This window comes from Xiphophorus maculatus, chromosome 5, assembly GCF_002775205.1.
Source record: "Xiphophorus maculatus strain JP 163 A chromosome 5, X_maculatus-5.0-male, whole genome shotgun sequence".
Classification (NCBI taxonomy): domain Eukaryota; kingdom Metazoa; phylum Chordata; class Actinopteri; order Cyprinodontiformes; family Poeciliidae; genus Xiphophorus; species Xiphophorus maculatus.
In genome coordinates, this window is record NC_036447.1 from 1,388,325 (window position 1) to 1,676,682 (window position 288,358).

Genomic DNA, 288,358 nt, shown 5'->3' on the forward strand with positions numbered 1-288,358 from the left:
CTTGCTGCTGAAATGTGCTATACAAATAAAATTTGATTGATTGATTGATTACTGCAGAGTTTGTCTTATTGTCTTGTTACAGCAGCAACAGTAAATAGCTTTTACTTGTATGGAGCTTTTCAAGTCAATGGACTCCAGGCCTTTCCTCTTGAAATGTTTTCATTTAAACCGATCCCTGACCTCTGGTGTGTGATAAATAAGAACAACTTCATGGTATGAGAAACATCCTCATACCTGTGCTGATAAATTGTCTTCACAAAAAGATCTTTTAATTTTTAAAGTACAACTGTGGAGTCCTTTTGATCACAGCTGAACTGATCATTGGTTGAGTTTTCTCCCAGTTGCTCTGATTTCTCCCATTTTAAACCGTTTAAGATTCATTTTCAGCACTTTATATTTTTCTTCTTTACAATCAGTTTTAATGGAGTTATCCTGTTTTCCAAACAACGTCTGGAACTGAACACATTCAGTTTTCCTCATTTTCAGAGGAATGCTCTCTGACCGCCAGGTTTTTCATTATATTCTAAATCCTTAAGGATGTTGTTTTATTTCCACCAATTTGAATGGAAAACTATAGTTAATAAAGTTTTTATCCAAAAACCTTTGACAAATTTTCTAAAGGAGTAGCCACTGGTGCAACGACTGATGGGACTGTTACGCCTGCTTCTTATGAAAAATGATCAGGTCAGCGATTTGTTCAAATTCTCGGATCGCTCCATCTTCACCAACTTTTAGTTGATCCCACATCTGACACAACACGAAAAGTTAAAAACTTTCCCAAGAGTCCGAGGTTCCAGGTTTTACTGCACATCCAGAGTTTCCTGCTCTGCTCAACAATAAGATGAAGTTTATTTAACGCTGCACAACTTAAACAACAACATTGAACAGATGCCACTACTTGTAACAGGCGTCTCCTGTTCATTGTTGCAGGATTGGCCACACCCATCAGCCAAACACAGACTGGACAGCCCTGTGTTTAAATAGCCAGAACTTCATTAACTATAAACGCTGCAGTTCAACACATTAGCATCATAAAACATCCCATGAGGTTTTGCACTTGTGGCTATTCCCTGCAGTATTTTTACACCACCATCAACACTAACTTTACTTCCTGTCTCCCAAAGTTTCTTTGTGTGCTTTTCTCCTGATCTCATTTTGATGAAAGAAGTTGGATCAGATGAAAGCTGCAATAAAAAAGTATCCAAACCAGCTTCAGCTCTGACACCATGTGAATACAATAAAACTGGAAATAATCTTTGTTCAGTGTGTTCTGTATGCAGCAACAAGCATCAGTCCTCTGTTTGGTTAATGCATATGTGTGGCAGCCTATATCTCTCTTCTTTTCTAGATTTTTACATGAGCTTGTGGGGAAGCAGTGCATGCTGGGATCTTTGGCTGTCCAGCTTTCTCTCATTACGGTCACAGTGCAACGTGGAGGGAGCAACTCTGCCTTATTTCAAATTATATTAGCAGGATTCAGTTGCATTAATACATCGACTGCTCTGCTCTCCTACCATTGTCAGACTAGTTTTTGGTAAAGAAACCTGGCGGAGTTTCGCTCAGGCTAAAAGAAAACACACCCTCTTCAATCAGGAAATAAAAATGACTTGATCTGCATCTGGTTCTAAAATGACTTAATTCTTCTGACCCTTCCACTAAAAACAAAAACACAGCAGGAGGTGTCACATGGCTCAGTTTTTTTAAGGGTGCCCTAAACACACCTTAAAAAGACAAAAAAGAAAACTTTGTAATGAGGTTCAGTGGATCCCTGGTACCACAGAGGGTTTGGTACCACAGCCAGCTGTGTACAAATACTTCAGAGCTCCTCTAAAAATGATTATAACTGCCTGTTCTAATAGTTCAAACACCAAACATACATAAATATGCAGCAGAAATGGTCTTGCACTAATGCAGAAGCTAACAGCTACAGTCTGCCGATCGGTCCAAAGGAAAACAGGTCGCGCTCCTGGATCGGCTGCTTTGCAAACCCCAGCTGCAGTCAAGCAGCATTACGCCAAAGTATTTCAGCTTCCCAAGTTGAATTTTCCATCAAATTATTTATATATTCTCTACAGAAAAATCTGCCAAATGGATTGTTTTACATAACTCCTCTGGATTTACGTTCCAGTAAAAAATCTGAACCCTGAGTGTCCACCGTGTAAATGTCCACTGAAAGATTTCACAAAAACACGCAGCTTCTTAAGGTGCATTTAAAAAGAAAAAATGTCTAATTCTGGTTTAAGTGTATTTGGGTCAATAATGTCACGAGTGGCACAATAATCAGAGCTAAAATGTTTTGTTGCTGGAAGAATTTGATTAAAAAAAAAAAATCAAATGAAGAGGAAACAAACAGGAGAAACTCTGTTTAGTTACTTCATGCCTTAAGTTATTTTAGGGAGGCTAAATTTTATTATTTTACCAAAAACAGCAAAAATAAACAGAACAACTGACCACAATAGAGAGAATTTATTTGTTATTAAATCCAGATGATATTTTATGAGCTCATTTACATGAAGCATTGTTAGTGTTGGCTTATTAGAAGAACTTTAATCTTTATATAGAAACTTTAATCTCAACATTTTGTCTTCATTGCTGATTTGCCGCCCTCAGTTTTTCCTCTCATCCAGATCATAAAGCTTCATCAAAATACATTGTTATTGTCCATCTGTTAAATTGGCACAGTAGAAATGTTTGATAGTCTGGGTCATGACTTTCTTCAACCATTAATTTTGAGTTAGAACAAATATTTTCTGTACATTATGAAAGCGTCACCATTTTTTCCAAAGTTGCTCTAAAATGCTGTGAACTGCAGACCTGGTCACCACAAATCTGGACAATCAGAGGCTAAATGTAACGCAATGATGCCAGTAGCTATTAATGTTTGGTTCAAAGACACTCATCTAGTTAAAATGTCTGGTTATCTCGAGTATATTTCTACTGAAAATATAAATATATTATACACGATCCTCCTCATGTTGATCCGTCTCGTTTTGTTTGCAGAGTAAATCTGTTAACGGCAGCTGAACATTAGCAGATCGACCCGTTTCAACAGCAACCGAAGAGGATGAGAGCAGAACAGAACCTGGCCAGAACCGACTGGGCTTTGACGAATGTTTAGAAAAGAACTATTTACAACACTTGCTTATCTACAACACAGAAACCGTGTCCTCAGTAGGAACATGCACAAGTCAAGGACGTCAGCAAAGCAAAATGTTTCTCCGTAAGCGATGTCTGACGTTTTAAACACCTTCAAAAACAGACCGCCGTCAGATCTAACGCCGTCGCCATGAGACTACGAGCATGTAGAAATATATTTACATGTAACAGAATAAAAGATAATACTTTACATTTCAGTAATATTCCCTGTTTGATTGAAGACTGACAATATAGTCTACATTTAGGCAGAAATGATTTTCAAAGCAAACATCTCAGGAAACGTACAGAACTCATCCACAAAAGATAATTCCCTCAGCAAATGAATGGAGCGTTTACATCCACGGAAACCCAAAAGTCTCGTCGTCGTTGCAGAGATTCCATCGCTGCACTGGATGTTGCCCAACGAGACATCCATGCAAGTCTGTATAAATGAGGCCTTTTAGAAAAACTATTAACATCAGTTGTGTTTAGAATTACAAAACAGAAATGGAGAAGAACCCCGGACACTGTGACACTCGCTCTGTACACAAACTTCAGCTTTTACACGCTGGTACAGTTTGGAATCTCCCTTGTGCTCTCGCAGGCGTTTCCGACTCCTCCTGAGCAGAAAACACAGAATAAGTCAGACAAAGAACCGACACGTTCAGTTCAGTCAGTTCAGTATTGTGACTTTCATTTTTCCAGAACAAAAGGCTATTTTGACATCAATGCCTTGTAATTAATTGCTAATCACAAGGCTCTGTGGGTGTAATGACATAGGAACAAAACATGCCCACTGAGTATAATAATTATAGAAAACGTTCTAGAACAATCACACACTTCAATATCATTTTTTCCAGTCTTTTGTTGATAACTAAAGAAAACAAAGAGTAGCGTTTACAACAGCTGGTTGTGAATCTTAAGAGTCATATTTTGACACCTGAACAGATTTGATAAGTAACATAAAATAAAACATTATTATGAAGAGCGTATTGATTTATGGCTCCAGAAGCCCAGTAAAACTGTCTGGGTTTTCTGCAAGTCTGATGTCTCTTATCAGGTTATTTCAGTCGTGAGAAAAGACATTTAAATGTATCTGTACCTTGATGGATATGCAGACCATTTAATAAAATATTTTATCATTTGTCCTTTTGCTTAAAGGCATACCAAATCTGAATATAATCTGCAAAACAATGAAAAGTAACAAAATGTCTTTTACAATCCCAAAAGAAATGCTAAAGTAAAGCAGATGCAGAAAGACATTGACTCAGACTGGGCCTCCTTCCTCCAGTCCCCTGTGGTCCAGTTCTGATAATGGACCATCGATGGTTCTTCTGTGAGAGGACGGGTCACTGACTGGTCTCCAGCTGTGCAGCTCCTTAGCAACAAACTGGGATGAAATGTGTATCCTGACCTTTTCCCATCTGAACCAGTATGATCTTCTTCCCCAGTTTGAGCCTCAGCAACTCATTTGTTGGACCAAACAACTCGGGTCTTCGTTCTCTATACGTATTCGTGACTCTGTTGCCCTTTCACCTCTCTGCCTGCCCTTTAATAGCCGCTGACCATCCAGACCAAGAAAACCTGACAACAGTTGCATTTTGCTCTGATCCAGTCATCCAGCAAACTTCCTCAAATTCCCAAATTTCCCTGCTTTGAGCATCAACTGGGAAGTAAAATTCCCAGCTGCTGCCTGACATATCCCACCGGTCGTTGGTTCACATCCTATAATGCGCCAACAGTAAGAGTCCATTTGTCTTTAGACCCTTTGCTGACTTGGAAAGTTTTTAGAGTACTTAGTTTCTCCTAAATTTATTTTTTCCTGATAAATTCCAAAACTCTAATTTATTTGACTTTTTTGTAAACTTTCAGTTGAATAAAGTTCAACATCTGTGTTGCAGTTTTGTTTGTCGACTGTTAAAAATGAATCAAGTAGTTAAATGTTCTCCTTTTATTCCCCAAAATAACTTACAGGTGTTAAGAGTTTATCCACCTTCCAAGGACATTTATAGTTAAATGACTTTTAAAATAGCATTAGTTTCCACTAAATATCATGTTAGTGTGGTGCTTTAGCATTAGTGGAGTTAATGTTTATGATTAATGCTTCAGGTTTAACACAACTAATTATTAGCTAGCAGTGCCCACCAATGTCTCCTCCCCACTAGAGAAGAAATAACTAATGTTACTTACTGTACTTCAAGTGTCAGGTTGTAATGTCATATCTCATTGATGTGACACAATTTCACTAAACACCAAATCATTCATAACCCAGTTTCAAGCAAGGGTTTACATTAAACTACATGTCCTGTTTTATTTCTTTTTCTCTGCATGAATAAAAGTGTTCAGAGGAGATCGCTTCCTGTCTGTGTTGACTGAGATGAATCACATCCGCCCTGCAGACTGACAGCTGGAAGCAGTTTCTCCAGACAAAACAGTGATTGCTCCCATCGTTTGACTTTGACTTACTCTTGACCCGGGCATCCAGTTCCTTCTCCATGAGCTCTTTGGATGCTGTGAACTCGCTCAGAGTGATTTTCGGCGTGCTGTCGCCCTGACCGACCGAGCCAATCATCTCCTGCTCCTTCTCCTGGTTCACCTCAGCGTATATGTTGATCCAAGGTATTTTTCTAGGGATTAGAAAGGAAGACTCAATCAGTCGCCCACAGAGCCGTTTCTGTTGCATCAGAAGTGATTACTGTGACATCCAATCATCTGTTTATGCAGAAGCTCATTTCAAAGAGTGCAACTTTGTCTGCCAAAGCAAATATTTGCATTCCAAGGTTAAAATCATCTTCAATGTAATTACATATCTGTAACTTATTCATATGGAAATAACAGTAACAATGGAACTCTGCATAATTTACATCTAATATATTTTTATTCAAACTCTATCCAATTTATTTCTAATTACTCTACATTCCAGTTATTAATTGCTCTGGTTTGCCGACTATGATTCCCTAAAAAATGTATTTTCTCTGACTGACAGGAGAAATTACTAATCCATAATTAATGGCAGAGTATCCCAGTGTTTTCATATTCCCACTGAGTTTTCAAAATAATCACTTTGAGGAATAAATAATTTATTCAGCAAATAAAAGCACAAACTCTGCATATCAAACCACTTAAGAGTTTTTTTTTCTGCAATTTTATCGCTGATTGCGGAGCACGCCTGATGCATTGTAACCATTAAAAAGTAAAGACAGCGTTTGACTGAAACTTTCAGATTCAAAGCATCAAATCTGACTGCAGCTGATTGGTACAGGCCGTGTTAATCTCCTTTCATCAATAATGGAGAACATAGTAAGAGATGTGATCCTGTGATCCTGCTGGGTCTGCAGCAGGTGGGTGGAATCAGAAAGTCGCAAACCTCTTAAACTTGTAGATGAGGAAGACGGCGAGGCCCAGGAACACCACAGAGAGGAGCATGAGCATCGCAGAGCTGCTGTGTCTGGGACTGGAGTCCACCAGCGGCGCTGTGGACACAGACAGGGACGGAGCTGAGGAAGAGGAGCCATCTTCATCTCACTTCATGCTCATATTAGCCGCTACGCTACCTGATATCAGAAATCTAAGACCTAAATTTGGTCACGACAACAAGACTAAAACAACAACAACGATAATAATAATAATAATAATAATAATAATAATAATAATAATAATAATCATAATCATAATAATAATAATGGTTTTACAGAAAAGACCCAAACAAAGAAGAAAATAATAAAAATGCAAGCCCGCTCCAGAAATATGTAATAGTTATATTAGGATTCTCATTTCAGTAGCAGAATAAGTTTCATGTTAGCACCTTTAAGCACCTTATGCTCAGTTCAGGATAAGTTTAAAACATTTGGGAAAATTTCTGTATTTAACTTGAGGATCTTGGAGAATGTGTGGATTACAGAAAATAGAAAGTGAAGTCAAACTGCAAACAATTATTTCGCTTGGTGTTCACATGCATTCAAGCCGCACCAGATTTCAGTTCAACCAAACTGAGATCGAGGTTTTTAAGTGGACCAGAGTTCAGTGTTCTGGTCAGCATCAGAATTCGATTAAGCATTCACACCGCCCCAAACGAACCGGACTTTCTACTCAAACAGACTGGAGTTTGATCAAAGCAGACTAAACATTGTTGGTGGGAATGCACCCTAAGACATATTGCTCTGCCTGTGCTTTGAATTTAATGACTTTTTGTTTGCATGGTGATTTATCAGAGGGATGGTTGGGCTTATCCAAACGGTAATAAAGTTTCCATTACAATTTATATGGCAAATGACTTTTTGGTATAAACAACAACTAAGTGGAACAAAATACAGTGTCCAGCAAGTAAGGTGGTGGTGCTTTAAAGAAAAAACAGAGTACAGAAGCATTTCTTCTTCTCTGTTTACTGCTCTTTAAATGATGTAACTTAATTGGATGAAAGGTTTTCCTTAAAAACATTCTCTCTTCGCATGTGTCCTGAGCTAATTTGCATGGCAATAAGCCATTAAGTCGCTAGGATTTATTTTAATATCTGGAACATCTGAAGGTGTAACAGCATGAAATTGTTTCTGAGCAGGTGACAACAGCAGGAAATTCACACTTTTCAGCTGGATTCGAAATGCTTTCATGCACAGTTATTTCATACAGGAACCCATTTGCACTTTAGAATATTAATATCACTGTGCATGGTTTATCTCACAAGGCACCCTCATTAAATTCCCCTCATTGTTTCTATGTCTGCAGGAATGTTTGTCTCCTCTGTCATTCACGGGGAAATAACGCCATTTCCACGGCTTCCAGAGTTCTCCTGAGACCCGCGACTCGGAGATGGAAGTGCGTGTGGTGGCGACCTTTGTCGCGCCGCTTGAAGGCTTTTCAGACCTTTTATTTGGAGGTGAAATATAAAGAAGAATCCAGCTGGGTACAGCACCAATGTCATTAGAGTTGCAGCACACTGCAGGAGTATCTGGCTGTTAAAGCTGTGCACTTTGAGCTACGGAGTCAGAAATAGTGTGGCTAATAAAACCAGCCAGGCAAAGAATACAATGTGTATTTGTCTAGTAGAAAGGAACAGGAGACTCAGGGAACCACCAGGCTGTAGGTCAATAAAAAGTAGAGCTTTCTAGTCCAGCCGTGGCGTTTAATGTCTCTTTGTCTCCATGAATCTCACAAACTGCACTCCAGGGTCAAAACTGTCAACCAGCTTTCTCCTTTCAAGCAGTTAACAACTTCTCAATCCCTAATTCCATCTCTGCCCTCAAATTGTACACTGTTCCTTCTCAAGGACTAAATAATCAACATAATTATACTCAGTGTAACACTCATTTTGTGGTTGGATGGCTGTATAAGAAATGGAACAGATGTTCAGCTTTTGATGGGAGGCATAAAAGATCCCTCGTCTCAAGGAGCTCCACTTAAAAACCCGCCCCCCCACACTCCCCTGTGTTCCCGCGCCTTTCCGATGGAAGCCGACTGAAAGGAATTTTAATTGGCAGACCAAAGAAAAATTTCTTGTTGTCAAAACACGGTTATTACCATTCGGTTTTCTCTGCACTCCCACAACAGAAATTGCTAAAATGAATTAACGCCTGTCAGAGGACAACATTACTGCTGACAACTTAATGACGGGATAGGAAGCAGGGAGGGGAAACCTTCCTCACCCAGCGTTAACTGCGTGTTGTAGACGATGACTCTGACGCCAGGCTTCAGCTCAAACTCCACAAGGTTTTGGTTCAGTGCGCTTACGATGACGCTGGACGCCTGTTGGGTAGCAAAGGGAAGACATTTACACGCCGAAGCCTAAATCTGACTGGTTTCCATTCATTTCTGAAAGGCCAGATTATGCCAACCTTCTCTAGCTCTTCCTCACTCTTTTTCTTCCCCTCGGATTGGTTCTTGTTGGGTAACAGAAAGAGTTCTGCAGCTGTTGGAACTCCTGGAAAAACGGCGACCAAGAGCTGATCCTCTGGGAAGTCCGACACCTGGTGGATGTAGAAATATTTTATTACGTGGCCTAAACAAATAACCCAGCTCATTACAAAAAAGTGAAAGATAAACGAATCCATAACAGACAACGTGTCAATCAGGCAAACACTGATAAGGAAAACAGTCGACGTCCTGGAGGCGTTCAACAGTGACAGTAAGAACATTTCCACACAGAAAGTGAAGGAAACTCAAAGGATTGGGGCTGAACAGATGTAGCCATAAGGATATGATTAATCAGGGAGGTTAGCATAAAGATTGGACTCGATGTAAGAAGGTCATGTGACCTGATGAGTTCAGATTTACTCTCTTCCAGGAAATGTTTCATAATCCTGAATAAAGCAGAACTCATTGTGAAAAAACCCAAAAACTTGGTTTAGCTTGTTTCTATTTTCCGATCATTTTAATGTCTGATATGAAATGTGAGTCTCATATCAGAGACTTACATTTTTTACCTTCATTGGTACTCTTATTTGCTGAAGTCTGTAAAATACACACATCCTTTGGGTTCAAGTGGTCACCTCAAGGATGAAAAGGGAAAACAGGCACTGAACACATCACAATATTTTTAACAAATATATTTCTAATGATGATTCACTAAAGATGGTGAATCACAAAGTACAAAGTTTTAGATACATTTCAGGAAATATACTCATTTTTTTCTATGTCATCCCATTTTATAACACACAACTTCATTCATGTACAACTGAGCTTTTCTTTCCCTGAATGTAGGGACTACATGTGTTTTTAACATCTGGTAAGAATTAATGTCATTAGCACCTTTACAAATACATCTACTTCACTAATATGTTATGTACAATATTTATTTTACCTGCTGTATGTTAGTCAGACTATCATCACTCCCCTCCAGAAAAGGGCACACATGAGATTGTAACGCTGTTTAAGTGTCACCATAAATGATGACTTTACTAAATGATCTAAAATTATTATGTTTTGTTTAGGACATTTTGCTGAGTTTAGGCAGGAAAAGAGGCTCAGTCCTCACTGGGAAACCGGTTCTGGTTTCTGGATATGTTCCGACTATTGACAAACACAAAGAGATTCTAACTTTAATGTCAAGAACTATTTATTAGTTTACTTACTGATAATTAATAACAGACATAAAACCAGTTAAACAATCTAAATAAATTATAATTTTCTTTTAGGAAGAAATTCAAGGAAACTTTGAGATTGGAAAACATCCCCAAAGTGTGACTGAAATTGTTTCAAAGCATTTCAAACAAGCTTATGTTTCATAAGAAGAATGTGAACTATTTTCATCTTTCAGTCCAATAAACTAAATTTAACTGGGTGTTTTTATACAGAAACAGAAAACAGATCACATTCAAGTCTAATTAATTTCAGTCACACCAGTCATATTCACTTTCAGTCCAACAGAAGTATTCAATTTGACTCGCTATAATAAGAATCAAGCTGTCAGATTCCCAAAATCAGAAACTGAAAATGAAGATTGTTTATCCCAAAATAAAACAGCAAAAAGCAGAAGAGCTGTGATGATACATTCGACTCAGGAGACGAAAATATCCATGATGTTGTCCACGGCAACAAGACAGGCAGAGATTATAGTAACATTTTGGGAAAACTACTTTACAAATACGGAAACCACGAATTGTTTTAAAGAATAAAATCAAGGTGAAATATTTCAATATTTGATCAGATTTAGATCTGGAAAGAGAGACTATCAAATACAATAATAAAAACTTTAATTTCAACAACGTTTCTATAAATTGTGTGGCAGCGTTTTATGTATTCAACAGAATAAAGATGTTAGAGGATTTATTCTAGTTTACGCTCCATGAAGCTCATTAATACTGAGTTATTCTGGAGGCCAGATGAAGTTTGGAGCTGTGGACTAATTGACTGAAGATGGTTGGTGGTCTCTGTGCTCTACGCTCCTCAGCCGCCTGCTCCAGGATCTCAGTAGGCCTCACTCTGTTATAACATGACTAACAGCTGACAGCAGGATAACTAGCAGCAAAGAGCTTCCAATACTGGACTTTCTGCACAGGCAGAACCATGATCAGGGTACCATGCTCGAGCTACCCGAGTTTCTGACACAGACCCGTTCTTTAAAGGCAGTCTTCACGCCTAGCGGCTGGATTTTTTATATATATATATATATTTTTTTGTTTTGTTTTACATGTGGCCATGGTACTGACCTGAATTCAATGGTCACAGCATAATGTTTTTCAGTGAGGGTACTGGTTGTTTTACCTCCTTAAAATGTGCTGAAACTAGATTATTCAGAGGAAAAAGTTTTGATCTACCTGTATGGATTGAAACTCTGATGATAACATAACTAAACATACTTTGTTTAGTTATGTTATAACTAATAACTAATCAAACTTTGATTTTGTTAATCATTCCTGTCTAAATATCACACAACCATGATGAGACGTCCGTATCGACCGCTGGTTTTAAACTGGTGCAGAAAGATTGTTCTCCGGTTCTACAAACTCCACAAATAACAAGTTGTGCTTGAACTGCTTTTTACATTTTCTCTCTCTCACTGCGTGTTTTTTTCTAAATAAAAGCAAATCTTAGCAAACTAAATCTTTCTACAGACACTCCAGGAACCTTGAATGGTTTATTATATTTCTATAATGGACATCATCGATTCAGATGCATCTTCAGCAGGGAGAATCTGAGCTGCAATACATTCAAGATTTTTTTTCTTTCCAGTATGTTTATCAACAAGAAAGAGAAATATTGATTATGTTTCCAATAGAAACACAGCCTTTGGCTCCATCCCACACTTATGGGTTTATAGAACATTAAGGACAATTCTTGATAATAATTCAAGGAGTTTTAATTAGTAACTATACATATGGTGCAAACTTGACACTTAAGTTTGGACAATTTTTGATATTTTTTAAAATATTTTTGTATATTTCATGTGTTGAAATAGTACCTCCAGGTTTGAATTACATGTTTTAGATTCCAATCATCCATCTATGTTAGACTAACATGAGATATTACGGTTCTGGACTGAGGCGAAAGGTTGAGAATCAAGAGTAAATGTTTTCTATATTGGTTTCCAGAGCAGCATTTCATGAAGCCCTTAGCATTTAACAAGTTTACAGAGTCAATGGGAGAGACAACCTGTGTGGCAATCATTCTTAATTTCACAGCCTGCCATGTTTTTATGTCGTTTCTGTGGTCGGGGCGACAATAGTGCCCGTACAGCCAAAGTACATCAATTACCAGGCCCAGAAATCACTATTGGAGCACCAAAGTATTGGACAAATGATAGCCACAGGCACGTCTCGCAATGAGAAAAGGAGTAGTGAAGGGAGTGATAAAGTGAATCAATGACAAAAGAGGCAACGGCCCCTGAAAAAAAATCAATGCCCTTGAACCATGTTTACACTCAGTGCAATCAGTCATTAGTTTAAACATATGGTGGGTTCATCTGGAGGGCTCCCTGTTTGGATGCGCTGCAAATTTAGTGCTGGATGCAAAGAAAAAGGAGAGATGGGTTCCACATGGAGGTCAAGGTTACTTACTGAAGTAAAAACACAACAGAGTCTCAAGGATGAATATTTTGAAGCTTTATATAAGGAAACATATTTTAAATAAAAGGCAGTCTAAATAAATTCTACTTGGGAATTAAATAAAAGTAATTTTTTAAAAATGTGATACTAATAAATGATAAATAAATCTGAAGATGTCACTGATATAGTTGAACTTCTCCATTGTTCAAAGTTCCTTAGAGCTCCTAGATCATCTCCAAGTGTTCACCGTTTATTATCTTTGAAAGTCACCAGCATTTACAAATTAGCCACAAACCCAAATGTCTTTGTTTCGTTTGGGTTTGTTGTATGATGATGCTGCAGAATCATAAACATGGGGAACACAGAAGTTCACTCCAGTAAAATCCACCTCTGTCCTAGTCAAAGCTACCGGCTGAACTTTTATCATGACAAACTCTCTTTTGCTCTTTCATCCTTTAGGTTTACAAAACCGGCTCAGAGTTTCCTGTTAAAATGTTTTCTCTAATAGATAAAGCTGCTAAAGCATCTACTACTGCCACTAACCTCGTCCTTTTCCTGAACGCTGATCCTGGGCCAGTACTTTGGTTTCTGTTTGGTGTCTCAAAAGTCAGTCGGCCGCTCAAGCTCAGCCAGGTTCTGGTTCTGCTGGAGGTTTCTTCTTGTTAAGGGACAGTCTTTTCTCTCTTCTCTATGTTCATGCACATAGTTTAAATAAAGCTAACATGTCTGCATTAGAAATATTTTTTATACGTCTGATATAATGTCCACTTTTCTGAGAAACCAAATTCTGGAATTTCATTAACAGTAAGCCATAAAACATTAAAAAAATTGTTTTTATAATATATCACTGTGTGTAAAAGTTTAATGTTTGAGTTGAATTACTGAAATAAATGAACTTTTCAATGAAATTCAAATTGATTGAAATTAACATGTATATTTGCTCATAAATGTGTTAGCCATTAGGACTAAATGGGATGAGTTTTTTAATAAACCTGCATCAGCTGGACGTTCCTCCATGCCTCTGGGCAGCAACAGTAAGAGGCTCCACTAGACTGATGGGCTGCATTAACCTTGGAGTGAAGATGTGGGGGAGTGCCAATATTGCAGACGGTGTGAGGCTGAGCTGTGAGAAATGTTGATGGAAATTGTGAGGGAGGCAGCTGCAGACAGGGAGAGTGGAATGAAAATCTTTATTACTTCAAATGTGATCAGGACCAGCAGTGGTACTGAAACTAGCCCAGGTGAAGAGTGCAAAATCTTTACTTTAAAGACCTCAGCAGTGAAGTTAAGCTGAACCACATGTCCGTTTAATGGAGCCTGCCTTTAATTTTTGGCTTTTTACGCTGTTCTCCGTGTTTTGATGATGTTTACTGTGCCGTGGCGCTATCAGGCCAGCCGGAGAGCTCAACCAGAACAAAACGGAGGAAAAATAAACCCTCCTGTCAACACTTGGACAATATGTTTGCCTGGAAATGAACTTGATGTCAGCTGCCGTCATATAAACAGATCTGAGCAGATAGAGAGGAGCTGATATCAAACTGTGACAGGATATTGTCAGAGGATAAAAAACAAACAAAAGCGACGATTCAGCCAACAGCGTAATCTAATAAAACCCATTTTCACCTCCTGCTTTCTTCTAATATTTCACTGCAACTTGGACTCTGAGGTTATTTGTACTGCATGTGCTACAAGTGAGAAAAAAGAAAATAAATAGAAAACAGACAAAACATTCTTTGGTTTACAGTTTTTACAGTTTTTATTTCAAAACCAGCATAAAACCAAAAATTGTCAGTTCCAGCATTGATAACGTCGGAATTCCTGCAGTCTGAAACACATTCACAGAAATCTTTTTTCAACTCTTTACCATTTGTAATTTCTTTTCATTCATGTTATTGGGACACAAAGTCATGACGAGCTTCAGATTGTGTCCAACTCTCCAAAATGGAATGGGTCGAATGGGCCAGGACCCAAAGTACGCCAGTGTAGTAGCCGTACCCTCTTCTTCTTCTGGGATTGTCTTGGTGAAAACGGCTTGTGTTTGAAAAAGATCTGGTCTTAAAGGCAGCAGATCCATCCATCTATAATCTTATATTTATTCTGGGAGTTCGGGTCTTGGAAGCAGCAAACGGAGAAGCCCAAACTTCCCTCTTCCTGGCCCTTTGGGCCAGCTTCTCCTGGGGAATCCCACAGCGTTCCCAGTTCAGCCAAGAAACATCGTCCCTTCAGTGTGACCTGGATCTTCTGGGTCAAGCTGGGTCCTAACAAGCTTGAAATTCATTTCAGACGCTTGTATCTGCAGCCTCGTTCTTTCAGTCACTACCCGAAGCTCATGACCTTATATGAGGTAGGAAAGTAGTTTGACTGGTAAATCAAGATCTTTGCCTTTTGACTCAGCTCTCTCTTCTCTACGACAGATTGGTACTTTAGACCCTGCACCAATCGACCAATCAATCTCCTGCTCAGTTTTTCCATCATTCATGAACAAGACAATGAGAAACTTAAACTCCTCCACTTGGTAGCAGAACATTTTCCCCGAGCCAGCGAAGGCATTCTGACTCAAAACAATCGTCTTGGATTTGGAGGCATCAATCCTCTTGCCATCTGTTTCCCATTTGGCTGCAAACTGCTTAAATGAAAGTTGAAGACAACAGAACCCATCAGAGACCCGATCCTGAGGCTATTAAAACGGATCCTCTCAACACCTTCACTGCCCTTCAATTCTGCCCATAAATCGGTGACAAAAAGCAACCGCTGGGAGAGTCCATTAGGTCCATTTTTCCAACAAACATCTGGAATTCTGATCCAAACAGAATCCACATTCCCACACCATCATGCTCCATCCTGATAAGTCCGAACGCAGAGACTCATCCGCTTCTGGACCGGATCACCAAAGGTTTCTCATCTGCACAATGAAGTTTGAGAATGTACAGCAGGATTTCTCTACGCCTGATTTTGGGCATTTTAATACAAAATCAGGACATTTTCAGTACAGGATCTGAAGAGAATTTAAAAAATGTAAAAAATGACTTTTTAAAAAAAATTCCATTCTGTGCAACTTTTTGTTTTGTTTCATAATCCAAAAAAATATGTTACTGTATCTTACAGTTGCTCCAAAACTCTGCATGCAGTTTGTGAAATGACAAAAATAACCCAGCAGAGTAAAAGTAATGCTGTCTGTATCAAACACAATGAATTCTCATTCACGTTTCTGCAACATAATGAGTAAAAAGACAAACACAAGCCCGGCGCTCTGTGCTTTAAATTTAGTCAGGTGTAGGTGGGAACTGCAATGTGCAGGAGCAGAAAGACGTAGACTTGACATGATAGAATGTGACAGTGCTCATTGTGCAGGGAAGGAATCTCTCCAAGACGTTCACTCCTGCATGCACAGCTTTTCATTGTGTACTTATTTGTGTCCCAATTTATTCTCAGTAAAAAAGTAAAAAAATATTTTGTATTTTAAGTGGTAATCCAGAACTCTTTAAGCATACTCATTTAATTGTCAAATAGAATTTCTATAAAGCTAATGTAATAAAACATTTTTCAGGTCTGTTATTAAAAAAAGGACATTAAAATGATTGTGATTATGAGCAGAAATGTTTTTAGGTTGGCCTTTATGTCCCGCTTCTGCTTCAGGTCTCATTTAATCTGAATTTGACATCAATGATGTGAAACAAGTGTCATTATTCTGCACCAGAAAAATCCAGATGCTGTAGATCTGGATGTAAACAACGGCTGAAAATCAGAATTCAAAAATGATTAAAGAAGTTTGTGTCACTGAAGTGGATCACATTCTAATCTCAATCCCAATCCCACCACTCTTGGTTCCGACTGCACATCCAAACAGACTCTACAGAAGTACCAGACAATGCTCCACAAACGCCATCGCTATTAGTTGTGTTTTCTTTTTATTGGCTTCCCTCGTCCTGCAGTGATTTTGTGACATAACTGTCGACTCTCGTTGCTGAATATCAAATCGATCCACAGCGGCGTCCATATTTCTTCCATAAACAGAGCGCTGCTGTTTACGTCAATGTTCTTCTTCTGCGCATGTGCGGCGCTTTGGGGTCGTAAACAGAGAGGTCTGATTGTGGTCAAATTTAAGTACTAGCATGAATGACCACACAAAACAAAAAAATCAGATTTGAGCAGCTTCTGTTTGACCGGAGAAATGGTCGCTGCATGAGTTACACCTGGATGCATAGAAACTAATTAAAGGAGCCGGATGAAAAGCTTGAATGTGATTTTTGGGGGTATCAGGTTTGCACATGAGATCTCATGCTATAAGCCTCCTCCCTCCACCACCCCCATCACCTCCACTTGCAGCTGTAATGCTCAATCTGCTGCTAAGATGCCTTCAAGCACCACCATCAAATACATCCAGCTATTCATGAGCTGTGAATGGGGAGATGAGTGGCACTTAACAATGATAGGCCACCTACACACACACATACACACTTGAAGCTCTCCTACAATCGAGCTCACACACACACACACACACCCACATACAATATGTGTGTCAGTGACAGGAATCATTACTCAGGTCTCCACCAAAACCCCTGTGCCCCAAGTTCTGGAATAATTTTATCGGAGACTTTTGAAATTAAGGAACTGGAGTCATCATGAAGCTATCAAGGGAGCGAAGGAAAGCAGAGGCGTCTTCACACCTGTCTGATGATGAATCGTAGGGTGGCCCGAGGGAGTTCACTCGTCGCATCGTTGAGTATTGGGCAGGAAAGGGGGTTTGGGAGATAATTGTGAAATAGCAAGCCGAGACAGAGAGGACGGATCGGAGAGGTAGAGACGGACTGAAGGGAAGTCAAAATGAAAATCACTCACTTGTAGCAGAGCCTTCTTAATTACTCTCCCCACATCCTGCCTCCACTCGGGTATGTCGGGGTTGAACTCGTCCAAGTTCGGGGAGAAAGATAAAAGCAGAGATTTGAAGAATTCTGTGGAGGAAAGATGTGGGAGAATCAGCCATTAGTTCACGGAGATCTGAGGCCATTATTCTCAGACAGCTGCACCAAAATGTCATTCTGCTCAAGTTGAGTTTTCAGGTACTTAACACTTGATGAGAAAAAGAGGCTTCCCCACCCCCCATCCCGACTCCTCCCTTTGGCCTAGTGCAGGGAATGAACTTCCTGATAATTAGAAAATGTTCCAGTTTCAATCCAATCTGTCTCCTGCTAATAAATCGCTGCATTTCACAGACACTCCCTTCTATCCAAATGAAATTAAGACACAAACTCTGGAATTTCCAACTGTAAATGTGACAGATTTCATTAATGTGCGAGTTCTTTCACTTTGGAAACAGTTATTGTTAAAAATCAACCTGTGCAGAAGGATCTTTAAAACATAAAACCTCTCAGAGTTCTTCTTGGCTGGAGTTACAGACAGAAACTGACCTTTGACCGCGATGCTCTTGGTGTCCTGCAGGATGCCGTTAGCTGCCGCCACTTGAACCGTGATGCTGTGCATCCCTTCACTCCTGAAGGTGTATGAGACACTTCCATCCAAAGTTATCACCGGCTGCAAGGACAAAGATAAAAACTAATGTTTCTTTGTATAAACCTGCAGTGCCTTCAAAAATATTTAAGCCCCTTTAACATCTTTCATTATGTCACATTACAAACACAAATGTTCGTATTTATTTTGTTGTTCTTTTATTTCTGTGCAGCTCTTCAGTCAGCTGCTATGTTGTTTGTTAAGCGTGTTAGAAATAAAGCGGTGTGGTGCAACTGACTTTTTTGTGGGAGTGCAAAATTGTGAAAATGATAACAACTTGAACTGGCAATATTCTGCATTTTCCAGGCACAAAGTGCCACTTTATAGCACAATCAAGTGACTATGTTGCCTTTAGTTGCCTTAGAAATGCTCTATGTTTAAAAAACTGTGACTCCTGGATGCTTCTCTGATTTATTATCTGCTTGTTCAGCTTAGGCAGATTTTAACTGCAGTTGGTCCATTTTCTGTCTGGGTTCAGATGTCGGATTGATCAGAACTTTGGGAAAAGTTCATCACTTTAGAGCCTAACCCCGCTGTTAGAAGACAACTTTATTTAGGGGTAACAGAGGCTGAATATAAATGTACAGCAGGCTTTTCAGGCTTTTATTGGAAAACAAATTCAACTATGCATGAAAAAATGAGAATCTATCTTAAAAAGAAGCATGCCTTTAGTCTGAAAGTACATCTCTAAAGCAACCATTTTAAGCATCTGTTAAACCTACTTTTATTAAAATTGCACATTTACACATTAAATTTGTCTTTGTTTTTTTGTCTGATGCAACATCAGTATTTTTGAGGCTTAATCTTTTTGATGCAGCCTCAGCCGGTGCCTGAGCGTTGCCATGGAGGAGTTACCTCCGTGTTGTTGCCAAGCCACCAGAAGTAGGTGACAGTGCGTGATTGGCTGGGCAGGACCACCGCTGTGATGTTCACTTCCTTGTTTCTGATCACCACGAAGGGAGCAAGGAGCTGGACGTGCTCCACCGGACCTGGAGGACAAAACAAACAGGGCAGCACTGAGAGCGGCTTTCTCATTCAGACTCAGCGCTCCGAGTGGAGATCACAGATCCCAAACACGCGGGGCTGTGGAGGTTATTCCAAGAGACTAAACACTTCAAATCCTCAGCGCTTTGATTTGACAGGTAGCCGTTTCTGCTTTTCTTTCTCAGCCCAAAGTTCTGCACCTGAGGTGAAACCATAAATAATCCAGAGGTGTGAAAGCGACTGTGAGTCTGCACATGTTGGAGAAAACCGTCAGATTGTCCGGGTTGTTTTTACCTCGTCTTGTCAGAGGCATTGTGGGATATGATCTGCCCTGCGCCTCCATCCTGAGAGCAGGATAAATAAGTCAGGAAAATGGATGGATGCAAACATTTTGAGAGCAATTATATCAACTCCCAGAGAACCTTACGTCATGCACAGAAGGACTCAGGGTGCTTTTACCCGAAGTGATGGATGGACCGTCTAACCTGTTAGAATATTTACTGGATGTAGACTTCTCAGGGATGGTTTACGTGATTTCACGATTAGACAGGAACCTATTTTATGGCAACTGACTTCTCAGGGTTCCTAGAAACTCTGCTTGTTACAAGAAACTCAACATCAAACAGTAATGAAGAATTTACCTAATGCAGCTGATCATATGGATCCAGATCAAAGCTGCACAGACCAGCCTGGCTTCACAGGCTGAACCCTGCAGTTATTTCATTTATGTAGCTAATATTTGTTAAAGGTTGTATTATACGTTTTCCAGACACATAGTTCTATCTCATCAGTGTTGTCACCTTCAGATCCAGACAGATTTCCACCAGGTGTTTGCTAACTGCTGCCACTGCTAGTCTAGAGGAGGTGAGAGGGGGAGGGGCGCTGTGTGAGGCCGGAGGGATGTGTCCTTGTTCAACTAGACCAGTGGTGCCCAAAGAGGGTCCTGGGGGCCTGCTGGAGGGCCGGGACCTCCATGTTTTAGTTCTCTCCCTGGTTTAATGCACCTGGATCCAATGATGGCTCATTAGAGGCCTCAGAAGAACATCGACATGCTGAGGAGGTTGTTACTACCACCAGGGAGGGAGGGAACTAAAGCATGCAGGATGCCGGCCCCCCAGGACCTGCTTTGGACACCACTGAACCAGGTGTTGTTAAATCAACTTGATGTTCATCAATTTCAAAAAGTTAAAACCAAAAGTATTTTCTTGTTGATTTTGTTTGTATTTTCAAGGCAGCAGGTGAACGATCATTTCACCTGCTGCAAACCACTTTGAAATGTTTTACTGGTTATCTCTGCAGACCCCACACATCTTGGACACAAACTGTTTAGACGTTCAGGTCGGTGCTACAGAGCACCGTTTGTAGAAACCAGTCCATACAGAGACGGTTTTGTCCTGTTTTTGTGACAGCACTGCTGCTTATTTTCATAAAACAGTGTGAATCTGTTGAAGCGATCCACCCCGGTGTCTCAAATTAAACCTGTCAAACAAAACGGTTCCTGCTTGTCAAAACTCTGCAGGCATAACATAGTGACAGCAGAAACTCCCCACTAATTCACAGGCAATGTTGATTCTGTTAGTGCCAAAACAAAATAATCATCAGGTATTTTTGACATGATACCTTTGGGGTGAAGCCACAAACCTCCCTGCTAGCAGAACCTGATGGGAGCCGCCGGAGCTCACAGCTGCTTTCCACTAATCTCAGGATGAACTTTCCTGCTGTGGACAGATGCAACACGCTGCATGCACAGTCGGCCGCTAACCGCATCTGTTTGTGTGTTGTTGTGGCCTGGCTGCTCGTCTGGCTCACACTCATCCTCTTTAGCCAGAACTAATCTTTATCCCCACTTTGAGATGTTTGGTGTGTCTTTGCGCTCGGGTTTGCTCTTCCGTTTAAACGGGAGAAGTTGAGAAAGTCATCTGGCATTAAATATGTCGAGATGAGAAACAGTTGCAGTTTTTGGCGTTTCTCCCTGAAGGTATCACAGTCCTAGCTGAATTTACGGCTGTCAGAAATGTATTAATACAGAGCGCGGTGACCCACGAGGACGGCAGAGGTTAAATCAGAATGGATTGAACGAATCAGGGAAACAATAACATGACAAAGAGACAATTTAACACTTACTGAAAGCAGCTTGTATAATTCCCTCAGAGTGCTAAAATAATCCTTTTTTCCATTGTGTCTGAGTGGAGCTGCGAAGCATGACAATTGTGTAATTTGTTTTGTTTGCTGCGGTGCGAAAACCTGCTTCTGCTTTAAATTAGCAATTGTTCTAGATCTGGATCCTGATAAAAGTCATTACCTGCGCTGCCCTTAAAGGCCTCCCTCTCAGTTTGCTTCCCTCCACACGAAAACATCTCATAAGCAACTCTGTTATGACCTTTTCTGTCAAAATCTGTGAGCATAGCTGCTGATTTATCCTCTATAACCTCCTGTATCATTCTGCACCTTTATTCTTCAACAAATTTAGCTTGGATCAACAGAGTGTTATTGATCTGTAGTTACTTTAGCACCAGAAGCATCATGAAATATGATGAGGAAAAGACGAAGATGAAGCTGCAGGTCAAAAGTGTGCAGACTATGTGAGTTATTTGAGATTTAATATAAAAGACCAAAAAAATAAATGCAAAATTAGGAAGATGAAAATGTGGAAAGTATGCATGTATTTAAATAAAGATGACAACATAAATCATATTTTCCTCTGTTTTACCAGGTAAGTTGCTCGAGAACAAAATTCTAATTTTCAACAATGAAAAATATGCAAAACGACACTTTAAGAGGTTAATGTTGAGTGTATAGTGAAACTGATGTTAGCACATAAGTAAATATATTTAGCGCTCAGTGTGTGTTCTGGGACTAGCTGGGCTGCAACTCCATAAAAGTTATTAGAAATGAACCAGACCACCTATAGCTGCATTTCCAATTCAAATGTTTGTAAAACCTTTCAATATTCTGCCAATGACGAAAACACTCAATTTCACGTTTCCATTAAATAAGAAATGAAAGTCACACATGAATAAATTGGTTCCAGTCATTGAAAGTAAAAAAAAAAAAAAGATTTTTTGAATTAGTTGTTTCCATTAACTAAATTTAGTTTTGTTATTCCTTTTGTGCATTTTTATGGTGAATGAAACCAGAGATCATCACATGTCCTTCTCACCCTGAATAAACAAACATATAAATCAGGAAAGCAAAACATAACGAAACAAAACTGTACTGTGGGAAAACTCAAGAAAACGGAATACAAAAAAATACTTGAATTTTGCATCCCACAATATTTATATTTACTAAGAATATTTAGAAAACTAAAAAAAAAAAAAATTGCATTCAGTATGTTTGTATTTTTCACACTTTTTAGATATAAAACCACGGTGGTTTGATGGTGGGTTGATGGAGGATTGATAGTGGGTTGATGCAGGATTGATAGTGGGTTGATAGTGGGTTGATGGTGGGTTGATGGTGGGGTTGATGGTGGTTTGGTTGATGGTGGGTTGATGGAGATGATAGTGGGTTGATAGTGGGTTGATGGTGGGTTGATGGTGGGTTGAGGGTGGGTGATGGGGTTGATGGTGGGTTGATGTTGGGTTGATGGTGGGTGATGGTGGGTGATGGTGGGTTGATGGTGGGTGGATGGTGGGTTGATGGTGGGTTGATGGTGGGTTGATGGTGGGTTGAGGGTGGGTTGATAGGGGTGATGGTGGTTTGATGGTGGGTGATGGAGGATTGATGGTGGGTTGATGGTGGGTTGATGGTGGGTTGATGGTGGGTTGATGGTGGGTTGATGGTGGGTTGATAGTGGGTTGATGGTGGGTTGATGGTGGGTTGATAGTGGGTTGATGGTGGGTTGATAGTGGGTTGATGGTGGGTTGATGGTGGGTTGATGGTGGGTTGATGGTGGGTTGATGGTGGGTTGATGGTGGGTTGATGGTGGGTTGATGGTGGGTTGATGGTGGGTTGATGGTGGGTTGATGGTGGGTTGATGGTGGATTGATAGTGGGTTGATGGTGGGTTGATGGTAGGTTGATGGTGGGTTGATGGTGGGTTGATGGAGGATTGATAGTGGGTTGATGGTGGGTTGATGGTGGGTTGATAGTGGGTTGATAGTGGGTTGATAGTGGGTTGATGGTGGGTTGATGGTGGGTTGATAGTGGGTTGATGGTGGGTTGATAGTGGGTTGATGGAGGATTGATAGTGGGTTGGTGGTGAGCTGCCCCAGTGACTCTACCACTGGGTTTATCTAGTTTCTGGGGAATCCCTGCATGAGCCTCTTGGCTGCTTCTCTGATTAAAGCTCCCCTATTGGCCGACCAAGACGACGTTCATGAGACCGGCATGATCGGTCTGCAGGTGGTCCATCCTCTCTCCACACTCAGATGATGGATTGAACTGAGCTATGAAGACGTTCTAAACATGGATTATTATTTTAGAAGCTAAAATAATGCATGATGCTTTGTGTAGAGGAAGACTGGCTCTGCACATAATGCTGAGCCCACAATTACTATACTGCAATGGTGGCAAGGTGTTGCATTTGAGCAGGGCTGAATGCACATGCATGCCACACTTTTCAGATTTAGTTTCCCTTCCTTCTCTTGAAGCGTGTCGTTGTAAAGTATGGTCAGTATTCTGTGAAAACTCACATGTGACATGCAGGTACAACGTCGTGGTGTCGGAGCCCAGCGTGTTCTCTGCCAGCGCCGTGACTCGGAATATTCCCGCTGACTTGTAGACGTGTTTGATGCCCTCCTCCGTCCAGCTCAGGTTGGAGTAGGAGACCGCTGTGCCATCGCCAAAGTCCAGCTGGATGTTCGTCCTCAAAGAGTCTCCCTGAGACACAGCAGAGCACAGATGGGTTTACTCTGAAAGAATTGTTCTGAAACATAAAGTTTAAGACAGATTTAAAGGTATCACTGTGTGCATGACTTCATTTGGAATCAAAAATCCACATAAAACATAACAAATGTGATGCTGCTTTCCTCTCTGATGGAAAGACCTGAGCTCAAAATAAGGCACCTATCTGGTATAACACAACATCATAAAGACACGAGTCAACATAACATCAAATATGTTTGAAAGGGTTTAAGAAATATAGCCTCTAAAAGCATCGTAATGTCTCTGTCTCCGTATTTTAGTTGATTGCCTTTTAAAATTTCATCATAAATCATCCACTATGCATTACGTTTTGGCCAAAATTAGAAAAGTCAAACTGGCACACAGAAAGTGAAGAAGAATCAGTTTTGTCACCTTCAGGGAGTCTCTGCACAGAAACAAATTTGTTCTGTCAATCATTACGAGAAACACCAACAAACAGAAGCGTAAAATCTAACTAAGGAGGAACAGAACCGTTACCGAAGTCTAACTGAGCATTTCTGCATCAATCAGGAACAGGAAGGTGGTTTAAGGCTGAAGTCTTGGCTTGAAGCAGCTTTAGAACCAAGAGATGATGGAACGGAGAAAAACATGTCAGAGCTACAGCTTCATTAGGAACGTTGACATCAAATTCAAAAGAAAACGGTAGAATCATTCCGTTAGATTGAAGACTATTTATAACAGAACACTTTTTACATTAATGTTACAACATGTAAAAACATCCATAAATTGAGACACAGCTCATTGGTTGTTGAGGATATTTGTGTTGTCTTGATGTTTTTGTTCTCTAATCGGCTTCAGGCCAAAATGTTTCCAATGTATTCTATAAAAAGCAAACTGAAGTACTGAGTAACTGATCATGTCCATGTTGGCCACCGAAGCAACAAGCCTTTGTTTTTCAAAGAATACATAAAAGATCAAAATCTACATATTTTTCAGCAATATTTAGATTAATATTACGGCTCTATATCTCTATATCTTCAAACCACTGATTTATGTTAAACTGTACATTTTGTTCAGAATTTCGTGTGCAGCTGATTTGTAAATAAGTTGTGTTGTGTGTGAAGGAAATTTTATTTTCCCTTGTTTGGTGTTTGCATTGATCAGAGCGTTTGCCTCCTGTGATTATCTATGATTATCAGATTTTCGTCTGATAATCATAGATTATCCGCCTGAGGACCATAAAGCAGAACTCACCTTAACGCTGCTGCGACTCTTCATTTGTATCGATTAGAAGAGCAGATCCACCAGAGAACACAAAACAAAACCTCTTCTCTTGTTTTTACTGGTTTTCTCTTTTTATCCAGACCACAGTGTGAAAATGCAGGTTTTCAGGAATTTTCCTGTCTCTGCCTGGAACCTGATACTTTTAATAAGTAAATGAACAGAACAGGAAGCAGCTCAGCTTCCTGGGTTTGACACTCTGTATTGTTGGGAACCGTAATGAGCTGGCACCCAAACAAGACTCTGGCTCGGTGGCACCAACGCCAGTCAGCATCTGTGGCGCATCCTGTGTTTACCGCCTATATGAGCCATCCTGGGATTCACTCATCTGCATCAAAGTGACGCTGACCCGGCTCCCTAAAATGTCACTCTTTGTGTCCACGAGTCTCCAAGGGCAGCGTGGATCCAAACACACGGCGGCGTGCAGCCTTGAGGCTGGAGCACGGCCGCTGCTTCCCAGTGACAGCGGCGCTGTGGGCGCCGACAGGGATTTGGAAACACGAGGCCAGCATTTGTTAAGGTGTTAGACCTGCACCTACGGTGTCAGCATGATGTGTGACTACAAAAGAACAAATGTTCTGCTTATATCTGCTGCAGGCAGACCTGATAATATGAATTTCTGCAGCAAAGGTCACTGCAAAAATAAGCAAGCCGTTAGCCAAGACACAGGAAAATGTATGCAGCTATTTTTTTAAGAATATTCTCATTTTCTATCATTAAATGCTGGAAAGGTTCATGTGGTCCATACACACCAACACAGCTGGGCGAGGCTAAGATCAGAAGGTGGAAACACACCTTCATTTTCACACAGGAGGTTTAAGAAAACTTTACTGGTAAAAACCAGCAAACATTTCTCAGCTCATCTCAAATAATCTACGAGTTTAAACAAGGAATTTGATTTCAGCATCAAATGCTCACAGAAAATAGACAAAGTACAAATAAATATATTTTAGAAATATAAAATACCAATCTTAACATGGTCCTCCAGACTTTGTTTTATAAAAAATATGAAAAATCAGGTAGATTCATGCACAGATGCTTATTTAGCTTCACAAACTAAATAAGTTTCTGCTGTGACTCAGTCCGTACGGTGTTACCGATCAGCTCCTGCAGCAGAAACCACACCTGGTTCCAGTTTGGCCTCACAGCCTGAATGTGGTGTAAACAGCCTGGAAGCCCAAATGCTTTCAGGCTGTTTCAAGCAACATCATTAGACTCAGTGGTTCAGCTGATGGTTCAATAACGCAAATAAAAGTTAAACAAGTCCAAGTATCTCTAATAAACAATAAATATCCTTCTGGTAAAATAAGTCAGGGTGAGTCATCCTAAGCTGTGATTTCACAGATCCTGAAAATGAACTTGTGGTTAATATTTTAGCTGGGAACCTTCAGTCGCCTGGTGTGGCTGTCATGTTCAATCACAGAGTTCGTCTGTGGAAAAAAAATCCTCCTGGTTTCCCGCTGAGACAAAATCTCGCTTCACTAAATGAAAAACATGTAAAAAAACAACTGTAGAACATTTTCTCCCAAATGTGGCGATGCTAAAAAATAAATCCTCCCAGGATGACACTGAGGTGACAGAAACACGAAGCAGTGAGTGAAGCCAAGGCAGCATCAGCTCATCGTTTCAGTTCGTAACGTTATCAGACGTTTGATTCTGCACAACTCACAAAGGGTTCCACCACACATTTTCAATCAGACTGAGGTCATGACTTTGACTAGGCCATTGCAATATTGCATCATACATGGAGAACAATTGATCTAACAGAAATGTTTTTGGACTCTTAAAGAAAGCCAGAGTTCCTGGAGGGAGAAAATTCAAGCCACATGCTGCCGGGATTTGAACCCAGGACCTTTTTCTGCAACATCGCTACCAGCTGCGCCAACTGTACAGTTAAGGTAAAAAAGTACTAGCTGACTTAAAAAAAATGCAGTTATTAGGGAGAATACAGTCTCTGAAACAGAGAAACAACAAATCATGCTGTCAGTGTCTGCACTCCAGCGTAAGCAGAAAGCTGGCAAAGATTCGGATGTTTCTGATTTGCCAACAGAAAAGAAGCCAAATCTGATTCATTGCAGCTTTGAACCAAAAGAAATATTTATCCAGTCAAAACTAAATGAGTGTCACAATCTCATATAATCTCTCCTACCTGCTGTTTTAAAGATGAATCACTTGGAGCAACTAAAGTTGCTGTATGTTCAGCAGTCAAGATCTGGTTTGCAAACATTCAACACAAGCTGCGTTTTAAAGAGACTGACTTACGATTTGTTTTATTACACTATGCATCACTTTAACCAATGAATTGATCATTTCTAGTTTGATCTGGTCATTCTGTCCCCAGTTACAGTTACATTGTTCAGCAGGACATCCTGATTCACCCTAAAGAGGGTCATCATGATTGCTACCATTGACGCCTGGTTTGCACAGAAAGATTTGAATGCAGGTTTTTGCCATTCCAACAACTTTAAGGACGCCCCGATTATCTGGGCGGCTCTTCAGATCATAAGATCATAGGAAATCATAATCAATCATAAGAAATATTCCTGCTGTGTGTTAAGCCTGATCTGGTCCGCTCTGATCTGACATCAGGGACATCCAACATGTTGGATCGTCTTGTCTTTTGTCAAAGACTTTTTTTTAAATCGCTGTATAATCTCAGGTTTTGAAAACTGACAACTTTAAAATCTTGCTGTGTGATCCAGATGTTGGTAGGATATGAAGCAAAATGTTCCATTGTTTTATTTATCAGACCAAGTATTGGACGTGGTCTGGGTCCCTGGCTCTTAAAGATACTCTTACTGTTCTGTCATATAGCAAATATAATATTTTTTGGTGATTGTTACTGATCAGAGACAGTTTAGGTTGAGATGTCATGTTTGTTATTATCTGGTTCAACAGTAAATCCCAGGAATGACGTGAGCTACACAGGAAACTGGACGACATTCCAGCTGGTTGGATTTGGTCAGATGGCATCAGTGGCTGCAGCAGATCTCAGTAGAAATAAAGCATCTTGACTGAACTCAGTCCTGGGATTTCTTTCCTTAACTATTAAAATGTTGTTATTTTTATTAATCCAAAATTAAATTCCCCTATTTATCTTTTATTCAAACACAAAATAACTCATTTAGATTGAAAAAAGAATAGAAGTGTTTCCCAAAGTCCCATTTAACTGGTTGGTTATGAAGTTTTTCTCGATAAAGCTCTCATAGAAGAATTAATTGTGCTCTAAGATGAGCCATAAACATTTAAACGGTGAGGAGAAAAGGAGTGAGCCTCTCCATCCTCCTGTGTTGGATGCAGAATGAGGGAGGAACTGTTTGAGCTTTGGTCGACTGAGATTCAGGCATGAGCTGCCAACTGCTTTCTAAAAACTGAATCCATCTGAATCCATCTGTGCATGTAAATATTGTGTTGCATAAAAGGGTTTGGAACAAAACAAAAAGCAGAAGACGTGCAGATCTTATTAAATCCCTAAATATGTTTCTTTTTTTTTCCTACTTCTATTTTTAAGTGAACTGAAGAGTCTTCTTTTCATGAAATATTTAGTACCATTTTCTTTCCCCAAGAAATGCAGCCATCTCCAGGTTCATGAATATAAATTAAAACTTTGAATTCATCAAGAGAATTTTCTGAAATAAGTCTGAAGCCACAAAGATCCATCTGCCCGCCCTCCCCCAGCTCACCTCCCAGAGGTCTCAGTTAGTGAAAGACAACCAGCATCAGTTCTGAACTCGTCCTGCTGATACAGAACCAGAACCTGAACACGTTCCCAGGAGAACGGTGGCAGAAAACACTCCCAAATCCTGCAGCTCAGACCAGCTGAGTGCACTGTGAGTGAGAGGCGTGGAAACGGTTTCCTGGTGACCGGGCAGCCTGACTGAGCGCAGCACCGCTCACTCGCTAACAGGGTCTCTGGTGGGGTCTTTTATTTCTGCTCGTGGCTCAGAGCTGCTGCTTGGTGTGGGCGATGTGCAGGGAACGGACTGCGCTCATGGCAGAGAGCAGAAACCTTCCAAGAAAACAGCAGACATTACTGAGGATCCAGTATGTGCGCCTCTGGGTTCTACCAACAGAACGATGCATGCATGGCTCCATCACACACCTCTGTCTCAGTCTCTGCTCCATCTGCTGGAAGGTTTGACCAAAATGAAATACAAAGTTCCAAAAAAATGTACAAAATGCAGTTTTCAAATAATGATCTCATGTATTTTGGGGGAAACTTATCCAAAGCAGCCTAGTTCTATGTGAAAAAGGAAACTGTAGAATATTTTATCCATAATTACAGCTATCAATAAAACAAGGACGGTATAAAAATAAAAATAAATGAAATTAGGGCCCCTCATCACTTAACTTTGATTTAAAAACTCATCCAGCAGATCACAAAACACCTCAGAACATCTAAAGCTCTGATGTCTGCAGTCAGGTCAAAACCTTGAGCTTACCTTGTTTTTATTTCAAACTGTTAGCCATTCTAGGTATTGTCCTTCCACTAAACCTTAACATAATTTTACAGATATTGTTGTCACTACCTGGTAGCAGGTGCAGCAAAATTGAAGACAATTTGATGGAAAATAAATCAAATTTGGGTTTTCTATACTTGCTGCTGACATCATAAAATAAAATAAAAATAAAGTCTTTAAATAAATTGATTGATTGGCGCTGAAAATTTTTTTATTTAGTTATAAAATAAACTTCATATTTACAAATTAGAGGAAAAATGTGTAATGAAGTTTAAGTCATGTCATCTTTAGCACACTGTTCCATAAGGAGGGAAGATAAACGATCTGCACTTCAGGATCTGTTGTTCCCTGACCCCTGGTGGCCGAACCGCTGCTTTTAGAAACAATAAATCCTTCCTAGAAATCTTCAGGTAGGAGCTGGACGTGGTCAGGTGACGGCTTCGTGCCGTCGGACCTCTCACCTCGTCCAGGTGCACCACAAAGGTGACGTTGCTGCCCATGTTGGCGGTGACTTTCCCGTCTTTGGTGGCCAGGCTGAGTCCTTTCGGGGGCCTGTTGGGGCACTGCTGCTTCCTGGCCGTGTACATCTCCTTAACGCCCTTGGTGCAGTTGTTCAGCACCACTTTACGGTACCTTAGGAAGAAAACACGGAGAAACTCTTCATTTCATACCGCGGTGATCAGCTTTCTGTAGTTTTAAACTAATTTCCTGCTGCGTGAGCCGGTGGTGTACAGAAAACGGTTGGAGTCAGCACAGTGTGGCTGTTTTCTGTTAACAGCGTTTGGGACTAGATGACAACTGACAAGACAAGCTGTGTGAGAGGCTGTGACACGGCAGGAAGTTTAATCAGTGCGGCAGAGAATAAAACACTGCTGCTGTGATTAAGCTTGGGAAGGTGTCCGTTCCCTGAGGAGCCTCCGAAACACGCAGGACACACTTCTGAGGAACAACAGAGACACGACGCATTGCAATGAGAGGGAAATGATCACAGGCTGGAGCCAGATCCACAGCGCCGCCCTGCTGGAAGCAGGCGAGGCGTGTTAAAACTTTATCACCAACTGAAACATTATATGAAATTATTTACACAAATGGATGCCTGAAAGTTAATAAAAAATACTTTATTGGTCCCAAAGGAAAATTAAATGTTGTTGCATATGAAAAATATGGAAATATTAAATCTGTTTTTCAATCATTATTACAAAATATAAGTTATCAAATGTACAGCTCTAACACATAAAAAGATTTTGTTTGTGAACAGATAACTTGATAACAATATTACCTTTTCCAAATGAGCAAATCTGTGTTTAATTTATATATTATTGCTTTTAATAGATTTAATTCTCTGTTGCTTGTTTGTTTTTGCTTCTGCAATGCAACATTTCTCCAATGACGGTTTTCCCAAAATAGTTGTAACGGTTTCTTATCTGTTGGATCTTCATATTCCCAGCAGCTTCTTCAGTTTACATCAGTGCTGTATTAATCATCCTCTGTCCTCCAATAAAAAACAAACAGCTAAAAAAGCAGCATCTCTATGTTTTCAGGTTTCTGTGATTAAGCCTCAGATGAAAGTGAAATTAACATTCATCCTTGTTGTGCTAGTTTCTCCATTATTAGTGTGTCTGTGTGGAGTTTGTAATGTTTACAGCAGTCAAAAGGTAGAGATGATGTCTTCACTAATTTCCCTTTTAGAGGAAACTGTGATTGGCAGCTGATTGGTTCACTGGAGGAATGAGATTTAGAGATGATTGACAAGATGAAGTAAACAAAGTAATCTAAAGATCTACCATCAGCGCCTCAAAGAGAGAAAACAAAAACAGAAAAAGTGTTTGATTTGTCCTCTGTAATGATCCTACGTTTCTAAAGAACCATTTGCAGGAGTGTAAGTGAGTTGGAAACAGATTGTGAGCTTCCACTTCCTGCCACAGAAAGCCTAGAAAAGACTTTGGTTTGTGGACTCAGTATGTGCAGACAGGTGTCATGAATCAGTTCCTACCCTGTACTGTTGAAGTAGTTCTGACCCTGGCTGCAGCTTCTGGACACAGAGGACGGATTGAACCAGAAGGCCGGCCGGCAGTTCCCGTCGTTTCGCCGCTCATATCCATAATCACTGTCAGACGAGAGAAAACATCCACAACGCCTGATCAGCACCGGAGTGTGTGAACGGACAGTTTCTGTTCATCTGGCCTGCCTGTCACCATCCGCATCATTATTACATATTGATTAAAGCTTCTTCTGCTGAAAACCCCCCACTGAGGCGTGGGGTCCAGCATGCCAGGACACCCAACCTGCCGGAGAGGAGAGGTTACTGTAAATAATGACATTTAATCCACACAGATTCCATTCAGCCTGTGATTTACATGCAGCCAAGCAAGGTGGGCGAGTGTCCGTTCTCATCAAGGTCCTGACGTTGATTTATCAGGTAATTACTGAGCCAAAACAAACAGAACCAACAAGACAGCAGCTGACTAGCGCACTTTAATCCTAGGATTACAGCAGTGTGAACCAGTCATTAACAATCTGTCAGGGGAGGCAGCACCTTGTCCATAAAGGGATTGTTCAGTTTTTATGTGGAGTTGTATAGAGTAGGTATGAGCTGTCAGTAGCCTATGTGATTTGCTGTAGATTTTCATGCATTGATTCTAGAGAAAGTTGGGGTGAAAGTATCCTGCTTGTGATGTTGTGACGTTCTTCGTTATTCTATTCAATTTGAACAATGAGAGAACTTGAAAAAACCTTTCATACTTTAAAAGCAAAATGTAGAATCTGAGCTGTTTTAGATAAAGAAGCGTCAATCAATTTTCCAGAGTTTGGTATTTTCCCTTGTTTGGCTCTAATTTGTCTTCTTTGGATAAAATACTAAAAACCCTGCAGAAAGCATTTCCAATGGAGAAGATAAAGAAACAACAATTTAATTTAGAGCATTTGCTCAGTAAACAACAGATTTGTTGACCTGAGTTATTATTGATGAGGAGACAAAACCCAAAGCAGTTTGTACGATGACGTCAGACGACTCTGCCTGCCTGTTGCACCATCAGCTTTATATAATTTATTACAATACTGGCATTTTTACTTGTGATTTCTGATATTAATATTTTGTAAAAAATATTGATAAGCATACAGAACAAAATTAAATTACTCAAATTAAACATCTGAATAACTTTTAATTTTCATACCTAATTTCATTTTTAGCACAAAAGAATTAAAGCTTGTTTTTTTTTCACAGCCAAAAGTTTCATCCTTAAATCTAAGTGCAGGTTGAGTTTTTACCACCTGCTCTGCTGGGAGTTAGGAGCTAAAAAAGTTAAACCAGAAACCTGTAACTTATCGCAAATTAGTTTAACAGGAATGAAAACAGCTGAAGATGTAAAAACCTGGTTCCTCGAGTTTTACACCTAGTTAACGGATGAGAGACATTAGTTAGATGTTTTAGGCATTTGCGGAAAAGTCCTCTGTAAGAAGTAAGTACCAGGAAACCAGACTTGGAAAAAGAAAGCAACTTTCAACGTGTTAAATATGAACCAATTAGCACTCGCTTGGTGTTCTTCTATAAACACGAGTTAGATAACTGCTGAACGTTTGGACCGTTTTTTTTTTTCTGTTCCCTGTCATTACAAGATAAAAAATTCACCCGCTTTGGATTTGCATACAAATTGAAACTATTCTCACACCCACATGGTCTGAGCAGAATCCTGAGCACAACAGGCTGCTAACAGATGCTACAAAGACAGACTGGATGAGAGGAGAACCTCAGCATGGAAACAGGAAGTCTGACAACAAACAAGTCTGGTAGGAAACAAAAAACAAGAAAATATCAAAAACAATGCAGCTTTAGTGTGGAGTTTTATTTGATAGGTGTCTATTTACACCTTGTTTCATCACTTCACAATAGCTACCCTCCTAAAATTCTCAAACTCTCTCAGATTGTTTGGACACGTGAACTAATTCCAGGATGTGAACTACAACTTCAGAAAACACAAGTGAACTGAACCAAAGACAAACATCCATGCAGTAATATTGCTAGAAAGAAGAGTCACATGATGATGGTCAGATAAAACTATATCACATCTGAGTAAGTGCTCACAAGAAATTTGTTTTTTGGAAAAACTGAGATTCTGGGATTCATTTGACCAGTAGAGCAGTGGTGCATAGCTGAAAGCCACCAAGAATATATTAAATGCATGGAACGTTTAGAAACAGCTTTTCAGGAGGAAAAATGGACAAACCTGCTTGGACTCTCAGCACAACCTAATGCACAGAGGGGAACCCAGTGGATCCCCAGTAATCATGGGAGTCAGGGTCTGCAAACGGCCATGAAAAACTAAAATCCATGTATACTTCTGAGTATATAAAATAATTAATTATAGTCTTCCTGCAAACAATAACTTAGTTTACAGAATGTGAATTGGAAGATGTCAGGAAACTCCTGTTAGGTCAGTTGGATGTTATTTGTGATGGATCAGATTCTCTATAAGTGACATGCAGCAAAAATACCAAAAAAATATTTATTTATGTGTGAACAGTTTGTCAGCTGAATAATATTTGAAATAAGCTACATTAAACATTGAAATCATTTCTTTATTATAAAAACGTGATGTTTTAACCGAGGTACAAAAGCTTTTATTATTGGCTTTATCAGATGTTTAGAAAAGTAATCAGAAGTTTCAACGGATGTCAAATAAAAGCCCAAACTAAAAAGTAAAAACTGCCAGCGTTCACTCTGCTTTACGTTGCTTCCTCTCCTTTGTTCATTTTACAGTTTCCGTTTGTTAGACTGGCTGGAAGCGTCTCTGGTCGTCATTCTGCCCGTGCTGCTGTCACTGTATTTTCCACTAGAGCAAACATCAATTACGGTAACTTTCTCCTAACAAAATCTGTATCCGCTTGCTGGGTTCACTCATAAGGCAGGTATTAAAAAATCATTAGGAGACGAGTGCGTGCAGAAGAACACAGAAAGTCCGACTGCAGGTCAAATCAACCATTTTTTCCAATCTGCGCAATTTATTTGCCTGTTTACTGCTGCTGCTTGTTAGCCTGCAGGACTCACAGATCAGCCCTAAAGAGCATATCTGAGTGGACTGAAGAGGGAATTTAATGGTTGTTGCACAGATGTACTTGAAAAATAATAAATTGGTACAGAAGGGCAGCTGCTTTTTAATAGGACAGATATGTTTTCATGTTTTTACTGAGCACAGTATCCCAATGAATGACCTGCTGAGCTTCAATCATATCTGACAGCATCCACTGAGAATAATTCAAGTATTAGCAGAGGAAAATTCCTGAAAGGATTAATAAGAAAAAGAAAAATGCCTGTTTGAAACTTCTACATGTGTGGCAGCGTTGGAGAACAAATACCCCTGTTAATGAAGCTCTCCTCAGCAGACAATGGAGAGCAACATAATCCTCCTCCACGATTATGAGGAAAAGAGCCACTGAACAAAGACGTGCGTCTCCTTACCATTCAAAATCATGAGCTCGGCAAATACAGGATTCAGCTGAGAGGATTCTGGAGTAGTCCCTTCCCAGCATGCAGTAGTTTCCAGGCCGGCGTTTCATGTAAATCTGCTTCTGACCCATTACACACGGCTCGCCCTGTGTTGGCACAACAGAGCTGTCAGTAAGACGTTTCACATCAAGGACTGCAGGCTGCTCAGTATGAGTTTCACCTTGTTGTGCAGGTGCCAGGTTTGGTAGTCTTCCTCGGTGCACTTCCTGCTGAAGATGGATTTGTAGTCTATCTTGATGAGCTGCCACTCAGAGCGGTGGCTGAAATGTCCAAAGAAGCTGCAAAAGCAAAGAAGGGCCTTCTAAAATGATTGGATTTCAATATTAAATCTAAGCAACAAACCAACATTTTCATTTTCTCAATGTGATTCTTGAATTTAAACAGGATAGAAACACAGACTGCAGCCAGTTCCTTCATGAAATGCATGGTTAATTTTCTGGATTTACAGAAAACTTTGGTGGAACGTATGCTGAACATACGAGGCGTTTTCTGGAACATTGCAGTACATACAGAGTACTTCTACACTCAGAGCAACTGCCCAGAGCTTGCAGCTCATCATCAGGAACTTCCAGTGTTTCTTTAGTTACAGTTTGTTTTCTAGACTTAATGGTACAACAGACTTTACTAAGAGCAGTGACAGAATCCCGGTCAAAATTCCCCAAACAAACGATTCAACAAGATCAAATAAAATATGAAAAACAGCAGAAAACAAAATTATCTATGAAAAATAAAAGATCTCAATTCATCTGTCCAGGGTTTGATTCCTGACCTTGTGACCTTTGCTGCATTTCTTCCTCTTTTCTCTCTCTGCCCATTTCCTGTCTAACTACTGTAAATAAAGACTTCCACAAAAATCGTTTTCTTTTTTAATATTTTTTAGATGACAGCCAAACACAACATCTAAACGGCCCATAAAGTACCCTAGAACAAAACAATAACGTGTTTTAAAATACATTTGGATGATTTGCGTGTTGTTGGACTCACGTCATGATCTGGTTCTCCGCTCCGGCCTCCACCAACACGCCGTCCACAAACAGCAGCGCCGAGGAGAAGCTGTGCTGGGTCCACTGCCTCCCTTCATCAAAGCTGACCCTGTGTCACATCGCATTCCCGTCACAAACCCGGCATCAGCGGCGGCGCGGAAACAGACGCTCCCTATTTAATTCTGGTCATAGGGGAGGGTTTAGGTGCGGATCAGAATGACTGGCTTGTCTCAACAGAGCCGTCTCAGAGCCTCTGTGCAATTAGCTACTGTAGCTTTGAGTAAATATCAAACTGCTGAACATTAAAGGGATATTTAGGAGAACGTCAGTCCAAATATCAAAGCAAAGAAGCAGAAAACGTCTTCAGAGAACATGAAAAGAGAGAAAGTTTGGGGTGTCAAAAAGGAAAATGAAACCATGTCTTGTCCCGGGTAAAAAGTTGACACCGAGGTGAGAAAACAAAACCGGAATAGAAGTGTTTCATGTCCCGAGCACAAGAGTGCATGGGGAGAATGAGACAGCGAAAAAATTGGACAACTTTCATCATCGGCTCCTGGGCTTTATTGATTCTGACAGCTTATCAACATCGGTGCTGAGGTGAGAACAACTGGAAGTACCTGAGTGTGACATGGAGTGAAAAAAACAGAAAAGCCCTCCATGTTGCCTCAGAAAGCCTCCTGCTGTCACTTGGCTAAAAGCAGTGACAACAGCAAAGCACTGATGTGCACCTGTCCTAGGACTGAGCCAGAGGAAGTGTTAAACTGCACACTGGCTGTGAAAGACTTACCACTCCATGGAAACACAGGCCTTTTCATAGCACTCAGGTTTTTCTCCCGGCATCATCTCACTTAAATTGGGAGGGAGACAAAAACCCAGCTGGCCACACTTCACTGGTTCTAAAACTAATTTCAAAATTGGTGCAAAAGCAAGTGGTGAACGGATCTGGTCTCACTTGGATTAGCCTGCACTGGGGCACGGCGTACGTTTTCGATTTGGCAAGAGGAAGGCAACGTGTTAATGAAAACCCTAAGAGGGGGTCAGACTTCCGACTCCTAATGATAATTGGCTTGGGGGAAAAAAATTCACATCTTTCAAATTAGATTGGCTGCAGCCCTTTGCATCTGACGGTGCACAAAGTGCAACCGTAAATGAATCAAGTGCAACATGCATGCTCTTTCTTTGGACTATAAAAAGCTTGATTTAAAATTGGCATAACCATTCAGAGCAGAAAAGCAATTTAAAAAAGGAACCTTGTGCTACAAAGTTTGTTTAAAGGATCTACCAGAGATGTTTGGTTGGCACAGACGGCTGCTTCACCGCAACGAGGGCGCCTCCTTTATCCAGAAACCAGATATTATGCTCTTCTTCAAAAATCTGCAAAGATAAACAGGAAGGAATAAAAAGGTAAAAACATCATATATTTTACTTATTTACATTGCACCACAAAGATATTCTCAGCACTTCACTTTTTCCACATTTTGTTCAGTAAGTTCCAGCAAGAATTACATTTAAAGAAATTAATCTCTTTCCTCAAAACTCAACACACAAACACAACAATGTGGATTTTTATTTAATGTTTTGCACATTTATTAAAAATAGAAAACCAAAAAATAACATTTGTACAAGTATTCACAGCCTTTGACATGAAGGTCAAAACTGAACTGTTTGTACTGATCATCCCTGTAAATGTGGAAAAACTGAAGCACTGTAAACATTTCATGGATTCATAGTTAGAAAACAGGAGTTAGGGTTAATAACTGCAGCCAAAAATGCTACAAAGTTGAAAAGTTTTTAAAATACGAAGAAGTTTTTAGAAGTTTTTTCCCAAGTATTTTAATAAAACATATTCTTAACATTTCCACAAATGATGGCACTAATAATGTAAGGCATATTTATTTAAAAAAACTATATTTTTGTCAGTATGTCGCAAGTTTTTTTTTTTATGTCCCACTGAAGAAAATATTCTAAACATAAATATAAAAGTTAAATTGTTCTAATTACAAAACAAGCTGTTTTTTAATTAATAGTAATCTTGCTTGTGTGGCTCCAAAAATACGTTGTTTATTTTGACCAAAGTCAAAAAGTTACTGAATAAAAAAACATTTGCAAGGAAAAACTCTGACTTTACTGGTTAAATAAAAAAATCTATTTTAAGTATTACAAGATAGAAAATGATATTCCAGTTCAGCCTTCAGTGCTGTTTTAATACACATTATGCAGATGGATTTAAATAATTAACAAAAAATGGAAACATTTCATATAAATCTTCACAAATCCTTCAGATCTTGGTGGGTTTCCAATGTACATCAGAACAGAATTTACTTTGATGCCCATCCTCAAGACGTTCTACAGAAGCACTATAGAGAGCATTCTGACCAGCTGCCTCTCTGTGTGGTGTGGAGGCTGCAGCGCCTCCGACTGGAAGAACGTGAGGAGAGTGGTGCGGACAGCAGAGAGGATCATCGGGGCCCCCCTTCCCTCCATTCAGGACATTTCATCCCAGCGCTGCGTGTCCCGAGGCCGAAACATCGTCAGTGACCCCTCACACCCCCACCATGGACTGTTCTCCCTGCTGCCCTCTGGAAAGAGGTTCCGCAGCATCCGGTGCAGGTCCACCAGGTTCTGAAACAGCTTTTTCCCACTTGCCATCAGACTGCTGAACTCTTAACTGGACTGCACTCAAAATCTGGTCTCCACTTCATACCTTGCACATGTACAGAGCTAAATAACTTCCTTTTTACCGTCAGTCCTGCACTTTATATTTTATATTTATATTTATATTCATATTTTATACTGTATTTTATTTTACTCTGGAGTAACCTCACAACATTGGAACCTCAAAACATTGTCCTGAGCCGTATGCAATGAAATTTCGTTCTGTATTCACCCTGTGCATGCAAAAAGATAATAAAGTCAGTCTAAGTCTAAAAGAACCAATCAGGGTCATTTTAAAAATGATTTGATAAATAACCAAAACTACCAACTTTAGTCACAGTTCATGTAGAAGTTGACAAAAGAATGTTAATGTTGCCATTCCTGCTCATCAATGTATAAAAATAATGATGCTAATGATCAGGTATTTCTGCAGCCTTTTCTTTTGTCCACACAATTAAAACTCGTTTACAGCTGCAAATGGATATTTAACTTCGGAAAAAAGACAACTTATAATTTTTGATAAATACCTACCATGTCGTCATTTTTTGACATTTTACTTCTATTCTTATGTTTTAAAGTAAAGAAAACAAAGGTTTTTGCAAAAACAGTATGAACACATGAACAGGACTTTCATGTCTGAGGAAGAAAATGTAAAAAGTAGTTTCCAACCTAATGAGGAGACAACTGCATCCTAAAATAATATTAATGAAAATTTTAATTAAATTTTATTAAATCCATCCTTAAAAACATTAGTTAGTTCTTTCTTCTTTTAGATATTAAGAATCCATATTATCCATGTTGTAATGTAATGTAATGTTGTAAAGAGGAACTTGGTTACAGATTCCTGCAGAGTTACAAAAGTTTCATACTGGTTCCCAGCTCAGTGAGCTGCTGGTGGAAACGTTACTGTTCTTCTCACCGGTCTCCAGTTGTTGCCTGCATCCGATGAAACGAACATGCCAACGTTGTTATAAGACAGCTCTGCTCCAATATTTCCTGCAGTGGAAATGAGAATATGACAATCAAACCACAATGGGATCAGAGATAAAATGCTGCAAAAGCTGCACAAACCATGTGATGTTTAGGATTTATGTTCCAAGAAAGCTGAATATTTCTTAAATACTCCCAAGGATCTCTCCTAAACCCCTGTAATGGATACGGAGGAGACTCCTCTCCTTGTGGCAGCCTCGCTGCAGGCTTACAATTCAAGCCTCCAGTGCCGTTTCTGGTGTGCCTGAAGTGGGCAAACTGGTTTTATTGTGTTGATCTGCTCCGCTGTCTTGGCCGGGGCTCAGTGCGCAGACATGTGTTTGATCTGGATGGTGTTTGTCATGTTGGTAAAATAATCTCTGCACCAGCTGATGGTTTAAAAGGCGCAGCGGGTAAAGTGAGCTGCCGTGCCAAAGCAAAGTCTCGGCCAGCAAGACGAACACACGCGTCAGCACACACCGAGCCGTCCAGGCAGCAGAGGTGAACGTTTAGTCAGCATTTTTACACACCTAAGAGAAAAACACACTAAATCATAAATGTGCTCACCCTCCTTAAAAAGGCAACTCCTGCTAAAAAAATCAATTTACCGTCACTTTTCTTTTGCCTTTGCAGACAAATCAGAAAACAAACAGAATTGCTTCGTGATCATGTACACTGCCTGATAACCTTACAGAAAATAAAATAAATCAGTAGAAAAGTTTTTGTTACAGTATTCCCTAGATGGAAAAACATTTTATAGATTTATTACACACTGACTGACGTTAAGGATTTATTCTGTTAATTGTGATTATTTTCTCCTTAAAAACATTTAGAATATTAAATCAGACCAATAAATAATACGATTAAATACAGAAATTCTTTTGCAGAATTGCATGGTGGGGCATTTCTGCCATGTTATTTCTGATTTGTTGTTAGACCTTCGTTGCTGCTTGGACAATTATTCCCTCTGGTTCTGGATCTGTGCAGCTTTACAGATATTTGCTGTTACTTTTCTTTTGGATGGTTCTTATGACGTGTAACTGTGGCAACGAGGTGTTTTACAGCCAACAGCAGCTGATCAGCATCTTAAAAGCTCAAATAATACCTGAACTACATCCCTTAATCCCAGAGGAGTTAAAAGGAGACATCATGGATGCAGAGCAGGACCAACGAGCAGAGAGAGTGAAACGAAGTTCAAACTATGTTTACCCCGACTCCAACGTCTCTCTGTTCGTCTTTCTAGCTGCTCTTTAAATCCCTAGATTTAAAGCGGCAAAAGCAAATGAGCCGGATTAGCAGAGCTTCCCAACAACTGACGGTGTCATCCAGGACATGTTACTGTGGGATATCGTCTCTACTGCCTGGAATCGAAACTGCCATCATGTCATTACAGTAATGAGCCTGTTAGCATACAGCAACACTCTTCAGTCAGAGGCCTCTGCAGCTGCAGGACTGACTGCTACGTTCTAGTCCAAAGCATCACCATGCACAGCGACTCTTTGAAGATACCTGGATGATGATGATGCTACAACACTTAATTTCCCTTTAAGATAAAATATTTTGAATTGAATTGAATTAAATATTTGCTCAATGAAAGAATGTTTAATACCTACATAAACGGTGCTTCTTTTAATTCACAAAACACCTTCAGTGGAACAAATGTTCTAATTTATTCAATATGACTTTAAATGTCATCAATCAGGGAGACAACCCTGAACACTATGACTGTGGCAGAAGTGAAGAAGCTGCAGTGTAACATTAAACTGAGACATGATCAGGATAATAACTTAAACTCTCACCTGTGGCAACGATGATCCCCGGAGCAGAGCTCTTGGTGGAGATCGTTCCCGACACGTAAGGGTTCTCTGACAGTTGCAGTTGGAGATGAAGGGAACAAGATGGCTGAAGAAGATTAGAAAAATGCATTTAATGACAGAGCACAAAGAAAAACACAATGTGAATCACTAAATAACGATCTGAAAAAATATGAAATAGAATAATGTGAATCCATACAAATTGTTTAGAGTTGACGTTTTTGTTTAGTTTTGTTTTTATGAATTGTTTGAATGTAATTTTAGGATAAAAGATGTTATAAGATTTTTTCTTCTTTCTGCTGCCTTCCATTTTATTGATTTGCATATCTTTTCTATTGTATATAATTGTTTTGTTTTTAATTAGATCAATAAATTCCTAACAAACTAATTAAACAGGCAGGGAACTAAATCCATTTAGGGATCTAAATGTAGTAAAGTTTAAACGCAGCATCTGCTGCATCTTTATGGTTTATTGACCAAAATCCCAAAACAATTGTCCAAGACACTTTTGAATGTTTGCCATGAAGAATGAAGGCGGTTCTGAAGGCAAATGAAGGTCAAACCTGATACTAACAAAGTGTGCCTAATAAAATGGCCAGTGAGTGCATAGTTACCATATCACCTCAAGTTATTTAAATAAATAAAAAGCAGAAGTTATTTCTTATCTAGAAAAGCATTAAAATAACAAAAGCAGCCAAAAAGATTTGTTAGTCTTCAAAGAGAACAAACTGAGCTTTCACAAGTTTTGCTAATTGCCTTTAATCTGTCATTAATACAAAGAGAGATGGAATTTGCATTAAAGTATGAAGGCATGCCTCAGAGGCATCCACACAACAGAATACAATTACAAATGCTCACAGTGCAGAAAAACAATGTCTGCTTTCATCTTAGCAGCAGACAGCATGTCACTGGTGTAAGGACATCAAAGCAGTGGGACTGAACATGGTAATCAAAAGGAATCTATGGCAGTAATTAAAATGTCACATGAATGTGCAATCAGAGGGAACCTGGGAGCCACGCAGCCCGGGCCTGAAATCACCTCTTAAGCAGCATGGAGTCCTACTAATGTCTCAAAACATGATTCCTCCCAACAGTCGGCCTGTTAGTTGTAGTAGTGGGGAGGCTGTCTAATGAGGACAGAATGTTAACACATGCAGTCGATCTGGATCCGTCGCTCTGGCACCGACTCTACCTCATTTTCTGATCTGCTAATGTTGCCTCTCTCGGTCGGCTCTCACCCCAACAGGTCGAGGCAGACGCCGCCAGACGGGAACTGGAGTTGGATGTTTTCCCCGCTGTTGCCGAGTGTCTTCTAAAAGGAAAACTGCTGAGCTGAAGGGAAGATTTGTTGCAGTCTGTCGGTTATCTTTATGAGACGGGTTCCTTTTTTAGAAAGAAAGTCTGAGGCCATGGTTCTCCTCTGGAAAAAGGTGAAATACTTTCTCTCTGTCAGGTCAAGGATTAGTCATTGCTTCAAGTATCTTAGTGTCTTGCTTAGTCCATCCAGCTAAGAGTAATGGCTGGATGGAGCAGACGATGGATGAATGGATTGGGGCTTTGTCTGCTGTAATGAGGATGTTGTTCCAGCCTGTTGTGATGAACAAAGAGCTGGACTGAAATTAACCGCTCTGTCTTTGTTTTAGCCACAAACTGTGGTCATGAGGTAGATCGACATCCTGAATACTAGCATCTGAAAGTAGCTTCTGCCTTAGAGAAATGACAGGTAGATCTCTCATCCAGCAGATCTTGAGGTCTGAAGGGACTCTGAAACAACTGGAAGATCTATATCTTTGAGTGAACTCTGACTTTGACTACACCACTGCAACACAGATTTTATTCTGTTCATTCTGTTGTAGAGTTGCTGCTGTATTCAGGACCGTTGTCCTGCTGGTGACTCAGTTTAGGCAAAGCTCATCCAATCAGTTGGTGTAAAATGAACACGACTTTTCTGTCTCAATGCTGAGAACATGCAGAAGGTCTGCAGGATCGGTTATTAAACTGGTTGATAATGTGACTCTAGACGACATTAGTAAACTACGTTGGCCTGCCTACTGACTGCAAGGTGCCCAGGTACCATGGCTGCAAGACAAATAACTCCTGTATCTATTATCTATATTGAATCGCAAACGTTAGATAATATGCTTTAAAGGAAAGTATGAATCAGAAGCATCCACTGATATAGAATATATCTGCAAGTGTTTTTACAATAAGCAAGATTAAAAGTTTTCATTCAGTCAACTTTCAGTAAGTTCCTGTTCTGCTCAGAAGGTGGAGAGCAAGTTGAAAATCAATCTTTGCTGATTCTCCATCACTGAAATCATGAAAGACTCCAGAGGAACTGACCGGGTTCTGTTCATGTTGACAAACTGTAATTTTATCTGCCTCAATCTATGATGATGTCTGACTGTCATACAACTTTTAATATCTACCTATACGCTTTCCCTTTACTGCTTTCTTGTTGGTAACCAGAAATATTCTGTATCCAGAATCTAAAACATCAGAAAGCTTTATTATCTCCACCTGTTTAATAACCAGTCCTGTTCTGCCTGTTCTAACCATTCAGAGAAACGATCCTGTCCGTTTTACACACTGACTCTTCAGATGAGGTAGAGAACGGGTCAGTGAAAACCCACATGGAGCTCCAAGAGTATCATCATCAAACATCTGGGGAAGTTTAAAGTTTAATTCCTTAACAGAATCTGCAGAAACATCAGCTGCTGCCTCCAGCTCGCGGTCAAGGTCGTTCTCATACAGGAGGGGAAGGTCATCCGGCCTCCTGCCCTCCATTCGTCTTACTGAGTGACCCAGGAGGGTTTGCCCTCAAACAACCTTCTTCTCTCAGCTTCTGATGATGGATTGCCTTCACAATGAAGGTGGCTCTGCTGCATTCTCAAGCAAACCTCATTCTGGACCAGGTCATCCAGCAAACAGGTCTGTACACATTCCTAAGTGGCTCCATTCCCAGCTGTGACAGAGGTTCAGCAGGGTTTTAAATGCAGCCTGTCAGCGTCAGGTGTGGGCCAGCACATTGCGTTTAAACCACAAAGGGAGTTAATGGAATACTTTGGACCAGCTGAACTCTGGTGCCTCCCTGATGTTGCAGTCTGCATCAGATTTCTACGTACTGTTTGAATTTGAATGAGGATCTTCAAGCACAACAAAGATGTCCAGATGTCCATCCGGTGTTTGGTCATAACTGCATTTCATGGAATTACGTTTTGTGTTCTGATCGTTTCCTCGTTATTCATTTATGTTCTACTGGTTAAACCTTATTCAGGTAACTGGTTCCTTTGCCACTTTTCACCCTGCCTCAGTATTTAAGCTCTCTGGTTTCTCCATGTCCTGCTTCGCTTCGCTTTCTGTTTCATCACCACATTCTGTGAAATCTTCATGTTTGTTCAAGTTCTTGTCTGTGTTTTGGTAAACTACAATCCATGACAATTTATGCACATAAACTCCACACAACCACCACAGTCTGGCACCTCCTCTTCATCATGGTCACCAGCTTGGGACAGAATCCCATCCTCAACCAGCATGTGTTTCCAGTCAGCCAGTGTGGCCGCTTCACTCTGGCACCAAACGATTGTTACCATAAAGAAAAATATTTAACAAAATGACCAAAAGCTCACTTTATTACTTTTTGAACAGATAGATTCCTGGTTATTACAGAATGTTTGTGAGACTGAAAATAAAAAGAGAAGTGCAGTGAGTTTCCAGTACATTTTCTACGATAAGTTGTTGCGTAGAAACAAAGCTCTGCTCTGTTGATTCAGTTTTGGGAAGCAGCTTCTGCTCCGTTTTTCAGTTTAACGGCAGATTGCTGCAGGTTGCTCCCACAGCCAGTTCGCCCTCAGGTGCGCCCTTCAGCAGTAAATGTGTACAAACACATTTACACTCCATTTTGACGCCAAACACATTGTGAGATTAAATAAAAACCAGTCTAGTTGTAAGTTAATTACAACTAATGGCTTATTATTTGAATGCCTTACAATGAAGTGAAGCTGTAAACTATAAATCATTATTTCTAATTACGCCTGGCATTGGTCCACCTGGCATATCCTGTACCCATCAGTGTGAATATGAGCAGAACGATGGTTTGAGCTCCAGGAAATATCTGGCCCGGTGTTTTACCAGAATGCAGTGGATGTTGTTTCCCTCCAGGTCTGCAGTCGGCGCCTGAAGGAGCCTCCAGTCTCGGCCCTTGTTGTAGGTGATGTAGGTCTTCACCTGGTTGTCCTGCTTCTTGTTTGCGATTAGCATTCCTTTGATTCCAGCCACCTAATGGACACAAACACAAAACACTTCATTCTTTTTCACGTTTCAAACGCAAAACAGAAATGACTTTTTATACATCTAAGGCTCACAGTAATTCCCCTGACAGAGAAATTGCCTGTGATGAGGGACAGAACCCAACACTCCCATCTGAGAAGGCATTCAATACTGCGGCAGCAATCTTCGAAGCTCCAGTTAAATGCTAATGGAATGCTTATCGTCTCCTTCTGTTGTCGACAACTGTCTGCAGAGACGGCTGCAGGTAGCTTTAAGTGCTATCTGTAATTATATCCTTATGTGTCTCAACAATACAGACAGGATAAAAGACAGCTTGTCTGTTTTCCCTCAGGAAGACTGAATCATACAAGAATAAAATGCAGACCTTCTGAAGGCCATCTGAACCTTTCAGCTCAAGCAGTTTTCTCTCCTGAAAAGCTGTAAGACAAGTTAGAGGACTCTATGTTCTGACACCATAAACAGATGGAAACATCCCAGGTAGTCACCTCCATCATCAAAGTCTCTCTTTCAGGTAATAGACGTATCCCCGAAACAAAGCAAAGTGAGTTATGTGATGGAAAGGACACGGCCCCTCTGAGTGGTTGCCATAGTGAGGGGCTCCTCTTGGATGTGCTTCCCTCCCTGCAGGGGCACATCTTTATAAGTGGCACTAATAGGCTGCACATTTGACATTGTCAGAGATACATGGCGCTCAAGATGGATGCAGCTAATGAGGGTCCCCCATCCTGATCCAACCAGACATGTCAATCGCTGCAGTTATTATTTATTGCCTCCACCTACTCGCTCTTTCTCTCCTTCACACACACACACACACTTGAGAATCATGCACGTCCACTACCATGGCTCTCCCTCCTTCCATCATTTACACCTACATGACTTTTTGTGCGACACAGCGAAGGATGCCAGCAGAAGTTTCGGCTCCACGGGTTACTCTGAAGTGTGAGTGTATGTGCGTGCAGACAGAGCGAAAACGAAGCCTGGTGATGAGCTGCAGCATGAAAGCAAAGATAAACTCTACCAGGTGGTTTTTAATAACTTCTGCTACAAATAAACTAAGCACCAGTCAGAAATAAAAACTAATGGCAGTTTTTCTGTTTGGTTTTCCTGATTCTAGAACATAAATGGTTTCAGATCACCTTCTTACAAAAAGGCTTAAGTGTTAGTATCAATTTATTCATTCTATATTTCATATTTCATGTGGCCTCAAGGTGACAGATTAACACCAACGTCCACACACAGCAGTAGAGTAGCTAATTAATTAGTTGCATGTACTCAATTGCATTTACTTGAGTAACTTTTTGGAAAAGTAATACTTTTAGGAATAGTTTTACTATGCTGTACTTTTACAGTTTAAGTCATTTTATTATAAAGTATTGAGTAAAATTCCTGGATACTCAACCCACTGTGAGTAACTTCACTGATTGAAGAAAAAGATTGATTTAATCAAAATACAACATACACAGATACACACCTGCAGTTTTTTTAAGTTTCATAAGTTTTATATGAAAAGAAATTGATTTAAAAAAACACATTTTGCTTCATTAAGTTATTTATATGAATTATTTTCATTTTGGTCCTTAAAATACAAAACAATTTCAACATTACTTTATATTTTGGTGATTCTGATGATGTAATATTTTAATATGAATTTAGATGTTCTGATCAGCTACTAAAAGAGTGGAGGATGGGAGTTATATTTCCATGTCTGCACACTCTCCTCCAGGACATGGTACTGTAGAAAACCATCTCTGCTGCCCAGAGAGTGAGACTGTAAAAAAGCAACAGTCTTCAGTCAGAGGGCTCTTCAGATTAGTTGTAACACTGGCTGCTTCTGGAGATCCGTCCTGCGCACAGCATTGCCATCCATACCAACTCTTTAAACATACTTGGAAAATATAAGTTAGACATTTAATTTCCCTTTGGAACAGATACAATACTTTTGAACTGAACTGAATTTCAAACTAACACAAAAGAACTGTAGATAAGTGGTAAAAGGCTAATCACTTCCAGCGTCCTTATCAAGTAACAGTTATCTATAGTTTTCGTAATGCGATCAGTGTAGCAGTGTGATATTCGGAGGGACGGAGCCTGTCTGAGTTTCTCCTTTGGCTTTAAAAGGGCCTGACAGCCTCCTCATTTATCTTCCTGTTGTTGCTGCATTGGAGAGCAGCTTCTCACTGAATTCAATAAATGCGTTCACTGTATCGTCTGCAGATTATAACGCTGCCACTGATCTTATGAGTGGTGAACAGCAGGGGATCACAGATTACCTAAAGTGAGACAACTAAGTTATATATTTTATGACTCATTTACAGTTTTAACGCCTTCATGAGTTTAACTACGCTGCCAGGAAAATGCAGACAGGAGAAGCTGAACATCGCCAGGATCAGCATGTAATTATTTACACAGACAACATGCCACCCCGTCTTTGATCAATCATCCGGGCCTGGTAATGGCAAAGTCAAAAGCAGAGAGTGAAAAGATAAATGGCTGTTGAAACACTGAATCCCTGACAGCCAGGAGCCACCTGCTGAAGCAGCCTTCAGTGAGGAAGTTTAACGAGTTCGTATGGAAAAATGACAGCAGTTTTCCCACAAACAGCCTGTGATTACACAAATTGCTCCTATGAAGTCTGACTAACAATAAAATCATTCCACTAATCGAGGAGGTAATTGTGCAATTTTCAGCGTGGAGTTAGAAAACTTGAATGTTTTCTTCAGTGGGAGAAAATCAGCGAGTGTCTTTGTGAAGAAGCACAAGATGGAGCTCTCTTACCAACGACACGAGTCTTGGCTGCATGAAAACGTTCTGCCTTGTTTAACTGATCCATTCATCACAAGCAGCATCGCATCATCTCTGTTGTTTAGGATAAGATCAGAACTGGAGACGCAGCAAGGCTGCAAATACAGTTACAGAACATTTCTGTCTCATCCTGCAGGGAGCAGGCCAAACAACTTCCATCTGGAACTGACAAAATAAAAGCACTGATGGGCCACAAAAAAAAAAGTCTTATTGTGTAACGTCTTCAGTTTTATCTGCATGAAAATGAACACACAATATTTAAATGAAATGAGTAAACTACTCTATTTTTTGTAAAAATGGGAATGTATATGTGTCCTCTTCTTTAAAAGATTTTTATATTCCTCTTTAAATTTAATGTTTTGTTGACTGACATTTTTCTTTTGGTCTAGAAAAAAACTTTCCCTAATTTAAACAACAAAAATTCACGGATGCTGGTAGTTTGATTTCCTGTGAAATGGAAAAGAAAGCAAAAACATGGTAAATTATGGAAACTTTGTGTTGTACATTTTCTATGTCAGGACATGCAAACAACTTAATGTCCAGGCAGCAGAGACAATATTCCACAGTACTTTGTCTTGAATGACACCATCAGTTGTTGGAAGGAACTGCTAACCCACCTCTTTTGCTTTTGCAATTCCTCTTTAAATTTGTCTGGCTGTGCGGTTAGAAACACAGGGAGGGAAACGTTTGAGTAAGCGATGTTCCTTCCTCTTTCTCTCTTTGGGAGTTGGGGTCATAGTTCAGGAGTCATTTGAGCTTTTGAGATGCTAATCAGGTGCTCACAATTACAAAAACAAAATCTTGTTGCCGTGGTTACACATCCTAACAACTGTCCAAAACCAAAAGAGAAAAAGAAAGAGCAAAATTCCATTCAGCTGCACAGCATCCAGAATCAGAGAATAACTGTCCAAACATGCAACACATAAAAAAAGGAATAAAAAGTCTAGAAAATAAAAAACAGAGCTGCTGCCATGAGCAGAACAATTTTAGAAGATGTTTAGTAGATTTTTATATCTCTTGATATAAAAATCAACTAATTGTGCTGGCCTGCCACATTTTCAGCAACACAGAATCATTACAATGACTGCAAATGGCCGACAGGCAGAATTTTGTTTTTCTGTCTTCTCCACCTCATCTGCACAATTCAATTTCCTCAGTCCTGCAAACAAACTTCTCCTCTTTTAACAACACATTTCTGCATATTTTCATGCTCAGTCTTGTTTACCTCATTACTTTTTTTCTGTTTAATTTGTTATTTTTATCATACAAAAGAAGGACTTTGAGTTGCCCTCCTTGGGAACAAAGAGAGCTCCATAAATGAAGCCTTGAATGACTGATATGTGAAATGTATCTAATGGGCCACAGTTTTTCTTCGGAGGTTGTGGGGGTACGAGGCGATCGATGGGATTCTGTTCATTTCATCCACTGGAAATAACAGCCAGGAACCGCAGCTGGCCTCCTAAGGAGGTCCGGCAGTCTGGGAGAAATTATGACACAAAGACAGAAAATGACTTTCAGAAGAATGGCTGGTTTTCCAACAGTCTGCACACACACGTTATTAGAGCTGACGGTGGGAAAATGGGCTGGAAGACGTTCCAGCAGGTTTATTCCAAACCCACCAGGTGTCAGCGTATAACATACAGTACAATTCATCCAAAGCTGTTTAGATCCGTGGGCGGGGCTTTCCCCTGGACCACTTTTACTCCTTTTTCATGCTTCTTGCAACTGATTTATTTATTCTAGTTATCTAGCTGCTTGTATAACAGCACAGGTGCTTTCAGAATGGTTCTCAGCTATTTGCATGCATCTACTTAAAGCTGCATTGTGCGCCGTCTCCCGCCGCAGAAATGAAGCAGTGTCACATGGAAAGGGGAGCTGCACTCGCAATCAGCGCACATATCCACAGCCTGGGCAGGAGAAGTAATGGCATTGTTAATTACCGCCCCGCTGCCACTGCAGCTGCCCAATATCTCACTTCCTTCCTCCATTCCCTCCATCACACCTGCCAGTGTTGGAGTGATAAACTAGGTTCACAGAGGAGCGTAAAGGGATGGAAATGAACTCTCCTGCTATGAATGCAAACACATACAGTAGGAAAGCAGCGAGCTAACAAGGTCCAGTCTGCAGCTTCATAGCACTGAGCCACATTCTCTATGCTGTGTGTGTCGGCTGTCAGGAAGATGGACGAGTGAAGCCTGCTATGCAAACCTGTCCACATTCAACAAGTCAACTAAAACAAACTCTAAGGCAGCTCTGTGGATGAATGTCACACTTCATCCTGGCTTCCAGAGCTCTGTCTGTACCATCATTACAACTGATCACAAAACATTCAATAATTCTGTTTGGGACCGCCATGTTCTTGTTTTCTACTCACAATTTGTAACCCATTTTGCTAAAGAAAAACTTTAGACACAGAAAATGTTGTTTTTAATGAAAATACCATCACTTTTGTAGTCCGAACCTTTTAATCCCAAACATTGACCAAATACCTGAAATGCTAAAGGGTTTTTAAACTTAAACTCACTTGAAAAAAACTTTTATTTCAACAAATAAATTAAACAAAATTTGACTGTTTGCAAAAATATGTTGTGAAGTTGTGATGACAGAAGATTCCAATAGAAAATTATGGGATTACAAGATTATCTCCATTTATGCATTAAAGGATTAGTCCTGTGGCCCAGTGGGGGTATTAATTTGTTGCTTATAATAAAAAATATACCATCCACAAAAACTCACTGGCAAATTAGCATCTCAAGCTGCTTTTTACAGTTTTGGAGAGTATTGAATTCAAACAATGGGATTTTGATTTACATGACAATCTTCAAGTGCAGCTCTCTCTGTTATCATCCAATAATAAGTTGGAGTGAACATAACATTTGCACTAAAAAAAACACACTAAATACACTTTATCTTGTTTGTGCATAACAACTGTGATATTTTCCCTCCAGGTGAGAGCTTGGTGACTGTGGTACTGTCCCTGTGTCTTATTCTTTATGTTTACTCCTCACCAATATTCGTCTCTGGTTTAATTATTGCTTCTGTCTCCAGATGATGACAAACGAGCAGGAATGTTTCCTTTAAAGGCCAAAGCTGCAGCTAGATTTACAGTAAGCAGTACAGTGGGTAAAATTAGTGCATGTCAATATTCATCAAGGCCAATATATTTCTAATACTTCGAGTGTTAAGACATTCTGACCAGATTCAAAACAACCCAGTACATAAGTAAAGTTCTGCGTAATGAAGAAAAGGTTCTGCAAAAAGAGACGAGCTGAAATCTGTAAGAACTTACAAAGCCTGACTACTGCAGTTGGAAAAATCAATGTCCACTGCTTTAATATTACTGATGATGAGCTATAAAAATATTGCACACAGTGGTACACCGGGTAAAAACTGGTAACTAATGGCAACGATTACCTGTGGTAGCTGCGTTTATTGATCTTTTTTTAGAGCAAAGATTTTCTGCAAAAGTTTCTGAAACTTTTTGTTGGTGCAGCACCAACCAAACAGCTCAAACTTGAAGGTTTCTCTTCCAATTTGTCAAACTGAGTCATTTTATTTCAAGAACAGATAGTTCAGGTTGTTTTGGACCAATCAACAATTTAATGTGCAGACCAACAATTAAATATCCTCTTTCAGCTTAATGTCAGATTCAAAGAGACTAACAGTGATCAATGCCCAATAAATTTCATTCATGAATTCCATTCAAACATTTGTACCTCATAGAGGTCCAACATCTGGTTCCCAGCGATGCCCCTGGTTGTCTTGACATTTTCCATGGCCAAGGTGAAGAAGATCCCTCGGGTGTCAGACAGGTAGAGATTGTAGGTGTCGTTTTGGTTCCACTCCTGCACTGCTGCAAAGACCTGCTTCCCATCAGTGCTGACGATGTGTAAATCCTTTCAGGAAGCAGCAGGAGAGATTAAGAGACGTTATGGCTGGAGGCAAAGAGTTGACAGATTAGTCCATCTTGACCCTGTGGGATTGGTCATGAGATCAACGCTGTGGTATGAATGTAAATGGCTGTGGACCTACTGGACCTTATCTCCTACAGTGAGAGTCACAAGGACTTTTGAAAGGACAAAATACCAGTTTTTAATAAAAAGAAAAAAACTGAAACATGCGTTTTACATCAGTTCTAACCTTTCAAAATGTAAACATTCAATCTTGAGGATTATAGAGAAACTTAATTAATTGCATGATTGCTTTGTTCTGACATTTAGAAATGAAAAACGTTCAATGAGTCTCCAACACATGTAAATATGCTGCAGCTTACCTTAGGCAGGGAGTATTTTGGCAGTTTGATTTGTATGAAAGCTTCTCTCTTGTAGGAGACGTAGTAAGTCGCTCGTCCGGAGGTGGGAACCTTTAAGACAATGACAGACACCAAATTATCTTTCATTCTTTCATTCCTTAGTCTAGAATTTACAGTTAAATTGAGTTTTTGTTGTAAAAACTTTTTTCTTGGGTTATAATTCTTGGTGCAGATCTTGGTTTACCACTATAAATACTCCAGTACTTAAATAGGCATCATCTAAGCCAGCTCTCCATGGGCTTCCACCTTATTGTGTCAGAAGAGTTTGAGTTTCCCAATCATCATAGGTGTTGTCAGGTTATCAGGGGCTTTATATCACTGGTAGGGCAGGATCACCCATTGCAAACAGTTCGTAGGTGAGAGATCACACCAAGTGCAGTTTATAGAAGCCTTATGATGAGAAACATCAATGGAAACAGTCGCCAGAATGTGTGTCACTGGGGTCCCTGTTAGGAGCCAGACCTGGAGGAGGGGCTTGCTGGTGAGAGCTTGGTGGCCAGGCGGGCTTTTACACAAGGAACCCGAAGAGGAAGCGTAGTCCTCCAACCATGGCCTTAACAGCTATGGGAGGGGGCAGAGAGGTCGGGTTCTCCTGAGCAGCGACCGAAGGCTTTATCATTTCAATGTAGCCAGTCATAAACTTTGGTTCTGCTTCAGGGTTTGTCCAGTTGGAAGAACATTCTGATTCTTTCAAAAGATCTTCTTGCAAGTCTATAAAATTAATATCTAGACTTGTAAAAAAGTTGAATTTAGTGCTGGTCATTTCCTCGTTTTCAAGTCATCTTATTTTCAATCAATGAAAGTGATGGGTTTCAGTCTGCAGCTTTGTTTGTCTGTCTGAGCAGCTTTTCAAGGTGGGTATCCAGAGAGGTTGATTTTGGTCATTCATCGGTATCACCTGACTTTAGTTCAGAAAATAAACTCCTCCCCAGGTGTCAGTGAACTTAAAGGTTTCAAAGTGGACTTTGGTAAATATCTCACAGGACAATCAATAGTCTCATTATTCTTTGTCAGGAGAAATCTTTAAGTTGCCTAACCAAGCCTCATCTGCAGTTAAAGAGAGGGGAAAGTCATCCTTCATGTTGCAGACCTTTTGCAAACATACAAGCTGTTAGGAGTCTGTCTGGGGAGGTGTGTGTTGGAGAACTGTCATTAGCCTTGGGGCAACAAAGGACGACCATTTGTACACATTGAGATACAACGTGCAAAATGATTGGCCAGTTTCACAACCCAATTTTCCTCCTGATCGATAACGACATAAAATTCATTAGAGAAAAACCTTCAATTTCACAGCTTGCAGAAGAGAAACGATGTGAGCATCAATGTTGCACGACGGGGCTGATTTTGTTACTGATCTTGTAAGTGCTCTGTGTGGCTCAGAGGAGAGAAAACAAGCTTTGAGAGGCAATTCAGCAGCCGAGCTGTGAGCACTGCAGAACATTCCCACATGCAATCGAGTGAGGGAGTCGCAGATCGATGGCCAGATAACCAGCAGCAGTTTGAACTTTAAGAAGAATTGGTATGATTGATTTTCTCCCCACCCCGACAATCCCTTGTAGGACCTTTTGTCTGTGACGCACGCATGTTAAAACGTGGAGGCAATTGGACTGAGAGTTCGTCAGATGCCTGAGAGTTTGCATGAAAGACTCAGGTCAGGTCAGACATGACTGAAGGATCTTTAAGGAACAGCTTAATTTCTTTCTCTAAAGTGCTGGAGGGCAGAAGGCTGGGGGGGCGAGAGTGAAGGGGTCAAAGGTCCAGGTAACCGAACTGCAACAGAAGTACAAGTTAAAAGAAGAAAAGTTTCACAAAAAGCAACAATTTCTTTGAGTTAGCATCCAAACTACCTCCAGGAATCTAAGATTGATTTAATCTCATTAAAAAATCTTTAATGGGACAATATACAATATATTTCAGAGAAACCTTCACTTATATGTCACAACATATAGATCCTTATAGAACAAGACCAGGAGAGTCTGAAATAAGTTACAGTTGGCCCAAAGTGTCTTTCACACCACTAACACATTTACATGGTTTACAGTAAACTTTGACCCGACCCAACTACAGCTCAGTTTCTCTTTCTGACCATTCTCTAAACACCAGAGATACAACAAATATACAAAAATTAATATATTTGATATCAATTAGGGTTGTTAAAATGAAAAGTTTTAGGAAGCAGGAAGCACTTAAACATAGAAGAAATGGACATGTGGAAGTCCAGAGATGTTTCCAGGATGCTCCACTTAAGCTGCTTGATAAATGTAAACATCTGTGCACATGTGTACATGTGACATGTGCACCCACCCTCGCAGAGAAGAATGCGGAGGTGTGTGTGTGTGTGGGGTGGGGGGGAGGGGGGGGGCATAATTGAGTATTTTTGTGCAATTTTAGCTCTAAAAATGATTGCGAGGCATATTTTGTGTTGCAGGCAGAGGATGTTCCTGTGTATAATTGAATTTCTACAAGACATTGTATTTTTTTCAGGTTAATAGTTTAGGGCTTCTGTGTTGTAAAGTTAAATTACAACACAGAATTTGGTTATTACAATGAACTCACAGTAATCATGGAGATTAGGGAACACAACCTTCCGCAGATACTTCAGACCCAAACTAAAAGCACTCATATAACTGATACACACCAAATACAGCAATACATAGCAGGCGCTAACATCACTTTTTTTGCTCTTTGGGAGGGTTACAGTTGATCAGTATCAAGGAAAATAAATGTTCCTGGACTGACTGGTTTGCAATATCAGTCAGTCCAATACTGTGTGTCATCCAAAGTTACTAATGAAATAATTTTTCATTGTGCTAAATTATTTCAGCTTGCAAAGCTGCTTCTCCTTTCCAATAATTTAGAGAAGCTCTATGGAAAAAAGGGGATCCACTGCATTGTTAAAATATTTACTTGGTATTAAAGATTGCACCTTGTTTGCAGTTGCAGAGTGCATGAAGCGACAGAGAAAATGAAAAGATGGAGGTTAAACAAGAAGACAATGAGCTGAAGCAAAGATAACATTTTATCTCCACTTTGCTTGTACTGGCCGCGTCGCAGCAACATGACTTACTATAGGGCAACGTGTTCCCACTTAGCTTCTTTGTTGGCTGTATGAATCCAACAGGTCACAGTGAAAATAATGTTTCTGGAATTAACTTTTAGATTTTATTCTGAAGGTTTAACTTTTAGATTTTATTCTGAAGGTTTCTTTTCTGCATGGATCTGCAGTGTTGCCAGTGTGCAACGTGGAGTCCAATGTGTGTAAAAGAGTAAAAAAAAGGAAATTGGAGACATAAAATAAAAAAGACAATTTTAAAGTCTTACATTTAAAGTAACTGTTATATTGTTACAGCGTTTCTTTATCATTATCCTCGCTTAAGTTTAGAACTGAACCAGCAAATCAGCAGACCAATTTGTCCAGTCTAGTTAGAACTTTAGACTACAGAGGAAGAATCACCGTGTCTTTAAATGAGAGAACAGCAGCTTCTAAGTTGATGAGTTCTTTATTGATTTTAAACAGTCGGTTGTGCCAGGAAGAAGTGAGAGAGGACAAAGAGTTGGAGTTAAGTGGGTTATTTCCTTTTCACCACAAAGTATGAGTGATATTTTATGTACAGTAGATGGAGGGTGCCTTGTATTTATGGTACTTAAACCTTTAGTACTTGCAGACTACTGGCAATGAGGCATTCATCTAATTCTGAAGAGCTGGAGAACAGATGCTCTTAGAGTTGCAGGATCGTAGCTCTCCAATACTCAACTTGGACACAGCTGTTTTAGATCAAAACATGTTCATGTTTAAATGGCCCAATCAAAGTCTATCCATTCCATCCATCGTCTTCTGTTTATCAAACATCAAGTCCAGGAGGATTCGCAGACATTGCTCTCCCGAGCAACTCTGGGGAATCCCAAAGCATTCCCAGGCCAGACAGGATGTGAACTCCCTCCAGTGAGTTCAGCGTCTCCCCAGGGTCTCCTCTCAGTGGGACCACATCAACATGAAGGGGAGGCGCCATGGAGGCATCCTCTGCATGGCAGAACTCCTCACCCTTAAAACCCCCTGGAGCAAGCTCATTTCATCAACTCGTATCATGAATCATGACCAAAAGAACCAGATCCCGATGTCATGACCAAAGGTCAGGACTGAATGTAGACAGAACGTTAAATCAAGAACTTTGCTGTTTGGCTCAGCTCTTTCTTCACCACAACAGGCCGCAGCAGCGCCAGCATAACTGCGGGCAAAGCTCCAATCCATCAGCCTATCTCCTGCTTCATTCTCCCATCACGTCTGAACTATAAACCATGATCCAAGACTTCAGACTTCAAACCAAGCAGTGAACGCTGGAGGTCACAGCTGGAAGAAACCAACAGAACCAGATGAAACAATGTTCCAAACCCAGATGTCCTCCTCTCCATGACCATGCCTTCAGATCCTGTCCATAAACAGGTTTGGTTACAGAGGTCCTGGTAGAGTCCAACACACTCTGGGAACAGGCTCAACCTGTTGACACACCTGTGGATTTATAATTACTAGGATTATATATGCCTTAAAACACACCCACACGCCTGCATTACATTCAACTGCCTTACGCCTAATGTAGGCCAGAGAAGCAAACACTCCTGACTTTCTTGAACATCATGAGGGTAAAGATCCGGTCCACTGTTCGATGGTCAGAACGAAGGCTTCACTGCTGCTCCTGTACCCAATAACTACCAGTTAGAGCCTCCTATCCAACACCCTAAAGTAAGCTTTCCCAGTCCAAACCTAAATGCAATTGAGAGTCTGAGGTAAGACCTGGGAATGTATGTTCATAGATGATCTCTCTTCAATTTGACTGAGTATGAGCTCTTTAGCAAAGAAGAACGGGTAAAAATTTCAGTCTCAGTATGTACCGATCTGGTGGAGACGCATCGTAAAAGATTCACTACTAATTGTAAAAAAAAGGAAGAAAAGAGTAAAGGGAGTTTAAGATAAATTAATGACACCCTTTACTTTGTGACAAACTTCTTTGTGTTGGTCTGTCACACAAAGTACCAATAAGACACATTGAAGTTTCTGGTTGTAACGTGAAAAAGGCAAAAGTTCAAAGGGTATGCATATTTCAAGAGGAACTAAGCGTGGCTACACTGAGTTGTATAAAGGAGAGACAGATTGGAGGCCTACCTGTATGAAAATGTAGTCATCTTGAACCACCAGAGAGCTGATGTCGATGTATCCCGGGAATGGATAATTCCGGTTGGCTTCAGAGCACATCTGAGCTCTGCATGTGACATACTGCACATCTGTCGGGAACACACACAGGAAGCACAAGAGCCGTTAAAGTTGTTATTCCTCTCATGCATATTAACGAACAGAGTCGCAGCAACGCATCACCTGTTCAAGATAAGCTGAAAGCATCTCCACACTCCACCGTTCTCAATCAGATCAAAACCAGTTTTTGTGTTTTACTGTTTGTTCTCCTCCCATCCACACAGTCTGACATTTCCTCCGTTAATTTGCTTCTCTTTGTAGCACCTAGTTATTCTCATTGCACAGATATGACAAACAAGCATCCTGTCAATCATGCAGAAAGCTTGTATCTCTGAGTATGGTGTAAAAACTTTAGCACTTATTGTATTTCAATGACGCTGCCACTCAGAGTTAAGGAGCTGAAATTCAGCAAGTAAAATGGAAAGAAAGAGAAGCAAGATTCATTAAGAATGAAGCCTAGGGTTTAATTTTGGACCCAAACTTCTTTCCTGGTTGATTATTTCCTGAACAAACTGTACTGTGTTTCTCATAAAGACCTAAAAGTCACTTACTTCCATCCGGAGTGTGAGCCTCCATGTGAACCAGGTCTGGTTCTTTGTCCAGTCCAGAAACAGACCTGGCAGGGAAAACAGGGAAGACTGCATGAATGCCTAATTACAATAATTAATATATTAGAAATAAAAAATATAAAGAAAGATTAGTTTAGAGTTGTTGCCAAAGAATGAATGTAGTGCAAACAAGCAGCAGAAACTGGCAGAGGCTTGAATTCCTTTAACAGAGCAGAATTAATTTAAGCCCTGAAAACGAATTCCTGTTCATTTGAATTACAGATTTTCTATACAAAAAATAAACATTTTATGCTAACTAATTTCTTTATGCCTTGATGTATTGTTGCTTGATTTAGTAGTGTGGGAATATGCAAATTTACTCTAGAAGACAAAACTTCCAGTCAACAGTACAAGATGCCAGCAGAGATTCATTTAGAAAGAAAGAAGTAGAAAAACCTGAGAAGGGTTCTGTTTCTGTGGATTAACACTTATTTTAGAGGAAATTACTTTGGTATGTTTTCATTCAATTTGTCTTTGAGGTTTCAGCATCACTTGTTTTTGGGCCACAGTCATCCAGAGAATGGGAGAATGAATTATTTTGAGTAATTTTGGTTATATGATTGGAATTGTTGTTATTTGCTAAGAATTCACTCATCTGACCCAAACTGTCACCTCAAATCAAAGAAAATTGGTTTGTATGTTGAAGAAAGACTCAAGAACCTCTAAAAGTAAAGCTTAACATGAAGAGGACGCTGCAGGACACCAACCTCACAGTGAAACAGCATGGGAATGTTGATGGTAGCATCATGCTGTGGGCCTGTTTTTGCTGCCTTGGATTGTTCAAAATGGGGGAATGAAGAACAGGGAGAACTACCTCCTTAACTTGACCTGAAATCAACAGCCTGAAGGTTTCACACAGTTTGGTGGAGATTGGTTTGAAACTCGCGTCCAAACTGTGTTTGAATTGGAGCCTAAACTTAAAGTTCTTTATTGACAATTGAAAGGACTAATCACACACAGGTTTCGAGTTTTCTGCAACTGGTGGATTAGACTGAATAGCAGCTACTGGTCTCCAACTGTAGCAATATTTAAAATCCCTCTGAGGTCAATGGAGCAGCTGAGCAGATCCAGCCAACTGGAGTCCAGCCTGGCTGTTGCTACAGATCCATCCAATGATCCAGTGTCCTTGAAATGGTTTTGGCAGCAAAGGGTAAAGTCAGTGATGTATTTTGCACAAATTTAGGATCTCTCTGCAGTGGCATGGATGTAGCTCCAGATTTATGAGCAGTAGGAGAGAGAGTACAACCCAAGGCAATCCCAGGCACAGCCAGTCACCTCAGAAAGGGAGGGGTAGAGGAGTGATGAGCTGGGCGACATTCAGTCCAACATTTGTGATGAGTGTGCACTTTCAGACAGAGTTGGTGCACCACAGGGGAGAGAGAGGGAGGCTGAGTGGATATGAAGCGACAGGAACATCCCTGATTTGTTATTAGTCATAGGTCCTGCTTCCAAATCTGTACGTCTGCATCATAAGAAAATTACTCCTCCTGCTTCCACTGGTTTAGTTTAAAAGAAACTAGACATTTATTAACCTGATATTAGAAGGGTGTACATGAAATATTAAGAGGAATATAAATATAAGCTGAATCTACAGGGTCACTAGAATGTGTTTTCATCCCTTCACTTTTTTCCCCACATTTTCTTACATTATTTATTTTAAAATGAACATTGGTGCAGTGTTTTATTCTGCATATATATATATATATATATATATATATATATATATATATATATATATATATATATATATATATATATAATTTCAAAGTAAAAGGCAGCATGTACTCTCATCTTTTGCTATGAAAGGTTGAGGTTCGTATCCCTGAGATCAGAGTCTTCCTATCCAGGCCTCGAGGGTCGGCGTTCTGCAACCTATAGATGTGTTCCTGGTCCAACACCTGAATCAAACGGCTGTCTCACCTCCTCAGTATGCAGACAGGTTCTCCAGAGTCCTGTTAATCACCTCTTTAAGTGACTCATGTGTGTAGAAGCAGACACACATCTAAGAGTGTCCCCAGCTTTGAAGACCCCAAAGCTGGGGAAGGATATAGAAACATTCTGTCAGCATTAAACATCCTGGAAAGACACTGGTCTGCTTCATTCAGAAATGAAAGAAGTTTGAAACACACCAACGTAAGTCAACTTGACAGAAAACTCAAGGCTAAAGAGGTGACCAACAACCACGTCTCCAGACCTCTACTGTTTCCTTGTGAACCATCCTGAAGGTCAGCCATATTTAACAGACTCCACAAATCAAGACTTTAAGGTAGAACAGCCAGACGGAGGCCCCTCCTCACTCAACGCACCTGGCAGCCTGATTCAATTCTGCAGAAAAACATCTTTAGTGATGTCAGACCAAGGGGGAAAACGTATCAGGCATGAGATGACCAAATGGACATTTTTAGCCTAAACGCCAAACAGCATGTCTATGCGTGTTTTTTTTAGAAGGACTGGGGTGACCAGCCTGCATAGAGAGCGATGTTATAGCACTCAAGCTTAGAGAGGTTCTTAGAGAAATCCTCCAGACGTCAGATGAGGGTGAAGAGTAGCCTTCAAACACAATGTACCCCGCAGATTTATTTAGAGCATATCAAAAATATTTATAAGAAAACAGAGCTTGGGAAGTGAAATACCTAGACACAATAAGGCATGTTTGGTGTTTGAATGATCAAAATGGGAATTTAGACACATTTTTAAAGGAGGTCTCAAGCATTTGTGGATTTTATCTATTCATGGCGGTTGTACCTAACCTCTGTGGGTCGGTGACCTGAAGCAAACAAGGTAGCAAAGGAGTGAATAAAGACCTAGACATGCTGTTTTCTACACTGCCCATCCATCCTGCCTGACCCTGACAGGATCTGGAGCACAAAATGGGAGAAAATACTCAAAAACTGCTGTGCCAAAAAGACTTGCTGTGATTGGTGCCAAAGAGGCTTTAAGAAAAATATTAAGGCACATATTATCAATTTTTTGGCAAGAAAAACTGCTGCACATATTTCCAAAAAGCTATTTTGCCTGGTTATTATGGAGTGCTGTGGCTTGATCTTCGAGACAGAAGAATGCTCAAACACACAATAAATCTAAGAAGTTACCAAATGTGGATGAATGGGTGTGAAAACTTTCCTGAGCCACTTAAAGGAGATGTAAAGCTCCGGCTCATTGCATCAGACTACAGAAATGTGCAGGATTTCTCCACCATCACTGCCAGTCAGAGGCCTTGTTCCAAGTCAAAAGCACTTGCTGCATTCCTGAGCAAACAACTTTAGAGACAAGGAATGCAGCAGCCGAGACATGAGAAGAGATGACTCACCAGTAGAATCTGTTCGGGGTGACGTGTTCGTGGATGAGCATCCACTTCCTTCCAAAGTCGACTGAGCTGTACAACTGCAGGAAAATCAGAGACACGGGGACGTTAGTTGGGTCAACATACATCTATATCTGTCAGGTCTTTTAATCACGCCAGCTGATGTAAAACAGCCACAAGTGAGCCAGAGATGTGGCTGGTTAATTCCAGGCTGGAGGATAGTCTGGGGCTATAAAGCATCCTCCAAGGAGATGACAACAGAATCGCTTTCAGCGTTAACAACTGGCCAATCAAGCTAACAGATTATGACAAATATATGCATCTCTGTTCCCTGCGGTACAAACAACAGGCTCGTTGTTTTCAGCTTACATAGCAAAGAATCTTATTTGATAGGCACGTCAAATACTGCCTACGAAACCACTTTATTCTGTACCAGTGCAGAGGACAACGGATGCAAAAAATGACGTATGGTCCACCAGATGTGCAGGTGTAGCCTGTGGCCCAATTTCAATGTACTAATTACATTTACAGGCGCCCGGGCAACCAATTAATGACCCTTTTGTGTTTCCTAGCACTATACTGATCGATGATGATGGAGCACCTCACATATTTCTCGCAGCCTTTGTGCATCCATCTAGCCGGTACTTGTGAAATACAGCAAATGTTCCAATTTGATAGATTTTAATCACAGCATAAATAAAAATGCAAAGATTTTTAATTCGAAAGCATTGTTTCTATGTTAGACTTTTATTTATACATTCCGTCTCAGTGAGAGCCAAGATCTCATGTAGAAGAGAGGCTTGCTATGAAAAACAACTAACAATGTACAACCACAGTAACTGCAAAGAATTAAGACATCTGACATGGATAAATAAGCTCACAAAAAAAATCTGAAAAAGAAAATTTTGAGCAAGTTTTTGTCTTGAAAGAAATTTCAGTTGTCCCAAAGGAATTAAAGTGGATAATTTCAGATTCTGCTGTAGAGTGTAACTAAGAAACTGAGCTTGGTAAAAAGAAATAAATAAATGGAAAAACAGCTCATTGTTTTACCCTTTGCTTCATACAGACCTGGACCTTCCACTACTGAGAACCATTACTTGGACTCTCTTGAAGTTTTACATTTTTCCCAGTCGCTCACATTGGGCCGTGACGGATGTAATGCACCAGTCCGACGCTGTAAAGCCTCCTGGAAACTGTCTGCTCTGAAAACAACCATCCTCCTTTGGGGAGGGACGAGACAAATGGATAGCTGTCGATGTTAGCGTGGCCAACATGCTTCCAAATATTGAATAACATATTTGGAGCTGTGTGTAGCATCTGCTTTTAATGCTGTGGATGTTCATGTCCTCCGCTACTACTGCTAAAACTACAGGCACAATGCAATTCTAAAGTGTGGTGGGAACAATCCGAGGATGGCTTTATGAATAAAAATATACCAATGCATGAGTCTATGAACAGATAAGGATGGCCAACTCACCTGAGTATAAACTACAGTGGTGAGTGGGATTTACTCTTATGAATCTTTAGTGAAACTTTTATTATCTGAAATGGTAGGTTACAGGTAATAAATCTGTAACTTTCCATTTGTAACTTTGTTAGCAGCGTGCATACCAGGGTGATTGACAGCACAGACTTTCATCCCGGCTCTGCTTGTTTCTGACCAGGAGGGTTCCATTTTTGCAGACTGCAATAGTAGCTACAGGGAGGAGGTGGAAGAGCTTCGTTTTCTCACACTTTATCTCTCTGATGCCATATTGTCACGACTTGGTGACAACTTTAATAAATATGGAAAAAACATACTTTTGTAAAAGTTACTTACTGCACAATGAAAGACATATGGAGTCAGGTTCATTTAAACAGTAATTTAACAGAGGTAAGGTCATTAAAACAAGATGATTCTCAAAACTTTGAACATTATCTGTTTCTGAACAAAGTGCAGTTTTATCTTCAGCATCTTCAACATTTTCAATGTGATTTAAATGAAAGTTTGCTGCTGATTTCTATGCCAGGTTATGTATATTGTATGTCTCAGCATCACATCTTCACCTGCATGTGTACTTTTCATTTAAATGTTGCACCACTGCAGTTTTCTCATCTGACTGCTGAAGGTTTTTCAGGACAATCACATTTAGTTGAATCAGACTCCTTGCAATTCACACATCCGCTCTGCAAAAAAAAAAGTTCTTTCCCAGAAAAAAGAACTTGTTTGATTTGAGCCTAAAGCAAAAAGGATGAAATGTAATATGGAACAGTTCTTTAAATCAGGAGAGATGAGCTGAGGAGAGATATCCGACCCGGCTGGTACCAGCAGGGTTCGTCATTACAATTCACCCTGAGCACAGAGAAACGATCAATGCAGCATTAAACCTCTGATCAGGTTCAGTAATTATTGTCCGTTTAAATTATTTATTATTTTTGATGGGAATCAACAGCCATGTTCTTTTACGAAGCTGTCAAACATTAGTAAATATTGATTTATGATTAATGCAAATTAAAATGTTGAAAGACATTTAATGAAAAATAAGATAAAATTATGTAGAGTTACATTCATGTTCATTGCAAAGCATGTAGACAAGTGGACAGTGAGCTATAAGGTCTAAATGAGACAACCTGCATAAATAAAAGTCAAATTTAAAAAAATGTGAGACAGTTTGGAGACAGTTTGCAAAATAAAACGATATTAAAAAAACTTTTGATGATTTAATTTTAGCCAAAAGCATAAAGTTATGAGATTGTTAACTTTTCCAGTTTAGCTGTGAATGTTCTGTAGGCTCAAAAGAGATTTTAATCTCATTGAGATTGTCCTGGTGAAATTAAGGTTCATAAAATAAATTTGCATTCCATGGATGACAAATGTTTATTTTTTTTATCAACACAATAGTTAAAAACAATGTGCTATGTCGCAGTCTGTGTTTCTAATCATTTAAAGTTTGAGTCCTGTGTTTTCATGCCGTCACTCTAGAACCAATAATCATTTCTCTAAATATTGATACTCATAACTTGGACTCTATCAGAGAGCAGATGAGATCTGAGTTCAGGTCACTGAGTGTTGGTGAAGCTCATCAACAGCCAGCGCCCCTCATCCCTTGGGACAGTGACTTATGACTGCAGTGGGCAGCTCCCAGCTCTCCTCCCTCCATTCGTCAGGCAATGACATCTTAAATTTTAAAGCTTCTGGGCTGTCACAAAGTAAGCTTCATAGTTTCTCCTTTCAATAAATCAAATGCATGGCCAGCTGCCACCGGAGTCAGGAACAAAAACGCTCACTGAGGAATCACAGGAAGTGTATTCTGTTTGTCAAGGATTCACCGAGAAGACGGAGGAGCAGGTCCAACTGGTGAACGGGTCAAAGAAAAATTATTTGCCACAAGTTAATCAAAGCTTTCTAAAATCACACTGGACCATTTTCAACAAGACTAATATCTAAATTCACCTCTAAGTGGTTATTAAAATGTATTACAGGAAACCGAACTGTGCTGCAAATGTGAGTTGGTGAAAAAACCTTAAATGGATTTTGGTTTTCATTACATCTTGACTGACAGCTTGTTAAATGACCTCCAGGTATTTTAACAATTCATTTTCACTATTACGTTTTCATCCCTCAGTAGAAAACTTTGACTTCCAGGTTTATAATTGTCCTTCTGTTCCATCCTGGATGTCAGATCTGTGAGATTCTGACCTGTTATCAATAATGGCATAAAAAACGGGAAAAACGCTGGAAATTCTCGGTTTTTGTTTAATGAATAAGAGACAAACAGGCTGATGGTTTTTTTCCTGAGGCAGCGTCTTCTCAAGCCATCGAAGTGGAACAGATATTATATCGTTGAGTTTAGAGTCACAAACTATCTATTATTTACTAAAAAATGTCTTTCATAGGGACTCGGTGTGATCAAGTAAATTATTATGAATATTGTTTTCAATCAAGGTCAAATACAAGGTTGTTATTAATATCAATTATACCAGCATTAATTTTCAAATAAACATGTCATTATGGAAGATGACATGTTGACAAGCGATAAAAATCAATACTGTGTCTCTATTAGTTAAAATGTCAGAATGGGTGAGCAAAAAGGTAAATTATTATCCAAATGATTATGATTCATTTTTTTCTTTCAGCTTATTAACATCAAAAATCAGCAGCAGAAGCATCATCTGTTCTGAAATCAGTTTCTCTGATAATGATATGGATTTAAAGTTCAATCCAAATATAATATATATGATGTAATGTAGCTGCAGAGAAAGCCAACAGACGGCACTGCCTCCGTCTTTCTGAGCATGCTCAGAGCAGCAGATGAAAGAGGAAAGGAGAACTTCTTTAAACTAAAAGAGACGTCCAGCAGAACCAGACCAAGGCAGAGCGGCCATCTGCTTCACCCAGCTGGTGGGCCGCCTTGTCCAAACACACAACTCCAGATGAAAACCTCCATGTTTTATACAGGCTAACGCTGCAGTTCAGCAGCTGGAGGGTAGCAGGCTCTGAAGCGGCTTCTGGAGTGTTCCTGCTTCAGAAAAAATATGCATCCAGTCACTTTTTGACAAATGTTTAACAGCTTGAGGCAGATTGGCTTGGCAGAAGCAGAGAATCCAAAAGAAAAAAGCAAATTACTTCTGCTAGAGTAATCAGAGGCGTGACAAAATGTTTTCATTCAACAGCTGAACATTCTGGCTCTGTAGAACATTCCTTAAAACCAGTAGATTACTGTAAATAATGACAAATCTATTTTGTTAGATTAAGAAGAGGAATAAACACAGCATCGCTGAACATTAAGGAAGAAAACCTATGCACCAGCCTGTGATTTGCATTTCTGAAACAAAAACCTGAACAAGTCTACTTCTGCAGATTAAATGTAGTTAGAAAAGTCTTTGCAGACAACAACAAGCTGCTGCATCTGACTGACAGGAACCTTGACCATCGATGCAAATGAAAAAGACAATATTCTGAATTTTCTTTGTGAACATGTCACTATATTGTACACTGTATTCTGTTCTTGTAGCTAAGATTCCAATAAATATGTTTGTTTGTGAATCTAATGTGACAAAATGTGGGTAAAGTTCAAAAGACATGAATATTTTTGAAACAGTAATTTATTTTAAAAATGTTTAAAACGGCAGGATGTTCAGCTGTTAAATAAAATATTTTTGTGTCAAATCTGTGATTTTTCTTCTGCTTTATTAATATAAACATTGACTCAACCATCTCCAGTAGTGATTCCAGTTTTCTGCCTCAGTTGGTCAAATAAAACAGTGAAACTCTCAAAGTGTCACAGATTTTTTGTAAACTGTTGGTTTAAATACATGTACAATATGTAATATTTAGAAAAAGAGGTTTTAAAATAAGGACGACAAGGCCTTAACGACATATGAACAAGTGTTTTTTTCTACCAAATAATTCATGTTAATCGAGAAACAGGAAAATGCACTTTAACATTGTTTACACTCAGAGCGCATCAGAGCTGAAACTAACAACCCAAACTCCAACTCACATCCCAGCAGAAGTCTTCGAAGACCACATCTTACAAGAAATTAATTCCAGGCAGTGCTGATTTTTTATTTTTTTATCATGTTTAAACATCAAACCTTTGAGTTTCTGCGGCGGGTGAGCAGGATTAATAACCAGGCTTTGTTTCACCGCTTTTAGATGAAGAGTTAGGCGGGGATATTGGATTTCAACACAGACGGATGCAGTAAATGTTGGGGTGAGTGTGTGTGTGTGAGTGTGCATGTGTGTGTGTGTGTGCGTGTGTGTGTTTGCAGCTGTAACTTGTGATTTACAGCAAATCAACACAGAGAAGTCAAGCATTCAAACTGCTGGAACCAAAATGAGAAGCGAATTGATTCCAAACCTGGTTGATCACAGAGAACTTACATATACCGACAGATGAAGGTCAGGCATTTTAGATTTTCTATACTTACCCCTGTGCCAGGAATGCATAAGGCCCATCATTTAAAGGCCAGAGTAAAGTGCACTTTGGCTCAGGATGAAATATGAATCAGAATGAAAGATAAATGATGGCTCTACCGCGGCTGTCAACCCTGGAAATCAATTAAAAAAATGGTGGTGCAGAGACGGTCCCCTGTGGACCAACTGACAGCAGTTCTCAGAGTTCCAGGAAAGCCTGCGCCGCATCCCAGAATGCAAAGCTGACACTACTGCTGCTTTTCTGCTGCTAACCTGCACCAATGACATGTTGGCTGCAATGCTGCTGCAGACTGTCACCACCAGACAGAATATAATCACACTTTTCCCTAAATCTCAGTATGAAACATGAAACATGGAATAACATGTCCTCAGAAGGAAAGTCAGACAGTTTGGAAGCAGCCAATCAGCGACAGATGGATGGTCTTCAACCCAACACGCCCAGTCAGCTGCATCCAGCTGCTACAGATGTTACATCTGGCTAAGAAATGAGATATTATGAGTCTGGCTGGAAGTTTTTGGAAGTTAAAGTGGATAAAAATGGATTTTGCCCCCACTGCATTTTCAGATTCTCCACTTCAATGGATTTTTGTTGTTTCCCATAGCAACAGATAGAGAAGAATCACAGATGCAAGACTGATGCAGGTAATGTTTGTATAATCTCTGCTTTACCCCAGTGTATGTCTATTTTTACTTCTTTGTTCCTGACAATTAAATGAATGCATTAACTGAATAGAATGCATAAATATGCCTATTAATGACATATAGCAGAATTACATGTAATGCAGGAAAAGACTAATATTTCTTCAAATTCTGAAGTTTACATCCATTTCTGACTTTATGGGCACTTGTTATGAATGAAAGAGACGTAAATGCCAAAGGCAAAAGATTTCACTCTTTTTAATATTTCATTGTGAATTAAACACCCATCCGTGGCCAGTCCCTCACAGACAGACCCACACTCACACCTCAACTCAGCAGAATTAACCTAACATGTACTTCTTTAACCTGTGGAAGGAAGATGGAGTTCTTAGAGACAAATCCATGGGGGCAGCATGAAATATTCACACGCAAAGGCCTTAGATGACATGAGGACCCAGGATCACTGTAAACTAAATAAAAAAAATTATCTTTAAAACAGCAGAATTTGCTCTGAATCGCTGAGTTAAATTCCTTAAGATCAAAAGTGCTTCAAGCATTTGATTAGGACGACTTTTGGACATTTCCCAGGAGTAGGACACCTCAGGGCAGAGACAGGACTTACTGGGAAGATTATATCTGATGGTTCACTGACATCCCATCATCTCCAATCAACCCCAACGAGGCCTTGATGGGACGGTGGACGTCACACCTGATGTGTTTTTGCACATCTGATGAGCAAAAAACATTTTGAACTTGAGTAAAGTTTGAAAATTGTAATTTTTTTATATAACATCATAAGGTAAGCTGTAATATTTCCAAAAAGTAACAAATCACACCCTGATCTGAATACCTGCATAGAGAAAGTAGAAATACTACCAATTATTGGAAATGGAAATGGTTACAACACCATTTCTAAAGCATCGAGGATTCAAGCAAACCAAAGTTAGAAGTTCACGGAGCTAAATGGAGAATTTCCACAACAAGTGGCCAGATCAGCAAAATTACTCCAAGTCGGGATCAGTGACCCATCCAGGAGGTTAGAAAAAAAACTGATCAAACTGAGGCACTGTGGACCTCACTCGCTTCAGGTGAGGTCAGAGTTCATGAGACTGGGCAACAATCTCAGTACTGGGAGTGTTCCAGAGCCAGAACCATTGCTGACCCAAAAGAACACAAATGCCAGTCTCACATTTGCCTCTGATCCAAAATTGTTCTGAAACTCTTCAATGGACCAACAAGACAGAAGTGGACCTTTTTGAAAGACGTGTGTCCCTTTAGATCTGGTGTAAAACGAAGACAATGTTTCAGAAACAGAACACTGCAGCTGCAGTCAAACATGGTGATGGTGGAGAAACGGTCTGCGGTGCCTTTCTGCTTCACAACCTGGACAAGCTAATGTAAGCAATATATTTATTACTTGTGCTCTCTAGCAGAAAGCCTGAAGAAGAATGTCTGGCCATCAGTTAAGATTAAACCCACCAGGGTTATTCTGCACAAGCTGCAGTTAAAATGAGAACATTGACAGGCGAGGCGTGACACCCAGTCCTGCTAATGTTTACCCGTTTCTGCCACGCCCCAAAAACATTACCGATGCTTCTACGCCTCTGCAACATTTATAAAACAAACTATACATTATTTGCAAAATCTGTCTTCCTTTTTCTCAGACTCTCAATATGCCTCTCATCAACCTCCATTAAGCAGTAGTGATGCTGTCTATTAAATGTGAAAGACTTCATTTGTGTCTGTTGACCTTCACTCCCTCCATTGAGTTAGCGTCGGGTGATTTGTCTGTAGTGATATTGCTCCAGTTACGACGCCAGCATTTATGCTCTCTGCACTCTGCTCTAGATGTGCCAGCTTCCCGTAAATCAAATCATTTACATACCCATCTCCAGTCTGTTTGTGGACCAAATTACATCCAAGTCGGACCATTGCTTCTGGGTGCTTAAAATGGTGCTGGAATGTGTATTTCATTAAAGATGCATGTAGAATAATGAACAACACAGCAGCTGGGAACAAAGAAAGCAGCAGAACCTGCTTTAATGAACGGTTTAATCTCCAATATACTAAATAAACTATTTACAACTGAAACACAATACCTAATTTATAATCTGTTAAATTATTTTAGAAACTCAAGAAGGCAATTTGTGTTACTTCTCTCAGAAAAATAAAACAACAGAAACAAGTGTGTTTTATTTTCATATTTGGGTCACATTTCTGTTCATTGTAACATTAAGATGTTTTCCACCGACATACAGCAGAAAATAAAACACAGCCTTGTTTGGTTGCAGCATTGCTGCAGCAACACTCTGCACCCCGAAAAGCTTCCTGCAGCAACATCAAAGCACCACTGCTCTATAAATACAGAAAAGTTCTGAGAAAAGAATCAAGACTTTGGAATTATGGAAATAACTGTTGCATTATGGGACCCAGTGTCCCAAACAATTACTGTAAGTCACTTTTATAACTCTTAATTAAGTCTCTCATAAAGCCTTGATGCATCTGTGTACAGCACTGTAAATCAAACTGCTCCTCCTGGCACCGCCTGGGCACATCCTGCATGGGGCGGGGGGAGTGAGCGATGGTTTTATGTCCCGCAATTTATGGAGCCGGCAAAGAACACAAGTATAAGGTCCATCCTGTATGTGAGGAGGTGTATGGAGGAGCGACACAAACGATACTCAGACTCTGTTCCGCCTGAACGGCAGGAATGAAGACCAACAACTTCTGAGGTATCTGAACTAAGAAGAGATCCAATCAATCAGGCATCAGTCCTACAGGAAGAGTGTTAGAAATCCCACCATCACCATCATCATCATCACAACGTCTGCTTCCAGGCCAACTTGGATCTTTGTCTATTTCTAAAACTCAAACACAATGCCTTGGAAAAGTATCCACACTTTGATCTGGATACACCAACAAACTTTGTGATTTTATGTGACAGACCAATACAAGAACGTCTTATTTGTTCAAAAACCAAATATACATTGATATGCATTGATAATATATATTAATGCATATTAATATATATTAACCCGATTCGGGCTACCAGATCGCCGGCGATCTGAGATGCATACATATTTTTCAAATGCCGGTAGAATTCGAACCACGTAAGGTAGAGCAATTTTTTTTTTGCATATTAAACTGTAAGAATTGCGCTTCCTTTTCCGACCCTAAACATCCCCCCCGAGTTGCTGTGCGCGCGCAGACGAGTTCACAGATTTATAGTAAAAAGGATGGGTCCACAAACATGATGTGGCATCCATCCCTCTATTTGTAGATCAGCTCGGGTCTGGCCAATCACTTCCTGTGTTGTTCTGACGTTGACAGAATGAAATACTACGAGATTTCATGAAATGTCACATGACTTCAGGTGAGATTTCATGAAAGTCATTTCCGTTTCCTGCACGTGCTATTTGGCTCTGCTCTTGCAAATGTCTGTCATGTGGACAGACATTTTCTCATGTGAATACACAAAGACTGACACACTTTCATTTAAATGTTTGTATTTTATTGTTGATGTACAATGTGCAATGTATCTTCTGCACTTCTTTTTTCTGATTGCACTGATAAAAGCATTTTTTTTATTTTCCCTCGTTTTATTGTTTTTAGAAAATTGGCTGTAACTTTGAAACGAAGCTTTGAAAAAACTCCAAATAAATTGTGTTTGGTTTAGAAGGCTTGTGTGCAACTTTTTTGTATTGGGAACTTTGGTAAATAAAGTTAGGAAACTCTTCATATTTACAAAAATATGTCAAAAAAATTATAAACGGATGGAGTTCTTGTTATTGTTTTGCAAATTTTCTATTTTTAATCAGTTATTATTGATAAATGGCATACAAACTTGGAAAGGAGGACTTATAAGGATTTTATAGATGTAAAGAACATTGGAGTGCTCCTAATAATGACTCTGCAGCATCCAAAAATGTAAAAAGATGCTCATGCGGACTTTTATAATGGTAGTCCTAGAAGGGTTAATATGCATTAATATATATTAATGCATATCATTAATTTTGCACAGTGAAAATTGACTTGCCCTGTTTACCTTCTTGGGAATACAACCAATCAGTAGCAAGTATTATTAATGTTTCTTTCCAAATGGTTGCTTTACAAATTGCACCCAATAGCGTTTAAGGTAGCATTGTGTCAAGTTATTTCAGCTTCTCATGTTATGTTTCTTTCCAATATTTCAGATATGCGCTATGAAAATTCCACTAATAGACAATTTTTTCATAAAAACTGGAAAATGATGGGTTGGGGATCCACAAGCAGCTTCTTTCACAACTTTGAAACTGTTGACCAGTTTTACAAAGAAAATACATCAAATTATTTCATCCACTTCTTTTTTTGGTCCCTCTTCTATCCTAAAGCTGTGAGATTTAACGTTTTATTAGAGTTGGTAGAACATGACTGGTTGTCTCATAACAGCATAAATCGTCTCATAACAGCATAAATCCCTCTGGAAAAGGTTGTTCCACCAAAGTAAAGTGAAAGGTTTGTTTGTTCAGATCTGTGTGGATTCTTGCATTTCACATCTGCTGCTTGTTTGTACCAACAGACCCGGTTGCCCTGCTGTGACTCTACAGAGGCCACAACAAGAGAGCTGCTGATTAATTTAGTGTTGACACTGTTCCAGAGCCATGTGATGGGTGGAAATCCAGAGCTGGTGTAATCTCAGAGTTCAGGCTCAGGTCAGATGAGATCAGGCCGGGTTTAAAGTAGCCTGGAGTGTGTGGGTGTGTGTGTGTCAGTCTACCAGTGGCTACATGTCCCTTCTCCTCGCCCTTCAAGCTTCTCTTCTACTGGCATGCAGCAGAGACTCTCAGCCATGTGGAAGACATTACTGATATGAAGCACACTTTTAGAAGATGAAACTGTAATTTTTAGTGTAAAATTACTGTATTTATCAGAGCTTCTGAACATCTCGTGGTTCCATCATACAACACTTGTGCTGACGTTTCCTCCTGTTGCCGTGGTGTTCTGAAAGCTGCTATCACTTCCAGCTGATCTATTATGTACTTCCAGCCTCCTTCTGCCCTCGTCGTCTGAAAGGTGTTGTTGAGCTGGAGCCAAAGAGGCCGCTCAGCTGCAGCAGAGCATTTCTCATCCCAGTGATTCTCCAGATGGCAGGCATCTCCACCGTGCAGCTCGCTGCGTCCCGGGCCGCGGCGGGTCGGCCGCGCTCCACCGAGCCGAGCTGGACCCTCCCTGCCAGGACGCCTTTAATGGGCTTTAATGTGGAACACATGATCGGGTCACGCAGGCGGCGCTCTTTGGAGATAATGAAGTGCTTTGTTACCCAAACCTGCACAGCAACTCGCAGCACGATATTTCCAGTCATATCGTACAACTGTCTTATGGGAAGTCCTGTTGTTCATGCTCATGTAGAACATGGTTCTCTAACTTAGAGACTTTAAGACTTTGCAGAGCTTCATTATCTCCAGATAAGAAAGCAGGAGTGTAAGACTCACTGAAAGTCAAACAGAAACACGTTGCACCTGTAAGTCAGTCAGAGTCCTGAACATCCTGCTCATATTTGTTCTCTGCTAAGTTTAAGACAAGAGACTTTTAATTACTGCAAACATTTACTGGCCTGATTAATTATGCAAAATACGCATGCACAGTTTTTGTTAGAAGTGCTTTTTCTGCTCCTTCCATTACTTTAAACAGCAAGTTTAAATCAGTCGTTGGAAGTTTAAGTTTGTACATGTAGCTTATAAAATATTGGGGTGAAAATGTAGTTTGGGAAGCTGAAGTACCTCAGCTCAATGCTACATGATACACTATTTTCTGGTGTTGGCAAAGCAGCCAATCAAAGAGCACCCTTCATTTTTCTTGGTGATGATTGGCTGAACCACAATAGGAAAGACTAGGAAGAGTGTGAATGTTAGCTTCTTCTGCAGTGTTAAAGTTTCCACTGTGTGTTTTGAGGTTCATGTGTTGAGTTATTAAAATCAGCAGTGAGAAGCGTTTTAGAGGGGGTCTCGTATTCGCAGGGCAGCTGTGGATCCTAAGCTCTGCAGATAATGGCTACCTTGGAATAACTCTGAGAAATATCTTCATTGCTAAGAAATGCATTATGAAAGATATAATTTAACATCATTCTGTAATATGAACCGCCATGCAAAAAAATAGGATTTTAGCAAAAAAATCGGAATTGAGCATCGCAGCTGTGTTAAGCTGCGGCGCTGATTCCTGCAGATCAAAGTTTTAAACCCAGCAGAGAGAGGAATCCACTGAAGTAAAGTAAGTTTTAGATAATATGGATAAACAGTTTTTAAAAATTACAAATAAATAAGATGTAAATAGTTCCTTACGAACTCATGTGATCCAATCAAATATTAGGTTTTAGTTTATTCTGGAGAAAAAAACATTGACCAACTTATTGGATGTGTATTGATGATTTCGATGATGACAAAATGTAATATTTGTTTCTGCTTTGTCAATTGGTGATTATATGTTGTTTTTATGACTTAATTTTTGTTTTCAATTCAATTCAAATGTAAAGATTTGAATTGAATTGTACATTAGTTGTAATTGTACATTAAACATATATTTGTGTTTTTATGATTTAAAGTCCTTTATTTGCCATTTAGTTGCTGAAATTTGCAACACAAATAAACTTGATTGATAGAATATTAAAGAGAAGCTTGTATTTAGATGCGTCCATACATGCAAATAGGAATAAAATTGTATTCAATAAGCACATTTCTATGTTTACATCCAAATGTTAAAGATTTTTACAGCGATATGCTGCAGTATATGCATTGGAAAATGGTCAAGTATTTAAAATAATCTCTCATATGCCAAACAGTTCATGTTGATATTGTTGATGTTTGGATCAAAATTCAAGGTCAAAATCAAGATGCATCTTTGGTATTATTGTTCCATTTATTGCCACATTAATATACTTTCCTATAAAATAAGATTTTTAAAAGTATTCGACGCTGGGGCAGTCAGGACTCTGTTATTTGTCATCCTCCCACATAAAGAATCGTTCGTTTTGTTCGGCCTCCCCGTCTCGCTCTCTCTCAGCCGTACGTGTGGCAGGTGGATTTCCTGTCTTTGTAATTAGAACCAAATTAGGTTAAACTGCGTTTCTTCCCTCGCCATCTTGTTTTTGTATGAAAAGATGCTAAGAGCACAGACATAAAGTTTACAGCGCAGACACAGAGCCACGCTGGGCAACATGATTCTTTGTTCACAAAGATAAATCATTCTCACTGCTCACTCAACGCACCTCTTCAAGCACAACTACATGTTATACCTGCAGTTCACATCGAGCTGCACAGCAGAGCAACGCAGTGGGGTTTCATCTTGACTCCTACCTTGATGCAGGAGGTCAGGGGGCTTATAATACCCTGGGGGAAACCCTGGATATGTGTAAACACATCAGTGACTCCTGGATTCCTGGGCTTCTCACCCCGTCTCTAAGAGAGCCCAGAGACCCAACGGAGAAAAGCCCTCCAGTATAACAAGGCAGCTCCCAGGAGGGGCACTCTCCAGTACCCCCTCCAAGGACTTAAAAAGGTGGGTAAACAGTCAGAACCCGACCCAAACCCGTAGGTAGAGGGAGAGGCTATCCTCTTGTTCACCCCAATGTACAGGCACCAAGATGGAGGCAACAAGAAAGCCCACTCCTGCCCAGCGCCTCTCACAAGGGGCAACTCCAGGGTGGGAGAACATCCAACCCCTTTCAAGGAGACCGGCTCCAGAACCAGAGCCATGCACTCAGTGAGTCCGACTATTTCTAGCCGGAACCCATGGGCTCTTTTCGGGCTGAGCGTATGATGGGACATTTTCTCCTAAATACAATCACTAAAATCGTCGATTGAAGAGCTTTGAACGTCTGAACTGGTCAGTGATATCGCAAGCAATGAAAAATATGCAGAATTGTGTTGCATACAATTCTGCAGTTGATGACATCACCAACTGCATCACCAGTGACATCACAGAGTCTTCCTTTGCTGGTGGTGTGACATCATTCCTCCACCAAATCTTACTCTTCATTCTTGTTTACATTCAAAATAGTTGGCTGTTTTCGGGCTGAGCCCGGCCGGGCTCTGTGGGTTAAAGCCCGGCCACCAGGGGCTCCCCAACGTGCCCCGCCCCCAGGCCTGGCTCCAGGGTGGGACCTCATGTAGGGGCGAGCAGAACCACTGTTTCCAATGGTCGTTTTCATCATAAGGGATCTTTGGGCTGCACTTGGTCTGGTTCCTCACCTTGGACCTGTCTGCATTGGGTGGCCCAACCAGAGGCATGAAGCCCCGACAGCATAACTCCTAGGATCACTGGGACACTCAAACCCCCCCACCACGATAAGGTGGCAGCCCATGGAGGGGACGTGCAAATGTGTGTGTGTGTGTAAATATTAAGTAACCTATTAATTATGTAAGAAAGAGAGAAAATGAGAGAGAGGAAGAAAGTTGTTATTTAACACGAGGAAAAGAGCACAATGTGGTGGGAAGCATATTCTGACTGTTGGTCCAGTTGTGAGGTGAAATGTATGTTTTAGTTTTTTTAGTCTTTTAGGCTCGAATAAAGTTTTTTAGGCCGTAATTTAACAGGTTGAACAGGAAATTAGGAGGAGAGAGAAGGGAAAGACATGCAGCAGATTCTCCAGGACTGGGAATTGAACCCAGGTTGACAAACCAAACCTAGAAGTAACATCAGAAATAAAACAGAATTTGCAGTTTTACTATAAAGCTGGTTAAAAAATAACTGGATTAGGCATTTCCTGCCCCTTTTTCTTCTCTTTTATACAAGCAGACAACACATAAGCTCAACAACACAAAAGCTTTATATTTATTACAAAATGTTCATCTAAGAATTGATTTCTTCCTGTAATGGAAATAATTTCTGATTAAGTTCTCTGTTTTCATATTTTCATAGATTGTTCTTCTTTTTACCTTTTCTACAGTTTTTCATGTTAAATTGCACTTTTTTGTTAAGTTTGTTAAACTATCTTGAATCTGTATTTCTAAATAAAGACTAACAGAAAGATCACAGTAACTTTTATTTATGATAAAACCTGTTTTTCCGTATAACAAACAAACCAGATATAACAAGTTTGAGCTTCTTCATGGTCCGGAGTATTAAATTATGATAACAATTATCATCTAATATTATGTACAGATTAACTCTAATCTTAATTTAACATCCTGGAACCTGAAGAATCCAAACCTGTTAAATCAGCTTTTTTATGTTTGGTATTAAAAAAAACAGGATTTATCAAAGAAAAAAGGTGAATGGACTGAACTTGTGTCGTGCCTTGCTAGTCATGTTGACCACTCAAAGCGCTTCACACTACAGTCACATTCACCCACACACACATTTACACCCACATGCAGGTCGGGGGGCAACTTGCCGCTAAGTGCCCCACCCCGGGGCAGCTCAACATGTGGTTCAGGAAGCTGAAATCGAACTTACAACCTTCTGGTCACAAGACGACCACTCTACCACCGAGCCACAGTCGCCCTAAAAAAGCCACTGCATGATCCGTTTGCTAATCTTCTTTAAAATACAGATTTAAACAGAATAACGAGCTACAATTCAGTGCAATTTAATATAAAAAGTGAGTAGAAAAGGTAAACTAAAGGACAAACCATAAAAGCACAAGTACAGTGAAAATAAACAGAAATCGTTACTATTAAAAGAAGAAATTTTAATTCTTAAATCAATACGTTGCTATAAATACTGAGCCTAGTTGCGGCACTGAGCCAGCCGCCTGCCACTAAACCAGCGAAGGGAAAAGGGCTAACGTTCGGCTAATTCAATTCATTTTACAGGTTTAACAATAATACTGGACATGGTTGGAGTTTCTTAAAGTGTTTTGGGGGCAATTTACAGTGACCAACTGACCTGACCTACATGTTTTAGGAGATGTGGGGGGAACCGGAGCACCCGGAGAAAACCCACGCAAACACGGGGAGACCATGCAAACTCCACACAGATGGTCTCTGTGAAGATGCAGCGCTAACCGCTGCACCACCGTGCTGCCCACGTTTTTTCCAATCGGGTCGGGAAGGGATCTATTTTCTAGTTAGTCGATGGGAAAAAACTTCATGGTTTTTAAATTTCCTCTTGACGGAGCGTGGCATGGCGCCCCGTTCACAGACCTCTCACGTCTTTCTCCTCTAAATATCCAAATCAAGAACATTAAACATGTTCTTGATCGTCTTCAATCTTTTGGTTTTTTTTTGGCTTTTTCAATCGCAGAATGTTTCGGACTTTTTTCCAAATTGAAAATTTTGATTTTTTCTTTTTACCATCCTTCTCCTCTTGGAAAACTGGGATGTGGTTTTGATGGAGATCTTCTTCCTCAGCTGTCACAGTGTCGGGCAGCAGTACATCCTCTCTTTCTCTGTCCAAATCATTTATCATACAACTTTTCTCCTGCTGGTATTTTGCTGCTTCCTGTTTCAATGCAGTGACATCAGTTTCGTACAGACGGTTTAACTCCAGGTACAAACTGTTAACCTTCTCCAACTCAGCCTGGACACTCCTTTCCTTGTCCTGAAGGAATTGAATCTCAGTTGTTGTTTTATCTTGGAGGACGGCAAACTCAGCTCTCATATTGTCTAGAAGTGCCATGTCCTCCTCTGATTTCTCCAGCTGAGCTTTTCTCTCCTGCTGGTACGTTTCAACCTGCTGCTGGATATCCATAATGTCTCTTTCATATTTACATTTTAGCTCCTCGTAGAAGAAGTTAACCTGATCCAGTTCATTTATCAGCTGCTTCTCTCTCTTTTGCAGAACTGTGATTTCTCTGGACATGTTTTGATAGAGCTCCTCCTTCTCAGCTCTCAGGTTCTCTAGATGCTCCTTGTCCTCCTCTGATTTCTCCAGATGATCTTTTCGCTCCTGATTTATCTGCAGCTGAAGGTTTTTGACTTGTTGTTGCAGCTCACAATTGTTTCTTTCATGCATAACCTTCTCTTTCTTTTCTCTGTTTGAAAGAGCAGTTTCCTCCTGGTTTATCTTCTTCTGGTACGTTTCAGCCTGCTGCTGTATATCCATCATGCCTCTTTCATATTTACATTTTAGCTCCTCGTAGAAGAAGTTAAACTGGTCCAGTTTTATCATCTGCTTCTCTCTCTTTTGCAGAACTGTAATTTCTCTGGACATTTTATGAAAGAGCTCCATCTTCTCAGCTCTCAGATTGTTGATAAGCTGCAGATTTTCATTCGTTCTTTCTATGTTGGCGTCTTTCTCATCTGTCGCCTCCTGCCGATATCTTTCCATGTCTTGCTTTAGTGAAGAAACTTCGCTTTCATATTTGCAGGTCAGTTCATTATATGAACGTTTGATCAGATTTAATTCTTCCTGCAAAAGTTTCTCACCGTCTTGCAGGAATGAAATCTTTTGGGACATTTCTTTAAACATGTTGTCCTTCTCAGCTCTCAAGTTCTCCAGCAGTCGTTGTTCTTCACTCAGTCTCGCTTCATAAAGCTTCTGTGTCTCGGCCTCCTGCCTCAGCAGAGCATCGGCTGCTTCATACTCAGAGCGCAGTTCCTCGTAGGAAGTCTGGAGTTGGTCCAGATCTTCTTGGAGTCCCTGACTTTTCTTCCTCTCAGCCTCTATTTCAGCCACAAATGCTTCCTGGCTGAGGAGGTGGGCCACCTTTAACTCCTCCAAGTCTTGTTGCAAGTTCTTCTTCTTCATGTATTTCACATTGTTGTGAACCTTGGAAGCAATGACCGCAGCGTTACAGACTGCTGGATCACTGAACTTCTCTAGTCTCTCAAGTTCCCTCTTTGCCTCTTTGGCCTGGTTGATAAACGTTTCTTTGAGAGTTTTTTGCTTTGTTAACTGGAGTTTGGTCTCTTCCAGCTCGGCCTCCAGGTGGGACAGTTTCTGGTTGTCTTCAAACCTTCCGGCTCTCTCCATTTCCAGAAGGTAACTCAGCCTGTGGATTTCCCCGTGTAAGGCATTCGGGTGTGCAGGAGGGAACCTGCCTTGGGGGTTTTGCTGGCCTCCCCTTCTCGCGTGGGGTCCCATCATCCCACGGTGGTATCTTGGCGTATGATGATACATTTTCTCCTAAATACAATCAGTAAAATCCTCGATTGGTAAACTACCTGAAAGAGCTTTGCGTCTGAACTGGTCAGTGATATTGCAAGCAATGAAAAATATGCAGAATTGTGTTACATACAATCCTACAGTTGATGACATCACAGACTGAATCGCCAGTGACATCACAGAATCTTCCTTTGCTGGTGGAGTGACATCATTCCACCACCAAATATCTTCCTCTTTATTCTTGTTTACATTCAAAATAGTCCATGATTCAGTCGTTTTTAATCAAATATCAGGGCATCAAACTCATTTCCATTTTGGGTCAAAATCTGAATGTTCATAAAGTTCCTGTTGCGCCGGATCGTATTGAAAAAACCAATTCAATTGTTAAAATATCAATAAATAGGTGTTTCAGCATCCAATAAGTGTTTCTTAAAATAACATAATATTGAACATCTTTTCACACTAATCAGTCCATCCAGGATTGTTTTGTCCACATCACAGATTTCGTGGCGCTAATTTAGAAATATTCGTAAGGAATTCTTACGATATTTGCGCTAATAAATGATGTTAAATGTGACCTTTTATTAACATACCCAGACTGAATGCATCAACAGCCCACATCTCTATCAATGTTATTTATTTTAGCGGTTCTCAAAACCCCACAGTAGTTTGTTCATAGAAGGGCCCCACCTGTGGGAACCACACCTCTACAGAAACTCAGAATCCAGAGGGAGAATCAAACATCTAGCAGAAGAAATGATTTGATATGAATGAAGTTTCTGTCTGACTGGAGAAATGAACCTTCTCTTGATCATTCTTCACAGAACCAGAGAAGAACTTGTGTTTCCCCACCATCCTTACAACTGGAGTCACCTTAATGGAACGGCTCTCAGAGTGAAGGAGCTGTATCTTCTAGCTCATAAAATGACATCTCATAAACAATGAAATTGGATTACGATCCCTCTGCAAACAAAATATTGAACATCTGCCAACAAAAGAATAATGTCCACCTCACAAAATCCTATGGCAAATATATTTTCTTCTGCTTTTTCTGTAAAACTTAACAATTCATATTATGTGACAAAGACAAATAAAAAAGCTTTAATGAGTTTGCAAATTAATGTTTGGTTGCAAATCAGGATCCTGGCCAGCAGCCAGTTCTGCAGTAAAACTAGGGCATTAAATCATAACGCTGATTGTCTGTGCAGTGCACATATGAAGGATCCACTAAATCAGCTGTAAATTATGCAACTTGAAGGTCTGCCTGAATAACTTGAACTATCTCCTCCACACTTTAAACTCTGGTAAAAAAAAAAAAAGTCAACTCAGGATCTAAACTTAGTTGATCATCAAAAACATAAACTGTATATTTGTGATCAAGCTCCATTTTTGTCACAGTCCACTGAGTCTAAACCAAACACTCTGGAAGACATTTTAAAACACGTTTAGGTTAATAGTAATTTTTAGAAGGTTTGAAGTTAATGTAGCAGCTGACAGTTAGAATAGAATAGAATAGAATTCAACGTTATTGTTATTGCACTGTCACAAGTTGAGTAGAAATATTCTGGTGTGTGAAACTGTGTTCATGTGTGTTAGACATGAACACTAACACACAGTTTCTGTCTGAAAAACAAACTGGATGTTTTTGTCCTATTTTATCTTCTTGATTGGTTCTGATTAGGACCAGAAACAGCAATCACTGTGATTATTGACTTATCTGCTGATTATTTTTCTTATTAAATGATTAATCTCTTGTCTAACCTACAAGGTGACATCTTTTTCTTCTTAATTCTCACATGCAGGCTCATTTTCATGCAGGTAATAATAGTTAACAGAGTCCAGTTGTGTGTAATTTAACACACAGACAAATCCTTCTGTGAAGGCCTCAGAGGTTTGTTGGAGGTGGCAGCATCATGCTTTGGGGATTTTTCCTTCTGTAGGATCAGGGAAGCTGGTCAGAGTTGATGGAAAGATGGATGGAGCTAAATCTGTCTCCAGAAAGGAAACCTGTTCGAGGCAAACGAGAGAAATGTGGAAATGTTTAAATGCTATGAATTTGCTAGTTAACAGATAAATCGACTCGTTTCAGTGGAAAAAGACTAATGGAGATTTCTCCAGTCTTCAACCTGGGGATTTAAATGTTAACAAAAACTGTTCAGAAAATATCTTTTTTTGAAGTTAGGTGCTTGTGCATTTCTATGATTAGCTACATTTGGAAGTCAATTGGTTGCATTTTATTTAGGGGTATCAGAATCTTTAAATTAAACAAAATTAGATTTTGGTTTGATCCAGATTTCATTTGAATTACTAGCAGCAGGACATTCTCACTGATGATGTCTTATGTGGAAGATGCAGTCAGATGCTATCATGACATTGTGTAAAAAGGAGCTTTAACAGGTGAATATCTATATTCTGTAAGACGTTCCAGCTTCTATTCACATTCTCTATAAGTAGCAAAAAGAATCAGAGGTTTAATTTAAGAATCACATTAAAGGTGGGGGAGAATGGTGTCAGGATGTAGGCTCACAGCTTCCTATTAAAAATAAAGTCTGAAATAAAAGAGGCTTATCTAAAAAGGACTTTCAATAGCAGAATCTGAAGCTGCAGACAACAATATCTGTCATATTAGGAATGTTACAAAATGAGAAATGCTAATTCCTTTCAGGGACTTGATGCAAATGAAAAGAAAGAATAAAAAGAGTAATCCTGAATAAATGTCCTCTTGCTTCTCTCTCTGAATACGTTACTGAGTTTGATGTCCCCATTGCATATGTGGGAGCGTTTAGTCAGGGTACGATTCGGCTGGAAATAATTAAAAGCATAAATTTGCATCATTAGGGTGGATTAAGTCAAACAATGTTTGCATGTTGAGGGGAGCAAAGAGGCTGTGTGGAGCGCTAAGAAAACACCAGCATGCTGCTTCTCTTGCCAGGTTTGGTGAGCCATCAGCATCTCAGGGGAAAACCTGGAGGAGAATTCCCATCTTCAACTGGAAGTACGCTTTCAAAAACACAGTTAGAGGTGTGTTACAATCAGGAACACAACAAAAGTTTTTCCTTGGAGAATTTGTGTGTCAGAGAGCACAGGGGAGGAAAAAGCTGTTTCCAAGGTCTGGTTATCCCCTGAGCATTTTACTCACAAACTGACTTACTACATTTTTCCTGACATTTCTCTGCTTTGCATGCTCATTGTGATGACTGGTAACACCCACTAGAATTTATTATCCTCAGACAGCTTATTCAGAAGTGCCTGCAACCTGTTTCTGTGTCTGTCTGTAGAGTTTTACACAAACAAGCAGAAAAAAGTAGAAAAGCAGCTGAAACATTCCTCCAGTGGGTGGCTGGGTCTCCTGGCTGTAATAGGACTGTTAATGACCACAGCTATGATCAGAAGGGCAGCCTCAATCAAACTAAGCAACTACAAGAATCCATTTGTTGATTTAATGACATTTGACCTCCAACACACTGATTCCTTTTGATATGCAAAAAATCAGGAACAAATGGTCAACATATGCAAGCCTATGTTCAAAAGAAAATGTGAAAAAGTCAGTCTTATTGTTCTGGGACTCAGCAAATAAAATCATCTATTTGAAACAAAACAGGAAAAGTTCGGCAGAGTGAAGAAAGTTTTTTCACAGTGTATGTAAACATGTGGTTCCACCTCTATATGTGCTGAGAAAAAAGAGCTGGAAAGAAGTTTGTACTGAACAACTCACAGATGCATCCCTGAAACAACCAACCTGTTTACCAGCTATTATTAGATTTTCCGTGTTTCTACAAAACAACTAATATATGCCATAATTTGTTCGGCTGCTGCTCAAACCCAGCTTCTATTTCCTCCACTGCATTCATGCAGTACTCAGAGATGAATGGAGAAAAGATGTTCTCTTGTTGGTGCAGGGTTGACTTTTGTATATCTTTCTCATATTATTTGGAGCTATCTGAGAAAAATCTCTAAACAGACACCAGAATGCAACATTGCAAACTAATAACCTTACAACGGAAACAAACTAAAGACTAAAGATTTTGCAAATAATGTTTGTGTTACTCATTAGATATCACTGCAGAGTAACACATTAAGTCAAACATACATGTAAAATAATGCTTAGTGACTACAGAGTTTTTCTATCTGCTGCTTTTTTGGCAGACTTTTGTTTTCACAAACTGAAACTAGACAAGGTCACAGGTGTGACATTCAACCTGCAACTGCTGCAGATGGATGATGTTTATGCAGGAGTGGCAAGAAGAAAATCATTGTTAAAAGAAATCAGACTAGACGAAGCCCGTGGCTGTTTGGCATCCACTTATAGAGCTCTTTATCTAGTCCAGAGGACTCCAAAGCTCTTTAGATTCAGTCATTCATCCACTGATAGTGGCTGTAGCTGTTAGCTACACTGTAGCCACAGATGCCCTGGGGCAGTTAGCCTGGCCATTGCCTTCCTTCCTACACTATTGCACTTGATTCTCATCTCCCTTCAGTGCCCTGTCTGGGATTTGTCCCGCAGAGTTTGATTTTTCAGGATGGATTTCATCCTGGCCAAACAGCGAACACTAGGGGTTTTATAATTGTAGTCTGCCTGTAGTTTTAGCAATGGCAGCAGAGAAAAGGGTCAAAGCCATTTAGTGTGTTGGCCTCGCTTCCAAATATTGAGCAATAAAGTCGGAGCAGGAGGAATGCTTAGGACATTTTATTACTGGGAAGATTTCATGGCCCTACTGCCCACTGCCAACAAAAGTCTTGGCAGTGGGTTACGGTTATTTACAAAGCACACACCTTCTGATAAGCTCCATAGCGCAGCTTCCTTCACGATTGAGCTGGTGCCTTACATATATCACGGCCAAACATAAGAGATTGAGTAAAATCATTTCTAACTTCACTAGAGTCTACACCTCAAGCAAGCAATCATTTCTCCATAGTGGAGGCTCCTGACCCTCTGGGTGAAGCAAAACGTAGAACAAGTGGCTGTTTTTTATGAGGCTGTGAGGCCAGTGCCATGCACCGGAGCTACGACCACCAGCAGGCCAGACAGGTGAGAAACAACGACTGGAGCAGATGGAGCAAACCACCAGCTACAGGACAAACTCCTACCACCATCACTTTAATCATTAAAGTCACACAAATTAATCTTCAGTTCAGAAAAAATCACAAGATATTCAGATTAATTCTACCTCTGTTAGTGCTGATCTTTTTTTGTTTTTATGTGTAAAAATATTTGATGGACAAAATGTTAAAAAATATAATCTGGCCTTTGCAAAGACAACAAGATTTCAGATTTTAATATGAACTCTTAGTCTTGGTTTCCATGATGTTTTCTCTCAACAACAACCAGACTTATCAGCTCCCAGAAGGTTCAGTCAAATCCTTCAGTCATCTTCTCTGTTACTATTATGAGAACAATGAAGGAAGCTGTATGGCACTTCTCAATTGGACAACATGCTGCAACAGATGAAAGATCATTTCCTTTGGAACATGTGTCCAATCAACCAAACATATTTTATCCATCTAATCTGTCATGCAAAATGAATACATTTGTGATGGTGTGACTCTGACAGCGTCGTCTGTCCAACTGAAAACTTCCAGACATCTTCAGGAGCAAACAGCTTCAAAAACAAGAAGTCATGTGGAAATAACTGCCACTTTAACTCGGTCCTCACCTTTAGTCAAGCGGAAGACTAATTCAGCTCATCCCTGTTACACGTAAGACAACAATATGACACGGGGCATCATTAGGTGCGAGCGGGGGAGAAGTGATGAAGAGCTTGCTGAAATGAGATTGGATTTAAACAAGTGCTGCTGCCGTCCCGAGGGCCTGACGAGGATGCGCTTTGAGAGGATAGGTGGAGGCTGCATAATGATGAGACACTTAGTTTCCCCACTGTTCCGATTTATGGCCTCTGAGGCCTGTTATGATCATTACGACGGGATGGAGGAAGGAAAAGGGAAATGGAGTTGAGCCTATAAGGGCTGGGGAGGGGAAGGGGATTTTTCTGGTAACGCAGCACTTTTGAACCATAAATCTTTGATCCTCTCCTCCCTATTTGTGCACTGACATTTTTAAACTGGAAGACTCCCAATAATTTCACACTCCAATTAGTAAATTACTCATTTTGCCTTAAAATGCAAGTCTTGGGCTGGCCATAAACAAACAGGTCACACCCCAAAGGACTATTATCTTTTCCAAGGATGCATTAGATCTTGATGTTTAACCGTGATTTTGGTTGGTCAAAGAAACAATAATAATATCAATAAATCATTCTTTAGAAACAGTGTAAAGCTGAACATGTGAAAAACCATTTGATGATTGTTTGCAGTTTCGTATTATTACTCCAAGCGCATGAGAAGAAAGTTGAGTCAATACTTATAATTCCTCAGGCAAGGGCTATACAAACATCAGCAATATTTTAGCACAGTTAATTCTCAAAGAACGGGACTCATTAGGCATTTGGAGCACGCTGAATAATTCATTCTGCATAATCAACGAAAATCAACAGAAACATTTGCTTTTATGTTACCTGCGGAGGATTTATTACAGAAAAAAGGGGATAGTGTGCCCTGGTGAGGCTGAGTCTGCAGGGATTAGCTCAGTTTAGGAGGAAGGAAGAGAGAAGCTAACGCAGGGATTGTTCTTATTTTTGTCAAACCATTGCAAGTTTCTAGGTTTCCTTTTCAGTAACATATTTTATTACTATGAAATATTCCAAGATTGAAAGAGACTCCACAAAGAGAATACCTTGAATTTACACAGTTTGGGGGGAAAAACGACTAGGCAAACAGGTACGAACCTCATATTGAACAATTATTTTTCCAACATTGCTTTGGTGCCCTGCTGCATGTTGCATATCCATGTTTTGCGCCACTTGTGGAAAACAAGGCATGATCATTGCTGAAGAAGTTAAAGAAACTGTCCAGATCATTATTTTTGTGTATGTGTGAAGCCTCTTCCCTGAACAAAAAATCTCCTTTGGAAACAGGGTGTGGTTTTTCTACTGAAGACTGCACACTGATGGGTCTTTAGTTTGAGACTCATTGGTCTGTTAGCTCATTAGCAGAGCTCTGTAGAGCTGGATGTTTTAATTTGAGTGTGTAGGAAAAGGGACACATGTAAAAGTTGCAGGACTCTGGCCCTTGAGGAATGCAGTTTGGACTCAACCTCTTCTGGTGAATGATGAATAATAAATGATGATCCAAACAGTAGGTGAAGGTTTGTTTACATCAAACACTTCTGTAGAAACAGAGCAGCCTTCTGCAATTGTGTTTGTGACATTAAAATGATTTAAACAGATAAACTTTTCATGAACCACAGAGAACGGGTATGAGAATAAAACTGTTCCATGAGGACATAGCCGCTCTTTACACCAAGACGAACAAACAGCTGCTGCTGCCTAATTCAAAAATTATGTTCAAACTGGAACCCAGAGTCAGAAAAATGTCATACTGGGAGCAAAAACAGCAAATTAAAAAAATCCAGCTTCAAGCCACAATGACTGATGAACATCAGTTGGAAATTAGGTAACTTTTACACACAACTTATTCTTTAAAGGACTAACAAGAGCTGAACTCTTCAGCTGCTATGGGTTGACCCAAACTTTGGATATCTGGAAGAGACTAAGCTAAAACCAAGATCAAGTTCACTCAGAGTCTTCTAACATTTTTCAAATCAAAAATATCCAGGTGTCAAAACTCAGGATATAACAGTGTGGGCTGCTGAGGGAAAAGCCACAGACTTTAATTTCAACTAGTTTCATCCTTATGTGGAGTCAAAAGCAACTTTTAGAACCAAATTATGTAAAATTCTTTCACACATCCTGCTTTCAGGTCCAACCAGGTCTCCAGGCTCTACAGGTCCATCAGCCTTACATGATTTCTCTCCAGCATTTCCTGGAGGTGAAATGATCTCTGTCAACACCAGCAGCATCTTTCTGATGAAGTCATCTCTTTGGTATCCTCTGCAGCCAACATGTATGAGTAACACTACATGGAAAGGATGGAAATGTTTGATGTTTTGCGAAGTGTGCAGGATATGAGGCCATCTTAGAGTCCAAGCTGCTAATTTTGAGCAACTGTATGATTCTCATGAGCACAGAAAACTTATTTTAAACTGATTTTGATACATAAAAATCAATCTGTATTTGGGTCACGCGTCCTCATCACTCACACTGCGTCATACTTTGGTACAGAGAACGCCTTAGATACATATTTGATCACATTTTTTTCTTATATTTCATATCATGTTCTATTTATTTTTAAGATTAGCTAGATGAAATATCTCAATTAACTAATGTTGGTTGGTTTCTCTTTTTCTAAATTCTTTAAATTATAGGGTTAAAGAATTTTATTTAATTCATAGATTTCACATCAGACGTGTTTTTGTATGAATCAACTGTTGCTTTTTCTTTTCTTTTCTTCCAGGAGTCAGGAACATTTTACAGTGACCCCCGGAATGGTGGATAGTCCACTTAAATCTGCAAATACTTAGCACCTTGTCCAAAAATGATTATAATTGTCTATTTTAATAGGTCAAACTCCAAACATAAATGAATATGCATTAGTACGCAAACTGGAAATCATCTCAGCAGAAGCTAATTATTTTTACTTTCTCTTATAATTTGCACTTCTACTTTGCACATTTTTGTCCCAAAATTCTAGCAGTTTTCTCATCTGTTTTCCTCTGCTTTTCTTAATTTCACAGTTTTTCTATCACATTACTGCAATGTAATGTTATTTTTTTATGCTCTTACTAAAGTAAAGAAATCCCTGTTTTAAAAAAGACATATATTCCACAAGCTACTCTACAGTTCACCAAACATCTGAGCACAAAAAGAAGAATTGTACTTAAAATGTCTCTTAAAAGTCAAACTTTCCTACTCTGTCCGATTTCACTGCACAAGGAAGCAATTTGATCAATTTTCACTCCGGAAAAGGAAAACCTTTGGCTCTATAACATATCATTCATGATAATAGATCCTCTTTTGTGATACATAAATACACCTCAATCACCTGGCCAATGCAATAAGAAACTAAGCTACTATAGTGGTTAAACGTAGGTGTTACAAAGAGGTGTAATTTTGTGTAATTTCCCTTCATATTCCAGGAACATCTTAACTCATACAGAGAGCAAAAGCTAGAGAGAACTTTCTCATTCTGACGTCATTCCTCTGAGTCTTTTTAAAGAGTCAATCGGGATCTGAACAAGCAGCAGCAGAAACTTCTCCTTTCTGTTGACATTTTTCCCTTTGGCCTGGCAGCACACTCCCATCTGCTGTTTTCACAAAGGAGTGACAACACACACTCAGCCTTCCATCGGCGTGAGGGCCTCCATCTGTTCTGATGCCTCTCTTTCCCATGTAGCCGTGCTTTACTGTATCCATAATTTCCCTTTGATTTCAAAGCTCCATCGCCAGTTTCATCATTCCAGATGGACACAAAAAAGTGCGATAAAATATTTCCTAATGCATCCCGGCCACTCTCGATCTGTGATTCTTGGTTTTCTTTGATATGTGCCCGTTGAGTTAAACAGATGCACCTCCTCTGCCGACTCAGTCAGTCCTGTGATCTTTTTGTTTGCTTTCAGTCTTTATTTCACATCAGACGTGTCTTTATATGAATCAGCTGTTGCTTTTCTCTTCTTCCACCATCTGGAGTTAACCTTCCACAGACAGCTCAGTCCATGATCATTTAGTCGTGATCTATTGTGTTATTACTGCTTCATGTGGAGCCATCCATCACCTTGCTAATGGCATTAATCCCTCCATCTGCAGGATGCTGCCTGCTCAGTGCCATGGAGAGCTTTGGTTGAATCCCACATGCGTTCCAGGTCAGAGTCTGTAATAAAGCTGCTGCTGCCTCTGAGACCCCAGCTTCTTGCCACAGATGCTCCAACCTTAATGGATTACCACAGCTCCAGTGGAAATAGGAAGACACAAATTAAATGTTTACTTGGACACGGGGTGTGTTGTACAGCGTCTTAGAGTAATGAAATTGCAGTGTGTTGTGAATACGCAGCAGATTTTTCCATGCGGATGGCTGTGTATGAGGCTGGAGCTGAACCTGAAAGCCCTCGTCCTCGTTACACTCGACATGCATCAGTTGTACCAGCAGCTTCGCTTTGTTTTTCTAAAGTGCAGCTTTGGCTTTTTTTTTTCCGCTTCTGCTGTTTCTAAGGAAATGAGAAGAAAGGGAATTTCAATTTGTCAGCGCTCCACCGGTGTTTCTGCTTGCTGGTGGGATCAGCAGGTAATACGTGGTCTGGGTCTGTGGGCCTGCATGCAGCAGACCGCTGCTCAGAGGTGTGCTGACAAGTCACAACAGGAGCCTGACAGGCACATTTTTAGAATATGGGAGCAAAACAAAAATATGTCAGTCTTGATTTGTTTGCAAAGACCAAATCAATAAGAATGCTATGAAAGAGGCCAAGCTATAGTACACTGTGGACAAGCTGTAAAGGACACGTTTAAGCAGTTTTATACATGAGTCACCGGCTGCAGAGGGAGCCACTCAGTCTGTGAAACCTCCACAATAAGGACATCAGGAGGGATTTCACACATTTTCACTGACTTCATATTCCGCTTTGATACAGAGACAAATTTTACCAGCAGCTGAGGACGTAACTGTTCATATTAACAAGTACTTTACTGATCTATATAAAAACTACAAGCTTTTTAGGATGAAATATAAAACAGACTACATTAGCCTTTATTACATTATCTTTGCATATTATTTAAACATTAAATCGTAAGAGGTGTGGTTATACCTCCTTCACATTGAATGAACATTCTCCTTTGCTCTCCATGACCTGAACATCAGATCAGAGCACTGCTGGCTTGGAAAACCGCCTTCACCTTGAAGATAAGATCTTCATGCTCTACATGTCACCCGTTCGCTCCAGCTGCCATGTCACCTCACAAGTGTACAACCTTTCAGATCTCATCCTGGCACAACTTCTTCAGACCAGCATCCCTCAACCAGGATGCAGCTGCCATGATCTGTCAAAGTCAGTAAATCAGTAGCCAAACTTGCTTAAATGCTCAATTACTAATGTTACATCCTGGGTCGCCTGCAGGATGATGCCACATCGTCACCATGAGACTTTTGTGAAAGCTGAAAATCCCCAGGAATCCTTCAAGATCCGCCACAATGAGAAACCCACAGCATCCTGGAGGCCTGGCTAATGTTTCCTCCACCTCAAGAAAACCTTTTAAAAAGTGAAATAACTCAACCATTTGTTTTGATCCTTGACAACATTGATAAGATTTCTGTCCAGAGCATTTTTCTTCTGCTAACACTTTTGTTTCTTCAGCCAGTTTCATGAACACAAAATATTACTGGCCATAATGATTATACATGTTCAAGTACTCCAGTTTCAAACAGATACATGTAAGGTTAATCGGCCACTCTGTTCTGACCTTAAACATGAGTGAATGATGGCGCTACATCATTCGCCACAGGAAATGATTTGTTACATAAACAAAAGAAGAAAAGGAAGCTTCAAGTCTCAGAAAGAACATGCTGAAACCACTGATACTTCACATTTTAAAATAACAATTATTTCCTGGCCATCTAAGGAAATACACCAATATGCTGATGAGACCATGTTGTTTTTTTAATGCATATTTTTAATTATTGCCTTAGAAATGGCTAAATTAAAAATAACTTTCTCAATTTAGCAAATTAAGTCACTGATTTGGAGCACTTTACCTGGGATTGTATTCATTTTTCACCAGCATTTATCTTTATGTTTATAAGAAACAGATATCTGGATCAGCATTCATCTGTAAGATAATAACAAATATCCAGTTCCTCAGGTACCGGCCCAGTGATGGACTGGCGACCTGTCCAGGGTGACCCCGCCTCTCTTCGTTGACCCCTGGAGAGGCACCAGCTCCCCTCACGATCTCAGAAGGGATAAAGAGTGTTAGATAACAGATGGATGGAGAGGCTACACTGAAAAATAGTTAATTTCCCGTCCAGATTGGATTGTTGCTATGCCAACTTAGATCCATCCAGTTTTCAATGCCTACTTATGCCCCATGCCTGGCTGTTGGCTGTGGTGCCCTTCTCCATCATTCACTCATGTTTAAGGTCAGAACCAAGTGGCCGATTAACCTCACATGTATCTGTTTGAAACTGGAGTACTTCGAGGAAAAAAACAACTTGGAAGTTTTTGCTCTAACAACACAGCAAATGATGCTTTAAAATCTCAGAAACCTCAGTACCACTATGACTGAAAAATCCCACTTAGCTTTAAAGTGCTCATCTTGTTAATACGTCATTAATTTAGTTTAATTCTGAACTGGACCTTTCTGCAGTCCTTGTGCTCAACTTCATGATTTCCTCCAGGTCTTGTTCAAATGTACTTTATCTTTTACAGTTTTTTTATTATTATTATTTCATTAGTATTTTATAAGCTCTTGAAAACCACTTTTCAATTAGGTGTTTGTGTCTTTTTGAAGATTTGCGTTTGTTCTGTGAAGCACTTTGAAGCGTTATGAAATTAATCTGTGCTTGAAAGGTGTGACATCAATAAAGCTGAGTGTGTGTCAGCCTGTTGTTTTATTCTCAGGTCCGGCGCTGGAACACCTTGTTCTATATGCAAATGAATGTGGGATGATTAGAACTGTGTTCTCCATAACAACATGTTCTTTAATAAATTCTTAGAAAATGAGAAGAAACTCGAGTTGAAAAATGAATGAACTGCTTCATTTTTCAGAGAAAACAGACTCAAACACGTCGGATTATTAAGGAAGCATGCTGACATTAGCATTTAGCACACAGCAGGCTACCCTCACTATATTTCACACATAATGTATTCTGACAGCGCACAGAGAAAATGAGCTAAAGTGGTTTGGCCAGGTGTGAGAGCGCTGAGTAACTGGTGTGTTTGCACTGTGGTGATTCCCTCTGCAAAGATACAAATAGCTTGTTTATGTTGCTGAGCTTGGTTTGCTTTTCTCACAATGAACCAAACTGTTGATTCAGCCACTCATAATGTTCCCGCTGTCTCCATGATGAATCTGCTGTGTTTCTGCAGCCTAAACTTGTTCTGTTTCACTAGCATCTGAGAGCTGCATTCATTTTACATTTCAGATACGAGCTGTGGAAGATATTTCAAGGCTGAAACAGTTAAACAATCATTTCCATTCTTAGGATGCGTTCTATATTGAAAGCTGAAAGCCTGCACTTCCAGACATCCTTCATGACTGAGACATGCAGAAGCAATAATGTCACTATTATTCAGGTCTAAGTTTAGCTTTGGAGTATCTAGATGTGAGAAATTGGAATCTTCACAGATACAACTTATCGTCTTGTTTCCCTGTTGCTTTAAAAGACCAACATAACATCTTTGATTCTGAAAGTAAGAATTAAATAAATCACAAAATAACTTTCTGTAATTGTTTTAAGCTAAAAGTGAGTTTTAAACTTCACTACCATCTCGAATGGTTTCTTCTGCATTCATAAGAAAATGTATATTTTGTGTTCTCTGTCAGAACAAAACATCTGATACCAGGAAATTACATGAAATAAATAGCCTCTGGTCAAATGTTTTCTCTGTATATTAATCTATAACAATTAGTAGTGTCTGAGCTAAATGAACGAGAAACAACATACAACAGATACAGTTGCTGCAGATGGGCAACATGTCAAGTTAAAGTTTTGTAACGGTGCAACAAAGTGAAAGAGAGAGGATACTAGAATAGAACATGAAGAACATGCAGAAAATAATAATGTCTATTTCTGTACTCGATTCTTATAGTATATAGTGGGAAAGAAATGAATGAAATGCCTGAGCGTCAGCAGAACATGCCTGAAGAATAAAAGCTGCGGAGCCACCGGTCATGCAATGATCTGGGGAAGGCGTGAAGAATGTCACGGATCACCAGAAGCCATTTTACAGTGTTCACTTACGAAACGAGAGTTACAACACAATTTACTATTTTAAGCTCTGGTTTCTAACGGTGTTGAATTAAAGACTGAACTTCTTAAAGAAGGTCCTGTGTTTGAGCTGAAGACTTTGTTATCTTCTTGTTTTGCACTGGTGATCAAGTTTGTCACTCCAAACACATTGTCAAGTCTCTTCTGCATTTAATTTTTAAATGGACATGAATGCAACTATCATGAGCTACTAGCCTCAACACAGCGGGAAATGACGATACAATATGTTTTCTTTATTTTTCCTGCTTAAAATGATAAATTAGAAGCTTTACAGCATATTTCCTCCCAGAATCAACTTGCCAGCTTGTCTTCCACTGACTAAAATGACCCTGCAGGTGTGCTGCAGGTGTAGCTGATGAAAAGATGCAATCCTCTAAGCAAACGACATCCGGAAAGCTTTATGTTTAATGTATCTACAAGGCTTTTATGAGGCTGCATTTACCAGAAAAGGACAATAAATCATACAAGCTGCAAGATGTAGCATCTGTCTCTGCAAGCTCTGCCACTTCATGGAGGTGCAACAATAAATAGCTTTATCTTTCTGAATCTTAATAACAGCCAAAGAAAAACAATAGAGCTACCAGAGATGATAATTATCGCTGAGGAATAGCAGTGCAGAGAAGAATCTGTTCTGTCAAAGGTTGGAAATCCACATTTCACAGGGAAATAAAAGCTGATTATAGACAACATTTGATTACAGTGTACAGGACGGCACTCGTGTAGAATGTAATTATTGGATGAGTTAATCATGTTGCAGTCCATTAAAGAGTCGCAGCCTGTCTCAAGTTTGTTCAGGCGTGTCTTGAGACAACCCTCTGAAATATCCTTTAAATCCCGTAGCTGTGAGGCCTTTTGACAAAAAAAGTTTAAGGGCATGAGAGTTTATCAAATTAAATTAAACTTAACAGTTTAGATTTGACCTTTCACCCCACAGAGCTGATTGGTTTTCAAGCCCCTTCCTTCCTGACCCACTTAGATCAGTCAGAACTTTATTTGGATCAAAACTGAAAACTTCAATATTATTTGTACTTTCATACACATCGACTAAAAATCCAATTTTATCTGAAGATAGGTAACCCCAAATCACAGAGCTCAGATAATGTTGGACTTCCAGATACAAACAAACAAAATGGTAACCAACTGACCAACTGACCGACTGACTGACCGACTGACCGACAGCCGATGTGATTATTGTGACCATCTCAAACAACGGAAACATCAGGAACATGAGACAGTGGATAAATACCAAGAGTTCAGGAAAGAGATGGAGAGAGCCTGACAAGTGAAGGAAAAAGGATTTATCATGACATAATATTTTAAAAAGATTAAATCCCATCATATTAACAGGGATGCAAAGATTTCTGAGGGTGACTGTAGATACTTGGTTGCTAATGGACATAATTCTTTTATTAGATTAATAAACAATTACCTAAACCAAGAAATGCACAAAATTGGCTCGACTGCTTTAGGATGAAAGGTGTTCAGATAATTCTCTGATAATGAGAATGACTGAATGACTTATTTAGGGTAAAGTAGTTCAGCAGTTTAATGTTACAACAGGCATAAAAAATAAAAACGGTTAAAAGATGAAAGAATTTCTTCCTGTCACTATCTCTCTGCATCTGGCTGTTTGCATAACTCAGTCTGCTGGCAGCAGGAACAGCAACAGAAGCCAACGTGAGACTACGTCAATGAGTAATTGTCTTCACAAACCGTTCACAGCCGAGATGGGAGCCTCCAAAGGTCACTTAGAGTTTTCAACTCCAAAAATATCTCCATTTACTTGACGAGTGGACTCACCCAGATGGTAATTTAAAAAGAGAAGCCATTTAAAAAGAATCAAGAAACACAACAAACACTTCAGTCGAGCCCATTTGTCTCCACATGAATCCTGATGTCTCTTTAAGTTTGCTCCCGAGGGCGCCGGTCGACTTTAACACCAACTTCCAGCTGATTAGATTCACAGTGACCTCATCTGAAAACTATCAGCTGAAAATGAGCATGTTGTAGCTCCTTGCTGCCGGCCCGACAGTGAAGACGAAACGCCGAGGCTGCGAGGGAAATCAGGTCGAATTAAGCCACCAATAATATCTGTGCAAATCCCTATTAACTAACTAGACGGAGAACATATTTGCGACAACAGCCCCGAGGAGGAAACCGTGGTGTGTGGATGACACACTCAGGATGGGAGTGAAAATGAGTCCGGCGGAGGTGATAATCACGCCGGAGCCTTTTGCTTCAGGCGCCAACTTTGCCTGTAAGGATGCAAATTAAAGCCACATAAACCATTAGCCTCATAATACCTGTTATCACTGTCCACCTCATTAACGTTGAGTTGCTCCATCCAGCTCTCAGCCGGCGGAGCCTTCTTGAACTTTCTCCTCGGCTGCTTGATGTATTTCCCGCCTGCACGGCTGCCGCATATTTAATCATTGAGATCAATAGCTGTTACCATCATTGATCTTGTGAGTCTATTTCATGGGTAAGGTGGCAGCACCTCATATTTTCTGCACGCTGCAGCTCTTATACATAATGTAACCAGCTGAGGGCTGTTTTTAATTAACATTACAACACACTGCTTCAGAATTAGGAGGTGCTGCTGACTGCTAAGGACTTTCAGTGATTTCATGTTTTGCCCAGAACTCTGACTGAAGGCGCTGCCCTTTCAACTCTCTCTTTACTTTAACTTCAGAGGAATTTCCTAGCTTGTTTGTTCATGTTAATATTATCACAGGACTGCAGATTCTTAAGGTTCCCTGATGTTTTTACTTATCCACCAAGACAGGATTCTGGATTTTTGGTGTTTTGTTGGCGGACCAAAAAACTGCAAAGGAAGGAAAGCCAAAAGTTTCAGTTTGTAAATGTAAAAAGCTGCTAGAAACTATTGAGTTGTTAGCTGAATACAAATACATGTAACACTTTTTTTTTAGATTTAGTTGGTCTATGAATAAAAATCATGACAAAAAATGAAGTTTGTTGTCAGGCAGTGTAGACTGATTCTGCAATCCAAGAACTTCTACATTTGATTTCTTTATAATTCCTACATTGAAAATGAAATATTTATAAACAATTGTGTCAAAATTATTTAAAGTATGTGAATGTGTCCTCATATCTTAAGTAGTTTTATTGCACATGCTGGTTGTCATTTTCTAGACAAAATCTAATGGCGTTAAAAGGTTCTGCTGCAGTTGGGTATAAATGAACATCCTCCACATTTTTGTCAAACTTTAAAATGTTTTGGCCGTAACAACGTTGGACCAACCTGTCCCTGTCCCTCACGCAGTGACAACCTTTTCAGATGTGAGCTGCTGACAGGATTGACTGAACCACCACTGTTCCCCGATCATCTCCCTCCTGTGGAGCGACCGCTCGGCTCCCAGATCAGTGTCACTGACCTTAATGGCCGACATTTACTGGGACAATCTCGGAGCTCAGCGTGAGGACGGCGTGCCGGGCTTCATGCAGAGACACAAAGACCAGTGAAGGTGACACTGTCATGGCAACAGGTGGAAGGGACACTTCTACGCACTCCTGGAATAACTGGAAACAACCTACTGAAGCTTTTCTTTTGTCTGGATGAACTGATGATCTGAGTCCACTGATTAAAAATTTGAAGCGATTTCTGAGTAGATCCAGTAAACTTCACCACAGAATCCAATCATTTCATTTATAGATGCAAAGCAACCTGTTGCAGTGAAAATCCTGCTGATGAAATGATTTTGAACAGGCTACTTGGATCTAAAGACTCCAAAACACACCAGAAGGTCATCAAAAATACACAAGTCTGCTTTAATAAAATGAAAAAATGAATTTCAAACTTCCTGAACTTGTGTTAATTAATTCAACAAAAGACAAGAAACAGTAAAAGTTTTCAGGAATTATCAAAGGAATTTATTCTAATGAAAATAGATGCTAACGCTAACTGACCCCCAAATCATCATCATATGAAATACATGAAACTTTCAGGAACTAAAAAACCAAATAAAAACATCAAAACAGAGATAAAAGGCTTTTTTGTGGTTAAAATTAAGTATTGATTAAAAATGATCAAATATAAAATTAATATATAAAAGACCCAATATTAATTCAACCTTAAACAGCAACAAAGTATTTCATAATTAGATAAAATATTTAACAGATTGTAGTTTTTTCTGCATAAACATTTTTGGTTTAATTCACTATATGAGTAAAAAATATTGTTTCAAAAGTTTTTTGTTTTATTTTTTATCAATTTTTATGCTCAGTTACATAAAAAATATTGTTTTTAAGATCATAAAAGATGTAATATTAAGGTTTTTTCCCTCCTAAATGCAACATTTTCCCTGTAGAAAGTAACTGAAGACCAAACAAATATTACCAATAAAAACCACGACTTAATACTCCATCTATGGAACGGAGCTGGAATACAACAGGAATGAGTTGGATCTCCTTTAATTAGGCTTGAACATCTACTCTATAAAGTGGTCTATAATAATGTTGATTGTGAATTGGAGCTCTTTAAATGAGCAGATCTGAAGTGAAGAGTCTAACCTTCTGGTCGTGGCTGTAGGCCAAGGCCCAGTCCTCCTCTGTGGGGTGGAATAAAAGGCTCAGGACGAAGAAGGAGAGGCGGTACTTCTGGAAACTGGCTCCCTCATCAGTGCTGATGAGCACGCTGCTCTCAAACTCCGGATCAGTCAGAACCATAATCTGAGAGCAGGGGGGAAGAAGAGAGGAAAACACAGAGGAAGGGTGAGTTTGGAACAGAGAGAGAGATGAGGAGATGAGAGGAGACAGAAATAAGACGTTAGAAGCAGGAGCGGTGTCGGACCTAAAATGTTTCGCCAATTTGGCACATTGCAGGTTTACGTTTGGCAAACAGTTTTGCTGAAGCTCCTCTGTGGAGCCTTCAGTGCTATCAGAGGTCAAAACTCATCATCGTATCTGTCCAAAACAACAAGGAGGGAAAAATGAAAAGGAAACAACGACACACAGGTTGAAGCCTCCTTCAGAAACCCTTCCTCTGCTCCAGCTGCAGCCAAGAGGAGCTGCTTCTAATGAGAGATTTAGCAGGCATGACTGAGCCTAAATACACAATAACTTGCTGTCTTTATCAGTTTGCACCACAGAATGTCATTTGTTAGCATTTCCTCTTCCAGTACAATTCTAATTCCAGCTTCAGCAGCTCAGCGGGGGGTTAGAAGCCGTAATTTCATGCTTGAACTGTTTCTGCGGGAGCCGTCACGGTTCCAACAGAATTCAATAAGGAGAGGAACTTTTACCGCATATATCTTTCAGCTAATGACATTTAGAGTCTTTCTGGAAGCAGATTAAATGCTCACTGGAATTTTGCCTTGAATTACAGGAAGCTCCTCAAAGTAGCCGTAATCACTGTATTTTATTCAGCAGCGCCAAAGTGAAGCTGATGCATTATCTTGAATAAGGGGCTCTATTAGCTTACTTTCTTTATTTTACAGTGTAAGCTAAAAGGCAGGAAGGGGATTTGCATTATTTCACATGAAAAGAGGAACGTTTACGTTTCTACACGATGGTTTTGAGGTTGTAGCTGATTCGGGATGTTTGGTGGTTGACCCACACAAAGCAGAGCATGATTATGAAGTGGGAGGAAAAACAAATCATTTTTTAATGGTGGGACAATTAATTTTTTTAATTGAGTTAATTGCAGAGTCTCTAATCAAACACCATAAATTGAATTTTAATTTAAAAAACACTGACAAAACAAAAATCAACATTTTCAATTATATACCCTTTTGCTGTTAAATTCTTAAAAACAGACATATGAGCTCAACAACAAAGATATTTACTGTTTCTAATCTATTATTCAGGTTTTTCAACCATCAGATTGGAGCCAAATGTTATTCTACTCCTTCAGCTTTGATCCGGCTTCAGGAAACCCTGATCATTCATGGAGGTTCTGTGGAAATGTGAACTGTGGATGCTGACATTAGCATTTGAAGAAAGGACATCTTTTTCACTTTTTGATTTTTAAAATAATACTCCACCTTGTTTTTGCTCTGGATGAGTTCAGACACATTGATTCTCCCATTTACCAGTAGCTGTTCACACTTGGCTGTTCCTTTGTGGTTTGATGTCTGCAGTTGTTTGTTTCTCCAGTTATGGCCTCAAACGGGTTTAATCCACTAACATGCAGCCCAGAATCCTCCAATCCTAATTGCTGCAAATTAACTGTTACTGTCCACATGTGATATCCCAATAGCCAACGCCTGTCCTTTAGGATGGAGCTGCTTTGCTGCTCAAACCTCCACCATCCATGCATGTTGCATGAGCGCGCGGTGGCACAGCGGGCAGCGCTGGGGTCCAAATAGCTGTGTTTTCTCTCGTCAATTCCACTGGAATTGGAAGAACAGCAGCACATTTGTCACTGACAGAAAAGCCAGCCCTCCTTCCAGAGCTGTAAGCAGGAACTCTCCCTGGTGGTGATTTAGATAAATTGTTTTTCATTAAGCACCAATAAACAGGCAGCACTTTCTCAATCTGGCTTTCTCATTGGCGTGGGCTCGCCGATCTTTCCATTCATTACCTGTCACAGCGCAGCGCCAATGCTCCTGATATCTGCGAGCCTCTGTGGAGCTTATCAGATGTAATTTCCAGCTTTTAAGCTGTAATCATATTCGATAATGTGGCTGTAAGAGGTCCACTTTGAGAATCAACCATCAGAAGTTAATGGTAAAAAGAAAAAAAGGCATTTAAATGTGTGCACATAATCTAAAAAGATTGTATTAAAATGAACTGCTGCTCTGTGCTAAAGCTTTGAACTGGAAGTTTTCGTCCTCCTCTTTAACCTCCATCTGCAGAGCTTTCATCTCCAGCATTGGCTTCAGTCTTTGAGCTCTAAATAGTTTTCTGTTTCATCACACGGAGCAGCTGCTGGACAATATTCTAACATTTGCATTACTCATTTAGCAACAAGTGTGACAACATTATTTTCCATATTCACACCTCATGTTTGTTCAAAATTGTCTGTCGCCTCTGTGATTATAAGCCCATTTTCAAAGCTGCAAACACAAACTTGAATGCATTTTTCCAGGTTTTAATGTGACAGAAAAGCATCACAGTAAGAAGAAAATGACTCCATTTCAAAATGTCAGTCTAAGATGTGTGACGTACATTTGTATTCAGCTCCTACTGACCAGTACTTTACATAAATACTGGTCTTTCTTCTGGCTTTAAGTTTCTGTGAGCATGGTGCTGCCACCACCATGCTTTAACATGGGCAAAGTGGATTCAAGGTGATGTGAAAAAATGGTTTAAATCCACACAATGCTTTGCAAGTAGGCCAAGAAGTTGACTTTTGGTTTTGTCTGAGCAGTTATCACTTGTTCCCAATTAGATTGAAGTCAGGAATTTAATGTTAGTGTAGCTGGACAAAGCAAGAGTCCAGGAATTTTGCATAATATCAGACAGCAGTAGGTTTGTTAATGGGGTCTTCAGCTCCAACTTCATAGCGATAAGCAAACTGCCACTCTTCCAAAATAGCCAGATCAGTGGAGTACACAACTAAAAACGTAACGTAGACAGATCCTCCCACCATGGAGCGTGTAGCAAACATTAACATCAGATTCCACTTGGTAGCTTTCCAACTACAAGTTATGCCAAAGTCAGGGTTGCTAGGCAAGCTCCAGTATTCCCAGTAGGATTTTCAACTTCAACAGGTGATGCTTTCATGACAACTGGTCACACTGGGTTTGTCTTTAGGAGTATTAGCATAAATGTAAACATCACATTTCAGATTTATTGTTCTAATATTGATCTTAATGTGAAAAATATGCATGAAACTGATCAAGTGGACATGGGGGTCAATCAGGTTGGGTTATACGTTAAGGCCAGAATTTTCATCATGCCCCTGAACCTACTCCACAATTTTCAGATTTAATTTTTAACACCTGAGATACTAAGAAAATGAATAAAAGCTTGAATATTATTGCAAGGTACTGTAATGGCAGGGGCCTTTCCTTTCCTGCTTAAGTAAACAATAATTATTCATCCCCAAACTCGCAGTGACCAATGGCATCATCAAAGTCTGATTAAGATTTTCCTCACAGCCTCCACTCAGCCTTAACGAGGGAGCGGGGCGAGTGAGGAGGGTAACAATACGGAATCGATAAAGGTTGCTGGGGATAACCTTTGTGTTTTATCAGCCTGGTGTCGAGCTGTGCATAAGCTGCAGCGCCAAGATAGAAGCGGATAGTTGTCAGATGGCAAGTTAAGTGGAGGTATGGATCAGAGACGGAGGGAAAGAGACACCCTGCAGCAAATGAATCACGGCGGATCAATCGAGCTTAGGCTGTCTTCCACGGGAGCTTTAGAAACACAGTTGTCTTCACAGTATGCTCATTAGGCACGGATCAGGCCTTAATCACCCACATTTAGCTATCATGTTTTCACTGCCGTTCTTCCTCCGTGGCATCTTAACTGTGCATGTCTTTAATTTTTTTTTAAAGCCCTGTTGAACAGCCGTTCAATTAACTGCAGAGAGAGCATGAAGCTCGAGAAAAGACGACACGATGCAGCTGAAGAGTTCACCACTGAGGCCTTCTGCTAAATGTCGTTGCTATCGCTCAAATCTTTACCGCATCTCTGGGGAATGTCACAGGGGCAATGTATGTGAGGGGAAAATACTTCAATATATGTGCATATACAGCTGGGGTGGGAGCAGCGGACGATTATAGGTTTCAGTGAGTGATTAGCTACAGACGGCTCTTTTTATAGAACACAGGCAGATGCTAAATAAGGTCCCTCAAACGAGGAGCCAACAAAGGGCTGCAGCCAGCAACCGGGCAACTTTCATCCATCTCCAGGATGGTAAATCGAAATAATTAGGCCTGAGATAAAGCACAGAGAGGCAATGAGAAGAGCCAGAGGACAACCATCATCAGCATTACTACAAGTTCCTGGCTGCCATGACTCACTAACAGCAGCAGACAGGAAGTAAAAATAGTTCTCCTGGAAACTATGGTGGAAATGATGGGATTTCATTTGTTAATTTTCCCTCTTGAGTTGTGGATAAACCTTATCTCATGCCATATAGGCCGACTGAAGGGCTGCGCGTCACATCTCCCGCAGAGAGAACCTGGGGGAGCGCGTTCCTGCCACGGCCTTCATGTGGAATTACATTTTCTCCGCATGAAAATGCAGGAGTGAGTGAGTCACGAGGAGTAATCAGTGCCGGCTATGATCTGTCCCTCGCCACGACGCGGCTCTGCTCTTCGCAGGATCCCATTAACTCCGACGACATGCAAACACATTCAGGGTCAACACCTTGGATCGGCCTTGGAGGAGTGATGCTGATGAACCCGAGGACCCAAACCACTTCTAACGCGCCGCCGAGTCACGCCTTATTCTCTATTAGTCTGCTGGCACCGCGCAGCTTTCGCTTCCTCCAACCCTGACCTGAGCAGGAAGGCCACTTCTACCAAGTGATGAGTTTTTTACATATTTTGTCACCTAACAACCACAAACCAGTGTATTTTATTTGGATTCCCATGCAAGGAAACAGAGCTCTCAAAATTTTTTCCACAAAAAATCTGAAATCTGCATTTATTTTCTTCCCATCTGAATCGTGGAATCATTCTTCTTTGGCTACATTCACACAGCATCTATAGATGCCAGATTCCTACTTTTGCACTGAAATCCATTTTTTGTGTGTGGTTGTTTATGCTACTGAGCGATGCGACTGTGATCAGTAATAATGGGACAGTGGACGGCGTCTATGGATCGAGTTTAGAGCCATTCAACAACGGGAGTCAACAGTAACAAAATGATAACACCGCAGAGGAAGCTAATGAAAAGAAAACACAAACTGCAGCAGAGCATTGTCTGCAACTTCTCCAGATTAGTCTGTTTGGAACCAGGAGTGATGGGATCAAACTATTAATTTAATAAATTGTGTTACGGACATCAATAACTGTAGCACCAGTGATTTTAATAGATGTTGGATTTTTATTTCTCACTGAACAAATGCACTTAAAATATGTTGGTGCAATAAGCAGATGAATTTATTATTACACAGTCAAAGTCAAATAAATGCAGAACACATTCCCTTTCCCTTTACATAACATCCCATTTTTTCAGGGTTGGGTTTATATTTTTTAAAACTATTATTTTCTTTTTGGATTAAATTGGATTGCACTCAGGAGAAATTGATTTCTTACCTGCAGAGGAGTGCTAAGTGCTCTCATTTAAGGAGACAGTTGGGAGTTTTGAGAGATGAGCCAAGTGGCTCATTTTTGTAGAAAATGTTATCGTGTGAATTTTCCCACTTCATGCATCCAGTGGCTGGTTACCAGGTAGAAGGACTGTGGGATGATGGGAACAATGCAGTGAAAAAATCTACCATCAACAGTTTTTGGCCAAATATCACAAGGTTCAGTCTGTGATGTATGGATTGCTCATGGTGGCAGCATGTTGGGGCAACTTGGCTTGTTCTGATTTTGTTAATGTTTGTTTGACATGTTAAATGTTTGGACAATTCTTCCCTCTGGTTTTGGATGCTGAGCAACTGGAAAGGATATTTGCTATTGCACTTTTGCTTTTGGACAGTTATGATGAGTAACCATGGCAACAAGGGACTGTTCTCACTCCTGGAAGCTAAAAAAATACTTAAGAGTTGAAAAGGAGGCTTCATGGATGCAGATCAGGAGCAAAGAGAAAGAAGAAGTTCAAACCATCATAAGAAGGAATGACCATATCCCCTACTCCAACATCTCTCTGCCCAGTTTTCCACCCCTACGGCCAAAAAGAGATTTTAAAAGGAATGACAAAAGCAAAGGAGGTGGATCAGCAGAGCTTGCCAACAACTGATGGTGTCATCTGGGACATGTTACTGTGGAATATCATCTCTGCTGGCCAGATACTGAGCTGTTAGCATGTCATAACAGTCATGTGACTGTTTTACAGAAACAGTCTTTAGTCAGAGGTCTGTTCAGGTTATTTGCAAGACTGGCTGCTACTGCAGATCTTTTCTAGCCACCATCCACGAAGACTTTCTGAAGATACTTGACTGATTTGAGTTACAACATTTAATTTCCCTTTGGAATACAGAAAGTAGTTTTCAACTGAATCTGATTAAATGTAATTTACTGCAGCCAGAGAAGCACAGCACAAAGAAAGTGCAGGGATTTGTAATTCACAGCAACAATTTTGGGTGCATCAGAGTGGAAAACCTTCTGCTAAGAGAGAAGCTGTCTGCTGAGTTCTTCCATTTTTTACCACGCGGATTCAGAAGTATTTTTTTGTGTTTGTCATTAGACGAGCAGAAAACCGAGGCAGATGGTGAAAAGTGGAATGCAAACCATGTGCAGATCGATGAACAAAATTCAGAGAGTGTCAGAAGAAATGAAAAGTGATTGACAGAACTCGGAGGCAAATTAAAGGCATCGGCAGATGGTTGGCAGCTGGGAGAACTCGTGATTCCCCTTGTCTTATTTATTTCCAGGCTGAAATAGTTAAAATTCAGTTTCAGCAGGTTGATTTAAAAAAATAAAGGAAGTAACTCACTTTTCTCTCCTGCAGAGTTTGCCAACTAATTTTGTTTTCTGACAGTTTTGCTTTAGCAGAAAGAACAAATGCAGCTGCTGCAGATAAACTATTAACTAAAAACAGTTTTCTGTAGTGTCTGTTTATGTATTTTATGCAGAAGCTCATATTGCTTTGCGGCAGAAAATAACTGAGAACCAGTGATGTATGGATTCTCATTTCGACACCAGTTGCACCTGCAGTCATCTTTGCTTCAGTCGGAAATGGCCGCAGCGCTGACAGGTTTCACTACTGTGTGTAGTTAAGGCGCACTTCCTTCCCCAACCTGTTGCTGTGCTTTGTTAGGCAGCTGAATGAAGTGTGGAGGGTAACTCCAAAGTATTTTTGGAAAATTCATCTGATTTGCTGATTTTTTTTGTTGAGCCTATCTAAACTCTGTGAAGTAAAATGCATGTTGAGAAACTGGAAATACCTGAACGAAATGCGACTAGACATGCTACTAGCTGCTGGATCCAAAGCAGCCAATCCAATAGCGTCATTTATTTTCCTTGGTCTGACTGGCTCTACTTCCAAAGGAGACAATAAAAGACACTGCAGATATTAGTTTTAGTGTAAACATCAAGACAGTTTCCACTGTGCATATTAATAATGTATATTTGATGTTTGAACTATTGAAATAGGTATTTATAGATTTTTTATTGAGGCTCTCAAGTGACCACTGCTAGTCATGGCCAGCAGTGGTTCCTAAACCTCCAGAACACTGGGAGTCCACTATATTTGAGATTTCATCCAGCCCCACCTACAGGTTACTGAATACTGGTAAACTTACTGGGTTCTTCCCCAGTAAGTTCTTGTTTGATCTTAAATGGTCATCATGCAGGTGACCAGTTCGTATTTTGAGCTTTATGCTGTTACTCTCTACTTACAGTCTCATATAAGTCAACGATTTCCTCAGTTCTGGTCCTCAGGCTGCACTGCCCTGCGTGTTTCAGGTTTTTCCCTTCTGCCACACGCTGGTGTGGATGATTAACAGGCTTCTGCAGAACTTGACGGCATGCAGAGGATGTCATGCAACCATTTGAATCAGTTGTTCTGGAACAGACACATCTAAAATATGCAAGACAGTAATCCCCGAGGACCAGAATTGAGAAACATTGACATAGGTACTGCTGAGTTATTCTTGAAGTACATTTTAAATTCTCAGTTACTCACAGGTAGCTGACAAATACCTACGTCTTTGACTGTAGATATTTGGGTACCATTAAAGAATTAGTATTGAGTCTGGGTTTATATGTTGCACTTGTAATCCTTGTATCAATGTTGACATGCTACTGATTGGTATCTGTGGTTTGTAACTCCCCAGGGTCAACGGTTTATCAAATCTGGCTGCAGAAAGACAAAATAGGAAAAAGTTCAGGGGAGGAAAACTTATGCTAAGCATATTTAACGTATCAGATTTTTAGTGGACTGATGCGATATTTACAGTTTCAATCACAAAGGAGGAACTTCCTGAAACAGCACTGATGTCTAAATCCTTTTGTGACATTCTAGACACACTACCTTACAAATCAAATCATGAACATGCCAGTCACTGTTTTTTTATTTTCAGTTGGAGTATTTCCATGTACAGATCATTACCAGAGAGCGAGAGGTGAGGAATACCCTGAAAGATCTCCAGTTCATCACAGAGCAACAAACAGACACACAGGACAAACAACCATTCACTTAATGAACCCAATTAACCTAAAAGTCATGTTTTCGACTGTCAGGTTAATTGGTCTCAGAGAGAAACCACACATGGTCAGAGACAACATGCAAAATCCATACAGAGATTTGAACCCAGGACCTTCAGAAGACAATGGATGTGCATTTCTAGTTACCAACTTACTTATTCACAGGTTAAAAAGATAAAAGAAAATTCCCACCTTCCTTTTATTGGTTGGGCAAACGTAAAGGTAACTGAGGACGGCCTTGGACCCGATTTTGTCGTTCATTCTCTCGTATGTTGATCCGTAATCTGTGGATCTGAACAGAAGAAAGACAAAAAACAATGAGAAGCAGAAAACAAAGTGAAAATAATCCAGGAAGCTTTGCATCAAAACAAACTGATGCGACGTTCTGTAATGCTGCCATATTGATGAAAAAGAACAGAACATCACACCCAAAGGAAGAGAACCAACAGGATAAATGTTAGTTTGGTTGTGTACACGCAGCTTCTCCAGGGGAGTAAATTTATGGCAGTGAAATAAGAGAGGGTTAACCAATCATCCACAGCTCCCACTAAAATTAACCATTCAAACAGCTCTGGGGACCTGACACTGTAAATAATTAATTCTCTCCTGATGACTACTATGAAATAAAATATGACGAGTGCAAAAACATGTGGATGTTCCAGAACCCTCGGGTTTTAATAATTTAACAGTGGGAATGAGCCTGTTAGCCAGCCCAGTCCCTGGAAACTCCACATGAATCCATCATCGGTAACTACCAAACCTGCCTTCAAGTACCACATTTCAGCATCCGCAGGCCTGTTCACAGGCTTTTCTTCCTCTGTGGGTGTCGTGCCCGGGGAATCTTCTCAGTGGGGACAGAAGCTCCCGCCCACCACTGTGGCAAAACTCCTGTTTGGATTTGCAGTCTGACTCGTATTGTTATGCGGAAAGCTAAGATGATTCCTGTTTTTGTCAAACCCTGCTGTTTGTGCTCCTTCAGAGGGAAACGGTCTTTCAAAGAGGCCGTAACGCGGTGTCGCTCCTTCAGAGAGAACGGTATCTGCAGTGATTACAAAGCACCGCAATGAGCCACACAGAGGCAGCATCATTTCCACATTACATTAAAGTGGGATGGGGAGTAACAATGTTAGGCTGGAGTGGAATTTTACATCTGCTCCTCTGAATGAAACCTTTCACTGGAAACCTTTTCACACAGGAAGTTTTGTTGAAAATGAAAGAGACAGACATGGATTTACAGGTGCTGAATCAAACCAATCAGTTTTACTTTCTCTGAGAAATTCTTCACCTGAGACTCTCAGATCTGTGCCAAAGGTAACGGCTACGCAAACTACAGCAGACAGCCATCTGCTTGTTCCTGTGCACTTCCAAATAAAGTGAACTAACAGAAAATGTAATTGATTGAATAAAAGATGTCCTTGGTTTTCACTGGACAGCATCATATTTACCAACACACGCATTAATGTATCTACATGATCAAAGTTATTCCAGAACCTCTATCTTCTATTTCTGAGGCTAGCAAAAAAAAAGTAAACTGAGAATTTTATAATAAGCTGGCTTACTTTTAGAATTGATTTTATGTTGATTCTTTGAGACTTTTAAACAACCAACATTACATACGTTATATTTACTATGGAATCTCCACAACCATAAATCAAAAACTATACCAGCACATCAATGAATTTATTTAAAAACTGATTTATGAATGATTTCTTTAAAAGCTGTGCACCGTGTGCAGAGGCTGCTCGACGCAGTTGGTCATGTTTTGTTGTCTTTATAACGTCTTCCCTTGGATAGTTTCCCAGAAACACATTTTGGTTTTACGCTGATGACTGAATGAATGAATAGAAAACTGAGTACCAAACAGCTTGTACTTCTAAAATTGTGTTCAATTACCAACCAGTTCATTTCAATCAAAACTTTTTTAAAATGTATCCATGCGTTTGAAACCTCTTGACTAACATTATGTCATATATTCTTGTTTGGAATCGACCCAGTATGTGTTGGACAGCCTGAAATGCAGCAGCTCCATTTAACTGTCAGAACATCTGTTTGCTACGACCCGTCTGGTTCATTTACTCAGTACATTTGAAGCTATTGGACTTTTAAAAAAATTCATAACAACAAAAAGTCAAGATCTGAAGTTGAACATATTTACTTTGCTTTAAGTTAAAGGCAAATTTCCTCAAACAAAAATCCTTTTCATTTTATTTTGCACCATTTCTTTTGATTTAAGATGGTATCCATGGCATTGTTTAGTTCAAACCAGAACAAAGATGATGAATGATTAAATTTTCTTTTTCTTTTAGTGTTGTTGGTGGAGGAGGAGGCCATTAAAACAACCTTTTGATGCCTCACTGATGCGATGCCATGGAAATCTTTTATTCCTTCAGCCGCTGATCTGTTTATTCCCCTGCATCCAGATGAGCAGGTGGTGCACACTCCTGTTAATGGCTTCCAACAATCCATGTAGTATAAGGTTTTAGCAAAACCACAGAGACAAAATAATCTGCTAAAGGAAAAAAATGTGTGTATGTATCTGAATCCTAAATAATACTTAAAAAAACATGTGATGTGGTGATTATTCTTTTGCTGTTCATTGGAAAACACCCCATTTATGTTTTATCTAAATGGTGTACACAGTCTTGCATGACTTCTCGATCGATGTCACCCAGCAGCTTCAGTTTGACAAACACAATTAAACGCTGCACAATTAAATTAAGATTAACTGAAAGTCTTTGATTCAGGCTCAGAGTGTTTTTCCAGCCAAATTCAGCCTGACCTTGTCCCTCTAATCACATCAAGTCTTCAGGGACTGACGGGTTCAATTTGACCTGAGCTCTTCTCTCAAGCATTCGTCAAATGAACAGAGGATTATCCATATTTTGTTCTGCTCTGCCCTGTTTCTCTAAAGAAGACTTAATAACACCACTGCCTGGAAAAAAAAAACAGGCTTATAAGATAAAAATAAAAATAATGGAATGATTTCTTTGTCTGGTTTCTCTTTGGAGGTTCCTAACATCATTTAGTGTTTGCTTTGGTAATTTCTAAACACTAGTCTTTCTTAAGCATACATAGTTATTGTTTATGTATGTAAAAGTATGTGATAATGTGAAAAATTGTTTCATTTTCCTACAGTGCTGAAGCACTACATTGGAAAGACACAATCCACTTCGTACATGGTGGGCATATTGGACAAAATAATCATATTTAACTCTTAGATGGTGCAGTTTCAAAAGTTAAAGTAAAAACAATAATGGCTGCTTATACTAACTGAAACTGTGTGGAAAAAGATTTCCATCCCTTCTAATGGATGCCTGCTCCCACTTTTTGGAACAAATTTGAAACGAAAAAAACTTTTCAGACAATAAAGTTTCATTTATTATATCAGCAAACTTCCTTTCCGCCACAGTGGAGGACACATTGTAGATTAATAAGTATTGGTGTTACTAGGTCTCGTGTACTTTTCTATTTTTTTAGGCCTGGTACATAAAGGTCAGTTTGCCAGCAGGAGTGAGAAGAAATTGTTCTTTCATTTAGCAATGAAATGACATAAATGTTCATTTAGCAATAATGTATGTAAAAACAAAAATACAAAATATGAATGGATTGTAGGAATTGACATTATGCTTTGCCATTACCACATCATCATTCACAACTTCTGTTCGCTGACTGGCCCAGTTGAAATTCAACTAGAGAAATCAAACTCAGTAGGAGAAATACCAGACAGAACATTCAAGGGAGATGAGAATTGAGCAGAATTGCTAAAGAAGGAAATAGCCAGGCTACAAAGTTTACAATTTTCATGCAAATTTTGACCATCTGAAGCTTTTTCTTGATAGCAGTATTGCTATCAAGTATTGGTCAGTAACATTATATTTATTTACCATTGATAAATTATAAGTTGAAAACTGAACTCTGAATAATTAAAATTTGTAAGAGGGCTGATATTTTATGTGATGTGGTTAGCAGAAAAGTTTTCCGGATAAACACTGTAAGACATTTGTAATAATGTGTTGGTGCCTAGATGTCCCTGAGAGTACAGGAAGATGCTTTCTCAGATAATTAGCACGTGATTGCCACATTTATGCACGCTGCGTTTGTCATCGGCACGTGTTTCAGTGGTCGTTTCCCCAGGAGTCGGTTTCCTGAGACGCCTTTTCACTTTGAGCTCCTTCCACTCTTCATATAGAAGGAAATCAAAGTCCCAGAGACACATTGTAATAAAACAACAGCATGAATGTGAGTTTTTCTTTTAAAGCATTTTGTGTTTAACACCAAAATACTCTGAGCAAAGACGGACCTGCTTTCATTTCTGATGAGACAAGCAGTTTCTTGCTGAAAAAATGTCTGTTTTGGGCTCGTTGTTAAAGATAGGAGCTCAAAATAATTTAGTGATAATCAGTAAAAGAGATTAAGGCAAATCTGACTCAGTGTGCAACATCCGCCTCGTTTTAATACAGAATTCATACTATAGCTAACACTTATACCCAAGTGGGACAATAATCGATTAGAAAAGACACGAAGGATGCTTCGCTCAACCTCTTTTCAGGTCAGAAACGCCGTCTCCCAGTTCTCACAAAGGAGAGGTTTTCATTTGTTGCTATTTGTACCAATTTAAAAAACCAAACAGAGATGCGATGTGGTGCACTGCAGTGTGTGAACATCAAATGATTGGAATAAAAGGCAGGCAGAAATTGCATTAGGGAATGTTTGTGAGGTTTTGCCAGATGGCTGCCAATAAAGCAGAACAATTCAGAGCTGTTGTACAACACGGTTGACCATGCTCTGGGGAGATGGAGGGAAAAAAGCCATCTACTTCAAAGACTAAAAACTCCAACTAAATCATTTCACTTTCTCAAAAATTGTACAAACAAAGCACATCACCCCGAAGCAGACGGAGGCTAGCAGTGTACAGCATTCCTGTTCAAGGGAGAACACAGGCTGCATATCCATGCTCGTCATTGAAAAGAGAGCATACAAAAGACCTCATCAACATTCATCAAAGGTGTAAAGATGAAAGCATCATCAGGTAGTTGTCAGAGTCAAGGCCAAGCAGAAACAACTCAGTGGTTTGTCCTCAGAAAAAGAGTCAAACAGAGAGAAAGGAAATGAGTTCTTACCTAACAAACCTGCAGCAGAACCAAGCCCAAAGTGCAGGAACTTACTGATGCACCTAAAAAATAACCCTGATCTGATCCGGTGAACCAAAGAGTCATGTGGTGGAACGAGGTCAGAGATGGAGCTGCACAGTGGGCGGCAGATGTTTCTAAATCATCTCATTGTTTTTGTTCTGGGGGAAAACTCTGAGGACACGACAAAGGCAATGCTGCTCCAGAAACAAGTCTTCAGGCAAACCCACTCCTGGATTCAGTTCAGGGACCTTTCAGTAGCAGACAGAGCTGTCACCACAGCACCAGTGAGTTAAATGCTGTAGCAAGTCATTGTTTTCAAAGACTTGTTATAAAGTAGGAATAAAGTTGTCTGAAATAAGAAAAAACTGAATTCATAAAAAACTATAAACTTCCAAGCACCATGAAATAAGTGCAGTCGATTGCTTCAGTTTTGATAGAACCAGATAAATATGAAATGCCATGAGGTTTAATTGTTTAAAATGAATTAGTCTAGGCCAGGGGTGGGCACTCCCGGTCCTCGAGGGCCGGTGTCCTGCAACTCTTAGATGTCTCCCTGGTCCAACACACCTGAATCCAACAGCTGAATCTCCTCCTAAGTGCAGTCAAGTTCTCCAGAGTCCTGTTAACGACCTCATTATTTGACTCAGGTGTGTTGAAGTAGAGATGCATCTAAAAGTTGCAGGACACCGGCCCTCGAGGACCAGGAGTGCCCACCCCTGGTCTAGGCAGTGAGAGGTCCAAAGGAACATTGATGAGATGGTGCTACAAGCAAAAAGATAGGAAAAACAGCACTCACCAGCTAACTGTGATCTTCCAACTGACTATTACTTACATCTACCAAACTACAGATTGGACAGTGATGTTATTTTCGTCTCTGTAGCACTTTGAGATTTCTTTGAAATGTAAGGTGCGTTACAAATAAAATGTATTATGTTGTGTGAAGCAACTCTAGACGGAATGAATCTGGCTGCGTTGTGCCAGCAAAGGTCTGTTGGAGATTAAATTCCCATAAGTTAGCTAAAATTAAGCAATATTTAGACCTTACTGGCCTTTAAATGGCTATAAAAGCCTTTATCATCTCAACAATTGATCACTGTAGGTAGCAGCTTATCCATTTTAGAATAGATTTTAAAATTTTACCAATTTTCAACTCTCCTAATGCTTTGACCCATACCTATAAGTCTCATTTACTGGGTTTACATCCCTGAGTTTCTTCTCAAACCTGAACGGATCTCTTGGTTACGACAACCAGCTTCCTCTAGATCTACATTCAGTTACTGACCTGGACCTTTTCATGTCCAAGCTCAAGGCTGTTAAGATTCAGTTAGGGTTTTAAGACTTAGTTACCCTGTGACATTTTACTTTAGATTTATAGTTATTCATTTCTTCTGTTTGTTTTATATTGTGTCTTTAGGTTATATGGTTGACTTTATAAATTTAGAGATGGTAAGAGGGTGTGAAAATATTTAACTTTCAGTGTCCAGTCAAAATCTTCCCACAGTCAAGAAACTATTGACTGCTAATCATTTTGTGACCACAGGTTGACCCATTCTTCATTTTCTATCAAGATATTTAACTCCAATTTCCATTTTTATATATCAAGTATTCTGGGTATTGCAAGAGCCTCTTATACAACCTAGAAGAATAACTTTTTATTGACATGTTGAATGAATGAATGACTGGCTGTGGCCCCAAGAGCAGAAATAAGGAAGACCCAGGATGTTGGCCTCTGTGCTGGTGCTAAGACTGTCTCCGCTGTACATATTAAAGGATGTTATGTATATTTGGTGTTTGAACTATTAAAATAGTTAATTATAATAACTTTTAGCTGTTTTGATCCCTAACTCTCTTGAATACCAGGGGTCCCCTGTAGATTACACAGCTTAAATCGGTTTCTTTACCTCTAACTCTCCCCAATTTATCTTTCAGTCTGGGTTGCATGTCATCATATTCATAACCCCAGCAGTCTGGTTGTGTTTTCACTTTTGCTTCAACTATTTTCTATTGCTGCATTGTTTGACTAAAAAAGGATAAAAATCTTTGTTGCAATAAACTGCACTGCACCAGAAATCCTGCTTATTAATCTCATAATAAATATTACTTTGAGTAAATAACTTGTTTGAAAGCCTTAAGTGAATGTTGCATAAATAAGCAGCAGGCCATATGAGCACATATCAATAAATTAGAATAATATAGAAAAGTTTATTCCAGTAACTCAACACATTATAGACTACACTCTCACAGAAGTGTTTTTCTTCTTATGATTTTCTGCTTCCAGTTGAATGAAAAGACACTTGATGTTAGAGAATTAAAATAAACACATTTTAATCAGAAAATATAAGAGTAATAGACAATATAAAAACCTGCTTAAAAGTTATTCTCAAAACATAGTTTTATTCTGAAAAATGAGATGTACTTGTATTTGATAAAAGGTTTGTGAGTTTATAAAAACTGTGTTTTGTTTATTTTTACATTGAAACGGAGAAAAGGAAAAATTAAGTCTTATAGTTTGAAATCTTTATATTTTTTCACCCAAATCTCAGCAGCTTTAAAGTCACCAAACAAGGCTGGACAGCTACACGAGGTGAAGATCAATGCTTACTGGGTCAGAAATGCCTAAGGTGTTGACTGAACTGTGTTTGTCCACGAGTTGGCCCTGCAGCGACTGGCGACCTGTCCTGAGCTTCTCTGCCATTTAGTCTGAGGCATGACAAGACAGGCTGCAGCCTCGCAGCTCAACAAGAGGAGGCAGGCACAGAAAAGAAATGCTTGAATGGATCGCCTGCGGCAATTAGTCTGTTACTTCCAGGCCCATTCAACCATTGGATTATGGGTTTCTCTAACCCAAAACACTGCAGCAGGCACTCCAGACTGAGACTGGGCACAAACACTGTTGTCATACTTCACTGTTGCAAAAATGTGAAGCTGCCTTTGCCATGTTGGCCCCATTTAAAGCCATTTCAGTCACTTCATATTGAGTAGAGTTTTCTCTAACTCCTCGAGGAAGGTATTAAAGGTGACCTTTTAGGTTAGGAATGGTCTAACGGCCCTATGAAACATGTTCATTTAAGTTTTTGCACAAACTCATTCTTAAATAATGATTTTAAGAATGATTCAGTCTGGTCAGTTTTGTCTATTTTGAGCTCCTTTCAGAGTGAGCTGTTTTAGCACCTCTGATACTTTAAATCCAAAAAGGTGCTACTAGCCACGCCCCCCAACACAACCTTTACACTCTGTGAAAATGACTGAAACAAATACACTACTATACAACTGTACATTGAAAAGTAGAAGTAGAGCCACCTGCACAATCAACAAGAACGCAGCAAGTGCTTTCTGGATGGTGAGTCAATAACACTTGTTTTTTCCAGCAGCCATTGTACAACGCATACAGTGATAAAACCAGCTGATCAGACATGCTGGAGCTCTGTTTGGGTTGCTAGGTGACAGGCTGGGCTACGCTGGGGTTGCCAGGTAACGGGTTGGCCAGTGTTGCCAGGTGAGAGGCAGTGCCTGATGATCAGTGATGTTACATTCCAGAGGTTTTTTGAAATGGCTCATTGTCAGACTCAAAAAAACATCAACTTATTAACAAAAAACGACTGGGTGATTTTTTAAGTGCTTGGGCTGATTTTATTAGCAGCTCTGACTCAAATGGTAGAACAAAAACATGCAGAATATGAAGTTTGCATAACACACCTCACCCAAAGAAAAAAGTGATACACAAAGTGCTAAATTATTTCATACCCATTCTTCAAACATCTTTCAGGCATGATGCATCCATTAGTTTTAGAACATGAGGAACCAAGAATGTTGGGTATTTTAACCTGTACATATAAAGAACCACACAGAAAGTATTATCACTTCAGCCTTTGCAAAGAGGAAGAGTTTCCTGGTGCCTCAGGACAACTCCAACTTGTCCCCTGCAGCAGCCTGATTTTATTCAAAGCAGGGTGGGGGGTCAGCCATAAAACAGAAACTTAAAGATAAGGAGAAGAGTGGTCTCTCTGAACTAGATTAATAAGGGCTCAATGTGGACGCAGTCACACAAAGTTACTAATAAAGCTTTGCTGGTCCATCGTTGGATGAGGTTTCAACTGTGTGAAAAATGAAAAAGATGTCTCTCTGCCAGCACAAAAGATGAAAAGCAAACAAAATGCACAGCAACACACTAATGAAAATGTTGTAATAACATAAGTAACGAATAAAGCCTGTGGACACAGTTTTAATACCGACTGATACCAGGACCAACGCATATCTCAACGAGGAGGCTCGTAATGTTCAAGCTGTCAAAGAGTTTATCTCTGGAAAATACACTCTGAGCTAGACTCACAATAAACCTTCATACACACCCCGTCATGCTCAGAGGTGGCCTTGTGCACGCACACACATGTACGCATACACACAAACCCTTCCATGTTTTCACCCAAGGCAACCGCTGCATTATCTTCTCTCTAATGTAAAATCCACTGAAGCATAATTGAAAACAACTTTAGAGAATTGCCACGTCGAGATAGGAGGATATTGAAGTTGCAGGTGTTTCTGCGAGAGAGCAAGAGGTTGCCAACTTGCGAGAACGGGGGGCAATGAAGTGAAGGGGTGGGGGGGCAATAAAAATAGCACCCTACATGACTGAACACTGTACACTAAAAACTAAAACTCTCTTCCTTTTAATGTATTAAAAAATGCCGTGACCAGCCAAGCGCCGTGTCTGTTTATGAACATCTATGTGTTTGTGTGCGATTGTGAAAAAAAAAATAAAAGTAAGCGATGTGTGAAACAAACACTGCAGCCTGCACTAAAATCCAAACTGCTGCTGATACAGAACAATCAGACGATCCTGCAGCAAGAAACGAAAAGCAGTTCACAGAACAAACAGGAGCTGGAGAGGAAAATAAAAACATCTAGCCACGCTGCAAACAGACTTCTAAGTTTTTATCAGGATTTTATGATTGACCAACACAAGGTAGAGAATATTTTTTAAGTGCAAGGAAAATGATGCATGGTTTAAATTGTGCACACAAATAAAAATCTGAAGGTTCATCCATGCATTTATCACCCCTGAGTCTTTATTTTGTCTTTTGGGGAATCTCTGCACATCTACAGACCCAGACACTGACCCGTTGCTTTCAAAGTAGCTCAAGCTCAGTCAGATGAAATGAAGAGTCTTCAGTTTTCTAACATTAGATTAGAGATCAACATTAGATTATTTTCTTCTTTTGCTCTTTCCTTTGGTTTATTGCATTTCCTCTTAATTCCTGTAAAGCACTTTGTATTAAATAAATTACCTTTAACTTTAGGCTATTCTAACAAATGAACATGCTTTGATCTAAACCAGGGGTGCCCAGGTCCAGTCTTCGAGATCTTCCGTCCTGTAACATTTAGATGCATCCTTCTCCAACACATCCTCTGTAGCTCTGGCTGTGTTTAGGGTTGTTGTCCTGCTGGAAAGAAAACTTCCACCTCCCTCTCTGGTTATCTTCAGCAGGTTTTCCACAACTTCCTTCCTCAACTCTGTAGAGCTTCTCTGTCCCTGCTGCAGAAAAGCCTCCCCACAGGATGATACTGCCACCACCTCCATGTTTCACTATGGGAATGTTGTTCTCAGTGTGTTAAGTTTTCTGCTACATGTTTCATTTACATGTAGAAAAAAAGCATTAGTATTTGGTCTCATCTGAGTAGAGCACCTCCTTCCTTCCATCATGGTTTGTACCAAACAGTGAAAGTGACTTTTCTTCTGAGACAAACTCTTTAATCTAGAAGAAATATTAAATGTTGTCATAATAAATAAAAACCAAGAACAATTTTCCATCCACTTCATAAATCATGAATCAGTGCACTCTGGCAAAATACAGTAAAGTTTATTGTTGACAAAATGTGAGAAGGATCAAGAGGTAGGAATCCTTTGAGAAGCGTTGCATCTTTGCATGATTGATGAATGCAGCGTTAAGGGAAGATACCTTAAAGGAGCACGCAGACTGAGGCAGAAGTGCTGACATTCAAAGATCGCTCTTAGCAACAACATTTGTTGTGTCTCCATCTCCTCCTGCGTCTCCACTCAGCCTCCAACGTGGGCAGCAAATATCTGTTCCCCCACTCGCCGTGCTGCAGAATGCATTCTCTGAAATGAATCTTTAACCAAAGTATAAAACTTTCAAAGTTCCTCCCAGATGTGTTGACTTTTTCATGAGGAGCAGTCGGGTCTTTTAGGTTACAGAGGATAGATCTGCTGTTGACATCCAGCTTGTTTCGACGTCTAAACTCACGACTGATGTTTTCGTTTTTGTTTGGGTTTTTTTCTGCCCACTGAGGTGAACCAACAACAGAGCATCAAACATGTACAGTATGGGGTTTACGTCTCGGTGAGACGGCAGGATTCAGAGGAAGAAATCAGTTTTCATCAGAGTGTGAAGAACAACCCGACTTCTGTTCATTATTCATAAGGGGGGTTGCAGGAACCAGCAGTTCAATGGCAAGATAATAACAGAGTATTGGATGGAGTCGGCTTCTGTAGGTGCAGATCTGCGCTTCGACGTCGTCTCCAGAGTGTTGTGAGTGATGATAACTGACAAGTCAGGGTCAGAGAGATGGGAACGTCCATGTGCTGAAAAAAGACACTTTGGTGACAATGTCTCTGAAGGTGGAAGATGAAAAATGTCCTCACTTCCTTAAATTAAAAAAAGAAAGAAAGAAAAAAAAAGTGCGACTTTGAAAATTGCAGGTGACCTGCAGCTATAAACTGCAGCATTGTCACAATATTTTCAGTGAAAATTATTATACCAAGCTATGAACATTTTCACAGCGGTCTTTACGTCATCTTACTCCTTTTCTAAACTGATGTCAGATAATGATGTGATTCTGTGCCACCCACAAGTAGTGATGGGACTCAAATTACATTTTTAATTGAGTTAATTACAAGGTCTGAAATAAATGAATCCCATTTTAATTGAAAACTATATTGATTAAACAAACATTTTCAATTAAAAAATCCTTTTTGCTGCTAAATCCTTGAATAAAGACATATGGACTGAAGAATAAATGTGGTCTGTGGACGCTGACATTAGCATTGGATGTCTGTGCTGCTACATGTTTAGCATTGAGATGTTACATTAGGCTTAAATAGCTTCACAATTTGCACACAATAGTTTTTTCCCTTTTGCCCCATGAGATCATTTTCTGAAACAAAACTGAACCCCCAGAGGATCAAATCAAGTGACTTTGTTGTCCATCCATGTCACTTGTGCATCACATCTATGAACGTATTAGAAACGCTTAAGTACAAAAGCTTCAAGCTTTACAAAACACGTCATTACGTCATTTCCATTAAATCAGTGTAAAAAGGTCTTCAAACAATATCATCGTTTATCCAATAATTTTTGAGACAATTAATTGCTCAGCAAAATTTGTTATTGTGACAGGCCTAATAATGCATTAAGTCCCTGCCCTACCCAGGATACTTGATCAATAACGTTTGCATCACTCTCTCAGTCTCACCATGATGTTGAATTAAATTCAGAATTAGTTCTGTTAAATCTTTTTATATAATTACTTCTCTTTTCCAATGAGAAAAGAGAAAAAAGTTCTAAACAAAAACATTTTATCATGTGGCCTTCTCTTTTCTATCCACATGGAATAACACTTTTCAACACTGCAAAGAAGCCCTAACAACAGGGTAGACTATGTACGGTTTTTTTCCCCTTTGTTGACTTTTTATTAATTTATTGTGTAAAATTTTTCCCAGTAATATTTATAACTATACAAGAGATGTTCTGTTATGACAGGCACAGACCTGAAAAAAGTGGCAATGCCTGAGAGTTTGTAATTACAGAGGTAAGGATTTAAATCTGCTGAGGGACTCAGAATAAACGACCTCGGTAATGACAGCCAAGATGATTTATGTAGTGACTCCCTGCAAAAGTGAGCTAAATAATTCACACAAAATTAGTTTTCACTACGTTTACTCTGGGTGCTTTCAGTGTGTTGCTGCTGCTTAAAAATTAATGGATGAAATGATTTCAAATTCAAGTTTAAAATACTTTATTAATCCCAGAAGGAAATTAAATGTTGTTGTAAATATGATACAATTTTCTTCAAATAGTTGTTTTAGATGCTGATGGTTGCGGGCTGGAAGGATCTCCTGTAGCAGTCTGTCTTACAACAGCTCTGAAGACGCCTCTGTTTAGCTGTTTTTCTTCTAGAGTTACTACCACCAAAAACGTTTTAGTTTTCTCTGATGTGGACAGGACTCCTGGATCTGTGGGGGGTGGAGAAGACAAAGCAGGTACACACCAAAAAGATGGCCATTCACACTGAGCCAGGTTCTGGTTCTGGTTCTGGTTGTGCTGCAAGTTTCTTCTTGTTAAAGGGGAGTTTTCCTTTCTGTTGTTGCTACATGTATGCTCAGTGTGAGTGATTGCTGCAAAGTCATTGACACAAAGCCAGCAACGGATTCTTAGACAGAAACCTTTATGCCAGTTTGAATAATTAACTGACCTGGATGTAGTTTGATAACTTGGATCAATCAAAATAATATTCATGATTGAACTGAATTGCCTTTTTTAATGCCTTACTGCATGTGTTGTGAATTGGCACTATATAAATAAACTGAATTAAATTACTACATTTCATGCGTAATTCCTTCACGCTCGGGATGCTAATTATTTTTTTATCCCAGTGGGTTGGGCTTTTGCTGCCCTCACTTCATAGAAATTTCAGTGGATGTCACGCTAACGCTCAAAAAGAGTGAAGATAGAAAAGAAATCTATCTTCACTCAGATTATGTTAATAAAACATCAAAGTTACGTTTTCCTATATTTTGCTGTTGCTTGGCTGAATATATGAAAAATACCTTGAATAACAAAGTTGATCAGGAAAAATAATGAGTTTGAATTCAGTGCACAGCTGAGATAATTAGTTAATAGATATCTTCATGTTTAGTGAAGTGTGCTGTGGTATGTACTGAAGCATGAAGTATTTGCTTTTCACCCCTGACCAAGTAAACCTGTTTGAATTGCGGTACATATTTGTGCTGTGAACAAGGTCGAATGGAGTTAATTAAAACATTGAAGCTGCTTGCAGTAAAACCAAAACAATCGTATAAAAGAGACTGTAAAGCTCAGAGGAGCATAAAGGTCAAGTCTTTATGTTCTGGTTCGTCTCCCAACATGTTGATCTGCCGGCTTTAGCAAACCTGTCAGCACTTCATGCAGATTTATCGAAACTGATGTCTTTCATTTTCATCAGAAGTGAAATGTAGCTGTATCGCTCTTTTTTTTTCTTTCTTTTGAAAAGTTCTGGTGTGCAGAAGGCTGGCGAGGTATGGAAGAAAATACCAAGTCCAATTGCAAAAGGTCGCAGACATCAGGTGGGTCCTCTCTGAGAGAACCAGGCCCTTATTATAAGCACTGACCTGTGAAATATCACATCGGCTGTGAGCATGCTCAGCAAAATGATGCAATTTGAGAGGATGTCACTGTTCACCCCCTGGTGACCCGATCTTAGCACAGCAGGAGAGGAGTCAGTATGCAGCTGGGATACACACACTTACATAAACACGCACACACAACACAGCTACCAACTTTCCCAATCTCTTTCTCTAACAGTCCCCTGAGCTTCGGGGACGGAATCCCCAAACCAAAAAAGTTTGAGTTTTACTCAGTCTTGAAATATTTGCTGCTGTTAATAAAAGAATCAAACCAAAGCTTTAAAAATCACAAGCAGGAAACAACTGAACACTTTTTACTGACCTTTAAAACTGTCTAACCCTCATTACTTGTATTGTTTTTCAGTACCAGAACCAACTCACCTAAAACCAGAGAGAAAGGACCAACAGGTCAAATGAACAGTAAAAAAAGGTTCATGTTCACAAGTTAATCTCCACAACACATTTTATAATCACTTACCATTTTAACAAGCCTAATTCTAGGCAGTTATTCACATAATGAGTACTTCATTGCAATATATCATTAAAACTGTAATTAGGGTGTTAATTAGGGCCAACGACAAATGAGTGGGAGGAGTTTTCCTTTTAGTATTTCATTTGTTGAAGGCGCAAAAAGCAGTTCAGAATTCCTGTGGATCAAATCTAAAATATCTGAAAGAAAATCAAGCTAAAGAACCGACAAGCAACTTGACAAACTATTGGCTATTCCCAAAGCATCTTGTGTTTTCCTTGGAGATTGGTTGTTCTCAAGACCAGCGGTAGGAAAACTGCAGACATAAGCTTCTGTGGTTGTAATAGGATGGTTTCACTGTGTGTATTAATGCTTATTAAGGTATATTTGTTACTTGAACTATAAAAATTGTCAGTTGAAAGAGATTTTCTAGGGAATCTCAAGTATCTATAGGCGGTAGCGATTCCTAACCTCCAAAAATACCAGGGATCTTGAATCTCAGTAAAGATCTGATTGCAGAAATAGTTTTGAAACCAGGACTGAAAAGCAGACTTACATTTTCAAAACAGTAAGAAAATCCAGATTTTTATCACAGAACTGAACTGTCATGTTTTAAAGACACTCTTTTCTGTTCACCAAGAAGTTCTGAAAAAAACTAGTCAGTAGAATAGTAGTAAAATGTCAACTTTTTCTCTTTGGGTCTCCATGCTGCCTGTAATCTGAGAGCCAGACTGGAGCACTGCGGTGAAAAACTACGCCTGCATGCTCCGAGTTTGTTGCATGTGCAAAAATGCAATTCATAAGTTTCTAGAAAAATTTCATGTTTTCCTTGAACATGACATTGATTTCACTTCAGCCCAGCAGAGCATGTTTGTGATGTCATGGGACAAGAGATTCAAATCATGAATGCACAACCAACAAATCTGCAGCACCTCCGTTATGTCATCATGTCAGTATGAACCAAACCGCTTAGGAATGTTTCTGAACACATTATTCAGTCTGTGTCACAAAGATTCCAGGCAGTTCTGAAGGCAAAAGGGTCCAATTCAGTACTGGGAGCATGTACCTAATAATGTGGTCGTAACTGAAAATAAAAATGATTTATTTGTCCTATAGGTGTTTTAATTTTGTGCAGACAGATTAGAATCTACACTAACATTTTCTTTTCTTTTACGTAGGTTTTTAATTTGGGATGTGTTCCTGCTTTAGTGTGCATTTTATCCAAATCCAGTTTGTTTTTCCCATCCATTTTTGATTTCCATTTGTTCAACTTTCCCTCATGCACAAGAAAACATAAACCTCAGTTCACCCACAAACTTTCCACATCAGTTGTTCAGTAACACAAGAAGGGAAAAAACTTCAGTAAACATAACATAAAGCAAAGAAAACAACTGCTGCATCGACTTGTTTTGCATAAAGAACAAGTATTGGATGTGTCAAAATCCAGCAGTGAAAGAGGGGGGGAATACATCTTGACTTTGTTGTTGGCATTAATTTGCACTGCGTCTGAATACCTGCAAATGAGTTTTGGACTTGTCATCTTTAATAAATGTTTTCCTCACGCAGAGACAATACTCTAGAGGCCAGATGAGAGGGGCTGAACAACTTTGAAGACAAACTGTTTTGCAGAGTTGATTTATAGTCTGCACCGACTAGCTCGCCTGCTTCTCCAACGCTTCAACAGTGTGAATACTTTGAAAATTATGCAGGGTCTGACTGATCAGCTTTCATTGTTTAAGGTCAGGATGTTCATTAAATCCGACAGACCGACTGGTAAATACTTTGAGGTGTTGCCACAGCATTGACCTTTGCGAGAGGCAGCATTGGACGTGCCATTTGGGATCTATTCCTGTTGAAGTGATAAACATTCAACTCAAACGCTCCTCTTCAGACTCTATCGCAGCTGTGATCTCCGTTAGAAACCTCATTCCTCAAACCAATTCATTTTCTTTCAATAAAACAAACTTATGAAAAAAAATATTCCTGAGGTTTTCACAAGTCTCTTCAGACAGTGCCAAGTCAAGCCTGGATGGACAGCTGCTCCCCACTCACTGTAGGTTTGTGGCCGAGTGACAGTGCTGGGAGGGCTGCCAATAATAATGATCTTCAACAGCAGTCATGGTCCCTCCTCTCACACTATGGATTAGTCTCTTCACCTGATTGCATCTTCCCCAAAGAGTTCAGCTGTCATGGTGAATTTAAATCTGACAGCATTGCACAACTTTGAAAGACTTCAGTTTGTTTACCTTCCTGCAGTTAAGCAGAACATAGATGATCCGTTAATTCTGTTGATTTATTATAGTGAACTGCAGTCAGGGTGTGACGATGCTAAAAATTCAAACTCAATATCAAGAAATATACTCAACACCATATTTGATAACTTGGCAACAGTTTTTAAAGGAACAGGGTTCTTTGTTAAAAGCAAAGAATATTTGAATATTAATGTTGGTCAGTAATTATACCTGGTTGTGATGAATTCATTAAATATCAGTGCATGATCCGAGTAGCGTAAAGGAACCATTTATTGTTAAATGTTCTCAAGTTTTCAGGATGATGGACATGAAACACTAGATATGTTAAAGTAGTTAATTTTTACTCAAAACTACAACAGACTTTTACTTTGAACGACCTCCTGGATTGATGTTGACCACTTGTCTGCTTCTGTTTACCAGCATGACAAACAGATGCTAAAATGCATTAGGAAACAAATGACTGTATGAAGCCTGGCGACACTGAATCCCAGTGAATGTCATGTTCCGGTTAATCCAACATTCCTCTGAAAGAAATTCACCCCAGCTCCACTCAATTGACATTGTGGTGGGTTTTAATTCTCCCGCAGGCTACATTATGTTCCCTCTCCACCATCTGTGGTGGTTATGATGGGGGACATGCCTGTGTTGAGACTATGCAACAGGGACTACAAGGTTCATCAAAGTGGAGAGACTTCAGCTGCTGCACAAAATATGGGATCTTTTGTACTAAAAAGGTTTTGCAGTTTCGTCATGAGAAAAAAGGAAAAACAGATGGAAGTCAAGCTTTGAAAGGATATATTTCATATTCCCGTCATGTATGCAGTCATTTTAGAAATGCAGACAGAAGAGTGTTATGATGAAACAGCCATATCGGTATCCAGAATATTTTAGAATATTTTGTCGACAGCAGAACAGTCCGTCTTCTATTTCTCAGACTAAAAAGAAACTCAGCCTACTTTGTAGCTCCTCAAAGACTAAAACAAAACTCTGTTTTTGCCTGAGGATCATAACTGTTGCACAGACGGTATTTAAATGTCAAAAATAGCCAGCGGTTACTTTGGAAGCACTGTTCTTTGTGATGGCAGCCCTACAAACTGGGCATAGAACACATATTTTAGAGGTGAAACTGTTCCTACACTTTAAAAAGCTGCCATTAAAAACATCTCAAAGACAAAAAAAAAATGCATTGAAGGAAAATTGTTTTTGCTCTTAAAATGGCAAACCTTATCTGAGATTGATATAATTGTCCTTGAGTTTATTTTTTTACTCCTGTGTGGCAAATCTCTTCATAATTTCCCTCTTCTAAGCAATTTAAAATAATTTTTAAAGTACTCCCCTCTGGCATTTTCATTTTCTATCAGCTTACACTGATTGCTATGGTGCTTCACAGTAACATTTCTCTCCATTTCAGGCATTCCAACATAAAGGTTATGTTCACAAGTCACAAGACTCGACTTCATTCTAATAGAGTTATAAAAAGATATTAATTCTATGATTCTTGTGGTAAAACAATAGCATGAATCGATTTCTGTCTTTTTAGGGTTTTTGCTCTACATTTCTCACGGCCATGCCAACGTCGTCATGTGTTTACAGGCTTCCCAAAGAGAAACAAGCAAATTACTGTTTGTGTTACACAATACAGATCTGAAAATGGGTTAGCTGCAGTTTCTATTCATCAGGGATGTGTTATCCCTCCTTCTGATCGTCTGTTTTCCCTCTTTTACAAGCACTCTCTTTGTTTCACAAACTGCGTGTGTTTGTGTATGTGTTTATTTTCTCTCCTGCAGGGGGGAAGAAGACGAGTACATCAGATGATATCCCAGAACAAGCACATGGAAACAGCTTCCTACACCCGAGTGCACCGCCTGGAGGCGGATGACACCAGAACACAGTTTTCCCACAATGGACTGGGAAGGTGAGAACAGAATCACAGCTGAAGATGAATGAGTAAAGAGCAGATATGGATATTTGGCTTAGATTAGGATTAAGGTCCTGCAACACTGAGCACATCATCAGGATAGTTTTGCAATCCTTAGTTTAAAATCTGTTGTTTAAGGATGTTGACAGCATTCACACAAGTAAACGAAGCGTTGAGTACTCACCTCCAGAGAGTGCTCTCCGTGACGCTGCCGATGTGAAAGTCATAGAGTTTGGTAAGAATAAGGATGACCTGCGGAGAAAAGAAATTTCTGCATTAAAATGACATTTTTGAAGAGTTTAAATCAGTCGACCCGGTGCTCTGCATGTTGAGGTGTTTCCCGGCTGCTACACACCTGATCTGAATGAACAGGTGGCTACCAGGTTTCTGCAGCATTGACAACATGCTGAGGAGGTAAAGCAACCATTTGAATGAGGTGTGCTGCAGCAGACACATCTAAAACATGCAGGGCAAAGACCTGAGAACCACTGGTCTGAACAATGTTACGTCAGATTTTTAAGAGGAATCTTAAAGCAGAGCAGACACATTTTGAAGAGAATTAACCTGCTTTTGATACGAAGCAGCAGACAGATTATCAGATGTGTCCAGCAGAAATACATGCAGTCAGTTGTAGAGTGAGAGTTCAACCCTTTGGCAACAGCTTTCACACTTAGTCTGTTTCTCAATCCTCACTTTTCCATCAGATTTCATTGAGTGCTACTTGCCAGCAGTCAACAACAGTTTTTTTAATACAACATATAAGTTTCACCCTCAAGCATAGGAAGTACTCATCACCACCTTCTCTGCAGAAGGTCAATATGAGTCTCATTTCCAAACATATAAGGTGAAACAAAGCAGAATAAAAAGATGATTTTTTTTTCATGGTGATCAAAGCCTCCTATGTATAGCCATCTTCAACATTTTTCTGATATTCTATAATTCAGTGCACTTCAAAAGTACTTTTTTTATCCCTAAGGAAAATGAAGCTATGGATTTGAAGGCAAAAAAAAAATGCAACTTATTATGAGATATCAAAATAATCTGAACTGAATTGTAAGCATATAAATCCCCTGAATTACAAAGACTGACATTTAGAGCTGCTCATTGCTGCATTTTATCTTTAGTTAAAGTAAGATAATGAAGTCATTAAAGTGTTGACATATCTAAGGAAACAGAATATATGATCTGCAGGGCACCTCTGCAGGTCATTCATTACAACAAGCTAGGAACACTTTTGAACAAAACAAATGAGCATTTATTTAGTTGAAATACAATAATAATGTCTAAAGTCAGTCTTAGAGTAGATGAGTCCACGTTTAAATCAGAAGGTCTAATCAGAAACTAACCGAGTGTCAAACACAAGTTCAATTTGGTCCAAATCAAGATCATGAATGTCCTCAAGGGGCCAGTTATGGAAGAATCTATCAAAAAGAAATATCTGTTAATTGATAAAAATTGACTGGGTTCCATTTGTACTTTTTTCCAATTTATGTCATTTGGTCCAATACAAATAAAACCTGGTTTGATTTAACTGATATTATTTAAGAACACAACTGTTATCCTAAAGTTAAATTTATGTTTCTCTCTAGAATCTAGAGCAGTGGTGCCCAGACTCGGTCCTGGAGGGCCGGCATCCTGCAAGTTTTAGTTCTCTCCCTGGTTTAACACACCTGGATCAAATGGTGGTTTGTTAGAAGGCCTAAGAAGAACAATGACTTGCTGAAAAGGTTGTTACTACCACTAGGGAGAGAACTAAAAACATGCAGGATGCCGGCCCTCCAGGACCCACTTTGGGCACCCCTGATCTAGAGGGTCACATTAATAGTTATGGCGGGCCGGATTTGGCACCCGGGCCTTGAGTTTGGCACCTGTGATCTAAAAAAAGACCCATTGATAGCACTGAAATTCTAAATCACTTTTATAGGCTGCAATTAAGTTTGCCACTGGAAGCACAGGTCAAGGACACTCTGGTAGAGAATCAGACACAGCCATCATCACCACCGCCCAGATCTCAGCCCACATGCATAAAGAAACAACAGGACAAAAATGATTATTTTTCCACCTACCATATTTAGTAGTGTTCAATTTTACAGTGTGTTAGTGGAATAAAACAGATGCAAACTACACAAACACGACCAGTAGAAGTAACGAGTAACAAAAGCCTTTATAGAAATGTAGTAAAGTAAAAAGTATGAGTTTTAATGGGTTTTTTTTACCAAAAAATATTCTACTCAAGTAAAGTGCAAATTCTGAAATAGGCCCACTTCAATAGGTGTCAGAACTGTTTCCTCCAGATGTCTTCAAAAATAAAATCAGCAAAGTTTGTCTTTCTGGGTTTATGGGTAGAACAAAAACAAAAACAAAGCAAAAAAGTAACATTCTGCACTCAAAATGTCTTGGAATAAGCAAAAAAACCCAGGATTTTTATGTTTGGGAGTACATCAAATTAACTGTTAAGAAATATAAAGCAGTTTATTTGAGTATTACATACTGGAAACCAATTCCTGCAGCGCTCACTGACAGCGGCATAACAATAATACCCTCATAACCATAAACACTGATGCTGCAGTCAGTTCCTTAAACAAAGACACTGCTGGGGGATGTTTCTGTCTTAATGACTTCAAACAGTTGTTAAACTGGACAGTTTAGAGAAAAATATTTCAAGCCAATAAAAAACTATTTAAATTTAATGACTTCATAATTTTATAGGTGCTATTTTATGACAGGTATGTAACTTTTGCTGTCTTAAGTATCTAAACTGTGGATTCTGGCCACAGTTTTCTATGAAACATTAAACGTTTGACGTGTTTTAATAATGTCCATGCAGCAGCAACACATTACAGAACTACCTTTTAACAGAGGCCAAACTGAAGTTTTTGTCTTTTTTTTTAAGGAAAAATGGTTTGAAAACCTCTGTCTGGACATGCAAAGACATGCTAAATTATTCAAACCACTAAACCTTTCCACATCTTCTCACTATAAAAGCACAATTTATTCAGTGTATTTTACTGGTATTTTATGAGCTAGAAGAAGAGCAAGAGCCCAAGTTTTAAACTGTCCTTACATGGAAAAAATAAATCTAGAAATAGCAGCCAGCATTTGATTTAAACCCCAGTGTGAATACTTTTTTGACCAACTCGGCCCAAGTCTTAAGAATTTAAGCTTTTTAATCTTTTTCATGTTGGTTCTGTATTTAGCTCAGTTTGGAGCAGTTGGACAATGTGTTCCACCCATGGCAGAAGCTGGAGAGCTTCTTCAGTGACAGACTGCTGCATCCTGGGTGCACAAAGGAGCATCATTACAGATCCTTCCTCTTAGCAGCTGTTAGACTCTAGAACCATCACTGACCCAACAAACTCATTAAGGTTTACTAATATTTGTAGTTTTTTGCAGCGTGTTGCTGTTTTCTTTGCACAAAGATGTACGTCCCATACATTTTTAAGATTTTCCTACTCGGTTGCACATTTCTTTCAAAACAAGGTATGCTATAACAGTAACTATACAGTAATGTTTTTATCATGTTGTAAATTTGCTGCTTAGTTCATTTTCTTTCATTCTCTACTTTAAATCGGAATACTTTCCTTTACCTTCCCTCAATTTTCCTAAAGTGGGAAAATAAAGAATATTTTCTTTTCTTTGCACGTCTCTGCAAAAGGAAAGCATTCATACGACGTGAAGATGCAAGCCCCAGGTTTTATGTAGTGCAAGTTCCTTCTCTGTTAGTTTTGTATGAGCGCCAAAAAGTTCAATTTTAGTTTAATCTGACTAGAGCGCTCAGTGTCTTTTTCTTATGGATTTCGTTTAACAGTGGCATTTTCTGTGAGATGCTTAACATCTTTGATACTGTACCACTAAAGTCTGACAGGCCTCAGATTTGGCCGCTCAGACACAAAAACAATTCTTCAACATGTCTGAAACACCTGGATAAACGCTGAAACATGGACATACTATGTGTGGCATTATATATTTATATTTTCTCTCTAATGGCAGAATTTGAGATGTAGCAGTGAGCAAGTTTCTGTAAAGCCTGACACTGCAGTCAGTAGTCTTTTATTGCAGTTTTTCCCTAAAAGAAGCAGCATAATTACTGCCTACAACAAAATACATTCTATAGTGAATCAAATTTTGTTCCAACAGCAGTTAGTAAAACACTACAAGGTACAGAGTGATAAATTAGCATGTTGGGATGCTGTGTTGTGCATAATTAATTCTGTGTATCCCGTTCAGTGTTGAAACTTTTTTTCATCTTTTTTTCTTGATGCAGCACTCTGCCATCCTCGCCCCTGTGGAAAAGTCTCATCCAACAGACTGCTCACAGCTTTGGTCTTTTAAAGAGAGCGAGAGAGATAATCAGCAGGCGGGGCGCTTTGATAAGGACCGTGCACGTCCTCAGAGCAAATCACAAGACATGAAGGTTGTGAGGATCAGCGGTCAGCTGTGATCCTCCACTCCAAAGTGCAAGATCACAACTCTGCTCCACAGAGATGGAAGGGAAATGGGAGGGGATAAAATCAACTGCCACTAAAATTAAGTCTGTTTAACAACTTCAACCATCTAGTAACATCAGTTTTTATTCACCTCAAGATTTAGAAAAATAAAAAAACATTTTTTAGGTTAAAAGTTTTATTTTTGCTTTTGAAAATTAGAGGTATGATTCAGAATTATGAAGAAGAGTTTTGAGCAGTTCTATACACTTTCCATGTAAAAGAGCATCTAAAGCAGAGTGACTCTAGCGTTGATTGAACAATGCTTTCAATGCTATGAAGTTTGTGAAATTGGAGTTGAGGAAATCTCAAGCGGATTTCACTCAAAAAATCTGCGGCGCCATATTTTACGCACAAGTCGGCATGTATAAAAGTGAACTTTGCGTCAAAATTTGCGTAACTATACGTACTCTTTTTCCCCTGGCGTGAAAATGTGCGGTAGCCACACAAACGTTTTCTACTTTGCAACCTCTAATTTTGCAAAGTAGAGGTTGCAAACCAGTATGGACCACACATTTATAATGGATGGACGTTTTCAGCAATGCGTCGCTATAGAACAACTTGTAATGTTCTGACGTGTCAACTAGATTTTGCAGTATTACACGTTGGTCATAGATGTAAAGGAAGAAATGCAATTCTGATGAATGCAAATGTTCGCTACATCAAAACTTACTTGTCAAATGTGTTTCCATTTCCCCTTTGGCAGATTAACGTCAAGAAAAGCCAAAAGCCACCTCACGCAAGAAACCGGTTTAGCAAAATTGAGAATGTTTTCCGATTTTGTTGTTTCTATCAAACATTTCTAAAGAGCATTTTAAAAATAAAATCCTGATGGAAATATTGTTACAGATTTCTGCGAACATCATGGTGTAGGTCAGTTCTTCATCATGTGACTAATAATGGAAAAGTTTTGTGAAAGTGACATTGGAGAATTCAAACTTCTTTCCCCTCTGATCCCAGTCAAAATTGTTACTTGAATTATATGATTCATGTAGGACTAACTGCTCATCTCCCAAAAATTAAACAGATTAATATGAACTACACCTTTAAGACTTTAGGAAATTCATTAAACAATTTAGATTTCTGTACCAAGTTCTGTCAAACGTTATGTCATTTTTATATATTTTGTTTCACACATTATATTAGATTCAGTTTGTGTCTGAACAGCTTCATCTTTCATTTTAATTTCTCTTTTTCTTTGAAACAGTTTTCAGCCTTTTAAATAAAGCTTTAGTCATTTAGCTAAGATGGCAGTGAATACTCCAAATCCTGTGACAGACGGCAGTAATCATGCTAAACGCGACCAAAATAAAACTCCAGAGCCACCAGTGCCTTGGCATCCTTAGCCTCACACCCCGGTAATGTTCGGAGGCTCACAGAATGCCAGGACACTTAAACCTCCTGCTAAGTCTCGGTTCTTTGCCCTCTGAACCAGAACCCTGGACAGTACTGGTGGATGAGGATGGGCCACATGCCAGAGGGTTCGTTAATGAGAGCATGAACATATGGTTCATGCAAAGAAAGTCTGCAATGCCAGAGAAAGGCCAACGAAAAGGGACTATTGCCATGTGACTGCAGAAAATTCTAAAAAACAGCAACTTCATGTTCAGTTGTACTTTGATTAAAGCCCACTTTTTGTTCACTGCAGTGAAATTGTGTATGCGGTCATGTAACCCCCTCCTTGCTTGGATTTGGGTCGTCAGAGATGTGCCTCTGCTTCTGCTTGGAGGGAGATGAAACAACAGACATGCGTCTTCTCATCCCCTTATGACAGTTTGAATTTGAAATTCACATTAGACGCCACGCAGAAACAAAATGACTTTTCAAAAGATCTCCCAGGAAGGCTGGAAATTTGTCAAAAACGTATTTTCAATTAAAAACAATGCTGTAATGCATAAAGTTACATTTTATCTTATGAGAAATTAACGTGCTGGTTCATAGCTCAATCCAATTCAATAGCAAAAATACTGTACTTCAAAAAGAAATTAAATTATGTCATCCAAATATTTTCAAACAGTCATTCAGGATGGGGATACTGTTGCAAGACTAACTCCAGTAACAGTCAGTCTTGCAACGAATCTGAAGAAGCCTCTGACTGAAGACAGTGGCGGTAATCATGACATAACAGCTCAATATCCAGAAACAGAGATCATGTTCCATGTAACATGTCCTGGATGACACCCTCAGTTGTTGGCTAGCTCTGCTAATCCAGATCATTTGCATTTGCCAGTCTTTAAATCTCCATCTGGCTCTATGGTTAGAAAGCTGCATAGAGAAAAGTTGGATCCATTTCTTCCATGGATCACATCCCCAGGGGAAGGAATGGTTTGAACTTCTTCCTTCTTTCTCTGTGTTTTGGTCCTGCTTTTCTACTCCTCTGGGATTTGGGGTCATAGTTAAGGCATTTATTTGATCTTTTGAGATGCTAATCAGATGCTCCTGGTTGTAAAAGCTATACCTTGTTGCCACGGTTACATATCATAACTGTCCAAAAGTGAAAACAGGTATAGAAGGACAAACCTCAAGCAAGACCATCTGTATCTCAAGCGCACTCTGTATTTGAATCCCCACTTGACTTGCAGTTATTGAATCAAAATGCCAGACTGTACTTGCCTGGTTGCCGAGACAATTAACCAGGACTGTGGAAAACATATTACAACCATGACTAAATGTTCCATCTACTACATGACCAAGTCAAAGTGCCATACGCAATTTTAGAAATTGTTTCATGTCATCACAAATTAATCAGTCTTAATGACATTTTTTGAAAGAAAAAAGATGGCCTGCTCATCTCTTTGTGAGGCAAAAGTTTAATTAGAATGATGACCTGAAGAGGTGTTGCTGCTGAAGTCAGGTATTAGCACAGCAGCACAGAAAGGCTGTTAAATTAAACCAAGCCAAATCAAAAGTGGCAGTGCATTCATGCTGAATGAGAGCTCAGTTAATACAGCGCTGAAGAGCACTTTTTAGGTGTCTATATAAATACATATCAAAGTTTGTAATAGAGAATACAATCATTAACAAAGCATTTCAATGCACACTCACAGAAACTCAATGGTTTTCAGTGATGAAGACAGCAGTAGAGGGTTTGAGTGACTGACTTTCAACATTGCATGGTTGTTGGTGTCAAACAGAAAATGATCAAAAAGGGAGAAAATATTTTAGTGAGTGGTAGTTGTGTGGATAAAAGCAGCTTGCTCATATCAGAGCTCAGAAGACAAACACTGGGCAAGATGATCACATGCAGATGCAACTGATTCCTTTCAATGTGAAGGAGCAGGAGCTTGACTTCAAGTCTCTGCTAGATGACAGAACGTTCCTGAAAGAAAGTTTCCTGAACTGAACCTTTCACAGGGAAGCTAATTCCTTCATAGAGAATTAGCTTCCTACAAAGGAAGTTAATCTCAGCCGTTTGTATTCAAATGAGTCAAATCTCATGACCCTAGGCAATAGCTAGAATGCATCCGGACTGGTTAAAAAAGAGAACTTGTCATGATGTCCCTGTTCCTGCCATGGTTCATGCTGCTCTACTGCTCCTGTTGGCTGTCTGATTGCTTCCACCTGTCCTATATCAACTATCTCAGCGTGAGATGATTTGTGGTCAACCACCGAAAGCTTTCAAGCGTTTTTCATGTTCGTGTCATGTGCCTGCCGCTGACTCTGAGTCTACCTTCCTATACTTCAACCCCAATTTCCACCTGAGATTTTGGATCTGTTCCACCCATTCTGTTGTTGACTCGGACCGTATAGCCTACCAGGCTCTAGATTACAAACTAATCGCTTTACCTAAGGTGAGACCTGATCATTGGATCAGCGCGTGTGAACTCACTCACTCCGCTACCAGAGTTTCGAGACTCTGTGACATCATCAATACTGGTTTCCAGCATATAGAGGCTTTCCCTCCATACAAACCTGCGGGCGAAGAAGTCGCTGGTAAACAGACAACAGCCAATCCTCAGTTACATTAGAGGACCCACGTTAATCAAGGTCTCCAAACAGGCCTTCCATTTCCTGTTTAAACAATACCTATTCACATTTTTCACTGCACAATCTGTTCTGGAAGCTAAAAGAAATACTTCCAGAGAGAATATTTTTGTTTCTTTTTGTCTGTCTTCTGTTACCCAGAAGAAAAGTAATACAAAAATCTAAAATTATATTCAATTTAATAATAAAGAGGCAGGCTCACAAATACGCTTATAAAAAAAAATGTCTATACTCCTGCTTTTAGTTTATGTATTCATCTTCAGTCAGTTTAATAAATGAACTCTCACCTTGCCCCATACCTGTCAAGCTTTGGGTTTAAGAATACGGGAAATGTTGCCTGGAGGGGGGTGGGAGCAGACGTACATAAGATGGGGGTGGAGGGGAGGAAATAGACCAGGGGACAGACGAACGTAAGTCCAAGGGGGATAGATGACCGGTAGACCAGGAGCCAAAAGTAAGAACGGGGGGTAGCAATACAGGATATTTACGGCACCTACGTCCGTCACACTCAGAAACTCAGCTACGAGCCATGTCCCGCCCCGCGAATATGATTTCCGTCACCCATTTGTTGAGACCCAGATGATATGAAACTTATTGTGCATAAAGCTACACTTAGACTGTAAGCATCAACTACTCAACCGCCCGCCATGTTCAGTCTATCCGCTCACTTGTATAAATACTCCCGCAGCGCTCTTCCCGCCGTTTGCTTTCAACCAGCGGATCCCAGAGGAGAAAGGCTGCTGTACTCCAGACGCCAGTCATTTTAAGGATGCCTATTGGTCCCCCAAAAATGATAAAAACCCGGGCATTATCATCAATCAATAAAATCCCCACAAGCCGAACTTGAAAATTTGACATTATGCCGCAAACACTTAGCTTTCGTCAACAACTCAGAGGCGGAAGTGAGAGCTCTGTGCACCGTAAATAATGTCCCAGCTGGAACACGGTGAGCTAAATAATAAAACATAAATTAACGAGGCAGGTAAATTTTCCTCGAGGAATTTTAATAGTCGAGGTGCTCGAATCATTTGAGAAATCGTTTCAGCCCTAATCTTGTATTTGAGCTTCAATGGTTTTAAGACATGTATGTAACACAAACAAAGAGGGTTTTTTCCTTATTTTTTTAATTGATAAATGTCACTGCAGTCAAGTAATAACAATAGATCAACTGCCTGAAAAGAAGCTTTTAGTTGTCTGCAAACATCAAGACAGTCAACAGGAAAATGACAGCTGGAACTGATCGTTATCTGGAAGTGATTAAGCTTCCCCACCTCCCTGTAGCATGTCAACTGAGGAGCAATTACTTTATCAAATGGTGAGAGCTATTTATGTGAAATGTTGTCAACTGGCAGCAACAAAGACACCCGCTGACAGCAAGACAATCTGAGAAACAATCTATGGGTTTTGCTGTTTGGCCTGGCTCAATAGAAAACAAAGGCTTTTGTTGACCTGTTGTTAAGTGGATAAAAAGATAATTACACAAATTTTAAAATGAGGAATTCAAATGACAGAAAAAGTATTAAATTCAGAGCTAAACTCATGTTTCTTGCCTTGATTGCACAACCAGCTGAATCAACAGACCAGTATACTTATTCCACCTCTTCAAACCTTCTCTTCTCTATCCCACAAACACGGCAATACTATATGTTTTAGAGGTATCCAGAAACTCTGTGGGTATTGAAACTGGAATATTAGAACCCACTTAGAGAAAACTCTTCTGTGTGCACCATGTTAATATCTCACTCTCTGCTCCATGCTGTGCAGTGAAGGGCAATATGTCTGGCATTTGCATCAAAGGTGCATGAACAGCATCCAGATGCATTATTATGCACATATAAATACAGACTACAAAGACAAAAAAAAAGCTCAGCTAGCCTTGGGACATGAGTGCTTCTTATCTAGCATTGAATAGTCACAGTTACAGGAGACAAAAAAAGGCCAAGGTTTCAGTCAAACAAAAGCACTCTGAATGTTTCACTCTTAACAAGCACAAGCACAGATTAAACACATGTAAATTTAAGAATGAAGGTCAATTAAACATAAAGTAGCGTATGTTCTTTAAGGCATCAAGGTTGAGTCATGGAGGGGTTTACTGTACTCTGCCCTCCTCCGGACATCTTCTCTCTCTTCATGTCCTGCTCCTCCATCACACTCACTCTTTTTGGCCTCCGCTCCGGTATCTGGATCACTTTGGGTTATCTCCTTCTCTATATGCCTACTCTCATTTACTCCATCCTTCATCTGAATGTCTTTCCCTTATTCCTCTGAGTTTTTCTTCCCCACCTGCCACATTTTTTGTTTTTCTCCTCCCCTTTATCTTTAACTGGGCTTGTCCCCCACCCCACGCACACTCACTTCATTTTTACACAGTCTCCTTGCACGCTCTCCTTATCTCTATTCTTTGTAGTTTCCCATATTCTCCTTGTAATGTGCCCTGTCTGTTGCTCCTTACCTTCACTCTCTGTTCCCCCTCTAGCTACCTCTCTCCTTCCCTGAATCCCGTCATCAATAACTGGTTTGCCTTTTAGTTTCTTCTGTTGTCACACAAATAAACCAGACAATGGCTTTTGTTGTGTACTGAAATGAATATCTGAAATTGCTTGTGCTTCTTAGAAAGACCTTTTATTATGAATTCATCAATAGTATGTTCTTAAAAATAACTGCTGTAACTGAAGGAAACAAAAAATAACTGTTTTCTGTAGCGTTCCACTCGTTCTATTTGGGGAGAGCAAAGTGTCCTCAGCAGGTGGCAGCTAAACTGGCTCTGCTGACTAGTGAGCAGATCTTCTAGCATGAAGATCTTCTAGCATGAAGGAGCATCAAGGAAGGCCAGAAAGGTCAAGTTTTAGACCCCATAAAGAGCTGTGAAATTTAAAATTTTAATATGTTCATATTTAGTTGCATCATACATTCAGGTTTGATTTTAATCAACATTTTTAGATTCCTTTCATTGATTAAGTCAAATTAATATGTAGATAGATAAATTGATTGCTCAGGAACCAACAAATTTAATTGACACATTTACAGAGAGAACATTAAAACTCCATGTGAGATTCAAACCCAGGACCTTCTTAATACTAGGCACCGGTAAAACCATCCTACAGCTCTAGACATACAAACACAACCTTTATTTTAAAGATGAGTTTCACCACTTGGTGTTTTTGCAAGAGTTCTGCAGAAGTTTGTGTTTGATTATTTTGAGAAGCTGGTATCCTTAGAACTGGAGGATCAAATGGCCACTACAAGGTGAAGAAAAGGTCAGATGATAAACCAATCATGTGGCATTGCATGGGAGGAGCGAGATTGTAAAGCTTATCTATTATATCTAACCTTTTGAGTAGAGACAAACCTGCTGTTTATTCACCTTGCAGCCCAGAAAAACTTTTATGTGCAGTTTTTCACATGGGCACATTGTATCCTACCCTCAGCTTCAAAGACTTAAGATAGAAAGGTTACCATAACAACTGCTGTCTGAAGAGCAGTAGAAAATGCTCAGAGAGCTCCAGCCATCCAGGATCCAAAGTTTGTAAAAGTCCATAAGAAGCCTGCTGCTATCTTCTTCAGAAAGGATTTACAATTTGAGGAAAATACACACTGGCAAGGACAATGCGAGAATGCATTAAGGAACCTGCTACAACGGCTAAAGGAAACAAAGTTTGTTCTTCTTCTTACCCTACTTTCTGTTGCACTGCTTTCAGCTGCCTGTATTCAATACCTGATACTGAGATGGAGGAAGTGACCTCTGCTGTGATACTGACCCACAGCATCAAGTATTTGGTTGATTCATCCAGTAAATAAATAAATCAAATGGACGGAGATGTTAAGAATATTCTAGAATATCTATAAAGAAAATACTTCATTAGAGAATGCTTGAGAGGCCTCATTGAGACACCTAATTGGGATAAAATAAATAACAGATTCAAAGGAAATCTACATTGTGAAGAGCAGACGCAAAAGACTTCAAAGCCTTTGGTCACTTTGAGAACAGCTCAATGATTGAATTAATAATCCTCTCTTACATCAGGCTGTTGTAGGTATTTCATTTGAGGCACAAACGCTCCCATTTTCTTCCTCATGGCACATCTGCCTCTAAGGTCAGCTCCTGATGAAGTCAAGCGAAACAAACCCTATCTGGCTGGGCATAAAGTCTCCACTGAAGGGTTAGGGCTTATCACGGTGCAAGCCAGGGTGCAGGGAAAACAAAGAATCTTTGACTTTTCTCCACTAAAATACAGAGCAGCAACAACAAACAGAAAAGAGAGTTAGAATTTTATTGGCACACAGATATAGTCTCAGCAGACATCAAAGCGAAGTTAAAAAGGCATCCCGCCATCTCACTGTGGCAAAGAATGTGTAACTATAAGAATATATCTTTGACTTGAAAAAGCACAGCGATACTCTTCTAGCCCCTTCCTTCTACAGCGTCAATTTTTATCTCATTTTTATTATATATCTTATCATTAAATGCACTGGAGAGTTCATTTAGTGGGAGCCCACAGTGACAATGTGGAATATGTTCAAACAATCTCCATTTCTCGGAGGGAGCTATTTTTATAGAATGTGCAGTTCTGCGTGTTCACTAATTAGATAACAGAACTGTGTACATTGGAGGGAAGTGATACCTCGCACTGAAAAACGGAAGCGCAGGACGAACTCGGTGTGGGACAAAAAAAGATGCTGTCCAACATCTGTGTATATGTGCAAAATGGCTTAATAAAATTTAACAGTAAATCCTCTTTGCCACAAACCAGGGAAATCACTCAAGGTCAGAATTTCCAGACAGATGATTGAGATGAAACAGCAAAACTATGATACAAATAGACGCTGGTGAGAGGAAAGTTTAGGATTCCCTTCTGGACTTATTATCCCACAATTCTGAATAGGCAGAAGACAATGGTTGGATGGTCATATTTTCATGAGCCCTATATCATTTATCATCTCATCTTGTGAGGCAGATGTATTAATACACCACATAAAATCTTAAATTTTCTAGCCACAAATCTCGTCACCCCAGTATAAATCTGCAGCTCATTCAAGAAGTCCCAAATGTTCCCAGGCTAAAATGGATCTATTGTAACTCCAATGAGTTCTGAGTCTCTCTTATGGTCACCTCCTGGGAAATGGGAAATGGCCTGTACTTGCACAGTTCTTTATGTAGTCCAGTGAACCCTAAAGTATTTTATACCACAGTCAGTCATTCACCCATTCACATATACATTCTCATATACAAAGAGTTCCTTATCCCATCTTCAATCCATTTGTTTCATGTCAACCCTTACAGAAGACAACACCAAAATATTTGAACTACAACCTTGACACAGAGACCCACACCCAAAAGTGGTCAGCCTTTCTTTCATTCGATAAACAAAATTTGATTCTCATTTTTTTTCTCATTAGAGAGTTTTATGTTATTGTACCAACATGTATCGTTGGTACAATACATGTATCAACAATTTATCAGGCTCTCCGACTACTGGGGCCTGTACAGAGTAGTAGGAGGCCCAGATGGTGATCAAGAGTAGCATGTAGAAGACGTACTGTATGTGAATGGAAATGAGACGTTTATGGGAACGTACTGCCGATCTGACATTGTTTCTCTGTTCAGATGTTCTTTGTTATATACAATGCATATTGATTGAGAACAGAATGTTCTAATATCTAGTGGAGAAGGGATATATATGGCTTGCTCTGAATTTGCCTTTGTTGTAAGGCAAGTCAGCTTTTTCCTGAGTTGTTCAGAGAAATACACTATTCTGATTCAGAATTTTACTTTTAAATCAACAAATCATCATTGTCTTTCATGTTGTTGCTTGCTGGCTCAGCGGGACATGGTGGATGCCAACCTAATGAACTGATCTGAAAGTCTTCAACTCCCACAAATTTACAGTAAAACCAGGTTATCATCTCCTACAACTTTACAAAAAAGAACATATTCATGAAAAGAAAAAAAGACATTTGTGCTGAAAGTGAGCAGTTAGATTTCAGAATGAAGTTAGTAGACTATGCAGAAACAGAACCTTCTGCAAATTAGATTTTCTTTGACTAAAGGAAAATGACCTTTTTTTTTGGTTGGTTAATGATGATGATCAGCACTTCAAGAAGGCCGTCTGCTTGAATCGCACCAGGAGCCTGCATGTTTTCCAAGTGGATGCAGGGGTTCTCTCTGTTTTCCTCAAACAGTTCATCAGCATTCCCCCTGGGTGTGTGTGTGTGTGTGTGCGTGTTTGTTCTGTTTGTCCCTGTGTACCAGTAATAAGCTGGCAATTTCCCCAAGATGTACCCGGATCAACAGACTGATATATCGATCAATTTATATGTGTTTGATATGTTTGTTTGATATGTCATTGTGGGGTCTCATATCAAACAAATTGATCTTTAACTCATTCAGTGACCTACATACCTGCTACAAAGCATTTCTTATGTTGAAGCAGAAGCTGATTCAGAGATATCTAATGGTAGCTGGTTGATGGCTGAAATCTAGTTTCTGACCTGAACGGATGAAAAGAACAAACAATGTACAGCATGAATTTCCTGCAGCTCAAAAATATAGTGTTTTTTTCTATCTGAAGGTTGAAGACCAAGAGGATCGCTATACATGTGAACGATATGTTACAAGTTATCCACCCACATCTACATTCTCCTTTTGCATTGTTTAAAATTTATATGGAAATTAATATGAAATGAACTTGTATCTTTGGACAAGACTGAGACATCTTTAGCTAATATTTCTTTATGTAAAATTCTGATTAAATGATGGTACATTTTTATGCAGGCAGACAGGAAAGTTGAAAGCACAAAGCTCTTTTTAATGGTTTAATCAGTAACTAGCTGAAAAACTCTCAGTAAACGAGTGGTGTGTTTCAAAGAAATACAAAAAGAAAAGCTGAAAGAGCTGTACGTTCTTGCTTGTATTATAACAAGGTCCTTGCATGAAACAGTCTTTAGTTTGGCTCTTGTTGAATTGATCAATGATGCAAAAAGATCCCAGTGCTCAGTTCAAGACCCTTGCGTCTCATTAATAGTCTCTGAAATGTTACAAAAAAACAAAAAAAAAAATCAGAGTAGTTCAAATTGCCCACAACTTTGCAATAGAATGTAATAGATTGATAGAGGCTTTTCTTATCCTTACTCTCAACGTTAGCAAGGTTCTGGATCAACTTTTGTTTTTGCTGCTATGAAAGTCAATGGAGATCTAAGAGTAATGTGAGGATTCAGGAACAGCTGAAATACTGAGGAAAATTATGAACATTTCACCCAAAAACGTCCTTTCCTGGAAGTGTGACTTTTGAGGAACAGGCCAGTATAGGTGTTTGGTATAACCAATAATCTTGATATTCATTGAAGTGGTTAAGTTCACAGCGTCTGCGTTTGTCAACCAAAACATGATAATCCAAAATGCCTAAACTGAAGGGAACTGGACTTCTCATAATTCATCTCTCACCTAAAAGGCTTTTTCAGTTCAGCAGCTAGAACTGCTGAACATGGATTCAGCAGTTACTCCAAAGATTGACCAAACACAAGAAGAGTCAGCTCATCAGATCAACACCAAGCAGCTCATCTACATCTCAAGGTTGTTGGACACTCTCTTGAAAATAGACGAAAATAGTTTGCGCATTTTTCCGCCAAAATATGCAAACTTCAGAGCGTTAAAGTTCCACACGACAGGATTTGTTCCTGCGCTCTTGCACAGAGTGAAAGAAAGAGGAGATGAGCTGCAAACGCAGGCTGCTAAGTGAGATAAATGTGATTGTTTTGGTGATCGGTAACAATAGACTGTGATCGGCGATCACCAATCATACATTTTTTCACGGAAATCGGCCGATTATGATCGGTGGCCGATCGATCGGCACACCTCTAATTTACACCTTTAGACCCAAAACAAACTCAAAGGGAAAAATTAGGTTTCATGTTAACGACTAAATGTTAATCCAAACACTGAACCAAATGCAGGGCAGGCCAAGTAATGGATGTGACCCTAGCAACGTCAATGGTGACCTAACAGGCCTTATAATCCCAACCTGTGGTCAGAAAGATTTTGAAGACGTAAGAGAAATTGGCTTTTATTTTATAAATGCTGTTGTCTGGTCACCTGTAAATGTACATATTTCTCTGTTCTTAGGGAATTTCTACAAGTCTTAGGTCTGAGACTTGAGTCCCTAGACATTTGCAGCTCAGGGCTGCCGCCAGTGTATTATAAGCCTGGCGGCCTGCCATGCTTTACTAGCCCCCCCACCAGGCTAATCGTTGCTTGTTTATGTTTTTAGAAAAATAATAATAATTTTTTTTTAAATTTGCTTTGTTTTTTTAATCAGGATTGCAAGCACCTCTGTTGCTCTGAGCATTTCACTAGTGGAGCAGATTTATTCCTAAAGGAAAGGTTGATAAAATATAGGTTTAGAGTTTATGCATTTAAAGCCGGCAGATAGCATTTCACTGGAGATGTTTTCCAGTAACATTTAATTACCAAGTAATATTTTTACATTTCCTGTCTACTTAACATCTTTTAATACAAAAACAAGGTGGACCCCAACCACTGGGCTTAGCAAGTTTTCTGGGGGAAACCCTGCAGCTGACTGTTTTTTTTTTACATGCTTCAAGTTCAGTGGCACTAGTTGGCTTCCTATATCCGGCAGGTGGACCACGTTTCCAGGCACGTCTTTAACAGATCCCTAACGAGTCTGATTCATTAGAAATCCGATTCCGCCCCCCGAGTCGTGATCCTCGACATTAAGCGAAACCAGTGGAGTGGATAAACTAATTATCTCGTTGTCTAACCAGCAGGAAAGCCAAAGCTTCCTTTTGCTGAATGTTAAATATACAATTTCCAACAAACCACACAGTGGGCAGTGGGGTGTGGGTTGGCATTTTTTTAAAGGTGTCGAATGTCAATTTAAAGTTGGGTTTTAAGTTTTTTCTTTGACTGAGAGAAAATCAAAAGAAGTCAAAGTTTCATTTCCCTGACTGAAGCATTTTGTGCTTTTTACTGGAGGGAATCGATGGTCCATGGCTCAAGTGACAGACACCCAACTGTGAAACGTGTTCTGTATTAGACTTTTTTTGGTGGTTAAAGAAAGAGAGAATGGTCACCTTTTTTTGCAAATGAGTGTGAAATATAAATTCACAAGTAGGAGTCGAGAGTCTGGGTGGGAAATGTCCCCAGCTAAAGATTTCTCTCTCTGCCTTCTTTTGTTGTAAAGAGTCTAGCTTAAATCCAGACACATCGAGTACATTTATCACAATCAAAACTGCTGGTGTTAATTATCAGAAAGTGTTAAGCACCCCGACAGCTGTAGGTTTCTTAAACTAATCAGTCATATTCCGCAAACCTAAGTCTGAATAAGCTTCTTCCCCCATGTAACCACAGATACATCATTTCTGATTAGGGCGACATAATGCTCTTTATTCTTTAAACGAGCTACAGTAATTAGTAGGAGGCTGTCATTTTCATTTTCACATTATTCTTCTTTCTTTATTCCACGTTTTCTCTCTGGTAATGTGTTCCAGTCTGGTGGCGGCGGCGCAGAGGCGAAGCCAGGCAGCGAGCTTTAACCGGGGGCCCGTTCATGTGTCATTGCGGATCGTCTCAGAGGTGACACGATATGAAGGCGGCAGGACAGCTGATTAACACCGGGCTCCAATCTGAAACTCTTAATTACATTTTTTTTCTCCCTCAGCTCTGAGACCAGCTTCGGTCTCCTCACGGTACATACTGATGGGACTGAACGAAGGTAGGATGGGAAGCAGAGCACACATCACCATCGGCTGCAGGTGCACCCAGCTAGACGCTGCGGACGCACTAAAAGCATCAGGAGTGAGCCGAGCATAATTAAAATTGCAATAAGTTGTCCTTTCAGGGGCATTACGCCATCCATCAAGCACTTGATCCATCGGCACAAGCCAGCTCACTGATGGCTCAGCAGCTGCTTACTCTGACATCTGCTGCAACAACTCTGCTTTAGCAGACACTTAAATGTGCTGCTGATGCCACCCTGCACACTATCCATTACGCTTCCCTCCTGCCACATCCACCATCAACAGGGGGGAATCATTTCCAAAAACTTTGTAACCAAACAAACTTACTTTACTTAGAACAAACACGGGAAAATTGCTCTTTAAAAGTTTATGCAGATCCTTTTGGTTCGGTTCTATTTTTTCTTCAGGGGAAAAAGCTCAGTGCACAACTCTTCACTGCAGTGGTGTTCCAGGGAGGCAGTGCTGCTCTCTGGGGCGACGGCTCAGGAGATTCTGCTTTCCCCATCTCATCATGAGGTGCCGTCACGGGCAGAAGGTTTCACTTTATGCTAACAACAGCAGGCTGACAAACAGAAGCAGCTGGTGCCGTGTGCTGCCCGACAACATTCTGTTTGACGTGCCAAGCATTGTCACAGTCAGGGCTTTTTAAACGAGTCATTTCTGACCGGAACCTCATGACTGAGGTGCTGGACCTACAACCGAACCCTATGCATGCTGGTATATTTCTCTAAATTTAACTGACTCTTCAAAGAGCGATAAAACATCTCATTAAAATGTATATAAACACTGTAAGGTTTTGTGCTAAGGTCGTTACTTTATGATTTGCTTCCCAGAAGTCAGACTTTGTTATGACCTCTTGGGTATTTAACACCTGAAGACACTGAACACAACTTCCTTCTTCACAAAATCCAGGCAAAATGGAGTGGCATCACATTTTAGTGGTAGTAGAATTTCTCGTCATTCACAAAAGACAACGAGACGTTTCTATCGCTAGAGATGCACATTTCTTTTGGTTGCATTTACCCCGAATGCCCTGAGTTATAATCTGCTTCCTGCTTTTCAAGCTGTCTCCCATCCGACTGGTGTTCTTACTATGACGTTAAACCATACAGTAAAATTTATAGGTAAATACAGAAATGGATATTTTATTTCTTGTCTTTTGGTTAAAATTCACAATTATAAACCACTGATAAGAGCTAATTGACATTTGAGCCTGCTCCAGTAAAGTCTGCTGCAGTTCAGAACAAATATCCAGTTGGTATTCTGGTCTAAAACTAACAAAAAACAGCTTGGCTTCATAAAATAGAGATATCTGACCCCAAAAACTGCCAATTTCAAAGAGAAAAAACATTATTTACAAGAAATGTGACTTTTATCCATTTTTTAACTGAACAATCAATTAGTCAAAATTAACTTTATAGTTTTCCGACATTAATGACTTGGGCTCATTTTTTAACTCATGCGTGACACTGAATGATTTGGTTTTATCACATGGGAGCATGATAAAAAGACTTTTCAAACAGCCGTTACATATCACGCCAGGCTTCAGTGCAGCTGCAAGAGGCTCTTCATAAACCAATTAGATGAAGAAAAGGTCATGCAGCAGCCTTTGAGAAAAAGAGATAAAAGCCTGATTGTATTGGCTCAGTCGCTAATTTTGACCATCACACTTTCCTCTTATTCAGTCGAGGACGGGCGAGGAGAGAAGATGAGTCGGTGAGCTCATTTTGCTACTTTTCAGAACGCTGCTGATAAAACGAGCAAACTTATCAAATTGGACTGCACACAACCCAGATCTGTGGGCTCGTATGATGCTGAAAGTGTCTGAAAGATGAAAAACTGATCTCAATCTATAATGGAAGTTTGTAAGAATAACAGGAGACATGAGCTGATTATCAATGGAAACCAGAAGACATAAAATAGTCAAGTGTATGGAAAATCCCAAGTGAAGCTACTGCAGACTGCACAGTTTTTCTATGAGGTAAAACATTTTTATTTTCATTAGCTTCATTAATGGAAGATGAAAGCCTTTGGAGGCCATTTTCAGATACTAGACCACATATGTGTAAATTGGTTTGAGTAGCTTTTTTCCTCTAATAAATGCAAATGTATTTAGTCAAATTTATGTATTCAGATTATCTTTCCCAGGCAACTGATGGAAGGCAAAAACAAATTGTAAGAGTAAAATCTCTTAATTTCTTTTCTCAGATTTAGAGCTGGTGGATATGAATGCAGGCCTTAAATGGAAGCATAAGAGAAGTTGTCTATGCATATAAATTTTAAAAAAAGATCATTAATATTGGCTAAAGATATCAGTTCCGTGAGTATTTAATATGTTGCAATTAAAAATACTTATTACGTTTTTATATGAATGAACATTTTCCTGCCCAGGTTCAAAGAAACTGCTGCCATTATTTGATTTGTCTGGTCTTTAAATGCTCGGTCCTCTAGGATAGTCATTCAGCTGCTCCATCCTTAAATCTGATGAGTCATTTTTGTTCTCAGGGTGAGAAGAAAAGAAAAGTCACTTCTCACCTCCTGCAGTTACAGCCTGATTGAGCTTGGTGCTTAAATGCATGAACAAAATACCATCTTTTGCTGCAAAGAATAAAGACTACTAGGTCTCATCAGGACACTTGATCTCAGATTTCTGATGTTTTCTTGGTAAAAGACTTTCAGTAACCATTTGAAAAGAAGGCATATTTCTTCTCTGCCTCTCATTCACCAAGGCACAGTGGATACTACTGAAGTAGCTCTGGTCTCTCAAGCCAGCAAGATGAGGAACACGGCCAAAAAAAGCACCCAGCAGGACAAGGTTCTGTTGCCAGTGGAGATGTTGTTGCAAAATTTAAAAAAAGATGCAGATCAAACAGAATGAGGTAGAAACTCTGTATTTATGTGATCTTTTTCTGGGAAGGGAATTGATTTGCATCAGAGAAAGCTCCTTGAATGTAAAATAACATGTATATCATCTGCATATAGAGACATTTTAATGCAGGATGTATGGGGTTTTCTTTTATGAGCAAAAAGGTCATTATTTGAAGAGCTCAGAATAAAATAGTTAAAAGTAAACCTTCTGTGTGTGGTGTAGCAATAAACTTGCCTCACCTTGCTGCTGCTCTCTTTGTGTCTCCATCAGGATAGCTTCACTATAAATAGGCATCCTCAGAGAAGCAAGGTAATAAATGTGCTCGGGTTTTGGAATGAAGAATAATGCCTCTGCAGTTAAGTCTGTCTGATGGGCGGATATATCACAGAACCTGAGCTCTCATCATCAACTCGGAGCAGCCAACTGTCTGCACTTTTTAGATCAGACGTAATTCAGCAGCATTGAAACGAAAACAGTTAAAAGAAGACGTAAGAGACACTCTGCTCCGTGTCTCTGGCCTTTCCCCGCTTTCCCTCCCTCTTGGATATTTTCCTGGCCAGTATCTCCATCGCCTGCCCTCTTTTCTATCATGCCGTCTGAAAGTTCAGGCCTTTCATTGACTTTGCTGACTCTCAAACTCTGAGGACTACTGTAGTTGAGTCTTCCAATCGCAGAGCTGACATCCTTTCTCAATTAAATCCAACACCTTGCCTGAAGACTGGAATGGCTTCACTGGTCAATTAAAAGCAGAATGTTGTCCTTTTTAGCGTCACTGAAGAGTTTTATGTGGAAACTGGACTGTTCCGATTAAATTCAACCAGACTTTTGTTTCAAACCAAATCATGATTTTGTTTTTCAGAACTTTGTCTTGAATAAAAATATTTTGGAACCTACAGTATAAACTAAGACAACATAAATAAAAATAATTCCTGTAATACTTGTATTTACATTGATCAAGCACAACATTATGACCCCCTTAGGAACCCTTTTGCTGCCAAAACAGCTCAAGAGGAGATCCATGGAGGAACTGGCTCCACTGGCAGGTGAGACCTCCAGGCACTGGACTTGTTTGTCAAGCACATCCCAGAGATGCCAAGCAAAGATAACATTGTTGTGCTCCTCAACCATCAGATCGTCCACATGAAGTAAAGTGTAGCGCTAGGGGCTGTTTTTTACCAGACTGATGGTTATGGCTTAGATGAGGAAAATTCAATATTCAGTGTCCAATGATGAGGAGCAGACATTTCATGTGCTTGGTGGCCAACTTACTATAACAACCCCATCTAAATTGAGGTGGTACTCAATTGTAATGGAGGGTGATCAAATGCTCTGTGTTGCACTGAACTGGGTTAAGCTGGTGCTGATGGGAAAGAGCCACGAGGTAAGGGTTCAATCTGTAACCGTGGGTTACTGCCTCATCTGTCTCAAATGTTGCGTCAGCATGGCCAAACATTTATAAATATATAAAAATGGTTAGTGGGGCTTTTAAAGCTATCTTTTAAGTAAAAATAAAACTCTGTTACAGTTAAAGTCAAAATCTGCATGTTTTTTTTATTGTCAGAGACTACACTACGGTTAAAGTGACAAAAAACAAAAATAAACATTTTTAAAAGAACAGATTCTGCCTCCAAAGACAAATATAGTGTCAAGGAAAACAAATCTGTCATGAATTTCATTTTAAGTCCAGGTAGTACAGAAAAAATGAGAGCTAAAAGTCTGGCTGTTGGCCCAAAGGGGCTTGTTGAACTATGGTAAACAGAGGAGAGTTATGTCTTCAGGAGAAGACAAACAGCCTTTAATATGGTGCCTGGGAGCAGCCATGAATCCTTGTGTTTTTATGTGGCAGTGGAGACTGAAAGCACTGCATGTTGGGTATGAATCCAAGGCAACAGGACTTTATGTAGATACTGACATTCAATTAATCAAAGCCCTGGAGTCTGTGAAACAAAGTAAATGTTTAAACCTACATTGTGGCTGGACGTGTGTCCTTTGTTCCCCTGAAGTGGAAGAAGGCTGAGTTCTGCTAAAATCAATGTTTTGTTGAAGCTTTCAAACCTGAAACAGTACAGCTTTAGTATGCTGCACACTGGTTTACATATCAAACCAAAAAGCTTTTTTTTTTTTTACCTCTCTAAGGGTAGAAAATACACTTTCTATAAGATCTAAAGCATTTGAAGTTTTTTTATGTTTACTGGTCTAGTGTTTTCTATATACAAGAAATGAATCAAATATTGGTGTTATTCATCCAATGCACTCTATGTATTGAGATGCTGTTTGTTTACAGATGGATCTCGGGGATATTGCCTTTTCAGTCCGATGACAGCAGTAGACTGAAGCAAATAAAAACATTGCTTCCTGATTCTATTCTGTAGAATCAAATAGCAGAGGGAAAGATTATATCTAAATAAAATTATATCCACACTGTCAAAGCTCACGAACACGTGGATTTCATCAACACACACGTACTCAGCAGGCATCTAGGAGGCATAAACCAGATATTTACATACCCTGTGTAAGAACAATGCCGCCTTTTCACCTGAATGTCACCATCTGACATTTAATAAGATCAAACCTCTCCTGGTTTAGATCAGCTGAGATTAACAATTAGTTCCATTCAGAGTTTTTACTTTCTTCAAACTCATAAGTTTACATACACCAAGATTACTTAATGTGGCTACATCATGCTTTTAAAGCCTTCCTTGTCTCTGCAATACGCTCAAAGAAACGTTTTACTCCAAAGTTTATTAAAGATGGCAACAACGGAAGACTTGTCTATTCAACCTTACATGTTGGAGCCAGAGTCTGACCCAGAGAAGGAGAATGAAGACAATGAACCTGCAGGACCAAGCATTCAAATGAATGCATCGCAAATGTGTTAGTAATGTAACTACACCCTCACCATTCATACCAAACACCTACAATATGTAGCGTAGTTTAACTCTAGTGTCTATGCATGTCAGATGCCTTTTAAAATATTAATACTAAACAATGAAGTAAAAAAAGCCTGGACATAATTAAGGGGTTAGTTAAGATGAGCATCAAGAATGTCACTGAATGCGCTTTGGTCATGTGTTCTCCTACACCTACACAAAAACGGCAAAAAAAAAAAAAAAAAAAAAAAAAAGCCAAATAATTATATCCAAAACATGTAGAGATGTAAAGATCGGTCAGTCGAGAACGTTTCGGCTCTCAGAACCGGCTCTTTGAAATGAATGGCGGGAGCTGGCTCGTCACAGAGACCCGTTCTTTCCCGTTCTTCAAACGCAGCTGCATAGCCTTGTAGCCAATCACATGTGAGGACATGGGATCATACCATTATGCGAAAACAGAGAGTCAGGTGAGCCGAAAGAGCCGGCTCTTCTTTGGGAGCCGAGCCACAAGAGCTGGCTCTCTGAAGAGAGCCGAAATTCCCATCACTACAGTACAGGTCCTCAAGGAGGCAGCTAAAAGCTAGCTAGCACACAGGCTAACAGCAGCAGAAGGCTCAAGGCTACTATCAAATGGCCAGAGACGCCATTATCAACACACAACATTCCCGTCTACAATAAGCTTTGCGTTATTAGCAGCTTACCTCTTTGCTGTGTACATCGTTTCCACAGAGAGAAGGAACTGTCTGGCAGAAGTCCGTAAGTGCTCCAAAAACGGACTTTCCCCTCTGATGTGGGTCCATTCCCGAGAAAAATAAAACTTAACCAAACACTTCGATGAGGCTCTGATGCTGGAGAGCGACGTAAGGAATCCTGTGCGTTAAAAATGGAAGCGAACATTTTGACCTGTTTATTTGCAACTTCGGCACATCTGAACTTGGAGGACAAAAATCGCTTCGAGGAAAAAAATGGCGGATTCACCCAACTGATCAGCCAAACAGAACACCGGAAGTCATGACCTTCTTAAGAAGTTCCACTGCCAATGACGTCACAGCCAATATAACGTTATAGCGAAAAGAGAAAAATTAGCAGACTGAAAAATATAACCCAAAAAGAATATACAGATATCTATGCAGTAACGGGAGAGAATACATTTTTTCTTTTGCACTTATAGACATTCAAAGTACAAAAATTTATTTGTGGGGTAAAAAAATGGATTTTGCATGAAATGGTCCCTATAAACTATTTGGAAAAACCATGATGTCAAACCTGTGTAAATCAAAGGCAGATCTGTGGGTGTAGTTTAAGGCAAGATGCCTGAAATTCCCACACCAAAACCCAACAGTTTAAAAGGATATTCTACCAAAAACCAAGGTATGCATGAGAAGCTTTGATTTATAAGAGTTTTGCAAATTTTCAAAAACGATGATTTAGCAGTAATCTCTCCCAAAAGAGAAAATGCTAACAGTGGACAACAATTTCAGTGATTTTTTAAACTTTGGAGCAATTCCTTATACCATTGCATGTGGTGACAATGGAGAGGAGAACTCCCCTTTAACAGAAAGAAGCCTCCAACAGAACCACAGCCACAGACAGACATTTAAAGATGAGCAGCAGAAACTCCTCTTTAAATCTGTTAATGCTAATGATGGGTGACATCATTAACAGCACATGAGCTCTCTAGATTTGTTGCATGACCGACTTCTACTGGAAATTCTTCCTGCATCACCATCCACAACAACTCTTTGAAGATACTTATGAGTTACTAACACTATGAGTGATATTTAATTTGCCTTTGAGATAAACAAAGTAGTTTTGTTTTGAATTAATGAAAGTTTTAAACCTTAAAAGTTTACAGGATGCCTGCTTCATGGACTAAAACTGGGAACGGATTCCACAGGAGAAGAGTCGGATATCTAAATGATTTAGCTCCATTCGTAAGAACTCTAAGATCCACCAGTGCTGTACCCTAGAGATATATCCAGTATTGAGTATTTTTGCTCATATATGCCATCGTCTGGTCTCCAATGTACATTATGCAAATTAGATTGCAGTTATACGAAGCAGCTACATGCAACCAGTGTCGGAAATCTGCCCACAAAGAAATCCTGGCCTTCAAAGCATAAATACAAGACAAGAACCATTTTATGTTTAGTGCAGATTTTTTTTCTACTGCTTTTATTTGAACCGCTTAACAGCAGCACTATTGAACTTATTGTTTCATGTCTTTTTTTACATTCCTCTCTAATATATCTGGAAGGTGAGGGAAGTGCTGTGTGGCAGTGCTTTAATATCAGCAATAAGGAGGTTTATTTGAACAAGATGTTGAACAAACTCCTCAGCTTAGAGTGGAAGTGTGTCTGTTCATGTGCTTTTAGGAAGCACACACTCAAAGGTAGGATCAGCACATCATTAAGTAATTCCCTAAGAACCTGAAGCCTCTCATATTTCCAAGATGGGCAGATATCCCACAATCCATAATACACTTGATGAATTAAAATGGCAGGCTGCCAATTAAGAACATTAAAAAAAGTCCTTCAATTGAATTTTCCAAAGTTTATATATTGCATATATAAAGAGCTTTCACACAAGTTATTCATAGAGGTATATAAGTGGAATATTTGACAGAGTTGTTGGGACAAAGAGAGTGCCACTTAAAATATGGCATGTGGTAAATAAAACATAAAGCATCCTTCAAACCTGAGGATGTATTTTGAAAAATATATGACAATTACTATGAATTAAGTGGCCAGTCATGAATCATTTTAATAAATCAACACAGGGTTAAGCTTACTTTCAAAGAATTTCAAGATACACTACTATATGAATGTATAACATATACATTGACTTGCAAAAGTATTCTTACAAGGATGTCTGTTTATTTAAAAATGTATATCTGAAAAGTATGGCATGCATATATAAAATACAGTTCTCTAAGTAGAGTTTATCTCTGTGTGATTTATTCTCGTTGTAAGTCCAGCTGTTGTATGAAGACCTCAGAGGTTTGTAATAAAATATTAGAGAGCAGCCAGCATCATCTAACCTGAGGAACACAGACATTTAAAGCAGAGTTATGTTCTATAACAATATTCAAAACTTTCACATCTCAGAGTTCTGTTCAATCCCTCATCTGATCGTGAAGCAGAAGGACCAACTGTTGACCTGCCCAGTCATGGACGTCCAGCTACACTGACTGGCTGGGCAAACAGAGCCTTCATCAGCAAGGCCTATGATAGCTCTGGGGGAGGTGCAGAGATTCACAGCTCAGGTCAGATGATGTGTCTAACTAATGCATCATTATTATTATTATTATTATCTTTTCTTAAAAGATTTTTTGGCTCTAGTGGCCTTTATTTGATAGTTGATTGACAGGAAAGTGGGTAATGAGAGAAGGGGAAGACATGCAGCAAAGGTCGCCAAGCAGAGAATCAAACTTGCAACGGTTAGTTTATTGGTCAGCATCCAGACTATTAGCCTGAAAACAGAATAACTGGTCTTGTCTTTGAAATATAACCCAATGCTAATTTCTCTTCTGAGGGCCAAATGAAGGATTATTGGTTTCTTTCTGCCTCTCGATCTCCTGAGCTCTGCCTTCTTTACCTTTTCTGCCCTCATCGCAGTCACATGCAAACACAATCAGCAGATCAATTTCTTTGGATTCGATTGATGGCCTGTGAGATTTCTGCTGACTAAGGCGTTGCCAAATATAGTGAGTTATTGGGAAATTATGCTTTGTTGCCACTCTATCCGCAGAGGTGATGCACTTTGTCAATCCTGATCTTTAGCTGGTGTCACTGCGGCACCGACCTGCAAGCCTCAACGACCTGCAAGCCTCAACGACTATAGCTGTTGTCACTACTGGAGTGATAAATGCATCCCGATGAAGTTATTTAGATCAATAACAGGAACCTCCTACATTTGCCAAATTAATTTTAGTCTGAACCTGCAGAAAATTAGGCTCCCGGGATGCTGATTGAGGGAAAATGAAGCAGGTGAGGAACGTGGTTGAATCGTTGAGTGGGGGAAGCAAACTACTGTCAGTGTGTGGTCAGGGTGATGAAACAAAGGGAAGCAGAATTTCTCTTTCTTCCTTCATGCCCGGTCATTTCCATATGTCCCCCCTGTTCTCCTTCCCATCCATCACATTTCACTCTGGGCAAGACAGCTGTCTGGAGCCAAAGCATATTCACAGTTCAGCAGTCCATCAAATTGCACCAAATACAGTAATTCTTCAGCCAAGCTGCAGCAGGGGGTGCAGAGGAGGGGGGCAGGAAGTGTCAAAGAAGCAGAGCTGTGTTTGTCAATCTGCTTACCTTAACCATCTCAGACTCTGACATGCTAACTTTGTATGCATGGGAAAAAAGCCAAATGTCATTACTCAGAGCTTCTGCCCCAAATACATAAACAGCTGCTTTCAGTTATTAGAAACTTCCAGAGGAAAGAAACAGTTTGATGACTTTGTTATGAAACCTAACATTCCATTAAGTATTAGACCATATTTCTAATATTAATTATTCCTGTTTCATATATTGAAGTTGTTGAAATGCAGGTTGTTGTCACACAGTAGAGAGGAAGGCTGCATTCACCACCTTGTACAGTGAAATGTCACAAGGTTGAGAAGTACGATTGGATAACAAGACCTCATTAAGCGCACAGGCTGAGGTATAAAGGTCAGACAGGTTGTAAAGACTCAAATCATGTCTTCATGGATAAGGTCCCTGTAATATATTTGGTCAGACTGTTTTAGAGGATGTTCCATCTGCTCTACACACAAACAAATATCACAGGGGTTGGTTGGGAGGGCATAAGCTAGGCGGTGTGGTTGAAAACCTGCCGCAGATTGGTTTCTTTCTTCATGTTAGCTTTTAAACACAGGATTTATTAGAGCTCTGAATGTTTGGCTTCATTCCTATTCATCTAACCCTTTTAATTTGCAATGCTTCAGTGCTTCTAGGTGCAGTATAAATGTTACATAAAAATCAAAATCTATAGTTGTGTGTTTTCTTCAACAAGCTCCAGAGTCCAGGTCTAGTTGTCCATTGTGAATATTTTAAAACATTTCTGGATTCTTATAATAAGGCAATTAATGATGCTAAGTCGTTGTATTTTTAGTAATCTTATGAAATGAAAGGAAAATAATCCCAAAATACTATTTAATGCTATTACCAGAACTGCATCTGCTCCAACCCAACATGCTTTGTTAACCTCAGACGATGACCGTCAACAGACGTATCAGTTGTTGTTTTTGTGAAGAAAGTGATAAAAATCAATCTGATGTTTTCCCTCTGTCTATGAAGATGAGCCTCAGTGTTTTGACTCATTTATTTATCTTGTTCCAATTACAACATTTGAGTTGTTTGCTTTAACTGGAAAGATTAAAGACTACTTCTAACCTGCATTGGTCCATCAGTATTAGCAATAATTCACAACTCCCTGAACCAACTTAATGTCATATCTTGCATTCTTCAAAATGTCTGAGGTGATTCATGTTCCAAAGAAATCCCGTCTTGATGCTGTCTTCAATTAATTATTAGAAAAAAATGTGGAAACCCAGCATTGTGTCGGCTCCTGATCTCCGATCCCAAACCTTAAACAGGCTCAAGGTTCTAGCTGGTACTTCTGGCCAACATTGGACTGGATCTCCTATTATCCATCAACATGTTCATTGGACAGCTTTTTAAGGAGATCACCCTGGCATCCATATTCTGAAGTAGGTTTACCAATTTCAGTGGCTTTGCTTCATTAAGGTACTTGATTCGGTCTCAGTCTGACTTCTAACCTGGTTTATTTGCTACAGGAAACCCTGCCATCATCAGTAGATCATTGTGTAAATGATAATAGGGGTTCTGAACATTTTCCTTAACCTGAATATGGCAGTTCTGCAGAGGGATATGAACAGAGTCAGATTTCTATCCCAATGTAGATAGTGTTCAAGATTTACAATGAGTCACTGATGTGTAATATCTATCAACACAAATATCCAAAATGCAAATTAATGAAAGAAACTTCAAATATCCAAGAACAAAGGAATAAAAACAGCAAAATGGAGGTCTGATAAAAGTGAATAGACATTCTGGGGAGGATGATTGGTGAAGGTGGTTGCTTGTTAATTAGCAAGAAACAGGCGTAAACCAACTTCATATCTTCATATGAAGATATTAGTTGAGAGATGGGAAGGAAACTTTAACAACATGGCCAGCTTCTGTTGAAAAAGAAACATTTTAAAAGCAAACCAGGCATAAGGTGTAAGGAGGGACTGAAGCTTTGCTTGGTTAGCATGCTTAGCTGGGAGGAGACCCAATACACAGGATGGCTGCTTAATTGAAAAGAATTTAGATATTGATTTTACATTGGCTCTCTTCATTTCAGAAGTTCCCAGAATCAAAACCAAAAGCCATTTAGAATCTAATTGTTTCCTTACCTTAATGTATGCATTAAAAAAGTCAGCATAATTTAACGTGAAATTGGTGTGATCTGTTCACTTCATATAAAACTCCACATTAGTCTTTAATTTACTTAGTTGATCAGACATAGAGAGGAATAGGACTTTTAAAATGTGAGACTGAGACTGTTTTCTTCTAAGTGTCTCATTTTGTTGAGCCTGAGGTGTTTCACATTGGCCTTTCAGAAGAAAAGTTGTTACTGAATTTCAATATGTTTATCCATGTGGAAATTTCACAAAATAGCCCCAGGCTCATGGCGCTGAGTGCTAAACATTAAAACTGGTGGCACATAAATGCACACATCAATGAAACAAAGAACTCCTGTGAGAAAAACTATTCCTTTTTGGCCATCCTTAAAGTTAGACAGCATTACCCCTGAAAGACAACAGCAAAGAAATATGATATCATGATTGGAATTGTGCAAAAGGCTCAGTGTGCAGCTCTATTTCCCTTCACAAAGTTAGATTTTCTTGGTAAAGACATGAATGTGAATGAGATTTGTTCCCATTGATTTGATTGTTGGTTCTTCTCCTGACTGAGCCTTGTTAACCCACAAAGTGAGTGCACTTTATTTAATGCATGGAGCTGGCACCGATCCATCTGCTGTACATTTTATATCAAGGCAGGCTTCACTCAAATCCCCTTTATGAAAAGTGCCTCTGCTCTGCATTTACTCAATATTGTTAAAACCAAGTGGTGGAGTTCCTCACAGACTCATTCCTCTATTCTCTGCAAGAAGATATGAGCTTCCTTAAGAACGCAAATAAAAACCAAATTACCTCAGAATTAGGGATTTAATCTCCCTCTTGCACCACAACCTCGTCCATGTGGAATAGTGTGCATGTCCTGAGGTCTACCATGCAAAAGTAGACGGTTAGCAGGATATGTTGAACTACAGTCAGAGTTAGGGACTCTGCCATCAAACAGCTAAAATCTGAGATCATTTTTAAACCCCCTCCACCGCTTGGATGGTTCTGACAATAACTTGTGGTAAAACCAGACATTTGGTTCGTCTCTCCAAACATTGACAGATGTGTATATTTAAGACATTCGGTAAAATTAAAGAGTGAGTCAAAGCCAAGTGTTGAAGTAATTGTTTCTTCTTGTTTCATCTTTCAACAAAGTGGACTAAAAGATGAGAAAGACTATTGCTTTACAGAACAAAACATTTAAATTATAGGTCTAATAACAAAGTTTTGAATTTCTCATTTTGAATTGCTACTTGTCATGCAAAGAGACAAACAAGAGACAGCAGTCTGGACAATGACTACAGATTGGATCTGAAACATTAGCACAGTTAATTAACTCCAGCTCATGCTCGGGTAAACAGACCCACAGTTTTAGAATATCAGCCACTGGCTTTGAATGAATGTGTCAAACTGGAAGTAATTTCCTTCCATTTCAGATTTAATAGAAACATTTGAAACTGACACTGACTTGAATTACAAGTCATTTCATGGAAAGAAAATTAGGCTGGAATATGAAACGTCAGGCCAAATACAGCAACACCTCCTGAGACGAGTTTACAGAGTTAACCTGAACAAACTTTCTCTTTTCACAGTTTCATCTGATTCTCAGCCTTAAAGAATGAAATCCTCATGGTACTGCGTTTAAACACAAGGCAGAAGGGGGAAAAAAACAGCCATTATATACTCTGGGCTCCAAGAGCCGGCGATTCATTCCTTGTAATGTTTTATTAATACTGCCTTCCTGCCTGAGGGGTAAATGCTTCTCTTCTAGAGCCACACATCCACTTTAAGAAATCAATCATTCTGCTCACTAATGACACATCATCTGTACCGGCAGGCTGGCAACATCTTTTCAAAGCATCAGTGCTGGAGCTTTTGCACTCTGATCAGAAGCAGATCAAAAGAGAATGGACCTACAACCTTCTCTCTCTCTTTTTTTGTTCTTATAGCAGACGAGCCAGACTGATGAGCCACATGGAAATGTGCGTATGCAATTAGAGCACTCTTTCTTCAGTTGTTCAGATTGTATCCTTCATACCTGTGAAGGCTATGTCAGCAACGATCACTAGAACTCAAATGAAAGCTTATATTTCATTTTGAGTTGCAAAATTTGATAAATCATACATGACAGCAGATTTCTAAATGAATATGAAACAAATTTTCTGTTTCTTTGTCTACAAAGTGTGTCAGAAATGCAAGACAATGCCAAACAGAAGGTAAGTGAAGAGCATGTTCAACATTTTGTTTTTAAGAGGTTGGTCATGATGTTTTTCTTACTTCACCATCAGGCGAACCACAGGGGCGGCAAGAACCTCATGCAGGGTTCAAAAAACAGGAACTACTGCATAAGTGAGTAGAGATGTGTGATACTAAATGCTATGATGATGCATCTGTCCAGTGAAACAATCCACATGAGCGTTAGCCCTGCTAGCATGAATATGACAAAGACAAGCATGAAGGCAGAAGTTGGGAAGACATTCTTTGATACAGATGGTGGTAAGCTATATTGTAGCCACAATTGCCCTGGGGCAAAAGACAAAGCTACCATTCAGTCGGTGCTGCCACTAAAAGGCAAAGCAGGTGGAGTGTTTTACCCAAAGACAAGACAACACAGTGACTGAGTGTCCTGAGCCACTGAAACCACAAACCAAAAGGGGAAAAACCTGACAGTAATCTAAGAAAAAGACATTTAAATGTAAGAATAGAACACATGAAGAAACTAAACACAAAGGAGCAAACTAATGTGGCAACACATTTCTACCAATAATAACCAAAATCAACTGCAAGATTTTCAAACAATAATAAAGAACTAAGAAGTGATTCAAGAGGAACATAAAAGAAAACCAAAACAAACCCCTGTGGATTATGCCATAAATCAAGTATTTGTACTAAAACTTTATGTAGTTAAGTGAAGAAACAGGAAGTAACTATATAGTTGGATCATTTTTGAAATGCTTGACTAATGTATTATTTTGTCAACTTCTTTTGTTTGAATTTTTAAATTTTGCAAGTGATGGTAACATTTACTATAAAAAAATCATATCTAAACAGAGATCATCTGCATATTTTCTCACAGGCAAACAGTCAGGCATAAAAAAGACCAAACTAAGAGCCTTTGAGCCCCTTTGCTCTTTGACATTCTTACGATTCATGGATCAGATTCCAAATGAAAGATTTAGAAGAATTTGGATGTTTTACATCGAAATGTAAAACATTGTGGCATTGGAACCACATAAAGCAAAAAGGTAGCAGCAAAGGCAACTTTGCTCCCCACCTACTATGGTGAGTAGAAAACAAGTGATTCTGTAATGCAAGCTGCTCAGCTTTTATTAAAAAGCCAAGATTTTGTGGATCTGTTCACAATCCAATCATGATTTTTCAGCCCCAATCCTGGGGCTCTAGTAACTCATTGTCTGAACCAACAGAGTATGCTAGAGCTAAGCAAGCAAAGCAGATTATTGAACCTTGGTTCTGTATAGAGCTGTCTTGTTTGGGTTTGATCCATGTAAGAATGATCAAATGCCAGGCAGATGGCAGATTATTTGTACATACAGAAGAAATAGCCTTTAGTTTAACACCAAATCAGAATCAATGAATCGCCTTTAGCCTTTTCTCTAAAGGATAAAAAAATAATTTCTAGTAAGTTATTCCTGCAGGTCAAATCAGTGTTTAATAGTTCAAATGGTCCTGCAGTAAACAATGCACTCAACTGCTTGTTACAGTCCTCTGGCTGAATCCTCCCCAGAGATCAGTTGCTCATGATTGTGAAGCATTTATAAACACCTCTCGCTTAAAACAGCATTTGTAAATAGAGATGTTGATATTAGACAAGGAATAAGATTCTACAAAAAAAGTGGGACAATGAATTATTTAATAGTAAAACTGAATGTATGTAATTGAATTGGAATCTGTATAATTATACTGTATTGAATTTATTTCATTAGTCATTTATGGAAAAGGAATGAATAATTTGTCTTAGAACTAAAAAAATGGCGTAAATTCAACTGAATCTTGAACTAGATGAGACCATCACACAACTTCCTGTGGGAAACCAAAACAGTTATTCTTCCACAACATTCACACATGTGAGTTTTTGCTGAATTAAAACAATATGCATTTTTGATCAAAGAGAAATTTAAAGTATCAAAATAGAGCTTTAAAATACAAAGACAAAAAAAAAAAAGACAAGAACAGAGACAAAAAAGTTAGGCAAATTATGGTACTGCATTAAAACCTGGTGACTGTCCAGTAACTCTTTATCCAGATTATCATTGGTAGAATATTTTAAAGTTTTATCAAACAGCTGTAGATGTGAATCTATAAATACACTGCAAAATATGGTTACCTTAATTTAAGTAAATCTTTAGTGGTTTCTGGGGAACAGTAACTTTCCTCCCTCCTGGATTATATCAGGGCTATTAACCAGAGCCTGTGTGAAGCATGTAAATAATTATGTGTAACATAATGATGAAATAGAAGAATGGTCTCGGTCACATTTCACACACACTTAAACAGAAACTATGCATCTTACCATCCAGTCATTAAAGCCTCTTTAACTACACTATTAAAAATTAACATGATTCAGAAAATTGGAGTTGTACTCTAATTATCATCATTTGGCCTCTAATTAATTAATCAAACATCATAATTTATACATGAATTTGTGAACTAAATCTCGCAATTACCCAGAAATTTGCATATCCCTTCAGGTCTTGCGTGGCACAAGCGATACGAACATGCAGACAGCTAAACAATTAGGTTTAAAATGGGAAACAAATTGATCACCTAAACAATTTTTTCTCAGAAATAGTAACTTTATTAACACCTCATGTTGATTTCTGTGCTGCTCTGAATCAACAAACTCAACTCTTCCAGCTGCGCTAAAATAAACTCCACACCTGTTCACAGAGCTTACAGATGCTGGATTTCCCTGCAGTGGGTGGGAGGCGGGTCTGAACCTCAGTGGATCCAGGTGCAAACCTCTGAAACCAGCAGCAGAATTTTCTGGTCATTGACAGTAAAGCTTTTATCAGTCAGTTGCTATTTCCTGAGAGGTGGAAAATGCCAGGCACATTTTAAAACCTCTAATAACACATGCAGCATCCTCTTTAGCCGTAACGTTGCACATTTTGTTCTACAATTTTCTGCATGGCGAGCGGTATCGTCTGTTTCCAGGTTACAGCGGGTTCTAACCAACTCGAGTTTAAATAAAAAATGGCACATTTCTGCCCACATTTCTTTCTTAAATGAAAACTTCATGCAGTTTTCTTAATAACACATAAAAGCAGCTTCTTCTATAAAACCAAAGACGAGTTATTAATTACCATATTTGGATTTTTAGCTCTTGTTGGCATCCTGAAACCCTCCTGCTGATTATTTTTTTAAACCAATATCAAATCTAATTTCCAAAGAGACATGCAGGCTCCATGGCAACAAGAAAAAAAGTATCTTGCCCATTTGGTTGCATTATGAAAATGTACCCTGAAACCATCCTGCACCTGAGTATACTCAAGCAGAACCTGTCTGGCAGACTTCCCTGGCTCAGCGCAGAATGCTGAATAGCCACAGAGCTAACCTTGACCGCGGATGCCACTGTGGGCGGCTGATGGAGGTGCGGGGGAGTGCGAGAGGAAGAGGTCACGAACTGCCCCTCTGGTACTAAATGGATAATTCAACTCTATTCCACTAAAACACCTACTGGAGCCAAGAGGCAGCAGAGTTTGTACAATGCCTGGTGCCATCAACAACTTAACAAGCGCCGTCACCTTTTGGAATATGAATGGTGAACAGCGAGTCTGCATGAACACCACCTACCCCCACTTTCTCTTTGATTACTTATTTCTAGAGCTCCCTGCCTGCGGCTTGATACAATCCATCATCTTCCTCTCCGACTGAGACTCTGCAGGCTTCTTTGTGGGCTCAGAACACCAGACGTTTTTCTATGGAAAATATTATTCTCTCTGACTCTCACTCTTTACGCTCTTGTTCCCTTAACCTTTAATTTATAAACCAAATTCAGGAAAGGAGACGAACAACAGGAAACTCGTGTTGTTAGCACACAGTAAACAGACCTGATCATTTTATAGACTGAAAATCTTTAGTCAAACGATTATTCTTGATTATTTTAACTCTGTTACATGAAATAATTATGGCATATTTCATTATAAATATATGCAGGAGGAAAAGGTTAAGTGAGTTTCAGAATCTTTTACTAAAACTAATCTGAAAAGTGTGGAGTGATTTTGCATTTTCACACATTCATCTTAGCAAATCACCTCCACCTCATTTAGATTGGAAGGAAAACATTTCTTTCAAATCTTGCCACAGATTGTCCATGGATTTGGGTCTGGACTTTGACTAGGCCATTCTAACACATGAACAGGCTTTAATCTAAAGCAGGCCTCTTTAAAACGTCTTGGGAACAGAGCCTCTTGTTTGTATATTTTTTGGACAGTTCTCCAAAAAGACATCCCCAAAAAGAATTCCATATATCTCAGGAACTACAAGGTGTATTTGACTGGTTCAGGTACCGAAATAAAAGTTATATTCCAGAGAAAACTCTAGAGGTCTAAAAATAAACATTTGTATTATTGAGAAAGAACAACTATATATATGGCACTCAGTGAAAAAATACAAAATAAAAATAAGAAATTCTAATAAAATACATTACGTAATGTAGATTTTCCTTAAAAGCATGCAGTGGAAACCCAGTACCTCTAGCAATTCACAATACAGGTTCTGACCAATTACTGGACCTAATTTCATAAAAAAAAAATAAAAATGAATGTATTGGTTGATAAAATTCCAGGCGAACATTCCAAATATACCGCAGATCAGCGGAAAGTTTCCACCTCTAAGTGTTTCTCGCTAGCTTAATTCATGCAACACGTTTTTATCAATACTGAACTGTAAATGGAACTAAAAAATTTAGCTTCACTTCGAATGACATGCTAACTTTTACCACAACATGCTGCTAACAAAGACATCAAAACATACAGTCAATAATTGAGGCTTTACATTTTGTCAAGTGCCGTCGTTACACAGAATGTTGATTAATGTTTCATTTATAATGTTTCAAAAGCAACTCTAAACAGGCGGGTTTTTAGTCTAGATTTAAAGGAACACATGTTTTTCTAATACCAGCTTTAGAAATCCCAGTTTCTAAAGCTGGTATTATTCTCTCCTACAGGAAACAGATTGTATTTCATTGTTAATTTTCTGCCTCTACAAGTGTAGCTCTCTAAATCACAGTTTTAGAATATTGCTGAGGATATCTGTTGAATGCCATTGTTGAGGTTTTCTGTTGATAATGCTCCTTAAAGCACATTCTCACCCCAGGATGAGGAGGGATTAGTCACACTGCCATCTAATTGCTTTGTGTTACTTTATCCCATATTAATGGAAGGATTGTTTATTTATTTATTTTTTACTTTGAATTTATGTGCTTTATTTGTTTTCACTGACACTCTAATCCTCTCTTGTCTGCTGAAATGCATTTTGTGATCCGACGACAGGCTGCAACAAGCAAAGTAATGGCAGCCACTTGGCCGTTCATGTGAGGGTAATACCAAGAGCAACACAGGCTGCTGCAGCCATAATCAATACTTCATGTTTCTGCAGCATCCTCGCTCTGTATCTCACGTTACTCTTGCCACAGATTCTCCAAACTGAGCATCCGAAATGTGCGATAAAAGCAAACCGAAGCGTTGCTGCAGCCAGACGGCAGAGCTGCCAAAACATTCATTTAGGAAAATCATTAAACCGCCTTCAAAGGCCTTATTGAAGCAACTTGTTTCTCTGCTGCCTCCAAGGGGCAAATTTATTCTCCTAGCAGCCAAACAGTTTTGTTAAGACTCACTCTTGTTGTAAAGTCAAGTGAAGGATAAAGAAGCAATCCGTCTCATGTACCTCATTAGAGGAGAAGATGAGCCGGGTTCTCTCAGCAGAGTGCGACCCATCAGCTGTCAAACACCTGCTCTCCTTGTTTGGGAGGAAGCCTGAAAAAGTCAAGCGCAGCCAGTCGGCGCAACTGTAAAACATCCAAAATAATAACTTCAAGAAGAATACGGAGCATCGTTACAGCTCCGCATGTGCTCGGCAACGTGGAGCAGCTAGGAGACGCAGCCGAGATTAAAAGGAGCTTCGTGCCTTAAAACCGGAGATAAACACCTGATGAAGGCTCGGTTTTCATACAGTCACAGACTCAATGTGCTGCTGTTCCACATCTCAGCTGCTCCAGGATTTTTTTTACCACCTCCACCCCCCCTGTCAACCTGAGAAAAAAAAATCTGGCTCTGTGAGGCATTCATTAAGTCTAAATGATCCAAGCCAAAGGTGTGAAGATGAATTTTCCCCTCCTGCTAAATCCTGTCCCAGGAGCACTTTAAGGAATATTCCACCACTTTCTCACCACAAAACGATCAATTTTCTGTCATATTAGCTGAGATGAAAGATGCTTGGTTTTATGGGATGTCAACAAACGTGCATTTCCATCCAGAAATAAATTGACTTTTGGTTAGTTTTCCCTACACGATCCAAGAGTTAAAATTTCTTATCCCCAGTCTGCATAGTCACAGATTCTGTTGCAATTGGCAGACTTATGATGCATGCATGTCAGAAGAGCTGTTTTCTGGCTGTGATGCATTAACATCAGAGAGGTACCTGACCACTCATAAATTCAGTCTGCAGCTAGAGAGCAAACACACAGCTGCAGTTATAAGGAGCTATCTTCAGCTGCAAGCAGAGAAAGGAGTCTGAGCTCACTGGAGTCTTATGGGATTATAAAGACTGTCAAAAAATACATGATTTATTGATTCTCATCCTGTTTACGTTTCTTTATGGACACTTAAATCCCTCCATGTCAAAAGATCAGCTGAGGCCAGTTTATAAGCAGAGATATCAGCAGTTTAAGAAAGGTGACAGATATGAGGATTGGACTGTTGAGGCTGGTCGGATTTTTGTTTTACTTCACAACCTGAGGTGTGTGTATATGACAAGATATGCAGCAAGGTTTTGAAAAGTTGTTACAGTTAATGGTTTAATTTATCTACCCTTTCCTGGATCTCAAAAATAAAATGCACTTCCCCATATGTAAACATTTGAAATCAAATTTAGCAGATACTGTTTAACAAAACTTTGCAGAAGTAATTTTGTTTGTTTCTGAATTTAGTGGATCATTTGATCCAACATTAATATCATCGCTAATTGTTGTGTTTTTTGCTTTATGTGTCACGTTTGATGCACTCCTACTCTGAATAGAACATGTATAGTAGAATCAAGCCTGTGGAAATCCCAACGTTCTGCTGCGATCCTGTGGAGAGAAATCTAGTTCATTAGTTTTTTCATTTATATGCAGAAACAGACATCTGGAAATGGAAGCTCAGTTCTTTGTGACTGGCCCCATAAGGTTAGTTACTGCAAGTTAAAGTATCGCTATGATTGATATTTCAGTTCTTACTACATTGACGTACCTTTTCTAAATACTATTTATCAATTTATTATTAATTAATTACTTAATTTAATAATTAATTTATTATTTATGAATGGATTTATGAAGCAGAAAAACAACTTTTGGTGGAAGTTACTGTAAATATGAGTTTACCAACTAATCATGTGAAACAGAGGAAAAACACACCAATGCAGGCTAAGCTTTAAACAGAAACAAGAATGCAAACCTCCTGTAGCTCTGTATATAATACATGTGTGTGTGCACGTGTGTGTGTGTGTGTACCTAATGCAAAAGAATATAAAAGCAAAGGTCGATTTGATGCCCAGCCATTGCAATTCTCCAGCTGGTTTCAATTCTCCACTGCTCACACAGATCTTGGAGTGTGTGTGTGTGTGTGTGTGTGTGTGTGTGTGTGTGTGTGTGTGTGTGTGTGATGCCTGGAGGTTTGTGAGAAAGATTTATATCGTTTCTGCACATTTTATATGAGGCAACATGTGATGCACCACAAAAAAAGTAGGAACAAGTCATCTGAGCACAGAGAAGAAAAATGATCAATTTCTGAGAAAATTGTGATTTTTGTTGTTTTTCCTAAAATATTGTTAGAGTTGTAAAGAACACACACCATGCTTTAAAAAGGAGTTTTCAAAACCGAGATTATATAAACTCAGTTTTTCATGGACTTTTCATGGTTTGGTACAAGGACAACATTTAAATGAGAAAAAATGCAGGAAAAGTGGAAAAACCTTCAGGAACCAAGGAACAAATCTACAAATTAAAAAGTGTCAGAGTTCAGGAGAACATGTAGTTCCTTGGGTTGATTTATCTTCACTGGAGCAGAAACTGAGCTTTGCAGCTCAACTTATTGACAAATAAATAAACCCTGTATTTAAAATCAACTATTCTCAAACTGTGAGTTCTCTAATAGATCTCAGATGTACTTTAATATTTTGTCATAAAGCTGCCATGGCTGGTTTCTGACTAATGGCTGCTTTCATCATAAAAAAAACAGCTGCAGAGGAAAACATCTTCTAAATAAGCACTTCAGACTCATATCTAATCTAACTTATCTTCAAGATTCTTACATAACAGGGAAGTGATATGCAGCTTGAATTCATCCACATCAGACTTTGAAAAACAACAATTTTTCACATTCACTCTTCATTAAAGAAATAGAAAAGAAAAATGGCCAACATTCTTCAGTGAGAAAATGTAGAAAGTTCAATTACTCTGTATAACACTTTCCTTCTTGTTAAACTCAGCTCTTAAATCACACACACAGCTTTGCTTTAGAGGAAAGCTCATTTTGTCAGAAAAGTAAATGATCTTCTCGGTTCCCTGCTTTCCCCTTGTTTCACCAAGCAAAAGGACTCACTCTTAATCTCCTCATGAAATGAGACCATAAACAATGAGAAATTCACCAGACATCTTCCATTCCGTTCCAGTGGAAAAGGTTGAGGTTGGCCTTGGGCGAAGCTGTTAGTGCTTCATGCTCCAGCAATCTGGCAACTACTTCTGCAGGGGGAACCTTCATGTGGGGGGAGAGGCTGTGTGTCTTACCACGCAGCACAATGTGTTTCTATTTCATCCCCTAGTTTCTGTTTGAAAACCAATCTTTTGATCTGATGTGTACAAATAAGAGGAAACCAAAGTAAGTAGGTGAATTTAGTCAACATACAGACATATTTAAGAAACCCTTCTGTTCTGTCAGACTCGGTTTGCACAAGTTCCACACCCACAAATACCTTCGTAAATTTACCTGATGGAGTCTTACTATCGAAAAAGAATGACTCTGTAATGACTCAGTAATTCTTTTTAGAGTTCAGTAGTAACGCTGAAACACAGGGCCATGTGTAGGTGCTAGATCATTCTGCTTTGTGAAGAAACCAGTGCCAGTGTTGGATGACATGGTTTTTTCCAGTGGTTGATGCACAGTATCTGTCTGAAGCAGGAGTCTCCACCTCCTCTCTTTCAGGGTCAGTCCAGCAGATTTTAGACGTGTCCTGCTCCATGTGGTGAATCCAGACATTTAGATCCTCCTCAGCATGTAAACAAACTCTGCAGGGCCTTATTAACGAACAATCATTTGATTGAGATGTGTTGAACCAGGGAGGATTCTGGCCCTTTAATACTAACTTTGGATATCAGAGGCCTAAGAGGGGCCCTCACACACCCACTGGTTCTAACACTTTGCTGCTGGATCCACATCTTGTTTTTATAGGGTATGACTACCCATTAAACTCCTTGAACTGCTGGTAGTGCTGTCTATCACTTTTAGGACTGCCCGTTCCACACATCAGGGCTCTGCAAATCAAACCTTTTCTCTACCTAACCCTGGTAGACCTGCATGTGTATTAAGGTACAGGAACATTTCTGCTGTGTGCTTAATTTATTCAGACCAGTTTTGCAGAGTGTGAAAGTATTAAAGTTTCACTCTGCTCTTCTGAATTTTTTAGAACGGTTCCTTTTACTTTCTGCAGCTATCTTCCTCATCTCCTCTGTCATTAGACTTCCTGTGGAGGATCTTTCTGTTCATTAAGCATTATGCTTCAACACACCCAAGCTTTCTTGGAAACATTTGCTGCTTTTATGTTACTTAGCTCATTTCACTGCTGGACCATATGTCTCCTTCCTGTCCTCCACAACGCCTTTTTCTACATTACTTCAGCCTCTCTCTGCTCCAATAAACTGCTTTTATCATGCTGGCTGTAAAGTCTCCAGGCTCTCCAGATCACACAGGACTCTGCGCCGTCTCTGCACTGTGCCTGGACATTAAGTAAATATATATTCTGAGTCTTTGCGCTATGCAGTACTCTTTTTATTTTTTTTAACATGTTGGTTACATTTATGTTCAAGAACACAAACCACAGCTTGAAATGCTCCTCAGTAAAAAGCTTTTCATCCCATTAAGAACAATCAGACCTCAGTCTATCGATCTCTAAAAATACTGTTAAAAACTCCGTAGTTCTGCTGACTGTTTATCTCATGTTGTTCTGTCACAATGAACCAGTTTGTACTGGAGTGATTCCATGAGAGGTGGGAGAAAGGGAACAGGAATTTCTCTATGGATCTTACTCACATAGGGAATTCTGTTGACTGTTGAACCTTTTACTTGCTTGATAACATGTTCACTGCATGTTCACTGCATGTTCACTGCATGCAACATGTTCCATGCAGTGAACTTGATGTCTAAAATTTACCATAAAGCATTGAAAACATACTAAAAGACACTAAAACTGGAAGAATTTCCAGTTTTCCTTTGTTTCAAAAGTGACTCCAAAGAGCAAATGTACCAAAAATGATTCATTTAAAAAGTTCTGATCTAACATTCGTAAATTTTGTTTAAAGTGTGCAATTTTTTTTAAAAAGATTACAGAAATCCAATTATCCCAGCACCAGTAGCAAAACAGGTGAGAAGAAAGGTAAAATAAGCAAGTAATTAATCTCCATCATGTATTTCGACATGCTTGATTCATCTAGTTACTCGTAGAGTAATCTCCTGCAGCAGCTCATTTTCTAGAGGGAGTGTGCGGTCCTTAACAGCAGAGTAGCTCTGCAGCAGCGGTGGCAGCAGAGTTTGGGGCTAATGAAGCAAAAACTACACTGCAATCGCTTTGTGTTCCATTTTAATGAAAAGACTAAACTTTGCCTTAGGCCTGAATGTCAGCAGAGAAGTGAAGAATACATCACAGTGACAAAAAGCTTGTGCGCCTCCTCTCATCACACCTCACGCTGCCCCAGTATGAATCCAAGTGCTTTAAATTGAGTGTGATGAAATTAATATCAACATCCCGCACCGAGGTTGCAAAGAAAAAAATAAAATAAAATAGGAAAAACATGAGCAATGTCTTTTGTTCTCCACACAAAGACGAGTTAGAGGAGCAGTCATGTGTTCAGGTGTAACACAGAGCAACAACTGCAGGTTAGTATTTGTAACACAGTGCAAACATGCTGAAAGCATCTTAAAACCTGATTTATGGGACTCAGCTGCTCTTCGCTCAGATGGGGTTCAGCCTGAAGATTAAACATCTCACCCTCCATCACCCCAAAAATCTGAAAAGTATCACTTGCATTTCTCTACAACTTCCCCTTTTACTGGGGGTTCTTCAATTATCGTGGGGTTAGTGCTTTGCCCAGAGGCACATCAGCACAAGGCAGTGGAGAACCGACACCACAGTCATAGTCAGAAGTTTGTTGGTGAACAAAGAATACCTTGAAAAGCAAAGTTGCAGTGATCAGTAAAAGGCAAACATTTTGTTGTGTTTTGGCCTCTTGTATCCATGGTAACAGCGTTTTGGCAATCATGACCGTCTAATTGTTTTGTGCTGGTGTGTATTCCTTGCAGTTTTTTTTTATTTGACCTGCACACAGCAGACCGTTCTCCAGGAATAACACTGCCTCCTACAGGCCTGGCATGCACACTACGTTCAGATACACAATCCAAAATGTTTTGGGAAATATTGTGCAAACGAACAGAACCTTAGACCAATTAATATTCACATGTAAAATGGTTGAAGCAATCTGACATTCATGGACCAATATGCAGATTGATGGGCTTCTTGAAAATGGATGTTCATTGATGTTGTCCATCCAATCTGACTGAGCTTGGACTATTTTGAAAGACGGATGTCTAAGGTAAGATTGTTTTATTTATATAGCATCTTTTCAGCAGCATTGTCAGCAACAATGTGCAGCATTTTGGTCTCTAAATGTACAAAACTGGCAGAAACATAAACCTAAAGACTTACAGCTATGACTGTAGAGCAGGGTGGTTCTGCAAAGTATTGACTCAGGGGGTGAAGCTGGAACCACACCAAACTTTCCAGATTTATCTTTGTAAAAAAATCATTTCCCCCCACTTTTCAAGGGAATGATAGCTTCTGCAGGGAACTGTTTCTGTTCTGTCGTTGTAACCAGTTCAGAATTATCATTTAAACCAGAATCCATCTCTCTGGATTCTGGAGAAAAATGTATTCAGATAATAGATAAAACAAGAAACTTTTTAGTATGACTTTTCTTGCAGTAGAATGAAAACTACAAAACTTGTAGAAACTCATTTTATCCCTGCCTAGTCTATCTTACTTCATCCACATTCAGTTATTGCAGCATCTCAGCGACTCTGTTCTCATTTCCATTGTTGCCAGCATCCTCAACAGGCATCCTGTCCTTCTTTCACTCCTTCCTGGGACTCAGACTGGATCTGTGCTTCACATTTTAATGAAAACCGAGACACCCTAAACAAAATCCTTCAGAACTGATTGCTGCAATTCAAACTTCTTTTCAAGCAATATCTTCAAATTCAGTTTCAGAATTTGTGCCCACCAACACAAGCTTGATGTGCAATCAAATCAGTTCCCAACTTGTTTCCCTTTGCTCCTCCCAGCAGCACTGAATACAAACTCGCATCACGTTTCAGCAGCTCAGTGACGAATATTCCTACGGTTTTCTAGTAGAGTTTTACCTTCTGTCTTAACTTTAATGGAAAACAAACTAACAATCTGTCCAAACTTCCTCTCAGCTTAGAATCTGATTACCTCATAATTAAAAACTCAGGAGGGAATTTCTAGGAACAGAAAGAGTTCAGAGTTGGTTGTTAATTTTTACACTAGTGAAAACTCCAGGTGTTTCCAATGGAGCTCAAATGGCAGCTGGTATTTATGCAGCAATAAATGGATCTTGTCAATGAGTTTGATGTTCATCACAAAGTTCAAATTGCTTTCATATAAAATGTTCATTAAAAAATAACATTCTAGTTTAAAACAAACAAACAAACAAACAAACAATTAAACCTAATGAGCTTACCTGACTTCTACCAGTCTGTCATAGTTTATGTCGTATAATAGATAATAAACACTTTATTATGTATCTATTATTATCACATCAAATACATTAGTTGCTTCTCGATATTAATATAATCAACAGGATATAGATCTTAAAAAATAAGTAGTAGTGTTAGAGGAATCTGTGACAGTGTAACGTTTTCATCTCTGTTTGCTAACTAAGAACCTTTTGAGGGAAATTGATTGGTTTAGATTTTATTTAGTGTAGTAAAATTAAAGAAGGCAGATATATCAATCTTTGAAACTCCTAGATTTTGATTAGAAAAGAAATATTTTTTCATTCCATTCCCAAAATTATTGACTGCATCGTGTTGTTCTGCCCTATAACATGGAATTAAATGCCAAAGCATGGCTGTAATGTGAAAAAATGCAGCAAAATGTAAGGAGTTTGGATGTTGTTGCAAAAATATTTAAGTTAGTATTGGAAGTTTTTTAGCTGAGCAAAAAGCTAATAAAACCATCAAAAGAGCCTCCCAGCTGCATTTATCTTCTCTAAAGCTTTCGGCTTCAAAGATCTCCAGGTTTCCAGTAACGCTTCACATTATTGTAAAAACAGAAGATTAGATGGTCTCTCTCTGTGGCTTGTTGACAGTAGAGCTGGCCTGAGCAGAAGCCCCTGCCATGGTGACATTAGAAGTGTGTGTTTAGGAAGTCCCTGTGGATGTCTGGGAACTAGAATCTAATTATGTTCAGCTCTGCACTCTCCAAACAGCGCAGGGACATCTCTCTCCTCTGTCACATCGCCGGCCTTTCTGGGATTTCACTTCTACCAGGAGAACGAACACAGATGGCACGATGGAGCTGATGTGTTCGAGGCTAAATGGGCCGTGAACATTTCTCCCCTGACCTCTTCAAAGTGCGCACGCTCCTCGAAGAGAACACGCCACCTTCTGCGATACTTTCCACAGCTTCTCTGAATCCAGTTAAAATTCTCTTCAATGAAACTTTCTTTGAGTCAATAAGCTGTGTGCCAGCATGACATCAGGCAGTAATAGTGGATGTAATTTGCTTTTACATATTGTGACTCAACGGGGAGACGGCAACATGGACATATGGACAGAGGCTGTGAGAAAGTCATTCCAATTAGACTCGTTTCCTGGCTGAGGCCATCAACAGCTCGTCAGCGTGACATTTCACTGCCACGATCTCGGCAGGATAAAGCTGACAACAATGAGCGTGCATTAACACCACCTGTCAGTTCAGCAGCTTTCAAATGGCAGCTTAACGCTAAACGTTTCTTTTGGTAATGTTAGGAAACACACTAAGAGAACATTTACTGTTCTGCAGACAATTTGGGCTAGTTCCCAAACTTTCGAGCGTTTTGAGCGCAGTGCCAGATGGGGATGAGCAGAAATCTAACAAGAAGGAAAGCAGTAATAAAACTCTTCTCTATTAAAACAACATGTGTTTAATTTGTGAAAGGCAGGTTGTGAAGGAAAAAAAAACAAACATCCATCATGTTTTAATATCTGCTATTTAGTTGCAGGGTTGCTGAGGAGGTTGGAGAATCTCCAGCAGACAATGGACAAGAGGCAGGAAAACCCTGGACAGGTACAACACACAACACACAACTACACACACATATAGCATGACTTCAGCGTCACCAAATAACTCCAATGTGCAGGTCCTCAGGTGTTACAGCAGGTATACCTTGAAAAAAATCATATCTTGAAAAAGTTTAATGTTTGTGGTTCCTCATTTCAGAAACAAATATATAACAGTTGTTGTTCTAGTAAGACGCTTGTGAGCCATGAGTAGGATCTGACTGAACAATGGATCTTAATGTTCTGACTTCAGCCTCAGTCCACTGCTTGTGAAACTCCCACAGATTCATGAATGGATTTGCTTGTCAATCCTCTCCAGGCTAGTTATCCATGGTGCACCCAATCCTACCACACCTTTTCCTCCCACTCAACTTTCTATGAATATGCTACAGCACTGTGATCAACCAGCTTCTTTAGGAATGACCTTTTGTGTTTTCCCTTCCTTGTGGAGCAACCGTCTTCTGGACATTCGTCTAGTCAGTCATCTTCCCCACAATGTGACTGTAACATAACATTTTATGCAGTAAAGATTTTATTTTGTTAAACTGGTGTTATGGAACATCACTTCCACCTCTTCTTAATGGCAATAAAGAGTTTGTTGAGCTGCTGGTGTGAAGTCAGCTTTAATGCAAATCTTTAAAGTTGCTCTTGTTACAACTCCACGTTTGTTCCACTGACACCAAAACCACCGTCAAACTAAAATACAACATAAACTTTAGTGAGATGGTGTCATGAATACAATAACGACATAAAAAATGATATAAAAACATATTAACATACCTCGCTGGCTGACCCTTCTTTCGAGGTAGAAATGAGGTTATTAAATGAATTCTTTAAACTTAAACTGCTTTTCTACAGCCTCTTACTAACGTCATACATCTTTCTGGTGCCCCAGAGAACACGCTGGATTAAATACACTTCCTACTTAAACCTTTCAAAATAAAAGTCATAATCACAAAAAAATCGGAATAATACAAAATAAAACATGTAAACTAAAATTATGGCAGTGAAAACGGAATACTTTTATTTTCTGAGACATTGGATTTCTGGGTTTCATTCTCTGTGAGCCATGATCACCAAAAACACAAGAACAAATGTTTGAGATATTCCACTCTGTGAAATGAATCTATATGATCTACATGAACTTTGTTTTCTGACTATAAGGGAAACAACGTATCCATGAGACCAGGTTGATTTTAAGCCAGATCTTCAGAGCAATTGAGACCTGGGAGAAAATACTGCAGCAACGTCCGATGGGAGCATATTAAACAGCTTGTTTCATATGTTTACCTAAAACTGTAATGTTCTTATTCTTATCATGACTGTTCCAAGCTGGAGTTTAAATACACAACTTTAAAAAAAACCCCAAAGCTGCAGCTTCAGTTTCAATCCATCTCCCCCTGTAGTTTCTTGGCCTTTCATGGCTGACTTTGTGGCTGAGAGTCTGACTCTGTCACCAGTCTCAGATGCATCCTCAGAAGTCAAAACTCGCAGTAGCTCTGAACAAAAGTTAAGGCTTTGGCTGTGACAGAATTAAAGTTTGAGATATGTGTTCTTATGACTATTACTTTGGGAAAGTTAGACGTTTCTGCCATGGTTCACAAGAGGGGCATGTGTCACAGAAATGAAGCACAGTAGTCAACATATTACTGGAGGGCAAATGGGCCATGGAACAGCTGAAATGGCTAAAAAAGGGCCTTCCAAATTACTACAGGAGTTTCTTTTTCTGCCTTTAAATTTCTGTTTCCAGTCAGGCAGAATTGACGGATTTAAGCTGCCACTGGCCCTGCAGCTCTGCCTCGCAGCAAAGTTGCTGGGTCTGAACTGGTTGCTGATAGACCAAATATATCCTCGGATTTTGTGTGATTAGGATGTTTTCCGAAGGCTAGCAGCACTTCAAAGAGGCAGCAGATTGCAGCTTTCACCTGAAGAGAGCCTTCATTTGGCTGATGAAATGATGATTTCAGCTTCCTTAACAACCCCGACAGAAAAAAGCTTAAATGGGAGAAATCCGTATTGCTGGCACTTCAACCACACTATTCACCTCAACATTACATACCATATCAGCCGGCTGGGTTAAAGCCCAACTTCTTCTCATTTCAAAGAGACAGAATAGCAGCCAGACCTTTCCTCAGGTATAAATCATGGGAGCTGTGTGTTTGGATCTTCTGTATCATTTCATAGCTTCTACAGGACCATCGGTTGTGAAATCCACAATGAGGAACAGGGAGTTCAGATCTTCACTGTGAGAACTTTTATGTGCAAACTTTTCATCAAAACATGAATAATTCAAAACATCATGGGGAACTCATAAAGGTATTGCTTTGTTTTGATGCAGAAAGCAGTCATTCCATAACTAGAGTTGTGCTTAAAATAATAAGTCAGATCAATCTTTGTTTTTGGCAGAAATTCTATTTGAAAATAGCAAATAATTTACTAACAGACATCGTAGAGAAACAGGAAACCGGCAAACTCAGCCATAAGAATCCCGCCTCTTCCATAATAAAATCACAAACTGAAAAATTAAAAATAAGAGCTGAGCCGAGTTATTTCTGAGAGATTATTCATCTTTTGAACAAACAGGTATGAAAAGTGTCCTAATCAAAGGACAGAGAGAGCAAATGGTGCAACATGTGGGCATAGAGGTCTCCTCTCAGGAAATCTGTGTAAAATGGCTCATCCTAATTATTACTCAGAAGAAAACTGTATTTAAAGATAAAGAAGTGACAAAAGTAATCAGCTGTTCTGCTAAATAATTGTGTTTTTTGTAAAATTATTGTAAATTCTTTGGATCAGTTGTTCATTTTTTAAGTTTAGCCTGGACTGATTGATGCTCTAAGATTTTTACAGGATGTTAATGTTCAGTTTCTCTTGCTGGTTGTTCTGGAAAACAAAAACATCTTTAAAATTAAAAGCCTAGGTCTTTGACTCGACTTGAGACTTGCATGTTTTCTCTTTGGACTTGACTGGAACTTGGGTGGAAAGACTTGAGTCTTACTTGTGGAAACAAGTCTTGAGACTTCAACAAGTCAGATGCTGTCTTCAACATGGAGTTTTTCTACAATGGACTTTAATAACCATGTTAAAAAAAACTATTTTCAGAATTACCCTCATCAGTTTCCTAGACCTAAGCCATGTTGCCTTTTTGATTTTAGAGACGCTTCAGGTTTTTCTTTTCTTGTTTTTGTGGCATGAACTTCAACATTTACCAAACAAACCGAGACATTTAGAGTCTGATCTGGAATCTCTGTGTTTTCCATTGCTGCACACACCTGGGGAAATGTTTTGGGATGTCTACACCTGGGACGTTTGGTATTTCTCTTTCTCTCTGCAGAATTATAGAAAGGAGTTGCTTCCCTAAGCTAATTGATGATCTTCTCTTTGCTTTGGCATTGTGTTAACTCTCACATGTTCTCTCCAGAGCAGGTACAGGTGGCTATACCAAGGAACAATTAACCGAGAATGGAATAGAAATATCTTTTATTGTCCCAATGGGAACATATCTGAACAACCAGTGAGCGACATCAGGTCCTACTTTCTGTCTTGAATTCATGTAAAATATAGAATCTGAAGCGTTCTAGAAAAGTGAGGTTAAATTTAAACCCTTTTTGAATCAGATTATTTTTATTAGGTCTTGATATATGCTGCTCTATAATTGACAGTGGGTGTGTGTTTCACCTTGTGCTCAAAAGTATTTTTATAATTCAAACTTTTTAACTGTGTTCAGCTGCACTAATGATGCTGGTGATGTGACTGCAGACACTGAAGACTCAATAACAAACCATCTTCTATAATACTACCATCACACTCTTTGTTTGTAGGATTTATTATTCTATCCTTAGCTGAATCCTCAGTGTGTTGGCAGAAAAAGCAGAATAATGAATGTGACCTTACGAACTCATGAACATGACTCAAACTGTGATTTCTTTGGTGTTTTCTGTCTGCCTCACTTTGAACTTCTCTTTTATTCAGCTTTTGTCTCCTGGAAAACGACTGGTGCTGTTTTACTTGAAAGGCTTCAGTTTGCAGCCTGATTCTGGTGGAAAGAATAAAATCTACTACATTACATCTATTTATGTAGTGGATCTTTGCATTAGTCTCTGTTAAAACGTATCATAACTACGATATGATGCGTATCGTAGTTATCAAAGACAGATTTTATATCTGCTCATGTGAAGCTTCCAAAGCAATCATGCATAATATTCTGCTTGTGAAATATTTTAAGGATTTAGAAATTAGGGTACCTTAAGGCGAAGTTTATTGTGAATTGGCCCTACACAAATAACCTGAATTGAATTGAAATATTTTCAAAGAGCTAAATTTTGCTTTGTTTGACTTTGTATGAGTTGAATGATCCATAAAATCAAGAGAAAATGCACAATGCACACTGGACAGCTAGCTGTTGGTGGTTCACTCATTCTGCGATGCTTGTATGAAACGTGACTCTAAATTCAATTATTCATGGATTTTTTTTGTAGACAACATTCCAAAACGGGAAGGTGAAATACCCAGGAGCAATGCTAGTTATTGGTTGGAGTTTGGAACTCCAGGAACAGCGTTTATTTTTCTTGGCACTGATTGGCTGAAGCTGAACAGCAGAGATGTGTAAGACTGTGGTTGACAGGCTTGTTTGCGCTGCAGAGCTGAGTGACTGCTGATGAGCCAATTCAGTTATTTCATTCATAGCAGCAATGGACGAATGGTCAAAGGATGTAAACTGAATCAATACTTAGTTGACAATAGTTGTTATTTATTGCAATTATCTTTTGTCCTCATAACTAAAATACATTTCAAATTGAGGATGCTAAACATCTAGCTATAAGCAATAAAAGAACCTCACTAAGTATAAACATGATATTACAGGAAGTCAGTATGAAGTGATCCTTAAGTGTCTTCCTACTGCGTGTTTTGGCAAAGACCTGATGAAAAATAATCCTGGACCAGAATGCTGAGAGGGCTTTCAGCCACTGAGACATTTCTGTAAAGTCATACATCTCCTCCGTTAATTGAAAGAAGAAAACCTCAGAGGAGCATTTCAGCCAGAGGAAAGACCATCTTAAGTGCACAGTACGTGTTTGCATAATTTGTGGAATGTTTAAAATAAAACTGACAGTGATTTAGCATTGGCAAAGCCCCATCAACACATCGGTAATGCATTTTAAAATGAGAAAAAGGATTTTAAAATGAGAAAAAGGCCATAAAAGGGCCTAAACTCCATCCAACCCAAACATCCCAAAGATTGAGTTACTGTGTTTTTGTGGAAACAAAACAGAGACAGAATAGTTAAAAAAGATAAAGTTATTCAGAAACAAAAAACTGATTTAAATCTGATGGTAAAAAATATTTAAATGATTATTTCAAGACACATTTGAGAGAGTTCAACCTAAGCTCTCCTGATTTCTATGTAAAATAATGTGATCATAGAGAAAAACACACACCTGACCAGAGAGCTAGCAAGGTCGACCAAGACTTGGTAACACCTCCGTACTGAATGCACCACACCTCCGTAGTTCACCCACCACCGAGCCTCATCCATCACAGCCGACTGAATATCCGGTTCAGGTTTTTACTCCATGACATTTGTCTTATTAACAAGCTAATCTCAGAAGAAACAAGCCAACCTTGAGGCAGCTAGCACGCTGCATTTTGCATACACTAATGATCAGCATGAAGGTAGCGTTATGTCTTTGTGAAGTTGCCATGGCGCTCAACTCATATGAACTTTTTATCTTCAGCAGAGGTGAGAACTTCTAAACAAAAATACCTTGAACTCTGGAGTCCCTGGTCACAGCGCGTCAGTGGTCTGACTGCACTAACTTATCTTTCTTTATGTTGTTAAGCACAATCACTTTAATCTCAAGGATAGTTCTGTTCTAAAAACAACCCTCAAAATAATTCAAACAGGAAAACACTGTAGGTATTTACTCAACCAGCAGAATCCTCTGGTTGGGTGTAGGTGTTTTATTGAACCACGTAAAATAAAAGTTTTTGTCAAGCAGATCAACTTAGTGTCTTCACTTGTTAAGTAAAATAATGTTCTGCAGGAAATAATCTGTTTTGTATATTGGCAATGCTATGCATGTAGGCTGCGTAAAGCACGTCTCCTCTTTAGACCAATCAAATCTCACCTCACAGCCGCCACATTCATTGATTTGGACATGCAGTCATACCTCACAGCACTTTGTTCAATATATTGATCACATATTTGAATCTCCCACAAGGAGGAACACACTGACAGCTTCCTCAGGGAAAATATAAGTAGCAACATTTAATACTGCTATTGTAGTTATAGAAATAAATATCAAAATATAGATTTTTTATTTTCCACAGAGTATTACAGTCCAGCATATACATAGCTGGACCAAAAGTTTCTGCATATTTATGCTGATTTTTGTGGCTTTAACAGCCCAGAGCTCTTTAGTTTAACTAACAGTATTATTACTAGCAGCAAAGACTGAGACTCTTAAGCCTTTATTGTTAATTTCTAGAGAATTTAAATTATCATAAAGCCTTAAACAAATGTTTGGTTTGCAGCATTACTCTGCAGCTTATGTTTGTACATTTATGATGTTTGCTCTGAGCAATGTGACATGCTGAACTCAACTCAACTCTTTTTTAAAGACTTCTTCTCAGCAGCCTTTCTGACCAAAATGTCCAGTTTTCGCGCAGGTCATGGACGGTGCCTCTGACTTCAAACAGTGGGGAATCTTCCTGCCATGTGAAATCACAAGAGTTGAAAACATGCAGTTTATCATGAGACAACTATTCATTTACAACCCAGCAGTCACAGAAAGTGACACAATGAAAAGATGCAACTGACAACGAGATGGTCTGAAATGAGAAAATATTTACCCACATTACAGATGTCTTTTAGTTTTTTTTGTCACAAATGTTTCATATCTAACAAATTAAGACACAAGACAAATATACCTGATCAAAGACAACCTGGATAACAAAATAGATTTTTGTTAGATGAATGAATTATTTATTAAGATAAAACAAACAATCTGAATAAGTTGTTGCCTGATAAACCTAATAACTTCTGACTCAGTTGTGTCTCTTGTCTGTTGAACTTTGGCCAACTCTTGCAGGCAGATTTGTTTTAATTCAGCCACAATGGAGAGTTTTCCAACTGAAACAAACACATATAGCATTATTTAACAGAATATCTAATTGATTGGCTCAACTTTGGGAGTATTTGAGCCTCCCACTAAGATGCTTATAACTACCTATTTTAATACCTCAAACACTAAATGTGCCTTAATATGTGTTTATACACACAATGGAAACTGTTTTTGATTTATTCTGTTTTATGACGTTTTAATGTTTTCTGAACTGGTTATTGTTGAAATGAGAGTTTGTTCTCAATCAGGTTAAAAAGAAGTTAGTATCTCTAGTTCTCAGTTTTTCTGCTCTTGGAGCTTCAGCCAATCAGGCCAAAGGAAAATGAATGGAGCTTTTTAATTGGCTGCTTTGCAAAACACAAGCTGATAGCATGTCAAGTAGCATTATGCCTTGCTGTGTCATCATCCCAAGCTACATTTTATGTCATTAAAAAAAATATATATATACTTGACTGTATATTGTATAACATATGCAAAAAACTGTGCATATGTGTACAGTATTGAAACCAGCTCAGGAATAAAACTAAGCTCTACTAAAACAAAGATAATCCAAGACACTGAACTGCTTCCAATTCACTCCCAACAACTGTGAAATGTAAGATCAACATTTTCTGATTAGGTTGGAAACGTGCAGATTCTCTGCTTAGAGCGTTAAACACCTATAAATCAGGTTGAGCTCAGCGACAATTGCTGCAGCCGCTTGAATGTAATACCTCGGATTAGACTGAATTAAAAGGGGATTTTCCCTCAGCTCCCTGTGAAGAAATTCTTCACATCACCACTTGCATCTGAGCGTGCAGCCTGCTCTGTCGAGAAGGCATGAAACCAAAGCCGAACGTCGGTGCAGTCCTCCAGACTGAGGGACGGAAGCTGCCAGCTTTGTCTCGCCTTCAAGCCAAGAATGCTAATTGGGCTATTTAAAGGCTGCCTGTCTCTGGCCAAAAAAACTGAAAATCTTCCTGATTAAATCATGTTATGTGTAAGGAGCCCACGTTACATCTATCACAGAATGTACTGAATGCAGTTTGGAGATGAAATAGCCAGAGATTGTGCATAACATTTTGACCACCTGCCTAATACTGTGTTGCTGCTAAAAAAGCCCGACTCAGTTAAACTTGGACCTCACTGAGTCACTGAAGATCTTCTCAGGTTTTTGACTGAATGGTGTTAGCAGCAAATCCAGGAAGAACTCTTGTACTAAGACTTTTGGGGATTTGTCAGTAAAATCTGGTGTACAAGTAGAACCTAAAGGATGAGAGTTAGAAAACCTCCTGGATGACACAACTGTATGGTTTCCATCAGCCTGGTGACAAATGGTCCTCTAGTGAATAATCTCAAGGAACAGATGCTAGACAGATCTTCACATTTGAAATACCACCTGAGTAATAAAGATACTTTCTGCATCACAATTTGCATTCTTTAATATGTACTAATATTGACCCTCACTGCAAACCCTTTAGGAGTCACCAAAGTTGCTTCAGTCAAACGTCTTTCAGACGACCCCAGGGCAGCTGTGGCTACATGCAGCGTACCACCATCAGTACATGAATGTGTTTGTGAAAAGGTACAGGCACAAGAGGCATCATAAAAGCAGCCTAAGTTTTCTTGTTGCTGAAATGCTTCGCAAATAAACTCTCCATCTCTCTCCAGGTATATAAAACAACCAGAACCATAAGCTACATACTTAAAAATGAATGCACAATAACCACCCACTGGATGGGTACATGATACAATTAATGAAATGATGAACTAATTAGCAAAATTTTTAGAAGTCATTAGGATTCACAGCCTGAGGAATCACATTGCAGCTCTGCCCAGACTTTGCAAAGCTCTTCGTTCTGTTTGGTCTCCGTAACAAAGAGAAAATAAAAAAATTACAAACCATGACTGAAGCCTTCGAGCTTAAAGTGCACAAAGCCTTAAGTCTGTTCTGTGAACGGACAAGCTGTAAGCGTGGAGGGGGCTTTGGGACTGAATGTTAATAGATTTAATTAAATTAGAAGAAAACACAAAAAGTATAAAAAGAAAAGGCTGGAGGCGCAGCATTTTACTGGCTATTGTTTAGAAGGAATATTCAGCTGGAATTCCTCTTTGAGGTTTTAGCTGTTGTGTAAAATGCTGACTGGAACCCCTTGGATTATTACACAAAGCACAAAAGAAAATGCAAGCGTGAGAAAAAAGGGAGAAACGCTCAGTTTTGTGATATTTACCAAAATTTTGTGCAAATTTCGCAGCAGTCCATCATCCTTGTTCTGCTGAGAACCCAGAAGTGATGAAGACCACCATCATTATGTCATCAATTAGTCTCATCAGTTGTTATGGTGACGTAACATGCCCTGCGACCACACAGACAGCTTGTTCTCATGGTGTCCTTGCCCATATTTATCCTCTGTGCCGAAAAAGAAGCAAAAAAAAAAAGCCGAGAACTGATATTGCCTCGTGGAAGGTCGAGCTAAACAAGGGGGGCTTGTCCAAGTCCTGACACTTTACACATCTTGCAGCAAAAACAGTCGACCCGTCTCTCACATTCAGCTACTCTGCGTCATTTTGCATCCTTGAGAATATTACTTCAAACTGGTTTTATCACAAATCCAGCATAGTTGGAGCATAAAACGGTTAAAGCGATTAAACTAGAAAGCATAACAAAATTTACCAGGAAATGAGTTCAATGTTCAAAGCAGTAACGAAAACAAGCTCCACAAAAACTCCTCTGACTGTGTTAATTATCTGCACATTTGCAGTTTTAAAATTCAAACCGAGCAATCAAAGCCCCCCTTAAGGAAGCCTGAACACTGAAGCACTGAATCGCCCCAGGAGCTGAAATCTGTGGCTCAACTCTTTGGTGCAATGACACAGGAAATGATGTTTATAATGCTCTGGTTGTGTTTGCCATTGTGAGAAGGAAGCTAATCCCCAACTACCTGCTGCGTGACATGCACATGATGAAAAACAGTGTGACGGCTCAACCTGACAGGAGGGAAGGAAGAGACCAGAATCACAATTTGAAGATGAGGAACAGCGAAGATGGAAAAGACAACCGGTGGTAAATACTAAATCCTCCTGCTTCATGCATATTTTCATCTAGAAACAGGTGTGTTTATTCTACCTTTTGGTTCAGAGCTTTTATTTTCTCCATTATGCTTCTTTTAAATGAAGTAAAACTAAAATCAATCAATTTTCCTGAAACCGAACATGAGTCTGGCTGTTCCCTCTTATATTAGTTGGAACTTCTGCACCTCCCCAACTCCCAGCAGACAACTGTCCAGGTGGCGGAGGGGGCGGACCGGTCAGCTCAACGCTGGGGGCGGCTGCAGCAAACAGAAATGGGTCAGTGGTGCAGGAAGGTGGCAACGCGAAAACGATGGTGAAACACTCGGCAAGACTTGGATGATGTGACACACAAAGGCAGTGTTTAATTTCCTGAGTCAAACCTGGAAGTAAAAAGAGAAAAGGAAGAGAAATGCTTCACAGATTACCATAAGTAAATGATCAAGATTCTTGCATCAGATAGAAATGGGGAAATGAAAGAGACAAGGCAATTTTACCAATAAGAGGTCTTCTGTTGGCTGTGATTTTTGTTTTGGTGTATTTAGGGGTTTTGTGTTGTTGCTTTATACAAAGTGGTGATAGAACATGATTAAAATATGGTGTGAAAGATGATCTGAGGTAAAAAATGACAAATCATAAAGCACCTTAAACTCTAAGAAATATCTATTTTTAAAGATTGTAGTAAAAATATAATCTGCTGTTGTGAATGTTAGTTTTAGTGATCAACGTTTTTCCATTTGGATGGAAGAGACACAAAGATCAGATATATCATATAAATATAGTGTCAAAATATAACAGCAGCATTTATTCACATTTTTTCATGGAAAAAAAAATCATGCCTCAGCATAAATATGCAAACTGCCAGAAATAAGATACAGCAAGAAGTGTTTCCATCTGGTGGAAAGCTATGAAGTGTGATGTTTTAAAGAGACAAACAAAATAAAAAACTAAATAAAACTGATATTTATGTTAATAAAATATATGGAAGTTAATATAAAAAAAGAATATTTTCCTCCAAACCATTGGATGCAATTTACAAATCCACAAAATGAAAGATAAAACAACATTTTAAAAATGTCTACAGTCAGGAGGTGGCATTAACAAATGGAAACAAATGTACAAGTTAACTAAAAAAAAAGAGGTTTTATCAGGGATGACAAGACGCATGGCAGACTTTACAGAATTACATTTGTGAAAACCTTTTAGAAATGTATAATTTTCCTTCTAATTGACAACTGTATGCTAATTAGTTTGGGTTTACCACATAAAAACAGACATGAAAGTGTTGAGCAAAGAACCGGGATGTCTGGTCCCTCCTCCGCTGAATATTGGTCATTAATTAAAGTCATCAGGTATGACTCTCCATCCTTTGAGAGGGTTGATATTAATGAAGAGACCTTGAGCAAATTACCGAGCCAGGGAAAGACTCGGAGATGCAGACATGAAGGGAGGGAGCTGGTTTGATTAGAAACTCTCTTCATGGGTTTCACTCGGCCGTTAATTAGCAGCACAGCTCAAAACAATCTCTTCCTCCCGCTAAGTTCCTCCTCTCCTGAACCCATCAGACACATGGCAGCGCCTTCCTCATGCTCTCTGGCTCGGCGTCACATCTTCATCTCCCGGGACCGGTACGGATCATCCCCTCCCCATCAGCCAGTAATTAGCGCTCACGTTTCAGAAGTGTAATCAAGACACAGTTATGAGGAGAGAATCCGTCACACGTTACAATACCCGACTGGTGTTTCTACATCTGATGCTGCGTCAGTGATTCATGTCTGCAGTTTTTAAACTTTCATCTTTACTTAAGGAAAGATGTCAAGAAAAATCATTCCTTTCATTGTTTTTTTTAAGAATGTCATGCCCTTTAACATCAGATCAAATGAGAAGGTCAGCGCTTTCAGAAGGGATCCATCACTCAGCATCACAAATAAGAAGTTCCTACTGAAACCTTTCCATCAGTGTCCTTTCATATTTTACTCTCTCACCAGTTATGTTGTCTAGAAATCCTTGTACAATGCTAGAATGCTTTGTCTTTTCCTTTAACATGCATAAATAATACTGAACCTTGAACCTTAATTTGAACTTTATCTTTCATTGTCTAACCCCCATTGTGCTTCAGTTAAGACAAACTTTAAAAATCTACACACAAAGCACAACTGCAGGGATTCAATAATCTCAGCAAAAAGTTTTTCCCACCAAAGGATGCTGATCCCCTCAGGCATCCGCAGCAGGGTGAGAGCTCAGGTCAGACACAATCAGGAAGTGCTTACTGCAGATCTACTCCATCTCTGCTGCTGCGGACGGTAAATAAAGAGCACAACTCCTCTTCAAACACAACCTGTTGTTAGAGCTGAATTACAGAAATACCAGAAAGCCAGAGACTGAAAATACTCAAAAACACTGGAAGGAGATTTTGATGAAGTATTTAAAGTTCAGATCCTATTATATTGTTTTGAAAGCTTGGAAAACTTGGTAGAACTCATAAATAAATCACAGTCTTACTTTTTCTTTATTTTCAAAGCAGGAAATTATTTGAAAAGGAGCTTTTCTGACTCAAGAGCCTGTTGCAAGAGACAGTCACTAACAAAGCAGTGATGCAGGAGCTGCCTGGCTTCAGGGACAATAAATAAACACAAAGAGCCAAAATCACCAGACAACTGTGATGGAGTGAGGGCTCCTATATTTTCCAAGGATTCAATTATGTACAAGTAGATGAAGTTCCCAGATTTGAAGAGGTCGTACAGATCCTGATGTTTATGTCAACATTTTTTACCACAGAATCCTGGGATGGTCTAAAGCAGGGGCGCTCAGGTCCAGTCCTCCAGAGCTACCATCCTGCAGCTTCCAGATGCATCCTGCTCCAACACACCTGAACCAAATGAATGTCTCGTTACCAGGCCTGTTCAGAGCTGAATGACTGCTGGAGAGGGAATTCAGCCTTTTGATCTCGGTCTACTGGAGTAAGGATGCATCTAAAAGTTGTAGGACGGTGGCTCTGGAGGACCAGACTTGAGCTCCCCTGATCTAAAGCTAGGAGACGGAGGCAGAATGAAGTCGAGCCACTTTAACCTCAGCAGACCAGATACTGAAGCAAACACAGTTGTTAATGTGAAGAAGCATTGAATTTCTCCTTCCTGTCAGTACAAACGTGATCATCACTTCATGACATAAATCAACAGGAACTCTTCATGTTTTCCTATGATGATTAGTTGAAGAAGCAGAAAATCTTTTTCATGTTTCAGTGTAATGTTATGTGAACCGTCACTGGAAATGCATTGAAAAGTTTGACTTATCCACACAAGCAAAACATTAATTATGTGTACAAATGTGAGACTTTTAGCTGCTTCCATTCACTGCTGCCTTACCCACCACAGAATGACTTGCTAGCATAAAGACTTCAGGTCAGACATGCTGGGATTTTCACAAAGTATTTCTAAAGCTGACGGTAGGATTCTGCTCCATTAGGACTCTGAGCTTTTGTTCTCGGATAACATTTTTCTTAACTTCCTCCTCTTTACTGGATAAATCACAATAACTACTCAATGCTTTAAGATCTCACTTGGAGCTGGAGACGTTGCTCTGACTGTTTTCCTAAAATGCCTAAACTCCTCAGTGTCACGATGTACCTGCCAAACAGGAAACACATTTCTGACTCATTCTGTTACCAGTTTTCAGGATATGCTTTCCTGCTTTACAGTTCTGGATTAAGCCTTTTTCAGAGTTGCTCATAGCTTCATTCATATGCACAATATTAGGAAATCAGCCAATGACGACATTACTGTTAGGTATTGTAATACCCGTAGGCGTATATGATAAATGTTTTTGTTCAGTCCTCTTTCTCATCTTTTTCATATGATGCTTCCAGCTCTCTCTGGGCTGTTGAGCATTTTGAGAACCATGTTCTGTCAGCTCACAGTTTCTACAGCAGTAAGAAGGAAAAGATTTTTTTATATGCCATATTTCACAGAGGAAAATTCAAATTCAAATTCATAGTATGAAATGAGTTTTCAGCAGGTTTTTAAAGCATCCACAGTGAAGTGGCAGAAACAAACAGTTCCAGAGCTGAGGAGCCACAGGCTGACAGCCGCTGCTGTTTTTAGGTTTTAGACTTTTACAAGGAACAACCAGCAGACTCTAAAAAAGGCTACAAGCAGCACAGAGTTGGGTTAAAAGGCAACACAAATAACGAGTAGCCTGACCGTTTGGAGCGCTGCAGGTGAGTACAGGTACTTTTCAACCAATTCTAAAACCTACTGGAGCCAGAGGAAAGAGTTTAAAATGGTTGTGACATCAGAGGATTATAGAGAAATCTTTTCTCCATGGCGCTCAGACCTGAAATTGATGATCTGTCAAGATTTAAACAGCTTTGCAGCAGTCTAATGCAATAAATTATAATGCATAATTAATGTTTCTTGATCTGCTTGGGAAATTATGTGTTAGGAAATGCTTAACGTTTGAGTCAAAGGTAACTCGTAGATTTCCATGAGCCTCTGATTAACTTTGAATTTATCCTGTAAATTCAAAGTGTGAGAAATAGCAGCCAACAAATATTACATCTGAGCCGTTCTTTGTGCACAAACTTTTGTTATGATGGTAAAGTTGTGCTGCATTGTGCAACCCCAATGCATTCAGCTGTTTGATGAGGAGCCCTGTGGTCACCAGGTAGGTTTCTGCCCTGATGGCTTCAGCGGATACTGTAATGTGCTGAATGTTAGTGGAAACCATTTTAACACATGAAGCTCATGTTGTAACATCAAACTTGTTCCATCCTAAAATACTGGATTATTTGTTGGTGCATCTTTACAGCACACAGAGTGATCTCTGAAATCTAAAAGCTAAACAGGTAGAGAGAGATTTTTGCAGAAAAAAGCAAAGTTCTGTAGGAATCTGTGGAGCGATGAATGGACGTCCATCTGATTCAAGCAGTTAGAAAAAATAAAAGAGGGGAATCTCAAAATCGAAAGTCATTGATCAGAATCATGAATAAATTACACACCTCTGCTTCTTACGACGTTTTGACTCCTTAAACTGTCAAAGAAAGTAAAAACTCACACATATGAAAATTAAATAAGGTATTCATGTTGGTACTGCCAGCAGAACGGCTCGAATGCTGCAGAGAAACCCACAGCTCTGTGGCGAGGCCACCATCTTCTCTCTGCCCGGCCGTAATGCAGCGTTCTGATCAGCATTCTTCCCTCATCCACTCTGAATTTATCGACAGCCCACAGCTGCCATACCTGCACAGGGGAGGCCAGAAGGGCTGTGCCATCCAACATCCAGTCGAGACACGGTCGCCACACAGACTGCATCAAAATCAGCACTCATCCTCTCATAGATCCAGATTAAACCTCACTTTAATTTAATAACAGCATCATGAAGAGTCAGGAACATATCAGAAAGGGAGAAAGTTGTGGAGAAGGAGAAAACCTGTTAGAGGCCAAAAGATTTGAGATGAGAGACTGGGGAAGAGCTTCAACTTCCAGCAGGACAACAACTCTGTAATGGTTCAGATCAATCAATATTAATAAGTTAGGATAAATTCCATTGAAAATTTTGAAAATTGATGTTCACATATGCTCTCCAGTCAATCTTGCTGAACTTGATCTGTTTAGAAACACAGAGGTGGAAAACCTTTCAGTCTCATCTGGTAGAGACACCCAGTCTGGACTTAATTGAATTAAATTAAAACTAATGCTTTGATTTGTTTACTGGGAACATTTTAGAAAATCATGTAATATTTTATTTCCTCTTCACAAACATTACCTTTTAATTCAGTCACATAAACTCAAATCAAACTCAAACTATTGGCTGAAGTGTGACAAAACGTGGATAAGCTCAACAGATAGGAATATTTTAAGACATTCTAAGACATTTTTACTTAATAGCTGATGGCTGAAAACGAGCATTCTGTTCTTTATTTTTGATTTATTTTGCTGGTTTTGTAGCAAAAAGCTGCAAGGCCATTGATTCATAAAGCACATATTCTCTTTTCTGTTTCTCTGCGTCTTCCAGCCCGAATCTAAAATAGTTTTTTTCTGCTTCTAAAGGATCTATCAAGTAAATAGACACCAGCTCTTTGGAGTTTCTCTTTTAAAGCATCGCCCTTAGAGGACGGTAAGAAGCCACACTCCCCTGAGGTTCAGCCGGCCCGCTTCAAGAGGAACTGAGGGGGGATGTTCTACGCGTTTCATGAAGAGAGATCGTCTCAAGGTTAGTAAATAAACTTGTGATATGTGTAACGGACAGAAGGAGACGAGAAGGTGGTGGAGCTGAGGAGATGGTTAAGTTCCTGTCCTCTGGGAAATCTCCATCCATCTGGGGGAATTGCTGAAAGCACAGCCAATTCACACGCTCTAACAGGCCCTTAATTTGGTGAAGCATATGCTGCTGTTTAGGCCGTTGGAGTCGTTTCACGCTGCCGAAATCGGTTGTTATGGCCGACATCAGTTGACGGAGCAGATGAGGCATGAACACTGTTGCTTGTAAGTCTTATAAAATGGTCCAATCTCCAAAACATAATGGAGTTTTAACCTCAATTTCATAAGGCTTTATGACCATTGTCTTAGCCAATAAGAGCACTGCCTCAGAACTGCGTGTTTTATGAGGTTTCTCTGGGCGACAGACCTTTTCAGAGCACAGTAAAACATTTAAGGAAATCTTTGGAACCGATCTTAAAGCAACAAGCAATGATTATTAGAGACTAAATAAACCAGCACATCATGAGTATCCAATGCTTTCTCAGTCTATGATATATCATATTTACATTTAGAAACCTTGAAGATTCATAATTTTAATAAAAAGATATTTGTCCATCTGCATATTATTGGCACTATTTTATTTGTATCTACTATTGTAGAATATTTCTGGAATCAAACTTTTCTGTTGTAAATCCTTCCTTCCATAAAAAATATTTTGGCAGTTTAAGCAAAATACTTTATACTGTAACCAGAACCAATAAAGGAAACTACTGCAAACAAAAGAAACATTTCCAACGACAACACCAGCTTTGTTTTCTTTATTCCGGAAACGATGTTGCCTCAGTTCCCTCGTTGTACTTACAGAGATTTTCTAAGTCTTTTCCGTGGCATCGCTGTGTTTGAGAAACGCTGAGATCAGTATGCAGAGTGAACATCTCCAAATGCACCAAAACAGGTCAGACTAAAAAATTCAGATTTAAAATTCAACAGGAGGTTTTAGGCGGAGGCCGTCATCATGATGGCCAAAGGGGAGAGCCGAAGAGCAAAACAGAAAATAAGTCAAACCATAGAAGCAAAATGAATGAAATTCAAACAGGAACATCAGGAATAAGGCTGAAGAAACTGACTTTGGGAGGTTTGGTAATGTGGCAAATTGTCAGGAAAATATACATTTAAAGGTAAGAACCAGACGGAGGCAGCTGTGAAGATTCAGTCGAAAATAAGCAGAGTGAGGATGAAAAACGGAACTTTTTAAATAAATAAAGCTTTAAAAGGCAAAAACAGTAAATGAGCTCTGGGTGCCTAAAAAGATGCTCATGTTTTCCAGTGAGGTTAAAGCAAAAATAAGAAGCAGTATCAGGAAAAACTGCACAGAATGGCTTGTGTTGAGTGAAATTGTGCATCATTTTGAGAAAGCTGAGACGATAAAAAGTGATGGTGGCAGTTCACTCCGGCACAAGTCAGCCCTCCTTCAATGATCAAAGACCTTCAGGTGCATTGAGAATTCAAACATTTGTCTGTTAACACCTGAAAGCTGATTTTTCACATCATCTGTGACTCACTCACAGTCTGAACAGAGCATCACCAGTCAAGCTGAATCCTGTTGCAGGAAACCGCAGCCATGACAGAAGTTCTCCAGTACAGCCTCGGCCCCACAGGGAGCACACAGAGATGTGGAGTGGGCTCTTTGAGTCATTTCACTCCCAGCCCCCACCGTGCACATCGGAGCCCGAGGAGCAGAAATGGTCCAGAAATTTTGAATCCGCCCACACTTCATGTGAGTGCGACACAAAAAAGCTGAGGATGCCGTGGAGGTCTTTCACACATTCATGTGCATGCGCATCTTCTTCTGCAAAAATCTTTGTTCTCTCACATGTCGGCACACAGATGCAGTTTCCATCAGTCATCATGTTGAGCAACAACAGCTTTAATATATATAGCTACATCTTCTTTGCACTGGTTTCAGAGTGATTCCAGTTCTGCTGAGTGCCTGTAATCTGTTCTGAACGCCGGCATGTTGGCGCTCTGCGTGTTCCTCCTGGTAGAACACTTTCCACACGGCTGAATTACCCACTCCATGATGAGTCCACACAGCCAAGCAAAAAATCTCTCTCCCCAGACTCCCATGTGTTCTGCAGGCAGAGTCTTTCAGAAGTTCATGTCCAGGTAGAAAATGCAGAAATGATCTGTTAATCCTTCATTTTGATCCGGATTTTTAACTCTCAGATTAATATCGATGAAAAGAAAGATCTGTCCTAATAAGCAACTGAAATATCTGGACAGGATTAATAAAACAAACATGCAGGTCTTTCATTAATAATCATGTTATAACTTCTCTTGTCCCCTTCATATGAAGTCTTTACCTCTCACAGGGCCCATCACTGTCAGCAGGGAGATGCTGGTAACCGAACTTCCCCTGACCTTTGAACTTGTGTTGACAACCTCTCTGCCTGCAGCTGCAGGGAAAGCTCTGCTCTGTCATTCCAAATGCTGGGTGGGGGAATATTGGAGGCCTGCCCCCACGTTTGTTCAGTCAATCATTCCATAAAACCCCTATTATGTTAAAAATCAACTCTTTAAAATAAAGTGATTGCATTTCTCTGTTCCGGTCAGCATCTGTCAAGTAGAAAAACAACAAAAAGTTTTGAGGATTTTGTTGTTCATAAGACAAAAATGTTGCAGGATGTGGAAACATTTCAAGGGAAGTAAGTCACTTTTTTCAATAAAAGAGAAGAAACAGAAACATACAAGATCTGACTGATGTGAATACAGAGCCTAGCATTCTAACTGCTAGCTGCTATGAATGCTAAAAAAAAAAAAAAAAATCCATGCTCAGTCCAGAGGATCACGGATCGGATGAGAAGCTCAGTTCTTTTCAGAGAGATCAATCACAAGAAATTAGAAATTACTGGTGTTGAAATTCATGGCCACTATGCTGAAGAGAAGCATAAACTTTCCAGTTTATATATATATATATATATATATATATATATATATACACACACAATATGTATACAGTACAGACCAAAAGTTTGGACACACCTTTTAATTCAATGAGTTTCCTTTATTTTCATGACTATTGACATTGTAGATTCACACTGAAGGCATCAAAACTATGAATAACATGTGGAAATATGCACTAAACAAAAAAGTGTAAAACAACTGAAAATACCCCTTATATATATATATATATATATATATATATATATATATATATATATATATATATATATATATATATGCATGTTATAACGCAACACTCCACTTGTGAAAATAAATTTCTTGGGCTTCTCCTTACCAATCAAACAATTTTGAGTGCCACACTGCAGGACGGGACACAATTACATAATAACATCCTCTGTAGTGACACAGTTTGCTGATGCTTAAATAAGACATTATGGATGCATTTATGCAAAAACATGCCAACAATTATATAAATTCATATAGATTGCAGCCAGAGTCAGTAGCCTTGAATTCTTAAAGACCAGAGCTGATTTTTTTAATTCAAGTCATGCAGAAAAAATACCATCTGCTAAGAGCGACTGGTAAATTTAGAGTGTGGAAAAAATGAGAAAAAGTGACTGTGGGCTTCACAAAGTGGGGTCAAAGGTGAAAGAACTGCAGAAGTCAAACTTACATAGACTCTTATGTCAGTATGTGAAGCTAACAGGATTTAGTTAGAGTTATATAGAAAATGTTTACATTATATTTTTACAAGCTAGCACTCTATATTTGTAGAATATAGAATATTTATTAGTCATATTTTGAGCTTTAATCTACGAGCCCTCCAGGAGACATGGGATTTTTTTTATTTTGCATTCCCTCGCAATAATCTACTGATCAATGCGGCATAATTTAATACTGCAAGCCTTTCTTACGGTGGCTGCCGTACTTTCTGCTTTAATACAAAGTTATGTAAGGTTTTTCCATGAATGTTAATATCTCCTTGTGAAATATCTGACATTTTATATGTTTTTCTTTAGTACAGAAAAGCAACACAAACCTATGATATAAATAGAAACTTTCCGTAAGTAGGAAAGAAATAAAAATACATTTTAATTTGGATTATTTCTGAGTTATTATCGCAGGTAATAAATCGTCTGACAGTTTTAATTGTGTCTGTTTTGCTGATTGTCTGAATGGCTTAAAGGCCGTTTTCATGTTCAGTTCCATCTCAACCTCAACAAACACAAACATGCAGTGAATAAATCGACTTTCAATTAGTGTTTTGCACCAAAGAGTTAATAATAATAAACACGTTTTCCCTGAGGCTCTGTAAGAGTCATATGAATGAAATGAGTAATTATTGATATGACAGGAGCAGGCGGTGGATGTGGGCGTGTGGATGTGGGCGTGTGGATGTGGGCGTGTGGATGTGGGCGTGTGGATGTGGGCGTGTGGATGTGGGCGTGTGGATGTGGGCGTGTGGATGTGGGCGTGTGGATGTGGGTGTGTGGATGTGGGCGTGTGGATGTGGGTGTGTGGATGCGGGCGTGACGTCACCAGGTATGAATTGAAGGTTACTGACCTGCTGGCTTTGTGTGTATGAGGAAACGGTGAGCAGGGCGGTCAGTCCTTGCAAAGTCTGGAGCATGATAATCGAAATGGAATAAATCGATAATTGGGACAGAACAAAGAAATGATTTGGAGTTAATCGATACACAGACAGATGAGATTCCAGAGTTAACCCAGTGCGGCCCTTTACCATCATTAGTTTGCCATGTTTTATAATAATAAAACGTGGTTATTATTAAGGCAGAAAGTATAGCGGCCACTGTAAGAAAAGCTTATAGTATTCAATTATTAAAAAAGACCCCATGTCCCCTGGAGGACTCCGTATTAATCAATGCTTTTATGCTTTTCTGTCAGTTACAGGGATGTAATTTTACAATGTGCAGCATCGTTCATTAATAACTTGATTCCTTCTGATATAATAGTTAAAAAAACCTTGTTTGAACACTTCTTAATCTATTTTTTTCTCACTGTTACAATTTGACAAAAATAGATGAAACTGATCTCCATCTGTTTGACTTGGTGTTTGTGTCTCCTGCGTTTAATCCAGAGCAGAAATCAAGAGCAGCAGCAACATGGATGGATCCAGTCCAGGATCCAGTCCACATGGATCCAGTCCACATGGATCCAGTCCACATGGATCCAGTCGAGGATAAAGTCCACATGGATCCAGTCCACCAGGATCCAGTCCAGGATAAAGTCCACATGGATCCAGTCCACCAGGATCCAGTCCACATGGATCCAGTCCAGGATAAAGTCCACATGGATCCAGTCCACCAGGATCCAGTCCACATGGATCCAGTCCAGGATAAAGTCCACATGGATCCAGTCCACCAGGATCCAGTCCAGGATCCAGTCCAGGATCCAATCCACATGGATCCAGTCAACATGGATCCAGTCCAGGATCCAGTCCACATGGATCCAGTCCACATGGATCCTGGTGGACTGGAGTCCAGTGGGTTCAGCAGATATGAGCGCGCCTTGCTTTAGGACCATGAAATTTCATTTTTTTTATGAACCAGATTTCCTCCGTATCACCCAGGAGGTCTGACTTGACTTCTCTGTGAACTGGCCCACAGCTCCTTTTATAAAACGGGAACCTTTGCTCATGTGGTGGCTCTAAAGGCGCAGTCGGTGATTCACAGAATCTGTTTTGACCTATTCTCTCAGGGTGAGCGGAAAAAGCTGAAATTTAAAGCCGTCTGTAGATGCTCTGGTTCCTGCATCAGACAAAATAATCGGGCCAGTGAGCAAACTGATCAACACAGCTGACACACCTCTCTGAGGAGGGGAAGCTGCGACTGCCGTTTCAGGCTCAGATTTGGCTTCATCTCCTCATAGTGATGACTAAAATCAAAGCTAGTTAAACATTGACCAGCCCGATCACCCATCCTGTCTGACAGCGGATTTTGCGTGTGGTAAGTGAGAAGTGAAAGGAACATGCGCAGGTCTGGACTGCAGCCAACAGAACCGGATCTGGGAGGAACTCTGAAATTCATCCTGAAACCCTGCAGAAGTCGCTGCACTGAGAGACTTTCAGGAAGTGTTTCCATATCAAGCTGCATTTGTCTGCGGCTGCTGTCATGTTTGCATCCATCTGTCTCACTACTTCTGCCACACTTCATCACAGAGACACAAAGTAAACACCGTCTCCATTAATCACTCTTTTTATCTGCCAAAAACTCTGACTTATGTCTCTGCAGGATTAGTCCAGAGGCATCCATCCAGTTCACTCTGGATCTCCTCCATTTTCTCCTCTGGGGTTCCAAACTCTTCCTACATCGTTTGCTCGTCTCTCCACTTCTCCCTTTGTCCTCTGGTCCAGTGCCTCATATTACTCTGCGTTATATTTAGGGCTGCCCGCTCCCTCTAGTGTTGGACAAAGGCACTGCCTGCGGAGCAGCCTGCAGGCAGTCGGAGAAAGTGGATCCACAGGAACGGCGGGAGGAGTTAGAGTCTCGCTGCAGGCTGGATGCCTCGCCAGCCGGCCGCTGGGATCACTTGTTTGCTGAGCGCTCACAGTCTGCAGGAAGATGACTGAGCACCAGCGCTGTGCTCAAGGCAGTGAGGTGGACGAGTGTTCAGTCTGCAGGGTCCAGTGGTGGACGGACACAGACGCACAGAAATCACTTGATTAAATTGCTCTCCACTGTGAAAAAGCAGCTGTGATAAGAGATCATCAGCTGAGATGGAAAGTATTCACATGTCTCTAACTTTTTAAGATTTAGTCACAACCATAAACTTCAACGTACTTATTGGGATTTTATTTGGAAGTTAACACAAACTAGGACATAATTAGGAAGTCAAAAGGAAAAGAAAATTAGGTTCTTAAATGTTTTCTAAATGACAGACCTTCAGTTGGATATAGTTATGGACTTTAACTAGACCTTTTGAATGTTGTGCTCTGTCCTCCGGCTGGTTTTCCACCAGGACTCTCCACAGTATGATGCTGCCAGCAGCACTGTTCCTGGTGGAGGTGTGTTCAGGGCCGTCGGCTGTTGAAGGACACGCTGAACACTTGTTACTCTTCATGCTCCTACTTTTGCATTATTTGTTATTTCAACATTTAACCGTTATGTATTTTACTCCATTGAGGCTGAACCTGTTCTGGTTCTGTTCGGTTGTGATTCCTTCCTGAAGGTGGCATCAGCTGAACTTCTGCTACCAACAACTTCCTCCTGTAGATGACCTTTGACCCTGTCATTCAGTGCTTAACCCCGTCTTTCTCCTACAGCTGAGCTTCTGTGGTGACTGAAGTCCAACGCTGACTGTATCAGTGCTTCGGGGTTTTGTGTGTTCGCTCTCTTCACAAACCCCCAGCTGACCTTCATCCTGAACAGGTTCTGGTTCTAATGGAGGTTTTTTCTTGTTAAAGGGGAGATTTCCTTTCCGCTGTCGCTACACATCCAGGATCAGTAAATCTGCAATCTGCTGCATTTCCTTAGACAGAAAGCTTGGGATATTGCTTCAGAACTTCTCCAGAACGCCCTCTCTGACCCGTCTGCTGGTTCTTCAGTCTCCATGCTGGTTCTTCTCTAATGGACCTCTGAAGCCAGAATCAGAACAACTGGATTTGTAAATGACAAGCAGACTATTTACTGAAAGGTGACTGGATACGTCCACTACACATTTTGTGGATTATTTCAAAAGTTGTTTGAAATCTTCTATCATTATGTTGGCCTATAAAATCTCAATAAAATACTAAATAAATAGTTTTGTTGTTGTGACATAGCTACATGTAGAAGGAGTTAAAAAGGTAGGAATAGTTCAACTGAAAAATAATTAATTTAAACTGCTGGAGTGAAAAAATCAGCTTTGCTTCTGTGGCACCATGTGATAATCACCTTGGCTAGATTTCTGTACAGCTACTCAGTGGGATCCTGAGAAAGCCTAGTTTCCTTCAACACCACCTCCCATCATCCATCTCTCCGCTCCAGATGATGCACTGCTGACTTTATTCCTGGTTCTGCGTCTGAAAATGTTAATTATGCGACGCAAGCTCCACTTTCCTCATCTGTATTCCCAGAATTAATCCTGGAGTTTATATGATAAATGCGCAGCAGGAAGCATGTGTGCTGCTTCATGAAGCCATCAGTCACTGCTGCAGATCCCAGACTGTCCCGCTCAGATGAAACTCACTGTGCTGATATGCAACATCATGTGCAGAACAAATGAAAAGGTGAGTCAGAATCAGTGAACTGGATTCATTAAACAAAGCTGTTACGAAGCTCTCTGTCTGCAACAAATCAGGGCTTCGATTTGAGTCGTCTCATTTAAATGCCATTATGTCTTTACGCTGACATGCTTAAAATTGGAACAGCCTCTGAAATGAGATCAATCCTCTTCAACATAATTGATGTGGCCAGAGCCTGAGCCGGCCACACAAAGAAAATGGGGCATTATTCATAATTCATTACATTTTACACAACTGACTTATTTTTACACGTTACACAATAACATATTTGATGTTAAACGGAGAGCTGGGGTCAGGCCCCAGAGTACAGGCTGTTAGACACAAACAGACATGATGTGCAGCCGATTTTCCTTTTTTAAAAGTTGTGTAGGAATTTAATTTCACCAGTTTTGACATTTCACAGTTTTGTGCCTGTTTCTGCTTTCATACGTTTGTCCTGATGAAAAGGTCATGCTGGAGCTAATGCTCCCGCTGCAACAGTCTGACATGGCCGGGATAATGTGCAATAATTAAAAGGGCTCCAGCATATGGCTGCTATTACAAACATGCTGTGTGACTCAGCGGGGGCCATTTGCACCTTGTTAGAGGGAGGAAGGTGATTCTTATCAGGCAGGCAATAATAAATTTAGAGTTGATCACCAACTGATCAATATGGAAATAATCAGATTATCCCAAAACGCAGCAGTAAATTCACTACAAAACACTTGGAAAACAAAAGTAAACAAAGTGGTGAAATGGCCTAGTCCAAGACCAGACACTGAGTGTCTTCAAACTTCAAATAAGTGCAAAAATGTTGCAATGATGAGATGGCCAAAGCTGCTTTAAAATCATGAGAAAGACATAAGTTTAGAGTTTATCCGACCATCCGTTCATTATCTTCTAGTAATAAAAAAAAAAATAGAAATCATCTGTAATGATGATGTCACGTGACTGCTGAAAACTCGTTGTTGCTGTAAGGGGGGCAGATTTGTCTGAAGTTGAGCACCGTGGCCTGGACACATCTAGTTCCTCTGCAGAGATTCAGAAACAATAAAGAAATATTTTTAATGCTTCAACTGAAAATGAGTTTCAATAAGGCTGGAGAGCTGATGATGTTATTAAATTACTGAGATGTTCTCAGTAATTTTATCATCCTAATTTCATTAAATGTAAACATTGCATGTAAAAACTAAAATATGTGAAACTTTAGGTAGCTTTGTATGTGCTGCTCTCCCCATTGCAGGCTGGTGTTCAGCTCTAATTTGTCCTTTCAGGACGATTAGAGCAAGATTTTCTGCTTGTCACATTAAAATCTGGTCTATTTCTGCTCCTCCTCCCATTTATTACCTAAAATATGATGTTTGTTTTGCCCCGAAACCTCAAGAAAATTCAGCATCACAAAGAGTCTCTCAGTCACTAAGCGGTTACCTGGCTTATTTTCATTGCAGCCTGCAGGTCTATAACACTCCAGGAATAATACACAGCACAACTGATTACAAAGGCCCACTATCAGTCTCTGGATGACAGGACTGGGGCAGCACTGTGGCAACCTTCACTGAGGGATACTGGGAAATAAAAAGTCCAATGTTGGTGCTGAAAACATCCACAAGAAACCCAGAAATGGAAAGATTAAATGTTAACAAAGGGCAAAGAAGCATAAATAAATACTTAAGAACATCATCTCAATATAACTGCCACCACCAAGCAGATAAAGCTCCAATTTAAAAAAAGAAAAACTGATCCATGATTATTTTTCTGTTTCTGCAGGAAGTCACTGCGCTGCCAACGCAGGCAGAACCGGACCTGCTCTAGAACTCAGGCTGTTTCTGTAGCAGCTTGTGCTCATTACTCAACATTATTGTTTGTACAACCTTAACTCCAGCTGCTGGGAGTCAAACAGGGAAATGAATGTGGTGACTGAGGTGTGGCCACTTGGCAAGAATTTTGTTACAGCAGCAGGACAAATTATTTAGCTGTCGAGGTTCTTGTAAAGCAGAAGAAACCTCAGCTTTTTCTCTCATTATTGCTTTGTGTGATTATATCAGTTTACAGCAGGTTTTGGATGCAGTTTCTCCTCCTGTTTCATGTTCCTGCTGCAAACAAATGACCCAGTGGGGAAGCGAGATGAGCTGAAGTTTTATTAGTCAGGAAAATAAGCAAAATCTGACAATTCATTTTGTTTGTTGGGTTTTTATGTTGATAATGTAGCACTCAACATCTAATACAGGTTTAAACATGAAGTTTTTCCATGTTTCCCATTAGCACTCATGTTACAAACAAGTACACAAGTTTTACAGGCCCACAGATTGCAGGTCAATGTCATCACTTCATATTTGTTTGCAGACAACAAACAGAGACAAGAAGCAGAAAAACAAAAGCTTCAGTCTTCTGTGGATTTAAGTTTTCTACTGAATCCAGGTGTCACCTCACAGAGATGCTAAAATAAAACTCCCTGGTTAAAAACTTACCATCATGATAAAAAGAGTTTGTTCTGATGTTCCAGTAATCACCAGTAAGTGAATTAAATTACAGAAAATAAATGCCTATTTTAATGAAATCAGGGTTAAAAGTAATAACATTTCAAATCAAAGATTAGTTGAAAAGATGCTTCATGGCTGCAGAGCAGAGAGAGAAGCAGGAAGTTCAAACATCTCTTCCATCGATCATAAACGATCACATGTCCAACTCCAACGTCTTCCTCCAACCAAACAGGAATTTAAAAAGAAGCAGCAAACTCAAATGAAGTGGAATATCAGAGCTGGCTATCAACTGACGGTGTGATCCAGGACGAGTTACTGAGGAAAATCATCTCTGCAGACAGACTGATACCTGAGATCCTTCGAAAAGAATCCGACCTGTGTTGTTCAGACTGTCCTGAAAAGATCAGATCCAGGTCACAGTATGTCAAAAAAATTGGAATTGGGTCATTTCAGGCTGCAGTGTGAACGCAGCCAAAGTGAGTTAATAGAGTCCAGGTTGGGAACGGAGTTGGATCTTCCATTTAACAGCCATTTCTAACTGCAGACAAAATATTTACCATCTCATCTAAATGATAAAATTCCCCAAACTCCTTTCCTCCTTTACATCACAGATCTTCTCTGAACTCATGATCGTAACTAATGTCAGGTGCTTTCATTGGGGATTTCATTCTTTCAGTTGTGGTCTACGGGCTAAGGTTGGGATTTAACTAGGCCAGTAAATAAAGATTTTCATCTGAACTTTATCTTCACCACAACAGATCAGAGCAGCTCCTTCCTAACCTTGAACTGTTAGCAGGAAGCTCAGATTACCTGAGATGTTCCCACCACCAACTCCTGCTTCACTATGAAACCTGAGCTTTAACTAGACCTGGCATCTTGAACAGAGTCAGGAAGAACTAAATCATAATGAAAACACTTATAACTCAGGAGTTTTAATGGAAATGAAATGATGCTTTCTTGAGGTGGCTGTGACATTTCTATTCAAAGGAGTCATTAGCCTGTTACTGGCTTGTCTTCAGCAGCATCACAAAAAGGAAAAAAAAAACACAAAAAACGCTCATTTCCCTGAAAAAATAAACTATAAAAGTGTTGAAGGATTAATAATTTATTGATACCTATGATGATTCACTTTGTCTTGTATGAGACAGGCTCATATTTGAGACGTCCTTGCAACACAAGCCAAACACGTCCTGCAGCGTAATTACATTTCTAAAGGCGTCTCAGCATGGCGGCTTGCTATGTAAACCACAATTACAATGCGAGACAAAATGGAAATACGTTTCTCCTCAGAGGGAATTATAAGAAAGTGTTAAAGAACTGAAAGCCAACCAATAACGGGACTGCTTAGTCAACGACAACTTCCTGGTGAAATCGTATGGATGTTTCAGACAATCAGGCCGTTTAACAGGAAACAAAAGCTCCCATTCAGATTCAGAAAACTCATCAGTGAGAGATGCTTTCAGCATCTGCTCAATAATGGGACAGGATGTTAAAGCAGGTTATTACCATTAAAATCCAAATGGAAATAAAGAAGCAGAGCTGATTGTAAAATTAATGCAGCGTGGATTCATTTCACAGCCACTTTCAATCTCTCATAGATAAACCAGTAGATCACTTTAATTAGACAATGTGTTAATTGACTGCAGGTCCTGGGGTGCGACGTGTCAACATTAGTCTCCATCAATGACGGCCTCCTCCAGGAGGGGAGGCTCTCAGTCTGACCGAGTGAGATGTGATCCTGAGTGTGTGTGTTTGTCTTTTTCCTCCTTTTCCACCTTTAAGTGAGGAAGAGGAAGAGCCGGACAGAGAGACGTGGCGGCACAGCGTGCGGTCTACGGATCCGCTGACATCATTATGGCCTCATCACCTGGACACTCGGCCCTGCTCAACCACAGGGGACATTAAGGTTACAAGGTACTGTTCTTCACTTTATAAAAATAAATAAATAGGTGGATAAGGTCAATATGCTCTGTGCCTCTGGGATGAGGCCGTCTAAAAGCTCAGTATTCCATGAATGTTTAAACAAAATCTGGATGAAAAACGATCCACTGTCCTCGTTTGTGGTGAATGAATTAACTTTTTCACGTGTGGAGATATAGGATTACTCCTCTGCCTCCTTCAGTGATCACAGTGTGTAATAAATATAGTATTTTAGTCGTGTGGGAGGGAAGCGTGTCTGAATTAGAGGCTGAGGCTCCCAGCCAGCGTGGAACCACCAAGGGTAGAAAGCAGAGCTGCACCGATTCCAGTTTTCTGGCCGATCATGGATCCTTAAAAATCCTGACCTGCCCATTCTGATCTTTGCAGATACAGATTTTTTTTTATCTGAGGGTTAGATGCTAAATATAACAATAAAGCTGCTGTGTTGGTGGCAGTGGAGTAACTATTATTAACTCTGCACCTGCAGACGCGAGCCGCTGGGCGGGAGGAGTGGTCCCAAAACTCCTGCTGCTGGTCGAGAACGGCAGGAAACATCCAATGAATTAAACTAACTCTCATTATAAACCAAATATTAAGTTCTACTTTACTATTAAATCAAATAATTCTTTTGTGCAATACAAAACATTATTTCTAAAAAATCATGCAATCAGATTTTCTTAATTTCTGGATTTATTGCAGTTTTTCTTCAAAACTCAGACATGCATCAAATGATTATTTTGCTCTCTGCATTAGTGTTTGTGAGAGCAACAGAGAGCTGAGTTGTTAATATGCTCTATTTAGGTTTAGTAACTGTCACTTTGGTTTAAACATGACTTACATACTTACAGTCACATGAGCATCAGGTGTAATCCTGTAGGTTTCACACAGTTATACAATGAAAATGCTCTCAGTGGAATTATGTCATAGCAGCTTTAATGTGGAAGTTTATGGTTATTCACATGTTGACACATCTTGCAAATGTGAAACTCATGTTTTTTCTGCAATGCAAAAGAAAATGTATTGCTTAACACGTAAGTGGAAAAAAGTGTTTTTTTCAGTGAATCTTAATCCAATCTGACATTGAAGTGCTCCGACTTTGGTGCTGCGCTCACACGGCTTCTCTCTCACAAATAATGTCAGCACCCTTGTACTGCGAACCAGGATCAGTGGCCAAGCGTGTGATTACACTCAACACTCTGAAGTCGAGGCGAGGTTCCTCCCCAGCAGCCGCTGTGGCAATCATACAGGAAGCATAACGAGGCCATTAGGTTTGGCGAACGCAGCCTTTTAAAGCCGATGCTCGGGCCGGCTGGGTTCCTACTTTACACGTGGCTCGAAAGCCTTTTAGCAGTTTGATGCGATCCGAGATCCACGCCACGCTGCAGGTGCAATGCATCCTGATTGGAAGGCCTTCTCAATGGCTTCCTGCACGTAGTGGCGCTTCTGTGGCTAGGAGAGTTTTACTCCAGCGTGGCTCTGCTAAGTGCATCAGGTGACCTTTAGCAGGAGTCACACAATGCTGAACATGTGCTGACCTACTTACCTTCTGACAGAAGAAAGGAGCTTTATTTCTGTGTGCAGTCATGTAGGTTGGTTGCTGTTGAAAGCGATGTGTGTAGTGTTGTTTTATTTTAGAACTTATGTAATTAGCTAATGCTCCTCATCCCACACAGAACCTTTTTACTTGTCATTCTGCACGGCTAAAATCACAGCCTGAACTGGGCCAAATTGTGTAATTCATGACACATCCTTCACAGGTTATTCTGACTATACAGGAGGGTGATGTGAGCTTTTACCGCCGTGCAGGATGGGATCAGGAGGTGAAGGAGCAGCATTAGGCTGACCACAACAGCAGACAGAGATCCAGAGTCACAATTTACTACAGAGCTGCAAAGTAATAGGAGGTATAAATAAAAAGCAATCAATAGGAATGAAAGGAAAACAGAATGTATACTGTGCATTAATGAATTTTACACTACTGAGAATATATACATGGCGATTTGTGGTAAATACAGAAAATTGGATTTTAACCTTGAGGAGAAACTGTCAAGAGCGTTTTAACATCCATCCAGAAGGAGAAAAACAGAAAAAAGTCAGTGGAGAAATCTTTACATCGGCAGTAACTCTTGGTCAAATGCTGTTTTCTAGTGTTTCACCCACATCTCCTCTAAGCAATGGATGGTAGCACTGCTTTCAAAATGACAAAGAGATGCTGCTGAGCATTAATGTATGAGCTTGTTGGCATTCCCACTGCTAGAAATCCTGAAAACACGACACAGAAGGAATCAGAACCCTGGGATGAAGAGGGATACAAGATAAATCAGTGGAGTTTTATTGTGATATTTTCCTTTACTGTAGAACAAAGATGTCCAAAGTCAATCCTCAAGATCTGTGACCTGCAACTTTTAATTGTTTTCCTGATTCAATACACCCAAGTCAAATAAATGACTCATTAGCTGGTCCAGGAGTCAATTCAGTCATTTTCTTTGGTTGCATTTGAGCAGATACAGTTCTAAAAAAATACAATCTTTTTAGATTGTGTGCAACTGAGTCTCAGAACATGAAGCCACAGAAGCAGAGGAATAAAGGAAAAACCAGCAAGAAGTATCAACATTACTCAATCCTAAAGGAGAAGTGGTTTAATGGGAAGGAAGCAGGAAGTCCTAGGCCTCCATCATGCTGCTTGTTAACACGTCTGAGCTTTTACCTTCCTCTCAGGAAAAACTCTTAAATGAACATCGGATGCAAATAAAAGCCAGTCCAGATTTTATGAATGTTCAACAAAAATATCTAGAGCAGACAGATTTTTTCCCTTTATTTCTATAAAACCAGATCATTTTGGACATCTGCTCTGGAAGAATCCAATAACCTGCAGAGAAAAGAGCCTTAACGTTTCACACCAGCCTGGCTGCCTCTGCCGTGTGACATTTGTGACTTTAAATGTTGCACATGAGTCTGCATGGGTTCCTTTGCTGCTCAAAAAGGGGATTTGGGAATTTCAAACACAGCCAGCTCTATTGATGACCTGCCAGATATGGATGACCTGCCTCGCTGTGATTCTGCCGTTTAAAAAGACCTCCTCAGTCTTTCACCTATCTGTTGCACCTCATGCTGATTTTTTCAAACACACTGACAACGCTGAGAGCGGCACGTGCTGCAGCGCGTCGAGGAAATTCAAAGTATTAAGCGAAGCTGTGGCAGCCAAACGCGATGAAAGGGACAGATTTGTTTTGAATATGCTGTCGAGAGGCGATCTCAAGGTTCCCAGAGAAGAGATGAATGTTTCAGGATAACACTGCTATCCATTTTTGTCTTCAAGCTGTCACTCACAATGCCATTATGTTCATGACTGCTGGAGCTGAGAGGCTACACCGCCTCAAAAACACTTCAGGAGAGAACCTGGCACATTGCCGCGGGGACGCTTCATCCGAATTATGTTAATCAAGATTGTAAATGACAGCCAGTCTCAACATGGCTACCCTTATATGATCCGAGGTAAGGCCTCCAACACAACCTGCAGCAGCCTGAGGCAGACAAGAGGACAGGACTGACAGCAGGCAGAGTGAAGCAAACTGCTGGGGGTGAAGACAGCCAGTTGGACAAGCACTGAGAGATAGTGAGAGTGCATTAGTCCAGTGTGCATGCCTCAGAGGACGCACCACAAGCCCCCTGGGAGCCCACTACAGCACACAGGTAGCAGCGCTGCAAGACATGGCCGACCGGCCCGCATGATGCGCAACTACAGGGAAGTCTCTCGACCAGAGAGGTTGTGAATTTATGTTCTATGTTGTGGTCAGTCAACCAAAAAGAGCTGCAAGTCGGCCAGTTCACATTCAGCTGCATTTATATTTTTGGCATTTGGGCCTGGGGCGGTGGAATGGTCGAGCATGGTGCGGGGGATTGGCATGTTGACTAAAGGTCAGTGGAATGGGGCCTGTGCCCTCCAGAGCATGCCTGTATGAGTTTGTGTCAGTTTTTAGCATTTTGTCAGCACTTTAAAACATGCGTATGACTGTTGCAGTGATTCATCAGAGTTTTAGTGTTTGCCATTGGGTCTACTGAAATTTTAACCGTATAAACCTCCTCAGTGTTCAGATTTCAACATTTGGACCCAAAAGAAAAAACTAAACTTCCAGCTGCATCTTAATGAATAACCGTCAAACTGAAACAAATACGCAGCTGAAACCAGAAACTCTCACTGCACGTCACGCAAAATGTTTCCTTTTCATCAAGACTAAACCCATACTTTAGTTTAATGAGGATTGCCCAAATTATGTTTTACTTGCTAAATGCCAGAATAAAGAAACTGTAAACACCCTTCGAATTTAGAAATTTATGCACATTTTTAAATACTTTGCAGAATTGCCTCTTAAGCTGGATGAATGATCGGGTTTCCTGTCAAACGTTACTCATAAAACTATTGAAATTTTGGCCCATTACTCCTACACCTTTCCAACTTGACCTTCACTGAGACCGAGATCAGAGCTACTCAACAACATGGACTTTGTTGCCCTCAAACCACCTTGTAACTATTTGGTGGTACGATGGACCCCTGGTTAGGAGCCACAAAAGCTAAGATATGCAATACTTGAGCTCACCTCTAAAAACCCTCAGCTCCTTTAATAGTGTAGGAGAATTAGCCTTTCTCCATTTCGGTTCTTGATGTTGAGGTTCTTGAGGTTGAAGAAGAGTCAGTGAGTTGAATTCGTGAATTATATTTATTAATACAAAAATACAGCTGGTCCATTGCTCATGCTATCCTTAAGAGCTAACAGAGCAAAATGGCGTCTAACAACAGTTTTTTTTTCTCTTTGTTGGCCTCTAAGCCACGCCCTAAAGAGGGCGTTCCCTAACTTGTCATTTCCTTTAACCTTAGTCTTGCGCTTGTGCTCCATGTGTGTTTGTGTGAGCATGCAAATACCAGCCTATAGTGTGACAAGCAGCAATGTGCCAACATATTTCAGCTTCACATGATTTTTTCGTCTGGTATTTTAGATATGCTGAAAAACAAACAAAACAAAAAATAGAAAAAAATAGTTTTCAGTGACTATTTTGGAATCAGTATGTTGCTTTGGTCATTGTTCATTTAGTCCCAAGCTTTAGCTTCCAATTTGACTTCAGTGGTTTCACAAAATGTCCTTTCCTGATTGTGTGTGCGGTGCACCAGTCCCTCCTGCAGCCAGACAACATGACACTCCCACTTCACAGATGGCACACGGTTCCCAGGCTTGTTCACTTTGTTCATTCAAATACAATGAAGGCCAAACACTTCAATTTTAGATAATAGGACATGTCTCCAAACATTTCGATCTTTGCCTCTGAGTGCATCTGAAAACTGCATTTTGGCCTTTTATGTTGCTCTTGCAGTAATGGCTTCTTGAATTGAATTACTGAAATAAATCCACTTTTCAATTCCATACTAATATATTGAGCTGCACTTGTGGATGATAAGTTTGATCCCGTTATTGTTTTTGTGTTACAACAGAACAAAGAGGAAACACTGCAGGCCAGCAGCTATTTTTGAGAAAGTGGTACAAAGCACAACGTGGCCCACGCTGTGGCTTTCTAAAAATGGCAGCAAAGTTGTGTTTTAATAATAGAAATGCTCTGGGTGGTCACGCCAAGAAGAACTACTAGACTGAGATTTGGATGCTTTAAAATGAAAAATTGAAAAGCTAATACCAAACTCTGAAACTGATAAATGAAGCATTTCATATGATTTGATCAGACACAATGTTCAAACCATTTATTAGAAATTAATCCATGAGCATGTCATCTGACACACAACAACCACAAGAAATTTGTTGCAGGCTAAGAACCAAGAACCCAACTGTCCATCAAGTCAGAGGCCCGTTGTGATGGTGACCGTCGAGTTAAAGACCTGGTTCAGACAAACTCCAAGTCAGAACTTGGTCAGGAATAAAACCAGGAAATGGGAACCTTCTATGTACAGCAGTTTGTTTGCTCCATTCCTGATTTCATTTTTTTCTACATGTTTTACATTTCAGTATTTCAGAATTTAAAGCCATTTTAAATATTAATCATATGGTAAACTTGTGTAGCACCTTATCAAATCCAGAGGACCCAAAGTGTTTCAGACAACATTCATTATTTCACACATTGTAGCCACAGCTGCCCTGTGGCTGTCTGACCGCAGGAAGGTTGCCAGGCTCTGACCACCACCCACCTGGTCCAAGTGTTGCCCAAAGACACAAAGTCAGAGAAAGAGAAAGCAGGGGTTGAACCAGCAACCCAACGATTAAGGGACTAACTCCTACCTACGTTGCCAACATCACCTTTTTTTTATTTGGATGCTAATGGCTGAATAATCAGGAAGCGTTACAGTAACACCACATCTGTTACTGATCAAATCTGTCATCTTACAAGCATTTAGGAATTTTACATTTTAATGTTTTATGGCTCAAACAATAATAAAGATGAGTTGATCCAGGAATAAAATTTAAGCAATTGCACAGGATTTGCAATTAGTTTGATGTCTGGACTTTGACTGGGCCACTGCAGGTCCTTGATTTTCAGAACCATAACTGGACATGGATTCTTTAAGGTAATTGCTAATGTCTTTCCATCTTAACATGGTCTTATAAGTTCCACAGCAGCAAACCGCTGATGGTGTTCAGTGAATGCGTTTGTGCTGTGCAGAACCTGGATGATATCGAACATGAAGACAAAGTCTTGGATTCTTTACAGGTTTTTCAGCTGTGTTGTCTGCTTGTTTATTCCTTGTTGGATTAACCTCATTTTAAGACACGGTAAAAACAAGATTCTCGTCTTGACAAGTAATACCTTAGAAATTAAAAAGAATGTCACATTTCACAATGAACGTGCAGCATGAAGTGAATGACAAGGGCGTGTTGTGCAACAGCTGCTTCCATCTGGAGCAAACGGCCTGCGGTGTTTCCTCTCCTTCAGATCAAACTGACAAAACTCCGACAGGAAAGGTTAAACCCACCAAACAAAGATGGTCGCCATCCATCCATTACGTCCTGCCTCTCAGCTGGGAATTTATGTTTACTATAGCGCACCACAAAAGTACGCATAGCTCATCAACTGTTTCATATTTTGTCACAATTATAGACTTCAGTCCATTCCTCGACACAATAGTGCAAAATTAGAAAGTTAAAGGAAAACAAAGCTGAATTTTTTACATTTCTTTGGACATCAAAATCTCAAAAGTGGGGTAAATATTCAGACCTTCACTTTCACAATTGCCTGCAGAATAATTATTAAATAATCTGTGAGTAATTTATTCATAATATGAATCCAGATGTTCTGTGACAGTTCTAAACCTACGAAGACGGGACTGTCTGTTCAGACCGACCATCTGGGCAGCAAGAGCCCGATTCAGAGAAGCAGCCAAGATGGAGATGGTAAAGTTTGGGAAGCTGCAGAGATTCACCACTTAACTGGGAGCCTCTGCTGGCACCACCACCAAGAACTGTGCAGACCACAAATCTAGTTATTATGGAAAAGAGGCAACAAGATTGCCCAAACGAGTCATGCCTGGTCAGACGGAACCAAAGTTAAAAGTTTGTTACCTGAACATGCCAGCCCCACTGTGAATCAAGGTGGTGGCAGCATCCTTCTGTCAGGAGGCCTTTCTTCAGCAATGTGATGAAGCTGGTTAGAGTTAATGAGTAGATTAATGGAGTTACATACAGGGAAGAAAACCTGTCCAGAGGCTGCAAAAGGTCATTCAACAGGTTTCTACTCCGATCATCTCTCTAGTATCTCTACTTTGACACTTAATGCAGTCTTGATTTATTTAAGGAAATTACACAATTAGGTCTTTGGCACATGTAGCTAACCAGCTTCTGTAGAGAGGTTCACCTTCCAAGAGGACATCGACCTGCTGTGCTATAGTTCAAGCATATATCTGCTAGAATGGCCTAATCAAAGTCCAGATCAAAATCCAACTGAGAGTCCAGGGGATAACAGAAGTTCTCTGTCCAGCCAATTTGAGATTGAGCCAACGAGGAATTTCAGTCTGGAGATGTACCTGTAATCTCACGCCTCAGTTTTCTGATTTTTATTTGATAAAGAAAAAAATATATACATCACTTTCCTAATTATGCTGTTCTTTGTGTTGCATCTTACTGACTCCCAACCCCCAAATTACATTAACCTTTATGTTGTAATGTCACAAAATGCCAACAATTTATTAATACTTTTGCAGGGCATTGTACTTCCACAGTTAAACAGCTTTAAGCTGAAGCCGATTTCTGCTTCTGTCCTCATTTATCCTGATTTTCACCGTGAAAAAAAGAAACTTCAGAACAGAGGTCTCCGTAAAAAAGAAAGATGAACAGTGAGCATTCAAACCTTTGGGGCAGCAGCCCTTCACAACCCCCTCGCCTTCTCCATCCAGCATGCAATCCCAAAGTTACACACACACACACACACACACACACACACACACACACACACACACACACACACACACACACACACAGCTCCTCAGTCTTCACTGCGGGTTAAAAAAAAAAGTTCACTGACCATGCCATAATCAGCCCAGACAAGACTGAATGTGCTACATTTTGCTCTTATTCTAATGGAATAAAAAGAGAAGTCATAACAACAAATAAAGCTGCTGAAAGAAGAACTCCTGGGTTCCCACTGAGCAGACAAAGCCACGTAAAAATGATTCGGTTTTATTTCTGCTCATTATCCTCCTCCTGGAATAGAACCATTGGAGTAAGAGCTGCAGCGTATTCAGCCGATTTCTGAGCAGGGCTGGCTCTGAATGAGGTCTGTATTACTGAGACCAGTGAAGTGGCGCTGGGAGAACTAGAAAGACGCATAATGCTGCACATCTCTTTGACCTCAACACTCATTTTTGCTGCACTCAGAGACCCAGAGCTTCCAATATGCAAGTCTGAAAATGAATTGTTTTTTTTTCGTGATTCTGGCAAAGATGAAGCAGATGCTTTATTTCAGATTACATGAAGTTGATGGAATAATGCTCAAATCTCGGTGTAATATTGCAGATAGGAGATGGACTTAATCTCCAAACACCCCCCTTTGGAAAAATGTTAGGTGGCATCTTTGTGTTCTGAAGGATAATAGATTTCAGATTTCTACACCAAAACGAGGATCCTAAATAAAGGCAGATTTGTCCGTTTTCATAAAAGCCTGACAATAATAATAATAATAATAATAATAATAATAATAATAATAGATTCCGATTTATAGATAAGAAATTCAGTTGAAGGAATTTCGGGTTTTCTCTGAAACGTCTTTAATAATTCAGGACTCCCTCACTCCCCAGTCACTTAATTTGGATTGAAAAGCTGGCATCGCTGGGGAGGAATGAATCATGTATTCGCTTATCTCAGATATGCTCTGAATATTTCCGCACTCAAAATAAAATATTTAACCTAATCGCGCCTTTAAGGCCACCCGCAGATAGAGAGCGAGCGAAAAAAGCCGCTGAGTCGATTGTTGAAGAAAGAAAATAAGAAGTTGAAGAAGTGGCAGAGAGGTTTGGTGCGCGCAAATCGCGATGCTGCTCAGGTCTGGCAGCGTGCGTCAGTGCGCATCTGTAGCTGGAGGTGCACCTGTTAACAGCGGCACAAAGTGTGCGCTGCAAGGAGTTCATCCGCACAGATAAGAAGGGAGCTGAACTCACGCTGCTGTTTTGTCCGGTCCAGTAGACCACGGCGTGGTTGTGCGCAGAGTCCCCAGTGAGAGCGAAGGTGCTGCTGTTGAGCCTGGGCTCATCCTGCCGGGTATTCCCTCTCTCATCCTGCCTGTTCCACCCGAATTCCGACCGGCCCGCTTTGTGGCTATCCAGCTGCGCGGTCCGGCCGGTCCAGTCGCTGTCGCTGAACTCGATGAAGTCTGGAGCGCTCCTCTTGGCTCTCCAGGGCGCAGCATCCTCAGCCACCCCAGACTCAGAACCGGCTGGTTTAACTTCATCCAAACTAAAATTAGGGCCAGAAGTAGCAAGCATCCCAGATTCCCGACCGGTAACCCGGGCTTCCCTGACCGCAACCGCCTCCTCCGCGGGGTCGGAGCGCAACCCCGGCGCCAGCTGCAGCTCCTCCCGGTGAAGTTGAACAGGCGACGGGCAAGATCCGCAACTTATCTCCGCCCTGGCGTGTTGGAGAGCATGAGCGGTGATCAGCAGCCAGAGACCCAGAGAGACGCGAGAGCCTGGGCGGGTGCCAACCCGAGTCTCCATCGCTGACAGAGATCCGGGTGAAGGACGACTGGAGACCTGATTATCCGACACCTCAACTCCTCTCACTCAGGTCGCTATGCAGAAAGTGACGCCTCTGCTGTCCGCCTGGATGTTTTTCCAAGGAGGGGGGGAAGCAGCGGGGGGGAAGGGCTGAGGGGGAGTAAAGTGCTCCTCAGCGAAACTGTTCACGTCTGAGGAGCTTTTGGTCGGAAAGCCACCACACAGGAGGGAGGAGCTGATTCTGAGCCAGCTGCCGAGTGAGCGCCCGGAAGAGACGCTCAGTGTTCTAGTGTCTGAGTGTGTGTGTGTGTGTGTGTGGAGTAACAGAGAAAAGGAGAGAAACGCTGTCCATGGTGCTGAAGCTTCTTTGAAGTGTTCAAATCTGAGCAGCACAGAATAGTCACTGTGCTGCAGCCTCCGATTCTCCACACAGCCTCTCCATTTTTGTAGCTTTTTATTTGTTTCTGCTACTAATTCACTAAGCACATTTAAAGATTAAATTTGTAACATATGGCTGGAAAAGATTCAAGTTGCGTTGGTGCGTAAATCAAACTGCGCTGTTTGGATCCGAGCAGAAATGAGCGGCGCAGTTTGGAGAAACTAAAACCCTCAAGTCGTTCAGTTTTTCAGCTGGAGTGGAGCTGATAAAGGCGGAATCAGCAGCGCCATCTGGGATCAGAGTAAAAACTAAAGTCCTAAAGTGTTGAGACTCTGTCAGAAATAACATATTTCATTAGTTATGAGGCTTAATAAATGCAGATTCTAGAATAATTCATCTGATCACTTCTACCTCCTTTACACCTGTCTGGCTTTGAATTAATTATAATCCATATTTTTTATTTACTTTCTGCTCTAATTAATACTGTTACTTATCCTTATTTCCTGATTAATTTACTCATATGAAATAAACTCCATGCTGGTCAGTCCAAAGAATCATTACTTCATTACTCATATTTATGTATTTTTTCTCAGTATTATTTAAACCTACAGTGTTATTTTTCCTATGTTGTAAATTTTGCCTTTCTGTTCGTCTTTTATTTCTCCGTTTTCAAACATTCATCTTAGTTTCAATCTGAATGTTTTCATTTACCTATAAATCGCTTCTGGCTCATTTGAATCCCCCTCACTTGGTCTAAAATGGAACAAAAATAAATAAATAAAATGTTAAGCTGGTTAATAAATAAAAATGCTAGAATGTACTTGGAGTTGTAAATAAGGCCTGAATGGAAACGCTTTAAAGCTCTGATGTTTGTTGGAAACTGTATTAGAAACTGCTATCAAAAGATAGAAGAACATATTTGTTGTTGTTGGTACTTAAACTGAATTTAGTTGTTCAGTTTGATGTATTTATAATCCAAAAATAGCAGCTTTAATGCTTTTTGCAAGTTAAGGAGGCTGGACTAAGTTTAACTGTTACCTAGACTCCAAAAGTAAGTACAGAAAGAAACTTTTATATTTTGGAATTAACACATAAAAAAACCCTAATGCTCATGAAAAAATAAATACTGAAATAGATTTGGCAAAACATGATAAAACTACTAGAAATATATTACATTTATAAAGCATTATCATGTTTATTTACTAAATATAAGATTTAAGACCATCTGGAAAACGTTGTTTATTTTACTTATCGTTCTCTATAAGAGAACCTTATAGTTTATTAAACACATTTTTATGTGTTTAATAAAACAAAAAAGGAAAATGACTCAACGGCGGCAAATTCACACCACAGAAAACGAGACTAAAACAATCTAATGAATTAATGAAAATGAAAAACGTGTTCATTCATCTCCCTCCGTTGGGTCTTTTGTTTTTTTATTTCATCATTTTTGCGAATCAAGTCCTTTTGATTTCGCCACTCGCACTCATGTCAAAGGTTTTCACTCATTCTCCAATCTTTCAAGGTAGCAAAGACTTTTTTCTACCTCTACAAAACATTTCATCCAAATGAATCATTTTTGCTCGCGTACTAAAATATAGTCAACCAATTATTAGTAGAAATAGTTCATTTTTTAACTGCTAATCTAGAAAACGTAAAGTGCAATGTTTTTTTTCCCCCTCAAAGCAAACATGTTGGTTTTTTACTTTTACTGAGATGAAGGTAGAACAGAAACAATTTAATGTGAGGAGTTTTAATGAAAAATAACTTACAAAACTTTATAAACCAATTACAATGGGACAGGAAATGGTACCAGCATTAAACATTGTGCAATGATTCCAGCAATGAACCAGTGAGACTGAAGGTTTTCACAAATGAACCAGATGAACTAAGCAGAGGAAATGTGGTACAGCTGTGGCAGAATGGAAGCAGGAAAACTGACAGAAAGAGACTAACCTCTGAACCTAGACTCAAAAACTACATAAATACAAAACTCTTATGGAAAAAACATTCTAATAATGAGCACAGGGAAATAAACTGAGTATGGCAAGACTTAAACATAAACCACATAAAAATGTTCAAAACACAAAAATGAAGACCAAAAACCAAAGCACTCAAGATTTGTGACAGACTCTGATTCTTGATGTTCTATAGCTGATCAACTGTGGATTGCAAATGTAGCGCAGAAAATAACAACCAGGCAAAGAGTGAATTGACTAAAGTTTAGTTCAAGTGTAATCTGTAAAATCAAGGCAGCAGCCACCGTCTGGAGAAACTCCTGACTAGCATCTCAAACTGAAACCTAGATGGTTCCAAACAGCCTGATTTAATGTTCCTGTAAACCAGGTGTAGTAGAATCGGTGTGATGTTTGTTCTTCCATGTTTCTGCACAACCTCTAAGATCCTGCAATAAACATTTAAATCAGGTTGAGGTGCCTCCTGATTTGGACCGGGTCATTGAAACACCATGATTTCTTTTCTATTCCTTCTGTTTTAGATTCGCTGTTGTTCTGGTGTCACAGAAGACATATCTGATATACAATGGACTTTATTTTTTGACTCATGAAGTCCAAAAGCTTCTGTTTTTGGAGATGGTCAGGTTTGACCTCCCTAATGAATCCTCCAGAGCCAGCTAGTGTCTACTCTTCTTTTTCACTTAAGTGCATAACTCCAGCAGCAATTTATAGTGTAATTTGAAGCTCAACTGGGAAATTTTCAGACTAATTTCTGACTTTATCTGCTGTTTATAGGTGAACCATGAATACACTCAAACAAAGAAACCCCTGGGGCCTGAAAGCCTTAATTTCCCCACAGGCTGCAATTATTAAAGAGATAAATGTGGACAGGACACCTCGCACTGCAAACAAGGTCATCTTTTGTTCATTGTTTATTTATTTAATCTCCAAGTTTTGTAGTAATAAAGCCAGGGGGTTTCTGTTAGATGGCACCATCCTACTATAATGTCCGTGGTGTGTGTATGTGTGTGTTTGGGGAATGGATGGGGCGGCATGCAGGGCGGCACAGCTAGCAGGAAACAAGCTGTTTAAAGACTGTTGGCTCAAATGGAGAGAAAACTCTTTCTATCCAAGTGACGTCATCCTTCAGTCTGAAAACCAGCTGGGAGCAGATCTTGATTTTGTTTTCTCACAACATCCAGATCATGTCACATAATAAGAATGCAATAATTATTGTGGGGATTTTTTAAGATACAGTTAAGCTGCAGTTTAGACTCATTCTTGCTTTGTGGCAGTGCAGAGCAATCTGATTAAACTCCACAGTCTACCGCAGTGGCCCCTGTGTATTGATGTATAATTTTAAAAATACCCCCGTCTGCTCCGCACTTCTCCTTCTCACATTAAAATCACTGGGAATTTGCTGGGATTCAGACAGACTCTGGGGTTTACCCTGATGTTCAATTTGTGGCCAGTCAAGTTGATAGACAAGCAAGCAACATGCCAGGCCGCTAATGAATAACCAAGCTGCACTTAGCCACTCATACAAACCCACTCCCACAGAGGAGGAGAAAAAAGACTCACTCATTTTCTTTCATTCACACACATTCCCTTTCTTTCCAGGTCCTTGATGTGCAGCTACTCAGTCTATCCCTGCTCTCCCCTCTCTATCACTCTCTCATGCCTCTGGACTCTGCCTTATTTCTCCCCTTGGAGTGTTGTAACTCGCTGCCAATTCCTCCCAATCAATCAGAAAGTGCACTCTCTCTCCTCCAGGAACCCAAACCCTGAACCCTTCCGCACAGACTGACCCGGACTTCTTCCAGTTCTTTCTGATTGGAGCCAAAAAGCAAGCTTGCATTACAGATTTTAAGTCAGTGCATTAGCTGACCTGGCCATTTTAATTTGAATTTTAAGGTTGATCATTTCTAGTGCCAGTGAACATTTTTCAAGTTCGGACAGAGTTTGCTAAACATTCAAGCCAAACTCGGCCAGTTTCCGGGTTACAGCTCAGTGTGAGGGAGTCACTGGATGACGTCGTTGTTCCATCATTATGACGCTGCAGCATGACTGAATCTTTTCTTTGAAAATATCAGAGCCCAGACACTCAGTGGAGGAAACTCCTTTCAACCATTTGTCTCCACGATCATATTTATTCAGTCACAACCGTGGACGAGGTTGGAGTGAAGACAAACCAGTAAATCCAGAGTTTTGTCATTTGGTTCACCATGACACACCACTACAGCGCTTATATCACTGAAGAAACAGCACCAATCCACTAATGGACTTCCTGTTCCATTTTTCCCTCTTTCATGAACAACACCTCCCCGACCCAGAGAGGGCGCTCTCCTGTTTTCTGGTCTCAGATTTGGAGGTGCTGATTCTCATCCAAGCTGCTTCATTCTTGACTGAAGCGCTTCAGTAAAAGCTGGAAATTATGTCCTGATGAAGGCAACAGAACTTAATCATCTGCGAAAAGCAGAGGCCCGATCCTGAGGCCACCAAAACGGGTCAGAACCTTGGCTGAGTTGGCTCCACCTACAAATTCTGACCATAAAGGTTCTGAACAGAACTGATGAGACAAGAACCGATAAAACCCAACAGAAACGATGCTCCTTCACCCACCTGTGGGTCACTGGACCCCCCTCCCTCTGGAGCCCATAGCCAAAGAGGAAAGTCCATATTAGGGCTTCTGCCCCAACATGAGCTTATAAATTGTGTGAGAGGTCAAAGGTCTCCAGGTCCATGTGAGTTGGGGAAGGCAGGAACATTGATGCTCTCATCCTCAGCACAGAAAGTGACTTTTGATGTGGAATATCATCAATGTGATTAATTTATTTAAAAGTCATTTTTCATTTATTTCTGTTTTCTATTTGAAATATCACATTTCTAAAGTCTGAAAAATAATATTTACCTTTCAACGCATACAATATAGTACGCATCCAAAAATACTGTGCATATAGCTACCATCCTGACGATGATAATTCAGATGAGGCAACATAATTTAGGACAAGGATTTACATTTACTGGCTTACATTGATACCTGATTAGATGATATAAAGATTATTTCTGAAGCTGAAGTCCCAGACCTCAGGTTTTGAGTCTCTAGAGTCCAAGTCGTGTCTGAAATGTCTGTTTTTATGGTCGAGCTTCAGTCGTAATACTGAGGAACCATCTCAGCTGGTTCATTTTTTTCCTGGAGGAACCGTTTCTGTCAGTGTTGAATTTGGGTCTAAATGAGACATGATCCTCCAATAAGTTTAGTTAGACATAAAGCCTTTAAAAATTATAATAAATAAAAACGTGTGAGACCAGGTCTCTCTTTATGCTCTAACTTTGTGAAAGGTTGGGGCATAAAAGGAAAACTGCCAGTGATTTTGCCCAAAAACAATTTGGTTTTTGCCTCTTCAACAGAAAGGTAATTTTCTAAATAACTGAGTAAAAGGTTATGCTACTGCAGTAAAAGGTTGTTTTTTTTTGTTTACTGGTGGCGCCGATAAGCTCGGCCACCCAGCAAAGTGAATGGAACTACTGTCAAACACAAAACATGTCCAGAGACACTGGAACACATGAAGGCCAAATAAATCCTTCAAATCTTAATACTCTTAAAAGTTCTAACTGTCTCCTGAAACTCTGACTTTTGGCCAGAACAAAACGGACAGAATTCTCTGAATGTCTGTCAGTCAGTGAGTTTGATGACCAAAAACGTCTCATTTTCAAACAACAGCAGCCAAAGAACCAGAGACAAGAAAAACCTCCCTGAGCAGAGACTGTTGGCCAGGACTGAATTATTACACAGAGACATGTAATGAGATTTTAATGAAAGTGAATGAAACTTCTCATCTCTTGTGATGCTGCCATTCATCAATTACCATGGCTTACTAATGGAGTGGAAATTATTAATCCCATTTAACAATAAATCAAACTGAATTTTTTCAAATCAATCTGCCTTCAAGTAAGACATATCCTGTGTCTAGATGTGGCACAAAAAGAGCACATTTTATCAGAGAGATATGTCTTTATGAGCAAACAGGCCCGGTGCTTTGAGAGCACCTTTAACCATGAGGAAGTGGCTTTCAGTAAAACACTTAATGTCTCTTTAGGGCTCAACTGATCTGTGGTGAAACGACTTTGTCCTTTTTCCATCTATAGCTGCAGAAGAACAGCAGCTATAAGCTCCAGCTCAAAAGAAGCATAAAATGGAAACACAGAAACAATTATGCTTCATAACACGGTGCAATATTACACAGAATGTAACATGGTGCTATTTGCAACCATTTTCTAATTACTCCAGGTACTCAGAGTGCATATATTATAGAAGAAAAAAAATCTGCCCAGTCATGATTTTCTAAAATAAAATACAGACAAGAAAATTCAGAAGAAATACAAATATTTTGACAAGTAAAATTAAATATGTAAATAATTCACAAAATGTTAGAATATAAACAGAGGGAAAATATTCCAAAGTATAAGGGAAAAAAAATATTTAAAAAATACAAGAAAAAACAGATTGAATCAATGATAAAGAAAAACATTTTTCAAAACACTTTTTATGAACTATGTACATTTTGCTGTTTATCTGCCTACAAATTAGTTTGTTATGCGACTTGTGTTTGTCTTCACTGTGTAGTTTTAGTTCATCTCACAGAGTAAATAATAAATTCACAGAAATAAATGCAGCATGTAGATTAATTCACAACAGAAATGAAATGAACTAAACCCTTATGTTACATTTTCATTACTTCCTTCTGGTTGATATTTTAAAAAGCTGGTTTGATTGATTTGCTAAAGAACCACAAATAAATAAAGAAAAAAATCATTCACTTATTACATTTTTGAATACTACCATTTTAAATGTCCTTCATATATTTCATTTGTTGTGTAGTGCTCAACTACAAAATATGAACTATGAATTAACATTTTAACTATTTTATGGGAAGGTGAAAATGCATGTAGTATAGATTCAAAGTTTGGGACTAATAAAAAGGAAAAGATTTAAAAACTCACAGAAACTGGGAAGTGAACCAGAGAGAAGGAACTCCAGGAGAAACAGAATCCAAAAACCATGAATGAATGACAGAAGCTGAAATACTGAGGCGTTTGATCGCTGGAGTTAACGGAGATTGGTCTAATTAACAGAATGAAGCACAGCTGAGAGGCTGAGGGAACGCAAGGAACAGAGAGACCAGACCAGGATGACGGGAAGGCAGATAGAAACAGTCAGATTCAGAAAACAAGCTGCGATGAAAATGGAGCAGAGATGGAAATCACAACTAAATCTAAATATACCAACATCTTAAAGAACCTAAAGTCTAGAAACGCAACTGAATACAGAATGCTCAGAGTGAGAAACCTAAAATAATAAGTTTAATTAGATAATAAAGTCTAATTAAACTGAACATTTTAAAGTATACTTATGCTTTCAAGTCCTTAATTGTCCAATTTAAATCATTAAGTTGTGGTCCAATTGTGGGACTGTGAAGATTTAGTCTGAATTTCTCATTATTTTAGCTCCACAGTTTCCTCTTTATTCTCTTTTACCCTCTTTTACCCTCTTTTACTCTCTGTTACCCTCTTTTACCCTCTTTTACTCTTTTACCCTCTTTTACTCTGTTACCCTCTTTTGCCCCTGTCCCTGTCCTTGTGGTTTGTTTAAATGCAAATAAAGCAGTTCACACTTCGCTCTCCTCAAGGAATTTGTGAAATGTATTTTTCTTTCTTGTTTTAAAAATTCTATCCAGGCATGAATGTTTGACACATTAATGCACATTAAAACAGGCTTAATGCTGATTTGACAATACATTAACTCCGGGCAAGACCTGTGAATGTAAACATGCCACCAGCAGGGCGGCATCATCCTGCAATATGAACTTATTTAAAATAAATTCTTTGAGAAATGAACTTTTCTCTCCAAATGAAACAGGAACATTTAGAAACTCTCAACCAGGATCAGAAACAAGTGAATTTGAGTCTGCAGAAGTGGGCATAACCTGTTAAACACCTTCACCAGCTGAGAATGGGATCAGCCACAACCATCTGAGAGGAATAAATTGTGTGACTGTTTCTGTGGATTCCTCTTCAACCTTTTTAAAGGTTCTGGACTGGAGATCGATGTCAGATTAAAGATTAACACCAGACAGATAAATGTTACACCCCATGCTTGGACCACTTCCTTAAATTTTCATATTATTTTTATTATAATTTTTTTAAATCACCTTCAGTCATCAGACGCTGTGGTTTTGCCCTAAGAAGCTACAGAAAGTCTCCTGCATCAGATGCTGTTATTAACACTGATCATAAGAAAGTTCACTTTCGCACCAGTATGTGCTGATTTAACACGATGTAGGTGTGTGATATGGCATCAAAATTTTGTTGCTATCCATAACTGTTGTTATTATGGTAAAGACAATACAGTATATAAAAGGACTTGGAACGTCACATCACTGGTGTGAGAGGTTAAGTTTCAGCACTTTGAAATATCTCAGTTTACCTCTGCACACAGCTTGATCTTAGAAACCCAACTTTTGGAGAGAAAAAAATTCTTTTTAATTATTTAAGCATACTGAAGATGCACCGAACTGCGAATTCAAAACTTGATTTTTGTGTAACGTTACACAGCTACTGAAATTTGAAATTAAAGAATTTTCTAAATTCTTACATTATTGCAGCTTTTAGTAAATAGAAACAATTGTATTTATTTATATAACTTTGGTAATCCCATATGATTTAAAACAAAAACATGACAAAAACAGTTAAAACACAGGCTATGTGTCTTTTTTGTAATAATCTGGGGTTTCTTTTAAACATATATATTTCTATAAAACATATGTAGAACTGTAAAACATATGTAGATCTATAAAACATATGTAGATCTATAAAACATATGTAGATCTATAAAACATATGTAGAACTGTAAAACATATGTAGATCTATAAAACATATGTAGATCTATAAAACATATGTAGAACAGTAAAACTGCATAAATTGACTTCTTTTTCTCTGCTTGTCAGAGTTTTCCTCCTGCATCAACACAGACAGGGGACACAGTAAATACTCCGAAGCCCGGGGAATCAAACAGTGTCAGGAAATATGTGACATTTGGATGAAGCTCCAGAGGCTTTTCGGTCACATTAAGTTAAAAAGGTCAAACTATGATAGAGAGTCCTTGGACACGCAACTGTAATTGACCTTTTCCTTTGACGGTCGGGCACTGATTGGCATACGCTGCTTTAGGGGCTGAAGTTCATTCACTGCCAGGCAGACGTAGTTTGTAGCTTTGGGAGTGTTTGGTGTAGAAGACAATGTTTGTGACTTTTTTTGCATTCCTCCTTCTTTGTTTAATGTTGCTGTGAATGTTTTTTCTTCTGACAATCCTTAGATTTCAAAGTGACAAACATTTTGATGGATGCGTTTCATTTTGGATTCTGTATCTAATCTCCTAACTGCTTCGCTGGCTTGCTTTAACCAATGAAAGTTGATCTGATTTTATATGAAACCAGTAAAACAGAATGAAGGGGAAATGTTGAGTCATTTTAGTGGTTTCTCTGAAATACAAATGTATTTCTCTCATATTGTGCTTCTAGATCATGTTTCAGCTCCTGCAAATAAAACTGCATTTTATACTTTTAGTTAGCTGCAACCAAAAACTCTCATATAAAACATCAAGAACAAAGGAAACACTAATAAACATTAAATCATTCCTTCCTATATACATTTAACTTTGAAAAAGCTTGTGATTTGCCCCACTTAAAATCTGTGGCTCCTCTTTGGTGGAGGGAGACACCAGAGAGAAGAGGAGGAATATGTTCACATTGTTTTATCACTGAGACTCCAGGTGTTGGCCACAGAATCAAAAATGTTCAATGCTTTGATTAAAACAAAACAACAACCTACTCTCAAACATGGCAACCGAAACAAACAGTTGGATGTGGAAAATACCTGAATAAATGGAGAAGTATCCGAGCTGAGGCGCTGATTACTGAACAACAGGCAGGCGTTGATTCTTCCAGGATCTGGCTGCAGCTGTGGGTGGAAAGGACTGGGACACAATAAACTGATGAGGCTTGGCTGGGAAATAACTACAAAACTATTAAACAGGTCACAAAAATCTGTCACATAGGAGCCCTGAATCTCGTCTCCATGGATTTCCCTCAGCCTGTGCTCTGCTGCTCGCCTCTCACTGCCTGCACAAGTCGTCCACTTTTACGCCTTGCAGTGTCTTTGTCCCTCTCAATAGCTGTTTCCATCCAATTAAGTGAATTTGAAGTGAACTTTTGAAATGTTGAAAAAAAAAAAGGAAAATGCAAATTAGGTTTGTTTCCATCTACTGTGTTGGAGTGAATCAACCAGGTTAAGCAAACCCTAATTTTGTTGACGTTTTGTAATAAAGATGTAGAAGTTGCAAACTAGTCTCAGAAAAATGGAGAGACCCCCCCCCCAGCTGGTGGTTCCATCTCCACCAGTGGATGGGAGCGATCCACCACTCCCATCCCAGGATGGAGAGCCTCTCGCCAGCCACTGTAGACTGCAGCTCTCGCCTTAATGCTGGATGTTTGGACTTAGTCATTTTTAGAATTTTGTGCCTTAAGGCACAAACCCACCAGCGGATGGGAAGTTTGCTGCACCACAATTTACTTTGCAAATGTGTTTCCATGTCTCCTTTTACGCATTAACCCTTTTTAAAGAACGTTATAAACCACCTAAAGTGAGCGTAAAAACCTTTTTTTGCAAAACTGAAGAAGTTATTTCAAACTTTGCTGTGTCCATCAACTTTTTCTAACGTGATTCTACCTTCCTTCGATTTTGATTATCCTTCTTTCCATAACAAACCAATCTGTAAGCCCTTCCTCACAACTGTCCTTCTACACATAATAATACACCAACTCCAACACGTCTCTGCTGCTCCTGCCTTTCTCATCCATCATCAGAGTTTCTCCCTTGGCCTCCTATTAGGTCTGGAAAGACACAGCAAGTCTCTCTAACCTTCTATAAACTTCTCCTTCAATGTATCCAAAGTAAAGGATGAAACCTCTAAACGTAGCCTCAACACCTTCTTCCTCCTGCTTTCCTTTAAGTTGGGGCTCATGGACGTTGTCTCTCTGTGTTTACTTAAGCAGGCAGAGTAACTTTCTGATACTAAAATAATCCTGGACATCAAAATAAAAATTGTAGCTGGTTGAATTTCCCGTTTCCTTGCCTGGTTATTCATTTTGCTGTCAGAAGTTACTGTTAAAAAAGACTCACACAAAGCGATTCAGCCGACAAGCTCTGAATGAACACTGATTGGTTTTACTGATAAGCCAGGAAAGTCAGAAAGGGCAACAATAGAGGTAACAAATGTGACCAAGGAAACCAAGGAGCAGATAGAGTGGAGGGCATGATTAGTGAGAGGAAACAGTTTTAGAATCACAGATGGAAGGGAGGAGCGAGAGACAGGAGCAACTGAGGATATCGAAAGGGCTTGGCAAGTGTTGCATGAAGAAGAACACTAAAGCATGAGAGTCACACACTGCTAATTAAATGTTTCCCGTTCTGTTTTCTGTGACAACTCCACGGAACAGCACTTAAATTATTATACAAAATAATGTATCACAAGTGGTCCAAGAAAGAAACGGTGGTTTACTGGCAACAGAGTCATCCAACAGATGTTAATGCTGGGCCTGATAATGTCAGAATGGAGGCTACTTTGCCGTTTGCCATCTATGAGGCTGGAAACCTGTGATAACCCTCATCCACAGCCAAGAGCAACAACAATCAGCACATCAGAACTGGACCTCAGTGTAATGCAAGGTGGACTGATTGGATCAGTCCATTTTTGTACATCATGATGGCTGGGCAAAAGCAGTGAGACGTACTAATTTGATTCTGTACTATGAACGTCCAATCATAACGCCTCAGATCTCCATCCAGCTGAGAGCCGGATGAACTGAACAAACGGGTCCAGGATCCCCAGCTTCAGGACTCAAAGGATCTTCTCCTGACAGCTTGGAGCCAGATATCGCAACACATATTCAGATGTAGAGCTGCAGAGTGACACAGTTGGCAGACATCTTTCAGCAGAAGGTCCTGGGTTCAAATCCCAGCGTTGGGTCTTTCTGCATGTTCTCCCCATTCATGGGTTTTCTGCAGGGATGGTTAATGGGTTGCTCTGTAGTCCTTGGTTATGAGTGTTCATGTATGGTTATCTGTCCTGTGATGAACAGGCAACCTGTCCAGAGAGTATCCTGCCTCTTGCCCAATGGTCGCCTCAAACAGGCAGCAGCCCCCCACAGCCCTGTGAGGATAAACCAGTATAGACATGAATGAATGGACAGACGTCTGGTGAAGTCCATGCCCTGCTAGGCAGGGACTTTCATAAAATAATAAACACAATCTGAAATATCAGTCATCTTGACATCTTGCCATCATTATAGTGTAAGTGTTAGTCTTTTCCTGTCCAACAATCACGGTAATAATTCAGATTTTACTTCCAATACTTCAGCTACCACTCAATCAGACCACAGTTAATTGCTCTTTCAGTGCAGTTTTAATGCCACTTGGCATCTGGTGGGCTAATTACATTTATGGGTTTTGTGTGATATTTTTCTTCAAGTGGAGAGAAGCTAATAAACTACCTCTGAACAGTGATGCTTTATGTAGCTAATTGAATCTTCCCCAATGTTCACTGCAGCAAATGTCATTAATTAAAGAGGACAGAAAAATAGGACGCAGCGAAGGTTTTTAAATATTTCAGCACGGTAAACTCAGCTCCTGCAGCCTTCCTGTAGGTGCAGCAGGGTGAATGGTGGCAGTATTGATCGCTGTTTTATTCTAAATAGAGACTGACAGTTGGGGCAGCTAATGGATCCTCCAATGGCTGAGTCAGTGCTCTGTCGCTGTCACTGATGTGTTGCTCGGTGGCAGGTTTGTTCCCTTATCATTGGATAAGGATTTCCATCTTAACACCTCAGGGTCCTCAGCAGGCAGCTGCTCGCTCAGATGGACAACCCTGCAGAATGTAAACAGGCCAATCCAGGTAGACAGACTCCCACTGCAGATGCATTATTTAGTCACACTTCAGAGACGTAGAAAAAGAGGGCCGCGCTTTGAACTTTCCGGATGGCTTCCAGTTGTGCATGTGATCAATTTTATGAGCTAGCCAGCATGTCTAATAACAGCGGAGGAAGAAAGAAAACGGTCCTGCTGTGACAGAGGTGCAGAGGGAGAACTGAGATTAGCAGGTACAAACAGGACCAGTTTGCTGAGTGGATTCAAGAATTGCAAATGCACCACAGTGACGTCAGCAACGCTGATTTAGATGTTGCACCAGATCAATGATATAAGCGTCACACCAGATCTACTTTATTTACAATGCATGAAACATTATTACCTCTTACAAATCTGGTTTTTGGTCTCACAGTTTATCACAAAAAACTGGCAAATTTAAAACGATCGAAGCCCTTTGCCCTTCTCCTTAATCAGTGAAAAATCTGCATCGCTATTACTGCAGACAAACTCTTCTCATAATTGCTAAGCAGTTTTTTTGTTTCTTCTGGCGTTTTCATGAGTTATCTTTGGTGATGAGCTCCAAGTTCCTGAGGTTGGAGGGCCTCTGTGCCATCATACTAAATCTTTTCCTTCCTCCAAAGATTCAAGTCACGACTCTGGCTAGGCATCTGCCGTAGAAATAGTCGGTAACACTTTGCAGTTAGGGTTACCTTATGAATAGCAAAGACATATTTTACATACCAGGTACAAGTTTGGCTGTAAATACTTGTATCAGGATGAAGTGCTACACATTCTTTGTGACCACCAACACAGTGAGTGTTGTTTACTGTGGAGCTTTTAATTGCATGAATGCAGACAAGTCAAATCCAATCCATCTGTCTGAGCCTGAACCATTGTGAAAATATATGACAGAAATTAAGGAAAATATAATCCACTGATGCCCTTACTTTAATCAAAATGGCTTGTATTGGTACTTAATTATGAAAGGTGCATTGCCTTGTGTGTCTGCTTAACATTCACATCACTCCAATCTACCATTTTGGATAATTTTACAGCCATAAAATCAGAATTAATTCAGGTTGCTTGTATATCATTGAGCTCAAACGGGAGAATGATGCTCCTCTTTAACAAAATCCTCATTTAGGTGAAGCTCATTAGATGACAAAATCATCAATCATGCAAATTAAATACGGGGGGAGTTTGAAGCAGCAGAAACTCTGTGCATCTTTGTCATTCAGTGAAACCTGAGAGGTGATGTAACATATCCTGTTTCTAAAACCAGCCATTTTCTTCTTTGTATCCTGCATATTAACCCAAAGACAAACCATTTAATGATCCATTTCTGTAAGATGCTTCTGAAAACTCAAATTCACCTTAAAGATCTTCATCTTTAACTTCTGTGTTTTCATCCTCATCTTCATTCCCAAAGAAGTGGAAAAAGTATAATGAAGAACGTAGATTGTAGTAAACTGCAAAAGTCACAGGAAAATTTAGAAATTTCTACAAATTACTCTGTTTGCTTGGGTTTGGACTGATGCATTCTGGGATTACTGCGCTAATAAACATGGGCTTTGATTGAAAGGGCAAAACAGAAATTCAGCAGTCATTTAAGGTAGCATAATTACATATCTGAAATGTGCTGGTGATCATAATTCAAGCAGACGGATGAACTCAACCCAGATCAGAACAGCTTTGTGAAAAAAATATGTTGAAAACAAAATTGTTGGAGACATTTTTACCAATTTCTCCAAATTGTGTCATGTCACTTTGGTTGTGTGCTGAACCTGTGACTGAACTGCAGGGTTACAACCAGCTTTAGAATCACTTTGAACGTGAAGAACCTCCTCCTGTTGTATTTTGAGGTTTTATTAGCACTTTGTTTCCATCCTGCAATATTCAGATTGACTCCGTTTTTACACCCAAAGCAGACCGCTACTCAAGAAATGTGACAAATCTGAAATGCTTTAATTACACAAGTAGAAGTCATTTCATTCATTTCAATTAAACTTTTATTTTTTATGAACTGTGTCAGATTCCACTTTGTTAGAGTCGTAGCACTGAGCCTGACCCCAAGCACCGCTTCAGTTCACTTCATTCACTATAGAAAATAAGAGAATTTGAGTTTCGTAAATTAAGTGAGCTAAAATGATCACTTTCAAAGAGCCAACCATTAATTTGAATACATGCTCATGAAGAGCAATGGCTCTGCTTCTGACCGCAGACAAAGTGTCTTTTCATAAAACAAATGATTTTTTTCCCCAGTTACAAAATTATACATGTAGAATCAAACTTCATTCAGCTAAATCTTTTAGCCAAGGGAAAATCCTGCTTCTGCTGTAGAGATTTTGTAAAAGTTAAGTTAACGTTTAGACTGTAAGTCATTGTATAAGGGATCAGTAGTCTCTACATTGTCCAGAAATGCTACAAAATGCTGCAGCCCAACTTTTAACCAGAACAAGAAAACGTGAACAGAGAAACCAGCGTTGGTTTCGCTGCCAGGCTGTTATCAGGCTGATTTCAGGATATTATTGTTGGTCTTTAAAGCTCTAAACGGTTTGGCTCCATCTTATCTTCAGGATCTTCTGCAACTCCATTCTTCATCTAGAACACTGAGGTCAAATAACCAAATGTTTTCTATGTTCCAAGACCAGAGGACCTTAAGGTGCCACTGAGGACTCATTTACTCGATGGCATGCAACTGTGCATTAAGTAATTTTCTAATCCTGAAGTAAAATTGAAGCTACTGTATTTTGTATTATTAAAGTCATTGGTTTTCACTCTTATACTGAAAACTGGTGTTTTAGAAGGAGTATTAAAAAAGAAGAGCTAAAAAGGAGAACATGAATTATTTCAGGCCATATATAATTTTTTTGTATTGATATCACTTTTTCTAAAAAACTTCCTTAGATGTTTTCATCAATTTTACAGAACATCTGCAGAACCGCAAGATTTACATTACCACAAACTGCTGGGCTTCACTGAAATTATGTGCAAATATTAGACCATAAAGCAAGTTAATAAAGCCTTTTATGGTCTAAAGGCTTGCGTTAGACCATAAAACAAGCCTTTTGACTTCAAACAGTCACAAAGCAGCAAAAAGAATTTAATAACATCTCCAGCTTTGTGTAATAAAGTCATAAATCAAGCATCTTCATGATCCATCTCTGTTCCACACAAAACACCAGAACAGCCACAGACCCGACTTTTAAAACTAGCAAAGTTCACAAGATTATAAATTATATGACACATTTCATTGTATCTTGAATAATCTTTTAGTTTGTGTGGCTAATGGAAACCTCCATTACAGGTTTCTGACAGCTGGACCTGGAGCTGATTCAAACAGTTCATGACTGAGGTGGGAATGTCTTATTGTTGTCATTCAGCATCAGAGTGGCTCATTCCAAATCTGATCTAATTGTGCATTTCCACAAAGTCGGAAGTGGCTTTACTTTGTTTTTAAGCCATAACCGCTATGAAACAATCTGAAAATAAGGAGTTATTCTTCTGATTTCACTGTTTTCTTTAATCACATTCTGGACTCTGCTGTTGTGGATGGAAGAGAACTTGGCTCTTGAATCATGGCAACCCTTCTGCAGAAGAAAAATCTGCACAGCTTCTGCAAATAACCAGTTCTAGGGCCCACAGTGGAAACACATACAGTGATCAAATAAAAGGTGCAGAGAAACGTGGTTCCAGGGGAAACGTGTTGCAGAAAGTTTATAAATGGAGGCTGAACTTCAGGCTTCCAGCAACTGAAAACTGAGATTCATAACAATAACTTGCAGTTTCTTTCCTCTGAATTATGACTTTAGAGGTAAAAAGGAGACGGCAGTCCTACTGGGGATTCCACCTTAATAGCCATCTGATAAATGGATAAGAACAAGATACATTTTTAAAGCAAAAACAGATTGAAGCATGAAAAGGAATAATCTCATTCTTGCATTTGATCCTCAGAAACAGCCAGAAGACAACACTTTTTGAAGCTGTGACTCCTTTTTTTTCAGACCTTTAAATCTTTTAATTTGAATTGCGTTGGCATCAAAACCATAAGCCATTCATTTACAATTCTGTCTTTTCTCCTTAAATGATAAAAAGGGGCAAACTGCTTTATTTCAGGACCTTTGAAAAATTGATGAGCAAAGTCGTTGTACAGAGCAGAGCACCTTGTAGTGGTTGCTTCAGCGGGCAGAAGGGGCACAAAACACCTTTTGTAGTTTCTTCACAAAAAAGAAGGAAAGACAAAACAAGAGTGAGATTTGTAAAAGAGGGACTCACACAGATGACCTCTCCATGACCTGAAGTTATGTCAGAAAAAGCATTCTTCTCCAGGCAAGACAAAAGACGTGACAGAAACTAAAGTAATTTGTGTTTTCTGCCTGACTTTCCTAAAGCGTTCTAACACCTTTATCAGCTGTTTCGACTTGCATGAGGCCTGAAATGGAGAGGACGTTTAAAGCAGGAACTATAGCTGAACTGAAGAGATGGCAGAGGAATTTCCAGATCAGGGTTTTTTATGATCCATGATTTTTATTTTAGGCCAATTTGGTGGAAAACCTGCCACCCCATGTGAGGAGGATTCAAAAGCAGATGGTGGCACTTTGAAAGACGGATGTGTTTTCTCCAAGGCCTGGGATAGTATCTGCATGTGAAGCATATGACTAAACAAAAAAAAAAATGAAAGTAGCAGCCAAATGTAAAAGTGCAGGGGAAAAAAGATGGATGAAATCGGCTCCTTCTGTTATAAATATTAATGTAGATTTGCAGCCAACAAGCTTTTAAAGCGCATACCCTGAAATACGACTCTGACATTTCGCCGTTCGCTCTCATTGTTTTTAACTCACTTGGACAGACAGTGACAGCAGCTATTATAATCAGGAATCTTGAATACAGAGATGAGCTCTGTGGCTTTCAGTCAGCTACTCTGCTAATGTGTTAACAACAACTGGCAGCTGAATGCCAGGCAGCAACACCAGCAATACCTTCTGTTTTCTGGGAGAACAGTCACAGGTTTGCATTAAGAAGACTGTTCTGGTTCTGGTTCTGGTCTGCATCAGAACCAGAACCAAACATGGAGAAGCAACATTCAGCCTCTCTGCACCACAAATCTGGAACAAACTTCTAAAAAACTGCAAAACAGCTGAAACACTGAGTTCCTTTAAATCAGGGCTAAATAAACTTTTTGTTTGGAGTTACATTTGATTAATAACTGGAGCATTGATTCATTCTAGACTGGATTGCATTTTTTTACTGCTACTCTTTATTTTGTTCATTTATTGTGTTATATTTTTATGACGTAAAGCAATTTTAACTAAGTTGTTGAGATGTGTAACAAATAAACTTGAATTGACCACTGTGTGTTGGTCTGTGTGATGGGAAATTTTATTTCTTGTGCTGAAGTCTCATGATTTGCTCTAAACCACTTGAGAACTGCAAGAGTTGTACATCTTGACCTAAAGTAGTGATAAAAAAAAAAATCAATTATTAAGTAGAAATGAAGACTCTGGACATGAATCTGTATTTAAACTAATCTTTGTCTTTTCAGTCATAAGAGACATTCTTATGACAGACTAACAGAATCATATTTTTATGCATTTACTCAGAGTAATGTTTAATTCTGCCAGGAGGTTTTTGCTGACTGACCGGTCTGATTTGATCCGGTCTCCATGTGGTTCTGAGTCATGAACAGACAGCAGGCGTTGAACAGAGAATTTGGCTCAGGGCCTTTAGCTTCACCTGTTTTGAGCAGCTGTTTTAAATTATACCTGTGCCGGTCCTTTAATTTGGTTACATGGTCATTTGTCGAACAGCAGTTAAAAGTTCTGCTGATTCAGAACAGATTCAGAATCAGTTGTAGAAAAACACACATCCAGTCCTTCAGAGCTGCTATCCTGAAACTTTTAAATGAATTCCTTCTCTAACCAGAATCTTTTTCTTGGGTGTGAATGTATTCTGATCTTGAACAATGCTTAAACCAGCTGGTGCAACTTTCCCCCCGAGCGTTATCTTTTTTAATACAGTATTTGATAGCAGAGCGCAGCCGGAGAGCCCAGCAGGGATTTCATTGTTCCAGAATAGTGATGGATTCATTTTCACATGCATTTGATGGATCAGTATTAATTGTCTCAGGTTCTGACCTTTGATCTGATCCCAGCTCAGGTCTCTTGGTGTCTTTACACGTCGTATTGAATTATTCTGTCAAAGCTTGTAGGTGTGGACTTTTAGCTGGGTGGACCAAATATTACATTTGAAAGGAAAAACACTAATGGCTTTTTTTAGTCGTTAATTTTAATTTCTGGTTATTTTTGGTTCTTATGGATCAGTTCTGACCAATAGAATATTGATGCACTGAAAAAAACATTAAACCTTATAAAGTATTTTTGTCTACTTTCAAGCAAAATATCCTTTTCACGCTTCAAATATGGCTCATTGAATATTTACATATTTGCTTCTCATTTGGACTCTGTAAGTCACAACTTTTCTCTCGCTCGGTTCTGCAGTGATAACTGAATAGTGTGCTTGTGTGTCGTATGTCAGAAAGTCTGGGTGCTCAGTTTGTGTTACGAGACATGAATGTAGAAACGGCAGTGCACCAACAGTGCTATCTGTTCACCACAGGTCGGATCCAAACCAAGTCTTTACCTGTTTAAATACAAGATTGTTGCATTAGTTAGAGTTAACAGAGTCCCATTCTGCCTGTTCCAAGTCATCTCTATTTAGTTCAACTGGCTCCTTTGTCCACCTCTGCCTCAGTATTCAAGCTCCTTGGTTTCATTGTTCCTCCTTTCCTTTCATTGTTTCTGTATTCATGCTCCTTGGCCTGTTTGCCTCATGGAAGACCTGTAAGTTTGTATTTTTATTAAAATCCTCAAAATGCCTTTTTCAAATGGCTGCCTGTGCCTTGATCATGCTTCACCCGCAAACAACATGGCACTATGTTGGTTGAAATCCCACAAAACCCTATTAAAGTTTATGTTTGCAAAGTTATAAAATCTTTTAAAAAAAAACTTCAGGGAGTTGAAATACTTTTGCTACAGGCAACTTGTCAGCAGATCATACTTTACTTCAATCCCATGGTCTGCTTAAATAAACAACTCTTCATCAGAAACTCTTGATCTTTTTAAAACACTCACTTTCTAGCATCTCTCCTCCATCATGTTCTGGAGCTTTAGTCTAACAGCAGCTAAAATCAGTTTGGGTCAGAATTGATTCGAATCCATGGATTCTTTTAATCACATTTAAACATTGTCTTTCACTTCGTAATGAAGCATGATGAAGTTTAAGTAATGAGGCGCCACTGAGAGGCCCTTGTGCAGCTTTTCCCAAGTCCTTTAACTCGGAGCCTTGACCTTTTTAACTAGCAGAATTAATTGGGCTGAGCTAACCTTTCAGAGCCTATAGCTGGAAAGTAAAACCAGCGTTCCCGGGTCGCCTCATTATACCACCCCGGCTTCGGAGTGTGAGCGATCTTTTTCCTATATAGTTTGGGAACGCACAGGCCGTTTGGCAGATCAGGTGGGGAAAGAATTTCAGGTCAGTCCAACTGAGTCAGATATTTTAAGAAAGACGGGTCCGTAAGGCCTGATGGTGACTGGGAGTGGGCTGGGCGGTGATACACTTCACTTTTTGCCAGTCTTGTTTGAGTTCATTACTAAAAGCTGTTTAAGTTTACGAAGCAATTACTGAAAAATAGCTGAGCATGCAAAAGCAACAACAAAACATTTACGGATGAGTCACATGAGAAATAATAAATTGTTAAGGAGCCTAAAAGTTTAGCAGATAGATTAAAGCAACATTTTAAGGCAACATTTCTAAAATTGTAGGGCTGGAAGCAGAGGACGCTGAAATTACAAAAGTATCAGCCAAAATCATGTTGTAATATATTATGTGCTTGTAAATAAAATTGTGCAAACCTGCAAAATAAGAAGGTACATAGGAATGTAGACAGGAATGAATGTGTGTGAAAAAATTCACGGCATAGACATTTTGTGATTATAAATCAGAGTGTATGAATCAATGTGCACAAGTGAACATTTTTTTGCCAACTTTTAAAACAAAATACCAGAGAATGACAGGTCCTGTTTACACCACAACTTTTCCAAAAACATTTTCCACTGATTGTCCAAAAGAAATACCTTTACACAACAGTACTGTGAAAACAAATAGTGCCGATTGCAGGCCTGTAGGAGGCAGTGCAACTTTCTGATTGCACAGCGCAGGTGAACGCCACGAGCTCATGATACAAGAGGAAGAAGATGTGACGGAAAAAACAGCAGCAACAAAAGATGACAGCCGTGCGTTTGAGTTTTGTTTGGACTGACGAAGAGGCGGGAAAATAACTGTTAGTTTAGGTTATCCAGCTTTGAAGTACCGTTGTTGTTTTGTGCACAGGTAAAAACTGGGCATGATGTGCAAGTGCTGATAATGTGACTGACTTCATCATTCCCAAATGTTTTTTTCCTAAAGAATTTCAGTACTGAAGCCGTTGTCAAACGTTCGCGCTTTGTCCAACCAAAATGCTGTTACCTTGTAAAAGAGAGGCCAAAACAACCTCATGAGTTCCTTGTGTTGCAATGGAAACAGAGCCTTGGTGTTTCCAGGTGGGCCCTTTGACTAGGCAGGTGATGGCGGACAGGCAGGTGAGTGATTTCCAGGAAGCTCAGTGAGGAGCAGGAAGAGAGAATCATCAAAACGACGAAGCATCAGCTTTACGCCTTACACAGATCCAGGAGGCTCAGAGTGAATTTAGAAACTGAAGAGCAGAAAGAAAAAGAGGAAGGTCAAACTTACAAGGAGCAAAAGCGGAAAATGATTATCACCAATCTGGTCATTCTTTCCTGCTCCTTGCACACCTTAAATACTTCTAGAATGTCATATCCACACAAAAACACACTTTCACACACTATGTGGCAACACTCAGCACAGCAGGGTAGGAGGCTTTGTTTATAGGAAGTATAATAAAGGCCTGGTTTAGTGCAGAAACAAATTGATCATCTACACCTTCCACTCCCTGAATGTCCGGCCCTCAAACAAAGAATTAAAATCCATCAACTTGTGAATCCAATATATGATATATATAGATAGATAGATATAGATATCTATATCTATCTACCTACCTATCTATATGTATATATAGATACAGTAGATAGATATATATCTATATATAGGCAAACCAACTAGAGGACATGGCTTAGGAGCAAGTTTCTTTGCTTGAGATGTCTTGAACTATTTCTTAGCTGTCATGGTAATTTACATTAGATTACAACTGATTAAAATAAAACCAATGAGAGCGTCGCTCCATTTTTAACTCCACACATCAGCTGAGGATCAGGCCACATCAGCTGTTTGTGACTCGGTTTAGTTCAACTTATTACATCTGGTTGGGAATTTGATATGAGGTCATGATACTTTAATATGAATGTTAGTGACTAGACAAAGTGTTTGCGTGTGTGCAAGAGGCTGACATGATACATGCTGGCTGAGGGCTGACCCGAAGCTGCTGCATTTCTAAACTCCTGGGGTGTGTTGGCAACACATCTGTCAAATCTGTTGAAAACGCTGCAGAGTCCGATCTGTCGTGGCACAATAATGCTTTGGTTTTGCCGATGTTCAGAGGGCAAGCACGGGGCAAACACAGTATGATCAGGAAATTCATGGCAAGTTCATTTAATGAACCCAGCAACTAGCAGAGCAGAAGCCGTGATCAACCACAGCTTTGTTCACAGTTGCTGCATTTTTGTCAGTGGGAGAAAATGCATCCAAAGTGTCACATGCTTCCTCCTGTTTGCTGCATGCACAGAGCCATTCTCTGAACTGGCTGATAGGAACATTTAGCTACACCATGCTTGAGTTGTTTCTGAGGCTGATAGCAGTGATGAGCATCTCCTGTGTAACAGAAGATGCTCCTGATCTGGGGGAGTCCTCTTAGTTCAGGTAAGGTTCATTAATAAGTCACTGGAATAGTTTATTTCTTCCTGAATGATTTTACATTTATAGACTACAGTACCAGGGGGGCATTAAATAAACCTAAAATAGCCTCCTGTCAGGACTATCATATTAGCAATGTTACCATTTTTACTCCTGATAAGCTCAACAATATGAATTTATTGTGTTTGTAAATGCTTTTATTGTTGGTAAATATGTAGGTTAATGTTAATTTTACATAAGATGTTTTATTTGAAAGTGCACAATATTTTACTTAATGTTAATATCTTGAAGAAAAATGTCTTGAGGAAAAATGTCTCAGAAAAACATGCAGACCCTCATAACTCCTCTTATGTCTGGGAAACATGCTTAAAACATGTGTGACCGTTAGTACAAAATGCACTTTTGAACTTTGCAGTAACTATATATGGATAAAACAGTTACAGGTCCCAAGTGTCAGGACTGCTATGACAGCGATGAGCACAATCTGAAGGATAATAAAATAGAAGTCAGCAATGTGAGCGAAGCGCTGCCTTTAGCATCCAGATGGTGTCTTTTCTTTATCTGTTAACAAACAAACCTCTTACAGTGCACAATTTTAACATTTTACATTTCCACTGTCTTATAAAACTGGTTTACTTTTCTCACAAGTAATAACTTCACACATTTCCATCCTTCACTTAGAAGACAACCGAGGTACGGTGTGTCAAACAGGACAAATCAACTGTTTTAAAGCTTTACTGCCTTACGCTGTATATTAACTGGCATAAGCATCAAAATGTACACTGATTTTAACTGAATACTGATCAAAATTATTATTACAAGACTCACAAAACACATACAGAATATAACGTTTGAGCTTTAACCTCAATTCCCACATTTCATGAACAAAGAAGTGTGGCTGGACTCACTTTACTCTCATGGTAATTTACATTAGATTACTCTGAGCCACTTTATGAGTCAACAATCAACTTGCACCAGATATTATTCAAACAAATGCAAACCTCCTAAAACCCTGAGTAAGTAAGATATCAGGCCTTTTATTCGCCTCCCATCCGGTTGGCATGTTGCCACATTTACTGTTGCCTGAAAAAAATGGCAACGGTTGGAAAAACGGTTCACAGAAACCGAAACACGGTGAAACATACAGGAGGAAAACAGCTGACAGAGCAGCCTCGGTGTGTTTTCAACCTGTACTGACCTGGAGGATAATAATATATACAAGCATCCACATTGCGTCTGAAGCAAACCGGAAGTCCGCCTCAAAACCAACCCGGAAGCAACGCCCCCCCAAATAAAGGTTCCGCCTCCCATCCCAACCTCAGGAAAGCGCTGTCAATGCAGGCAGAATAACATGCCGAAATACCAACAAAATGTAATTTGTTCATTAAAAAAAAAAAAAAAAACTAGAGTAAATTAGACATGAAAATATTTCTAAATTATAAAACAACTAAAATAATGCGGCAGCGTTTTTAGGTGCAGCATAGAACGAATATCCAAACTGCTAAAGAAACATTTCATTATGTGTTTGTGAGTAACTATGGTAACATCACTGCCTTTTACAGGATAAAATAAATGGCTAACTTTAGGAGTTGCACATTTTGCATATGCAATTTGTTTAATTTCTGCACTGCACTCAAAAAGCAAGCAGCACTTAACACGGAGAAGCAGCCATGGCCTTTCAGTTCCTCAGATGGGAGCAATTTGCTTGTTCTTCTAATATACAATATGTGACTGGCTGTGATAAAGCCAGCAAAACATCTCCCTATTGGACCTTTACAGATTTACAGATTCTGAAAGTGTGGATTCTAAGTTTTCTAATGATGTCAAACAAAATAAAAAGAAATAAAAAATAAACTTGATTAGTTGTCTGGTGGAATTTAACAGGGCAGTTTATTTAAAATATTTAAAATGAACTACTAACTAGCGATGGATCTTTGAAGAGGATCATTTCACTTTGAAAAGTAGCTAAAAATATCCACTTTGGAAATGTACATGTCTTCTCGGAGCCCCTGGTCCAGACCAGATCAAGTCATTCCTCCAAACTTTAGTGATGTAGATAATTTTTATTGTGTTTCTGAACATTCTAAGAAATTATATAGTGCTGACTGACATCAAATGTCAACTTAAGGAAGTTTTTTTTTTTTTTTAAAAGCAACATTTAATCTCTTAGTGATGTTCTTTTGGGGTCATGACCTCAAAATGGACTCACTACAGTTAAAAACACCAGTAAACACTTTGTATGAAATGCATACTGTATTAATTTTTGATCCATTGTCAGGTCACATGCTGTGTAACATAGAGGCGAGGCACAGTGAGAAATCTCTGCGCCACTTGATTGAGGTTGAGACCTGTCTCTTTCTTCTGTACAGCCAGCAGATCAGCAGATTAATTTCTTCCATTTTTCTTACCCTCTTTTAAAATTAATGCCAGCTTTTATCTTTTCTGCACGATTAGTTTTAGAAGCAAATCCTGCGTTGCATCTGGTCTAAGGATTGCATGGATATGCAAACTCTGGTTTGTGGACATTGTACAAGCACACAGTTACCCTATAACATCTCAAACTATTGCTTACAAGTATCATTTTTTCAAAATGCAACTCATTATTAATTGCTTTTTTAATGTGCTGTATGAATCTGTTTTTATTTTGCTGCAGAAACATTTTTTCCCACTGTGGGACAGAAAAAGAATAACTTTCTTTGTCTACATCACATTGCTATTAAGATATAAAATGGTAATGAATAAAATGTTGGCCATTATGTCACATGATGTCTTTATAAAGTTTTCTTTTATTGTCTCATGTACTTTTATATCAGATAAATATTTTCTAAATATATAGAATAATATTAATTTAGCAACATTTCTAAGTTTGTTTGTCCACTTTTAGGTGCATGAAGTAGATTTTGTTTTATAGATTTATTTGTAACTACAAGCTTTAAATCCCTGAAATAATTAGAAACACTGTCAATAAAATGTTATTTTGTTCAGGCAGCAGACACATCTGCTGCACTAATGCAATCAAAGATGCATGATGTCAGTTTTCCATCAAGTTCTCCATGAAACCTGGTGGTTTATGGGAGACAGCAGCCCAAACAAAGAGCATCGTCTCTGTCAAGAAGCTGATCAGGTTTGAAGCTGGAGTCTGACCAGAAGTGCAAACTGTTCTCTGAGCATCTATTTCTGGGCTTCACATGACATTTAATGCTGCGGTGCCTACATGTGTTTTTTAAAACTTTTTTTATTTTGGAAAATAGAAAAAAGTGTTATGATCAGGAGAGCTGACATAAAGCTGACACGGCTGAAAAAGTTTTCAGCTTAGTCGCTAAATCTTACAGTATAAGATTTAACTGATAAGATATAACTGAACACCAGCTCTCTCTGTGGATTTTAAGGACAACTAAGAACAGAATAGCACTGAGGAAACCAAACGTCAAACATGAAATCTGTTTGTTTCTTTTGTGATTTGCGATTTCTGAGTGAGTTTCTTTTCTTTAGGAGATTGAAAAATAAATGGCCTCTTGTCCTTCTGCCAACTTGTCAGAGACATCTCATCCTGCTGCTCTTCTTCTCCAAACAAACATGTAATCTCCATGTCTCATAGGAATCCAGTCCCGCTTTCACCTTTTCACAGTGACACCATGTTTAAAGCCAAAGCATCAGTCTTGTCACTTGTTCGCAGGTAAACAGTCGGGAATGAAGTTTGCTGTCTGCATCTGATGCTGTGGCGTCAGGGAGCTTTATAAACAAAAAGCTTATGCAGGCGTCAAACACCTGCAGACATTCGATGCCTTAGGAATGACATTTGGTTGTCATGGTATGTATTTATATATTTTTCTGAATGGATATACTGGTTATAAAAGTCTGCAAGTTTAAAGTAGCAGATTCATCATGAAATTCCACTTAGATTCAAACATACATGATTTTGTAGGCATTTTGGTGATAAGCAAAGAAAATACATACAGTATAAAACAGGATATATGCAGAGGTGAGTGAAGGAAAACTGAACACAGATGTGGTGCCGTCTGCCATCTGATTCCAGGCATGAAGCAAAACAGCAGGAAGTGAGAAAAGGAAAGGAAGCAGATCCCAAAACCATGGACCATGACCGTAAACACGTTCCTCAAATACAACACAAGAACAGATGCATTCTTTATTTTGTTTGACCATCAGAAAGAAGACTCTGTAACCGCTGACATGAACCACCAGGGATTATCTACAGCATGAAGCTCTGAGGTGCTGCTGGCTTCAGCAAGCATTACGTTGCATGTTACTTATGCTCTGACTTTAAATTCCATGTAGGTTTGAAAATAGAATAAATGTTACAGTTTTGGTCTTTAATCCAACAGAGTCTACCAGACCCTCAGGTGTGAAAACACCCTCAGCTTTTTATTTTAAAAATATTATGAAAAACATCCATTTCAGTTTCACAGTTATTCAGTTTTATTACACAAAACCAAAAAATCCTCAGGTTTGTGGTTTTAAATGTCAAGAAGCTTACAGGGATTTAAAAGCCTATCAAAACATCCTTTACATTTAAAAAGAATAATAAATTGTGCAGATGCATTTGCAGAATAATTTAATTGCCATGTGAAAACAGAATTGATTATTGTTCTCATTTCTTGTTCCTAAACATTTTGGGCACATCTGCAGTGCAAGAATATTTCATCCAACTTCATTTGAGAGAATAATTCTGACTTTCTGTGTCAGAAAATGTCAAAAATAACAACAGTCTCACAGTCAGTCATATCCTGAGACCAATAATCTGCAGAACCTTTACTGAATTCAAATGCTGCCACCAGCTTCTGCATTATAGATGTCGCAGCAGTACCTGCCTTCCTAGCGTTGCTCCTCCAAATCCAATGTGGCTCTTTGCTGATAATTTTTTAAAAATATACGAGCACCTTGGGAGCAAAGACAAACACATTTCCAAAACAGCAACCTTTTAATTGTTTTTCGCATCTGGATAGGATCCTTTTGGGAATATTAACAGGCTCTTATGAATGGGAATGTTTCTCAAATGAGGGAAGGATAAGGAACGCTTCTGGAATGCTTCTCATGCAGCTGTTGGATGTTATCAGTTCAGTTCACAGCTTATTAACCAGACTCTCCAGGGCCTGATGAACTCCTCATTCCTACCAGCGCAACCTGAGGGATTTTTAAAGACATTTCCTGTTTCAAGAAAAAGACCGCTGACTGAACCGCAGCAGCAGCAGCAGCAGCAGCAGCAGCAGCAGCAGCAGCAGCAGCAGCAGCAGCAGCAGCAGCAGCGGTGGTATGAAACACAAAGATACACTCAGCTCCACTGTGGATTTTATGTTTACTCGCCAAGTTCATTTTTAACATGGGAGGTAATTCTTACTCTGCATGTCTGCGTTCTTTTATCAGCTGATTCATGCTGGAGTCATCCTGGAATTGGAACTATTAATGGGCTGAATTCAGCCTGACTGGGTAATTATGGGGTAGACATTGTTTATCCAAACAAAGGAAATGCACTGCTCTGTTTGCATGCTCTTTAGGGCCTAATGACTATTTGTCATGTGTAATTACACTGTCAAGTGGCTCACTGACATTCTTGGCTTCACAAAATTCCAAGCTTTCACCCAAGCATGGGAATCAATCCTCTTCCAAATTGTGTGCCAGCTTTTGTCAGAACAATTCGACTTGAAGAAAAATAAAAAAAGCACAATTCTACTTTATATGCTAAAGATTTACTCCAGGTAAGAATGCCTTATCTATATGCAAATTATAAGTTATCAACTTCAATAACTGTTGAACGAGGTGTCTCCAAACATGCTCCTGCCTTCATTTGTCAGGCTGCCAGGGTGGCCCAGTTTTTAATGCAAAGCATTTAATCTTTAGAGAGGTGGCAGCAAACACAGACAAATAGTCTGTAGAAGAAGGAGCGGGTAGTTAACAACACACATTGCCAGCGATGATAATGAGTTTTGTTTGTGTTGCCCACTTCATCTTTTTAACAAATGATAAAAAAAACATCTCGTCAAAAGGAAATGAGAAACACTTCTGTAATGCTAATTGTAGCAGTTTTCTCTTTTCAACATTCTGCAGCTCTGGGAAAGAACACAAGAGGAGTCCCTGAGAGACAAAATGCTGTTCAACAAACATCTGCAAACAATCAGATGTGCTCACACACACACACACACGCACACACACACGCACACACACACATGCACACTGATGACCTGTTTCATATCAAACAGGTTATTTCTCATTGCTTCAGGGCAGCTTCTCTTATACCAGACATAAACAAGACAATGACATCAGTTAGAAAGAAAACTGGATCTGAGTATTTACTGCATGTTGATGGCATCAGACAGATGCACTACAAGGAAAATTAGACATTAGAGCTGAACAACACATCAAATCCAATTATCACCATATCAATGTCCAACATCCTGCAGTTGTTAAGGGTTTGGAGAGGTTTTATACTGTGAGAGCATTTTCTGCATGCCATTGACAGTCTTGGTCTGTTTGAAGGACTTTAGATGATGTGGATGAACATATGTACAGTACATCACTACATGTAAAAATGGCTTCTAAGGCTTTTTGGTTTTGTTGACCAACTCTGGTTGACTCTGAACTTTTTAAAGAGCCTTTATTTCTTCCCCTTTACTGGGTGGCAGGAACAGCAGACTTCCCTTTCCCCAGTCACATGGACCAGCTGCTCCAGGGCAACCCAAGGCCTTCCCATGCCAGCTGTGAAACAAAGGGCCATCCAGGATGTCCTGGGTCCATCGATCTCCTGCTCAGTTTTTCCATCATTCCTGAACAAGATGCAGAGATACTTCAACTTCTCCACATGGAGCAGGACCTCGTCCCTGACCCATTGAAGGCATTTTTTTCTAGCTAATTGCCATGATCTTGGATAAGGAGGCGGATAATTCATCTTGGCTGCTTAACAGCTCTTCACACTGCAGCAGTACAAACTGCTCCAATGAAAACTGGAGATCACAATCTGATGAAGCCAAGAGAACCACCACATCTACAAAAAGCAGTCCAACTTTGATCCCCTCAACACTTAGGTTGATCCTGCCCATAAAGTTCTTGAACTGAATTGATGACAGAGGTCAACCTTCCTGAATGTGGAGCTCCAACACCAGTTACAGGATGCCTTCTCAAATTGCTTCCTGTAACTGAAATGTCCAGGCGTCCAAACATTGAAGTGTTTGGTGAAAGAGGCTAAACATTGTCAAACTCTGACAAGAAATTGCTCAAACACTTTTTCCTCAACTTCTTTCAAAATGTATTATTTCCATAAAGCCCCCTATGTGAAAAGAATGAACAGACCAACATCTGCTTGATTGCTCTGTAATTATGTGCTGTAAGAAGTGCACAACCTCAGCAGCAAAAGGTACAGGGAAAGGAAAACGAAGAATCAGCCGGTGTAGCAGAAGTGTGACAGAATCCAGTGGTATCACTGCTCCGGTTCTGCACCTTATGGAGCAAGACGCTCGCTTGCTTTACATACTTTGGAGATCCAAATTATACGCCTTACTTTAAAGTCAAAATGTGTGCTTGCTACAGGAAATGCATGTGGGCTGTCGAGTCTGGATATTGGTTTCTTGCCAAGAAATTCATTTGCAGTTTCAAAGATTTTCAGTCCCTTTATCTAAAACTCAAGATGTTCTAAAAGCTCAAAAATGCATTGAATTTCAAACATTTGGATGTTTAGTTCTACCTGTATCTTCATCTTTAGTTTAAGAATATTAGGACTGCACATAGTCTTTCTCTGTAACATTCTATTTCTTTTAGCAATACTGACAAAGTCCAACAAACAAGACAGCCATTAATGACATTCTTCCTGTTAGTAGTTCCAGAATGGAATCAGTAACCAAAATTCACCATCTGCCTATAATGCCACCATCTTGAGCATGATGAGAGCATTAGTTGATATAGTGTTGATAAGCCAGCACTTTATCACCTCGTCTCCCCGCCTTGCTGCACTGAAGTTATTTTTTACACCCATAAAGTAAAAAGAAGTAGCATAAAAAACAAGCATGTGAATATGACATTTACACAAAACACACATCAACCCTGTAAAAACCTCTCTCTTGCTAAACCTGTAATTGCTTTCCATTTGTGTCTGTTTTGCTCCTTTTCATTTATTTAAAATATTTAATAGCAAATAATTTGAAGGAAAGCAATTTAACTGCTAAATGCCAAAATGTTCAGGTAGGTTTTAGCCTCGCAGTGGTAGGTTTTAGCCTGACTGACGGAAATACAGAGAGCCTCAGTAGATAATTTTAAATAATAGCAGCAGCATAAAGGATTTCCTCCGGTTCCAGCTCTGTAGCTCTCCACTGAGTGGTTCATTATAACCAGCAGCTCCACAGGACCTCAGACATTTTATGTGTAGCCATTAAGATAGAAGAGTAGGTAAAAGTTTCCTTTATTCTACACAAAACGTAATACGTTTAATATTAAATCTAGACCAACATCTGACTTAGTGGCGTCTTTATGCTAATTTTAATTCAACTTAATTTTCTGTTCGTAATAAAGAAGCAAATTAGTTTCCAGATGTTGGAATGATTTCTATGACCCTGAGTTTTGCACTGCCCCTGTTTCCTAGTAAGGAAGAACTGAGCCGTTCTGATTTTCTGCAATGGGAAAAACTAAATCAGGCCTTCATATGAAAATATAATGATCAGATTTTCCAATAACAAATAAGCAAACTTCTACTCAGGGGTCTGGAGAGGAGGGTCCATCACATAGTCATGTGTGATCAGATTCAGGAGGAGCAGTTCAGTTTTCATCCTGGATGTGGAATACTGGACCAGCCCTGGGAGTTCGCCCAACCAGTTTACACGGGTTTGTGGACATTCAGCGGAGTTCCTTTGGGAGTGGAGGGTACCAGGCCCCTTATTAGGTCCCTCTATTAACATTTTGCATTAACAGTAAATATGATTTTTCTTCCAAGTGAGGCTTCACCAAGGTTACTTTTTCTCACTGATTCTGTTGATAACCTTTATGTACAGAATTAGCAACAGCCAAAGTGTTGAGGCGTCTGCTATGATGTAAGCACCATACTTATATCTGTGGTAATTTACCTGCATTCCTACTATGATTATCTATAGTTACTAGCTGACCAAAAGAACGAGATCCTCTCTATAAGCAGCTGAAATGACTTTTCTCCTCAGGGTGTCTTGGCTCTTGCTTAGGGAGTAAGGAACCAGGTTAGGATGCTCCTGGTCACCTTCCTCTTGGTCAGGTGTTCCAATGGCTCTCTACTGGGAACGCCTTGGCATTCCCCTGGAGGAGCTGGCCCAAGTGGCTGGCAGCATGAGGTCTGGGCGACCCGAACCCGGATTAAGTGTTAGATAATGGATGCAAGGATGGATGGATAAACAAAATGCTCCCCTCTGGTCAACTCTCTGCTCTCACTCCTAGGGCCAATTTAGAGAAACGGATTGACCCTCCATACAATTGTTAGTATGTCTGAGATTTGCTTGAAACTTGAACATTAATATTAATTATGCATGTATTTAATTTCTTCTTTAGATTTTAGCTAGCAGTAGAGGAAATGTGATGCTGTGGGCCTGAGTCTCTTCCCATTTCCCTGTGAATCATTTTAAACTTGCAGATCTGCATTACAATAAATGCGTTAAGATAATCTGGTCAACTTACCCAAATAAATGAACATGGGTCATTTATCTATAAGGATTATAAGAATAAATCATGAGTAAAAACATAATTTCTCAAACACATTAAAACCAATATTTAAACCAGAATATGAAACTGATTTCTTAGTCTTTTTGCTTTTTTTTATACTTTATTTTTAAATATTTTATGTGCATCTCTTTTTGATTTAAAACTTATTTATATTCACTATTCTTGAACCTGCAACATTCCTGTATCTTTTTCTCTCTGGTTATGACTGATTGACTAAATGAATCAAATTTATAACCTTATTGTAATATTTGTGCGGCTACTAAACTGGACAGGCTTTTCCTGATGAAAGAGAAGCACCATTTCCATCTGTTTTAAACATCCTCTCACCTCTTCCTGGACATAAAGGGTTAGTGTGAACCTGTTGAGATAGACCTGCCAACACATGCCTGCTGAGAAGTGCCTGGCTGCCTATTCTCCCATCTGTCTGCCTGCAGAAATCCCATCCATAAAGGCAAATTGTCACCAGATCCAGGAGAGGAAAAGTCTTTTTTTCCCCATTCTCCTTGAGCGTCAGGGAGTTGCATATATCTAATACACTTGAAGGCAAAAATGGTTGCGATCCAATGAGTCCGAGGCAGATGATTTAAGCCTTAGAAGCCCCCAGAGCTCTAGTCCTTATCTGGTCCTCGTTCCCTCAGCAGACGGCGACTGCAGGAACGTCTCCTCCAATCGTCTGTGCTGCAAACACTCTTATCTCTGCCTTTTTGCATAGCCTCTTCAGGCACTCAGAAAATTGAGCTACATTTCATTTTACTGCATGTTAACACTTTTATCTTAAAAAGCAACATATGATGTATGGATTTGAGATAAAAATGCACTTTATATCCATCTAAATCTTCATGTTCCATGTTTATTTCTTTTTTTTTAGAATAGTAGGTCAGTCTTGACATAAGCATTGCTTCTGAACACTTTAAAAAAATACCTCATGCAAATGCAGTTTCTCCATCAAATAATCATTCCTGAATGTCCCAAGAACTACACAACAAAAATCAATAGTGAAAGAAAGAAAGATGCTTCAAAGCTGAGCAGCAGCTTAAACTAGAATTTTGTTCCATCTTCTTTGAGTTTCCAGCACGTTTTCCACACAGCCTATTAGCCAAGGTGGAGTTTATCAAGCTGCAGCACCAAGCAACATTTAAAACACAGAGCAAATTGTGTTTGTGTAGCGGTGAAGCACACTACATCACTGTAATTGCAGGCGCAGCATGGACCATGAACACCTCGCATATACGCTCCCCCAAACGCGTAGAGCGCAGACCAGTAAAACGAACTTTAAAATGTGGGGAAACATTTTTCCTCATTTCTCTGCAAGAAAGGGAGGCAAACATTAGATGTGATTTGTCTCTTAACACATCAGTGATGGAATATTTCTGAGGCGGGGAGGCGACGTGACTAAGGCTCCTTACATATGGTGTTATCCAATTAACTCGTCACGTATTGTTGAGTGCTACGGTTAAATGTTACAAATACACAAAATTAGATGTTGCTGGATTCCATAAAAACACACAGTGCTGCTGCAGATGTCTGCAGGAAATGTGATGCAAAGTCTCTTTGTCTCTTTGTGTATGACAATGAATAGTAAACAGGATTACTGTGTTTTTATGCAAAAGAAAAAAAAAATTATGCTGGAGTTAGAGGTGTAATTGTGTCGTCTTTTCCTAGAGCAGCTACAAGGAAGATATGGCTTACGAATTAAAATAGCCTGAGTTCCCTGGCAAAGGAAATAAATTTACTTTGCAATCTTTTAGTCATGTACTAGATGGTTTGGCAGTAATAAATATAGTAAGGTCTGATCTATGCAACCTTCCAAAACTGAGTAGTTTTACCCTCAGTTCTCCTAAAGAAACTACTTTAGCTTTGTCTCATAAAAAATATTCCCTGTGCCCTGAGTGTCTTTTTTTATTTGCAATTTTGTGCAGAAATAGACATTAAGAGACATTAAAAACTGCTACAAGTAGGTTTTTTTTATTACATTTTTAGTTAAAACATTGCCCAGTTCCTTATCCTTTTTGGCCAAAGTTATTCAGAGAGCCTGAGGGCTCCATCACCCTTCACAGCTGCACCACTTTATGACATGTTGTCAGAGTAAAACAGGAAGGCTTTTGTTTTCTTGTATCTGGTTATTTTAACAAAGGAAATCAAATAAAGGTCCTTAAACTCAAGCCTTTCTGTTTCTTCTCTTTCGGCTTTTCCCTTCAGGGGTCGCCACAGTAAATCATCGTTCTCCGTTTAATCTGATCCTTACACCAACTAACGTTTTGGTTGAGATTGGAGCCTCCTGCCCAGTGGCTCCAACCTCGACATCCTTCCATCCTTCCATCCTTCCATTAAAATATAATTATTGTCTCTCCTCTAAACATCTCCAACCCTTCTCAGTCTGCCCTCTCTGCAGGCTGTTCAACTGAAGCCATTTATCCTGAACCTTTCTCCCTGAAACTTTCCCTCATCATCACTTTGCAGACAGCCACCCATCATACACATCATTCTGCATCACAGTGATCACCACCATTCAGGAAACCTTAGCTAACTGTATATCCTAAAAAGTGCCAGTGTTTAAGAATCCCTGAATTTCTTTTGTTGTGGTTGTGATTCACATACACAGCTGCTTTGCTCTCTGCAAAGTCTTTCTTTGCAGAAAGTGTTGTAGAATAAACAAATGTAGAAATACTGCTTTTCAACAGTTTTGCACAAACAAAATCATTCATGGTTTCACCTGGATGATTATTTTTTTCTTTACCCGCCTATAGTAATTGTCACATTCTTTCACAGAGCATACTACACTTTCCTTGGGTAACCAGTCATACAAAATATCCTTTCACTAACTGGAGGCAGCATTACATTATGAAGTGATATAGAAGCATCCTGGTTGAAGCACCATGACTCTGGCTTTGCTTCAGAATAATATATTCCTGCAGAGAGTAATCAGAAAACAACAGTTTAATCCTCTCAACTTCAATGGCAGCACTGGGACACTAAATCATTTTCATTATTAAAGCACACAAGAGTCGGTTGCATGCTGAACGCACAATGCATTTTCACCACAATGGATACATTAGACCCAAAGGAACAAGCAAGAGAGACTCATATAGCCCCTCAGAGCAGGGAAATGGAGAGAGATATAACCCTCAGACTGACTGTTCATTTGATTAATGTGGCACACAGAGGAAACAAAACATTCACAAAAACCAACATGGTGTATTAGGAGCCAAAGTTTTGCTACCAGTTGTTAATATCTAACCTGGAATGGCTCTTTGTCAGCTTTTAGAACTAAATGCATCATTTTAAAACAGTTTTTTTCTGCAGGTTTTTAAATCATGAACTCACAGCCGCCATGCTGCGTCCCAGACAGGAGGAAGAACACGGATGAGTCCAACATTAGCTCCAGACGTCTTGTTGAGTCAACATCAACAACCTGCTAAGACAAACAAATGACCAACTGTGGATGAATCTCATGCAGGTACAGGGAGAGATTGTGGACTCTGGTGTTAGGAAACAATTCAACATTTCTCTGCTGACTTTAATGCAAATACAGATTTTGCTTGATGATGTGAATATATTTGGTAATAATCTCAAAAAATTACATTTCTGACAATTTGCATCATATCCTGCATTCTTTGCATCATTTTGAACACACCACACTGAAATGATCCATTTGACTCCATTACAAACAGAAAACTTAATGAAATCTAACATTTCCTTTTATCTGGAAAATTCAACTGAATTTAAAACAGATATGAAAACAATTTTTTTTGTGGTTGCCTTTTTTTCTTTTTCTGTTTTCTTTGCATGAGGAGAAGAATATTTAACGGTGCATAACTAGACTAATGAAACAGACCTATAGATTTTCATATTCAGAACTCAAACAACATTGTATGCATTTTTACATGAAATGAACACATCAGCTTATCCTGCCATCAGTAATCTGTGCTGTGTTCAGGTGTGAACGTGAAAGTAAGTAAACTGTGATGTTTGGGGTTTGGTTAGTGAATACAGAAAAAAGACCTATATCTGTCTTTATTGATCATGTATGCAATATGTCAGTGAGACTGAATGATTATCCATAACACTGCAGCTCTGATTATGTATGTTTCTTTAAAATATAAACATGTTTAACTTTTTCCCCACACAGCTGTTTGGTTTTCTTGCTCTCAGGCTTGGTGAATATAACTACATCTGATCTGTGTGGCTGAACGACTCACAGCACGAAGGCAAAGCAACAACCTTCCCGTTTCCACTAAATTAAATAGAAATTTATTTACATCATTGTCACCGATCATAGCTATTTATTTCATCATCAATCAAAATTTACTGGAATTCAAAAACTTTGTGTGTTGTCTCAAAAAAAAAAAAATCAAATGTTATCATTGTGGTTGTGAATAAACCTCAGACTTATTCTTAAAAACTGCAATCATGACCCAGCACTATTGGAAACATTTAAAGGGTATGAATGCTATGCAAAGCACAGTAAGTACCTCACTCTACTGCAAATGCATAAAATATTTATGGGGTTGTGTCCTCTTTCCTTTGTTGTATATTTTATATACAGTGACAGTAAAAATGCCTTTAAAAACAGAAACTTCCTCATGTTTGCAGATGACACTGCTAATGTCAGTGTGACAGGACAGAGAGATGTAATGTAGATCTGCTCTTGACCACTTTGTGAAGTGGTTTGATGAACATTCTCTGAAGTTGAATATCAGTAAAACAACAACATGGTCAGAGTTCAGACCCCCAATAACTGAGGGATCTTATGGGAATCGAGAACAAAGATTTCAATTTTGACCAGCAGAATACAGAAATGACCAAGAAGGGCCAGCAAATATTCTCTAAGAGAGTTTAGTCTTTTAGAATTGATAATATACAAATGATTTAACTTTATAGATCTGTTATTGAGTCTGATTAAACAAAGACATAGCAAGTTCTCCTGACTGGCACCATTAAAGCTCTTAAGCAAATATGACCAGGCTTGGTGTGCATTAAAACATTTGACTACATAAATGTTCTTATTATTAGTGTGATAATTGTGTTGACATGTGTGATTGCTGCTGTGCACCACATTTCTCCATGTGGGACAATAAAGAACTGAACAGATAGAAAGTTTGACTGTAAGTGATGGGAAAATGCAGCTTAGATTTACCGTTAATCTGTTTCTGTGTCTTTCAATGACCCTTTAATTAAAGGTAAAAATTGAGTTCAGACCAGATAGTTGAGTAAAGATCACTGTTTAGCACCAATAAAGAAGCAGGAGTTCATTATCGTATTTTCTGTTTATGTCTGCCGAAGACTCCAACACAAACAGAGCGATGCCTTCATGCACTTATTTCTGCCCCTCAGTTCTCAGTGAATGACTCAACTTTTCTGCATGCTCACATGACAATAACTGCAGTGGCAGCAGAAATAAGTTCATTTTACAGGAGACATTTCCTCTTTGTCGTATGCTTAGAGGTCCTGCGGGACTCCCTACCCTCTATCACCAGGAAAAAGTCCTTCAACCCAGAAGGGGAGACAAATCTGCAAAGCCGGATCGCTGTTCCCCAGGACCACATCTAACCTTTTTATTGATATTCTAATGCTTTGACTGCAGGAGTGTTTTCATGGCGAGAGGAGCTTCTGTCCGTTCTCCTCACCTCCAACAACTGGCCTCTCAGCACATTTATAACACATTAAAATATGCTTGCTGGCTCCCTCGGTGTTGCCCTCTCCTGCACCACATGCTCTCATATGTGGCATATCATAACAGTGTGATGTCCATCAAAAGAGCTTCTGTCTCTGGGCGCCGCTCCAATATTCACAAGGAAAAGTTACAACATAAACCTTTTAAATGGAAACTAAAAGCTAAATCGGCAAAAACTGGAGTAGCTTTTTTATGTAACACCTGACTCAGTCTTTACAGGCCTCTGATGAATATAGCTGCATCCAGCCAGTTCTGGGAAGGAATACACATTTTTCAGGTATTTTTTTCAGGCCTCTTTGGAATTAACAGTTCATATATACTTCCTCATTGCCAACTCCAAAAGTCTGCTCATTTTCTCCTGAAAGCTGAGGCCAAGCTTTTTCTGATTCCTACATTGATTATAGAGGCTGATAAGCATCGAGCCATGGGAGAGTCCGATCAATAGGGGCAGCAAGCTTCAGCACTCCGACTCTCTTCCTTCATCCTCCTTTTCCTTTTTGCTCCTGTTTGAACATCTCTCTACTTTTGTCTCTATAACGCGTTTCCCCTCCTCTAATTTTTTATGCTGTTGCCTTCCTTTGCTGCCTTGCTTTTATATAACGAAAAACTTTAACACTAGGTTGGAAACTGTAAGTTTTCTCTTTCCAGTTGGGCAACATGCAGATGCTGGTGAAATGTGGAAGATTCAGGTTAACTGCTGAGAAAGTTTAGAAAGTCTATATTCACTGATTTTATTGTTGCTATCCAAATTTATCTGTTTAAAATTTGTTGGATATCAGGTGGATTTTTGTGCAAATGTGATGTTAAAGTTTGTTAAAATGATTTTCCCACCTTGACACAAGATAATAAAAAAGCAATAAAATGTATGCATAAAAAAAACAACAACAATGGAATAAAGTTAATTATTTCTTTTGTTCTACTAAAGAACAAAGGGTCAGTTTTACATTAAACTATTTTTCGTCAACAGAACATGGATGTGAAAACCACTCTGATAGATTCTGCATCTAAACTTTCACATCAAATTCAGCTCAGCAGTCATTTTTTCTCCATTAATCACAATGTTGTACCTGAGAGTTAAATATATTCTTGTTGTGTAGAAGCATTAAACATGACCGTTCCACAGTCAGACCAACTTGTATACTGCGCCATGTTCTCTGCTTCTTCTGTTTGCATTTATCATCCAGTAATGTACCCTGTGAGCAACAGAGTGTCGTTTTAATGTCATGGTTGTATGGACTCAACCTGAATTTGTGTTGAAGAGTGCCAATTACCCTCAGAAATACATTATTTATTACAGCTGGAGCTACTGCAATTTTCATGAAATTAGAATAAATGACAGAAAGGTACAAAGAAGCATGTGTGGAGCAGATTCCCATTCTGGAAGAACACGCAAGTCTGTAAGCAATCTGAGCCTGAGCAGCAGAGCAGGGGGTTCTTGTTGATGGGTTTTAGCAGCATCTCTGGAGTTGGTCCGCTGCACAGCTTCATTTGTAGCATCAACTGTCTGAATGCACAGCTTGTTAGCAGCTCCGGGCAAGCGGGCCTGCTGCAGTGCAACGGGGATTCAAGCAGGGAAGCAACAGGCCCACCGACACCGCTGGCCCCGGCCTTAATGGTCATCACAGCAGACAGGTCAGACACTGGTCGGAGGGGCAGGGGGGCTTCGGAGAGGCAAGAGACACAGAAACGGCAAAGACACCAGCAGCAAGTCATATCTTTGATGATATTTAAAAAAACAAAAATGAAAAAAGACATCCAGGGGTTTCCTGTCCATCAAAATTCTGCTGTGTGCAGAAGAGGCTTGGAGAGCTGTCAAATTAATGTGGGCTCTGGGATAAAATGTGATGAGGAGGAATGAGGAGTCAGTGAAATTTGACAGAGTTTTCTTCCTTGACTCTTAGTTGCCGTGGATACCTTCATAAAATGTGAAATGTTTTGAATGACGATGTAGGCAAACAGGAACTGCTCTGAAGGATGAAGATGTCTGATTATCAGTCCTGGTTTAATTATCGGTCTGAAGGCAAAGTGCTGATCGATCCGTCCATCCATCCGTCCATCCGTCCATCCATCCATCCATCCATCCATCCATCCATCCATCCGTCCGTCCGTCCGTCCGTCCGTCCGTCCGTCCATCCTTCCTTCATGTTTTCCAACATGAAGCTACAGAAAGCACAATGAGAGTTAGTATCCGGAAGAATCCAGGAGTACATCTAAAAAGTTCTGCAAGGCTCACTTGCCTCAGTTGAGGTAAAAATGGGTAACTATATCATCCATGGTAAATACTTGGCAGTTCTTTGTAGACCCACTGTTACAATTCAATGCAACTGCAGCTGAAGGTATTTTACAGTGTGTCGGCCAGTGACCCTTCAATGAATGTAGATCCATTTTCAAGTCCTGCCTCAGATTCTCAACTGGATTTTGGTCAGGACTTTGACTGGGCCATTTCAGCTTGACTATTTAGTGTTGTTGTGCTGCTGCAAGAGGAACCTCTGACCCTGTTGAAAACCTTTTGTTTTCCCAAACAGGTTTCCTTCTAGAGGATCTAAGAGCTAGCATACAGTGCTAACCTACACTGAATGCACAATGCTACTGCTAGCCACTCAGTGACCAGCACATTGTGTCAGCACACAATAAATTTATATCTAAAATACAGTTTATTGTCATTTTAGCATTTTTGCAGCTTAGCGCTGTGCTGTGCTAGAACTGACCTCTCAATCAGACAATGTCTTTCATCAAATTCTTCTTCAGACTGGCAGAGAGCCTCTTCAAAGTCCCTGGTTACATGCTGTTGTTGATTTTCTTGGAAATGTCCTCTTTGTTTGTATGAAGCACCTCAGGGATCCGTTGCTTCAGCAACATGTTGCTAGGAGACAAGGTAATGAATTGCGTTGGTTAATACATCCAATAACCAAACATTTTAACTTGTCCATAACCTGTAGCTGCGGCATCCTTGAACTTGGACTAAATTGATGCAAGATATAAAAATGGTGGATTTGTGAAACTGGTTAGATTTATTTAGCAGTTCTGTAACAAATACTGTGATGTAATAGTAATGGGGACTAGAGAAAACTAAACCCAAACAGAGACTAACCTCAACTTTCTGCACTCTTAGACTCCAAGTACACAACAGAATGTACTTAAGGATTTTGCTCAGTATCTCCCCTTTAACACGAGCTACTGTGCTTATTAAACTCACCTGTGTTTCCCACCATAATGGCTCTTTAATGTGTTGGATAATTGCCGCATATTTACAATTTTCCTTATGTTTCACCGTCACCATCCCCACCATATGCTGTCGCACTGATTTTACAGCATTTAGTCCAAGCTTAATCATTCCACAGTAAAAAACTATACTTGAGCAAGAGAGAACCCACTTAGCTGGAGAGCATTACGCTGATGGACGGCTGCACGCTTCACTGGACCTGCTTTTGAATTAATAAGCCCCATAGAAGTATTTTTAATGCTTTGTGACGTTAAATGCGGGGACGTAGAGACAGGTACTTTGGCAAGGCCATGCTAATGATGTCAGTATGATGATTTACTCACATTTAAGTCTTTATGAAGGTTTTTAATGGGGAAAAAGCTAACTGAAGAAGCAGTATGTGGGTCAAATAAGGTCAGACACATTCCACTAAAGTGTTTCACTTCAGTCACAATGTCATGAAATGTGACGTTTCTTTGTTGTGAGTGATGGATGAGGTTCCTGAAGAAGTAAGAGTTTTCCTAAGAGTTGGAATCATGAGGTGAGGAGCAGCAGCGCGGCGAGTCTGAGGCATCAGAGCCGTCAAGCCTCTCAGCATTTCAACCAGCTGTTGAACCCAGAGCACCTGGAGAAGCTGCCACACACCTGGAGAAACGTTGTACGGATCCCGGCGTTTTACCGCGGCTCGATTAGCGACCATTTTCTTCGCACTCTTCCAGCTCTACCCGCACCCTTAATCACCAACCAGAAAATCTTTGAGGGCTTAAAGCCACCATTACAGTAAAGTCAATCGATAATGACAGGTTTTAGAGGAGACCTAATGACTTTTAATGGGTTTTAAAAGGAGGTATAAATAATGCACAGGCTTTGGTAGATAATTACAGCTGACTGCCAGCTGCTGTTTAACCAAATATATGTAAAAAGGCAGACACAGTTCCCTCTCCTCCTTTCCTTCCTGGGCACGTAACAACAGAAGAGGAGGAACACCGTATTAAGGTCGACCTCTCTTATGCAGCTCAGTGGTCAATGAAAGCCAAGCTGTCACTGTGAATTATTGGCATCTGAGAGTCCGTGTTCCCATTTCAGATTCCTTCTTCCATGGATGTCGCACGAAGATCAGACCGCTGTCGGTGATATCATGCAAAAAGGCTCGACGCTCTGGACCTAACAGGGCTCATGTCGGGGCTTTTCACCTCGACTGGTCACAGTGGTGCACCGTCCTCTGGATGCATGTGCAGTGCATGCACACAATGATCTGAATGCTTTGAGAGGCGGAGAGCAGCATGACTGGAAATGCAGGATACCACAATCATTTAGTATCCCTTTATCTTAAGTTAGAAAGAGGGAAAACAAATTGTTACCGGCTGCAAATAGCGACTCATTGTTTTTTCCAACTTTGTTCTCTCAGTTGTCTGTGTGCACAAAGCGTATCGTCTGCTTCATCAGTGGAAGGAAAGCATTTTCCCTTGTTCTTGCTCTGGTTTGTCTCCACTGAAGCTGAGGGAGCTGTGAAGCATGGGATTGGGCCAGCAGTAAACAAAACATCACTTCAGACTATGATCCTAAACGTGCCTCCGACTCCGGAAGAACTTCCTCCGAATGGAAGTAAAAAAAAGTCAAGCCTCTTTGTCCAGCTGGCGTTCCGACGTCAGACCTGCTCAGTTTGATTTGATCAGTTGTCTGGAAATATTATGTAATCTGTTGTTTTATGTACAGAATTAATTTTAAATTTTATTTTGTAGAAACCAGTTATCGCTTTGACGTTAAAGTTGTTTTTTTTTGTCCGAAATGCAAAATTATATTCATGATTGATTTGTAAAAATAAGAAATATGGAAAAACTTCCAACTAGACAGACAGACAGACAGACAGACAGACAGACAGACAGACAGACAGACAGACAGACAGACAGACAGACAGACAGACAGACAGACAGACAGACAGACAGACAGATAGATAGATAGATAGATAGATAGATAGATAGATAGATAGATAGATAGATAGATAGATAGATAGATAGATAGATAGATAGATAGATAGATAGATAGATAGATAGATAGATATAGAAGCCATGAGCCTGTAGAACTATTTCTAGGATAAATCTGAAGCTTGTTCCATAATTTAACCCACATAAAAAATTCATCAAACCTCGGTGCTTTATGGGCAGTTTTCCCTTCACCTGAAAGCAAAACAGGAGATACAAATTTTAATCCCACTACATTCCTCCCCAGTGGTGACTGAAACACTTTCTGCTCTGAGAAGCTGCAGCTTGATGTCGTGTTGCTTCTCTTTTTAGGAGTCACTTTCTCACTTTTGGAAAAAAGCCAGAGGAGTTTCTCCACGATGAACAGAAAATTCACAGTTGGCACTGCATTCAAAGTTTTCCTTTAATATCCACACATCTCTGCAAAAATCCCCGTCATCTCATTAAAGTTCCAGCCTCAGGAAAAAGAGATGAGTCTGGAAAGGTAACAGAAAGACTGATGAGGAGGGAGAACAGAAAGCAGCAAACAGATGGAAAGTTGTGGGCGCTGTCAGTCAGGAAAGGTGAGCGGCAGGAACAAAGAGAAACGAAGGAAGCCTTTCTGAAAGAAATTCTGAGCTTCTTCTCTTTCTTATGTAAGGAAATGTGCTGCAAGCAAATAATTTCAAACGCATCAAGACTCATGATGTAATATTAGCTACAGTTTTATCCACACAACCAAAGTCGGCAGGGGGTTTGTATGAGCTTATTTACAAATCATGTCAGAAGAACAAACCGGCTTTCACTGAAACCTGATCAAAGTGCAGAACATTTTAATTGTCAGAAAAACTCAATAAAATAACATGAATTGTTTATTATTTAGTTTTGCTCGCTTTACAATTAAAAAAGGATCAAATCTGGTTGTGGAAAAACATTTCCTGGCTCATAACAGGTGCAACTCACATGGCAGACAGTAAACTACCGTCAGTAGTTACATTTGGTCAAGAACGTTGATGTTGGTGATTTGTATTAGTTTCTCCTTTTTGGGTCTCAAGTTCTTAAAAACTCTTAAACTGCCAAGTTATTGTTTCATAAAAGGGACTTATAAAAAAATCAAGCTTATATTTGAGCTTTCAAGGTCAAAACCAGAACAAGACAACTATAAACTTTGCTTTGGTCTGGAAGGAGTTGCTGCAGAGGGAAAATTGAAATGACATGTAGCCTGGATTCCTCACAGAGCCCTTTTACATCCATGTGCAGGGTGCCGGTTTACTGCACTCAGACAGCGTTTCTGCTCTTCACTGGACAAATCAGCAAGTTTTACTTTATGAAATCAAATAATTGTGTTGGCAGACAGTGGCAGATGATGTTTTCTGAGGAAGAGCAGCCAAAAACTTTTCATTTCAAAGCATAAATACAAAAAATAAAATTAGAGTATAAACAGCAAAACTATTTCAATAAATACAACAGAAATTAAGTTTTAACTCCAAATATCAGGCTTATCTGGTTTGAATTTTTTTTTTTGAAGTTTTAGCATCTTCTCTGTACAAAAACTTTTTCTTTGAATTGTGATTCATAAAAACTTGGACTAAAAAGTGAAATATATTTTTTATGTCGGATTTCAGCAGAAGCTCCTGAACACAGGAAGTCTGAATGAGCAGAATAATGCAGGTAATTTATCCGTCCTGCAGGCTTTGTACCCAGCTGTAAAAGCATGAAACACCGGATGGATGGATGGATGGATGGATGGATGGATGGATGGATGGATGGATGGATGGATGGATGGATGGATGGATGGATGGATGGATGGATGAGGAACAACAGCAACACGCCTACTGAAAGAACCTCTGCAGCCAACACCACAGCACAGTGGCAGGAGGCCGAGAAGCCAATAGCTTTTTATTTTCCTGTTGAAAGGTCTTCTTCTGTCCTCTATAATCTCATCTGTGAAATGTTCTCTGCCTTTTTCATCCCATCACTCTTCCTTATCCTGACACTCACCGGAGAAGAGGATCAGTGGGCTCGTTTGCAAGCTATACAGCAGAGCAATGTCACATTAAAACGCTGCTAAGCTCCAATTACACAGTGAACACCAATCTGGAGCTGGAACATTCAGTCAGAATGATGCAACAAACGGACAAAACATGATATGAATGAGCTCAGATTGTTTGAGTGAATTGAAATGTATCCCTGTTACTCTTTTCTTGGATTCTCAGAACGTTTCTGGGCTTGTATGTACTGCATCTTCATCTTTTTACTTTTTTGCACAACAGTGTCAAATTCACACTGAAATGAAAAGTGATCTCAGGCAAAATGTGTTTTGTGAAGCATCACCAGAGCAATACAACCAAGAATTTCAACTTAAACTGAAATGAGAATATTTTCTTTTCATGAAAGACAAATGTGACCATGGTAAAATCCTCTTTCATTTTCTCGTGAAGGGAACCATGCGGTGTTGAATCCTTTTCTGAAATCCGGTGGGTCTCTGTGTTTGCAGAAGTTGACTGACATCTTAAAATGGACCTGCTGGTGTTTTGTCTCTAGAACTTTTTGCTTTGATCAAAGTTTGACTCCATTTAAGTCTTTCCAGGAAACTCCTGTCTCTCAATAACTTGAGCTTGTTGGCTATTTCTGCAGAGTGCAAATACATTTATTTATTTTGTCTTCATGGAAGTAGATTGGATTTCCTGTCTGCTCACCTGAAGCCCTTTAGCACCACCTTCACTGCAAGGACATGTTGCTTTAGATATATTGGAAACAAAGAAAAATCTTTCAGAAGGTTCTTTCCCTCATTGTTGTTTGATTCCCAGATTACAGCTAATTTCATCTCTAACTTCTAATGACCTGAGAAAAACATTGTTCCTGATTATCTGACCATGAAATTGAGATGAGCTGTAAATGTCAGCGTAAAATGCCAGAGATCAGGAAGGAAGTTATATATTCAGTTTCATTAAAAGAAAGTTATTGAAAAGGCAAGATACAAACAAATTCCCCAAACACAATAAAGGTAATTAAAAAGAAAATGAAACCAGGTTAAGAACAACAGTGATGTTAAATCCCAGAAAAAAATCTGACCTTATACACACCACAGGTTTAAATCCACAGAAATGAGACAGGAGGGATGATTAACTGATTAGAACCAGGTGTGAGAGGAAAAGAAAACTTTTGACAAAACAAAAAGGTTAAACAATGCATAAATCTACCAAAGAAATCTCATGCAGAATAAACAAGTTCAGAAGGCTGGAAAGCGCCAAAATAAGATAACAGATTTTGAAAGAAAAGAAAAACCTGAGTAACATTCTGCTGGAATCTAGATTGTTAGTATTTCAATGTGATTGCTGTGTATAAAACAGTGATCTATTACACATTTGTCTCTTCATCAAGTTCAGCTAACAGAAATGACTCAAATCACTGAACTCTTCTTCATTTTTTGGAATGAAGTTGTCAAAAAAGTTGGGTTTGTGATGGGAAAAAATCTGAGGCCCCAGATCCCATTTTCTTTCTCTTTGACAGAAAAAATTACATGTTTTTGTCTTTTCTGGTTCACAACTCAGCTGACAAACTTTAAAAGTTCCAACGAGCCTGAGAAGAGGACGTGGGCAGAAAAACACATGATCAACACTTACATGTGAGTGAAAAATAAAACATGAAAAGTTTAATTTCTCAGAATTTGATCTTTTCATTTGCTTGACGAGACAGCAGGTGCACAGAGGTGACAGTGAAATCCAGAGAAATCCTCAACTCAGCTCTTATTAGTGTTGTGCTTTTCTAAGCTCAAGGCAACTCAGTGTAACAGACATACAGCAGGGGAGGAATGACAAAAACATTGAACTTAAAAATATATAAAATGGTGCCCAAAAAATGGACATTTGTAACTTTAAACAATTGAAATATACCAAACATGTCAGGATCCCGGGATGTTGAGTTGTTTTGGAGTTTCATTCATTAAGTCTATTTTTATTCTGTGCTAGTTTCTTATTTTTGATAAAATCAGTCTTGTTTCTGTTTTTTCTTTAGTTCAGTCCTTTCTTAATGATTCTAGTTTATTATATATATATTTTTATGTCTAGTTATTTTTAGTTACTGTAGTTTAATTATGGTTCCTGTTTGGTTGTGCCTTTGTGTTAGATTTATTTCCTGGTCTCCTGCCCTCTGCTCTCTCCCCTCACTGCTGCAACCCGTTTCTAATCAACCATCTGTTCCTTGATTGATTGATTGATTGATTGATTGATTGATTGATTGATTGATTGATTGATTGACAATGTTGAGAACGCTATAGTAGAGACCAATCAAACTATTTTCATCGACCTGAAGGGAAGCCCCTCCCATTGGAAGAGACTAGGTGAGTGGAGGTCTGAACACAGAGGCGCCACGCTGTGGACTACGTCTCACTTGTTCAAGTCTCATCGCAGCTATGTTCACACAGCAGGCATCAACACATGAGCACTGAAGCATGCACACACACCTAGACACACACCAGCAGATGTAATAACTCGTGGCTTCATCTGCATACATTTCCCCACAGACTCTCCAGACTTCTGGCTCCCACCGCGTTCCTCTCCGGTTCTACTCCAGAAGTGGCCTCTTGCTGCGATGGCTCATGCTGCATAACCCACGACATGGGAACCGAAGGACAAATGAGGCAGAAAGATATCCATTACTTTCAGAGAAGGAAAGTAGAAACTGAACAACTGCTTTCTGTGTTAATGGCACAAAAGATTCCTGTTCTTTCAGATCAATTCAGCACGGAGCGTGAGATGAAATCTTGATGTATAATTTCCAATGCTGATGCCGTTCAAAATGCCAATTTGCTTCTGTTGTCAAGATAAAGCAAGTGAGTGAGCAGCAACACTAAGAGGTTTAATTTCATGGTCTTATCAGTGTGGATTTCATGAACAATATCAGATCCACATCTGAACACAACTCATTACCACAGACCTGCCTGTATCTGTTTCATCATCCTCAGCTGATTCTATTGATTTCATGATTTCTAGTAGGATGTTGGTTCGTGAGAGGGATGAAAATGGTTGACCTTCATTTCAAAAGCAGGATAATGTCAGATCAGAGATAAGAGCAGAAAGGTGAAACCGACTATCTCCTCTTCCTAATAATCGATATGGAGCCTGATTCAGAGGTGAACACTGACTCTGGAGGAAGAAGTTAAATGTTAATGCTCATCAGCTTGTTCTAGTTCAATGTTTATCCATTTGTGCATTTCAGAGTGAAGCACAGAACTGCCAACTAATGGATCCACACTATGTGCAAACATGTCTTAAGATACTCACCAAATCATCTCCAAATAAACTGTTGGATAAAGGTCAGGACTGCAGGCCACTGCTGCAGCCTCTTCTTCCTCAGCCATGCTTTGTTTGCAGAAAATGGTTTTCCATTATCATTGGTGTCTCTAGAAAATATGTAGTTGAAGGAAAATAATGCTTTAAAATCTCTTCTGAAGTTTTCTGCATTAATGTAACCATTCTGCCAAGGACACTGAGAAACCCTGTACCATCAGAGTCTGGTTGCAGACAACAGTCACAGTTTTCCTGTTTCCTGTATTTCCAGCCATTATTCATTCCTCTGCACACAGCCCCTCTCCTTTTCCTATTCCTGCTGGCTGCTGATAATGCTTACATGTGATGCCGCCTTTATAAACTCTGCCCAGGACTCGTTCAGGGTCAGATCAGCCATGAGATCGCTTGTCGAAGCCTTAAAGTGACCTGTGGTCATGTTCTTGTAACTTGGGACCATCACCTCTGTCTGCTCCCTGTCAACACGGGAAGTTGCTCTGATTTCGGGAGTGAACCTGACTGCTCTGCCCGTCCCGCTGACCTGCATTGTTTTCCCGGTCACTGCGGTTCGGTTAAACTCAATGCCCAGGCTATAACATCTGATTCTTGTTGTGTAAAGAAAATCTGTTTGTTTGCATCAACTTATCCCACTGCCAGAGTTTCTCCAGTCTGTAGCATCATTGTTCCTGGGTTTCAGTTTAAAGAGTATTGGGCCCCATATGGTCCTGCAGGTGAGACAATCCCAGGTAAACAGACCTGCTCCTTTCCACCACTGACACAACTGATGATGTAAATTTCCTGAGGTCCTAGTCTATGAGAAGGATCTCCACCTTTACCTGTATCTTTTGTGGAGTTTGACTTGAAAAGAAGAAACCAACGATCATCTTACACATTCCAGTTGTTGTCAGTAAAAGTTGCTCAACCTTTTCTGGGCGTTGCTCAGGGTTCAAACTGTATATATTTCATTACCAACAACATGCTGGGTGCTCCTTCTCCTCTTTGCTGCATTTTGTTTTCTAACAGTGATTTGGAATACCGATCCATCTAACCGCAATTTAAACTGATAAATGAAAGTTGATTCCTGTAACTTAAAGCTCTAAAACTCCCAGAATGTTCAGATTATATGAGGCAATTTTTGCATAATTTTAGTTTGTTTGCTCAGACGTTAATCCTCCCAAAACTTCAAGAATTACCAGAACTTATTGTTCTTTTTTTTATATAAGTAAAATAAGGTTTATAAATAATTTCTCTCCATGTGAGCTTTTAAAATAAACAGTCTGATCATTGGTTCATTTTTCTTGCTCAGTCTCAGGACTATGTCAACTCTTTTTGGAAGCTCATGATTTCTACTTATTATTGCTTCCAAATGAACCACTTTTACTTGTCATGATCATGTATAAGTAAAACCACTTAAAATCCAAAAAGGACCTTGCAGTTCATAAAGTCATTGCATCAGAAACCAAGTGATAATTGGAGAACTGAACCGGAGCAAATAAACAGCTAATGAAGCATCATTTCACTTCTCTCAAAGGTGTCTGATTCATGGAGCCAATTAAATATCACTGATCTAATTTCAGAAGTTATTTATTTTTCATCAGGTGGTGATTCAAATGAAATAGCCTCAACCCTTTTGGTGTGGGGTTGAACCATAACGGGAGTGCTGTGAATTTGTCTCAAAGAAAAGTCAAAACATTATATTTCAGAAGAAAAATATCAACCCAAATGTTATTAGAGCTTTGAGCAGGAGTGCAAGTAAAGGATCTTGGGACAACAAATTGTGATGAAAATAATCTCCAAAAAAAGTTCTTTGCCATTTTCATTTAGCAAATAGAAATATTTGAAATGACACAAAAACCTCTGAAGATGCTGAGCGTAATTTCCTTCTTCATGAAATGTAAACAAAGATGGAATCACGTCAGATTTTAGTGGTTGCAGGATTTCTCTTTTGATTTTAGAGAAAGATTAGGAGTCATTTCTCCCACTAACGCTGGACACATGCATTTGTTTTGATTGTATTTACCCAGAATGCCCTTCTCATTGAGCAGCACAAGATAAAGTAAGGTCACTATCGGGTCACAGCTGCCAATTTTGAGGAGCACTTGTAAAACCGTTGCAGAAGTGGAGCACCAGTCTTCTATTATGGCGTCTTTGAGTTGGGACAATGATTTATTTGGACATCTTCAAAATATCACGTGTGGTCTGGCTTCGCTGGAGATCAAATTACATTTGCTTTGCAGCAGAAGCTTTAAAAGACGAGGCTGGAGATGTATTTACTCCAGGCAGCGCGTCTCCACCCAGCAAAGAAACACATAATTGTGACAAAAATCTGATATCTAAGATCTATCTATGTGACTCTGAGCTGGTCAATAGGCGTCTGATAAGCTGCACAGCAAACAGAATAGTTTCCGTGTGGATCTGTGCATAAGGAGATGTTCATTCTGCGCGTCATCCGTGTAAAAAACCTGGTTTTTCTCTCTCTGAAGCTTTTGGTTTACCGTGTTTACTTTTTCTTTGTCTGCCTCATCTGTCTGTGTATTTCAGAGTCATGGGAATATTTCAGATGCTTTTGATTTCAGAAATGCAAATTTCCGCAAAGTGTATTTTGAAAAGCGAGAATGTTTCACTGTGAAATGAAATTGTCTTGTCATATGTGTTTGTTTTCCGTTTGCCAAGTCAACTTTCAGACGTGATGCTCTGGCCGTTTTCTGCTGAGTTACTTGGGTGTGATGAGACTCACTCCTATCTATCAAGCAGGTAATTAATTAGGATGGATCGATTTAGAGTCGCTCTGATAATGATCTCTTTTGGACATCTCACTTATTTATCTGAGGAATGGGGCTGGGAGGGGCTAGTGCAGAACACGTGTGGGGAAATGCTAATAGCCTCCTGCTTTGACAATGAAAAACATCGCAGAAGATGATTATGCAAATAAATGCAGCCAAGCAGATACACAACTTCACACATACCAAACTCAATCACACTGCAGATTATGCACAGGTAGAGCCAGTCCAGACCCAATCAAGGAACATCTGCACACACACACACACACACACACACACACACACACACACACACACACACGCGCACACACACGCCAGCACACCCCGAAACACAAACACATTTATCTTGACTGAGTGCCCAACTGAAAAGGCAACTCTCCTTTTATATCCCTCAGGTGCTTTCTCCCAGTAAATACTCAAAACAAAAGTGCCTTAGCAAGCGAGCCAACCCCAATTACAATCATGAAACACATTTGTCATAAAAACTTTGTGCAACATGAATTGTACCGGTTCAGCAAGAACCTCTTTTTATTTATGGGGCAGGGGAAATGCAGCGGCGCTGACATACTGCTATGGAAAAAATTTAGCAAAAGTTGAAAGTTCAGCGCTCCTACTGGAGAGTTTCAGTTTGGCTCCCTTAGCTACTTGTGCTCAGTGTAATGTTTCTACAGAGACAATTTAGGTTTAGGTTTATTTCAGATCCTTCATAAGAACAAAACAATCAGCAAAAAAACAACAAACTAATAAGTCTTCAATACATCCCCTCTGGCTGATATCCATCAGTTTGAGCCTTGTGCGTTCTGGACGTGGCAGCAGCCATCAGATTGGTGACATGAGATGTTTTCCTCGGGGTTTGACAATCTTTGGCATCTTCCTCTGTGTGAACTGGTTGGTGCCACCTGGGAGGCCACAACAGAGCCCCACTGGTCATCTGGAGCCTTTTCATAATTTTAACTTTGCTGTCATAAGAGTATCTGATTGGTGCTGCGGGATTCATATTTTCCAGAAACACCATCTCAGTCAGTCAGCTGCTGACTTCAAGAAACCGATACATGGAACGGAGACGAGCATGTGTAAACTCACATACGAATAATCAAGGGATTTAATACTTTCATGGGATAAACACACAACATATTAACCAAAAACTTTATTTTAGGCAGCATAGAAATAAATACCATAAGTCTTTGTTTAATGGAAGATAAATGGCCCCTTTAAGGTCAAAACTGAAGTATAACTTTGGTTCTGGTTCTTATATATTTGTACATTTCAGAGGAACCAAGAACCTCAATCCACATCACTGAAGCCGTATGAGACTAATGAAATCAGACAGGAAACGACTTCTGAGAGTTACTGCTGGTAAAAGCTTCTCTACAAGCTGCTGGATCACATGCACTTTGGTTTTTATGGTTCTCTACTTGAGCATTTTCCTTTGTTTATTAATGGCAGAGGGGAATGTCCTGTTTTTCACTTGATTTTTTTCATAGATTACCTTTAGATGACTTTACAACCTGGTAAACCTGCTAACGTATCTCAATATAAAAACACTGAACATCTTTCTTATGTTCTCGTTTTCCATGAGACTAGAGCAAATCTCTAGACAACAAATGAAGGGTTATTCTTGAGATTTTCTTGGGGAGCACATCTTTTCCGCTTTAATTGTTGGAGTTTTCTGTATTTTCACGGATGGTTAGAACCCTACTTCCTGTCTGAGCAGAGCCACAGCTGGTAACTGCGGCTGGCAGACTTCTTCTCAGTCGGTTAGTCAGCGTTCTGACTCAGCCATTCAGGTAAGTTGGTTGTCAGACACGCTCTCCTGTGATGACCAGCACAGAAGGTCTTTGCCTACCATGAGGCAGGCGCTGTCATCCCAAACTGATGCTAATGACTCAGGGATGCGGTGGAAAAGTGTGACAGCGAGGCGTCTTCCTGCGCTGCCTCTTGGCCCCCAGAAACGCCAAGTGACAGAATGTTTCATCAGTCGTTCACCCCGACTCCAGTCAGCCAGCTTCATCTTGAGATGGTAATGAACAGTCGGTAAATGGCCAACGTGTTGTTTTTTCCCCAACTTGCTGTCAGAATGTAAGTCATTATCATGGCACACAGCAAAGCAGCCGCTGTGTGACATGATTTATGAGCCATGACTTTATACTCAGCTGTAAAGCCTGTGACTTTTGCTGTATGTCACAGCTCAAATTATTTTTTTTTGTATTTTTTCGGAGAAGTTCATTGGGTTGTCGTGTAAACGCGGCAAACAGAGCCGACAGACTGTCATACTCCATTCATCATGTGTGTAATTGGAATAAAGCAGCGGAACCCGTGTTTGCTAATCAAAGACATGATCTTTGTCAATTACGCTGGCATATTTTATTGAGCTAATTAACCTTGTGTGTAATGTCATTCACATAAACCCCAAGGAATAAACAATTAGCCTAATCTTATTTGCCATGGTTGCTTTTGCTGTATGAATTTTTTTGTGTGAAAAAATGTTTCAAAATAAATCTCCAGGCGCAGCAGCAGTAAAGCTCCAGCCTCATAATTCACTGCTTCTCCTTCAGATGAAGATTTTGATCCCACACAGAAGTTTTGTTCTGCAGACTCCAGTCAAACTCTATCGATGTTTCACCATCATAGAAGTTTTAATTACATTCACTTTGACCTTCGATGCAATTCCTAATCTAAAGGCTACAAACTACATTAAGTCTGACCAAAGCTGTCCAATAAAAGTGCCAAAAATGCCAGAAGCAGAATAAGTTGCTACATCAGTAACTTGTTAGGGAGGCATTAATGCACAAAAGGACATTTAGTCTTAAGACACTGAGATCATTTTAATGCAGTCAGTCTGACCAAAAGTAGTAAAAAAAACAACTTAAACCTGGATGGTGACAAAGTTTGATGTAAAGAGGATTATAGAAGTGAAGTGAAGCCACCAATGTCCTGGCTGCACACTGTTGATGTATCTTGTTCCTCCTCTTTCATCCCCAAACTGCCTGCAGGATGATTTATCTTCAAAAGGTCTCTGGCAGGTGTCTGACTAACGGGGCATTATAAAAAGAGTCGATGTTTCTTCTTGTTTTCACTCTGTTTTTTTGTCTTAGATTTTAAAAGGCATGAAGTGGTTCTTTCTCCATGTATTCATCCATTCATCATTTAATAAATCTAAATGTTTATTCTTGTGCATTGATACTGAAAAGCTTAATAAAACACTAGATTTTTAAAAAGAGGAACCAGATCCGACCACATGAAGTTTCCAAAGCTTTTTGGGGCATTACATGAAATCACAATTTTGAGCTTTATGAAATGTTTTAAACAATGCATGCAGCACTCACATGTTTTCCTCATGAGCAGAAAAGACACTTTATTCTCCATCATATTGTCTGTCTAATAAACCTGCTGGTAAAATATTTGCCAAGTAGAAATGAAATATAATTTCTACCAAAACCAGTGGTTGATCTGAACACAACAGAGCATATGAGAATAAAACAGAAGCAGAAAATACAAAATCTGTAAATGAAAGTGACTTACCTCACACTGTTTTCAGGATAAAGAGTGTTTATTGTTCAAACTGATAGATTTTATGCTTAAACAAGAGATCATGTTATTTTTCTACAGAAACAGGCCCTTAATGCTTGCCAAAATCCTTCTCCATTCCAACCCAACTTCTGGAGTTATTTTGATAAGATAATAATCACACTAATAAGCAAACTGCAAAGCAACTTATGTTGTTTGTAACGGTAAAAAAAAGGCAGAAAGTGTTTTTTCAGGGCCATGTGGGAGCAAACTGGTGCTTAAAAAGGTGATGATGTGGCAACCTTGACTGGAGACATTTTTCTCATCTACAGCATCACTGAAACTCGCTGACCTTGGTCAGATAAATGTGAGAAGCCAAACCTCTAAATTAGTTGGAACATTTCCTGTGGCCTCCAGCAACATCTTCAATACACAAAACAATTTCCAGAGCAAACTTTCAGAACATGTCCAGCAGTGTGCAGTTTGTGGTGTTTGTCTGAAGAGGAGGTGCGTGTCTCCAGGTTTACCTGCTGTGAGTCAAAGGGTTTTTTCACAGCGTTCAGATGGGACCGAGTTCCAGCAGGAAGCTCAGTAAAATCTTTGACCAATTGGTGAACTGAGACATTAGTTGCAGAACAAAATAACCAGATGAAAGCACAATCTGAAATCATTCTGATCCACAGGGCCGGCCCAAGGCATAAGCAAACTAAGCAGCCGCTTAGGGCCCCAGGGCCACTAAGGGGCCCCCTGAGTGGAGCTGATTTTTTTTTGTAATAATTTCTATATCATTATAATATCAAAAACACACAATTTCACTATGAATGATTTGTTTTTACAATAATATATATTTGATAATGTATGTAGAAATAATTATTTTATGGATAAAAAGAAAAAAAATAAATTGCTCTTGGGGGCCCCTGGTGGCCGCGGTAGGTACTGTATGCTTCTCCGGTAACATGAGCTGCTGTGCAATGTGCAGAAGGCAATCCAAACAACCAAAGCTCCAGTCAGAAGTTTAGTTAGCAAAACAATGTCAACTGCAACTTGTTAACTGCAAACGTTCAGACCTGACCTGGTGAGTCGGTCAGTCAAACCTCTCACTGCAGCGCAGAAAAGGACAGAGGCTGATTTTTAAACCTTTGCTGACGGAGATAAGATCAGGGGATAAGATGGGCTTCACATGTAAGTATCGGCCAATCACGATCCCCAAAATTAAGGAAATTAGCGCCCAGAAATCTACTGGTCAATAAATCAGTTGGCCAATAAATGTATCCTATTATACATGTATGTAATGTAAACAGCACGACCAGAGATGCACTAAGTTTATAGCAATGTGAATTGGCTCATTGCAGCCAATTCACATTGTTAGCAGAGATGGAGGGCCCCAAAACCAAATTTTGCTTAGGGCCCCATGGAGGCTTGGGCCGGCCCTGCTGATCCCTGAGGAATAGAGTGAAACGCTTCATGGCCTGGATTTGTAGAGCCTTTCATGATGAGCTTTACAGTACAATCATTCATTCAGCCATCCAACCATTTCAGTGATTCTCAAATGATATTTATATACTGAATTTCCTCATTTTATTAATAAATAATAAATAACCTCACATCCACTGCAGACAGTAGATTAGAACCACAGTCTTCCACTCCAGTAGTTCCTTAATATTATGGGTAAAAAAACAATAAATGTAGGAGTGATAAAAGTGTAAAAAGAGAAGCTGTTTAAGTCTAAAGCATGCGGGTGGGGTGGGGGCTTCTCTGTGGACGGAGCCCACCTGCCCCCTGCTGCTCTCAGCACGGTGGGCTCCACACACAGCTAGAAGTGGAGCCCGGCCTGAGCTGCAGCCAGAGTAAACTACCTACATCTCTTTCCCCTAAAGCAGATTATTTGATTCTAATTACTTAATTGACCAAATAAATCAATATGTTTACTGCAATTTGGCTTAATATCGACATTAGTTCTTTAGTTCCAGCAATATTTTGTGAAAACTGTGCATTAGAATAGTTGGAGATTTGGCTTTCAATCAGGTGAAAGTGGGGAGTGAAAAGCAAGCTAACATTAGCACATCTCTATACGGAGAAGTTAAGACAGTAATTAATATCATGCAGCCGTCTGGAGTAGCATTTACCTTATTTACACGAGTAACAATGAATTGTCTTAATTGGACTGTCTGCCGATAAGATTGTAATTAGTTGCTTAACAGTTGAGCACAGGAGACCTGATAAAAGAGAAGAAACTAATTCACTGGTTTTACTGCTGAGATTATTCCCTGAGAAAACAGTCAGAAAGTGCAGACATATTCCATTCTGTCTATTATTCACCCAGACCTCCGCTCCTCGCTGGCAGAGATTTCAGAGATCTTGCCATAAGTCAGTTTATTAATGTATATGCTGACTGCCGAATGCTTCTTCCTGCATTTCTCCTTCTCTGCCCCTTCAGAGACCATGGAGTCTGTCAGATAGGCAGCAGGTCAACATCATGCCACAACAAATAAATGTCACCGTTGTAACACCTGGGGTTCATCTTTTAATACAAGGCAGCAGCAGCAGCAGCAGCAGCAGCAGCAGCAGCAGCAGCAGCACTTTCCAAGACAGGCGGGAAGATGCTACAAATATTTATACTGATCCACTCCTGGAAAACAAAATTATTACACGGTGTCATAAATCTCCAATAGACAAATTTGTGTAAAATTGCAATTAATTCAACTCCTTTACCATCCACAACATAGAATCATCTGCAGGTCACAACTGCTGAGCTGATGACAGCAGACTAGTTCATCCTGACTGTTTTTGACTCACCAGCTACCATTAATGTTTGAATTCATGTCCAACTGTAGAAAACATTTTTTTTCTCCCCTCCAGGGTCTTTCGTGGGCTCTAGTGTCCCTTATATGAAAGACAGGAAAGGGGGAAGACATGCGGCAAATGTCTTTGGGTCCGGGAATCGAACCTGCGACGGCCACGTCGAGGACTCAAGGCCTCCAAACGTGGGTGGCGCTGTCCCCTACACCACCACAGCACCACAGCACCACCTATAGAAAACATTTCATTGTTTGTGTTTTTGCTATCAATCAGAAATCACTAGGAAATTATAAATCTGAATATTGCACCTATCATTAGTGCAAATATAGCCATGATGTTAATTCAATCAACAAAGCACTGAAGAAATAAAATGAAATGTTCAACATTTTTATGTTGATTATTTTAGTGATTTTGGAATTGAGTTAAAATATGTTTGAAGAACCATTCCTTTTTCATTATCACAGTATTTTACTTACAGCTAATACTGCAAAATGAGCTCAGAGTCACTTTTATTCCATATGAAACTAATGCTACAAAATTAATTTCAGTATAAATATTTGAACAAACATTTGTATTTATCCTGCAGTGTTTCCAATACAGATTAATACTGAAAAATCCCTTTACTGTACTTTCCGAGAAGCGTTCATCTCCTGTTATATGATCAAATTAATATCATATAGAGGCAAAATAGTTATTATTATATTATACATACATTTTCTTAATACTAGAATGATTCATTTCTATTCCTAGTGTATTAAACCCAAAATTAGAAATAACTCGTAGAAATGTGGTTACATTTAGTCTATTCTGATATATGCGTTGTATAAGTCATCATTCAGCCTGAATACATGTTTTATCAAACAACCTGGCTCAGGCTTAAGATTAATCAGAATCTTAATCAGAATCGGCCTGTTGTTCACTTCCTCTTCCATAAACCTTGTGCAGTTCACACGTTGACCTCTGGGTTGGTGTCAAAGCACTTTTAATAGCAACCTTAGCATCAGAGGCAAACTCATCAGCCAACATTTGTAATAATCATACACCTTTGGTTGTAGTCTCAGTTAAAGAGATATGACGCTAATAAGTATCACTGGTCAGTAAAGGGATTAAATTATTATTCAACTTAACATTCTTTTGAACAATCTCTAGCAGCCAGTGGTGTTCCTCAGGGCTCAGTCGTCTCCTCTTCGGAAACACAATCGCCCATAAGTAGCTAAGAAACATTGGAGTCAATCCGATCCGTCCTCCTCAGGTCTGGATGCAGACTGTGATCCACCTGGAGGTGATTTCTGTATCATCTGGTGGTTTTGGTCCTGCACCTCTACTTCTTTGGTGACAGTTTTTTATATTATTGATTATTGATTTGTGCTACTTCCTGTTACTGCTTCTCATTCCCTTGTAAAACAGAAAAATAAACACACATTTGCTCTTTTGTCTGGAATCACTGAATGTAGATAAAACGTGGTAGTTCTCCTACCTGAACGCTTCGTCTACATGCTCTGGCTCGTCTACGTTTTCTGTAAATGTCAACCAGTTAATTTCACATTTCATAAAGCTTTCATTCCTGTGCTCTTTAGCCCCCACTGTCATGAGCCCTCAGTGTTTTTGTGAAGCAAAGCAGTAGTGACTGAATGAGGGGGGTTAAAGATGAACTCTGCATAATTCACTTTCTGTATATAATGACACTAATTGCTGCACGATTTGGAACTTAAACTGTCTTAATTAATAGTCAGGTCCTGCAGATTGAAAACTGGAGATAAGGATAAGTTCCTCCACAGAGTCGTCTTAGTCACTGGGTTGTCATACACGCTAATCACAAAGGCTTTTTTTTAATCCTGCAGTTTGTCCAGAATAATCTGCAGCTGCAGCAGACCAATATGATAGTTTCAATATAAACATTTTCATCAAGTTGTCCAAGAATTTCCAAAATGTTAGAAGGTTGATATTTACTGAAAGGTTCCCAGCAAAGAAAATCCTCATCCATCCGTTCATTCTCTGCATCAGCAGACCGATGCCCATGTCCAGCAGTCATTGAGCCGGGTGCACCAGGAACCGGTCACCGGTCCAAAAACAGGTTCGATTCTGAGACATAAGAGAGAAACAACCAAATAATCCAAATATTAACAACTGAGAAGACAGAGTCTCAATTCAACACAAGTTCTTCATGGGCTGTGGGATGAAACCAGACCTGCAGGAAACTCAGCAGAGAAAGACAGAACCAGTATGACTCAAACTGGGCTAACTGGCCCTGTGTGAGATGTTCATGGATAAGACCAGCTGTGTTCACATAAAAAAAACTTTATCCCAAAGGCAAACAAAATGTAGTCATGACCCACAGAGTGGTTGTGGAGGGTGATGCCGACTGAAGATTACTGCTGTATGACAGTCGATATCTGGCCAGCAGTGATGATTTTCCACTGTAACATGTTCTGGATGATATCATCAATTGTTGGCAAGAACTGCTAATCCACCTCATTTACTTTTGCTGCATCTCTTCCAATCTGTATCAGGTTGTACGATTAGAAACCCAAGCAGAGAGACGGAGAAATGGTTCTGTTATGATGGATGGAAAAGGAGAGTTTGAACTTCCTGCTTCTCTCTCTGCTGTTCGGTTCTGTTACTTTTCAACTCCTCTGAGATTTGGTCTCTTCGTTCAGGCAGGCTTTGAGCTTTTGGTTCAGCCACCTGATCAGGAAGTCTCTTGGAAGCGCACTCCTCCTCGAAAATGAGAGTCAAACTAAAAACACACAGAAAACACTAAAAGAAGCTGTGATCTGAACTGATGGATGGATGGACAGACACGGACTGACAGACGGATGGACGGATGGATCAGCAGCTTTTTGAATCTGCCTTTGTGACGGTTGGTCAAAAATAAGAGTAAACTTGTAAAACTATGAAGTTTATATTTTAAAGAAAACAAATCTCTGTACTTGGATAAACATGATATTTTTTATATTACACCATAATAGAAATTTAAGTGCATTTCCAACACAGAGAAAAAGACTAATTATCATGGCCACTACAGACAACCTCATCATATTTGCCAATAACTAATTAGTGAAATTTCAACTGCTCCCATATGGGTTTGTCTTTCTGTAAACAAGCTTCTTTGTCAGTTGGAATATTCAAACTGCCTCTGGGGGATTTTAAATGTCTAATTTGCAGCTTTTTTCACTCTCTGTTTATCACCAAATTATTCCAACTGTATGTGAAGTGAACAGGAAGCAGTGGTGCGCTGCAGCCAGGTGACTGTTTTAAACGGTAACAATGCTGGCAAACCAAAGCATACCAAGCATAAAAATTAACAAATAACAACATAGTTATGTTGTGCCAGAATGAAGTGAGTGATGTAATGGGAGGCAAAAAAAAAATGGCTGCAGCAAGAAAGACTTAGCAAATTCCAAAGAAAAGTGTAAAAGGACCGTTAAGAAACACTGGAATTCAGTTATTCATTATTGTAGATTCCAACAAGGTTCATCAACAGAAAAATATAAAAGACTGAAGGAAAGCGTAGAACAAAGAGTTGTGTTATTTTTAACAGGTTGACCTGATTCTGAAACATTAGACAGTCAATGCAATCAGCTGATTTCAGCTCATTGGATAAGAGCTCTGATCCCTGACTTTCTAATCAACTCCCACCTGTTTAAATAGCACATCATCTGTAATTACATTCAACTTGAATCCATGTTTGTTTTTCTTCACCAGCCACAAACTTCAAAACTCCAAATCCACTCCAGGTTTTGCGATTAATTCCTTCATACACTAAAGCTGGAGAGAAAACTCGGCATCTTTCTATACCGTCTACTTTAAACAGATACGGTGATGATGACGGAAATCATTCTGCAGACATTCCATAGTCATGGCTCAAACAGAAGATGTCTGTCAACATTCCCGACCTTTACTCAATACTGAAAATTGGAGAATTTATAAACTACACAATGTGACAATGACAGCCCTGAACTGTTTACACCTTAAGTTGTTTGCAGGAAGATCACCAAAATAAACACCTTCAAATCTTTGCTGTTTACCTTCTTCAGCACCAGAAAATCCTACCTGCAAGAAAAAGATTCACTTTACAACATTTTAGGCATTTATTGCTGTTCTAAATTCAAGAACCAAATGCAAAGTAGTCTGGGTTCATATCGGTTACAACAACTCAAAACAGATACTAATACTGTCATGCATTTCTGGTAAGTTGGAACAGAACTTCATCACCCATCAGATGCTGTGCAAAGGACATTTCAAGTAGCATAAATATCAAGAAATCCAAATGTATATTTTGCAGAAATGTCTGATTTTATGTCCATTTCATACTCAGGTAACCTGGTTTGGCCTCATCAGTCAGAACCTTCACACTCTCTCATAAGTAATCAGGGCTTCTGAGGGACATTTACACTCTATAGGAAAATGCTTTTCTCATTACCAGCAGCCATTTTCTTCATTGCTAATGATTATAATTTTATTTGAAAATCTCTTTGAGGTTTCTTTTGTTCTCTGTGAATATTCTCTCTTGTTCCCCTGAGAGATGCTCCATTTTACATCCCCAGTGCTCTGTCTCCCCGGCTTTCATTTCCATCTGTGCAACCAACCTCAGCCATGTCACAGGGCTTTAAATAGGACTTAATTTGTTTGAGCAAGCCGTGGTTGTTAGCTCCACCTGAAAGCTGAAGGCAGCTCCAGGTGGGAACTGGTTCAAACTTCCCGTTTAGGACCAGTAGGGCAGCTGATTTTCACTTTCTATTTCCGGCCTAATTGGTTGATCCAACAGATCTGTAATGCACTCGCTCTACAAACATTTGGTACTTTAGCAGTTATTTGCAGTTTCAGTGTTTTTCTTGAAGTCAGGAAGAATCCTCAAAGTGAAGTCAGGACCCTGCTGAAATCGCTTGCTTTGTGTTTTGTTCCATCTGGACTCAGCGGACGTCTGCAAGCAAGCCCAGTTGGAGCGGCGAGTCAGCACAGTGTCTTGTTCGGTTCAAATGGGAGTAATGAGAGAGGAACTTTGAAGTGTGGAGAACACAGAACATGCAGGAGAGGCCCTCTGCATTCGGAGCTCAGCTCTAAGTGGGTCAAACTGTTTGTCTTTGTGAGCAGATGCTGTTTGCTTCAGTTTTTGTTCCTTCTTCCTCACAAAACAAACTGTTTCTTCTCTCCTGCTGCGTATTTGGACTTCAGTTTGGCTGAGTCACTTTCTGTTGATTACAGCATCAAATATATAATTCCTGTCTCTACAAACTATTGAAGGAACATTTTACCCCAGAGTATTTCTAACTACATAATGAAAGCTGGCTCCTCCAGCAGACAGAAGTGCTATCACTTAAAGAAACTGAATAGACTTCCAACCCAGAGACCAATCAGACACCCATCCATCAAAATGGCATTAAATGTGGAAGTACTTATTTATTTTTTCTGTATTTCGTTCATTCTGAAAGTCTAATTCTCAAAGCAAGTGGCAGGTTCTGCTACAGTTAATGTTGGAAAGTTTCAAACAATTTTCATATTGGCTTCCATGAAGCCAAATGAGTGTGTGTTATATAATGAACAGATATGAGTTAATTATTAACTGATTTTATATTATGCATTTCAAAAGCATTGAATTGCTGTTTAAATGGAATAGTTAGAAACGTAAAAGAATGAGCAAATGCTACTATGAACTGATATGTTGTAAAATGATGTGAAGTTCATGTCAGTCTTTAGTTTGCATTGATGTTTTATTTGGGGTCAGAACTTTATGAGTTAATTTCTATTCATTTTTACCTGATAAAATGTTCAACATAAACACATCCTGCATAAATCAGTCAAGACCAAAATCAGGTCAAACTACTGAAGGTGTTCAGCTGGACTTGTGATGATGAACAAACATGAATAAAGTTTTGTAGGTTTTAATTAAGACAAGCTGGAAGCGTTATAAAACCTTCACATGCCAGTCCCTTCATCTCTCAGCGCTCATCAGTGAATCATCACTCTTACCTTTCAACCTTAATTTCCAACGGTTTTCTCCATTCAGTCCAACCCGCTGGGTTTCAGGGCTTCTGGGCTTCAGTTCAGCGATGACAGCATATGTAGCAGGAGCCTGAACGGCCGCCAGACCAGGCCAGGGTTGGGAAACGTCCAGTGGGAGAGAAGGGGTCTTGCACACCAGACTCCCATGGAACCAGCAGATGGCTCACGAGCTGACCGAGTGCAGCGATTCAATCTGCTGCTGTTAGCCAAGGTGGGCCAACTTCCTCCTGCCAGCAGGACGTCGCTTTCATCATGCATGTGTTCTGTAAACTAAATCCTCCTGCGCATTGGAGCCACTGCTGCAAAAAGATAAAACATTAACATTCTGTTAACATAACATAAGTATTTACAACTTATGGCCAGCTGCCAATCAAATCAAAGAGAAAATATCTTTAATTGATTTGATACTTTGCAAACGAAAATGTTTCTAGAGCTCCACCTGAAGAAAAACATTTGTTTCACAAATGTTAAAAAATGTTGGCAAAGCAACATAAATCAATATTTTGGAGAGCAACTATCCTGCAGGAAATAAGCAGCTGGAGAGATGAAGTTTCCATTTCAATGCTTTGAATGTGATGTGAATTCTCTCGGTGGAGACACCACTGATGATTCACACACGATTTGCACGGCTCGGATGGACGTTATTAGCAACACATTTCCTTTGTAGCAGCTTGTAATGAGGGCCCCAAACATCTCGTGGTTTAATCTTCCATGACACAGCTTCTATTAAAGACCTGAAAAACGACGGCGGGCGAAGAAAAAGAAAGGTCAGCTAATATTCTGGCTCATTGATTGTCTGACTGCCCACCGAAGTTCCCCGTGTGTCCTCCGGTCAGAGTTTAGCTGATGCTACATATTGACGCCCACTTTGTCACCTGCTCATCACCCAGAGTGGAGGTCGTCTGCAGCGAGAAACTCAAGACAGAAACTTGGCAGACACACATCGAATGGGACTTAAATCTGTGGGGAAATAGAACCACTCATCATTCCTGTTCCTCCTTCCCTTCCCAGATTCCTGCAGTCTGTAGTTTACTTAAAGAGGCTCAGGAAACTTATTCATAAAAGAAAACTTAATGAATTCCTCTTCTTTCACCCAGATTTTTTGTTTTTCAGCTCACTGAACAGGTTTTATTTTTCTAACACCTTAACTCAATATTTCTGTATAAAAGTAGCAGACAAAACACACAAACAGAATATATTCTGGCAAATAAAATGCTAATAATAAAACAAAAATTAATTAATTTGTCCCTCAAACTTCTAGAAATTTGTCTCTGAGCATTTTATTTCTCTTAAAAGTAATAAAGTATTTCTGAGCTGAATTGAGGCAGGTTAAATGTTATTTAGATTATAACTAGCTGGTCAGCTGGTGATCTCATTGCCTCCTAGCTTTCTGATGAGAAACATTATTTTACTCAGTTAGAAACCAAATCAGATCATTCGGAAGGACAGTACGGCCCAGTTTAGTCTCATCCACAGCCACTGTGAGCAGGGAAATGAGTAAGCTGCTGCTTTTAGAGTCCACAGCGTGTTTCAAAATGTCCCTCATGACACAAATGGCCGCTCTTCATGGATGAGGTGACTGGGCCAAACAGCTACCACGCACAGCAGATATTCATTTTACTTTTAGCTTCAAGTTTCTGTGGATATTTTCTGACACCAGAGCCTCGGTCTGACACAACAAAATAAAACAGATGGGTACAAAGGTGAAGCTCGCTGCAGCTCAGTGAGGTGGTTCTGTTTGGTGCTGATGGGCAGTGGGAGCATAAGAGCTGCCATTTGGCTCTGCCTGTCAGCTCTCTGATCATCACCATGGCAGCCGCTGTTTTTTTCCCTCAGCTGCTGTTTCATTTAAGTCTATTCTTAAACTAAAGACATTGAGAATAAACAGCAAAGTACATCACAATGTGGTGAAAGAGGCTCATTATGAAAACATCAGAAATGTCCTAAGCTGTTTGATCACTTTGATTCAGGGAAGAAGCATTAAGTTGTTCACATTTTTCTGCTGTGCCTTTTTTTCACTTGATTGGTATGCATGTGGCGCTGAGGCTCAGAGATGGGAGAGAATGGTAAATAATTATCATAATAATGTGTGAAGGATGCAGATGATCAGAAGTCTAGGAACTGGAGATGTTCTTTAAATCAGTATTACAACCAGCGCATCCGACGCTGCAGCACAACAAATTGGTTTTTCTAACACTTTTTGCTTTATTTATTTTCCAATTAAACTGGAAATTAGTGTCATGAGTGTCGCTGGCTTCAGCGGCAGCACACTGAATCAACAGAACAAGAAAGCAACAGAAATGAGATTTTTATCCAAGTGTTTATTTGGCTGTGAGAGTCTTTCATTTGCAAAAAAAAAAAAAGAAAAAGAAATGTGTTTCATTTGGCAAATAAAATGTTAAATCTATTTTCCACTGAATGCTTGTAAAACATTAGAAGTTTTGTCTTGAAGCTACTACTCCAATTTTCACAGCATCTTTGTATGTTGCATGTTTGTATTCAGCTCAGTTGAGCCAATGATTCGCTGCAATTACAGCTGAGAGTCTTTTGGGGGGACGTCCTTGAAGGAGCCGCCGTGTAGTCGAGCTTCACCCTCAGCAGGATCCCAGAGGGTTCATGGGAGTAGACAGGAGTACAGAGCACCAGACCCCTTCATAAAGACGGCTGAGACCCTGAACCACCAGCATCAGACCTTGGTCCCCACTGCTGGCAGCAAGTCAGACTTATTTCAGGTGGAAGTTGGACTCTGCCAACGTCTGTCACCGATTCTCTTCATAATCTTTATAGACAGAACTTCCAAGCCAAGTGTTGAGAGGATCCGTTTTGCTATCCTCGGGATCGGGTCTCAGCTCTTTGCAGATGTTCTGGTTCTGTTGGCTTCATCAGATTGTGGTCTCCAGCTTCGGTTGAAGCGGTTCGAGTGTGAAACAACTGGAATCAGAATCAGCACCTCCAAATCTGAGGCCGTTGTTCTGAGCAGGAAAAAGGTAGCGGGTTTTCTCTGGGTCGGGGATGGGGTTCTGTGATGAGGTTCTGTCCCAACTAAATATGCACTTAAGAGGGAAACATGGAGCAGATTGGTGAGTCGTCTGCAGTGATGCTGCACTGCACCGGTCTGTCGTGGTGAAGAGAGAGCTGAGTTAAAAGACAAATCTCTGACATCTACTGGTCAGTCAAGATTCATGTCCTCATCTGTGGTCACAAGCTCTGGGCCGGGTCTAAAAGAACAAGATCAGATACAATGGAAGGAGTTTCCTCCACAGCGCGTCTGGACTCTCCTTAGAGAAATGAGAAGCTCAGTGATCCAGAGTGGATCGAGAGGAATCAGGTGAGGTGAGCCGGACATCTGAGTAGGATTCCTCCTGGACGTCTCGATGGTGAGGAAGATCCAGAACACCCTGTTCTCTAGAAACCTCTGAGCAGCTGGATGCACACTAAAAAGAAATAACTCAGGTCGACTCTTAATTCTTCACAATTATGCGCACCATTTATTTAACCACATGGTAATTTTCAAGTACTTTGTTGGGATTTTTTGACAAAGTGTGAAAATGAGTACTGAGACTTAGCCTCATTATAAACAGACAAATAATCAACAGTAGTATGAATCCTTTCAAACTTAAAAGAGCACACACTGAATTTTGGACTACTCTGTGCTAACTCCACATTAGATCGCCTGTGCAGGAACATGTTGCCTAAGCCGTTGCCAGAACTGCTGAGGGCCTCATTTTAATTAAGCTTCGTAATAAATGATCAAATAGCTCAGCTCATGATGTCTCTGGCTCAAGGCATCGAGCTGCGCTGCACACCTGCACTAGTTTGCAGCTTTTTTTCTATCTTTCTCCTGGTCATAGTTAGGATGGCCTGAAGCGTCGCAGAGAGAAAAATGCTAATAAGTTCTCCACCGTTGCTTAGCTTCTCTCTGAATATTTTCATGAATTAGAAGTGGAAAGAGGCAGATTAAGGGACTTTGGGGGCTTTTCTCAGTGTCCCAAATGTGACTTTTTTAGACCACTGCAGTGTAGCCTTTCAAGGATGAGCTCTTAATTGGGTTGGTGGAAGTGGTGGTGCTTCTCGCAGTCTAATTATTCATTTAAATGAACTGGTGTAAACTCACATTTAGTCTGGTAGAGAGAAATTATTTAATGGAGAAATGAAAAGCCCTCTTCTTGCTGGCATAGGTAGCCAGGAGGAGAGGGGCAGCTGCTTGACGCTGTGGCAGGAATGCATTAGAAGGGACTAAGAGAAGTAAAAAAACATTTTAAAAAAGCCTTGCACTCTGGGGCTGGTGGGAAAAAGTGGCGGCTTTAACATGCTCCACAGGGCCAGATCCACCCTGAGACTGCTCAGATGTGGAGTACCTTTTCTGTGCCACTGCTCAGACAGGGCAGAATTACAAAGCAGACAATGTGGAAGAGCACAGGGTTGGGAGTGAGACAGAGGAGCGTGGAGTGACAGAAAGAGCAAGTCAGGAAGGGCCATGGAGGGAAAATACATACTGGACTACAGGGGGGATCAAGTTCAAAAAGACAGAAAACAAGAAAAAAAAGATGTGTGACAGCGTGAGGGGGAAGCTCTGACTGGAGGAGGAAGAGATAAAAACACAGAGCGAGTGAGGCAGAGATGAAAGCCTGAGAAAACCTGGGTTCATCTCTCTGATGGCACCCTGGCACCTCCGGGTCTCACAGCCTGAGCTCTGCCAAGGTTTTCTCCTTCCTGGACCAAGAGAAACCAGACAAAACTTAAAACGAGAGAGTGAGTCAGCAGCTTTTTCACACGTCTCACAGGCCGCTTTATGACCAGCTCCGGATATTTATCCCTGCAGGCAGCTGGAGGGTCGCACAACACACTCATTGTTCTAGATCAAATCAATACTGGCCAAATCATTTTAAAAACTCCTGACAATATGTCAGATTAATATGGCGTTGAGAAAAAGGGTTTGCCCCCATACACTTTCTGTTACATTTTCTGTTTTTGCTTTTTTGCCACACTAAGATGTTTCAGAACACCAAACCCGAGGAAACACACCAGGTGATATTATGATAATATTAAGTAAATAAAGCTATGCAGACAAATCTTTTCCTCTAAACCTAATAACTGGTTTTACCACCAGAGGGAGCAACCGTTGCCAGCAATCCTTTGTGATAACAAGCAATGAGTTGTTTACATTCCTCCAGTGATTTAAACTCTGTTCTTTGTTTTCATGTAACCAGATTTGAAGGTTTTCAGCCATAAAGATCCAGTTTAAAGTCTTGAAGGAGAATATCAATCTGGGATTGATTTTCTATTAAAGATCAACATGTATGGTTTAATTAATTTGAGCATAAAGTGTCCAGGTCCTGAAACCATCACACTACCACCACCGTGTCCGACAGTCTCTGATGCAATTCTCTTTAAGTTCTGCTGAGCCACATTCACACAGCAGGCAAATTATCCAAATCTGCTTTCTTTTCCCATATAAAGCCTATATCAGACTTTTTCACGGCAGTCTGTCAAATCTTTTCATCCCCCTAAATATTATATTTTATGCCAGGTTTGAAAACAACATTAACTTACCACTTCAGTAACTTACAGCAACACATTCAGTAAGTTGCTGAATGTGTTAAAGGTGTATTCTAAAGTAAAACAGGAATTTTTCTGCAGTTGGATTAGTTTCCTTCTGTTAACAGATGAGACGTAACTTCTACATTTAAATTAACCAGTCAAAACAGGAGTTTGCTTCTTTTCCTTCATCAGGTAAAATGTCAGATTACAGTTTTTACTTTCTTTGTGGATCAGATGTGACTCAGTATTAGAGGTGAAGCAAATGATTCTGAAGAGAACAACCAGTACTGCTGTGCGCAGATCAAGTTTGATTTAAAATGTGCAAAACGCGAGCAAAACAGGTTTTTTATTACTGATAATTATCAGCGCATGAGTAACTGGTCTTCCAACTCTGACCACATTCTGAATGTAGAGCAGAGAAAGGCACTCAAACGTAGTCAAACATACAATTAATGAACTCTTGGCAGTAAAAAAGCAAAGAAGCCCCCAGTTCAATATCAACTTAAACATCTGTTGTTTAGTTACATTGTTTAAAGTGTAAAAGTCGATGTTCCCACGTTTCTGTCTTTTCTCTATAACAGACCATTGATGACAACGACGGTTCAGAAGGTACAGAGTTGACTTAAGACAATTTATTAGTCATTGGAATAAGGTGGATACTGAATGAAAACATAATGCAGGTTCTCTACTGCAATTAGCATATTAATTATCTATAGCCTTTTACAAATTCTCACTTCAGAAATGTTTGGATGATAAAGGTTGTGGCTGGACAGTCAAGCTGATGTCCACACAGAAAAGAAAGTAGGCATGCTGTCTGCTGATGAAAAACTAAACGAGTGATTAGTTATGATTTAGATCTTTGTTGGTTGAAAGATCCAAAAGGATTCAAATTCCTAGTTAAGAACTTCAATATCCCATTGAAAGGCAAACAAGCTGCAGACTGGAAATAAAGAAATAACAAGAGAACCTAACAAGTGCAGCAGGAGCTCATGGGGGTTTGATAGTGGACACAGGTGAGTTAATTAGAGAATAAGAAGAACTTGAGAGCCATAGCCTCAAGTTCTGGAAGGTCCAATTAGGAGCTATGGAGTACAGGCAGCATGCTAGCAAAATACATAAAACAAGTTTTTTCAAAAGACTTACAGGAGCACCAAACCAAACCTAACCAAAGACATGAAGAACTCAAGATCATGACAGATGTAATGTCCAATGGTGGACAACATATAGAGATTGCTGTCCTCTCAATAACAACCAAACTGTGTATAAGAAACACAATCAGCTCTATTTCCATAGCTACAGAAATCAGAGAAATACACATTGCAGTTTCTAAAGTGTAACTAACCCTCAAATCAACTTTTTCTGCTTATAAACTCTCTAAATGTGTTATTAAGGGATCTGTCTTTATCTTTCTGTGCAAATGTTGACATTTCTGTGTGAATTTGTTTAATTCCCCAATATTTTTGCTCAGTATTGCCCTCCTCAGATTGAATGATATCCAAACAGTTGAATTCTCCTGTTTGGATATAAAAGCTTCACTAGTGAGTATGCGCATCACACCGATGAATTCAAATTGATTCCATTATTTTATATTAGCTGGCCAATACTTATTGTTACTGACACACATTGTCTTTCTAAAGGACACTAAGGCTGGGGATTGGACCTCTGATCCCCCATCTGGTTATCTGAGGAAGCCAACAGATTGCATCAGCTTTCACTTGGACTCGTTCTCCATCCGGAGGATCTGAGAGGTGATGGAAAGGTTCAGAGAAAGTCTTCCTTTTAAGACTTGTAACTCTGATTTGACACAGACGTCACAGCAGTGAGATTACTTCACAGCATCAAACGGCAAATAGAGAATGTAGAAATGTTTTGGTTGATGTTTTTATCTGCTCAGGTGAGGCTCTCAGCTAATATCTGCTTTTACTTGGAATGAATTAGCCTGATTTATGGATGAAACCAGAAGTTTACATACACTGAATAAAAAGACACATCCACCTGATTTTTCTTTCTGTCTGAAGTTAAATCTGGCCAAATTTCTCTTGTTTTAGATCGATGAGAATCACCAAAATTACTTAAATTCTACAATAATGAGAAAAAACATATCATGGATTTGTTTGGTTATGTTTCTGAAATCAGGATTTTCGGATTTGTATACTCACATCTCTTCACACCAAGGTGATGCGAGTTGTCTGTTGTCGTTGAGCCACTTTGGTGTCTGATGGTCCCTCAGATTTACCTTCCTAGCTGATGCTTTTAGAGCTTGCTTTAATGTTTCCACATAATATTTTTCCTGATGATGTCACATATTTTATGAAGGCACCAGTTCCTCCTGCAGCAAAAACATTCCCAAGACATGATGTTGCCACTCCAGTACTTCATAGTTATGATAGTACAAGCATCCTGCTTTTCCCCCTAATCTAACAACAGACAAAATGGCCGAACTGTTTCACTTTCACATGACCAGACCACAGGAAATGCCTCAAAAATTGTAATCTTTGTTTCTGTGTTCATTTGCAAAATACCATCTGGCTTTTCATGTTTTTTTTTTTAAGTAATGGCTTTTATTAATGACCTTTCAACCCATGTCAGTACAAGGCCAGTTTCACTGTGGAAATGTCTCCAAAAATGAAGATTTATTTTTCACAAAATGTTTCTAATGATTTTCTTTCTATCCTGTTAATTGTGAAGACTGAATTCTTTTTATCTGCCTTATATTCTTCACCTTGAGCAGAAACAAGAAGAACTGGACTCCTGGTGGCTGCTGTCCAACATGCAAATACAACATTGTGGGTCAAGCATATTGTTCTGAAAAGTGGTAATCTTGTTTGATGTAGTCATCATGACATGTTAGTGAGTTGTCACTAAAGAGTCACATCTGAGGAAAGCTTTCCACAGAGAAATGCAAGCTGACAGGTGGGATTAAATTACTCCTAATTAGCCATAAAGTGGCTGAATGAGTCGAGGTTCCAGGACACCAGGAGGACTGCCATCACTTTTCTTGGAGCTGAAGCCTTTTTGTTTGCCATGCCACAGTGCAGGTTATAGTTTGTCAGATATGATCAGCATCAACACTGTTGGTGTTGGTTCTAAGCTTGTGTCCTTTATGCAGTAATGTGGCTCGGAGCAGAGCTCCTGGGTTCTGTGCCAGAAAGTATTTCACAGATTTGAAGGAAAACTGTGTTAATGTGTTACTGAGTTTGACAGCTTAGCAGAAAGCCTGTCTTATTTAAAATATTATAAACATATTTACTTTTATTTATTGCTACATTAAATTATCTACTCAAAGTAATGTATAAAGAAAATTCAGTTTTAAATAATTTACTAAATATATTTTACATTTTTGTTGAGATTAACCAAAAGCTTTGGGTTTCATAAAGGTCTCAGTAGTTATGGCTGATCTTTAAATAACTTCCTGACAATAAGAGGGAATGTCATTTTTCAAGTCTTGTAACAGATTCTCAGTAGGATTTAGGTCTGGACTTTGACTAGGCCATTCTAACACATGGATGTCATGCACCATTCCATTGTAGCTCTGTACGCATAGTGTTGCTGTACGACTGGAAGATGAACCTCTGGCCCAGTTTCAAGCAGAATTCTTCCAGGATTATCTTAGCTCCCTCCATGTTTCCACAAACACAGATTTATTTTCTATCCCTGCTAATAAAGAGCATTTCCCCAGCATGATACTGCCATCACCATCATTGTAATGTGTGTTCAGGGTGATTTTCTGTTCTATATTCTTTCCATGTTCAGATAATGGATTGAACAGAACTCTGTGAGATGTTAACCGTTTGGCATATCACTTTACAAACTAATCTGACAAAGTTCAGCCATACAAAATCTAGTGTGGTGTTATGAAAATATCAGACATAGCGATTCACATAAAGAACACACTCAAATATCTGGTATCACCTGGTTGCTCACACTGGTTTTAAATGTATCTATACAATTTAATCTAAACTTTTAGGCCGTTTGTGGCGGAAGGAGCCTCCTAAATCAAAGCCACATCCTATTAGAAGTGTAATCAGGCACACAGTGGTGAGACTTCAGGCCTAGTTTGACCCCATCAAGTCTTAATGAGGTCCACCGAGTCGTTGACCTGCACATTTAAATAACATGCATCAATATTAATAGGTTATTAATGACTCAAAGCAATTATGCATACAGCGAACTGGACAGGGACCGCCAAGTGGAGACGCTGAGAGATCGTGGGGTGTGTGCTTGTGCCTGTCGATAATTTTTTGTGCGTTTATAATAAGTAAAAAACTATATTTTTTTTATGAAAAGCTGTTATCTGTGGATAAACTGTAAATTTACTCAGTGATGAACTCACTACACCACAGGCTCTGACAAAGTGATTTTATCTGTCCAATGCGCAATATTAGCCTCTTGGTTCTTTGATGACCGTTATACAATATGTACTGTCATGTTGATGGAGTTATGAGCAAAATTACTTTGCCACTGAAACAGTTCAAAGTAGCAACACTGACAACACAAACAGTTCTGAGTTTCAAACTGTATTTCAGCCGTAGAGACTGATAAAGAAATTCTGTATGGTAGCTTCAGATGTCATCACATAGTACATTACACTCAGTTTGATTGGGAACCAAAACTGCAAAATTTTCAGTTGGTGTAGTCTGCTTTAAAACTGCACTGTGTCAAACCAAGCCCTGTACGCAACCTTTTCCCCTCCTCACCTGTGGTGGCGCTACAGCAAGAGCCACTGAAGGAAACAATACAGAAACATCAAGAAGACATTCAACGCAACTTCCTTCTCGGCGAAATGCGTGGGATTGTGTCACTCTACACCCGGTGACACTGCGTTGTGTTAATGTTTTTCTGCGATGTGACGGGTGGAGCAGACACACAGGAAGTTGAATTCGTGGCTCAGACTGTGTGGTTTATTGAGATCCAGTATTGGCTTCTCCACAATTTAAGCCATAAACACAAACTTATTTTCTTACAACCTTATTTTCATAAAAAAAATAACAAAGCACCATATCTACATGGCTATTAAGACCATCACAGAAATATTTCACTTCTGAATCCAGGGCTAAATTGAAACACTAACCTACAGCTGCCTCACAAGCTAGCGTAAAGACAACTTAAAATTCACAGCCAGTAAATTCATGTTAAAACATTTTACAAACCCCTAGAACTTGTCAGATGGTAAATGAACATCTTATTGACACACCACTTAAACAAACAGCATATTAACTTGTTTAAATTCAAGATATTTGACTATGATGGGACAAACA

General features: G+C 39.6%; 1 protein-coding gene across 1 annotated transcript; it reads right to left on the minus strand.

Annotated features, from left to right (window-relative positions):
• Positions 1-3,020: 3,020 nt before the first annotated feature.
• Positions 3,021-213,650, minus strand: LOC102237082 (VPS10 domain-containing receptor SorCS3-like). The gene is made up of 27 exons (XM_005797660.3): positions 212,866-213,650; positions 127,252-127,319; positions 108,068-108,167; positions 99,177-99,335; positions 62,144-62,217; positions 58,777-58,841; positions 58,139-58,257; positions 52,942-53,031; positions 52,385-52,564; positions 45,708-45,854; positions 41,562-41,664; positions 39,713-39,789; positions 37,421-37,512; positions 36,140-36,247; positions 35,316-35,433; positions 35,108-35,241; positions 31,646-31,759; positions 30,114-30,285; positions 23,740-23,926; positions 18,975-19,108; positions 18,020-18,143; positions 17,451-17,563; positions 8,964-9,095; positions 8,775-8,874; positions 6,503-6,608; positions 5,602-5,762; positions 3,021-3,755 (listed from the first exon to the last, which is right to left on the minus strand). The coding sequence occupies exons 1-27, from the start codon at positions 213,418-213,420 to the stop codon at positions 3,697-3,699; spliced, it is 3,591 nt and encodes a 1,196-aa protein (XP_005797717.1). The 5' UTR covers positions 213,421-213,650; the 3' UTR covers positions 3,021-3,696.
• Between the last annotated feature and the right edge of the window lie 74,708 nt (positions 213,651-288,358).

Coding starts and splice junctions, on each gene's coding strand:
- LOC102237082 (XM_005797660.3), bottom strand. CDS start 213,420: ATGGAGACTCGGGTTGGCACCCGCCCAGGCTCTCGCGTCTCTCTGGGT. Junction 41,665..45,707: donor ACAACATCCACTGCATTCTG/GTAAAACACCGG, acceptor AATCTTCTTCAG/CCATCTTGTTCCCTTCATCT. Junction 39,790..41,561: donor GGGGATCATCGTTGCCACAG/GTGAGAGTTTAA, acceptor TTTCCACTGCAG/GAAATATTGGAGCAGAGCTG.